The 264301-nt window shown below is 45.4% G+C and overlaps 1 protein-coding gene across 1 annotated transcript; it reads left to right on the top strand.

Annotated features, from left to right (window-relative positions):
- Window positions 1-100872: 100872 nt before the first annotated feature.
- ATP6V1D (ATPase H+ transporting V1 subunit D) lies at window positions 100873-240424 on the top strand. Its single transcript, XM_078659542.1, has 9 exons — window positions 100873-101054; window positions 141358-141475; window positions 167386-167465; window positions 208377-208444; window positions 220520-220564; window positions 222491-222594; window positions 232867-232933; window positions 235791-235869; window positions 239979-240424. Exons 1-9 carry the CDS (start codon window positions 101014-101016, stop codon window positions 240121-240123), a joined length of 747 nt encoding a protein of 248 aa, XP_078515668.1. The 5' UTR covers window positions 100873-101013; the 3' UTR covers window positions 240124-240424.
- The last annotated feature ends 23877 nt before the right edge of the window (window positions 240425-264301 follow it).

Raw genomic sequence — 264301 nt, 5'->3', positions numbered from 1 at the left:
TTAAGTAGGCTTTCCGCCTTTTGCTAGTCACTCTTAACCACATGAATGCTTATGGTATTCCCCTCCTGTGCTGAGAATTGTATATTCCCTTTATTCATGACGAGCTGGGCTCGTCATGAGCGTGCGAGGAGGCTACCTCATGACGAGCCCAGCTCGCCATGAGCGTCGAAGGGGTTAATTTGGCGAACTTGTTTGGCTCCGTCCTGACTCCTCTTGGAAAAGCCGAATACTCCAGAATGAAGCCGCCTGACGTGTTACTGGCTCTGTCTGACCGGTCTTGGCAGAGGGTTGGCTCATCTGGGTTTGGTTCCGCACTCCGTCCGGACCGTGGAAAAGAAGAAAAGAAAAGTGGAAATCACTGGGGCGTCCTTGACAGGAGTTATGGGGCCGGGAGTGAGGGAAACCAAGTGCTCGGTTATGTACAAAACCTGCAGTGCTCGTGAGGGGAAGGGGCACAGAGGCTTTACAATATTTACACTGGCTAATGGGAGTACGGCTGGCCGCTACGCCCCACCCAGCCCGCTACTTTGCCCCGTACCTTTGTCAGCCACGCTCCTCCCGTGGGAACGTGGCAGGGCGAGTCGCCGAGTCGGTGGCCTCCTGGCTTGATGGTATCAGCTGGGCTCCGCTCGTCACCTTCCTCTTCGTCTCCAACGCTCGTCTGGTCCGCTCTCCGTCTCCACTCCAACACTCCTTCCGCCTCCGGGGAAACGCCGTCCACAGTCCTAGAGGTTCTTCCGCCTTTTGGTCCCGCGTCGATCACAGGGAGCGGGGCCATGACGCCTTGCGGTTCAGGGTTAAAGCGACCCTGCTCCTTTTCTTCCGGACGGTACCACACTGTTTCGCCTTCCGTGGGAATCCACTCCCCTGGGTCAGAAGCATCAGTCTGTACAAGGGGAACAGAAAGGGGGGTCAACGGTACAGCGGACCACCAGTCCAAGGCAACATCCGTGTCCATATCCGAGGGACCCGCCTCCCCGTCACAGTGTTTAAAGTTTATTTATCTATTTTACCCCTGCTGCTTCCCCAAGTCGGATTGGCAGCAGCCGCTGGTGGCAAGAACACATGTTCAATTCATCACAGCTTAAAAAGCTTATCAGAGGGCACAAGACAACCATTATTACTAGATGGTGGACACCTAACCCCTCTACCCTCTCTCATCACAGCAAACAAGGTTTTCCTTTCCACATTTTTCACACTCATACTCTGATACAACTGTTAGAACTGTCAAGCAATCCTGACAGTTAAATTAAATTAATGCTCAGTAACAGAAGTGACCGTGAGCCTGTCAAAACTGTAATTGCTGTGCTTGGCAATGCCAATTGCACTCTCTCAGTAGAGTTATGCAGATGCTTTTTGATTAACCTCACTCAATCCCAAACTGGGGGCCCTCTGAACTTCAGATACAAGTGCCATTGTCCAGGACAACTTATTTGGAGATCTGTTTATAAAAGACTAGCTTACCCGTCGCGCGTTGCTGCGATCTCAGAAGAAAGGAAATGCAATGAAACTTGTTATGATAACATTCAATTTGCATTGTGTAATTTTTATTGAAACATATTCTATTTTAATATGGAAAACATTTCAAAGTGTCGTTTTAATTCTATTTATTTATTCGAGTGCTTGTGAATACACGATAATTTATTTTTTCCGTCTGGTGCGAATAAATCAGAAGGTTTTCCGACGCGTGAGCTGGCCACATACAGTTGTCCATGCGAGAAGCACGGATTCTCCAAATCTAGTCCACACACTTGCAGCGATTGTCCTTGTGCTTTGTTGATGGTTATTGCAAAAGCGTGTCGCACCGTAAACTGTAAACGTTTATCAGTATTCGAAAGATTATGAGGGCCTTGGGGGGGCCGATATTTAAAACATTTTTTATGCCAGAAACCTTCGCAGGAGTGTACTCAACAACTTCCCAAAGTTTCAGAGAGTAGTAGAGTGAGTAGAGTGTAGTAGAGTAGTAGAGAGTATTAGAGAGTATTTGAGAGTAGTAGAGAGTGAGTAGAGAGTACAGTAGTAGAGAGTAGTAGAGAGTGAGTAGTAGAGAGTAGTAGAGTGAGTAGTAGAGAGTAGTAGAGAGTGAGTAGAGAGCGAGTAGTAGAGAGTAGTAGAGAGTGATTAGAGAGTGAGTAGAAGAGAGTAGTAGAGAGTGAGTAGTAGAGAGTAGTAGAGAATGAGTAGTAGTGAGTAGTAGAGAATGAGTGGAGAGTAGTAGAGAGTGAGTAGTAGAAAGTGAGTAGTAGAGAGTAGTAGAGTGTAGTAGAGAGTAGTAGAGAGTGAGTAGTAGAGAGTGAGTAGTAGAGAGAGTAGTAGGGATTGAGCAGTAGAGAGTAGTAGAGTGAGTAGTAGAGAGTGAGTAATAGAGAGTACAGTAGTAGAGTAGTAGAGAGTAGTAGAGATTGAGTAGTAGAGAGTGAGTAGTAGAGTAGTAGAGTGAGTAGTAGTGATTAGAGAGTGAGTAGTAGGGAGTAGTAGAGAGTGAGTAGTAGAGAGTGATTAGAGAGTGAGTAGAGTAGTAGAGAGTGAGTAGTAGAGAGTGAGTAGTAGAAAGTGAGTAGTAGAGTGTAGTAGAGAGTGAGTAGTAGAGAGTAGTAGAGAGTGAGTAGTAGAGTGAGTAGAGAATAGTAGAGAGTAGTAGGGAGTGAGTAGTAGAGTGAGAAGAGTGTAGTAGAGTCTAGTAGAGATACACACAGGTGCTCACAAGCACAGGACAGGGCCATACTCACAAGAGAGACGTCACACGCACAGGAGGGGCGTCACATGCACAAAAATGGTCTCATCAGCACAGGAGGTGCTCATATGCGCATGAGGGGTCATATGCAGGAGGAGCTCATGCGCACAGTAAACCACTCACTGAGTTCACTGCATCCTGCAGCTGTGTCAGCCGGGCCGCCATGACCCAAGCTTCGCACTGTAATAATATTTGCAATCTCAACCTGACTAGTGGCGCTCGCACTGTATCAACCATTTGCACCCAATCCCGAGCATCTAAATTGCGGCTGGAAAACAGGCCACGGTCACAGGTGGCGTCAGGGGTGGCATCTTGGTGCACTTCAGCGTTTTCCAGATGACTAAGAGTCAGTTGGAGCGCCGTGTTCCAGGCCTGGACTTTCTTTTTTCAAATCGCTGTTTTGAAGATTTAACTAGGAATACAATTCTCACAATGCAATTGTTGTTATAGGGCAGCCCGGTTCATGGGTCAATCAAAGGCATGTACAATAAATTGCACTTCAGCATATACACTAAAGGGGAAAATAAAATCTAAAGAATGCATTTATTTCATTCTTTAAACACGAAGGGCCAGAAAATATAAAATATGCCACTGCACCCTCCCCCGGGCCACTGTTAGCCCGGGGGAGGGGCCAGGCCCCATAAAGATAAGAATGCTTTTGCGACGGGAGTAAGTCAGGTGAGCCAGTCCAAATGGGACGGCTCAAAGAGAGAAAAGAATACGTCAGATAGAGCTCTTTCCCAAAACTGGCCACCGTTTAACATAAACGGTGACGCCGGCCAATGGGAAAGAGAGGCGGGGCTTAAAGCCCGCTAGTGAATCTCCCTCTAAATCATTAGATCTCGCCAGTGAGACTGCGCATGTGCACAGATCACGCTAGGCTTGGATCTAAAAATGAACATCAGATCAGTTTCACATCCAGCTTTCAGTGACAAACCAAAGCTATGTGTGCTTGGGTGAATATGAAAGCACAAGTAAGACTGGAAAGAGAGAGACAACATCTGTCTCAATATAGAAACCTTTTAAAACTGTTTCCTCTCACTCTATTGCCGGGTGGTTAATATGGATCATGCAGTGATTGCTGTTAGGGATAGATTATAAGACATTTTGAATGCCACAGATTGGTTTTCAGATTAGGAAATTATTCTATTTTAAACCCATTTCAGATGCAGCAGCAAAGGTGATAAAAAGGCTTTGAATATGCATAATCCTTGCTTCTGGTCCTGACATAGAATGAACAATTTCTTAGCTATTTTCAAGGACATTTTCAAGTCTACTTAGAGCTCGGAGGTGAGGAATATCCCAACCAGGAATGTTTATGAGGACAATTCAGAGTACTCCCCATCGAGATAATGATTACAGATTAGAAGTAATACACTTTCTTAATGTTAAGTGTCAGTTCTTGAATATTTAAGTGTATTAAATCATTCTGTATTTTTGCAAAAAATTGTTCTTTATGAATCCTGAGACTATCCAGTTTGTTATGATGTACTCTTAAAGAACATGATAATGGGGTTTGCATTGATTCCCTAGGTGAAGACTAGAAGAATGATCAATAAAAGAACCAACTGCTCGGATGTTTGTGTGAAGAAAGAGGAATAGGAATGGATGTAATACTGTAATACTGTGAGATATGAAACAGGGTTATGTTAAAAGTGGACTCTATAGTTATGTTGTTGCCTTTTTCCTGTATTTACTGGTAGTGTATTTTAGAAAAAAATTAAAGGAATGAAGTTGGAAATGACTGCTATGGAAATATTTTGATGAAAGAAACAAATAATCCTGTATTCTTTATCCTTTATAGAATGGAAACCCTCTTTAACCCTCTAATTGCTGTTTTCTGTATTTTGAAAAAAAAGTTCTTTACAGATTTTAACATCTAAATACTGACAGTGCTGGTAAAATTCAGTGGCGACCCTATTCAGAACACAGCAAAATATTTTGTTAAATGACGTATGTCCTGTTTGAAACTTTTTGCCAGTCCTAACTTTTTAGTCAACAGCATGATGGATTTTTGGAGATGTAGGTGTGGTCATTTTTTAGGTCTCGCCTAGGCTGCGTGCATGCGCTGCTCTAGGAGGGCCTTTAGCCATCGGTCTTCACTTTTCAAGCACTGCACTCGTGCTTGTGGCGGCATCCACTTAGCAGGAGCGAGCAGCAGCGCGCCACAAGCACGAGTGCAGTGCTTGAAAAGTGAAGACTGCTCTCCCAAGCGTGCGCACACACACCTCTCGCGGGCACACCTCCTGCTCCCCCTCTCTCTCACAACCTCTGTCTCGTCCTAAATCATTCCCTCCTCCTGGCACCTGACTTATTTCTCCATTTCCCAACCATGCACCCCTCCGCCTCTCTCTCTCCCTCTGATATCCCGACTGCAGCAGCCTGCATGCGTCTCCCCTACCATTCAGGTATCCTCCTCTTTCACCCTTTGCTTTTTATTCCACTTTCTGCCTCTCTCGCTGAGCCTTTCTTCTGCACTCACCCATTCGCTCGCTGTGTGGCTGAAAGTGTAGAGCGCTACTTGGCTGGCTACGTCCAGCGCTTAGGAGCAGCAGGAGCAGGTTTTGAAGCGCTAACAACTGAAAATGATATAATACTGAAAACAATGTGCTAAAATGCCCGTGCTTTTGGGGTCAGACATTATTTCAGATAGGATATCATTTATCCTGCGCGTGGCAGTCGCTTCGCAGTTGCCTGCAAGGTTTGTAGTTATAGGGGTTCTGTAACACGATTTTCCGCAGACATATCATGTGTGTAAATTATTTCAGTTTGTTGAGCGCCTGTTGAAGACAGTCTCTCTGGCTTATCAGTGCTTTATGAATACACGCAAATGCACATGTGTACGTCCCATGTTCGACTCCGTCTTCCCTCCATCTGAGCCCAATGAAGCGAGCTACATGGCGGGACATCACGTGCACCTCCTACTATTACATCTAACTTTAGTTTTATATGGTACTTTAAACCCCAAACTTGCCCTATTTTTAGCGCTGTAACTGATGCTCCAGGGTTTACCGGAGTTTGTTCTCTTTCTACGCACTTCCACTTCCAGCCGCTATAACCGAGGCACAGGCAGCCGTTCAGGATTGGGCACCTTATACTTATCAAATCCAGTTTGTTTGTGAAACTGCGCATCATAAATTACCAATGTTACTTAGTAAGCAGCCGTCTATTACATCTCATAACCTGTGTTTTTAAATCCATGTTGTGCTTTGGGGGTAGTGGTATTCCTGCAAGCGTGGTTTGCTGGAATGTATAATCTTTTGCGCGCTCCTTTGGCACACACCTGCAGACACCCTTCTGTGGTTGAAGCGATTAAACGCCAATTAATGCAACCACAGCGCTTCTGAGAGGTGGGGCTCTTGCAGAGTGCTCACAAATTTTGACAAAGGAAGTTAATTTGGAAAACGCATTACAGTTCAGCCCACGGTCGTACAATTAATCGAGTGAGGAAAGACGAGAGTAAAACCCAGGTGTTCATTTTGAGCAGGCAAGAACTGTGGAGTCCAATCACAAAATTGATTTTATCATCCACGCAAAGGCACTGCAGCATTATACCTGCTCCAACCTCCATTGTTAACAAGCATTGGCATAGCCAATAGGTCTCGCCTTTGGGACCTTATAAGTGTTTAGCCATGCAACAGTTGATGTTGTTGCACCAAGGATATTGTGCTGGATAACTTTAAGGTCCCAAAGGCGAGATCTATTGGCTATGCCAATGCTTGTTATAATTAGCTCAAAATCCCAGCATGCAAACTGCTGTTGACTAGAAATGTGAGGACGGACTGAAGGTGCCCCCCATAACGTGGGCCCACTTTCCAGATATGGAAAGAACACAACCCTTTGTAAAATATTATTGACGAACTCTTTTTGGTTGATTAGTTAGTACCAACTGAATTCTTCCCTACTCTACAGAATTAGGTAGTTAGCTACCATTTTAATGGGTCAAGCCACCAAGGTTTTACAATTCATTACAGCACATGAAATTGATTGCAGAGTGATAACAATTTTAGAATATGTTTGCCTTCCTCGTGTGAACGGGACTTGCTGACTTCCGCAGCTCTATCTGAGTCCTCATAGGGGCTTAGTTACCATTCCCTTGCGCCGCTGGTGCGTCACTTTTTCACATATTAAAAGTGACGCAGTATCGGCACAAAGGGGTTTGTAAATAAGCCCAAAGTGTAGTCCTTGGATGAAAAAAAAAACTATTAAACAAAGCAGCATTTTATAAGGAACAGATTTCAAATGAATATGCTTACATTGCCTGGATGGCATGAATGCATAGAGCACTGCAAGGTACATGAGTGTGGCAAACTAGTCTTAGCTTACTGAACATCTACTAAAGTGCCAATAAAATGTAGACACTTAGACTGGAAGCCAACCCATGGCTTCAACAATGTTTAGGTTAGATTATTTTTATTTACATTTTTTAGATCGGTTTATTGGACTAATTCTCATCATACATAGTAGATCATTTGATAAGTATTAATATGGTTTAGCATTTCTGTAGTACAGAATCTGAAGTTAGTAAGGCATTGCGTCGTTTTTCAAGAGCTTTAATGCCATCTATGATAAATACAGTGTCACTTTCTTTAATCTGAGTCTGTGTCACGTAATGTGAACTCCTGTGATGTCCTTATCAGACCTGATAAATTCAATGTCATAATTATGATAGTTGGTTGTTTTGAAACCTAAAAATACGTACCACTTTTTGGTCTTTTGGCAATTATACAGATGTACATAAATATAAATATTTGAACCTAAACATTGACAATTAAGTTTGTGTATCTTAAAATGCCCAGTCATTTTCATGAGAACCATTAGTGGTTTACTGAAACTACGCATTGATTTTTTAAGAAATGTAGATTTGTTTCACAAGCGTCACCAATCTACTCAACACGTAAATAGATTTTTGGTACACAGGTATGTAGCGTGTGAGCAGGAAGCATTGATGGAACAGCAGGGGAGCACACGTGAGACATCATTTGATAACAGATTAGAGGAAAATATAAGGTGAATTTAATTTCTCTTTTGGACTTTCAAGCAGGAGAAAACTAAAAAACAAATGTTTGGCTGAAAAGAAATCAGGAGTCTCCGGCCTGAATCAGGTATGTTGGCAGACCAGTGTAAGGTAGGGAGAAGACACAACATCCTCAAGAAGATGGCCACCATTGACCCAGGGACTTCAGTTATCAGTTACTTATAAGTTGTCTGATCTGTGCTTTATCGATAAACCAGTTCTGTTAAAACATATGGTATGAGTATGTACTGAAGCAACAAGGCGGCTCTCTTTCTGCATGCAGAGGGCTGCTTTCCCATGAAGATGTGATGTTGTTCATCAGTGTCCACTGTGAAAGAGAGAGTCTTGGATGAGGAGTGCAGAACAGCAAGGCCAAGATGGAAGAATTCTGACTCTCAAGCAGGGCTGACACTTTTCTCATGAACCTAGATTCCCTTTGTCTTGTCACGGGTCACCATCCCGTTACCAGAGGCAGCAATGGTGTCACTGGAGCTTTGACTTTGAAGTATAAACTCAAGCTTTAGCCATTGAGAATGAAAAACACCTTGAGGGACTGACTTCTGAGGCAGTGGGTGGACCTGATATGAGCAGCGCCATGTTCAAATTACTTGACAGCAGCACTGGTAAGTATGGCAACATTAGGAACTGGCCAATGACTTATTTCATGCCACAAAAACATTGATTACAAACTGTCTTTATTCCATTTAACACATGAGGATTACGGTGAGGTCTCTGACTCGTTCACCAAACACTTTATAGTGTATATTAAGGATTAGAAATATAACGTATAATGTCAAGTATGTGGTAGAGTCACAAAGCATTGTGGTGTAATTGTCGTTGAGCAAAACGTTTTTACAGAAGCTTTACAAGCTGGAAGATATTTTGACCACGGCTCTGCCTTAATACACAGCATGATCCCAGCAAGAGGTGTAAGTAGCACGTTCTGCTTCATGAGAGACGAGAACAGCTGACGACCTCGCTCAAAGACAGTCCCATCACTGTCACAAAAGATCTGGGTTTAATCCATCATTCTTTTGCTCACCAGGCCACCGCAGTTTGGACCCATCCATATACAAATCAGTCTTGACCCTGCTCCTCATGGAAACAGTCTAGCCCAAACTGCCAAGCCTCAGGTCCTCCCTGAACCATAAACAAGCATCCTGGGACCGGTTGCGGGGCATCACCCTTCATCAGCCAGGCTAGCTTAAATCCAGTGGCACAGTGAGCAGTGGAACCATGTCTGGGTATATGCTGCCCACTTAAGGCGACAAAAGTGAAAAGAACAAATGATGGACAGAATGCTGAACAATGCAAACATTCACCCCCAGTCACAAAGATCTAGGTTTAATCATCCATCATTCTTTTGCTCACCACCCAACTGCAGTTTGGACCCATCCATATGCAAATCAGTCTTGACCCGGCTCCTCACAGGAACAGTCCAGCCCAAACTGCCAAGCCAGGTCCTCCCTGGACTGGAAACAAGTATCCTGGGAGCGGGTTCGTGGTTTTACCCCTCATCACCTAGGCTAGCTTGAATCTAGTGGCACAGTGAGCACGGGACCCACGTCTGGGCATACTCTTCCCACTTAGGGCGATAAAAGTGAAAACAACAAATGATGGATGGAATGGTGAAATGCAATGCAAAAATTAACCCCCAGTCACAAAGATCTGGCACTTGACAGCACTTGCCATTGGAATGGAAAAGCAAGACATTTTCAGAAGGTTTGGGCCTTTCTGTACTGACTGAACACTGCATCCTACACTCCTTGACACATGTATAATAAGCTTAAGCATCCATCTGGTCCAAAATGGAGTCTTCTCCATCAGAATTCATTGTCCTGACTAAAGATGATGATCTCACTGAACTGATGCTCAAAACTGGTGACAATTGGGAAGTCTTACCCATCCTGGGAATTTGACACAATTAGTATAATGTGTGAAAAAAGGTTCACCACCATGTTTGGTCTAGAGAGAATGCATAGAGTTTAAGCTGTCATCCACATCAGACGTGTATTGGAGGCAGGCTGTCAGGCACATAGAGCAGTAAGTGCAGAGAAATGTCCACTTTCTAGAAATGGCATTTCTAAAGTAGTAATATTAAATCCAACTTCATCAGTAAGCAGGATTTATCAATACCATTCCAAACATATGAAACATGAAAAAGCTACTCCAATTTGATCTGGAATTGGAGCTTAAAAGTGAATTAAGAAATGCCCAATGCTAACCTATTAGACGAGTAGGGCTAACAGTAGTGAAAAATACAATAGGCTGTTTGTCACTACCAGGACATGCTAAACATAAAAGTATGTGTCCTACATTTTACATATATAGCACCCTGCCCCTAGGCCACATAGGGCCTACCTTAGGGGTGACGTACATGTACTAAAAAGGGGAGTTTAAGGCATGGAAAGTAGTTTTTTGTTTCAGATCTTTTTTTATTTTTCAAGTGCAAACACAGAATATAGGTCTGATTGTACACAGCGTTAAGCCCACAACCCAACATAGGGCCAGCCGCGTAAGTTGATATTTCACTGGTGACATAGGGATCCACCACAAGGAGCAAATTGGAACACAGCATTTCGCCTACAAACCCTGAGGGGCCGGCCGCGTAACATGATGCATAGAGTTATACCATCTAGGTGTGGGATTGAGCAAGACCTCTGAGGAACTATAAATGTATCAGACAGGAAACGAGCCCAAAGACAGCAGGCAGACTTAGACAGGTACGGGAACCTTAAGAGTGGAAGGAATAAAAACAGACATAAGACAGAACAGCAAGGATAAGAGTAGTGTATGCGGGCGGGGGGAGCGTTTGTCGACAGGCAGGTGAGGTCTAGTTTCTAGGGTGTGGCATAATCAAGCAAGCAAGGAGGCTACGGGAGCAATCTACCAGGGTCAGGGGAAACAATAGCATCCTCAAAGAGGCGCAGCGCCGTACATTTGGTAGGCATGTGGCGCGCACGCTCGACTGCACAAAGATATTTAATCAAAGGTGCCAGACAGCCTTGAAACGGGTATCGCGTGCTTGTAGCCACGCTGTGAAGAGTTCCATATCATGAACAATTGGTTCTTTCGGGTGCTTCTGATTTCTTCACATATATTTCATTTCATTATACATTTTGTGTTCATACTTCATAACGATAGGTTGCTCAGAACACCATTACGAATTGGTTCACAAAGAGAGGAATCCAAACCATCTAAAGAGTTTGCTCATATACTTTATAAATTGTAATTCATTTATAAATCAGGCTGTCAATTTCATAAAGTGATACATGAAGTGAAAGTTTTGTGACAATTAGTGCTCAGTGAGTTTTGTGCCATACAATATATACAGTGCAGGTTCGGTGCTTCAAGGGGAGGTTTGCGGGACGGGAATCGTGACCAATATTTATACAATTCTTCAGAGTATCCTGTACACCACACTAGTCAATTTAAGTACAGAGTCTGTTTGAAAATATGGTCCACTAGTATGAATTGTCGACATTTCGACCCTACTTTCGCGCTCTTGTGGCGTCTGCTCGGGTCTTCCTCAGGACTGGTGAATGGAAATGCGAGGAGGGCGTGACAGCCTCCAAGTAATCCCAGCCGGGCTTTCCTTTGGAGTTGAATAGTTCGCAGATAGTCAAACCGGAATACCGCAATTCCTTGTAACCCCCTGGGTACCTTGGGTTGAGTGGTGTGCAGCCTTATGGCCTTGCTTTTCGTACAGATTTACAGAGACGTATAATGCGGAGATTTAACCAGGGTTTAATCAAACAAGTGAGTACATGAAACACCACAAAGCCGTTGATACAGAGCAGGCGGGGTAGAAGCCGATACTATGGGCGTCCAACCGTCCTCTGCACGACTGCCGGTCCCGACAGCCACCCAACAGAGGACACCGTGCTAAGTAGTGGCCGACAATGCCACTCGAAGAGGGTTTGTGATGGTAAGGACAGATTAATCCCTAGTTCGTCCTCTGCAGCGATGCCGGTCCCGACATCATCCAACAGAGGGCAATTGGAAAGGTTTCCGTGAAATAAAGGGGTTGGCCCACGCGTTCGATAACCCTCGAACGGGGATTGAGGTTCTTAATACTCTTGGGACGAGTTCAAAGTCACTCGATACCCTCGAGCGGGGGCTGCGGTGAGTTTGGCGGTTTCGCTCTTACTGTCCGCTCGAACCCTCGAGCGGGGACAGGGAGCCGCCGCGCTTCAATGCGCTGGTTCTGTTGCTCGATACCCTCGAGTGGGGACAGGGAGTTTGTGGCACTTCAATGCGCGAAGTCGTTGCTCGAACCCTCGAGCGGGGACATGGGCTGATGCGCTTCGATACGCGAAGTCAATGCTCGAACCCTCGAGCGGGGACAGGGGCTGAGGCGCTTCAATGCGCGAAGTCAATGCTCGAACCCTCGAGCGGGGACAGGGGCTGAGGCGCTTCAATGCGCGAAGTCAATGCTCGAACCCTCGAGCGGGGACAGGGGCTGAGGCGCAAGGAACAAGAGTCGAGTGGACGTCTCTCCAGAGGTACGGCTCACCTGGTAGTGGCACAGATTCCGACTGTGGTCCCGACAATATCCGACGGCTGTCTCTGCATCCCGGTCCGTTTTATGCCGGCACTTCCGCGTGCATGCGCCGCGCACAGCATGATGGGTAACGTAGTTCCCGCCAGGGTTTGTATGGGGGTTGTAGTCCGAAGATCGAAGAGGCCGCTTAGTCTGTCTGTTTGCCACCGCGTTGTGTCCTAACATTCCTTGTGTGCCGGGTTCTCAAGTAGATTAGTTACAAGTTCCCCGTGTTGATACAGAATTGGATGCTGAACAAGTTGTTCGTCTGGTCAGTTATCCGGTAGGATCTATGATTTATAGCGTTGCTCGAAAAATGGTCGAAGGATCCAGGAAGTTACTTCATCTGGCCGCGGGATGAGCTTGGGCAGCGTCTCTGCTCGAGTCGAATCGTGGTATTCCGTTTTGACTATCTGCTGCTGTTAGCTCCTCCTCAGTGAGAGGACCCTCCAGGGCCTTTGCATGATGGGGGTGTATCGGCGTCCAAGCACACCGATTTAGAACATCGTCACCAGATCCGGTGACGGTGCTTCCGCCGTGTAGAGTGCCGCATAATAAGCTCTGAATGCCTCGCATTTATCCCTCTCCGAGGTAACCCTCGTCCCATCCGGAAGCTGGATATTAGCTATATGGGCCTTGGCCGCCCGCGCCCTCAGACGTCTTGCCAGCAGCCTGCCCACCTTAACAGGGGTGTAACACAGTCCCCACAGCCCACGCGGTGCGGGGGGGCCCTAGCTCCAAGGGGCCCCCTCGGCACTGAACTCTGGCCGGGAGAGCTCCTGATTGAGCCCGGAGGGGGCCCCCCTAAGTACCGTGCAGGGAGGCCCCCTCACTTTTCGTTACGCCAGTGCCAACAGACCCAGGTCCGTTATCTGTGTGCGTAGTGCTGATGACATAGTCCCCATCCCACTAAATGAGGCCTCGCTGCGGTCCATTCCAGGGTCCCACACTAGGTTGAAGTCCCCCCCAGTATCAGGGAGGGATCGCCCTGGGGCACATGATCCCGCAAGAGTGCCCAGAGGTATCCGTCCTGCATCTGGTTAGGTGCATATACATTACACAGTGTAAAGAGACGCCTCCCAATCCCAACACTTACTCTAATAAAGTGTCCGTCCTTGCTCCTAAAGGGTTTAGCTTCCCCCCGCCTGATGCCACTCCTGCACAAAATCCCTACTCCCGCCGTTTTAGTGTCTGCTGCAGCCCAAAATTGGAGGGGGTATTTAGGGTGCGCCATGCGCTGCACATCCACTTGCAAAAGGTGAGTTTCTTGAAGAAATATGATGTCAGGTCTATGCTGAAGAAGGTAGCGCCACGTTTGCCTCCATTTATTGGGAGAGTTTAGGCCCTTGACATTAAGCGTTAAGACATTCAAGGGGCTAGGTAGAGTCGTAGTAATGATTAAGTCCAATTAAGTCCATTCCGCTGCCCCTCACTCAGCCTCTAGAAGAACACCCAAGGGCAGGAAGGCCTATCCATCCCCGCCAACACAATGCACCGCAGCCGCAGGAAACTCCACCCTTCACACTCAAGGAATAAGGAGGAGTAAGAAAAGGAAGCTAGGAAGATGCGGAAATACAGAGAGAAAAGAGAAAAAAACAAAAATGGCCAACAGGGCCATGTAATCCTGTTCCAGGATTGGGGCATCCTACACCCAGGGTTTAGATAGTCCCAGAGATGTCACTCCCACAGTAACAGCCAGTGGAGGGCAGTACCCTTTAACCAACACATCCAGGACAGGAGCTCCGCCCCCCCCAACAGTGCAACCAGATGGCGAACACAATAATTGGGTTATTTTTTCATCAGTCCCTCTCAACAGGGGGAAGAGACAGCCCCGATACCTAAAATGAACATAGTGTGGCTGCATAAGATTCAATCAAGGGGTCTTCGGTTGTTGTGTAGGCCCAGCTGTGTCTCCCTCTAGAGACCTGATATGTTCAATGATGTCCTGCTTGGCCTGCGACGCTGCTTGTTCATCAATAGGTGGGGATCGTCAGCGACGGCGCACAGTGGACCAAACCGGCTGAGAAGGAATCCTTGTCGTGGCTGGGGGTTGAGTGGGGCTGGTCGGCGGCGAGGACGGGAGGCAAAGCAGCTAAGCCGCCTCCCTGTAGGATCGTATCACCCTGCGCTTGGACTCCCACACAAAGATGAGAGCAAATGGGTGCCCCCATTGATAAAGAATGTCCATACTTCGTAACTTGTCGGTGACTGGTTTAAAGGCTCGCCTTCTTCGCAGAGTATTGGTCACCAAGTCCTGAAAGATCTGGATCCTGTGACCACCTAATGTGAGGTCCTGCTTGGCATGTGCCGCCTTGAGGATGGCTTCCTTCTCCACAAAAAAGTGGACTCTGGTGAGGATGTCCGGTAGAACTCCCGCTCTCCCAGCAGGCCCCGACACCCGATGGGCCCAGTCCAGGGTCGGCGGCGAAGCGTCATCATCCCCCAGACCTCGTGCAGGAGCTGAGCCACATATTTCAGGATGTCCTTCCCCTCCGCTCCGAGAGGTACCCCCTGGATGCGGAGGTTGTTCCAATGACTGATTTCCTAGGTCCTCTTGTTTGAGTTGCAGCTCAATATGCTGCTCTTCCAGGGTGGCCAAGCGCTGCCAGATCTGCTCCTGATCTTCCGTGCAGGCATCAACAGTCTTTTCCAAGCTATCTACTCGGTACCCCAGATCCGTCACTTCCTTTCTCAGCTCCTTGACGCAGGAGTGCACTTCTGTTCGCAGAGAGCCAATTTCCATTTTTAACTCCGAGATGAAAGATGTCATAAACGCTTGTGTGACCGGCGGCGAGTCCCCCCAGGCAAAGGGTCCGGCTCGGTCAGAGCAGGTGCACTCGTCTTGCCTCACATGGCTACCACTGAGTTGTCCTTAGGAATCGCCCCAGGGGCATCCTTGTTTCCTTTAGAGCGCGTCATCCTTTGGTGGGAAGATCCCCACAGCATGTCAACTGTCCGAGGCAGCTAGGGGCCAGAGCAGCGCTCACAAGTCCAGGCAGCAAATAAAAGGGCTTATGTCCTCCACCATAGAGTCCCCAGGGGGACCCACAGCCTCCGCCACAGCCACCCCTCAACCTCCCCCCTAGGCCCAGACAGCCTATCTTATCCGGACCCACTGCCCTGGGCGAGCGCGCTACCGCTTCAACACTACTGAGGGGGAGGCACAGCTCACGCAAAGTGGCCCAGTGGGCAAGTAGCAGATCCTCAATCCAAGAATACCCGCCTCCTGCCCACCAGGGATCTTAAGCAGCAGGGAGGGAGCCTTCACCAGATTCAGACACCCAGGGATCTCAGTTCACGTCTCAGAGAGGGGGGATCCCTCTTCCAACTGTTCTCCAGGTCATATAGGGCCAATCTGTCGCCAAAGTCAAGCCTCTGCACTCCTCCTCCACTCCCCGCCGGCCACTCCTCTCCACCAAGGGCAGACCCCCTCTTCCCTGCCCCAACCAGTCACGCCTGAACTGGAGACCTGGCCCTTCCACCCCCGTTGCAGCCCAACACAGGTTCTCCAGGCGCAAGGGCCCCTTCCACAGCCGCTGCGCCTCGGGCCTCCAGTACCCCGCCGATCAAACCTGTGCCAGATGTAAGCTGCAGCCGCTATGCGGGGCGGTCAGGGAACACCACTATTCCAGCCGCCCCCCCCGCTTTTGGGAGACATAAGCTGGCAATCGGGGGGCACTCGCCTCTCTCCGCTGATCCTTCAGTCCCCGCACCGGCCCCTACACACTTGGAGGGCCTTTTCCCAGTTCCGCAGCAACAGGGTGTGCAGCTATTCAAGGCCGAAGTGAGGTCGCATCTAGGGCCCCGCAGCACACCTCAATCTATGGGGCAGGGAGAGTACGGGTCCTGTTCCCGCCTCCAGCGCCCCCACCGACGCAGTGGCCAAGGAGGAGCAATACAGGACCCAAATGGCGGGTGGGCGGCGTAGCAACAAAGTCAGCCCTTCTTCGAGCGCAGCAGCAGTCTCCAATGGGCCCCAACTCCTCACCTACCACACATACCGGGGTTGTCCAGCTGCCTCTGCATAGTCAGTGCCACCAGCGTACCCACTGACAGTAGCCCCCGCTGTGCAGCCGCCGCGGCCCAGGGCACCAAAATGGCGGGCCGGGCCGCCGCAGCTCGGTGGGAGAATATGGCGGGTGCGCCCACAGGCAGCCAAGGCTCACCAGCTCACGCAGCAGCTGCAGACTGCCCGCAGGCCCTCCGCCTCGGTCGTCGCACTTCCCGGCTTCAGATGGGCTGGCCGCAGAAAGTCGCACACAGTCGCACTGCTCGCCACGGCGGCCGTGCACCCCAGCACCCAACCCGCTCGCGGTCTCAGCTCACCCCCAGCGGCACTGGTCTCTTAGTCGCGGAGGCCTCTGGGGACGGCAATCACAACATCGAAGGCGCGGCAGCCCCCTCACGCCGATCACGGGTCCGCCCAGCTCCTGTGCTGTTCTGGCACTACCTCCGGCGCTCCTCCGCTCCGTCCAGCTCACCAACCGAGGCCAGTGTACGCCGTCTCACATCAGGCGGCGCGGGTAGACCCTGGTCCCTCATGATGGCGATCCGGAGCCGCCAGGGTCGCACACTCGCTCGGAGATAGGGTTGCCACTCTACAGGTCCATGGGACAACGAGGCTCACTTTTGATTCCCAGAGCCTTCCACCATGCAGGAGACCCAGTCAATGTCCCTCTGCCTCTGTCACGCTGCTTGAAGAAGGCTGAAACCGTTGGCGGCGGTCCGGAGCTCCCGTGGCATTCGTCCTACTCCATTGCTGGTCAGGCCACGCCCCCGGAAAGTAGTTTTAAATGCCAAGTCGAAGAGACAGTAAACTGCACACACAGACACTGCAGTGGCAGGGCCGGACTGGGAACCAAAACCGCCCCTGGCAAAGTGCTCGGCCGGCCCCCCCTCCCCACTCGGGGGGTTGGAGGTGCCGCCGAGCGCTTTGGTAGGGCCGGTTTTCGGCCGAATTTGTTGCAGGGCCGATTTTGCAGCTATAACAAAATCGGCCCCCACGGGGCTCAAAACCGGCCCCCACCCTTGCAGCGCACCGGGGGATTGCCCGGTGCCCGCTATGGCCAGTCCGGGCCTGTGCAGTGGCAGCCCTGAGATAGGTCTGAAGGATATTTCTGTGGGTGGCACAATCAGTGCTGCAGCCCACTAGGAGCATTTAACTTACAGGCCCTGGGTATGTGGTATACCGCCTTACAAGGGACTTACAAGTAAATTAAATATGTCAATCAGGTCTACACCAATTACATACATGTTTAGAGAAGAAGCACATGCACTTTAGCACTGATTAGAAGTGGTAAAGTGCTCAGAGTTCTACTGGCAACAAAAAGATTCAGCAACACGTGGAGGCAAAAAGATTGGGCTAATACCACACTAAGGCTGACAAGTCTAACACCCATGTACTATTGCCATAAGCAAGATCTGTTAGGAATTTCTTTGGACGAATGGCCTTTTACTCCTGTTTGACAGTATCTTAAGGGGACAATCTCAAGCTTTGTGTTTTTAACTCACTGATTGGCATAGTGACTAGAGAGCAGGTAATCCTGTCTTCAAATTCAAGACATATAAATTAAGGAAACAACCAATACATACAGCTTTAGACAAATGGAAGGCCTAATCTAGCTATGTGTTGACGTCAAATCAAGAAATACAGTGAGCGAGGAACCCTGCTTCCCGCACCCAGGACATGATTTGCCAATTAAATGATAAACAGTTTTTCTCCAATAAGTGTTATCAATGGCAGCTTTTAGAATAACTTCACTACATTGTGACATTTGCTACCTGTATGGGTCTGCTCAGGTACAAATACCTCAGGTTTGGTGTATCTCCTGCTACCGAGATTTTTAAAGAGGAAATCCAGACGATAATTATATGCATTCCTTATTGTCTGACCTCCAGTGAAGATATTCTTGTGCTTAAGAAAATTAAACAGGAACATAATGACATCCTTCTGGAAGTTGGAAGGTCTTACGCAATATCAAAATCCTGTTAAACAAGGACAAGTTTGACTTCTGTAAATCATCCATTTAGTTTTATAGTCACATCTTCTTATTTTGCAAAGTGACAAGGTGTTCTACAACATTTTTATGTTTTTTAAATGCTGTAAGTAACCATGTTAATATTTGCATAGATAACTAAGACCCAGTTGCAGTAAAATGTACATTAAAGACCCCCAGTGAAATGTTCAGGTTTTTTGTTATTAATTCGAAATCTACTACAAAACCAATGATTCTAGCATTCTCATGAAAAGAGGGAAACACTTTTTGGTGGGAAAACAAGCTAGTATGCAGTGTAGAATATATAACTGAAGTGTCTTTGAAACACCAAGTAAACATTTCTGATAATGGGAAAGTGAGAAGATATGTTAACAGAATAATCAATAACGACTTGTGTGGTCGGTATGTATTTAGGAGCTCACAGACAACATGGGTGTCTTTGGAATCTAGGAGTTTTTAAACAAGTTTTAATTATGCATGACTGCATTGGAAATGATGCAGCAGCAGATTGGAAGCACATAAAGGGTGCAGGACGTTTTCTTATTATTAGAGGGTATTCTTCTTAAATTGAAACAAACAGCAATTTTTGACAACCAAAAACATCTCTAAGTGGTGCATCCTGCTGCCTTGGTTACGCTTATCCAACAAGACCCTGTTGCTAATTGCAATTGGAAATGGAGATGCTGCATTCTTTCTAATAAAGCAACAGGATGTGAGAGCTGGCCCTCTGATAGCAAAGAGCAGGAACCGTGTTATAAATGCATCCTGCAACCTCTCCATTTGGTGGGCGATGAAATACATAATCAGACAATAAACGAGAAATAGCAAGTCTGGGATGTGTATATATAAAAAGAATATTTAGATTTTTCTAAATGCTGTTTAGTTTTGTTATTGACTAGGATATGTGAGCAGGCCGGTGTCTTGGACATCATTAACATCAAAATCCCAAGAAGATACAAAACAAGGAACAGTTTTACTTGTGGCTATGAGAATACAAGATGTCTCTTTATTTATTCCGAGAGTAGAGCGGTCACTACAGCTCCATGTTCACGTACATGTGCACTGGGTGCTTAGAATATCTGTGTGATTTTGCAAAAGAATAATGCAAATCCGAAATACCAGAGTAGGATATCTTCACACCCACCCACTGACTGGCACGGTTGATGTCACTGAGGGGTTGTGTCTATGATGTGGGTCTTGTCCATGCTCGGGCATGTGCCCACCTCTTCGAAGAGTCCTAAGAGTACACATCTCTGGCATGTGCTGCCACCGGTTAGGCAAGTACCCCATGATTCAGGCTGTATCCGCAGCATCGCCGCTACTCCCGACTCCCCTCAGGCTCTGATCCTCCTGGACCTGTCTGCCGCTTTCGACACGGTCTTGATCGACCGTGTCCACAGCGCAGGCATCAAGGGCCCAGCTTTAGGGTGGATACAGTCCTTTCTCAAGGACAGATATCAATCAGTCCGCCTGGGAAACTTTGGCTCAAGCAAAGGGAAACTCCAATGCGGAGTCCCACAGGGATCCTCCTTATCCCCCCTTTTATTTAATCTGTACATGCAGCCCCTAATCCACGCTCTGAAAGAAAGGGAAGTTTTGACGTTCAATTATGCAGACGATCTGCAACTAATATTTAACATCAAGCTACTAGATCGTCCGAGATAAACCTACAATCCATAATGACATTTATCAATAAGTGGATGAACGACAATCAGCTCAATTAAAGCTAAATCCCGACAAAACGGAGTTAGTTTTGACAGGCGGCCTCTCAAACCCCTGGAACATAAATTTTTGGCCCACCTCTCCTGGCCCTCCCCATACCGGCGACCGTTGTAAAAAGCTTGGGGGTTCTGATTAGTAGTGACTTATCAATGAAAACTCAGATTAACTCCGTGGTCTCGGTCTGCTTCTTCTTTTTACGCAAAATTTAAAAAATCAGAAGATTTTTATCAACCGAAGCCCTTACCTTGGTTGTACTGGCGCTCATTATCTCACAATTGGATTACGCCAATTCCCTCTATGCTGGCATCCCTGCATATCAAGTGAGATGCCTGCAACTAATCCAGAATCACCCTGCCCGGTTTATTTTCCAACCTCTTGCACGTCAGCACATTAAACCTTTGTTGAAACAACTTCATTGGCTGCCGGTGGCTCAACGCAGCGCTTTTAAACTTGGCTGCATTACACACAAGGCGCTGCAAAAAAAAAGGCCCAAAGTTAATCGCTGAAAAAGTCCAGAAGTACATCCCTCCTCGCATCCTTCGATCTTCCAGTCACAACCTCTTAATTATTCCTAGGTTTAAGCGCATCAAGCACGGGGGACTTAGGTTCTCTACGTTAGCTCCTAAACTTTGGAACTCTATTCCCCCACTAACACGCACCACCGATGCTCATCTTCTGTTCAGAAAACAATTAAAAACCTGGTTATTCCTAAAAGCTTACGATGAATAGCCCACTGATTTAGCTTGGCTCTGCCGTGTTCCTGAAGCGCCAAGAAACCAATCCGGTGAACGTTGCGCTATATAAGCTTTTTAACATAACATAACATAACATAACATAACTCCCACAACAGAAGGTGCCACTCACATCTGTGGGGCACCATTCCCTCAGCTTGGTATGTGGCTGTGCATGGTGCCATTGCTAGTGAGTTTCCAAACGATGAGGGCTTTTGTAGGAATAAGTTTATCTCTGAATAATAACGATTTACACACCACAATGATTTGCAATTGGAGGGGCTCCTCAGAATTGTACTTATCAAACTAGCAGTGCTTTCAATGCCAATAAAGGCGTGTGACACAGGGGCCAATGGGTTCACTGTTATTCGAATGAGCTGAATGAAATTTGTCTCTTTTGTAGTAAATATTCCTGTGCAGTATGAGCTATGTCATGAGGCAGTTCTTGAACTTATCGTTCATACCGATGTCACTGTCAGCTGTTTGAAAAATGATGTCTCTCCTGTCAGACCCCATAAAATGCATCTGGGTCTTTGCAGAGTCTTTCCATGTCTAATCAAGCAATACGTCTAGAGTCCCAGGCTGCTGGACTCATCAAGGCAACAGAGGTGGTGGAGGGCCATGTGCTAGCGAGCCCAGAGCCACTTCAAAGGAAAACATCTGGACTGGAGCAGCACATCAGGCATGGGCCTGGGAAACTTGGCAGCTACGCGGGAGTGTGTCGTGTTGCCATGGACGTCGATTCCCCACAATGTCAGGAGGAGCAAAAGAGACATCACAAATTATTTGACCTCAGTTACATGGCAGGAAGTGGCATCATGTGACCTTTGACCCTGAATCTTCAGAAGTGATGCCTCGAGACCGTGAATTTGATGACATCACAATAAGTAGTGTTTACCTCAAAGGGAAAATGTGCTGTTACATCACAAGGAAATAACAAGAGACTTAAAAAAACAGAGTTGGCCCGGCCCACTGTCATTTAATTTGTGAGGACCATAAATTAAATATGAACTATGTTGTTGTCTTGATTTACTCTTTATCATTGTTAATGAGTTTTGATTTATGTTCACCTGTAAGGAACTATTACACTTGCGAAGGACAGATCAAATGGTTCTGTTCAAACACATAATATTTAAACGAACATGGCAACAAGTTTAAAAACGTGTATTTTTTTTATTTTTTTATTTTTATTTTGTATTCTAAAACGTGCACATCTCACTTCTGAATGTATCTATTTTAATCTGAAAGTGTCTGCAGAAGGTAAACAGTGTTTATCAGAATATTCTGTTCTTGGCAATGCTTTTGCAACCTCTGATTCCAGACAAGGGTTACAAGAGGAAATCGAGGGGCCGCAGCTGCGACCTCTAAAAGACGGCCATGAGTGTTGCTGGACGAAGGTATCACAACCATTTTATGTTTATGTTCTTTGTGTAGTTCATCTGATGGCATATAACACACAATGGGCTGCAATGTGACCCAATAGTGTAACTTGGCAGAAAGTAGCAAGATGACCCTTTTTGAAAATTAAGAGCCACCTCACAGTGTAATGACTCCATGAGAGTGCATGTGTTTTCCAGTTCTCTCCCACTTTTGCTTTTCTACCCCCAACATTTTGCTTTCTCTTGTCCAAGTGCTTCTCTCCCCCACCCATAATGTGTTGCTGTCTCTCACCAAATGTTCTTACCCTGTGCTCCAAATCACTCTCTTTTGCTTGTTGTTTGTCTCTTTGCCCTCTCGTGTTGCTTCTCCCCTGCCCACTGTGTTGCTTCACCCGACCTACTACCCCTCAATGCTTCCGCAAGCCATGTTTTAATATTTTTTTGAGTGCTTTCATGCTACATTTTAAAAAAGGTCATTCACATTACCTTGTTATTAATTTACAGATCCATCTCAGCCTTGCAAATAAAAAGAAAAAAACATATTGTTTTGTAGGTGTGTCTGTCAATGTGCAGGCACACACTTTCCTTTACCCCTGGGTGCGCAGAATTTCTGTTACTTGGAGTGGTGTAGTCTCGCTATGAACTTTGAAAACCCCAATGGGCCCGCCTCTTGTGTATAAATTTAATGGTGCCTTGCATTCAATCATTTCAGAGGCATGCAAGAGCTAGGGCCCACCTAAACACTTATCTCCAAACCGATGGTCTTGGTAGCAGCCTGAGCGGTAAAAGGGAGAAAACAATCACAGTTAAATCTCATCACAGTGTAATCAATGGGGTCACACAATAATCCACCCGACATCTAAATCTAAGTTTAGTAGGGTTTAAATATACATTTAGAAACAAATCGATATAGACCAGCTTCAACATTATCATGCAGAAATACTAAGTCCAAATCTCCTGAAGAACTTTAGCCTATATAATACAAAGTAGACGACTAACTCTATGCAAATAATCAGGAAAAAGAATTGAGTAGTAAACTGCATCAAATGGTCCTCCAAGGTAAGCATGAGCAAGCTATCTCTCCCTACACTATTTAAAAGGGCAACCCAAAACTAAGAAGCATTTAGTAAATGTCACATTTGAAAGCGGTCAGCTGTCGGAGTTTCAGTAGAAGCACAGACAAATAGATTTGCTTCTCGTGTAGTCCTAAGATGTCTCTCCTGTCCCTCACTGAGTTACAGCATAAAATATCCACTGTATTCAATGTAGACAATCCCAGGTGACTTTCGCTATTCATTTTCCAGGACTCTGACAAAACTGGATACTTGCACCACCTTTTCCACATTGATAAGTTGCAGCTTGATTTGTCCTTGGCCATTCTTCTCCTCTTCCATGCGGAACTCGCCTCCTTGCTTGTTACCGCGTTTCTCCTTGCCAAACTTTGTTTTCTTATATCTTGCTAATTAAAAAAGGGAGTGCATTGGGTGTTGCTGGGGGCGTTTCCGGCAACATGCATGGCTTTTTGACACTGCCTCAGATTTATGAAAATCGTAAATCTGAGGCAGCGCCCAAAAATTAATAAATCTCAACAAAAAATTCTCTACCTATCTTATTTCAATTATACAAATAGTCAATTAAACTGTAACACAAAAGACAGTGCATAAATATAAAGAATGTCCATATATAAGTGAACCACAACGAAAAATAGAAAAATATCAAAATGTTTTTATATGATAACTAAAGGATCATGTCATAATAAATCAAACTATCAATTGCCCATCCCACCACGCACTCAGTCAAATCTCAGGCAAACCATCTCAAGTATTCGCATCCTCACACATCAATCCGAGTAGATCATTCATACAAGACAAACATAAGTAAATACCGGGAAAAATATAATGAAATCAAACATAAAGTCAGGGTGTACAATAATAAAGAAGTGTCACGTATGTCAAATGACGAATACAATCCAAATTGTACGTCAATCACAAATAATTCATAGAATAACATCAACAGTTAATCCAACATGACTATTAGGAACATGGAATGGATTTGATGGTCTAATGACAAATGACACTCCAACAATTGGAGTCCAGCGCCGACGCTCGTTTCGGTGTTTGCCCGACGTTGGGCATCACCTTCTTCAGGGCATCAGAGTCAGGGGCATAGAAGAACAGTGGGATGAGCCTGACGCGGAAGAGTGATGTCCCTAGTATAGAATGAAAAGGTTGGATGGCAGTGAGCAGCAGAATAGACGTCAACACATGAGAACAAGCGGCCAAGATCGCCGATGAGTGGCAAGTCCGCCGTGTGAAATCGGCTCGAGACTAAAAAAAGGAACCAAGATCTCGGTCGGTCTTGAAGATGCAGACCGGAGGAGCGGCGCAGGATAGGCAAATGGATAAAAAACAAGCTTTCAAAGCAGGAAAAACAATGCAGTATTAGGCGGGATGCGATACTGATCTAGCACGGCATGAATCGCCGGGATAAGGCAGGAACTGAAAGATAGAATAACGGATAGGGTGTCAGTAATTCCTAATGCGCCCAAAACCTACGCTTCCCTGGGGGAAAAAGCCTCTTGTCATTGTTTTAGTGCATGAAGGTTTTCCTTCCTGCACAAAAATAATTATCCATGCAACGCAGGCACCCTTGCACCACGGTGTAAAGGTGTCTGCTTTGGCGCATGGCAGCCCATTGTGCACCGGTATAGGGGAAAAGGACAGGAATGCGCCATATCTGATATATACAGCACATTTTTGCCCTTTTCTTTTGTTGTAGGGCAGCGCCACAGGAAGGCCTGTGGCGCTGCCCTTCAGCAAAACTTCATAAATGAGGCCCTTAATATGTAATCTCCTCTAGATAAGTCAGCATGTACATTCTGCCCTTCTAATGAATATAACACTCCATCTACTTTGTGTGATGTTTTCTGTGCAGATGTACGTTTCTCTTTTTTAGCATTAGTTGAGTTCAAACTCAATCCTACGATTAGCGCTATCAAGCCTAACACTACAAATGTTAATATTATACCTATTATTTACCTACATCTACGACAGGTATTATTCACTTTCATACTGTTTAGATTCAGACCAAGTGGGTGGAGAAATAGCAGCAAAAGAATCTTTTCTGTCGGTCTCCACTTGTGCAAACAGAAAGACTGTCTTTATTTGTGTTCAGCTTTATTTTCAAAATATGTACAATTTTGTGAGGCTTCCCTAGCCCTACTCCGTTTTCTTCTAAACGTCGGCCCTAATTTTATTCTTTTTCTACTCGTACCTAAGTATTCTTTTTTTAAGCAATTCAACAAAGTTCACTCATTATCTCTAATAACGTGAGGGCCAAGTTCATTAACAAGCATCTCCACTATCATTACTCTCAATCGATCCACAAACACGGGATACTCTTCTGGATTTAGATAGGGAATTTCAGTCTCATTTAGTATTAAGTTCCTTAAAGCACTCACCTTGTCAGGTAGGAAAGTACAAACGTAAAGAGATAGTCAAATCAAGTTACAAAAGTCTCCGTTGAATTTTCACTATTATTCCAGAACATCCAGAAGTCCCTCTCGTTGTCATGAGTAGCAAGTTAAGTTCACTCAGGAAAAGAGTACCTCTGACATGGCACCCTCAATCTTTTAGACCTTTTGAGATTTGATCCTTCACCTTTGTTCCCACTCAGTTTCGATTCACCAGATACCTCGGTTATGAGTGCAAGAATTCTTTTAGAGGATAACTTCAACCTTCTCCTTTCTTTACTGTTTGGCCAGCTTTCTTCCACCACTACTTGTGATCCCACAGGACTAGTTTCTTCTTTGGGGTCAGAGTCTGATTTATTCACCAGCACAGCATCAGCTTCTTTGAATTCAGCTTCAGCTTCAGATTCGTCGAGACCCCCCTCAGATCGTTCAAGGGCTATCTTGGGTTCTGTCTTGTCCCCTACAGCTTAGCTGTCCTCTTCCGATGGCCTTTTGTCCATTGGCTAGTGTTTCTTCTGGAGAAGGTGCTGTTACTCATTCAAGGGGACACTGGAATCTATGAGTGTGAGATGTATGCACCCAATTAGGAAGATCAACACACTTCACAGCAGGCACAATGACGAAGATCACCTGGTATGGACCACGTCAATGGACTAAGGTCATGGCACTGCTCCTGATGTGATGGTGCTGTCACTGCTTCAACCTGGTGAGATACTGAATGAACTAAGTCAGCTAATCCTTTACAGTAATCGAGCACCAAATCATCTATGATGTTCACAAGCACATTTGCGGGCACACCAGGCAACGGCATAGCTCTTCTCATGATTATCTCATGGGGCAACAGACCTGTTTGTCGATCTGGGACACTGCAAAGACTCATCAGCACAAGAATCAAAGCATCCGGCCAGTTCAGAGATGTTAAAGCACACACCTTAGTAATCTGGAGTTTTAGAGTGCCGTTGACCTGTTCCACGATACCTGAAGCTTCTGGCCCATAACTGCAGTGTAATCTCTGTTCCACTTGTAACGCTGCACATCACATTCTCAGAACCTCATTATTAAAATGAGTTCCTCGCTCTGACTTTAAAAAGGTTGGAAATCCAAATCTCTGAATGAGTTCCCTCAATAAAAGCTCAGCTACAGTGAGGCTATCACATCTCCTAGTCGGATAGGCTACCACCTAACATGAAAAGATGCACAACTCTACTAAATGTGCACAACTCTACTAGAATGTACCTTAATCCATTGCATACTGACATTCCAATTAAATCCAGATGCATTCTGTTGAAAGGAGCTCCAGATCTCCCAATGTTACTGACTGTAACAGCAGTTTCCTTTCCCATATTCATTTGCTGGCAGATCCCACAACTGTAACACAATGCCACAGCCATCGCTTGAAACTTCGTGTTAAACTAAGTCTGCCTCAACAACCTCACTAAGGCATCTCTTCCTGCTTGCATCGACCCATGATAGTACCTTGTCATTGGTGGCAACAAACTGTTAGGCAGAACTGGTCTTCCATCTCCTGAAACCCAAATATCATCATATCTTTTCGCACATCCTGCTCTGATCTAACCTGCTGTTCCTCCTCAGTTACTTTCTCTTGTAACCTCTTTACTTCCTCCTATGTCTTAGCAATTGTCATCAAAAGGTTGAAATTGGTTTAATATACTCACTCATTTGTGCAGTCACCATTGTGGATCGGGGACCCTGATGAGGTCATGAATCCCCTTTGAGACCATAACTGTACGAAGTTGTGAACGACACTGAACCTGTACAGACTATCAGTGAATATTGTCACTTTCAGCTGGTCTGAAACATAGCACATTCTGGTAAGAGCTATCAGTTCTGTACACCTGCACGGAGAATACTCCTTGAATCCAGGCAGCTTCCACCCACCACTCCAGTATCAGTACAGAAAGCATAAGCAGCCCTCATTGTCCCTGAAACAAGAGCCATCCACAACCAGAAGCGTGGCTCAGTGGTTAGAGGCGGCATACCTGGAAGCTGAGATCGACCGTGGACCAGGGTTCGATTCCCCGCCTCGGCGGGTCTCGGGCTCAAAAATTCCACAGACTCGACAATTCTCACTCTGGTGCCAACTCAACTCACCGGGTCACACTCTGCGACTCTGGGCAATAGCTTGCTTAATCTCCACTACGGCCCCTCGCGGCGGGATGCCTGGCTTTCACCTTGTGGACACCCTGCCAGGGTTTCTCACAGGGGAATACCAGGACGGGTTCCCTAAGCAAGCGCCGGGACACTTACGGGCAGCTGCGCGCTTTACAAGTCGAGCACATTTACATTTACAAACAGGTTGTAATCAGATTCAGACAATGGCTCGTCAATAATGTCGGGATGGGGCTTGGTGCATAGTTCAGTGACAATGAGACAGTCATGCTCTACTTTTTGTTTTTTTTTTAGTTTTATATAGCCCTGGCTAGACCCGGAGGTATCAGAGCGCTTTACATAAGGATCCAAAAATTAAAAAATTACATCGGTTACAAGTTACATCGGTTACGGGAAAACATTTCAAGAGTGTGGGAAGACGGAATAAATGAGGCTTAGAAGCGTAAGGGGGTGATGTAAAGGTGTAGGAGAGAGAAAGGATGGATGAAAAGACGAAGGAGAGTTTGCCCAAAGTCCAGCTGGGTAGGTGACAGTCGAGGGGAAGGTCCACAGCCCATCTCCTCTATAGCTATCAGGTAACTCCACCGGGCATCAGTCAAGCGGCTAGGTCTCAACAGAAAAACATTAAGAGAACAAAGAGAATGGATAAATGTAGCGTAAAGGGGAAGTGGGTGTAGTAAAGGGGTAGGAGGGAGAGTACAACAGAGAGATTAAGTGAAGTCTACCCAATGTCCGCTGGGTAGGTGACGGCTGAAAGGTAGTCTTTTCAAGGTAAAACGTTCTCAGCAGCCAAAACAGTCTGCTCATACCTAGTGAGCCTACTATTGGTTAGGTGCTGAGTACGAGTTTGAGTCAACAATATTTCAACTGAATGGGGTACATAGACAGTCAAAGGTTGGCCCATTATTATGCTCTTCCATCTCTCTATACTACACCTGTCGCAACAACCGATTAGAGAGATTCGAGCAACGTTGATGCTGCTGGAACCAGAGTAGCTGAAAAATAGGTAGCTGGTCTATGAGCACTTTCATGATTCTGAGCCAATACTAAGAGAGCACAACCTTCTAATTCACAACAGAAGAGCGAAAACGCTTTGTTGTAATCTGCCATTCCTAATGCAGTAACGCAACAAAGGCTTTAGCTCAGTACCAGGAATGCATTTTACCAATCATTGTTCCAGGGCACTGGATCAGACATATCCTTGTATGTAAACCTCCATAGAGACTTGGCCACAAGGGAAAAGTTGGGTTCCCACTGTGGCCAGTAGCCCACCATTCCCAGAAATACCCGGACTTTCTTCTGTGTTTGAGGCGGATTCATCTGCATGATTGCAAAGACAAAGGTGTCTTTCTTATGACACCTTTCTCGCACCCTTCACAAAGTAATGTCCGAAGTTTAGGACTTCCACCATACAGTACTTTAACTTACTTGGGGACACTTTATGTTCATTCTCAGCCAAATGGCTCAGCATGGCATTTGTATCAGTTTTACATGCTTCTCGAGTACTCGATGCAACCAAAAGGTCATTGATATACTAGACTAGGACAGAATTTTAGGGCCTGACCAGAGACTCAAGATTTTTCTTCAAGATCTGGTTAAAGACGGAAGGGCTCTCCATATACCCTTGTGGGACACAGCGCCATGTTAAAATAGAATTCTCCAGCCGGAAAGCGAACAAGAATTGCCTTTCCTCATGGAGGGGAACAGAAAAGAAGACCTGACAAAGATCAACGACGGTGAACCATTCTGCTTCATATGGAATCTGAAACAAAATTACAGATAGATTTGGCACCACAGGACAACAAGGAGCCACTATGCTATTAATCTTTCAGAGATCCTGTACTATGTAGCACTTTCGCTCTGCTTCGGCAATCACATAATGGGTGAGCTACATGGACTCTTTCAAAATGCCTTGTTCAATCATAGTCTCAATCACAAGTGTAATTGCAGACACTGTTTTGGGTGTCAGATTATACTGGGGTATTTACAGGTATTCAGCATTTGGCTTAACTTGGATATGGGCTGGCTCAGCTCCTCGGATGAGTCCAATGTCTTTTCCAGGAAAATCCTAAACTGTATCGCTGAGATCCAATGGTAATTCTTTTACTGTCAACATAGGGAACAATGAAATGCACTAATTCTAGTTTGTCAGTTTGAAGGCAATGTCCTCATCGTTCATCTGAAGCTCAATTCCCTTTGGTGTGCAATAGATGGTGCAATTTAATTTGCACAGCAAGTCACATCCTAACAGGCACACAGGACTTGAATCACCCACCACACATTTATGATTATCTTCAAATTTCCCTATTTTCACAGGCACTTCTTCAGTAAGGGAGTTTGACAATCTTTTATTTGTAACTTTTACAACTTGGATTACTTTTCTCAAGGGGTAGGTTTGGAATCTGTTCTCACAGTACAGCAGGTAACGCCAGTGTCAGTCAAGAAAGTGACATTGTGGCATCTACATCAGCATCAACATATGGTCCACTATGGTCTGCATCTAAGACTGTGCCAATCGCACAGTCTTCCTCCCCCTCAGGCACTGCCATAAATACTGATCTGAGTCATCATACGCCCTTGGGAACCAGCCGAGTTTTGGGATATTGATCTGGGCACGTTCTAGGGTTGCATAACATTACCCTAGGGTTGATTAAACCCTTCATTCTGTTCTTGATTTGCAGGATTACATTGACATTCAATCCCCCAACTTGTTACAATATTGACACAGATTTGACTTCTTTAAAGTGTCGAACACAACAAGATGATGGATGGAGTGCTGAAACTTTTCAACTGCTCACCCCCAGTCTCAGATCTGGGTTTAATCCATCGTTTTGTTTGCTCACTATGCCACAGCAGTGTGGACCCAGCCATATGCAAATCAATGTTGACCCTGCTCCTCATGGGAATAGTCCAGCCCGAACTGCCAGCCCAGGTCCTCCCTGGACAGAAAACAAGCATTCTGGAACAGGTTCAGAGGTTTCACCCCTCATCAGCCAGGTTAGCTTGAATCCAGTAACACAGTGAGCAAGGGCCCAACATCTCAGCATACCTTTGGCCACTTAGGGCGAACTTAGCAAACACAACAAGATGATGGACGGAGTGCTGAAACTTTTCACTCCACACCCCCAGTCACAGATCTAGATTTAAGGCATCATTCTTTTGCTCACTATGCCACCCCAGTTTGGACCTAGCCATGTGCAAATCAGTCTTGGCCCTTCTCCTCATGGAAACAGCCCAGCCGAACTTCCAGGCCAGATCATCCCTGGACCCAAAACAAACATAATGGGACCGGTTTCGAGGTTTCACCCCTCATCATACAGGTTATCTTGAATCCAGTGGCATATCGAGCAAGGGACCCACACCTGGGTGGTGAGCGATTTAAAAATGTCATCACTCTGTCCATCATCTTGTTGTGTTTGCTATGTTCACCCTAAGTGGCGGTGGGTACACTGCTGCCCATCCTGGAAGGAGCCTTCCCCCAGTCAAGCCCAATGGCCCCTCCTGCTGCCCATCTAAATTCTCTCCCTCCACCATAGGCTCTTCAGGATTCTCACTGGCATTCCTAGATTCCAACCAGGCCCTCAGCATCTTTTGGTATTCCTTCTTTCTGGTGAGGCCTCTCGCAGAGATTTTAGATTTTTTGCAGTCAGCTTTGAGATGTGGCACAGTGTAAGTATCAACCCTCTCTTCTTCAAATTCATTTTCCACAGATCCAATGGATGCTGCTTTGCTCATGGCGAAAATGTATGTGGTTGCGTAATGGTCTGCACTCACTATTAGTGTACACCAATCACTGTATGTAAGTCACAAATGCAAATCCAAATCCTCACCGCTGACCACCAATGTTAGAAATGGGGGTCTCTAGTTGGCAGAGGTAGGTACCTTTGTTCAAATAGGGGCCCTTGCTTCTAGTCAGGGTAAGGGGGATACACTCCTAAAATAACCCCAGCTCACCCCCTTGGTAGCTTGGCATGAGCAGACAGGCTTATCTCAGAGGCAGTGTGTAGAGCATTTGTGAACAAGTACAGTAATACAGTGAAAACACTACAAATAGACACCACACCGGTTTAGAAAAATATGTAATCTTTATCTAAACCAAAACAAGACCAAACAACACAAATCCACAATACTGTATTAAAAATAAGACTTTCAAATGGTAGAAATAGTTCAGTTCAATGCAAGTTGTAAATGTGACACTTTTCCCACAAAGTACCTTGGATGCATCATGCAAAACAAACAAAAGGGCCGCAGGGAAGGTGATGCGTCGGTTCCTTGTTTCAGGGGAGGTGATGCGTCAGTTCCTTACTGCAGCGCAGGGGAGGTGAGGCATCTGATCCTTACCGGAGAAGAGGTGATGTGTCTGTTTCTTACTGCGTCCCCCAACGATGCGACAAATCTGGTGTCTCGATGTGATGCGACGATCCGGTACGATGCGTGAACTCTTGCAGCCGCACTGCAGGCCTTGCGTCGAAATCGGTGCGTCGGTCACAGACTTCGGAGATCGGAGCACTTGATGCGGAGTGCGGCGCTTTCTCAGGCCACGGCAGGCACTCCGATGGTTTCTTCAGCAATGCATTAGAAACAGGTGGAGATGCATCTCGCTTCTTCGATATTCCAGCTCCCTGCACAAAACAGTTCTTCAGAGGCCCAAAACAACTACAGGTGCCTCTTGCAGGTCAGAACTCCCAGCGGGGCAGTTCAGGGGAGCTGGTAGTGAAGTCTTTGTGTCCCTGAGACTTTAGAACAGGAGGCAAGCTCAGTTTCAAGCCATTGGAGATCTTTTCTTCAAGCAGGTGACAAAGCAAACAGCAACATCCTCTTCTCCTTGGCAAAGGTTCCTCTTGATTCCCAGAAGTGATCTAAAAGTCTGGGGTCTGGGACCCTCTTTTCGCACATTCCATACACCTGCAATCCATTCGAGCAGGGGCAGAAACAAGGGAGGTCTGTGCACCTATATATCAAATCTTCTGGACGGCTTAACCGTAAATTTTGAACTAACATTGGAATATTTTCAAATATTGTTAATGACAGATGGCAAAGAACAAACAATTGTCCTGGTAAACTTTTATAATAACATCTCTAAGCCAGAGACTTCGAGGATCCTGGAAAGCCTATCTCAAAACCTTATCACTATCGTTGAAGCAGATCAGACAGGTGACATATGTGTCATATTGGTTGGGGATTTTAACTCCCCCTTATGTCCACATAGCCACTTGAATATCTGCGGCCTGGGTGGTAACAGAGAGGACGGCAGTTCACACTTTCCCCACACTATGTTGGGTAATTATTTTAATAATTTAATGTTTTAATTAGATTTGGGGTTCATAAATGAATTGTGTCCCATACCAGTCCCTTTTAAGCCAACCTTTATTGGGAGGGGTTGTCAAACCATTATAGATTATGCCCTTATTTCCAAGCGGCATTCGGCTTGTATTCTTAATTACAGTCTAAGTGAGGTAGCCATGAGTGACCATCTTCCATGTTCTTTATCTTTACTCCTCCTAGAGGCTGGGGGTAAATCTAATACCCTGATTGAAAACCTGTATAGCTATAAATTGACCCTGGTACAGAAAAATACCTATTCCTTGAAATGGAATAAAATAGAACCAGCAGCCTTTTTCGCAAGCCTTATTAACAATATATACAGCGAGTTTGAGACCTGTCTTTCTGAGGACAACAAAGACTCTTAATTATGTGAGGCCTTCCTTAAAATAACAGAAGAAATTCAAAATTTCCTTAGAAGGCCACAAAGATCGGAAGAAAGCGTGGTAAAAAGATGGTTTAATAGCGAGTGCAGCAAATTGCACGCGCATCTAATGTCATCCCTAAAAACTCTTCCACGCAATCAAACAGGCATAAGATCCGCTAGATCAGCCTACTACCAGGCAATAAAAAATCGTAAGCAAGAGTTAAAGGAAGAAGCCTGGCAGGCGTTATATAAAGCTAGCCTGATAAAAGACAGTATAGGATTTTGGAAGGCTGTGAACACTATAGGATTAGCTATCACAGAAAATACATGGGTAACATATTTCACTGAGCTGTATAAATGAGATACACCAAATGTGATTGAGTGTAGCAAGGAGATACTTGGAGCCCAGGGTAAGGCTCAAAAAACTTTTCCACTAAAAGTAAAATTCTCTCTAACAGAGGTACAACAAGCCATCAATAACAGTGCCGCTGGGAAAGCCCCGGGACCCGATGGGGTACCAATAGACGTTTATAAATCAAATCTAGAATTATGGGCCCCACTCTTAACAAATGTCCTAAACAGCTCCAATACGAACTGGTTTTTTATTACATGGCAAGAGGCCATTGTTATTCCAATTTTAAAAAAGGTGACCGTAGTGATTCTAAATGTTATAGACCTATATCCTTGCTGGATTCACTAATGAAGGTCGCGGGGAGAGTTATACTCAACAGGCTGCAGACATGGGTGGAAGATCAAGGTGCCCTATCACAATTTCAATATGTGTTCAGGGCTGGACTTGGTACCCCAGAACAAGGCCTGAACTTAGCTTTAATTGTTTCTAAATATATCATGGCCAAAAAGGAAAACTTGTTCTTATGTTTTGTGGACCTAGGTTCGGACTTCGACTGCCTGAACCACAATAAATTGTGGTCGACATTAGTGCAACTGGGTGTAGAACCGGATCTGCTAGTCTTTATAAAAGAACTTTATAGGGGAGATGGGGCTAGAGTTAGGTACGGAATAAAGGGCGAATGCACCACCAAATTCGACATTCAAAAGGGTGTTAGGCAGGGATGCATACTGGCACCCTTTCTTTTCAATCTTTATATAAACAGTGTAGCATCCCATCTCACGGAAGAGCAGTTTGACTATCCTAGCATTAAGAAATCCCCAGTACCAATACTCCTATATGCAGACGATGCAGTTATTATGTCTAGAACCCTAATGGGACTACAAAGAGCAGCCCCCTAAATGTAACATTTTTCTCTCAGGCATGAAAATAGCAATGGCGGATACGTTCTCATATTTGGGAATTAGTTTTGATAAAAGGGGGACGTGGACCTCGGCAATAGAGACAAGGAACATGATATTTACCAGATCAGTGGGGCAGTGCGATCTTTTGCTAACAAACTAGGCGGACGCCCAATTCCAGTGCTCCTGGGCATATTTAGAGCGAAATGTGTGTCCACTGCGACCTATGGCGCAGGTCTCTGGGGCATAACCGATCCTAAATTAATCCAGCGTGGAGAAAATAAATGTCTTCGTTACCTATTAGCTGTCTCTCGTAATACCTCAACTCTTGTCTGTTATCAGGAACTTGGCATAGACTACGTTTCTGACCTAATTAAGGTTGACCCTATTTTGTTGTGGCACAAAGTATGGTCAACAGAAGAGACAGGTCTGAATAGGGATGTGATACTGGCTTGCCTAGATCTAGAGGGGGTCAACAGGATCCCTTGGCTTAGCTATGTGAAGGGATTCCTGACTGACATCGGGCACTCAGATTACTTTGATACCCCGGAGTGCCTAACCTCAGTCCCCAGAAAAAAACCAAAGCATAAATGCGTGCAATTTCTTGAGAGCAAGCGCTGGTCAGTTGAGAAAAACAAGATATCAGTGATGGATTATCATCTGATCCACCAAGGGCAGGGACTAGAGCAATACTTGATTAAGGTGCAAAGCTGTTATGCGCGCATGTTACTGACTAGATTCAGGGGAGGGACATTCTTTAGACTAATAACATTTCCGGTGCAAAATTGCTGGTCTAGAGACATGGATTTATGCCCCTGTGACAATGTATCAAAACAGTCTACTCTACATTGCACACTTTTTTGTAAATATTTACCCTGCCAAGAAATAGATTCTTGTCTCCACTTTTAAAACATTGGGGTTTAAGACATTGTAGGATCGCTTTGATGAAACTACAAATGCTAGAAGATGAACTAACTATGCACCTTGTCTCATCATTTTTAAAGTCTGTAATCAAATTCAGGAAAACTATGAATTAACTGTATATAATATGTAAATATTACCTTGACTCTTCCTTTCATGATGTTTTTTAATGCACTTTTATAGAATTACTGTGCTTTTATGATTGCTTTTTATCAGAATCGAATAAAGCTGTTTTTGACTTTGACTACACCAAAATCCTTTGTTCTCTGAAGGCAGAGAGTGTCTGTACCCAGCTAAAACCAGTTCTGTCCTCACTGGGGCAGCTTCCTGGCAGGAGGTGGAGACAGCATTGTTGAAGGCAGACCAGGCCCATTCAGGTGAAAAGGAAATCCCCCCCTACTCTAAATGCGGCCCAGGTCTATTCAGCCCAGCCCTGACTCATCAGACTTCTGCAGCTGCTCCCCCTCTCCAGCCCTGTCATCCAAAAGCCAGACATGCAATACACAAACCTAGCAGAGGCACCCTGGATGGTTAGGCAAAAAAATACCTACTTTCTAAAAGTGGGATTTTCAAACACAGAATTTAAAAATCACCCTCACTAAAAGATGCATTTTCAACATTCTGAGTTCAGACATACCAAACTTTATTTTTGTGCCTTGTTGCCACGCCAGTTATGTTTACAGGTAGCCTTGCATTAGTGAAAAACCAAATTGGTAGTATTTCACTACCAGGACATGTCACACACATCAGGGCATGTCCTACCTTTCACATACAATGCACCCTGGCCACACGGGTTCCTCGGGCTTACCTTAGGGGTGACTAATATGTAGAAAAGGGAAGGTTTAGGGACTGGCAAGTGTGTGCACTTGCCAAGTGAACATGGTAGTCCCAGACTGCACATCGACTCTGCAGTGACAGGCCAGAGTTACGTTTTACAGGCTGCTTCTGTGGGTGGCACAATCAGTGTTGCAGCCCACTAGCAGCATTTGATTCACTGATAGTTTCATCTGGTGGAAGGAGCTATAGATTTTTCCACTAAATCAATGATCCTCGGTCCCCCAGCACCCAGGTGCTCTGCGGAATTGGAGTTTTGAAGCTGTCTGCCCCTGGTGCAAAGCTGCGGAATTTCTGCATATTAAAGCGAGACGAAGCGTCTGCTATAGAATTGTTAATGCCTGGAATATGCCTAACTCTGAATACTATATTCAATTTAAGGCTCTATAACATAAAAAACCGCAACAGGCGTAACACTGGTATATCTTTAGCTCTTTGATTATTAATAAGATCTACCACAGACATATTGTCGACATGAAAAAGCACACATCTATCCTGAAATTCCTCCCCCCAAACCAGCAAAGCGACAATCAGAGGGAATAACTCCTGGAAGGTAATACTGCGACCTTGTTGAAGACAATGAGGGGGCCAATGTGGGGGCCACCCTTCTGCACACCAGTGACCCTCCCAGAACAAACCGAATCCATGGGCCCCAGATGCATCTGAAAAGAGTTGGATTAGCCAAATGGCATTGTCCTCCACAAAAAAGAGGGAAACTCCATTAGGGTGGACCATTCCCCATGACCCTTTGCGTGTGATTCTAGGCGTGTTCGATGGCCTGGATGGCTCTCGGGCCGACAAGCGTTTCCTCTGGACAGCGGTAGCAGTGGCGAAGCGAGATATAGCGGCGCTGTGGTCCCAGGCAAAGCCCTCCACAGTGCGGAAGTGGCGACGGGGGTGCACTGGTGTGGGACTCAGGAGGAGCTCTCTTTGAAGCCCGGAGATGCCCCGAACTTTTCCGAAAGGTGTGGGGCAAATGGTTCAACCTGCAATCTTGAGGAGTGGATATATGTCATCTGTATAGTGTGTTGCAGAAGTCTGTGACTTCTGCAACACACTAATAACATTGGTTGCCCCTGACCCCCCTCTGAAAACACATTATCCTGCATTATCAAATGTACATTACCATCCACAATTCCTTCACCCAAATCCTCCTCTTCGAGATCATCATAATCATCCCCATAATCCAATTGCTCCTCATGTATTTCCAGATCAAGGTTACTACTTCCAGGTAGTTCCCCATCCCCCACTCCCCCATCATACAACCTCCAATTGGTCACAAGCATCTGCTGCGAATGCCCGGCCGTACACCAAAAATCCGCACTTGATTCGCTTTGTGTGCCTGATTTTTTACCAAAAGCTGCAAAATGCTCTGTGCTGAAAAGAATAGGGACTCCAGCCGCTGTCTGTGATCCTGCTGATGCTGACTCATTCAAACCTCTCCTGAATTAACGTGCTGAGAACTCCAAACTGTTCCCCCCAGTTCCCCGTTCAGAGCTGCCACCCGGAGCCAACAGGGTGTTAGAATGCTCCACCCACACCCATTGCCCAGTCTGAGGCCCAAAAGATGAATCAAAATGATCTCCTCATGAGCATAACCATGCACTGATGACTCTGCGTGCTCAAAATGTCCTGTTGCAAGCTAAACCCGACTTGACAAATGAGATTTACCACCAGGGGGGCCTCTGGGCAAAGGGGACTGCACAACAACGTAATGGTCCCCCACCAACACTGTCCCAGGTACCTTGAAACTCCTACATGACTGCTTATTTTCCACGTGTTGGGGTACAGGAAACACTATCTGGTCCCCTAAAACATCTTCCCCACTGTCGCTTGAATAGTCCACTATGGGAGCAGAGCGCTTGCCTAAAATCACTTGAGGCGCTATATCAACTGGAGCGAAGCAGAATGTGACCGGGAGGCAGCCCCACCCCTCAGCGAGGCTCTTCTCTGAGCCCGGCCCACATGATGGGCAGAGGCTGCCCCCAACTGACCTGCCTCTCCAGCAGAAGCAGAGGAACACCGGAAGGCTTGAAGCCTGTCTCCGCCACGCCACCGGTAAGGACGGCCGCGGCTCTGCTTCAACGCCGCCTCTCATTCTCCATTAACCGGCGTCAGCTGGGTATCTGCCGCGTGACGGCAAACATGCCGCCACCGCCTCCACAACTCCTCTGGCCACCTTCCTTCTCGGGCACCCCACGCCCGCCACCACAGCGGCAGATACCCAGGACCTCAAAAGGTCCTCACGGCCCGCAGCGCGTCACGCACTGCCTCACCCTGCCTCACCGTCCGTCATATTATAATCTTACAATTACAACTACTCCCACAAAGGTGACCAAAAAACTCTCTGACTAGAAAGGAACCCGTCAACAAAAGCTAACCGCTACATAGCCCCCTTAGAATGCCCTCCTGTCAAAAGCACACCTATTTAATACCTACCTGTAAGTCCCGCCCCCCAAACCTACCTGCACCTATCGCACCACTTGGATTGTTCCACTGCGCGAAAATCCCCAGGGGGAAACATGTGCCTCAGATTGCAGTGAGCAGAGTCCAGGAAGTGGTAAGGAGACAGACTAGTGCTGTCTCTTCCTAAGACAAAAAGTTGTTTAAAAAACGATTTTCACTTTCTGTGTTTACTGTCTATGCCTGTGGTTGTTACAGTTAAAATTTTTAGTTTTAGCCTGCCTGTAATTTCATAATTTATCACCTGTGTTGTGTTTTAAATGTGTGGTTTTTCCTGCCCGTGATTGCCTTCATTTAGTGTGTTGAATTGTGGGATTTGCAGTCCAACCTCTGTAGTTTGTCCCTCTCATTCCTTGGTGACAAATCTGTTTTCCCTCCACAATTCTCCTTTGCTCTGTGCTTAGGCCTGTGTGCTCAAACAGTGCACCTCCAGCCACCATTTTGTGTTCACAAGCCAGTGCGGCCAGCCCCCCTGCCCCCCGCCCCCCAGCAACAGGGATTTTCTACATCAGAGGGTGCTTCTGTGAGCTGTTTAAACTGTATTTACTGGGGCCTGTGCACTTCGTTTTTTGGCCAGCAGGGGGAGTAAAGCTTTATTCAAACAGTATTGTTGGATTTCGAGTTAGTGAAGCCTTTACCTGCTGAAGTCCAAAGTTGTGGATTGAGCCTGTCTGTCTCCTAGGAGATTCTGAAAAGGAGCAAGCAGCTGCCCAGACCCCACCCCCAGGCCAGCAGACCATTGGCTATTCAGCTATCAGGGAAGTCTGAGCCCTCCTCTCACACCTGCCCAGGCCCCTTAAGGCCTTGCTGGGTGCACCCCAAACCATTCTCCTCCGTCTTGTGAGTTGCAGCCCACATGTGCCCCAGATTGCAGTGAGCAGAGTCCAGGAAGTTGTAAGGAGACAAACTAGTGCTGTCTCTACCCAAGACAAAAAGTTGTTTAAAAAATGATTTTCACTTACTGTGTTTACTGTCTATGCCTGTGGTTGTTACAGTTACAAATTGTAGTTTTAGCCTGCCTGTAATTCCATATTTTATCACCTGTGTTGTGTTTTAAATGTGTGGTTTTCCCTGCCCATGATTGCCTTCATTTAGTGGGTTGAATTGTGGGATTTGCAGTCCAACCTCTGTAGTTTGTCCCTCTCATTCCTTGGTGACAAATCTGTTTTCCCTCCAAATTTCTCATTTGCTCTGTGCTTAGGCCTGTGTTCTCAAACAGTGCACCCCCAGCCACCATTTTGTGTTCACAAGCCAGTGAGGCCAGCCCCCTGCCCTCCCCACCCCCAGCAACAGGGATTTTCTACATCAGAGGGTGCTTCTGTGAGCTGTTTAAACTGTATTTACTGGGGCCTGTGCACTTCGTTTTTTGGCCAGCAGGGGGAGTAAAACTTTATTCAAACAGTATTGTTAGATTTCGAGTTAGTGAAGCCTTTACCTGCTGAAGTCCAAAGTTGTGGATTGAGCCTGTCTGTCTCTTAAGAGATTCTGAACAGGAGCAAGCAGCTGCCCAGACCCCACCCCCAGGCCAGCAGACCATTGGCTATTCAGCTATCAGGCAAGTCTGAGCCCTCTTCTCACACCTGCCCAGGCCCCTTAAGACCTTGCTGGGTGCACCCCAAATCATTCTCCTCCACCTTGTGAGTTGCAGCCCACATGTGCCCCAGATTGCTGTGAGCAGAGTCCAGGAAAGGGTAAGGAGACAGACTAGTGCTGTCTCTTCCCAAGACAAAAAGTTGTTTAAAAAACATTTTCACTTTCTATGTTTACTGTCTATGCCTGTGGTTGTTACAGTTGACAATTGTAGTTTTAGCCTGCCTGTAATTGCATATTTTATCACCTGTGTTGTGATTTAAATGTGTGGTTTTCCCTGCCCATGATTGCCTTCATTTAGTGTGTTGAATTGTGGGATTTGCAGTCCAACCTCTGTAGTTTGTCCTGTAGTGTAGTTCCTATATTCCCATAGGCTCTGCGCATTGGAATAACATAAACAGCAGTTTAGACGTATGACTGAGGTCATCTAGATCTCTACTTACTATGTTAGACTTAATTAGGTTTGCCAGCTAGCTCAGAGGTCACTAGAAACTTTCTCGAATGTCCAGGAAGGAGTTAACTTTCCTGATTAGACAAGAAGGGATTCATTTCTGACAACCGCATAAACATGACAACTTTGCTCCCTCAGAATAAAGAGTATATCTCTAGAGTCGTGTGAAAACAATAGACAGCTATTTCACTCTGTCAATCGTGCATGCTTAATTTCACCAGGAGTGTAGAGAAATAGAGAGACGGGTGTTTTCAATAAAAGTTGTTATTTATTGAGCAGTCTTCTTTCCATGCTAGAGAAATGAATTGCCACAATTGCAATACTTATCATGAAGTAAAGTGCGTACAGTAAAAGTAGTATTATGAAATAATACCGTAAAAGCATTGATATGGTTTCTTAGCCATATGATACTTTAAAACGGATAAAATATATACATACATAAAAACATTGACTAACATACTCAACTGGTGCTTCTAAGATACGCCTACCCCGGTGTACCTGACCTAAGCCTAATACGTGGGAAGGAGTAAGTAAGTTGCAGTTTAAGTTAAGTTGTTTTTTTGCCATGAATCTGAATCAAGAATTCTCTTAAGGTTTTAATCAGCTCTGTACCTTGGTTCTAGAATGAAGGAGGTCTTGTATCCCTCTCTCAGAACTCGATCTCCCAGCAACCCGCAAGGGTGATTGGAAACACCGGAGCTGGATTTCTCGGCAGGAGAAAAGACAGCGTCTCTCTCAGTGCGTCAAATGGGAGGGTCGGCTTCCTTCAGCACTCGCATCAACTGGGCGTCAGGCAAGTAGATAGCCGCTCTGCTCCAAACCACCGTGTGTTTGCTTAAGGCAACGTTGGTATATTTATACCTGAAAGGTGCCGTGTTTGACGTAGGGTTGGACATAAGACGTCACTAAGAACTAACAGTTCTTTCTGGACTCCAGGAGTTCTTGTGCAAATCAAAACAAAAGCAGGGGGAATTCCCGGGCTGCTGGAGCTTGGTTTGTTTAAAGAACGCGTTGTACTTTCTAGGAGTCTATGGGAGTAGCCTTGCCGTATTTGGATTGCATTGGCTATGACTAAATATGGACAAGATTCTTATGCCTTTATAAGGATATTATTTGTTATAACCACATAAGGGCATGAATCGGGGATATCTAATTAGGGTCGTAGATAGATTCGCAACACCCACTCCACGTATTAATGTCCATCATTACTAAATACTAAGCAATACTAAACATATAACGATACATGTGTGTTTTCCAACCCACCCCAAAATACATAGATTTGCATTTGAAATGGTGTATGGTATATACACGAAAATGAGTATTTATACTGTACGTTTTTCAAGCAGTGTTATCATTCAGAAAATGCATATATACATTTTGGCTGAATGAATTGCGAAAATTACATTTATGAAATGGCTCTTAATACATAAAAGAAGGTCGAGACCATTTCATCACATATTTATACAATACTGTACATGTGCTAGAGGCTGAGGTAAAATATTGTCTCTAGTGTTTCTAAATATAGAAGCTCTGTTCTCTAAGAATAGTTCTACTTTAAGCAGAATACCATGTGCCAAAAAAAGGTAAATATTTTGGAAATGGAAAAATAATTTCGCTTTCAGGGGAAAAAATAGTTCCAAATGTTTTTAGTAGTTTTGTTTATGAAAAACTGAAGGCCGAATTCAGAGTTCAGAGAACGCTGTGTGCTCGTTGTTTTCAAAAGTTATTCTCGTTGTTAGGAGAGAACATAATATCAGACAGGCTTGCGAAAAATTGGTCTACAACAGTAGGTGAAAGTTCGACCAAGTTCGAAAAAGCTGAAATAGTGCATATGTGAGAATCATTGCTATCATCGATGTCTGGATCAGCAATGTTCACAGAAGGTTGTACCTGTGTTGTGCTGCTTTGATCTCGTACTTCACCGCCACCTAATCGTAATGGTGAAGTCTCAACGAATGCCGTCATCAGAATAGGTAACCGCTGGGGACATGAGCCGTTACCGAACCAAGCAAAGTATCGATATCCATAGGTACTGCTGATGGTAGTGTAAGACAGACGTCCAACACGCATTCTTCTCCGCATAGCAGACATCGAAGCACTGGTAAGATGCAATCTTGCCAGATTGGTCTGAATGAAAGAAACCATGTTGTATTCAGATCTCTTAGCCGGGCCAATCCGAGGACTCTAGTGATTCGGTCTCGGTAGCGTATTGCTAGGATTGTTTTTTCCATCGTAGCTGGAGTTTTGTCTGTGGCTTGGCTTGCCATATCGGAGCAGAAGGATCAAAAATAAAATTCCTGCTACGAGTCCCAAATGAAGAGGCAGGCCGCCGAATAAAGACTGCACAAAATTCGGGAAGATGCCCAGAACTGTTTCAAAGGGTGCTAACAGTCCCACAAAAATTGTCTTAAATACATGTGCGATGCCACTGGTATCAGACATGTTTAAAATTTGACCTAACATTTCTACGAAATGGACGGGGCAATTTGTTGATAATAGGGTATGTATCTCTGCTGCTGTCCTTGCAACTTGCAGATCATACGTCTCTTTGGACGAGGTTAAAGGCACAGTTGTCTGTAAAAGAATAGACTTCATTCTGCTTAAAGTATCAATTCGAATAGAAGATATATTCAAAGAAGGCCATATTGCTGCCTCCATGTCTGGATTGCTGTTTGGATACAATACTTGCATACATCAAATGACCCTGGAAGTAACAGTTACGAGATAGGCTTTTCCTGGCACCATGCCACAACAACTGTGGTCACTTATTAGAACGTAACTGCCGTTGGAAAGCTGTCTGAAAAAGGCTCTATCTGTGTTGCAGAAGTGCCATGCAGGTGACATGAAAGGTTATTTGATGAACCTTCGCAGGCTCCATGCAAGTTAATACCTTGACACAGAAGTGTACCGCTTAGTGATTTTTTACAGTTGTTACCACTAAGAAATACTTCTTTTTTCCCTTCACTATAACATTTGTGTGTATAAGGTACATTCCAGTTTGATTTGATGTATCCTTTACCCAACCTTTCATACAGGCCTGCTGGTATATACTTTTGGCAATATTTAAACTGGAAAGTTGTTATTGGGATTGTAATCGTTCCATGTATTATCCATTCAATGGCAGGTCTCTCTGACATTGTCAATGGTAATCTCTCAAGTTTTTCAATGCTCAGAATCGTATAGTCTGCTCCTTTTTGTGCCAAACTGATTTGTTTATCAGTAAGGTTAAAGATAGAAAATAATGACGTTAGTTGATTAGACGCCATGGCACGTAGCCTGAATGCAGGTTTTGCAACGTCCAGCCTAGCTGTACAATAGAACGCAATTGGGACTGACCATGCTGTAACATTAGTAAGTCTTGCTCTATTATATCAATAGCAGATGATACAATGCTGTCCAGTGAATATATTCTGGAGGACAGAGTCGTTAACCCATTGTCCACTACAGAAAGTGATTTTTCCCAATTTATACGATCAATTTCTCGTATTTTTTCAGCAGTTTCAATTTGCGTTACTTTCCAAGCTTCATTGTAAGCAGCGTATATACCGGCATATATGAAACGTTTTTGACGCTGTTTGCGAGGTCCCAGTATGAAATCTCGCAAGTCAGCACCTACTTTAACCCCTTCAGTGCTAATGACAAGGGTAACTCGTCATGGAGTTTCCATTGATTTCAATGGAAAGTCAATGGGAAGAGGGGGATGTACCTTAGCAGCCAAGTGGTTAAGTAAAGTTAAGTGTTGCTTAATTTCAGCTAGTGTGGATTTCTGTAGCCACTCAAGGCATAGTTTCCTTACACTGTATGTTGTAACTATCCCTGGATGTTGTCTCTGGGAGTATCTAGGGTCTGGCCTGGTCAGTTTGAACCCCTGTGTTTTGTTCAGGAATCTATCTTGACAGTTATTTGTGTCTGTGGGCCAGATCAACCATTTTTTCCAATCAGGATTTGTTCTGTTTTGGTGTAAAATATGGGATACGTCTATCTCCACATCTGTAGTGCTATTACTATCAGGTATGGGCTTCGGAATAGACGGTTTGTTTAAGTCTTTTATCTTGGCTAGACCAAGACAGGATGTTTGTTGAATGGTGTCATTCAGGAATATTATCTGTTCTGGGATCATGCAGGCTCTAAATAATGCTTCTAGACCTTGTACCTGCCAGTCTTTTGAACCCCAGATGGGTTTTGTTTCAATGTTGTTTTTCCAAAATTCACAACCAAATGTAGACATTTTATCACAAAATTTTTCAGAATAAATCAATTTAGTATTTGTCAACATTGTTTTCATTCCTGTCTTATTTAACATTTTAAAATAAAACGTTTCTGGATCACTGTTGTTAAACCCTGAGAAGTATGTGAATTTCTCATAAAATGTTTTCAAGCTGCCTTTTGGAGGTGTTGGACAATGTTCCCATTGATTATAAGTTAAAACATTTCTAGGTTGAGCAGATTTATGCAAATAGTGATGACCATAGTGGTTAAAACAGTGCATTTCTTCATAGTTCGATGAACCCTGTAAATAATCATGTTCTGTAAATTTTGCTGACATTACTAAATCTGACATCATATTATTAATATTTTCAAAGTCCCAATCATCAGAGAAAGTACTTGGTGTCACAAAGTCACTTAAGGAAACCTTGAATTGATGTGGATATTTCAAGAGCTCAATCGGGCCATAGATTTCGTAATCAGTTTTGTCCCATGCTACCCCACCGGGTATAGGATTGGCTGTGATGTTCACTGATGACAGTTCTCTTTTCTCGATGTGAGAGGATCTGTGAGGCTTTAGGACCAAGTTGATGTTCTGACTTGCTATATCCATTGTACTATATTTTCCATCAATTAATTTTCCCAAACATAGAACCATGATGAGCCAAAGTAGGCGGAAAAGTACACCTAACACAATCCATAATTCAATCCATGGTGAAATCAGATATGTGTCTTTGAGTTGCTGAAAGAGTTCAGTTATTTTTTCTTTGAAAGTTTTTGTTGCTGGTGTTTCTTCATATTCACTTGGATCATCGTAAAAGTAATCGAAATTGATGAAGTGGCCAGATGCAGTTCTGTCAATTGTTGGAATTGCTTCCGGATTCTCATTTGTCTTTGCATTTTTCTTTGTTTCATTAGCATAGTCTGAGGCTACATCGTTGTAGACAGGTGTTTCTTGACGAACTGTTGCAATTTGGGTTTCAAGAGGCACAAGTTCCATGGCTTTGTTGCATAGTCCTTTTTTATTCACTGCAGGTTTATCAAATGTGATTAGTCTCTCAGTTTGAACCTCTTGGATTGTAGCAAGATTTGGTCTTCTGCTATTTCTTGGGAGTCCACTGGGCCTACTAATTATTATTGGCCACATGATTGGGGTTTTACCAGGTCGATGGATACAACTCTGTTCTCCTTTTTACCAGCAAGGGGCGGTAGTACTACTGATCTTGTTCCGCTGACAGCTAAGACAGGTACTGCTTTTCTGTAAGAAGGCCCAAATTCCTTCTTCACCGCAATCTTTTCTCTGACCAGATCCCCAATGTTTGGAATCCAGACAGGTCTTGCTGGGACAGGTGGTTTTTCTTCAGTGGCTGTTGGCTTTAACTTTATATTACTTAGACTTCTTCTTGTTTCATTTAAGTCCTGTAAAACAGCCAAACGATCTTTGATATCAAAGGCTTTTTCTTCTGCCACTGAAGTCTGACAATCTAAGTCCTGGATTTTCATTCTAGTGCCGAACAATAGTTCGTAAGGAGTGATACCTTTTAGAGAATTTCTTGGCAGATTGTTAAGACTACGTTGGACACTTGTTAGATGTTTGACCCACCCATCACCCGAACCTAATACCCTCGCCGTTATAGATTGTTTTATGTCACGGTTTTTTCTTTCCACTACCGTATTTCCCTCAGGACGGAAGGGAGAAGGGTACCGCAATGCAATGCCCATGCTGGCCATGGCCTCCTTGTAAGCCCGAGAGCTAAACGCAGGACCCTGGTCAGAATGTAGCATGCCAATTGCGTATGTGCTGATAAAGACTCGCAAATCTTTTATAACAGTTCTGGCGTCAGCCGAGCGCTGGGGCCTACATCTTAAGTGACTCTAGTCTTAATAATTATGGGAACGCATTTCTCCGGCTGGATTTTTGCGTATAGATAGCCTTATGCTTTCTAATAGAGGTGTCCGGGCTGGTATCTGGTCCGGTTCACAACTGCGATCTCTATTGCAGTCCTGCCAATCCATTGCAAAGTTATAAATTTGCAAGCTCGTCCCCGGCCACCAGTATTCTGATTGTAATTCTATTAGAGATTTCACGATCTCTTGGTGCCTCAGACCCTGTCCCATGTGTGCTTCTTGAATCAAGTCAGCCCTCCGGTTTGTGTTTGGAATTACTCTACCCCCCACTCCAAGGATTTGAGCAAAAGGAAAGGAGTTTGCATCAATTATGTATGTATTACCGAGTGTATAGTTGAGAGGAAATGCTGCATAGTCGCCTTTTAATGAGGCTTTTACCGCCAGCATGGTTTCTCCATCTATGTGTTTTTTAGAACGCTTTTTTGTCAGCTACGGAAGCCGGTTGAACCGCTGCCGCTGTGGCTCTGTTAGCCAATGAATTCCCTACAACGTGAACGCCATCACGTTGATGACTCAGTGTATGTATCACGTGAGTCTTTTGTAGTTCTTTCTGTAAAAGAACTACTTGTTCCCAAAGTTTTTTATGCTTTATTGTGGCACCTGTGTCATCTTTGTAACCGTTTTTGATCCAAGTCTGCATGTCATTATTGTAAGACCGGACGCAGTAATGCGAATCGCACACTATTAGTGTCAGGAATTCGCGATCGGCATTTTCAAGCGCCATCTTTAAAGATCTTATTTCAGCTCGCTGAGCTGTACAGTTTCTGAGTGATTCAGTTTTTGTTATTAACGGTCTGAATTTACCTAAGCGCCAGCGACCTTTAACAATCGCGCACGCTGCATTGTAAGTTTGTTTTCCCACAACGTAGTGTTGTGCAAATCTGTCTGTGTAGATTACACAGGTATATTGTTCTAGAGGCAGAATTTTGATTGGCAGAGGATATTCATGTTCGTATTCTAGATGTTCTAGTTTTTTCATTTTCGGATCAAAAGCGTGTTTCACATCTTCTGCAGCAAGAGAATTTTCCCATTGTATCCATTTCGGATCTAATGCCACTGTATTTGGAATGCGTGGTCTTGTTACTGCCTCAAGGGCTGATTCTGCTGTTAAAACAGAAATGCTTCTGCCTTGGACTAGGGCTCTTTCTTTTGCTACAGCAGTTTAAACCGCAGTTAGAATTTTTTCAGTAGAACTGAATTTCATTTCAGCTTGTGTGTACAAGTGTGATTTGTAAGCTATTGGTACCGTTTCTCCCTCATTAGAGGTCAGGTATGTGAATCCGCATCTTCCTGGGATGACTTGGATTACAAGGTTGCGTATTTTTTCGCGTGTTTGCAATTTTGTTTTAGCTAGCATGTCTGTTTGTAATGATCTTAAAATTTCTGTGTGTTTCTAAGTCCAATTAATTGGTTTGAAATCAGGTTTTATTAATTCATAGAGAGGTTTAACCCTCTCTGCATAATTTAGAATGTATGTTCTTCTGAAATTCAGGAAACCTAGTATTGATTGTAAGTTCTTCAGCGTTTTTGGAGCTTGGAGTACAGCACACTTCTCTAAGAAGTTGTCTGCTAGGCTTTTGCCTTCACTTTATAATTCATATCCTAAAAACAGGACAGTTCGATGAGCAATTCGTGACTTTTTAAAGTTGAATTTGTACCCTTCAGCTGCGAACCCAAGTATTATGGTGTTCACTCTTTTTAAGTGAGTCTCCAGGTCATCATCTGTGAGATAGATGTCATCGACATGAGATAATGCCTCATCGTCATATATTTGTAGTAACTCTGTTACTCTTGATGAGAATAATCCTGGGCTATTCTTGAATCCCTGTGGGAGTCGACAGAATTGTTTTTGCGACCCCATTGTTGAGAAAGCAGTCAAATACCTGCTTTCGGGTGCTATGTTTTGACAAAAGAAGCCATTTGATATGTCTAATGTCGTTTTATATTTTTTGCGCAAGATGTTATTCATTAATGCTGCACTGTGTGAGTTTTGTACTGCAAATGTTTTGCAACATGAGTTTAGGTGTCTGTAGTCCAAAACTAGACGATATGAATTGTCTGGCTTGGAGACAGGAAACAAAGGATTGTTCATTTGTGTGGTGCATGTTTCAATCACCCCCTGATATTCAAATTGATCTAAGATCTCCCTGACTTGTTTTTTAGCTTCTTGCTTAACTGGGTACCGCCTTTGTGCAGTGGGTTGATTTTTTAACTGGATTTTATGGTGAGGAGAATCCTCATCCCATCCTACATGATTTTTATATAATGCAGGAGCTTGGGATACTGCCCATTTTCTTGCAAATGTGTATTTTTTATAAATTGGAAAATGATTTGAGAAGGCAGGCATAATCATTTCTTCGCCACGAGGGCACTCCCTGACAAACTCTGGTGGCCAGTCTTTTTCTGCTAGAAGGATATCATAGCCCTTCGATAAGTTATCCCAAAAGAGACCCCTTATTTTCCTAGTCTTGTCCCCCTCTATACGCAATGTTATTTCATATAATTTATGGGGTTTGCTAACTCTGGTGTCTGCAGTTTCCACTTGAATGTATTCATTCGTGTCCACTGTCTCCAGAAGATTCATCAGGATCTTGCGAGCTATGGTCACTTCTGCTGCGCTGTCTAGCACTGTCTGGGCCCATGCTCCGTTTTTCAGTTGTGTCCTCAGAATCTTCGGCATGTTTTATTTTAATACTAGCTACCTTCTTCTTTGGAAATTGAATTTTTTTGCTTTTTACTTTGATGAGCAGGTTCCTTGTCTTTGGACTTGATGTGCTCTTCTATGTGTTCTGACCGTCCTCTTCTTTCCGATTTCTGTGAGGAAGTCTGAAAAGATCGAGAGGGACGTGTATCAATATCTTGATATCTATCAGGTTTTCTTAATTTATCCCTATCTCTAAGGTTGTATCTTTTTTCAGAGGGCTACCTGTGGGGAACCTTGCCTCCTCGTTCTGGAGATCTTGCTTTCCGTTGAGGAGACCTTCCTCTGGACTGAAACCTTTTTTCTCTGGGAGTGGATTGTTTATTACCCTCCCAACTCTTTTTTGGCGTGTTGAGATTATTTTTAATACAAGTTTTTTCAGGATTTTTAATTAGTTGGGGTTTTAGTGGTTTCCCACCCAAACTATCTCTACCTAGTTCTTCATAGGATTTTTCTATGATTCTGGCAAGTTCAAAAGGTTGTTCTGCTATATCTGTTTCTTTCAATTTCTGGTGGATCACCACAGATGCTGCTTCTCCTTTTATGTTGGCTAGTAGTATAGCCGAGACTTGCTTAAAGTCTTTCAGTAATTTCATACCTAGAGTTAAAGCAGGTTCTGGACCGTATTCATTTTGAATCTGTCTTAGTACGTCTGGTATAACCGCCATGGACGGAACACCATGTGTTTTTGTGTAAATCGAAGCAAAGACTGTGCCCCAAGTGTCACAGTCCTCCACATGTGGTGCGATCCCCATCGGAAGGCAGATAATCAGAATTCTGTGTTTCTCATGAGGTGTAGTATCAGGAAATACCGCCTCTATTTGAGTGATTTTATGAGCTAACCAGAATGGAATCTGTTCCCGTTTTGCGGGAATTTTGCCAATGGCTGATTGTATATTCTGTGGTGTGATTTTATTTGTGTTGCCCTGGTGAGGGGTGGTCTGTGGAATTTTTATTGCTGGTTGGACTGTTGAAGTCCGCATGACCTATTGGACCAAATGTCTGTGTATTTTAATTAATAGTTTTAGCTGAGCTAAGAGTTCTCGGTCTGACATCTTTTCAATGTTGGGATGTGGTGTTTAGCTGGCTAGAACCGGCCACGTGGCTCCTGGTCTACCTAGTGGACCGAGCGTGGTGATGTGATTTTGATGTTGTAGGGCGCCATTAAACCAGAGCAGGTGCTCTTGGTATGTTAGTGGAATTTCAACGTCCTCGAAAGGAGCGTATTCATCCGGAGGTTCCTCTATTTTGTAATAGTGGAAATCTTGTGTCACAGCGTGTGCTGCTGGAAAATATATACATGAATAGAATACCTCTGTCTGCCGATATTCATGGGCCTCTACCACCAATATGACTGTACCACCTCTTGGTGATAGTCCATTTTCTATAAGTTTTAGAGTTATAGTTCTTCTTACATTTACCGGAATGATTATAGCATTCGGGTCTTCATCTTGGAGACTTGTGTCATCCGCTAAAAGTTGAGCTGCTATTCTAGCTCTCTCCCTTTCGTTGTCACTTTCTACCATTTTACTGACAGAAAGTTTTGTTGCAGAGCAAGTTTTAAGGGAAACAAAGATTAGGCCAAAACAATAAGGGAAGTGCAGAGGAGTTGATAGAATCACCCTCCAAAACGATATACATAAACAAAGAGATTCTATCAATGTGTGGACATGTATTTTATTTGTTGGTTTTACAGTGATGAAAATATAGTGAAAATACTCTCTCTTAGGGTGATAAAGATGAGAGCGCTATGTGCTTTTTAAAATACCCCTCACACACTAAAAAAATCCAGTAGTGTCATGCTTCATCATTGGGGTCTTCCCGTCCCTCTACGGGGCGAGGCGTGCTACGACCTGACCGACTACGCGGGAGCACTGAAGTGGTGACAGGACTATGTGATGGTGCAAGGTGTCAGTGAAAGTGTAGGGACCTAACAATGTGTGTGAGTACAAAAATTAAAAATCCTCTGGCTAGTAGAAAAAAACAATTTATTAGCTTCTCTAGCTGGGGACGTTAAGAAGGGGGTTTTGGGGTTGAGCCGATCGCTACAACCTGGTCTACATGTTTCGTAGGCAGTCCCCTACTGCCTACTCATCAGGATCTTCTACTGGTCCCTACGAAAATAAGCTCAGTTGCTAAGTGTTGTCAGCCTGTCTTCCTAAAAACTAACAGTAAAATTCCACTGTTAGTTTATGCTTTAGGGCATGAGCTGGCCCCAGGCAAGCAAAAATTATCAAAAATAGTGACCCAAATGTGGTCTTGTTGTGGCAAGCGCGTGGTGCCCCATGAGCTGACAATCGGTAGGAATTCACCGCGGCGCTATTGTCCGCATAGTCCCTAAGTCTTACTTCTACCAGCTCTGCTGAGCGGCAACACTGGTAGAAGTAAGACTTAGGGACTATGCGGACAATAGCGCCGCGGTGAATTCCTACCGATTGTCAGCTCATGGGGCACCACGCGCTTGCCACAACAAGACCACATTTGGGTCACGATTTTTGATAATTTTTGCTTGCCTGGGGCCAGCTCATGCCCTAAAGCATAAACTAACAGTGGAATTTTACTGTTAGTTTTTAGGAAGACAGGCTGACAACACTTAGCAACTGAGCTTATTTTCGTAGGGACCAGTAGAAGGTCCTGATGAGTAGGCAGTAGGGGACTGCCTACGAAACATGTAGACCAGGTTGTAGCGATCGGCTCAACCCCAAAACCCCCTTCTTAACGTCCCCAGCTAGAGAAGCTAATAAATTGTTTTTTTCTACTAGCCAGAGGATTTTTAATTTTTGTACTCACACACATTGTTAGGTCCCTACACTTTCACTGACACCTTGCACCATCACATAGTCCTGTCACCACTTCAGTGCTCCCGCGTAGTCGGTCAGGTCGTAGCACGCCCCGCCCCGTAGAGGGACGGGAAGACCCCAATGATGAAGCATGACACTACTGGATTTTTTTAGTGTGTGAGGGGTATTTTGAAAAGCACATAGCGCTCTCATCTTTATCACCCTAAGAGAGAGTATTTTCACTATATTTTCATCACTGTAAAACCAACAAATAAAATACATGTCCACACATTGATAGAATCTCTTTGTTTATGTAAACAAAGATTAGGTGCACAATATTTTGGAACACTGTATCCTTTAACGTTGACTAAACCAAAAACTAATACATAGGAATCTCTTCCTTCTAAGTTCCGGCAGATATTAACCTTTTACCCACTCCAGACGTCTTTTGGAGTATTTACGGAAAAAGAGGTCTGTGTGAAAAGCACGACTGAGTTACTCTAGAGTCTTGCGTTAGATTATCGCCTTACCAAACGTTGGTCGCCATGTAGTGTAGTTCCTATGTTCCCAATAGGCTCTGCGCATTGGAATAACATAAACAGCAGTTTAGACGTAGGACTGAGGTCATCTAGGTCTCTACTGACTATGTTAGACTTAATTAGGTTTGCCAGCTAGCTCAGAGGAAACTTTCTTGAATGTCCAGGAAGGAGTTAACTTTCCTGATTAGACAAGAAGGGATTAGTTTCTGACAACCGCATAAACATGACAACTTTGCTCCCTCAGAATAAAGAGTATATCTCTAGAGTCGTGTGAAAACAATAGACAGCTATTTCACTCAGTAGTTAATCAAAAGGAGGGATAAGGGATCTGAATCTCCGTTTCATTCCCCGTAGTAAATTATAGATTCATCACTAGAGAAACGGACACTAGTTACACCTTATGACCATTGGTACAAGGAATAAAGATCAGAGTAGCCTCAAAAAACTCTATGTTCTGGTTGGAAAGAGGTGCGGTATATCTGGTTCATCCGCCCCATATTAGAGTTGTGGCAGTTATCATTGGTTACTCCGAAGTGGTAAATTTGCCAGCCTCAACCCGAGGCGCCTCTGGTCTAGGGTGCAGCGTCCAGAGAGATTGAGTGAAAAAAGTGTAAAAGTAAATTGTGCAAAAAAAGGAAAAAATTGTTAAAAAATGGTAAACAACCCGGAGGTTTTTTAATGTAGGTTGTTTTAACCACAGACTATAACAAGCATTGGAAATGCAATAGGTCTCGCATTAGAAAAGTTGGAGTTATTGGTCTTGTAAATGACATATTTTATTTATTTGTTGGTTTTTAAAATTGCTAAATTGATGGCTTTGTCATTTACAATGCCAATAGTTATAACGTTCGCGAATGTGACACCTATAGCATTTGGAATGCAACATGTTTTGTATTTACGTGACTTAGATGGCAGCTCTGGTCATTAGGCCACATCTCTAGAGAGCAGGAGAGTGCAGCAGGGGAGAGAAGCACAGCAATGCAATAGGTCTCGCATTAGGAAAGTTTGAGCTATTGGTATTGTAAAGGACACTGTCACGGGGTTCAATCCTGCCCCGTAACGGACTCTACGTCTCGCTTGCAGGAAGGATACAGGCCCTTTAAGAATGACTGGGATTCCTGTGAGGAGGACTTCCCTCCTATGACGTGGACAACGTCGAACCAATCAGAGCGCGGAACGGGACGAGAAAAGGAAGAGCCGGAAGACGCCGAGGTGTGGATGGTGCGGAGCTCTTTGGTACCGAAGCCCCGTAGAGAAATCAACCACCGAGAGACCCGGACGGCGGAAGCAAGTCGAGTCAGTGGCGAGCCGAAGGAGGACGACGAAGCAGACAACAGCAATCGGCCTCCTGACCAAGGGGACGAAGACGACGCCAGGACACCGGAGAAGCCAGGAAGCCACCGTTCCCACGCACCGCCCAGCCACGCGCAGGAAGACGCGTGGCTACACCAGGTACGTGAGCGTTTGCGTACCCTGTTTCCTTTTAAGAGAGCCGGGAAGGGGCAGCAGCGGGAGTAGGGAGTTCGGAAGGGGCACGGGGACTCTTGAGCACTTCACGTTCACCTTTCTGTGGTCAGCTCCCCGGGTGTCGGTATTCCGTTCTATCTTCACGCGTGTTGCCCTCACTCCCCTCCCTGACGGTGTTTATATCGTTTACGCTGTGAACTAACAGCCACCTGTTTTCCTTTTGCTTTTTGGGGCTTGTGAGCGTGAGAAGGAAGAAGACGAAGGCGCCACTCTTTGGGGAGACGATCCGCCTGTTTTGAAGCCAACCCTACAAGCGACAAACTTGAATTGTGCCTTGTGCTGTTTAACAGACATTGTTTCAGTAATAAACACTATAGAACTTCACTTCAGTTTGGGCTCGGTTTCTTCTTGTACACCCCTAAGGTGACAGACACATTTTTTATTTATGTGCTTGTTTTGAAAATGGCGAAATTAATAGCTTTGTTATTTACAATGCCAATAGTTTTATCTTTCGCAAATGTGACACCTATTGTAACACAATATGTGTTGTGAGGGTGAGTGAGGGTGAGGGTGAGGGGTTGAGGGTGAGGGGTTGAGGGTGAGTGAGGGTGAGGGGTTGAGGGTGAGTGAGGGTGAGGGGTTGAGGGTGAGTGAGGGTGAGGGTGAGTGGTTGAGGGTGAGGGGTTGAGGGTGAGTGAGGGTGAGGGGTTGAGGGTGAGTGAGGGTGAGGGGTTGAGGGTGAGTGAGGGTGAGGGTGAGTGAGGGTGAGGGTGAGGGGTTGAGGGTGAGTGAGGGTGAGTGAGGGTGAGGGTGAGTGAGGGTGAGTGAGGGTGAGGGTGAGGGTGAGTGAGGGTGAGGGGTTGAGGGTGAGTGAGGGTGAGGGGTTGAGGGTGAGTGAGGGTGAGGGGTTGAGGGTGAGTGAGGGTGAGGGTGAGTGAGGGTGAGGGTGAGTGAGGGTGAGGGGTTGAGGGTGAGTGAGGGTGAGGGTGAGGGTGAGTGAGGGTGAGGGTAAGTGAGGGTGAGTGAGGGTGAGGGTGAGTGAGGGTGAGGGTGAGTGAGGGTGAGTGAGGGTGAGGGTGAGGGTGAGTGAGGGTGAGGGTGAGTGAGGGTGAGGGGTTGAGGGTGAGTGAGGGTGAGGGGTTGAGGGTGAGGGGGTGAGGGTGAGTGAGGGTGAGGGTGAGTGAGGGTGAGGGGTTGAGGGTGAGTGAGGGTGAGGGGTTGAGGGTGAGTGAGGGTGAGGGTGAGTGAGGGTGAGGGGTTGAGGGTGAGTGAGGGTGAGGGTGAGTGAGGGTGAGGGTGAGTGAGGGTGAGGGTGAGTGAGGGTGAGTGAGGGTGAGGGTGAGTGAGGGTGAGGGTGAGGGTGAGTGAGGGTGAGGGTGAGTGAGGGTGAGGGGTTGAGGGTGAGTGAGGGTGAGGGTGAGTGAGGGTGAGGGTGAGGGTGAGTGAGGGTGAGGGGTTGAGGGTGAGTGAGGGTGAGGGGTTGAGGGTGAGTGAGGGTGAGGGTGAGTGAGGGTGAGGGGTTGAGGGTGAGGGGTTGAGGGTGAGTGAGGGTGAGGGTGAGTGAGGGTGAGGGTGAGGGGTTGAGGGTGAGTGAGGGTGAGGGGTTGAGGGTGAGTGAGGGTGAGGGTGAGGGTGAGGGTACATGCTTTTCACTTTCTTCAAAGGTTGTCCGTGCATCAAGGGTAGTTGACTGAACTTTAAGTATAATAATTGTACGTACTCTTCGGTGGCATTGAGCTCACACCCTCGAATGGTCTTCGGTAGTATTGTTTCCTGTAGAATTCTATTTCCTGCTTATAAAGCGCATGTCTCGGTCAGTATCAGCAAAGTGGTATGTGCATGTGAAAGTCGGAGAGTTGGAGGCGGTTAAGGAAATGCAGAACATTCTGCAAAAGTAATGGGAAACCATTTTTATCTTGAAACTGTTTTTAACCGACAGTCTTTTATTCCTAATCATAGATGAGTGGGAGTAATACAGGGACTGGAGCAGCAGCGCCTCAGTTTGGATTGGTGTGGCAGGCAGGAGAAAGTCAGGAGAGGGAGGAGGGGGAACTGCTTGCGAAATGAAATTAAAAGCGGCCGGCCGGGAAATGCTCTCGGTAGCATTCGTTTGAAGTGTGAAGCAGGGGGCGGGAGCAGCCTTTGATGTGCGGATAATTAGGGGAGGAGCAGCCAGGAGATCCAAGCTGGGGAACAGATGGCTGGCGATTTGATGCTGTGCACGCGCATTTTAGGTCAATGCGCTTGCGCATTGACCTAAAAGCGCACGGGCACAGCACCAAATCGCCACAGTTAGTTGTTTAAAGCCCTATAGTCTCACTTCTCTCAATGCGCATGCGCATTGATAGGTCACGAGACCTAAAAATGAGTAGTACTCCTTTTAGACCAAGTTACTGGATCTAGCAGTATCATTAGAAGAATACGTCGACATGTTTCAGCTCCTTGGGCCTGGATGGGTCTGTGGAGCTTTCGTCAGGACTAACAAACATAAAAATTCGTACTCACACAATTTGTGTAGTATTTTTTCGGATATGGACACACTTATTTTGGTTGAGAATTTCTCCTTCACAATCTGTAATGAGATGGAATAATATACACAACAATTGTACACACATTTTTTCTTAATGCATTGCAGTTATGATCACGATTGGTTAAGTGACATTTTCCTACTACCAATACAACATGACCAAAGGAGGCAGGAACAATGGAGAGTTAACTAATGCTGATAATGAGTCTTGCTGAGGGGTAGCCATCGAAGAGCCCCTGTTTAGAAATACTTGTGGTGGGCGCTTGTATGTTTTCTACCGACTGTGTATTCACATGACTCTAGTTGTAGAGGCTCGCTGGTATTAGCCTCATGTTGGTTGCTTAAACGCTAAGGGAAAAAGCGCGAGTGTGTGCAGCAAAGAGTACGCTATAGTGTCGCTTTACCATGGGCGTTATTACGAAGTCATAAGGGTTGCCACTTTGCCACGCTGTTAATTTCTGAGACGCTAGGCAGTTTAAATTATGTAAACAGGGAATACGCTATACAACCAATTTAGCATGAGCGTTATTGCGGGGGCTTTTTAGGGGAGGCGGTGTGGTCGGACGCTGCGATATTAGCAATATACTAACGTGCTGTTTTAGAAAAAGGTTGTTTGGCCTACCTTATGTCCAAAAGTGCTCTGCTTCATCGGGGTATCGCTTTTAGGATTTCGAAGCCCAGAGCTGTTATAGAAAGGACTCCATTAGTCTATAACTACTTGTGCATCTTACCGGTGTGTCAGGATTCCGAGGGGGCCGCCGCCATTACCCGCGTGTAGGTAGGATTCCTGCCTTGTGCTGACTCTGCCCCGGGGTGTGGCTTAGACTGGAAACCAGGATTTTTAAAGGGCCCTGGCAAGCGGCAAAGGCGTCTCGTTTTTTCAAAGGCGTCTCGTTTATGAACTTTATTAATCAGTCTGTGGCATTTAAGCTGGGGAAAGTTTCTTCATGCCAATATTGGGAACGATTAATGTTTATGAGAAATAAATAAGAGACAAGGGAAAACTAAAAAGTTATAATTAGTTCAGACCCTGTAATCAATTGGCAAATCGATGCCAAGGGATGGCATCGTTCAATCCCTGATCGCATGTTTTGAGGCGGTCCACCCACCTTTGTTCTTTTTCGAACAGTAGGCGTTCACAGTTATTGCTTTTATCAGTGAGCATTTCGATTACAGTCCAATGAAGTTCTTCACAAGAATGGCCTGTCTCTACGAAGTGTGCACATAGTTTAGTGGTGTTCTTTTTTAGCTTGATGTTACTTTTGTGCTCACCAATTCTTAATTTGATTTTTCGACAAGTCATCCCGATGTATTTTTTATTACATGGGCAGCTAACCATGTAGATGACATGTGAAGAGTTGCAATTCGTATGCTGTCGTTGTGTCCATATCAGTGTCTCCGTTAGTTGTTGTGTTTTCGATACTGTGGTTGTCTTGCAGGCTACACAAGAGCCACAGGGGTAGTGTCCAGTTACAGGTGTCATCGTCACATCCCTCGTGGTTGATTGTTGCTGTATCTTCATTGGACGGGTATGGACTAAGACGTCCTTGATGTTCTTCGTTCTGCGATTTGCAAATCTTGGCTTTGGCCAATTGAAGACTCCAGTGTTTAGGATATGCCAGTTTTTATTTATCATTTTGTTGACCTCATATGTTGATGGGCAGAAGGTCGTCACACAGGTTGTCAGATCTTGTGTTGGTGCCTTTGGAAACCTTTGCAAAAGGCACTCCCTGGGTTGGTTGCTCGCTCTTTTTTTACAATACTTTATTGTTTTCACATTATAATTCCTTTTTAACAACTTCTGACTTAGATCTTGCGCCTGAATCAGGTAATCTTCATTCTTACTACAGTTGCGTTTCAGCCTCAGAAACTGGCTGAAGGGAAGATTGTCTCTGAGTGGCTTGGGGTGGTAGCTTTGATATGATAGCAAGCTGTTTTTGGCAGTAGGTTTTGTGTAGGTTTTGGTCTGTAGGATATTGTCCTCCACATAAATTGTGAGGTCCAAAAAATCCAAACTTTTGTTACTGGAAGTACAAGTAAATTTTAACCAAGGGTCAAGCTGGTTAAGCCAGTGCATGAACTGTTCCAAGTCATCTGTAGTGTTCCAAATCAGGATAATATCATCTATATACCTCTTCCAGTAAAGGATACTGGAAGAGAAGATGTTGGTTGCATTGTGGATGTATTGACTTTCAAAATGACTCACATACAGACCCGCCACCGACGGGACGAAGGCCCAGCTATTTCACTCAGTCAATCGTGCATGCTTAATTTCACCAGGAGTGCAGAGAAATAGAGAGACGGGCGTTTTCAATAAAAGTTGTTACTTATTGAGCAGTCTTCTTTCTCATGCAAGAGAAATGAATTGCCACAATTGCAATACTTATCATGAAGTAAAGTGCGTACAGTAAAAGTAGTATTATGAAATAATACTGCAAAAGCATTGATATGGTTTCTTAGCCATATGATACTTTAAAACGAATAAAATATATACATACATAAAAACATTGACTAACGTACTCAACTGGTGCTTCTAAGATACGCCTACCCCGGTGTACCAGACCTAAGCCTAATATGTGGGAAGGAGTAAGTAAGTTGCAGTTTAAGTTAAGTTGGTTTTTTGCAAAGAATCTGAATCAAGAATTCTCTTAAGGTTTTAATCAGCTCTGTACCTTGGTTCTAGAATGAAGGAGGTCTTGTATCTCTCTCTCAGAACTCGATCTCCCAGCAACCCACAAGGGTAACTGGAAACACCGGAGCTGGATTTCTCGGCAGGAGAAAAGACAGTGTCTCTCTCAGTGCGTCAAATGGGAGGGTCTGCTTCCTTCAGCACTCGCATCAGCTGGGCGTCGGGCAAGTAGATAGCCGCTCTGCTCCAAACCACCGTGTGTTTGCTTAAGGCAACGTTGGTATATTTATACCTGAAAGGTGCCGTGTTTGACGTAAGGTTGGACATAAGACATCACTAAGAACTAACAGTTCTTTCTGGACTCCAGGAGTTCTTGTGCAAATCAAAACAAAAGCAGGGGGAATTCCCGGGCTGCTGGAGGCTTGGTTTGTTTAAAGAAAGCGTTGTACTTTCTAGGAGTCCATGGGAGTAGCCTTGCCGTATTTGGACTGCATTGGCTATGACTAAATATGGACAAGATTATTATGCCTTTATAAGGATATTATTTGTTATAACCACATAAGGGCATGAATCAGGGATATCTCATTAGGGTCCTAGATAGATTCACAACAGTCCCTCTCATTCCTTGGTGACAAATCTGTTTTCCCTCCAAATTTCTCCATGGCTCTGTGCTTAGGCCTGTGTGCTCAAACAGTGCACCCCCAGCCACCATTTTGTGTTCACAAGCCAGTGAGGTCAGCCCCCTGCCCCCTCCGCCCCCCAGCAACAGGGATTTTCTACATCAGAGGGTGCTTCTGTGAGCTGTTTAAACTGTATTTACTGGGGCCTGTGCACTTCGTTTTTTGGCCAGCAGGGGGAGTAAAGCTTTATTCAAACAGTATTGTTAGATTTCGAATTAGTGAAGCCTTTACCTGCTGAAGTCCAAAGTTGTGGATTGAGCCTGTCTGTCTCCTAGAAGATTCTGAACAGGAGCAAGCAGCTGCCCAGACCCCACCCCCAGGCCAGCAGACCATTGGCTATTCAGCTATCAGGCAAGTCTGAGCCCTCCTCTCACACCTGCCCAGGCCCCTTAAGGCCTTGCTGGGTGCACCCCAAACCATTCTCCTCCATCTTGTGAGTTGCAGCCCACATGTGCCCCAGATTGCAGTGAGCAGAGTCCAGGAAGTGGTAAGGAGACAGACTAGTGCTGTCTCTTCCCAAGACAAAAAGTTGTTTAAAAAACGATTTTCACTTTCTGTGTTTACTGTCTATGCCTGTGGTTGTTACAGTTAAAAATTGTAGTTTTAGGCTGCCTGTTATTGCATATTTTATCACCTGTGTTGTGTTTTAAATGTGTGGTTTTCCCTGCCCATGATTGCCTTCATTTAGTGTGTTGAATTGTGGGATTTGCAGCCCAACCTCTGTAGTTTGTCCCTCTCATTCCTTGGTGACAAATTTGTTTTCCCTCCAAATTTCTCCTTTGCTCTATGCTTAGGCCTGTGTTCTCAAACAGTGCACCCCCAGCCACCATTTTGTGTTCACAAGCCAGTGAGGCCAGCCCCCCTGCCCTCCCCACCCCCAGCAACAGGGATTTTCTACATCAGAGGGTGCTTCTGTGAGCTGTTTAAACTGTATTTACTGGGGCCTGTGCACTTCGTTTTTTGGCCAGCAGGGGGAGTAAAGCTTTATTCAAACAGTATTGTTAGATTTTGAGTTAGTGAAGCCTTTACCTGCTGAAGTCCAAAGTTGTGGATTGAGCCTGTCTGTCTCCTAGGAGATTCTGAACAGGAGCAAGCAGCTTCCAACTCCCTGGCCAGCAAACCTTGTCTGAGGTTGCTGGGACCTTATATGGTGTGCTAGTGGTTGGTGATAGAGATCGCAGGTCACCCGACCAACAAATTTACCATGCACGTATAGGGCCCATAAACTTCAATTTATCATATACATTAATCAGGTGACCTTACACTCTACTACCAGTAACCCTGGTTCCTTCCTATTTATTTCTACTTGTACCCGGCTTACCAATCCACCGTTACGGGTACCTATGACCACAACGGATCAGGGAGCTAGCTGTGAAAGAAAGGCAGACAACCAAAATACCAACATATACTCTTATACTTTCATTAAATGACCACAGACTACTGGGAAGTTTCAAAGTTTTATCTAGAATTCAGATTCGGAAAGCATACAGTTTACAACTAAAAGGCAATCAATAATCAGAATAACAAACAGCACATAACCATAGAGAAAATAAATCAGGGCAACCATTTATGAGTCTATAGGAAGATAAGGACATGAGAGATGCTAAACAGGTTCAATAAAGTATAACTAAGGAACGAGCAAGTTTATGCACTTTCTGGAATTTTACTACGGGGAAATACTTTGACAGTTGGGTGAGAAGTTAGAAATCCTATACATCTATAGGAAGGGTAAAAAATTTGGAACACGCTATAGTTCTAGAAACCTTACTTCAAACAATTCGGAAAGGGAAGATTATAAACCACATCTATTATTTCATAAACGGTATGAAGAGTTGTACTTAAAGGAAGGGTAACATAGGAACATACTAGAAACAGCAATAACGTATGAGCTTTTATTCAGTAGCTTTGCGAAAGCATGGAAAATCAAATATGCGCAAAGGTGTGTCTTTATTAAAGCAAAAGACCTAAAATAGAAGATGCAGTATAGAGTTTCAGCATTATATATTTACCTAGAATGGTGTGAAAACCAACCCTGGCCACGGATCAGTCAAGGACAGAAAAAACCCCAAGGAAGGACAGTCATCAATGGGACAGCAGGTGCAGAATGGACACCCCAGGACAGGACAGGAAAACCAGATTAGGATCAGGACAGGACCACCAAGGAACGACCAGCACCCGCAGATTGGACGAAACGCCTGCGCTCCACCCTCTCTACAGCTAACAGTCAGAACCCCGATTGGGTTAGCGAACTCCCCAGTAAAGTGCTCCGCCAGCACTTAAGGTTTTCTTAACAAAACCTCTAGAGTCTATGGATATCTTGAACAGAGTGCTCCGCAGCCCTCTGTATCAGTCACCTATTGAGTGCGTTGGGTCAGTGACAGGTCAGCTATTCGGACAAGTCGGACAATTTCTCTAGCTAAACCTAGGCTAGTTATACTGTTTTTTGGGTCAGTGTACCACCCCCCAAATGTTGCAAGTGTCAGAATCCCCAATTTTGATTGGTCCCTAAGTAGGCTAGGTCATCACACCAATCAGAACAAACTTCTACAATACCACATTTGCATGTTTTTGGGACCGCCTAGCAAATTTGGGGTTCCCATGAGATACTCTACAGAATACAATGAAACCTATTACAAAGTATCTATTGCAGAACAGTTAGCTGCTTGGGCTGGGTGAAGGTGCATCTTCCCAGGCACATCTTGGCCGCCACCTCTGGTTGGCAGTCGTTCAATGTCACCGGCCGAAGACGGACATGCGCAGAAAAGCATTGCAATATGGCTGCACGGGTGTCCCTCAGACCCTCGATATCGCGGTACATGTAAAGTAAGCGAAAACAAATTAAAACATAGAAAATAAATGAATACACTGTATACCATGAATAGCTACTCTATACCCCTTTAATTGTAATACACTAATGCGTGAGTGTTTTAGTGCAGACAGACAACACATAAAACGTTTGCGCAAGCTTCACCATTTGAGAACACAGACAGCCATCTTAAAAGCAAGTGCGCAAGCGCAAAAGATTCCCACCAGAACTGCAAGTGCGTCACGTCACGTGAGTGTGACTAACGCATGCGCAGAAAGAAACCCCGCCAAGCAGCGGCCATTTTAGGAACAATCGTTATTGAGTTAGTAAACACATAGGCAAGTGTCTCTAGGACACCCCAAATGTCAGAATACAGGGAAATTAGTAAGACAAACAGGTTGAATTACATGGTTATAGGTTACTCGAGGTTCATGAGTACGAGCAAGCCGCGTAACGTGCAAATTCTTGCTCCATCAATCCCCTCTTTGATGATATTTACTATCATCATAACTAATGGAATCAGATGCCAACTTTCTTTCACACTTTGTACATTTCAATTTCTTCCAACATTCGGTTCAGTTTTTCCTTAACGTCTTTGGTTGGGTGAGAATTTTTCACCCTTTTGTAAATCTGATTATTCTGTTCTTCTAATTCAAGTTCATCCATACTCCTTTTCATACCCCTCTTATTCACAGTATATTTCTTTTGGTGTTTGCCACATTTGCAACAGACAAATATAAGGAATATAATAAACCCTATTATGGCAATTGGCATCAATACCTTAAACAACAAAGCTTTACCTAAACTAGAAAACCAATGACCTACAGAGGAGAGATCATCAGTGAGTCTCTTCCAGGCACTGTCAACCTCCAGTGGTTTGAGTTCCTTTTCCAAATTTGTGATGTTCCTCACATACTTTTTTATTTGTACACTTTTATCCAGTATGTAAGTGCAACAATGTTGCGCTTTCGCTAATAGAGTATCAAGGGCAAGTCGGTTCTGTAAAACCATAGATCTGATCGCAACCATTTCGGTATTGACCAACAGAAATCCATGAGCTGTGTCAGTAGACAACAGATCCACTATTGTTGACAATTTGCAAATTCTGTGTGTGTTCAGAACCACTCCAACTCCAGGTATCAGTGCACTAAAAATACTACCCATTATTTCGCCTACACTTTCTCTTTTACTACGCACTAAGCCATTAGTGTTTTCACTGCTTCCAGCAATTTCATTCACATGGTATATTTTCGGGAAGACAATGCCAAAGTAGCAGCTTCCATACCAGTGATCCGGCAATTTGAAATAAGCCTTGTTTCCACATATATAATAAATTCCGGGAAACACAGGTTCTGACCCACTTTTGAAACCCCAACCTCCAATTACCTTGTAATTGTGCTCACATTGACTGGAACCAATGAAAATGTTATTATATTAACTAGTCTTTTCACGGTGAAGACAGAGTTTCCCTTTTCTCTCGAAATCCAGCAACAAAGCAGGACCACTCCCACCATTTGAGGTGCTTTCCATGTTTTCAGCCCATTTAGGAGTTTTCTGCCTTTTGTCATTTGCCTTTCTTTGGAAACTTTCCCTTCTTTTCTCTGCCATGTTTAAAAACATTTTCTCTTGTTCATGTAATGAACAGGTCAAGTTATCTCTGTGTGCTTCACCTAAATCTATGGTACCTATAGTCAGGAAGTATTCTCCCATATAACGTGTAACGTCACTTTTAGTATGTACAGGATTCAGATTTCCACGTATAGGAAGTTCAGAAAATATTACGTCAGAGTTTGAGTAGTAGTACTGTAACGGTCCTCTTTTGTAAAATAAACTAGCTAAAATACTACAGGAAATTCCATAAGTCAAGGGCAAGTGATGATAAGTCACGCCTTCAGCTACAGAAGTAGGTAGCTTCATGCAGACATAACAGTCTTCTATTTCCATAGTTTCTACGTAATGTACTAAAAGGTTAGCGAATACATTTAGATGAGTCTGGTTCTTGATTCCGTGATAGTGTTGTAGTGTAGTTCCTATTATCCCAATAGGCTCTGCGCATTGGAATAATATCTTCAATAGTATAGACGTAGGACAGAGGTTAACTAGGTCTTCTACTGACGATATTAGACTTAAGTTTTGTGTGCCAGCTAGCTCAGAGTTCACTAGAAACTTTCTCGAATAGGCGAGGAGGAGTTTAACCTCCCTGGATAGACAAGAAGGGATTTAGTTTCTGACAACCATAGAACATGACAACTTTGCTCTCCCTGATCAAGAGTATATCTCCAGAGTCGTGTGAAAACAAAAGACAACTATTTTACTCAGTCAGTACGTGCATATTTAGTTCCACCAGATTGTAGAGAAATAAGAGATGGGCGTGTTTCAATAAAAAGGTGTTATTTATTGATCAGTCTCTTTTTCTCATACAAGAGAAATGAATCGCTACAGTAGCAATACTTAAGGTTAAGTAAAGTGCATACAGTAAAAGCAGGTTTATAAAATAATACTGTAAAAGCATTGATATGGTTTCTTAGCCATATGATACTTTAAAATGGATAAAAGATATACATACATATATACATTGACTAATCATACTCAACTGGTGCTTCTAACTACGCCTACCCCGGTGTACCTGACCTAAGCCTAATAAGTGGGAGGGAGTAAGTAAGTAGCAGTTTAAGTTAAGTTTGTTTGGCCAAGAATCTGACTCAAGAATTCCCTGTAAGGGGTTAGTCAGTTCAGTACCTGGGATTTAGAAGGCAGGAGGGCTGGTATCTCTCTCTCAGGACTCGGTCCCAGTTACCCGCGAAGGTAAGCCGGAAACGCCGGAGGCTGGATTTCTCGGCAGGAGAAAAGACAGCGTCTCTCTCAGCGCGTCAAAAAGGGAGGGGCAGCGTCCGTGGGCTTCCTGCATCAGCTGGGCTCTCCGGCAAGTAGCGCTGCTCCAAGCTCATCACCACCGTGTCTTTGCTTAGGGCAGCGTTGGTATATTTATACCTGAAAGGTGCCGTGTTTGACGTAAGGATGGACATAATGCGTCAGTAAGGATGTCATAAGAACTGGTCGTTCTTGCATTCTTTACAGGAGTTCTCGAACGAAATCAAAACAATAGCTACGGGGGATTTCCCAGGTCTGCTGGAGGTTTGGTTTGTTTTGAGAACTCGGTGTGCTTTCTAGGGGGCTGTAGGAATAGGGCTTGCTTAATGTGACAGCATGCGCTATGACTTAATCTGAAAACGGGATTCTGTGCCGTTGTATGGATATTAGTGAATTATAACCGGACAAGGGTCAGAAATAGGAGTATCGATATAGGTACCTAGATAAACACACTACACCCACTCCACGCTTTTATGTCCATATTTACTAACTAAGCAATAGTAAACATAACTAATAGTGCATGTGTATATCGAAACACCCCAAATTAAATTTTTTGCATTTAAAAATAGGCATATTCGAAATACACGAAAAAAGAGTATAGGTACTGTATGCATTCAAGCAGTGTAATCATTCAAAAAAAGGATGCACAATTTATCTCAGCATGAATGATTTGCGAAATTTACACATGAAATGGCTCTTAATACAGAAGAAAAAGTGCGAGACCATCTCATCACAGATAAATACAATTACTTGTACATAAGCTAGAGGTTGAGGTAACGTATTGTCCCTAGAGTTCCTAAAGATAGAAGCTCTGTTCTCTAAGAATAGTTCTACTGTAAGCAGAAGATAAGTGCCAAAGGGTAAATATTTTGGATTTGGGAGAAAAGTTTTCACTTTCCAGGGGAGAGGAGAGAAAAAATAGTTCACAGTAGCTTTGTTTTCCCAAAGCTGAAGGCCAAATTCAGAGTTCAGGGAACGCTGTGTGTTCGTTTGTTTAAAGTTATTCTCTCTGTTCGGGTGAAAACATCATTTCAGACAGACTCTCGAAAAAACAGTCTACCGCTTCTGGTGAAAGTTCGACCAAGTTGGAAAATGTCGCTATCATGCAGTCATGCGCATGTTCGCTTTCAGTGATGTTTAGATCAGTACTGCTTACAGAAGGTCATACCTGGTTGATGCTGCTCTCATCCTGTACTTCACTACCCTTCAATCGTAGTGGTGAAGTCTCCACGAATGCCGTCATCAGGATAGGTAGCCGCTGGGGACAGCACAATGCATGAGCCTTTACTGGACCCAACAAAGTATCTGCATCCAATGGTACTTCTGATTGTAGTGTAAGACAGGTGTCCAACACGCATTCTTCGCCGCATAGCATGCATCTTAATACAGGTAAGACACAATTCTGCCATATGGGTCTGAACGAAAGAAACCAGGTCATATTTAGATCTCTTAGCCGGGCTAATCCAAGGACTTTAGTTATGCGGTCCCGGTAACGTATAGCTAGGATCGTTTCTTCCATTTTTGCTGGAGTCTTGTCTGTGACATGGTTTGCCATAACGAAGCAGGAGTAGCAAAAATAAAATGCCTGCTACGAGTCCCAACAGGAGAGGAAGTCCGCCAAAGATGGAATGGACGAAATTTGGAAAAAATACCCAGAACTGCTTTGAATGGGGTTAACAGTCCCGAAAAAACGGTCTTAAATACACTCACGATACCATTTGTATCAGAAATGTTTAAGATTTCGTTTAGCATTTCTGCAAAGTGTAGGGGGCAATTTGTTGATAACAAGGCATGTATCTCACCCGTTGTCCTTGCAACTTGGAGATCATACGTTTCTTTTGATGACGTCAAATGGGTTGGCGTCTGTAGGAGCACAGTCTTCATTCTGCTTAAAGTATCAATTCGAATAGAAGAGATATTCAAACTGGGCCAAATTTTTCCCTCCCTGTCTGGAGTGTCATTCGGAAACAATACTCGCTCACAGCAAATGACCTTGGAAGTCACGCTTACAACATCTGTGATACACAATTATAATATAGCTCCCGTTAGAAAGCCGTCTAAAGAATGGTTCTATTCGTGCTGCAGGTGTGCCGAGCTGGTAGCATGAAAGGTTATTTGAAGTCCCCTCGCAGGCCCCATGTAAACTTATGCCCTGACACAGAAGTATACCACTTAGTGATTTTTCACAATTGTTACCACTAAGAAATACACTCTGTCCCTTATCACTGTAACATGTGTGTGTATAAGGTAAGTTCCATGTTGACTTAATGTATCCTTTACCCAACCTTTCATACTGGCCTGCCTGTATATATTTTTGACAGTATCGAAACTGGAAAGTTGTTATCGGAATAGTTATTATCCCATGTATTATCCATTCAATGACAGGTCGCTCTGACATAGTCAATGGTAATCTCTCAAGTTTTTCAATGCTCAGAATTGTATACTCTGCACCCTTTTGTGCCAAACTGATTTGTGTATCAGTAAGGTTAAAGATACTGAATAATGACGTTGTGTTGATTAAACGCCAAGGCACGTAGCCTGAACGCAGATTTTGTAACGTCCAGCCAAGCTGTACAATAGAACGCAATTGAGACTGACCGTGTTGTAACATCAGTAAGTCTTGTTCTATTATATCGATCGCAGATGATACAATACTGTCCAGTGAATATATTCTGGAAGACAGAGTCATTAACCCATTGTCCACAACAGAAAGTGATTTTTCCAAATTAACACGGTCAATTTCCCGTATTTTCTCTGCTGTTTCAATTTGAATTACTTTCCAAGCTTCATTGTAAGCTGCATATATAGAGGCCGCTATGAAACGTTTTTGACGCTGTTTGCGTGGTCCCATAATGAAATCACGCAAGTCAGCACCTTCTTTAAGTAAAGTCAAGTGTTGCTTAATTTCTGCCAGTGTGGATGTTTGTAGCCATTCGAGGCAGAGTTTCCCTACACTGTAAGTAGTTACAATCCCTGGATGTTGTCTCTGGGAGTATCTAGGGTCTGGCCTGGTCAATGTGAACCCCTGTTTTTTGTTCAGGAATCTATCTTGACAGTTATTTGTGTCTGTGGGCCAGATCAACCATTTCTTCCAATCAGGATGTGTTCTGTTTTGGTTTAAAATATGGGATACGTCTATCTCAACATCTGTAGTGCTATTACTGTCGGGTGTTGGTTTTGGAATAGACGGTTTGTTTAAGTCTTTAATTTTGGCTAGGCCAAGACAGGTTGTCTGTTGAATTGTATCATTCAAAAATATAATTTGTTCTGGGATCATGCAGGCTCTAAATAATGATTCTAAACCTTGCACTTGCCAATCTTTTGTACCCCAGATTGTCTTCGTTTCAATATTTTTGTTCCAGAAATCAAAACCGAATGTTTTCATTTTTTCAAAAAATGTCTCTGAATAGATCAATTTTGTGTTTGTAAGCATCGTTTTAATTCCTATCTTATTTAACAATTTGAAATAAAATGTTTCTGCATCACTTGTGTTAAACCCTGAGAAATAAGAAAAATTTTCATAAAATGTTTTTGAACTACCTTTTGGTGGAGTAGCACAATGTTCCCATTGGTTATAATTTAAAACATTTCTAGGTTGAGCAGATTTATGCAGATAATGGTTACCATAGTGGTTATAACAATACATCTGGTCATAATTAGATGAACCTTGTAAATAATCATGTCCTGTAAATTTAGCTGACATCACTAGATCTGACATCATATCATTAATACTTTCAAAGTCCCAATCATCAGCGAATGTGCTTGGTTTTACAAAGTCACTCAATGAAATCTTGAATTGATGAGGATACTTCAGAAGCTCAACCGGACCATAGATTTCGTAATCAGTTCTGTCCCATGCTACCCCACCGGGTATAGGATTGGCTGTGAAGTTTACTGAAGAAAGATCTCTTTTCTCGATGTGTGAAGACTCGTGTGGTTTCAGGACCAAGTTGATATTCTGACTTGCTGTGTCTATTGTAACATATTTTCCCTCAATGAAATGTCCCAAGCATAGTACCATGATGAGCCAAAGTATGAGGATGAATACTCCTAGCGTCACCCAAAGTTCAATCCATGGAGAAATCAGATAGGTTTTCTTTAGTTGATGGAAGAGTTCCTTTGTTTTGTTTTTAAAGGTTTTTGTTGTTGGTTCTTCCTCAGGTTCACTTGGATCCTCAGAAAAATCATCGAAGTTGATGAAGTAGCCAGATGCTGTTCTGTCAATTGTTTCAATTGCTTCTGGATTCTTTTTTGCCTTTTGAATTTTCTTTGTTTCATTAGCATAGTCTGTGGTTACATCATTGTAGAATGGTGTTTCTTGATGTAAGATTTTGATTTGGGTTTCAAGAGGTTTAAGTTCCATGGCTTTGTTGCACAGTCCTTGTTGATTCACTGTAGGTTTATCAATTGTGATTAGTCTCTCAGTTTGAACCTCTGTATTTGTAGCAAACTTTGGTGTTCTACTACTTCTTGGGAGTCCACTTGGCCTACTACTTGTTATCGGCCACATGATTGTGGTTTAACCAGGTCGATGGATACAACTCGGTTCTCCTTTTTACCAGCAAGGGGCGGTAATACTACTGATCTTGTCCCGTTGACAGACAAGACAGGCACTGCTTTTCTGTAAGAAGGCCCAAATTCCTTCTTTACCGCGATCTTCTCTCTGACCAGATCCCCGATTTTTGGAATCCAGACAGGCCTTGCTGGGACAGGTGGTTTCTCTTCAGTGGCTGTTGGCTGTTGCTTCAACTTTATGTTGCTCAGGTCTTTTCTCTTTTCGTTTAAGTCCTGTAAAATAGCCAAACGATCTTTGATATCAAAGCATTTTTCTTTAACCACTGAAGTTTGACTGTCGAGGTCCTGGATTAACATTCTAGTCTCAAACAATAGTTCGTAAGGACTGAGACCTCTCAGAGAATTTCTTGGTAGATTGTTAAGACTACGTTGGACACTTATTAAATGTTTGACCCACCCAGCTCCCGAACCTAATACCTTTGCCGTTATAGATTGCTTTATGTCACGGTTTTTTCTTTCCACAATTCCGTTTCCCCTCAGGATGAAAGGGACAAGAGTACCGCAATGCAATGCCCATGCTGTTCATGGCCTCTTTGTAAGCTCGAGAGCTAAACGCAGGACCCTGGTCAGAATGTAGCATGCCAATTGCGTATGTGCCGATAAAGACGCGCAAATCTTTTATAACAGTTCTGGCGTCAGCCGAGCGCTGGGGCCACATCCAAATGAATCTCGTGCATGAATCCACTGCGACCATAATATATTTATAGTTACCGTACCTTTGTAAGGGACCGCAGTGGTCCAGGTAAACACAGGCTAATGGTTTATCTGAGATTAGAAGGGGCGTCTGTGCTGGTCGTTTCACTGTTGATACTTTCATTTTTTGACTTATTTCACATTCTAGAACATAGTTCCTAGTTTGTCTTCTCATTTGTGGCCACCAGTATCTCTGTTTTAATAACAATACTGTGGCTGAAACGCCAGCATGTACAGAAGCAAGCCCTTCGTGTGCCGCTATAATGAGTCCTAACCTATATTCCATGTTTGGAATTGCCCTATCCCCCACTCCAGGGATTCGAGCAAATGGAACATTATTCGCATCAGTTATGTATGAGTACTTTACTGGAAAGCCTTTCGGGAGTGTTTTTATTGCATTTTTTTCTGTAGCGCTGACAGCCTGCAATATTTCGCTGTCTATTTTTGTTTTTGACCGGGTGATGGCAGCTACGGAAGCCGTTAGGACAGCTGACTTTGCTGCCTCATCAGCCAATGAATTCCCCTACAACGTGAACGCCATCACGTTGATGACTCAGTGTATGTATCACGTGAGTCTTTTGTAGTTCCTTTTGTAAAAGAACTACTTGTTCCCAAAGCGTTTCATACTTGATTGTGCCACCTTTTGCATCTTTAAAACCGTTCTGAACCCAGATCTGCAAGTATTCATTGTAAGACTGAACGCAATAATATGAATCGCACACTATGAGTGTGGGGAATTCGCGATCTGTATTTTCAAGCGCCATCTTAAATGCTAGTAGTTCAGCTCGCTGAGCTGTACAGTCTCCTAGTGACTGCGGGTTGTGCTGATCCGTCCGTATATATTATACAGCCGTAATGTTCTAGAGGCAGGATTTCGGTCGGCAGAGTACATTCAAATTCATATTGGAGAAATTCTTGTGTTTTTAAATTAGGATCAAATTCGTATACCACGTCTGTTGCAGCAAGAGAATTAACCCACTGTATCCATCTCGGATGTAATGCTTTAGCATTTGGAATGCTTGCCTTTGTTACCCCCTCTAGGGCTGGTATTGGTGTAACGATGATTATTCGTTTACCTTGTGCTAGGGATCTTTCTTTTGCTACAGCAGTCTGTACCGCTGTTAGAATTTTTTCCGTTGGGCTAAATTTTATTTCAGCTTTTGTGTACAAATGTGATTTGTAAGCTATTGGTACCGTTTCTCCCTCATTAGAGGTTAGGTATGTGAATCCGCATCTTCCTGGGATGACCCGAATCACAAGGTTGCGTGTGTTATCGCGTGTTTGCAGTTTTGTTTTAACTAACATGTCTGTTTGTAAAGATCTCAAAATTTCTGTGTGTTTTTGAGTCCAATTGATTCTTTTAAAATCTGGTCTTATTAAGTCATAGAGAGGTTTAACCCTCTCCGCGTAATTTATAATGTAAGTTCTTCTGAAATTCAGGAAACCTAGAATTGACTGTAAGTTTTTCAGCGTTCTTGGAGCTTGGATTACAGCACATTTCTCCAGGAAATTGTCGGCCAGGCTTTTGCCTTCACTTGATAATTCATATCCTAAGAACAGGACAGTTAGATGGGCAATTCTTGATTTTTTTAAATTGAATTTGTAACCCTCTGCTGCGAACCCAAGTATTATGGTGTTCACTCTTTTCAAGTGAGTATCCAAGTCATCATCTGTTAGATAGATGTCATCGACATAAGATAATGCCTCGTCATCATATATTTGTAGTAACTCTGTTACTCTCGCTGAGAATAATCCTGGGCTGTTCTTGAATCCCTGGGGCAAACGACAGAAATTTTCTGCGAGCCATTTATTGAGAAAGCGGTCAAATATCTGCTTTCAGGTGCTATATTTTGACAAAAGAATCCATTAGAGATGTCTAATGTTGTTTTGTATTTTTTGCGCACTATGCTATTCATTAGTGCTGCACTGTGTGAGTTTTGTACTGCAAAGGTTTTGCAGCATGAGTTAAGGTGTCTGTAGTCCAAAACTAGACGATATGAATCATCTGGTTTGGAGACAGGAAACAAAGGATTGTTCATTTGTGAGGTGCATGTTTCAATCACCCCCTGGTATTCAAGTTGATCTAAGATCTCCCTGACCTGTTTTTTAGCTTCTTGCTTAATTGGGTACTGCCTTTGTGCAGTTGGTTGAGATTTTAACTGGATTTTGTGAGGAGGTGAGTCCTCATCCCATCCTACGTGGTTTTTATATAATGCAGGAGCTTGGGCTACTGCCCACTTTCTTGCAAGTATTGGAATGTGATTTGAGAAGGCAGGCATAATCATTTCTTCACCATGAGGGCACTCCCTGACAAACTCTGGTGGCCAGTCTTTTTCAGCTAAAAGGATGTCATAGCCTTTGGAGAGGTTATCCCAAAATAGACCCCTTATTTTCCTAGTCTTATCTCCCTCTATACGTAAAGTTATTTCATATATTTTATGAGGTTTGCTAACTCTTGTATCTGCAGTTTCCACCTGAATGTACTCATTTGTGTCCACTGTCTCCAGATGATTCATAAGGATCTTGCGAGCTATGCTCACTTCTGCTGCGCTGTCTAGCATTGTCTGAGCCCACTCTCCGTTTTTCAGCTGTGTCCTCAGGATCCTCGGCATGTTTGATTACTTTAATACTGGCTACCTTCTTCTTTGGAAATTGTAACTTTTTACTTTGATGAGCAGGTTCCTTGTCTTTGGACTTGACGTGCTCTTCCCTGTGTTCTGACCGTCCTCTTCTTTCCGATTTCTGCGAGGAAGTCTGAAAAGATCGAGATGGACGTGTATCAATATCTTGATATCTATCAGGTTTCTTCAAATTATCCCTATTTCTAAGGTTGTATTTTTTCCCAGAGGGCTCCCTCTGGGGAGACTTGTGTCCTTGGTCTGGAGATCTTTCTCTCCGCCGAGGAGACCTTCCTCTGGACTGGAATTTCTTCTCTTTGGGAGTGGATTGTTTATTTCCATCCCAGCTCTTTTTTGGAGTGTTTAGATTATTTTTAATAAATACCTTTTCAGGATTTTCAGTTAGTTGGGGTTTCACTGGTTTTCCACACAAACTATCTCTTCCTAGTTCTTCATAGGATTTTTCTATGATTCTGGCAAGTTCAAAAGGTTGTTCTGCTATATCTGTTTCTTTCAATCTTTGGCGGATCGCCACAGTTGCTGCTTCCCCCTTTATGTTTGCTAGTAATATTGCCGAGACCTGCTTGAAGTCTTTCAGTAATTTCATACCCAGAGTTAAAGCAGGTTCTGGACCGTATTCATTTTGAATCTGTTTTAGCACCTCTGGTATTACCGCCATGGACGGAACACCATGTGTTTTTGTGTAAATGTAAGCAAAGACTGTACCCTAAGTGTCACAGTCCTCCACATGTGGAGCTATCCCCATTGGAAGACAGATAGTCAGAATTCTGTGTTTCTCAGTAGGGGTAGTATCCGGAAATACTGCCTCTATCTGAGTGATTTTTTGTGCTAACCAGAATGGAATTTGTTCCCTTTTAATGGGTACTTTACCTAGACAGGACTGTATGTTCTGTGGTGTGATTTTATTTGTGTTCCCCTGATGAGGGGTCAGCTGTGGAATTTTAATAGCTGTTTGGACTGTTGAAGTCCGCATTACATATTGGACTAATTGTCTGTGTATTTTAATCAGTTGTTTTAACTGTGCTAAAAGTTCTGGTATTGACATTTTTTCAATATCTGGATGTGGTGTGTAGCTGGCTAGAACCGGCCACGTTGCTCCTGGTCTACCTAGTGGACCGAGCCTGGTGATGTGATCATTATGTTTTAGGGCGCCTTTAAACCAGAGCAGGTGCTCTTGGTATTTGAGTGGGATTTCCACCTCCTCGAAAGGATTCCTCTATTTTGTAATAGTGGAACTCCTTTGTTACAGCGTTTGCTGCTGGAAAGTTTATCCATGAATAGAATACCTCTGTCTGCCGATATTCATGTGCCTCAATTACGAATATGACTGTACCACCTCTTGATGTAAGTCCATTTTCTATAAGTTTTAAAGCTATAGTTTTTCTTATGCTGACCGGGATGAGTATTGCGTCCGGGTCAGTTTGCAGGAGACTTGTGTCTTCCTCTATGAGACGAGCTGCTATTCTAGCTGTCTCTCTTTCTTCTTCAGTTTCTGACATTTTTCCTGACAGAAGTGTTTTTGTTGCAGATCAGGTTTCCACCGAAACAAAGATTAGATGCACAATGTTTTGGAACAGTGTATCCTTCAACGTTGAATAAGCCAAAAACTATACATAGGAGTCTCCTCCTACTAAGTTTGGCGGATTTAACCTTTGACCCACTCCAGACGTCTTTGGAGTTTTATGGGAGAAAGGGTCTGTGTGGAAAAGCACGACTGAGTTACTCTAAAGCCTTGCGTTAGTTTTATCGCCTTACCAAACCGTTGGGCGCCATGTAGTGTAGTTCCTATTATCCCAATAGGCTCTGCGCATTGGAATAATATCTTCAATAGTATAGACGTAGGACAGAGGTTAACTAGGTCTTCTACTGACGATATTAGACTTAAGTTTTGTGTGCCAGCTAGCTCAGAGTTCACTAGAAACTTTCTCGAATAGGCGAGGAGGAGTTTAACCTCCCTGGATAGACAAGAAGGGATTTAGTTTCTGACAACCATAGAACATGACAACTTTGCTCTCCCTGATCAAGAGTATATCTCCAGAGTTGTGTGAAAACAAAAGACAACTATTTTACTCAGTCAGTACGTGCATATTTAGTTCCACCAGATTGTAGAGAAATAAGAGATGGGCGTGTTTCAATAAAAAGGTGTTATTTATTGATCAGTCTCTTTTTCTCATACAAGAGAAATGAATCGCTACAGTAGCAATACTTAAGGTTAAGTAAAGTGCATACAGTAAAAGCAGGATTATAAAATAATACTGTAAAAGCATTGATATGGTTTCGTAGCCATATGATACTTTAAAATGGATAAAAGATATACATACATATATACATTGACTAATCGTACTCAACTGGTGCTTCTAACTACGCCTACCCCGGTGTACCTGATCTAAGCCTAATACGTGGGAGGGAGTAAGTAAGTAGCAGTTTAAGTTAAGTTTGTTTGGCCAAGAATCTGACTCAAGAATTCTCTGTAAGGGGTTAGTCAGTTCAGTACCTGGGATTTAGAAGGCAGGAGGGCTGGTATCTCTCTCTCAGGACTCGGTATCCCAGTTACCCGCGAAGGTAAGCCGGAAACACCGGAGGCTGGATTCCTCTGCAGGAGAAAAGACAGCGTCTCTCTCAGCGCGTCAAAAAGGGAGGGGCAGCGTCCGTGGGCTTCCTGCATCAGCTGGGCTCTCCGGCAAGTAGCGCTGCTCCAAGCTCATCACCACCGTGTCTTTGCTTAGGGCAGCGTTGGTATATTTATACCTGAAAGGTGCCGTGTTTGACGTAAGGATGGACATAATACGTCAGTAAGGATGTCATAAGAACTGGTCGTTCTTGCATTCTTTACAGGAGTTCTCGAACGAAATCAAAACAATAGCTACGGGGGATTTCCCAGGTCTGCTGGAGGTTTGTTTTGTTTTGAGAACTCGGTGTGCTTTCTAGGGGGCTGGAGGAATAGGGCTTGCTTAATGTGACAGCATGCGCTATGACTTAATCTGAAAACGGGATTCTGTGCCGTTGTATGGATATTAGTGAATAATAACCGGATACGGGTCAGAAATAGGAGTATCGATATAGGTACCTAGATAAACACACTACAGTGTAGTCCTTCCTCATCTGGTGCTTTCTAAGTCTGGTCTTGTTTGCCTGAGGCTAAGTGTTTTCTCACGTCTTTCTACACTTCGTGTTGTCAGTTCTTCAGTGTCTTTTGTCACAGTCTGTGTAGGGTCAATATTAGTGTTTTTGCTCACCATATACGGAATAAAAACTGTTAGTCCTATCCATAATATTAACACTATAGCTATACTACATATGCATACTTTGCAGCATGTCTTACAACAATTACGTCTAGGCCTTCCATTCACATTTGAATCAGACATTTTTGCTCAAAAGAAGTTCTCAACCCCTCTTTATAACTTTGCACAGGTAGCTTACACTGAGCAACTTCAGGTTGGTTCGTCTTCTTCGGCAGACTGATCAGCCATCTGTTCTTTGTCACTTTCGTCAGTTATATCAAGATCCTCAAATTCCTCCAATATCAAAAAAGTCCATTCAGGATCCTGATATTTTTCGCTTAGTCTTTTTATTCGGTCACTTCTTATTTTGGAGCTTTCTCCAGCCTGCTCTGCTATACGAGAACTTTTCCTCCTTTGCTCAAGCTTTTCTTCTACTGTTTTTAGTCTCAATCTCAGTCTCTTAATATATCTTGGTTCGATATGTTTCTTTTTCTTGAGTCTTTTAGCTGGCACTGTAGTTTGGCTTTCTTCTAATGCTCTCTTATTTTCATTTGTTTGTGGCACTTCTTCTTCTGCTTCTTCCCTTCCTGACTGACTAGTCCCAGGTCTTTCTTCAGTTTCTTCTGCCTGGTCACTAAACTGGCCTTGTTCATGTGTATACTGGATTTGCCTTTTGGGCGCTTCTATTTCTGTGTCCTGAACACGTTCTTCTAATTCTATCTGGTCCTGTTCAAGCACTTCGAACCTTTAATTTTCTTCCGCTCGAACTTTCGCCCTAATTTCTGTCTGTCCCTTTTCAATCTCAGGAGTTTGTGGAGGTGTGTCGATCACTTGTTCTGTCCCTATCTGATCTTCTTCTTCTTCAGATTTTACCTGGATTTCGATAATCTGATTGTCTTCTCCTATTCCTGTCTCGTCCTCACTATTCCACTCTCTGTCTGCGTAGGTTTGACTTCTTGTTCTGATTGGGTCATCGGTCAGGTCGATTATGGGTATCCACTCATCTTTTTTTTTTTTGGGTTAAAAACTTTTATTGAGCAATCAGATCAAAAGTACAGAGATGGGCCTACAACCACACGGGCTGGCCGCTAATTCGCAAAGCACGTACCATGCAGTAAACATTAATCTCCGTGGCCAGGCCCAAATCACAGATTAAATATTGCACAAAGCATATGACAGGACACAACAGTTTTTGTCTTAAACATTAAAATAACAAACCAAAACAAGGCGAATGTAGCAATCACGTCAGCCCAGATGACAGAGGGGAAGTACACTAATCAGGAAGATAAAGGTAAATCAATGAGACTCGGCAAGGCCGGGGGGGGGGCAGCAGGGAGGACAGGAAAATCTTAAAAAGAGAATGAAAGATTTCGGGAACGTCAGCCTAGGGAGACAGGGTAACATCGGATGTGTCAACCAAGGGAGGGGTACAAATGTCTCCACGATATGCATTCCACTGACCCCAAATTTTAGTCCACGCCCTGGGTCTGCCCCTAGCCACATAGACGGTCTTCTCTCGAAACATGGACCAGTCCATGTTATCCTCCCACACCGAAACGTCCGGAGGTCTGGATGCGCCCCAGAGTTGCGCAATGTCCCGCTTCGCGACCATGTACCCCAAGGTTGCCCATCTGGTCTGGGCCACAGAATAACCTGTGGGTTCCCACACGTTCAACAGGCATCGTCGGGCCTCAGGCCGCAGGGCAACACCAGTCACGACAGTCATCACATCAAGCACATCAATCCAGTAGGCTGCTACCAACGGGCATTCCCAAAGTATATGCATAAATGTAGCACTCATCCCACAGCCACGCTTACATAAGCCATCCGGGGAAAAACCCATTACAATCAGGCGCGGGCCAGTTACATACACGCGGTGGAGGATCTTAAGTTGCACCAAACGAAGACGGGCGGGAATGGCTACCTCCTTAGGAGAAGAGAGTGCTGACTGCCAATCCTCGTCATCTAATTCCAATCCGTCACCGACCCACAGCTCCCTAAGGCGGACCAACAGGTCGGCGCGACTATTAATCAATTTTTTATAAATAAGGGAGATAGTACTATCAGGCAGGTGTCCATCTAGTATACGATCTTCAAGGGGGGAAGACTCGGGCAGGGTCACACCAGGAGTTAGAACTGAGGCCAGGGCATGCCGGACCTGCAGATACCGAAAAAACTCTCTATCACTCAAGTCGTATTCTGCCTTAAGGGTCTGGAATGACTTCACGCTACCTTTCGCACAGACATCACCCACCTTACATATCCCAATCATATCCCAGCGGTCGAATCCCTTAGTAGACCAGAGACACCCCAAACGTTCAGAGGCATAAAGCGGCGTCGCCAGTGTCAGTCGATTCTCCCAGCCCAAACTCACATGCGCGGCGCGCCACACAGTGACTGCGATCCTGGACGGGCCCACAAGATGGCGCCCGGCCAATCTAGAATAAAGCGCTCTATTAAAGTACCCTCCCGGCAGCTGGAGTCTATCCATCTCAAAGGCCGGATCCCGACCCGGTGAATACATCGCGTGGTTGATGGCAGACAGCTGGGCAGCCCAGTAATATCTCTTGATGTTGGGGAGCGCCATGCCCCCGTCATACCAAGGGATGGTGAGTTTCGCGAGGGCAATACGTGGACGCCCGTCCCAGATCAGTTGTCTTTGAAGACTCTCGATCTCTCTGAAATAGGTAGCGGGAACGTCGTCATAAGAATTCTGAAGTGCGTAGAGGAACCGCGGCAAGGACATCATTTTAAAAAGGGATGCCCTGCCCAGAGGAGACAGGGGCAGCTTACGCCAACGGGCCACATCTAGTCGCAGTCTAAGAAGCGGGGGGAGGAGATTGTGCTCGAATCGGAGTGAGGAGTCCAGCGTAATAAAGATCCCCAAATACTGGAAGCCAGACTGGACCACCTGGATAGGAAATCTGTCCGGCAATGGGGGCAAAACACCCGAAAGAACATACACGCAGGACTTAGCCCAATTAATAACTAGGCCCGAGTTAGCTCCAAACGAGGTAAGAACATCAAATAAAACATTTAGAGATTTACGCGGGGAAGTAAGATACAAAAGAATGTCATCCGCGTAAAGTGAGACGCGGTCCTCAAAGTCCGGTGACCAACGGATCCCCTTGAGTGAAGGCTCCCATCGAAGCCACGCAGCTAACGGTTCTAGGGCGAGCGCAAAAAGCAACGGAGACAAGGGGCAACCCTGACGGGTCCCCCTACCAAGGCAGAAGGGGACAGAAACTCTACCGTTCACCACTACCTGCGCTAAGGGTTCAGCGTATAACAACTTCACCCAACCGATAAACTCAGGACCAAAACCAAATTTTTCAAGAGCAGCCCAAAGATAGGGCCACTCCACTGTGTCAAAAGCCATCGAGGCATCCAACGAGGCCAAAATGGCCGGTTCCGTCAGAAGCCCCGCCCTCGCAACAGCACCGTGGAGACGACGTAGGTTAAGAGCCGTGTTGCGATGTGGGATAAATCCGGATTGATCCGGATGAACCAAGTCACTAATGACCGTCAAGAGGCGGGTCGCCAGGAGCTTAGCCAGGACCTTGGGCTCAACGTTTAACAAGGAAATGGGCCTATAAGACGAACAAAGGTCCCGCGGTTTACCGTCCTTGGGAATTACGACTATCGTAGCCAGACGCTGATCATACGGGAGAACACCCCGTTCCCGGGACTCCAAAAACATGTCGCGAAGATAGGGCGCCACCTTATCGGGACGTAGCTTGTACAGTTCAATTGGCAACCCGTTCGGGCCCAAGGCTTTGCCCGAACGGAGTGAGCGAATGGCAGTAGCTATCTCGTCAGTAGTAAAAGGGGACTCCAACGATTTACAGTCTAAATCGGAGACACTGGGCAAAGCTATATCGCGCAACAGAAGGCGAGAGTCAGCAACATCCCGTCCAGACACAGGGGTATAAACCACACGAAAATACTCAGCAAAACATGCAACTATTCCAATCGGGTCCGTCACTCTCACACCATTCGATGATTGAATCACGGGCACCACACGATTCGCCCTCTCCTTCTTATCCAACCACGCCAATAATTTGCCCGCCTTGTCCCCCACATCATACAGACGGCCCTGTTGCTCCCGGAACATCTGTTTGGCCACATCCGTGACCAAAGACTTATAAGCAAATTGTTTCAGACCCAGGGCATGGAGTTTATCAGATGTGACTTCCGACTCTAAGGCAGCCTCCCTTTCAGCAATCTCCCTCTCGAGGTCCACCACCTCCCGATCCCTCACCCTCTTGGATTCAACAATAAGGGAAAGGGCCTGTCCACGAATCACTGTCTTAAAGGCCTCCCACAGGGATATCGCAGAGGAAACGGATCCCTCGTTGTCCAAAAAATAGGCGTCCAAAGACTTAGTCAAAAGGTTGCGGGTCTCGGGGGAGGTAAGGTACCATGGGTTGATAGGAGCAACCCGGCCCGCCGCCTCCACCCCCATCTCAAAACAAAGCCAGAGCGGAGAATGATCGGAAATGCCCCGGGGGAGGTGTCTAATCTCACGCACCGCCGGCGACTGGGCCGCAGGCATCAGGAAATAATCCAGTCTAGACAAACTCCCATGGGCCCCAGAGTGGAAAGTGTATTGAAGCTGAGTAGGATGCATAAGCCTCCAGCAATCCACCAAACCAAACGTGTCCAGAAACCCACCCAGCCACTGTTGGGCCGAAGGAGTGTCCCTAGGGGGGTGGCGATCGTGTAGACCGGAGAACACAGAATTAAAGTCACCTGCAATGAAGAGAGTACTATTAGGGAGGTCCAACAAAACACGTCCCAAATCGGAAAAGGTAGAAGTCTGCAGGCCGGGGGGGACATAAACAGCAAATAAGGAGAGGGTACGACCCTCATAACGACCCACGAGGACAGCATATCGCCCCCGATCATCAAGGATCACATCATCAATAGCTAGGGGGAGGGAAGCCCGAACAAGGATACCCACCCCCCTGGAACCCGTGGTAAACCCCGAATGTGCGGCAAGGCGATAGCCCCACCTATTCATCGCACGACAAGTATTGCCCACCAAATGAGTCTCCTGCAGAAAAACAATATCTGGAGACAAACGTCGTAAACATTTCAACACCACACTCCGCTTAATACGATCCCCCAGACCATTAACATTCCACGAAACAAACCTCAACCCGCTACCCCCATCCCACACAGCAACGCCGAAACCCCTCCTCCATGAGCATGACATAAAAACCATCAGTAGCAAGATAAAGTCGCCTTGAGAACATAACACACAAACATCGAACTTCCCAACCACCCACCCCCCAACAATCAAGAAAACACCCCCCACCCTGCACCCCTGCAAAATGCTAAAAAGCCACCCCAACATGCAGTGTGCCTGTCGCCCAAGAACCCCCATTCTACAAAAAGACCCCGGAGGAGGAAAGGCTCTGGCCCACCTGCCACCCCGATCAAGACAGATGACGAGGAAAACACACAAACAGTAGAGGTACTTAGGCATAGAATCCCGGAAGAGTTTACTCTATACGAGGGCCCAGGCGTAGACGAATTGTTCAGCTCTCCACACCACCCTCAGCACCACCCGGGTGGGCGTCGGACTCAGTCGCAGGAGGTCGGCCAGGCAGAGAGTCCAGCCAGTCGTTCACAGAATCTGGCCGATCGAAGAAAAAGGTTCGGTCATTGTACTCCACTCGCAGCCTGGTCGGAAACAGCATAGCGTAGCGTAACTCCATGTCACGAAGACGCTTCTTGACACCACGGAAGCCCATACGCTGTTTCTGGACCTGTTGAGAAAAGTCCGGATAAAAGTTCACTGTGGTGTTCTCAAAGGCCACCGGGCCCTTCACACGTGATGCTTGCAGGATAGCGTCCCGATCCCTATAATGGAAGAGTTTCGCAACAATAGGCCTCGGCGGGGCACCTGGCTTACCCCGGCCCCCCGGAACTCGATGGGCACGCTCTACTGCGAAAAATTTACTCAGTCCAGACGGAGAGAGATAGTTTTGGATCAAGTCCTCAACCAGGAGATCAACAGAGTGAGGTTCTGGATTCTCCGGAACGCCAACCACGCGCACATTACAGCGACGTGCCCTGTTCTCAAAGTCCTCCAGGCGCCGGGTCATGAAATCGTTCACCCTACGGAGATTACCAATCTCCGTCTGTATCTCCGAGACGTCCGTCGTGAGGCTGGATGACTTGAGATCCAATGATTTCACCTTCTCATTGGTTTTCGATAGGTCGGCTCGAATCAAGTTCACATCAATGGCCACGGTGTCGATTTTGTGGGCCAAGGCCTCGTATTGTTGGCCTATCGTCTCCCTCATGCCAGAAATGGCGCCCATGATGTCCTGCAAGGACGGCTCCGTTGACGCGTCCACGATGTGGTCAGCAGCACTTGGACCGGGCAGGGCGGCTCCGGGGGACCCCTTCGAGTGGGTGTAACGGTCCATAACGTTAGACTGGACCGGGCCCCCGCGCAAGGGTGTCTTGGTCTTCCGTGTCTCTCGGTCCCCTCTGCCCGCCATGTTGGAAACTGCGTCACAAAGAGATTCACCAGGCTCGATGGAATGGGCACAGGAAAGGAAGGCCTCGGGATCAAAGAGCCGCCAAAAGGGTACCACCAGGATAAAGCCAATCAGATAGGAGAATAAGCCAGCCAAAGGCCCGACAGCCGTCTCATGCCCCGGACCCAGCCCAGGCCAGACTCCCCTGCCAGATGTCTCAGTCTGAGGCAGAATCGAAACCGAAACTTAAGAGGGGGACCCACAAGTCCAATCCCCCTGCCGCTGTTGTTCAACTCCAAGACGGCCACAGAGCCTCACCCAGTCCCGGGCGTACCTCAAGGGCGGATCCCAAAAGTTCGAATCACCGTAACTCCGGCACCCCGGGTCAGAATCAAATTCCGAAAGTTCCAGGACGATCAGCCCAGCGTCCTCTACACAAATCCTCGTGAAAAGTCAGGATATGTTCAGGATATCATGCCGGGAGCGGCGGGGGTCCGGAGAGCGCTGTGCTCACGCGGCCATCTCGGATGCCCGCCAAGCTCCTCCCCCCCGGTATCCACTCATCTTGACTGGTGCTCGGTTGTTCTTCATCAGCTACTTCGGAACCTACGTCTGGAGACTCCTCAGCTGGGCAACCTTCAGCGTCAGTCTTCTTTTCGTCTCTTATTACCTTCTTGGTATGGCTGGCATGGATCCACTTCGGGACGCCGGCACACTTCACCGCTGTCGTGGTCACCAGTATCACTTGGCGTTGTTGTCCCCACTTCGGTGCAAGGCAATTTGAACGAGTATGTTTCTTGAGTACAACCCAGTCACCTGGAACCAATTTATGGACTGGAGTTGTTGGATTGGCGACGGCGTCCTCCCCAATCTGGCGAGAGATAGAACGCACTTGGTCACCTAGTTGCTTGCAGTATTCAAGTACCAAATCATCAGAAATGCTTAACAGTTTGTATCCTGGTACCCATGCTTGTCTCATCACTCTTCCCATCAGGATTTCATGGGGGCTCAGGCCTGTTTTTCGGTCTGGAATACTTCGGATTCCCATCAGAACAAGAGGTAAAGCCTCTATCCAGTTCATGCCTGTAGATTCACACATCTTCCCTAATCTTGACTTGATAGTGCCATTTATTTGTTCCACTACTCCAGAAGCCTCTGGACGATATGCACAGTGCAGCTTTTGTGTAATCTTGAATGCTTTACAGAGCTGATCGATTACCTAATACTGGAAATGCCCACCTCTATCTGATTCAATTGTGACTGGAACCCCGTACCTAGGTATTAGCTCTCGTAGTAACAATTTTGCTACCGTCATGGCGTCATTCTTTTTGGCTGGGTAAGCTTCCACCCATTTTGAAAACAGGCAGACAATGACAAGGACGTATCTCATTCCTTTACAAAGGGGCAATTGAATAAAGTCTATCTGTAGTCTTACAAAGGGACCTCCTGATTTCCCAATTTTTCCCAATTCAACTACTGTTCTTTTCCCAGCGTTGAACCGCTGACATGTCAAACACCTCTGGCAAAGTGACTCTGCTACTTTCCTGAACTTCGGGTGGTACCAAGTTTGTTGGAAAATCAGAACCATGGCATCCCTGCCAACGTGTGCATCTCCATGCATCAATCTGGCCATAGAAGCAAGCGTCTAGGCAACACAGGCATACTCTCAGGGCCCACAATGATACCATCCTCACTTCTCTGTCGACAACCAAGCTTTCTCCATTTTTCCTTTTCCTTTGGGGGTGCAGCATACTGCCAATCTCTCAACTCCTCCCATGTAGGCACCTCTTCAAACACCATAAGTTGGCAGCTGTTTCCATATCCCCCCAATTTAATATTTACAGACATTTGATGTCTGGCACAATGTTGGGCCACTTCATCAGCATATCTATTTCCCACTGTCACATGATCAGTGCCAGATTTGTGAGCAGCACATTTTACCACTGCCAATTCTTTTGGTAACTGGATTGCATCCAGTAATTCTTGTACGACTTTTCCATTTCTGATAGGAGTACCTGAAGAAGTCAGGAACTCTCTTTGTAGCCACAATTGGGCGAAGTCATGCACAACCCCATAACAGTATTGACTGTCAGTATATACTGTTATTCTTTTGTTTTTCCCAATTTTACAGGCCCTTGTTAGAGCAATCAATTCGGCTACTTGTGCAGACTTTACTCCAAATAAACAGGATGCTTCTATAGTGCGTTTTACCGTGACTACAGCATAAGCAGCACTTAGGCCTACAAGTTCGTGTCTCAGACATGAGCCATCCACAAACAGCTCGCTATCTTCTACTGGCAGGGGTACTTCCTTGATGTCTGGGCGTGGTTTAGTACTGAACTCTGTTAGGTCAATGCAATCATGCTCGACCTCTCCCTTTGCTTCTGCAATCAGTGACTCAGGAAACAAGGTTGCTGGATTCAATATGTTACACCGAGTAATGACTACATTTGCAGCACCTACAAGAATCCTCTCCTACTTAGTCAGCCGACTAGGTGTGAGATACTGGGTCTTCGTTCTGGTCAGTAGGATTACAACTGCATGTGGAACATACACAGTTACAGGATGTCCCATAACAATGGACTCGCTTTGCTCAAAACTTGTGCAAGTTGCAGCTACAGCTTTCAGACATCCAGGTAATCCAGCAGCCACTGGATCCAAAGTGGCAGAAAAATATGCCACTGGACGTCTAGTCAAACCATGGGCTTGGGTTATGACCGACAACGCACTATTGTCTCGTGTGTCACAAAACAATGAAAATTCCTTAGAATAGTCAGGCATGCCTAAAGCAGGGGCTGTACACAGACATTCTCGTAATTTAGTAAATGCTGTCATGCTCTCTCCATCCCATTCCACTGGGTCCTTTGCTCCTTTCTTTGTCATTTTTATTAAAGGCTTTGCTAGGACTGCAAATCCCACAATCCATTGCCTGCAGTAGCCTATGACTCCAAGGAACATTCTAACTTCTTCCTGAGAACGGGGTAACTGCATGTTTCGAATTATTCTGACTCTCTCTGAAGTAACCTTCCTGATGCCTTTTTAGGTCTCGTCCTTTTCCATTGCGAAGCAATGGGAAATGGGGGAGAATTCATGTGCTCCATCGGATAGTCAAACCACCACTTTTTTCCGTGGCGTTTTCTTCGAGTGCACGTACAGGCACGCGCATTTGGCCCATACACTTTCATGGCCATCTGTTCCTGTTCCTAATGGCCCTCCCCCAGCACAGAGCGCGCATCGCGGCACAGAGCGCGCATCGCGGCCGCACAGCACATCAAAGGGCTTCTCCCAGCGTGTGGTGTGCGACTTCTCCTCCCCTAATTATGTGGCCGGCCGTACTTTAACAATTCTTGCCCTGCCATCCGCAACAGAGTTGGAGAATGCGTTTCGTCCATCACACTCAAAGCCCGCTGTGATCGTGTGCCTTTTTCTCCGCTTTTATTGTGGTAAAATGTTGCCGTAATTGCTTTGAAAAAGCATCCTTGCAGCTTTTCAACTATTGTTTGTACCACCACACAAGTGCTCACGTTACCACGGCATTGCCACTTGTTGTATTAGTTGATGTAAACATACAATGTTCTCCACTGTACTTGGCAGCCGCTTTTATTTTGAGCCTGGCGGGATGCACACAGTTTGCAGCAGGTATGGCATTCTCTCTAGTCTTCCATGCGAGTTAATAGAAAATGTGACTTTTAATTTAACAGCCTGACGTCTGCGTGCAGCAAGCACTGAATGTGCACTCTGTGCATCCAGGGGCTTTCCAGACTAGTCCCCGCTGCTCTCCGAGAATGTAGCTTGGTTTCTTTCACTTCTCATCGCGTGGGAAGTCTCAGGCACAATAGCCCATAGTTGCTTCCGGCCTCTACCACCCTCGGACACAAATGCAGCAGCGTTACCTTTAAACAGATGCGCAGTCGGTGCTTTCACACCCCATTCAACACACATGCTGTGCGTATATGCTGCGTTTTTTTGTTGTCAAGCTTTGTAAAAAAAAAAAAAATCACCATAGTCTTCATAAACTAAAATGCTGCACGTTTTAACAAGCCATTTTAAGTGTGGTCCGTTCGCATCTGTCTCCTTGCAGCTTTTCAACTATTGTTTGTACCACCACACAAGTGCTCACGTTACCACGGCATTGCCACTTGTTGTATTAGTTGATGTAAACATACAATGTTCTCCACTGTACTTGGCAGCCGCTTTTATTTTGAGCCTGGCGGGATGCACACAGTTTGCAGCAGGTATGGCATTCTCTCTAGTCTTCCATGCGAGTTAATAGAAAATGTGACTTTTAATTTAACAGCCTGACGTCTGCGTGCAGCAAGCACTGAATGTGCACTCTGTGCATCCAGGGGCTTTCCAGACTAGTCCCCGCTGCTCTCCGAGAATGTAGCTTGGTTTCTTTCACTTCTCATCGCGTGGGAAGTCTCAGGCACAATAGCCCATAGTTGCTTCCGGCCTCTACCACCCTCGGACACAAATGCAGCAGCGTTACCTTTAAACAGATGCGCAGTCGGTGCTTTCACACCCCATTCAACACACATGCTGTGCGTATATGCTGCGTTTTTTTGTTGTCAAGCTTTGTAAAAAAAAAAAAAAATCACCATAGTCTTCATAAACTAAAATGCTGCACGTTTTAACAAGCCATTTTAAGTGTGGTCCGTTCGCATCTGTCTGCTTAGACCCATATTTTGTCTATAGAAGCTTCTACCTTTTGTGTTTTTAGACTGGCATGTCTCCTGTCTCCACTGAGGCATGTGTGTTATGTTTTCTCACCCTCAATAAGAATTGAACCCTTTGGGGACTAGAACTACAGAACCGTTTGTTTTCCGTGTTTTTAGACACTCTACCTTTTTTGTGTTCATACACTACACCTAGAAAGCCGTTTTGTGTTTTTAGACAACTGTCAATTTTGTGTTCAGTTTCTTCTCTCATGCCTGCCGATGCTCGTGGGCAGAATGTCCAATTTTCCAAGATTGCAATCTGTCCCCCTCAGAAACCCTTTGTTGTCAGGTCTCGTGCATAGGACCGCCTCTGCTAAAGAGACCTGCAAAGAGGCTAGCTAAGGTTTGGTCTGTCGCATAAACCTTCATGGTAATACGCAAGCTTTCCCAGGCGCGCGCTTGGCCTCACTCACACCCCATATGCCTGCTCCCCCTCCCCTGCCCCCCACGCCTCGCACCAGACTCCCCCGCCGCTCGCCATATGCTCCTTCCGTCCCACTGGCAGCCTGCGGCCACTGACAACAGTAAAGGCTTTGATCTATCTCACACCCCTCTCCCACTCCCTCCTCCCACTTGCTCCTACTGACCATCTAAAGGGGACGACACTGGAACAATGGCTGCCTGGCCAGGAATGGCCTTCTGTCGACCCCTTCTTACATCCTCCAGACATGGCTGAGGCAGCTTCTTCCTGCAGTTTGTTCTTAGGTCCATGCACACCACAACTTCGCCTTGCTTTGTTGTATTTTTGCATTGTTAATGTTCACATTTGTTCGCAATGCGCCATGTGCCTTTCGTTTCTGTCTCACTCTCCTACCCTTCACTGTCTTGGCCTCTCCACTCTTCCTCTATTTCTGTGTCACTCTCTCCTGTCCCTTCACTGTCTTGACCTCTCCACTCTTCCTCAGTTTCCGCCTCACTCTCTCCTGCCCCTTCACTGTCTTGGCCTCTCCACTCTACCTCAGTTTCCGCCTCACTCTCGCCTGCCCCTTCACTGTCTTGGCCTCTCCACTCTTCCTCTTTTTCTGTCTCACTCTCTCCTGCCCCTTCACTGTCTTGGCCTCTCCACTCTTCCTCTATTTGTCTCACTCTCTCCTGCCCCTTCACTGTCTTGGCCTCTCCACTCTTCCTCTATTTCTGTCTCACTCTCTCCTGCCCCCTCACTGTCTTGGCCTCTCCACTCTTCCTCTATTTCTGTCTCAAACTCTCCTGCACCTTCCCTGTCTTGGCCTCTCCACTCTTCCTCTATTTCTGTCTCACTCTCTCCTGCCCCTTCCCTGTCTTGGCCTCTCCACTCTTCCTCTATTTCTGTCTCACTCTCTCCTGCCCCTTCACTGTCTTGGCCTCTCCACTCTTCCTCTATTTCTGTCTCACTCTCTCCTGCCCCTTCACTGTCTTGGCCTCTCCACTCTTCCTCTATTTCTGTCTCACTCTCTCCTGCCCCTTCCCTGTCTTGGCCTCTCCACTCTTCCTCAGTTTCCGCCTCACTCTCTCCTGCCCCTTCACTGTCTTGGCCTCTCCACTCTTCCTCAGTTTCCGCCTCACTCTCTCCTGCCCCTTCACTGTCTTGGCCACTCCACTCTTCCTCAGTTTCCGCCTCACTCCCTCCTGCCCCTTCACTGTCTTGACCTTTCCACTCTTCCTCTATTTGTCTCACACACCCACACTCCCTCACACACCCTCACACACCCACACACCCCCTTACACCCTCACCCTCACACCCCCTCACCCTCACACCCCCTCACCCTCACACCCCCCTCAAACCCCCCTCAAACCCCCCTCACCCTCACACCCCCTCACCCCCTCACCCTTACACCCCCTCACCCGCACACACCCTCACACACCCTCACACCCTCACCCTCACACCCCCTCACCCTCCCAACCCTCTCACCCTCACACACCATCACACCCTCGCCCTCACCCTCACACCCCCTCACTCACCCTCACTCACCCTCATACACCCTCATCAGCATAGCATAACAAAACATAGCATGCCATAATAAAAAAGCATAGGATACACAACCTCTCACCCTCGCTCTGACACACTCACCCTCACTCACCCACCCACCCTCCCTCACTCACCCATCCACCCTCCCTCACTCACCCACCCTCACTCACCCACCCTCCCTCGCCCTCCCTCACCCACCCTCCCTCACCCACCCTCCCTCACCCACCCTCACCCACCCACCCTCACTCACCCTCACCAGCATAGCATAACAAAATAAAGCATAGGATAGGAAAACATAGCATAGCATAACAAAGCATAGCATAACAAAACACAACAAAACATACCATAGCATAACAAAACATAGCATAACAAAACAAAGCATAGCAAAACAAAGCATAGAATAGTATAACAAAGCATAGCATAGCAAAACACAACAAAGCATAGCATAACAAAACATAGCATAACAAAACATAGCATAACAAAACATAGCAAAACAAAACATAGCAAAACACAACAAACCATAGCATATATAACAAAGCATAGCATAGCATAACAAAACACAACAAAACATAGCATAGCAAAACAAAGCTTAGCATAGCATAACAAAACATAGCATAACAAAACATAGCATAACTAAACATAGCATAACAAAACATAGCATAACAAAACAAAGCATAGCATAATTAAACACAACAAAACATAGCATAACAAAATATAGCATAGCATAACATTGTTATTTGTAATATCAATACATGTAAGTCACGTAAATACAACACATATTGCATTACAAATGCTATAGGTGTCACATTTGCGAAAGTTATAACTATTGGCATGGTAAATGACAAAGCTATTAATTTCGCTATTTTCAAAAACAAAACCTAAATGAAAAATGTGTCATTTACAAGACCAATAGCTCAAACTTTCCTAATACGAGACCTATTGCATTGCAAATGCTTGTTCTATCTGGTGCCCCAGATACTTTACTGACTTGGTACAGAACTGAAGTTTGTCAGGTGATACTTTATGTCCTCCTTCACCTAGATGGTTCAGTAGGGCAATGGTGTCAACAACACAGTCTTTCTGACTCTTAGACGCCACCAAGAGGTCGTCTATATATTGCACCAAAACTGAGTTTCCAGGTAAAGTTAAAGATTCAAGGCACTTTTTCAGAATCTGATTAAAGATCGAGGGGCTTTCAGTGTACCCCTGGGGGACGCGATTCCAAACGAACACGTGACTGTCGAAAGCAAATGAGAAAAGAAATTTGCTGTCTGGAGGCAAAGGGATCGAAAAAAATGCATGACATAGGTCAATCACGGTGAACCACTCAGCATCCCAAGGGATCTGATACAGAATCACTGCTGGGTTCGGAACAATAGGACAGCAAGGAACAACTATTTTGTTTACCTTTCTCAGGTCCTGCACTACTCTGTACTTGCCACTAGGTTTCTTGATTCCAATTATGGGTGAGTTACACGGGCTACTCATCACTTCTTGTATGATGTTTGGTTCTAATAATCTTTTTATTTCAATGGCAACTCCTGCTCTAACTTCTGCACTCATTTTGTATGGCTTGGTATTGGGGTAATCTGCATTTTCTTTCATGGCTATTTTGATGGGGTCTACATTTGCCATTAGACCTACATCCTTTCCAGTAAAGTCCCATACTTCTGGTTTCACTGTCTTTTGGAGTTCTTCGGGTAAGTCTTGAATAGTCAATTGTTTAATTTCGGAGTCAGGTTTGATTAACATTAACTTATATATTCCATCCTTGTCTGGGGTTTGAATTTCGACACCCTTTGGTGTGCAAAAGATGGTACAGTTCATTTTACACAACAAATCACGTCCCAGTAAGTTTACTGGACTGGTGTCACAAACTACAAATCTATGCATTTCTTTGAAATTGCCTATTGTGATCTCCATGGGCTCAGTAACTGGGGTACTAATCAATTGATTAGATACACCCACTACTTGGATTGCTTCTCCCGAGAGGGGTAGGTTTGGAACGTCTGCTGTTCTCACAGTAGAACGGGTAGCACCAATGTCCAACAGAAAGATGACATCATTGCCTTCAACCTTTCCTTCAATGTATGGCCCTGACTGGTCTACCGGCAAGGAGGCGCCAAGTACGCACTCCTCGTCCTCCCCCCTCAGGCCCCGTCAGTACTGGTCGTCACAGAAAAAAGTGTCATTCAACAGAAATTGCGAAGTTGCTGCATTTCTATCCTCATTTCCTCCCCAGATCTCTATGTCTTCACCCTGCGATGTTTTCCCTTTATAATTCGGTTTAGGTGCACGGGCAACTGACTCGCCTTTACCTGTTGCTGGGTCTTTCTTGGTCTTTCATTCTGCGTCTGTGGATTTAAATCAGTGTTTTGGAGGTTACCATTCTGTAAATATGGACACTCGTCTCTCCAGTGCCCGATTTCTCCGCACTGGTGACAGGGAAATTTCTTTTTAGCTTCCTCCCGACTCATTTTCATCTTGGGCTTTCCCCCACCCCCAGGACCTTGATTTTGGGAATTCTTATTCATTTTACCCAATTGCTTTTCCTGCTGTTCCGCTAATTTTACTTGTGCCCACATAACTTTTTCCTTCAGAGCCTTTCGTTTGTCTGCCATCTCGTCCTCGCAATACTTTGCGTATCGCAAGACTTCATCTATTTTCTTAGACTGCCAACAGATTTTATTGTCTTTGATCCACTGACAAATTTCAGGTCTTAAACCGTTTACAAACCTGTAAATGAAGTGGGTCATATCCTTCATCTCGATATTATCTATACCACTGTACATTTTAAACACCTGTAACAGTCTTTCATAGAAGGAGTGCACAGTCTCATCCCTTTCCTGCGTGGTTCTATCTATCTTAGTCCAATCAGTTTCCTTTGCAGGCACCTTTTTCTTTAGGTGTGACATGACCTGGTCGTATTTTCGCATCACCTCATCAGAGGGAGCTCCTGTAGCAGGGTCCCTCGTGTATTCTTTATTAGGCCAATCAACTGCAATTTTACATTCGGTCCATAAATCCACAGGAACCACAATGTCGAAAAACCCATCCAGGTCTTTCCATAGGCATTTTTGCACCTTTACAAACCTTTCCACTTGCCTGTACCATTCCACAGGCTTTTCTCGTAATTTTGGAAAGTCATTTGTAAAGGACACAATATCCTGTCTGGACCATGGAACGTGCACGTACTTCCCACCTGGCACCTCTCGCATGGGGTATAACTGTTCGGGCTTGTCTGCTTCCCTTAAAGCAAATTCTGAAGTTGGCTGTTTGGACCTAACCTCTTCCTTTTTCTTTGCCCACCTGGCTTTCCACTTTTCTACATCTCCCCATTTTTGCAACACGGTCAACAATTCTTTGATCTGAACCTTCTTTCCTGACACATTCATATTCTCCAGATCCTTGTCTGAGAAATCTGCTCTGTAGGGTTTTTGTAATGGCTTTGATTTGGAAATATCTATTCCCATACTAGCCGCAGTGTCCGTTAATTTCTCATGGAGCACTTTGGTATTACGGGTAAGACTCTTGCAGATAAACAGCAGCTCTTCCTCGGAAAAGGTATTTAATCTGTCTAACCCCACATTTCCAGCTGTCAGTTCTTCCATTTCAATTCTTAATTTATAAATATCTAATGGTTTGGTCTGAGGAGTTTGTCTCTCTAATTCTCGACTCCATCTCTCGATCTCTTCAGGAGTCACTAATGTGACACTCTTAGTACCTGAAGTCGATTCCATTTGAATCTCTCTCGTATTGAAAGGATTATGTCTCTTCTGCAAACTCCTTCCCGGGTTCCTAATTGGTAAATCCATTAAAGAAGCTTCAGATTCACATTCACTCGTCTGATCATCTACAATTAAGGGCTCTCTTCGGGGCTGTACTACAGTCGGGGTAATAATTGGGGCTTGTGGAGTCACTTGTCTATCCCCATACAAAGGAACAACAGGTCCAATAGTTACTGGGATTGTCAAGGCTTCGGGGCTTGTATTCAACTGGGAGAGTTTCTGAATTATTTCTGTTCTCTGTTTAGCTAGAGCCTCTCGCTCTGCTTCCTCCAATAACCGTTCTAGGGATTTCTCATGCAATACCTATGGAGTCAAAGTTGGAGCACAACTCGGGCAGTGGGATGCGTCGTACTTGGTCCTTCACCATAATTAGGTTTTGGAAAACAGCTTCCTGTATTTAAGGCTCTCGGTCCTCCCTCATAAGGAGGTCTTGAACCGAAATCTCTGTCACCTGAATATCTTGTTTCTCCACTAAATGGTGGTCTTAGACAGGTGTCTCCGGCACCTATGAGTCCTAGGCCCTCGCTATAGGAAGGTATTTGACAGCTATTTCTTGGGTTTCCAGATCCACTCCCTTCCTGACACGGGGGACGTTGTGAGGTATCCCCTATACTAGGTGATCTGGGTCCTTCATTATAAGGAGGCGGACTTCTCATAAACATGTCATCTAATAACTCATCATCCGACTCCCCAAGGGGCACCCAATGTTTGCATTTTTCTGTCTTTTTCTCTCCTCCAGGACCACTTGGAAACAATCCTTCCACAATCATATTCTGCCTCCACTGTTTCATCTTTTTATCACGGGTCTCTTGTTTTAACTTCGGATAAAATTTTGTTAACCCTTTGTCCAATCGGGGCTTGTCTCTCTCAAAAGCCTCGATCTCCCATTCCTCTAATGCTTCGTACTGAGTTAATCTAGGTCTGGGATGTAAATCGTTCATTCGGGTTCTCAAATTAAATAGAATTCTACCATTAAATGTACCTTCTAACGGAAAAGCCAAAATTCCGTCATCTTTTGTGTATTCCGCCCAATTTTCCAACCATACACATGAGTGGTACCCTTTATCAAACATCATGAAAGATGCGGGGGTATTAGGTGGCGGTATGACAACACCTTCTCGGGTTTTGATAGGCTTGTCCTTTTTGAAATAATTCTTCACCTTATTTACAAGGGACAATTTTCTCTTGTTCCCGTACATGATGCTGGTGTTATGCCCTTTCCACTGATCGTTTTCAAACCCTAATTGTCGTGGATCAGGTCTAGTATTTGGTCTATACGTGTGCCACATAAGATTTTTGCAAGCGACTTTGTTTACAAATCACTCCCAATCCAGAGGCGCTTTTTATTTTCGTGCAACCAATAGAATGCACGAGTTCAAAAATTTCGACCAATGGGTGCGCGGCCTTTCGCGAGACAGGTTCTCACGCTTCGGCACTCACCCCTCCTTTACAATTTCAGCCCCGCTACACACCCGCTGTTTCGACCAATACCAGCGCGGCACAGAGTGACGTCAGAGCAGCTCCGCAACTGACTCCCTCCTTTACAAGGTAATGGAAACTTGATTTCTCTTTTAAAGTGCAAATGCTTTAGTTATTTAACAACGAAAACACATTCGCCACTGTACTCGAGTGTCTAGACAGGAAAGATTTGTTTCACTGCAAGTAAACTTCTACTGTCTACTTTTCAAATACTACGAGTAGATCTCTTCCGCCTACCCTTCACTCAAGCATTAGAGAACCTGCTACTTCTTCGACTCATCCACTTCTTTTCGGGATATATACCGAGTCTGAAGTTTCACTAGCGAACCCCTTTGCTGTCACCCAAGCTTCGACGAACCTGCTACTCCTTCCGGTGTGACCCTTACTAGGGTATATCACAATAGAAGTTTTGCCAGCGAACTCGTTGCTATCATTTATTCAGACATATATTCAGAAAAAACCCTAATTAGTGCTTCCAGTTTTGCCTAACCTGCACTAACCTTCCTAGAGCCAGTGACCTCACCACGGCGTGGATTCTCTTTACCACCCGCTATTCAATTCCCCGGGGATTCCAGACAAACACTAAACAATTACTAACAAGTGGGTTAATACATAAATCAATATAACAGTAAGAAAAACAATTTAAAACATTTCATAATTTTCAAAAGCAATAACACATTTGTAAATACGTTCGAACGTTTTTTAGCAGCAAATTTTTTTTTTTCACAATTAGCAGCAATAACTTTTTAGCAGCATCCGACCTACCTACCTATCTTAACTAGTCCCTAACCATAGCTCTGCTACCAGAAAATTACTGATAGAGATCGCAGGTCACCCGACCAACAAATTTACCATGCACGTATAGGGCCCATAAACTTCAATTTATCATATACATTAATCAGGTGACCTTACACTCTACTACCAGTAACCCTGGTTCCTTCCTATTTATTTCTACTTGTACCTGGCTTACCAATCCACCGTTACGGGTACCTATGACCACAACGGATCAGGGAGCTAGCTGTGAAAGAAAGGCAGACAACCAAAATACCAACATATACTCTTATACTTTCATTAAATGACCACAGACTACTGGGAAGTTTCAAAGTTTTATCTAGAATTCAGATTCGGAAAGCATACAGTTTACAACTAAAAGGCAATCAATAATCAGAATAACGAACAGCACATAACCATAGAGAAAATAAATCAGGGCAACCATTTATGAGTCTATAGGAAGATAAGGACATGAGAGATGCTAAACAGGTTCAATAAAGTATAACTAAGGAACGAGCAAGTTTATGCACTTTCTGGAATTTTACTACGGGGAAATACTTTGACAGTTGGGTGGGAAGTTAGAAATCCTATACATCTATAGGAAGGGTAAAAAATTTGGAACACGCTATAGTTCTAGAAACCTTACTTCAAACAATTCGGAAAGGGAAGATTATAAACCACATCTATTATAAACGGTATGAAGAGTTGTACTTAAAGGAAGGGTAACATAGGACCATACTAGAAACAGCAATAACGTATGAGCTTTTATTCAGTAGCTTTGCGAAAGCATGGAAAATCAAATATGCGCAAAGGTGTGTCCTTATTAAAGCAAAAGACAGAAAATAGAAGATGCAGTATAGAGTTTCAGCACTATATATTTACCTAGAATGGTGTGAAAACCAACCCTGGCCACGGATCAGTCAAGGACAGGAAAAACCCCAAGGAAGGACAGTCATCAATGGGACAGCAGGTGCAGAATAGACACCCCAGGACAGGACAGGAAAACCAGATTAGGATCAGGACAGGACCACCAAGGAACGACCAGCACCCGCAGATTGGACGAAACGCCTGCGCTCCACCCTCTCTACAGCTAACAGTCAGAACCCCGATTGGGTTAGCGAACTCCCCAGTAAAGGGCTCTGCCAGCACTTAAGGTTTTCTTAACAAAACCTCTAGAGTCTATGGATATCTCGAACAGAGTGCTCCGCAGCCCTCTGTATCAGTCACCTATTGAGTGCGTTGGGTCAGTGACAGGTCAGCTATTCGGACAAGTCGGACAATTTCTCTAGCTAAACCTAGGCTAGTTATACTGTTTTTGGGTCAGTGTACCACCCCCCAAATGTTGCAAGTGTCAGAATCCCCAATTTCGATTGGTCCCTAAGTAGGCTAGGTCAACACACCAATCAGAACAAACTTCTACAATACCACATTTGCATGTTTTTGGGACCGCCTAGCAAATTTGGGGTTCCCATGAGATACTCTACAGAATACAATGAAACCTATTACAAAGTATCTATTGCAGAACAGTTAGCTGCTTCGGCTGGGTGAAGCTGCATCTTCCCAGGCACATCTTGGCCGCCACCTCTGGTTGGCAGTTGTTCAATGTCACCGGCCGAAGACGGACATGCACAGAAAAGCATTGCAATATGGCTGCACGGGTGTCCCTCAGACCCTCGATATCGCGGTACATGTAAAGTAAGCGAAAACAAATTAAAACATAGAAAATAAATGAATACACTGTATACCATGAATAGCTACTCTATACCCCTTTAATTGTAATACACTAATGCGTGAGTGTTTTAGTGCAGACAGACAACACATAAAACGTTTGCGCAAGCTTCACCATGTGAGAACACAGACAGCCATCTTAAAAGCAAGTGCGCAAGCGCAAAAGATTCCCAGCAGAACGGCAAGTGCGTCACGTCACGTGAGTGTGACTAACGCATGCGCAGAAAGAAACCCCGCCAAGCAGCGGCCATTTTAGGAACAATCGTTATTGAGTTAGTAAACACATAGGCAAGCGTCTCTAGGACACCCCAAATGTCAGAATACAGGGAAATTAGTAAGACAAACAGGTTGAATTACATGGTTATAGGTTACTCGAGGTTCATGAGTACGAGCAAGCCGCGTAACGTGCGAATTCTTGCTCCATCTTTGGCACATATGTACACTGATTGGTGGCTGTATCTGGTGTTTCTATTGGGTTAGGGTTAATGTCCTCATTAGTTTGGTATTTGAGGGTTCGGATTGGTTTCTCGGTCTGTGATTCAATCATTGCAGGGTTGGGACTAGGGCTAGGGTTAGGATTTCTATTGGAAGTAGGGACTAGGGCTTCCTATGTTATTGGTTGTTGGGAGTAGGGTGGGACTAGGGCTAGGGTTAGATCTTTATTTGGAAGTAGCTATTTAGGGCTTCTGGTGTGATTGGTTGTTGGACCAGTTGTGGGACTAAGAGTAGGGTTAGGCTTTCTATTGGAAATGGGGACTAGGACTACCTGTACCATTGGCTGCTTGGACTTGGGTTGGGACTAGTGGTAGGGCTAAGGCCTTTATTGGACCTAGAGATCAGGGTTTTTTAACTGATTGGGTGCTTGGACTAGGGTTAAGATTGGCTGCAAGGTCCTGGTTTCCTATTGGTTCTAGATGTTAGGGCTAGTGTTGTGATTGGATAGTGTTAGGGCTAGGGTTACCATTGGCTGAAAGGGTTACCTGATTACTAGGGCTACAAAAAAGTCCAGGCTTAGGGCGTCTCAGCCCGGGCGTCAAGGCTAAGGGTGGAGAGGACAAGGGTAGTTGCCTATTTGGGCCTGTTAATGGTGGAGAGGACAAGGATAGTTGCCTGTTTGGGCCTGTTAAGGTTGGAGAGGACAAGGGTAGTTGCCTGTTTGGGCCTTTTAATGGTGGAGAGGACAAGGGTAGTTGCCTGTTTGGGCCTGTGAAGGGTGGAGAGGACAAGGGTAGTTGCCTGTTTGGGCCTGTTTGAGACTGGTCGGGACTAGGGCCAGAAATGCTGCCCTTTTTCTCATTTAACAATACCCAGCCCACACCATCCACAACCACAAACAGAGCAACACACTCACACCAAATATACACCACGCACAACACTATGCACAGATTAATGTACCCACATGCACCACCAACCCAACCAAACCAAATCTACACACCATACTATCCCAACTACCACACATATCCACCATCACCCACAAACAGTACACAACTCTATCCTATACCACTAACCAATACACTCATTACTAACACAACACCAATCAACACCATAAATAACTACATCCCACTCAGACACACTCTCCCTGCTGTAATTACACCTAACAGTCCACCTTTTATCACTAACAAATATATAATGATCCTTCCATCAGTTGACTTAAAAAAACAAAAAACTTCACTCTTTTATCCCTCCACTATACTTTTTCTATCAAAATTACCAGACTAACATGTACACTTCTCAAATTCCATATTCCATATTCAACTATACTAATATACTGCCCAAATAACTGAATAACATATCTACTACTCAAATTACTTCATATTTATACTATACTAATTTTCAACACTAATATTTTGTGGGTTCCAGAGTGGCGTGCTACTCGCCAAAAAAGTGCTTCAACACCCATCAGGGGTAACACATGTCTTATAGAATGCAAATCTTTCTTCCCCTTTTATCCATCCACTATCCTTCTCACTCCAAGTAACAGACTAATATCCACCACTGAAATTACCTCATATTTCACCATATTAATTCACCACTAATCCTTTATAGGCTCCCTGAATAGCATGCGTCAACAAGCGAGCGATAAATGCAATTACAAAACAATTACTATACAATACACCAGCTCGCGCCATGCTCCCTCAGGGTCCTCAATCACAATTACTCATCCTCAAGTGCATGCATGTTGAATGCATGTGCACACTTACAAAATGACGCAGGGAGCACATCATGGCTTTTTTTTTCATAAACGGATGCTGTCGAGCATGGCAGAAAAACATGTTTTCATTGGTGATACCTGTTGTCTTTGCCAGTGCTTTTTTGTTTCTACATTGTGAATAGAGCCCATACCAGAAGGACGATCAATGTAAAACACAGGTGGAAAAAAGAAGACCAAGGAATAAGATCCAAGTAGTCATTTTCGCGGCCATCTTGCAGTGACCGAAAATCTTTTACAGTTTTTAACCAAATTCAGCAGCGAAAAAAATAGGAATTTTGAAAAGACATTGAATATTAAAAGTAATTGAAATAATATCCCAATTAAAATGATTAATGGAAAGTTAACTGTAGGAAATATATTTGTATTACAGTTTATTTCAAAACAAGGTAGTTATAACTATTGTATTTAATATACTTTACTGTGCAAATCATTAAAATTTAGTAACCCTGCTTGTTCTAGAATTTTCACACAGTTATCACATTATATAGGATATTTTCGTCATTTGAAGATGGCTACCATTGTAGTGTTTCTTTTTAACCTTGCTAGCCCTTCCTCGCGCTCTACTGCTCCAGACGGTCATGTGACAGAGCTCAGCTGAGCCTGGCTTCAGTTGCAGAAGCTGACAGTTCCTCCGCAGTGTATGCTCGATTCGGGATCCTCATTTCTTCAGACACGGACACACCTCGCAGTTTGCCCCTCTACAAGGCTAGAAGATGTCGGGCAAAGACAGGATCGAAGTCTTCCCCTCCCGGATGTGAGTACAGCCATCGGCACTCTTTCCGCCTTCTGCTGGGAACGTTTATCCCTCAATAATCTATATTTTATTATTTATGTGATCTGGGGCTCCCATTTTCGTACCTTTTTGCCTTAACAGCGCCATTGCGTTTTCAGGTTTTTTATTATTATTTCTTTATTTCCCGATGTGTTCGATGCAAGTATAGTCTCAACTGTACCTCAACGGTAGTCGTTTCTATGGAGGGTGAGATTGACTGATGTGGTTTAGGGTGATGGTCTTAACCAATGGCGATGGCACGATTTTGGAGGCTAAGGGCGGTTTTCAGGCATATGATCCCACCTACGTCAGTGAGAGTAATTTTGTTTGTTCAGAGACTAAAAATGAGTTTAAGAGGGGCAACGTAAATTAAGAGGTGTGCTGCAAGGCTCCTGTGCAAAATAAACGAATAACCGATTACATTTAGCATTCAATAAGGGATAACTAACGCAGAGTGGATTGACCAAAGCCATCTCTTAGGCTGTTTTTTTAATGGCAGGTTGAAATACCTCGGAAATATTGGGGTAGGACTTTTGGTAGTGTTGCTCCCCCGACGAGAATTTGAAAAGTGTGTGTGTGTGTGTGTGCGTGGGGTGCGGGGCAGTGAAGTTAATCAAAACAGATATTTTTGAATCGGAAGGTGATATCATTATTCTCCACGGCTCAGTTGCAATTTTGTGAAAATCACTTTTAAAATACCATCATGTATCATAACTGAAACAATTCTGGTGGCATGCTGTAAAGTTTCCACATACTTCCATAAAAAAACGTCCTTCAGACTGCTTTGGTAAGTCTGCTCCAAGGTCGAATGAAGGAAGTAGTGTCCACAACTCAAGAACAGGGCTAGATACGCTACAACTGTCATCCCCGATGCACTTCTGGAGCCTGAGCCTATGTTGCCACAAATGTATATATTGTGCTATGTTGACAGAGATGTACATTGCCATTAGTATGGCGTCACAGTGCAGTGAGTTTTCGGGTATATTCATTCCCTGGACTTCAGAATTCAGATCCATACACAAGATGTTTTAAACTACGGCCTTTATAGTTGGGCAGTTACTACTGAGTTCTACAAAATTCATTGAATCTTGGAACTAATGCTAGGGTCCGATGGTTTCAGTTGATTATTATTATTTTTTTAACCGGTAGGATGCTGGAGGACTTTACATATCACCAGAGTTGCTTCTGTTTTGACTTCCGAGGGGACTTTCAGTAGCTTGGTTTACATTTGTTAACTTTATTTTTTGAAAGCTAACATTACCCATTACTTTGAGTTGATTACTCATCCGATTAATGTGCTCTACTGATAAAGCAAGCATTTAGAGGTGGTTACTCTTTTTCTTACCGTACTGCCAAATTGTACATTTAGCTACATTAAGCCAGCGGATGAGTAACTTTTCTGAAAACCTTCATGTTCCACCCCAAGTAATTTCCATCACTTTGGCTTTTTTTCAGTGCCATGATGCACTGATGGGTGAGTGTTCATTTCACTATTGCAACAATTTAACAAAAACCCCACGTTTCTGTGCGGTGTTGGTTTATGCCTACAGTTGCTTAATTAAAAAGCCTTTGGCTCTTGAAGTGGTAGACAAAAACAGTAATTGACAGAACCCAGTAATTCGTTTGACTACCATTTGAAGGTGTGACTCTCAAAACTTTTCTATGAGTGGTAGTAGTCCTCCTGGATTAGGTGAATTTACTGATGAATTTCTCCGAGTAAAAGAGTTTACTTAAGGAATAAAACTTTGTGAATCGGCTGCTCAGCCATTAGTGTCGGTGACACATTTTCATGACGAATTTCCGAAATGTAATACAGTTAAATCACTTTTCTTTTTGAGGTGGAGTTGAACCCTTGTAAACTAGGACTAATGCATCAACTGAGGTCTGTCTTTTATGTGAAGGTCACAGGTTCAAATCTTTGCTAGTTGATTCACTCTCACTCCTGAGGTCGATAGAAACCTTATTTTGAAGCTTGGTTGATAGAGAACCACGCAGGCAATCATTTATTAACAATAATCTATGTGCACAGTTCAACAGCATTAAAGTAGTAAAACATGCACCGTGGTGTTCTCGGCCGGGCTTGGCTCCGCCAGGGGGACGCTCTGACTTCAACCCCCAGCTGCCTCAGCGCTACAGGACGCCGCACACGCAGAAGGGCAGCGCCGGGAGGCGCATAAAGGAGAGCACGCCTCCTTGTCCCGCGGGACGCGCGCGGGAGCGCCCGGCGAAGGACGGGCCCTCTGTGGCCCTCAGAGGCCTGAGGAGACTGGACTGGGCCAGGGGCCCTGTATCGCCTCATCTGGAAGGTTATCGTGCTGTGTGCACGTAAGACTTTATTTTTAAAACTGTTTTAATACCCGCTTGGGAGTGTGTAGACTAGAGAGTATTTGTGTGTTAGTTGATAGCTCCATTGCTTATGATGTCTAAAACCAAAACTGATAAGGTGATGGTAGGCCCTGCGTCTATGGATAATTTCTTGGTTAGGAAAGTAAACCAGATTAATAATGATAGACGTGCATCGTTGGGGAAGGCTTCTATGACAGGGGACTTACTAGAAATATCCCCTGATATTACTCCGCTCACAGATTCTGATGCTAATACCAATGATGTTATTTTTAATGACTCGTCAGTGCCCATTACAGTGAGTGCTGAGGTCTATTCTGACCCATTGGTGCAGCTAATTGATGATACTGGTGTACTGCATAAGACCCAAACTGAAGCCAGGCCTCTGAGAACCTGTAGAACTGTATCTAAAAAAAAAAACCAATGGTAAACATAATAACTCTAAGACTAAAAAAACGGATGGTAAAACGACTAGTGGCCCTGTTGCAATAACCCCTTTTGTCTTCACAGGCACTAATGGTAATGGGGGTAACTTAAACTCTGATTCACTTGCCTCATTCATAAAAAACCTTGAAGTTTCTATAACAACAAAAATAGAAGAGCTTATTAAACCTCTAATTAATAAGATTGATAACTTAGCAAAGGAAGTCACAAGGCTGGGTGGTCTATTATCATCACAGAAGACTGTAACATCTGGTGGCTCAGTTCAGTGTGGGGGGAAAGGGAAAGAATCTGTTGAAGTTAATGTCACGCAGAATAAGGGCAGGGGGAATACTGTTGTAGCGGCACCAGCAGGGCCTGATAGACACAATATACTGGATGTCCCAGTGATATCGGCCCGCAGTCACAACCATCTATAACATCCCAAAACAGCAGAACCCCCAGACCCCCAAGGCATAATCGTTATCTAAATTTACCACCTGATTGTGCTCCATTTGTGGCAGTACTGACTAATGTTCCTCCTTGTGGAACGCATCCTGCATCTCCCTATGACGAATCACACAGTTCCCTGAAAAACAAGACTGTGGCGTGGCTCAATAAAAATCGTGGTTTTCCCATCACATATTCTGACCAGATAATGGCAGTTAGACGCGTAAATTGGGTGGGACCTTCTAAAAAAATCTGGCTCTGGAGACTGTATAGTCATTAATTTCAAACACCCTCAGCATGTGGCAACTGTCCTCTTGAGAGCTTCTTCACTGGTCTATAATGTAAATAGTATTTGTGTACGCCCCTTGGGTTATTTCTATGCGCATCGCTGTAAATCCACACCACAACAGAGCTTAACCAGGCAGGCGTTTGAACCATATACTCCTGTTCAAGATACCCAATTCTTTTATAACATCACAAATTCTTGTAGGTCAGGTGGACCCAATAATGTTTATAATAGGGGTACTAGTGCTAGCCATTATCGTAATGGTACGGATCTAATTACACAGAACAGGTATGAAGCATTATCTGGGCTTGAGATGTGTGACTGACGGATGGCACCTGCGGCTCAGGACACTGTGGCTACAGGTGAACTTACAAATATAAATTCAGATAACCCGGTGGCTACTAACCTAGGATGTCATGTTGTTTCCTGGAATATCGCCGGTCTTGCGGCGAAAATGTGTGATGTAAATTGGGTGACTTATATCAAACAGTTTTCAATCATCTGTCTACAAGAAACTTGGGAGGTGAGCTGTAACCTCTTTCTGGAAGGTTACAAGGCTTTTTATGTACCAGCTTTGCCATCTCTAAGGGGTAGGCCGAAAGGGGGCCTTGTAATTTTTATCTCTATATTAATACCTTGCGGAGTACGTAGAGTTGAAGCCAAGCACACAGCTGTAATGGGCTTGGCCTTATCTGGAGGAAATGTCCGTGTGGGTTTGGTGAACTTCTATAATGCTATCTATGATAGTGAGGCCAGGAATGACATTTTTAGTCTAAACTCCTTTGTCTCTAATAACATGAAAGACCTAGGTCATAACTTGATGATTATGGGGGACTTCAATTTGCATCCTTGTATAGATCCATTATATAAGCGCCCACCAGAAATGTCTTGTGAACGTGCTTGTCATCTCCATATGGAACACACTAAGGAGGGGGAACTGTGCAACGATCTAATGGACGACCTTGACCTTTCAATGGCCATGTCTTTTAAAGACCCTTTATATTGTTTTGATACCCCAACCTTTAAGGGACATGGTAGGGGTTCCTTTATAGACCATATACTGGTCTCTCGGACGATGCAAATTTTTATAGACTCTTTTTGCATTGTTTCGAGTGAATTCAGTGATCATAATCCTCTAACAATCTGCCTAAAATGTCCCTGGGTAAAGAAGGGAAATAAGACCATTAGTCAAGGCAGTCTGGGAACAACTGATGGGAGGAGGAGGTTAAAATGGTCCATGGTTTCTGCAGATATCCTCTACAAAACAATTGTTGAAAGGTGTACAGAGGACATCAAAGTTTGCACGATTGAGGGGGGCGACCCCAGGCTAGTGTTAGAGTCCTATCAAAATGTGTCGGAGAAGGTGTCGGCGCTTCTTACTGTCCCTAATAAAAATCAGGCTAAATTAGGCCCGAAATGGTTCAGTCATGATTGTACCAAAGCTGCTCGCAATTTGAGGGTTGCATTGTCAGCTTCACCAAGGAACCAGGAGGAGGTAAAAGCTTGCAGAAAAGAATATAAGGCTATTACTGTCGCCCGTAAGGAGTTCCTTAGGAAGGAGGCTTGGCAGGAACTACTTGATCCCTCCACCCTGAAGTGCAGCACCAAGTTCTGGGCACTGGTTAAAAAACCCTTTTTGACCGCTGATCCATGTAATGAACTTGCTTGCTGCATAACAAAAGAAGAATGGGAAAGCCACTTTAAAAGCCTGTACTACTCAGAGGGTGTTGGAACCAGGGCTGTTATTCCCCATGATGGAAGCAGTAATATAACATTTGAGAAAAGCGAGGTTTTGGTTGCCATTATGGGCCTTACAGCAAATAAAGCGCCTGGTCCTGATGGAATTCCGCCGGACCTTTACAAATATGATCCAGCTTTCTGGGCTCCAATTCTGGCTGCTGTATTCAATGCTGCGGCGAGAGTGGGTTGTCCGGGAACGTGGGGATTATCAACCATAGTCCTGGTTTTTAAAAAAGGTGACAGGGGAAGTCCTCTTTGTTATCGACCAATATCCCTGATTGATTCAATGGTTAAAATTATGGGGAGAGTCTTGCTTCAACGTCTAGTAGGCTGGTCGACTGAAAATAATATTATGTCGGCTTCCCAATATGGTTTTTGTGAAGGTCGCTCTACCATAACTCAGTGCCTTAATTTGTTTCTTATTCTGAATAAATACACTGTTGTACAAAAAGGAGCAATTCACCTAGCCTTCATGGATCTGTCATCAGCCTTCGACTGTGTTAACAGGGGGAGGCTGTGGCAGACCATGAGGGACAAAGGTGTTGATAGGGGGATTGTGGATTTCCTTGCGGACCTACATAATGATACAAGAGCCAATGTGAGGTTCTCAGCGAATGGGGATACCACAGGTAATTTCTGTATTAATAAAAGAGTACGACAGGGGTGCATCCTGGCCCCATTTCTTTTTAACTTTTATATAAATGACTTAGAGGTTGAATTGCAAGAGATAAAATCAGATTGTCCCATAGCTGGTGCGAGGGGTATTCCCTTACTTTTATACGCTGATGACGCGGTTTTAATATCACGAACAGAGAAGGGTCTCCAAGCACTTCTGAATGCTTTTAATAATTTTATGTCTGATAGGGACCTTATGGTCAACAATTCGAAATCCTATATTATGCATGTTGGCCGTCAACCGAAAAAGAAGTTCGTTTTTAATTTAAATGATGTTGTGATCCCTGTCACTAATACGTTTTCATATTTGGGTATTTTATTTGATACTAAGCTAAGTTGGGCTCCGCATTTGGCCAGGAAGAAGGGTGAATTGACCAGAGTGAATGCCTCGATTTTTAATTTTGCCAGTAAATTGGGGAAAAAGCCGATGGTGGCCATGATGCAACATTCTCTATTTATTCAGTTGAATTTATTAAATGATTTTGACCCCTGTCCGGCTGGACATGTCATTCTGATACAGGTTCCATTGTGTCTGTATTTATCTTACTAACCCATTAAATATTGCATGGGACCACTGTTGTTCTTCTAAATGTGTGTACCCTGGCTCAAATATTTGAAGTCCCAATTTCTGAAGCTTGGTCGCCTAAACGTGTTTGAAAACCCGAGGGATATAGTTAAGGGTGATGTTGCAGCAATTAAGAGGGCCTTTTTTATGAACCGTAGTGCCCTAAGAGATGAAGTTGAGCTTCTGAAACCAAATGTTAGAAAGTACATTATGTTAAGAACTTGCGATACTATGGAAATGTACCTAACATGCTCCTTTACCTCTCATGATAAATTTTTGCTGACACGCTTTAGGCTCAACATCTTTCATCATATTTTAATTAGACCAAAGTTGGACATTTTTAAAAAACCTGCAGCACCCTGTGGCTGCGACGGGAAGTCTCCACAGGATATGCTGCATTTTATATTTTTATGTAAATTTTATGAGTACCCCCGTAGGCGGTATCTTGTCACTCTTTTAAGGAAATTAAATTTTAAACAAATCAGACCCGCCCTTGTATATTTACAGCTATTGCATTCTGATTGTGTCCTCCAGGTGTTAGAATATTTAAAACTATCTGTGAGAATAAGAAAATGCCTAGATGAATAACTGTGGTTTCAGCTCGAAGCATTTTTTGCACTTTTTCTGTATATGGGCTCGACTTGCACTTTTTCTGTACTGATCTTGTCTACTCACTCTGTTAAGAAATTTATATGTCTTATGTATTTATTTTATATTGACTTGTAATTTTTGTGATGTTTTTAATTGCAATGTATAATGTATTGTACTTTTATGGATTGCAATATATCCGAAATAAAGTGATTTTGGATTGGATTAGTAAAACATGTTTACAGTGCTATCATATTATTTATTTGGTCCGAGTAGAACATTTGACTTTAATTTCTGATTAAGAAATGTTGAATAGTAAACATGAACATAAATCACATGGAGCAGTGCATGTTGAAAAGTAAAGCTTACCAAATAAGACAGCATTGTTTTGCTGAGTTTGTCCAGTAACCTTTCAGTGCATCAGAGCAAGATGGAAGTTGGGATCTGTAGATATGGCCAGCCGTGCACAGATCAGTAGCAAGCCCTTTATAGTATTTTGCTACTTCTATAGGCTACATCATCACAAACAAAATAACAATTGGAAAAGGTGTAGCAATGGCCTCTCATCTTGAAATTTATGCCACGAGCCCGAAAAGGAGCCAATAACAGATTTATCCTCCTTTTTGCGTTGTTACCCACTACATATTTTGTGAGGATTGTCAACATTGTAACCTTATATTAGCATTTGTATGATGTTGTGTCCTTATCACTTTGTTGGCCAGCTGACCTCTTCTAAGATTGCCTAGTGAGATTATCCAAGGTTGCCAGGGCGTTAGGGGGGGATGAGATCTATTTTGTTTCTAGTTTTTAAATAGTCCAAATGTATAAAGTACGCGCTTGCTCGATATTGTCACTCGCTACCTTATTGTGTGCAAGTGAGCTACAGAGAGGGCAAGCAAACGGTAATGGCCTAAGTGCGTTGTTCAAAACTTACAACTAATGGGTATCCATCACCTACATACAGAGCTTTCCTTCTCTCAATTGAGTACCCTGTCCAATGTCACTGAATAGGAAGAGCTTCTTTTTCTTATGTTAGACCCTCACCCGCTCTAGACATGGCATGCTACATCATCGGGTCTCACCCTGGTCCCTAAAAAACAGGATGGGCTCAACTATATTCCAGGGAGCACTTTGAATATATCTAGAACTGTATAAAAATACATCACACCAACCTTGATTTCCCTTTATTGGCTGTCGTATGGGTATGGTTAAAGCTAAATGTGTGATAAGTATTTTATTGTCCTATGAACCAGGTAAATCCTCAACATGTTTCAGCCCCTACACTCAGGCCTCTTGGGTCCAGGGCTTTCATTAGGAGGTCAGTCAAACACTGGCCTGGGTACACAATCCCTCCATTTGAGGAAGCATGCAGTGCTATCTAGCATGCAAGGCAAGAATTTGCTCGCATTTCATTGCCTGTAAAACTTGATTCCTATAATAGAAGGAACTGTCATTTGTCAACATCTGGAAGCAAAGAATCATCTGTTTCCAAGTTCATTCAGTATTGATGAAATATAAGTGATCATCACCCTAAGCTTCTCACACTGTGCAAATGTTGTGGTGAGACTAAAAACATTCAATTATGCAACAGTGCTGGATCCATGCAGACAACTTGTTGTGAATGCATCCTTGAGTTTTATACCTTAAAAAGGAAGCCAGCATACCATGCACAACAGGTAGACATGGCATCTTTCTTTGAAAAACATCTATGCATTCTCACTTAAAAATGGGGGACTTACCCTACTTAGGAATCCTACAACACCACACCGGAGGGTGATGCACCTCTAGTCACATACTATAGGTGTTTGTTCTCAGCAATAAGAAACTGTGTCGAAGAGGCCTGCATTTATGAAGGGTACAAGAAATGTGATATAGCAGTTGGAGCTCAATACCCTTTAAAGGTTTTTGATTATGGTAGGGAGAGTGTATCCCCTGGCCCGGTGAATTAAGATCTCCCCATCCTTCGGAGGAGTAGGGTTCTGGTGCGGTCCCTGCTCCAGGTTTGTTGACCAAGTGTGTTGTTGCCATAGTGCTTGAATGGGGTGTGACGTGTCAGAGGATATTTAGTGTAATCTGCGATGGTCCACAAATGTTTTCTTCAACTTGTTGCTTCTCTGTTGATGTAACGACTGTGCACGTGTTAGAACAGGGTGCTTTTTGCTGAGAAAAAGTCTGTAGTGTAGGGTGCCAGAAAACTTTACCTCACACAATAATTACACAGAGACAGTCAATCATACATGTGTAAATCGGTGTATAGGAAATGTTACATAAGACAGGACTGCAAAGAGTAAGAGTAACATGTTATCCATATTGGTTGGCAATATAGTTTGAGTGCTTGGTCTGGAAAAGCACAAACTTACAATTTAAAACGTAACACCATGGTTGGAGGTTCTCTTTAAAATTAAGAATTGATTTCTACCTATATTAATCCTCTTTGCAACATTAGGATAATGAAAGACAGGAAAAAAATCATAACGCTCTAATCTAAACAATGCAGTTTACATGTAGCTCTTTGATGACAGTTAATAGCTCACTGTTCTATGTTAGGATTTTAACTTATAACCTGCAAGTAACAAAAGGATCTCTCTGACAAAAGCATCAATCCACTGACCTATGTACAGTATATCTTCCACTCCAAGAGGCTAGGTTCACATGAGTGGTGACCCTTTTGGCGAAAATGTGACTATAAAGGATAGTACCCCCTTTCTGACCAGCCTACACCTAGGGTTATCAACGGAATTTTGGAAATTAGAATCCCAGGTAGGACTCACAGGGGTGCATATAGTGGTTGATGTACCTGCATCACCATCTAGAGTCTACTAGACACTTAGGCTAATACTATTGGGAACCATTACCCCCGATTAATGCCCCAGGCCTAATAGGCTAATTATTGAGATCAGAAACATGTTGGCAAATAAGAGACAGCCCTGAGTCATTGCACTCTCTGGTACCCGTTGAGAGAAGTGTTTTAATATACCTAGAGTCATTAATAAAGGTGATCACCGAGGAACCCCAAGGTATTTTTAGATTATCTGGATCCTGTTCCTGTCCAGTAGTTTTATGAAAGAGCTCCCTCCTACTGCCAAGTCTTCGCAGAGGTTGAGTCTGCCCTGGTAGTACCATCTTACCAGGGCGGGGAGAGGGTGTCAATAATGAAGCATGACACTATTATGTGTGTGAAGCATCCTCTCCCTTTAAGGATGACCTTCCTGTTCTAATCGGTCCCACGCGGAATACAGTAGGAGTTGACTGGTCCAATCCGGGGTTTCTTTACTATTTTCTTTTTTTTCTGCCGGCACCCTACCTTTTTGTGTTCTGTGTTATCCACTCTGTGTACCTGACTCCGTTAAAACGCAGGATGTTTGTGAAATGTAATTCTAAAGCAAGAGTAAATTGGAAGCTTGCATTAAATCTAAATGTTATGAGTAGATTGGAAAATGGTCCTTTTTTCCAATCAAAAACTATGTATAATTGCTGCACTATCCTGGCCGCTATTGTTAATCCAATTACGTTCTGTTAAACCACAGAGAGAAGTTATATAAAGAAAACTGTGATAGAGGTGAGGTCGTTATACACTATAATGTCCTAAGCACAGCTACAACTGGCCATAACAGGCTGACTACTTCCCCAGCACTGATGCAGGCCCCCAAACATTTCTCTGTGGCCTCTCTACACATCCCCGCAAACCCCAATACAAATATGCAGATTTGACAAGTATACGCTACAAGGTATTCTTCTACGCTTCATGCAGTGTGCACGCAAAACCACATTACTTGCCTTAACTCACAACACCAATGCAGGCCACATAATACAAGCCACAAACTACCAAACAAGCACGATGGGGGGACTAGTCTCAGTCACCACCCGAGTGCCTTAGGACTTTGGTAGGGGTATGAGGTGTGATACAAATGCCACAGTGCAACAGGCACAGACACATTGAGCAGTGCTGGGCCCTCTCGGTGCCACTATTCTCACACAATGAATGCTGTGATTTCACCTGACCAAATGCAAGCCCCAGCTTCAGGCCAGAGCTATGCAGTGGCCTAACGTTTTTGCAAAAGGTATGGTGACTGTCAGTCAGTGTCCCACAGACCTGAAGTGAGGACTCCGTTTGTGGGAAAGGAGTGGGGACTATACCTGACTTTTATAAGGAAAACGGGATTTTGTGATTCCCCATTAACTTGTGTTGATCTTTGTTGACCTCCAATGCCGGAAATAGTGAACGTATGTTTTTTTAAAACTCATTTCAGTAGTCGATGCTTGGCAATCAAGCTCTGAATATTCACTAAGTGTTACCACCCACATGTCCGTGCCTGGAGTTGGCAGCCGTGAATTGCATTTACAAAGGTCGGATACTTTCTCCGATCCCTGCCACCAGAGCTCAGACCATGCATTAACTTTGCTTTCCCTCCCTGCTCTTCAGTGGATGCTGCCTGCCGCGCACTAAAACCCTCTCCCGGGCTGGGAGCAATGTTTGCAGGAGGCCTGCCGTCGCGGGGATAAACAGGCAGTGTGTTCACCACACACACAAGCCGAGGTGAAGCCTGGGCGAACAGGTATCTCCTGGCTGAGCAGAGCACGAGCCAGCCGGCACCGGACCGGAATCTGGCAGATGGAGGAGTGGACAGGGCAGCCCCGCCCAGCACTGCCCTACCCGGCACTGCCCTGTCAGTAACATCGCGGCTATGGTGTTTTTAGAACTACAGAGAGGATCCGTGGTTATAGAGGTGGCGTGCGAGTTGAAAAGTGCATAGGTAGAAATTACACACTGACATATCCCCAGTGAATTCTACAAACTGCATAGCTTCAGCTGCTGCTCTTGAAACAAGTTCTGCCCAAGCATTTTGAATCCGAATTTGAATGAAAGGCAGAGGTGCTAAAAGCGGCTTACCCTAGGGGAGAGGCACCCTGTTAGTGTTTACATACCGGCTCCACGAGCACTGGAAGCTGCTCTCTGAGGGCATTGTGTGCAGACCCCGAATAAAAGCTTCACATGCCATGTTATTTGCAATTTTAAGAACATATCCAGTTTGTCGAATGTGGCAGGTCGAGGCAGACTACAAATGAGAGATGAACGGCTTGGGAGTTATGATGTTCGGTAGGAGCAGGCGTCTTTGCTGTTTTACGCTGCTTAGAGCTGCATGCCATCTGGGCAGTGCCTAGCTACCAAGTTTTCAGTCCGCTTATGTGTGCTATTTCCATCTATTCCGCGTGTTTATGTAACAATCATATGCCCAGGGCACAAGTTCTCTAAAAAGAAGTGGAGGGACTGACCAACTTAGGCAGTATGCAAGTGACATCATGACGCATGCCATCACAGCACGTGACATTCCACGTGGCATCACAGTAAGTGACCTCACTAGAAGTGACATCACAAGAGGTGACATCAGATGCTAAGATCTCACATGTTTATCAGGTGTAGCATGAGTAAATTTAAGTGCATTATGATATTTAACATATGAGGTTTGGAGTCTGGGTTGTTCCAAAAAAGTGGTGCAATCCTGACGCAAAATCTGGGCCTCAATTAATAATTTTTTTAAAACCCTGCCACAAAGAAATTGCCAACAAGGAAAAGCAAGCAAGTAGATCTGTTCTGCTTAATTGGTTGCAAGGTCTGCATTTTAAAATATTTGATTGGGTTAAGGCATCTGCTGCAGGGGGGGTGCGTTTGGGGATTGTTCAATCTCTATTTTGTTGCTACCTTCTTGGGGTTTGTTATTGATGATATCACAACACGCATGATGTGCATTTTATACAATGTTGCGAGCATAAATGTACCACATAATTAGGAACTAGTGCTGTGATATGTGTATGATATAACATTTGCCAACTGAAAATGCAATAAAATATGTTTAAAAAAAAAAAGATGTCTCCTACAAAGCAAAGCACATCATTTAACGTGCAGATAACAGATTTTTATTTTATGCAGATATGTAAGTGGATTACTGCTTTGAACACAGAGATTTACTTGCAATTCATACATTTTAACCCTTCTAGTGTATCACAGTAAGCTATGACTGGCATTTGATTCCAACACCTTTTAACCCTGACTGTCTCATGTAGCACAGTTTGTACATTGATTTGACTGGATAATGTGTATGTTATGTAAAGCTCTCAACACTCTACATACAGATGAGTAGCGCTATAAAAGCAATAAAATAATGATATTTAAATTATTATTTGTGTAAATGACAAACCCATCTGACATTTTTACAGTGCATGCACTTATATACAGGAACTAAACAAAGTAAAAAGCATGCATCTCTTAAGTACCTGTGAAGAGATAACAAGCAGTGTGCTTTTGTTTCCTCTCCGTTTCATTTGCATGTAGCATGAGGTTCCAGGCTGCCTCCAGTTTGATACTCGATCAAAAGGAGGCCTGATGGCGACTTAACTTATTCCTTTATCTTAAGCACAGCTGGAGGTAAACCCAATCCCCCACCCTCCATTCCCCCCACCATGCTGCCTGCACGTTGCATCTGGGAATGGAAAGCAGACCATGTGCAGCAGCTGCTGAATGTGCCCCGGTTTCTGAAAATTACACTGGGACAAGTTCAACATATTTCTGTTGGGCCCAACATCTTGGCAGGGTGGACGGCGTCCACCCTGTGAAAATAGTGAGTGGACGCCGTGTACCCATGACTCGTGCCCTGCATATGCCTCAGGATTTACACTTTGAGTGATACTTTAGCACAGTACTTATGTGCATGCAACAGGACACATTTCAGAAACAATTCTGGGTGACAACTTCATCTATTACTATTGCTATTACTTGACTTTCTAGATGACAGCAAAGTTGAATTCTGGGAATTGTAGTTTTGTTCCTAAAGTATGCAGAAAACTAAAAAAGCTAAACGAGTTAAAAGTGGAACACATGACTGACAGCAACCTGGCAAAATGTTTCCTTAATTCAAGTCCAGACAGCGTATGAGGAACTGCAACGTCTTGTTTGCTGCTGTAGAATGCCGGATGAGTACTGCTTAGAGTGTTGGCATTTATGAAGGTGTTATTGTTATTCGCCGTAAAATAAATTGTAGAAAAATATTTCCACCTGGAAAATAGTTTGCTCAGAGACATATACATATAAAAAATACTTCTAGCAGGGCGACATTACCACTGTCTAAAATAACTACTAAACTGGATGTTGTAGCATTAAAATAATTCGAAAAATCTGCTGTATACAAACTTTAGGCGAATAAAAAAAAAAACCACTAAAAACAGGCAGCAACGTGTATTTTTATTGAAAAGGACAAGGAAAAAACAGTGAGAACACAACTTCCTCATGACTTAAATGTAGTAGCGGAGGCAGGGAGACTGGTCCAGACCGTAGCCACCAAACAGAGAGCATACCCCTAGCATCCCATCACTCCTCCACCCTAAGACAGCAGACCCCGTGATGACTGATGCACTTCTGTTCTGAAAACTCCTAGGAAACGTGAAGCCCAGAGTGGTGCCACTAAACTGGCGTGACATTGCATATCAGTGCGGTGATGCTGCATTCTGCACTGACATGCGTTAGTCTACCATATGATGTGTGACACTTAGTAGGCCTGGCAGTGGTTCCCTTCCTCTGTATTGTAGTGACCTATGTTCTCATTATGAGTACCCAGTTGATTAGCAACTGATCTGCCATTTCAACGATGGACTCTCTAGAGTGATCTATCTTTATTGTTAAGCGAACAGTTTTTTCTCTTTTTTTTCTGAGCCAACCAGGAGCAAGAAAAAAAAAACAGAAGGGTGTGGGTGGCATCTAAGGTCGGACGTCTGTGTCGAGTATGCCCATATTTAAGGAGGACTCTGCAAAGTCTACAAACAACAAAAGAAAAGAAGCCATCGAAGATGGAAAGAAATCAAACCAGAACACCCTAGAACCCCCCCTCCCTCCCAAACCAACCCCCCTCCCTGCTCCCCTGCCCGCGGACTTGAAACTATCCACTCCCCAACTAGGCAGAGTACCTGTCGCCCCCCCGAACATTGATGGGGTGTGTGGAGAGCCATGGGAGCCCTCGCTTAAAATTAACAGGAGTGTAGAGCCTAGTGCGCCCAAAAGCAAAGTAAATCAACAGTAGCATTCGCACAGTACAGGAAAGAATAAAACCATCTGGACGATCCATTGTGTCCGGACCAGAAAAAGGATATGCGGAGACCAGGGGTGGGCACCAACCAATAAAACCCAGGTCGGTCAGGAAGAGGAGGTCCCAGCAATACCGGAATGGGCAGCGGATAGCGACCTGTAATAACATCGGAAAGAGAACGGGCATCTGCACAAATCACTCCCACAGCCTACAAAGGAAGGGATCCAAGTCAACTTAATTAAAAAATATCAGTAATGGCATTCACATATCACAACAATGCAAAAAGGACTAGGCGAACCCCAGCGTTGAAGTCACATAGGAAGTTGCGTGGAGAGCAGTCATAGGTACAAACCAGACAGTGCATGATCGGACCAGGGTAAATGAGCTCTGCGCTATGCAGCCTGTCGCAGAGCAGGAAAAGAAAATCTCCCCCTCTGACTAACCAGTGGAGTGGGGCCATATAATCCATATCTTCATTGTCCTCCCTGGGCAGTGTCAGTGAACAAAACCTGGCTCTCTAGCGGCATGTCCGGGATGGAGCGGTCGGCCGCTCGCCGGCGGCGATTCAGAGTGGCATCCGACTGACGACACCCCTCAAGCCAGTCCCAAACCTCTGCAGGGGATTCAAAGAACCAAGTCTTGCCCTCATATTCAATACGCAGCTTAGCGGGAAATAGCATGGCATATTTTATGGATTGAGCACGAAGTGCCTTTTTGACTTCTAGAAAACTGCGCCGACGAGCTTGAACTTTCATCGTAAAGTCAGGGAAGATCATGATCTGGGCATTATCCAGGCGTAAAGGCGGTCCCGTTCGTGCCATCTGGAGGATGACATCACGGTCACGAAAATTAAACACCCGAGCAACGATGGGGCGGGGGGGAGCACCCGGCTTTGGCCTACCCCCAGGGACCCTATGCGCCCGCTCAATGGAAAAATAATTAGAGAGCTGCTTCAGTTGGAGATGTTTAAGAATCAGGTCCTCTACAAATAGATAAGTAGCCGGCTCCTCCAGTTGCTCCGGAACCCCTAAGATGTGGAGGTTATTGCGTCTCGCGCGCCCTTCATAGTCGTCGAGGAGCTCCCCCATTTGCCGCTTTTGGAGTTGGGACACCTGTTGCTGGAGGGTGGAGGTGTCGTCTATAAGCGCCGCGGTCTTAACTTCCATGTCCTTTACCGTGGTGTCCATCTTGCGGAGGTCCGCCCGCAGTAGTGTCACCTCTATGTTGACCGAATCTATGCGGGTCTCCAGCGATGAACGGACACCAGCGATCGCCTCCATTACGTCCTCCAGAGTGGGGGACCTCGTTGCTGGGGGGGGGGGGGGGAGTCGCGTTTTTGGCAAGGTCTCAAGGTTGGCTTCTTTAGGCTCCCCTTTAGAACTCCAAGAGAGCGTATTAAGCTGTCTCTGAGTAGAGGGCTTACTTCCTTTATTCGAGGCCATCTCGGAGTCCGGTGCGTATAAATTATCGCAGTAGCGCAGAAGTGAGGTGCATACAAGCAAGAGGGGACCCTCGACACCCCGGACAGGTAAGCAGTCACCACACCCGGCAGGACAGTATCCACAGAGAGCCGCTTGACCAGACGTGGGTTGGGGGAGGTGAGAAAAAGCGACCACAGGGCACAGGGGGGGAAGGCGGGCGCTCTACTTACAACTTCGCAGGCCGCAGGTCACGTATCTTGGTCCTCCGCAGAGGGGAGCTCAGCCCGCTCGACCAGGAGGAGGGAGGAGGGGGACACCCTAGGACCAGGCATATATGCAGGTTTCAGAGGCCGTTGGAAAGGCCGCGGCGTCGCCGCGCAGCATCGCAGAGTAACAAGGCAGGCTTCCAGGGGGCACCAACGCCAGGGCCAAAGGATCGCCCAATCGTCACTTAGTTGCAGCCTCCAGGCGGTACCCCCAGATGTTTGGAGGGTAGGACCTCCCCAAGTATAAATCTCTCCAGCCTCAATACGCCTCAGAGGTAGAGGTAGGCACAGGCTCCCGATGTCAGTCAGTGGGTCTGGAGGAGCGAGCACCGCCCTCCAGGCATTCAAAACGAGCACCAGCTCGCTCCGGTTCCTCATCGGCAGCGGGGCCCCCCAAAGCTCACAAGAATCCTCAGCAGCACTAGGAGCAGGTCACAGGGGCGAGGAGCAGTCCCCCCCCCCCCCCCCAAGCAGCACAACCAGCCGCTAGGAGCACAAGCAGGTCCGGGTACAACTGGGCAGTGCAGAGGCTGCTCCCGGCTACAGGCCCAAAGCCGGGGACTCGCGTAGGCAATGGCTCCGGGCGTCAGAGAGGGCTCAGTTTCGGCTGCTGCGGTCGGCGCCCACGGGACCCAGCAGAGCCGGACCAGCAGGGAGATGTGGGCATCCGCCCCCCCAGCTCCGTCGGGGCCGGATATCGATGTTTACCGCAACCAGGCGTGTACAGCGGCCCCGGAGTCAGGCCATATCTTGTATTGGGGCTCCGGTCGCCATGTTGAGGCCGGGAGTGAGCAGGGCCTCCGGAATCGGCTGTGGCACACGGGGGATCTAGCTGCCGGCAGGGAGCAGACGGGGCCGCCCAGGCGGTCAGCACAGCAATATCCCCTAGCACAGGGGCAAAAACGGGGCACTGGCACAGGATAGCAGTTCGAAAAAGCAGCGAGGGCCGAGGAGCCGCCTTAGAGTGCGGCCATTCCTCTCGGCTGCAGACCACGCCCCCTCCAAGCAAACTGTTTTAAATCTGCATCAGTCTCTGCGTGGTAATGAATGGACATTCATTGCCACGCAGAGACTGACGCGGACGTCTTCGCTTCTCCCTTCGCTTTTCCCAAGTGATCGCTATGGCGGCACCCACACAGATTCTTCCACCGGCTGGTGTAGAAGATCGCTAAATGAGCACACAAGAAATTACTACTCCAAGAATGGAGTAGTAATTTCTTGTGTGCTCATTTAGCGATCTTCAAGGGTCCCAATATGCGGGTTTCCGGACACATATTGGGACCCTTGACCAAGCATTTAGGTTTATGCTTCTGTATTGGAAAGAGGTATTCCTTGGGGGTGGTATGCTCTTTGCGGCATTCGTGGACCTAAGGTCCGCGTTTGATCTTGTTCCAAGGATCAAGCTCTCCTGATTAACATGCACGAACACACGCATGCCAAGGTTCGATGGGGCAAACCAGGGGAGGTGACTGAAAGGTTTGAGGTCTCCAATGGGATTAGACAAGGGTGTGTGCTAGCCCCCACCCGGTTTTCTTTGTTCATTAATGGGGTTACGAATTACTTTTCTAATTATCCGACAGACGCACCCTCCCTTGCCGGTATGAAAGTCCCCCTCCTCATGTTCGCGGACGATACGCTCTTAATATCTAAGACGAGACAGGGTTTGCAGCTAGCCCTGTCTCGCTTTGAGCTTTTCTGCTGCGAACATGAGCTGGAAGTTAACGTAGGGAAGACAAAATTCATGGTCCTCGGGGACCAAGATCTGTAAACGCAAGGGTTAATGTGGGTGGAGTTATCCTCGACCAGACAGCTGTTTTCACTTATTTGGGAGTTACCTTCAGTGAAAACTTAAGTTGGAAACCCCAGTTAGACCTCCTTACCCTTAAGCATGCCCAACTTGGTGGAGCTCTGTTGAAGGAACATAGAAATTCTTTACCCAAACCACTGGCTCCCTTGATCAAAATCTATGGATCTAAAATTCTTCCAGCCATCATGTACGGTGCGGAACTGTGGGGCTTCAGCGACCTGTCCCAACTTAAGGTTGCACAGAATAAATTCCTTAGGTCAACAATAGGGTTACCTCAATCAACACCTTGTATTCCCCTATTATATGACCTAGGTTGTCAGCCCGTTGAGGACATGGTACGGTTTAGACCACTGGCGTTCTGGCGACGCCTGTGGACGACACCGGAACTGTCCATGTATGCCAAGGCCCTACTGGAAGTCAAAGGGTTAAGGGGCTCGCACAGAATTCCCTGGTTATCAGAAATAAAAGCCACTCTGATTGATATGGGGTTGGGGACCTTATGGGCCAACCCTGCCATAGCTGTTTTCCCCTCGAAGAAGCTTTTTAAGGAAGCTTATTGGAGCTGGATCAAGGCAAAGAGATTAGCATCTGATCTGGGTAGTTCTATGACAGCATTATTCCTTGTTATTAAGGATGATTCCATTTATGAAGAATATTGGGACATTATAACAAAGCCATTAGATCACAAACTGTATCATCAGTTTAGAGTAGGCTCTCTTCCACTCCGAGGGCTAACGAAAAACTGGCATCTATCTGGTACTGATAAATGTCGCTTTTGTGTGGATGAGGTAGAAACTGTTGATCATTTCCTTTTTTGCTGTCCAATGTATTTACAACCTAGACGTATATGGCTAAGCCCTGTATGTCGTTTACTGGGAACCAGATCCGCAGAGGCCGCTAGAAGAATTTTGAAATCTGACACTTCAAAACCTATTGTTATAGGTGTAGCTAAATTTGTCAGTTGGGCCTGGATTATTCGGATCCGTAAAATGAGTCCTTAATAAAATAGTGTATATTATGCTGTTGGTGGCTTCAGCAATACTGTACATTTATGGATACTGGATTGTGCTTAGATGGTTTTATGATTGTAACAGTCGCGAGTCTTTGTTATATATATTTAATCATTTTTTATTTTGGTCTTAGCATGTTAGATATTTATGGATTGTATTGCTATTTTATGACATTTTTATCTATGAATTGTGTAGTGCATTGTATAGTATGTCTTTTATTATGTAAATCGAAATAAAGACCCTTTTTGACTTGACTTGAGCACACAAGAAATTACTACTCCAAGAATGGTTTCGGAGTTTGTCGGCTGAAATGATCCCACCCATAAGGACCCACTGAAGAAAGCAAACACGCTTCTTTCGTTCAAGCAGGCTGTCCTACCCCCTCCTTGAGTCCTGATGAAGACCCGACATAGATGCATATGAGTCTGCACTAAGATATAGGGTCGAAACGTCGACGTTCTTTACGTCTATCCGTCCACACAAAGTCGCAACAAAAACAAGGGAATACTTCATCCGGTTGTGACAATTGTATTCAAAAGTGGACATCCATGACCTAATGTTTTGTCTATATGTCCTTTGTTTTATCTTTGCACAGCACCAAGTCACCAGTCACAACCAATCACTAAATGTCTATACAGTCTGTCTCCTTGTTTTGGACAGCTGAGTATGATTTGTGGATTGATTCTTTACAAGGTTTATACTAAAGATTGACCTTCAGAAACATATACAGTAGTGTGTGTCTTCTTATATCCTCCAAAGTGATATGTCAATTGATATGTATTAATTACAGGTTTTCAAATTATTTGTTATTCCCGACAGAACCATTGTTATTGTTTAGCTTTCACACTCCGGTTCTGAGGGCTACTGGGTTACCCCGTTACTACTAATGGAAATGCTGATTTGTAGAGCGCACTATCACCCAGAAGGGAATCCTGGCACTGAATAGGAGTGAGAATAACCAAGCCTAGGAACTAGAGGGACTTCTCGAAAAGCCAGATCTTCAACTTCTTGCTTCAGTGTGTAGTGGCAGGTCATTCCACACATTAGGAGAGATCTAGGAGAAGGCTTGCCTGCCGGATCTGGTTTACTGTATGCGTGGGTTGTGTGCAAGTAGGAGTCTGAATGAACAGAGGTTTCTGGAAGGTTTGTGAAAACAGATGCGATTGTTGAAGTTTGCTGGGCCAGTGTTCTGCAGGGCCTTGAAAGTGTGGGTGAAGAGTTTGAACTTTGCTCATTTGTGTATGGGCACCCAGTGGACCTCCTTATGGTGTGATGTGATGTGAATGTAGTGTGGGAGTTTGAGAGTGATCCTGGCTGCCATGTTCTGAATGGTCAGCAGGCTTCTGATGAGTTTTTTTTGTTGAACCCAGCATAGACGGTGTTCCGGTTATACAGCCATATTTATGATGAGTGCGTGCATGATGTTTTTCCGGGTGCTGATTGGGAGACATTTAAAAAAATCTTTCCGCCTATAGAAGAATGAGGTGGTGATGGCATTGACTTGGACGGTCATATCGAGTTTGCTGTTGATGGCAATCGCAAGATTCTTGGCATAGGTGGTGGGTGCCAGTCCTAGCTATGTTGGCCACCAGGTGGAGACCCACAGTGAAGTGCTCTTCCAGAAGATCACCATTTTGGTCTTGTCAGTGTTCAGCTTCAGTCAGTTGGGCTTCATCCATTTCAGTCATGCAGGCCTCATTCTTGATCCATTTACTTGGGGTATTGTCCGTGAGCGAGAGACTGATTTACATGTCGTTGGCGTTGGAAAGGAAATTGATGTCGTAAGAGCGAATGTTCCTAACTAGTGGGATCATGTATCTGTTGAAGAGGATCAGGGTCAGGCTAAGGGAGGATAATTGCAGAACTCCGCCAATGAGATCACTGGCGTCCAATATGTATGGTGCCAGGCTGATTGACTAGGTTCTTCCAGTCAGGAAGGAGTAGATCTATTGGTGTGTGGGTCCTTGGATTCTGATGTCGTTTATGCATTGGATGGTGATGTGGTGATAGACAATGTCAAAAGCTGTAGAGAGGCCTAGGAAGATGAGGGCTGTGTGGTCTCCTCCAACCAGAGTCACGCAGATGTCATCCGTGGCCGCGATGAGGGCAGATTCCATGCTGTAATTCGGTCTGAAACCAGACCGAGCTGTGTTGAGGTGTAGAAGTTGAAGTTGAAGTTGGGGCAATTTGTAGAGCGCACGTATACCAAAAAAGGCTTCATGGCGCTAGTAATGTGCAGTACTGTAAAACCAATCTAGTCTACGAACGCTCTGGTGAATAGCCAGGTCTTCAAACCTTTGCGGAATTCCAAATATGAGGGAGAAGAGCGAAGATTGTCAGGAAGGTCATTCCAGAACCTGGGTGCCAAAAAAGAAAAACACGATCCCCCATGCTTCTTCCTAACAAAGCGAGGGATAACTAGGAGGTTTTTCGATGACGACCATAGGTTCCTGGAAGGAATGTAGGTAGAAAGCCTAGATGCCATATAGTGGGGAGCTAAGCCCGCCAAAGATTTAAAAATAAGGCATCCTAGTTTGAATTGGCATCTATAGGGAACCGGCAACCAATGCAATTGTCTTAGGAGAGGAAGGGCATGATAGAAACGGGAATGACTATAAATCAGCCTAGCAGCCTGATTTTGAATAAGCTGAAGTCGGCGTAATTCATAGGCAGGAATACCAATATACAGAGAATTAGCATAATCCACATTAGAGATTACAAGGGCTAGAAGGATAACCTTCAGGGCGTCGATAGTAAAAAAACGAGAGACCTTCCGAATTACACGAAGAGACAGGAAGCAAGAGGAGACAATCTTACTGATCTGGGTATGCATCGACAGATCATTGCTGATTTTAATGCCCAAGCTCTTCACGGATTTAGATGCCAAAGGAGGGGGACCAAGAGGGGGGGGGCAAAAGTTGGAGCACCAAGGATTGGGCGAACCTCCGAACAAGACAAGTTCCGTCTTGTCGGGATTTAACTTTAAATGATTCGTGCACATCCAATCTTGGATGAAAATCATAGTGTTTTGAAAATGGGTAACTGAATCAGGGGAAGCAGAAAGAGTAAAGATAAGTTGGAGGTCATCAGCGTAATTAAACACTGTGACCTCCAACCGGCGCAAAGCATAAATTAAAGGCAAAATATAAAGATTGAATAAAAGGGGAGAAAGAGCAGAGCCCTGTGGAACCCCACAGGTCACTGCTCGAGGGGAGGAGCAAAAAGGGGAGAGTCGCACAGCCTGTTGGCGATTCTCTAAGAACGAGGAGATCCAGCTTAAGGCAACCCCCGAGATGCCGGCGCATCCGACACGGCCGACCAAAAGAGAATGGTCGACCGTGTCGAACACCGCCGACAGATCGAGAAGTATCAGAGCCTGTGAAGAGCCCCGATCAGCGCCCACTCTTAGCTCATCTAAGACCGACAAGATGACAGATTCGGTAGAGTGGGTAGGCCGAAAACCCGCCTGATAGGGATCAAGGTAGTTAGACGCTTCGATATAAGAACTCAAGCAGTGTGTTACGTGTCTCTCCAACACCTTGCCCAAAAAAGGGAGCAAGGAGATGGGAGGAAAGTTGGTAGAGACAGTGGGATCCGCGCCAACCTTCTTCAGAACAGGTACGATCTTGGCGGATTTAAAAAGATTAGGAACAGAACCAATAGATAACGATCTATTAAGCAAGGCCAAAGGGGGATCCGGGCAAAATGAAAAAATCTGCCGGAGGATATGTGATGGGCAGCTATCAGTAGGGGAGCCTGATTTTGTGGACCCCACTAACTTAAGAAAGTTCTCAGTGGATATAGGTGGAAAGTGAGTAAAAGAATGAGTGCATGGGGGCGGGAGGGGGGATCAAAGGAAGGAGAAGGAAGGGCGATATGTTTTATAGCAGAAATTTTTGGGAAGAAGTCGTCGTGCAAGGAATTACATAAATCATGAGATGATAGAGGTTTAGCAGTAACTCTATCCAGCTTGCACAGATTATTAAGAGTGGAAACAATTTCCTTAGGCTTGTTAGAAGAAGAAGATATTAACCCGGAAAAATATTGTATTTTAGCAGTGAGAATGTCTTTTTTATAATCTCTGAGGATGGCAGAATAGGTTAACTTATCAGAAGGAGCATAGCCCCGATGCCACTTACGCTCAGCCTGTCTAAGCTGGAGTTTCTTTGCTATGAACGAAGGGGAGAACCACTTTTGGGAATCGTGTGAGCGCGAGAGGCTATTAATCGCCAAGGGACCAGCTCCTCACACGATGAAGTGAGCCAGGTGTTGATGGCAGTGGCCTGATCATGGAGGGAAAGATCTAAATAGGTGCCATCTAGAGCGCTAGAAGCAACAAGAGAAGCACATAAAGCACTGATATTGACTCGTCCCCAATTCCTGACTTTAATGTTTACAGGAGGAGGGGTACTCGCCACAGGGCTTAAGGATAAGGAAAAGGAAATCAGATAGTGGTCAGACCACAAACAGGGGAGAACCGAAAGTAAAGAAATCTCCAAATTAGCAGACCAAAGGTGTTGGTGGTATTTAAGGTATTTGAGGCATCTGTTGATGAATTTCTTCAAGACCTTGACTGGGAATTGTAGCAGGGAGATTGTTTTGTAGTTGGCAAGTATTTAAGGGGCGGCAAAGGGTTTATTCATCAATGGAAGGACAGTTGCTTGTTTCCATTGGGCTGGAAAGGCTGCAGAAGAGGTGGAGACATTCAAAATGGGTGTCAGCGCGGCTCTGATAGGTCTTCTGGAGTAGGTATAGTGGGGTCAGGTGACCAATGGGGCCTCTGAGTGAATGGACTTCATGGTGATGAAGGTTTCTTTGGGGTCTCCTGACAGTCCATATGATTAGCATTGGTTCTTTTGTTTATGACCAGGAGGCGTTTAGCGAGGTCTGTCTGGTCCGGTTGTGGGTCGAAGTTACTGTAAATGATGGTGGTTTTGTTTCTGAAAAATTGAGTGTGATTGTTTCAGAGTTACTGCGAGTGGATGATGGAGTTGGAGGCAGCCGCTGCTGAGGTTAAATCTTCATAATAATGAAGATTCCTTTATTTCTGTTGGTGCTGAGGTCGATGCGGACCGCCGTAGCTGCGATTTTAGTGGTCCGGATCATTTGGTGATAACATCTCACAGTGGACTGTGCTCCTGTCTGCATTGTCCTGGCTCATTCTCTATTTTTCTCCAGTTACTTGCAGAAACACGAGGGTTGGTGCCCAAAAAACAGTGCTGGTAGGCCCCCAACTTGCTCAGATTAAGTTTCAACAACAGAAGGCAACTGGGTAGTGCAGTACGCACACATGCTCATCAGACGGAATTAGACAAAAAAAACTCTACATTCAATTGAATGCAATAAGCCATGTGTGCTCAGAGATGAAGAAAAGCCACCAAATCTTCTTCTTTAAGAACACTTCCAAGGCATAAAAAAGAGAATCCCAAGCACTCCCCTATAATCACTTCAAAAGTTCCTCCGTGTAAAATCCTCCAATGTCCTTTTATTAGGTCTCGGCTAGCGTAGGCTGCGCACATGCGCAGTCTCGCTGGCGAGATTTAATGACTCTGAGTAGCGAGGGTAAACCCCAACCCTCTTCTCGATTGGCTGGCCTCCTAAATGGCGGCCAGCCATTGGAGAAGAGGTCTCAGTTACGTCATTCTCTCTCTCTCTCTAAGCCCCGTCTTTTTCGGATTGGTGGGTTGTGTTTTTTAGGTTTGTTCTACCCTTTTCTCCATTGGCTGGAATGGTAAACAACAAGTCAAAAACATGCCCGTTGTTTACATTCTAGCCAATGGAGAAGAGGGGAGAAAGAAAAACACGCCCCCCAGTCTGCAAAGGACGGGGCTTAGTGACAAATGGCGAGCGCTTGTCACTACCAGAGTCCAGGTGCTGATGCGTGCACTGCGCGTCGAACAGAGGGGGGAGTGGCGCCCTTGTCTACAGAAGGAAGCTGGGACCTGCTGAAAACATGCTCTCTCAGCTCTGTGACTGCCCGAAGAGTTAAGGCCAGGCCGCTTGTGTTTGGGGAAGACTGCTTTCAGCATCTGGCTGTCCGGCCTAGCACCACCTCAGCGAAGCTATACACACAGGCAAAAGAAATTTTTTAATAACCGGAGTCATAGCTGCTTTAGAAACACTATGTACGTATGCTCTCAAGCTGTCCGTGTTGTTCGGTGGGTCGTGGTAAAGGCTTCATGCAGAACTGTTTCATTAATAATGGTTCGCCTGTAAAGCGCTGTGAAGCCCCGGGGCCAAGTTCCTGCTGTTTAAAATGGCAAAGGGTATTTGTTTGTGCGCATAGCAGAAAGTGAATCCAGCCAAGGCCGACTAAGTTACTCTTTGCGGGTCGGTCATTCACAATCAGCCCTTGCACCATTGTGTTTTTTCCTCCTAATTTACTTTTCCAATCCACCCCCTTGAATGTCTGGAGGCCCAGAGGCTACGTGTTTTTATCTGTGCTCATTTGCTACAACCTGGCGAGAGCGGAGAATCTGAGAAATGCGTGGCCGGGAGGGCACTACTGTGGAGCAGGAATGATCGCTATGCTGCCGGGCTCTTCCCAGGGCAGGTCTCGCCTTCTGCAGGAGGATTGTACGTTCGTGTTGATTGCAGGTGGCCTACAGGCAGCCGTTTGCTTCAGTGCGCACCGCTCGCCAAGCCAGTCAGCGTTTCATAGTTCGAGGCACTCTTGCAAGTTGCAACCTGCTGCTCCAGAAGGCGCACTGATGTTCCGTTGCTGATGCAAACTGATTATAAAGGCTGAGAGGAAATGTGTGGCAGGGCCAGATTTGTTTTAAGAATTAAACATTTTGCTTGTTTAGTCATCTTCAGTTTCATTGTAACCACAGTTCGTTAAAATGGCGAGCGCTTGTCATGCCTTTGCCCTGACCAGTGATGCGTATCAAGCTCAGGGCAGAGCAGGCAGCGAGGGTGGGGTGGTGCTGGTAAAGGGCTTGTACTACGAAGGACAGGGGTGGATCGTGTTCGAGGGCAGCCCTGTGCCTTTAAGCGGAGCCACACCCGTCTGCTATTGATGCTGCTGGCGGGCTGGGTTCCTGCTTCCTCTGCCATCCCAGCCGCTCCTGCATCCTCCCTCAGCCTGCCGCCCGCATTGCCCTCCCTCGCAGCCCCTCTGTCCGCCTAAGATCACACCATGACCGGGGTGGTGGCCGCGCTGGCCAAGGAGCGGGCTCTGGCCAATGGCCTGGGCACCAACGAGCAGGCCATCAAGTACTTGCGGCAGGACTTTGAGGTGCTGCGCCCTGAGTGCCTGCAGGAGGGGCTGCTCTTCAAGGACATCTCCTTTCCGGCAATCGCCTCCTCGCTTGGCTTCAAGGAGCTGGGCGTCAAGTGGAAGCAGCCCACGGTAAGCCGGGCTCTGACGGTGCTTCAGGGAGGGAGGGGAGGCGGCTACCTGTGGGCAGCTGAGGACGGTGATGCGAGAGTGTGCACGAGGAAGGCGACGGGGTGGGGGCTTGGAAAGTGAGGGGCAGAAACTCGGCGAGTGTCCCGAAATGACCGAGGGGCTCAAAATGTTAGATGGGGAGTTCAGTCGTGAGTGCGAGGGGCGGTGAGGGGGGAGTGTGAAGGGGGTGTGGGCAGTGTGAGACTAGGTCAAAAAATAGACCCGGCCACTAACATCAAAGTGGCCCCCATTAGTGAACCGGATGACTAAAGAGTCCCAGATAGGCAAACCAGGCCACTTGTGAACGTGTAAAGACACGATGCGTAGATATTGTGCAATCTGCAAGATGGTGGAGATATCATGCGTTTGTGTTTGCTGCAGGCAATGCTTGTGATCGAGAAATTAACAGTCAGTAGATGTATGAATCAGTGGGTGGGTGGAGTTGAGTGTAGACTGCCTAGTCCTGTTATTTTATTTCATGTAGTATGCTGCGCCCTCCATTGTCGCACAGTGACGCTCCACACAAGCCCTGCCACAGAATCTAACCAGAACTTCGTTTCTGGAAAAAAAAGTTAAACGTGGCTAGATCACTGTTTGAGAGAGCCCTTCCACCAGAAAATTAGAGTGCAACAGTCTCCGTCAAAGAAAGGTGGTGGCTTGGTGTTGTGTGTGTGTGTGTGTTTGTTTGGCTCTGTGTGTGGCTGTGTGTGTGTGTGTGTGTGTGTGTGTGTGTGTGCGTGTGTGTGGCTGTGTGTGTGCGGCTCTGTGTGTGTGTGGGGGGCTCTTTGTGTGGCTCTGTGTGTGTGTGGCTCTCTGTGTGTGTGTGTGTGTGTGGCTCTGTGTGTGTGTGGTGGGCTCTTTGTGTGGCCTGTGTGTGTGTGTGTGTGTGTGTGTGCCTCTGTGTGTGGCTCACTGTGTGTGTGTGGCTCACTGTGTGTGTGTGTTTGTGCCTCTGTGTGTGTGGCTCTGTGTGTGTGGCTGTGTGTGTGTGTGTGTGTGTGTGGCTCTCTGTGTGTGGGTGTGGTACAAATGCAATAGGTCTCGTATTTGCGAGAGAATAAGCTATTGGGATTGTAAATGACAATGCCATTTATTTATCTGTTATCAAAACCAACACATAAATAAAAAGGTTGTCATTTACAATGCCAATAGCTCTAACTTTTCCGAAGGCAAGACGTTGCATTGTAAATGCTTGTTTGTGTATGATGTTCTGAAGCCTTAATATTTTTTAACCAACACGTGTTTTGTCTTATGCGATATGTACACCCACAGACTTCATCTGCACCAGTATCATATCAGCAGTATATAAATTTGACTTCAATGTCTCTAGGATACGAAAGTCGATTCGACTTTGAGAGATTTTACATGAAGGAACTTGTGCATTGATTATTTAGGAATGCTTGGGATTCTCTTTTTTTCCCCGCTCAAACTAAGCACTGCTCGTGCCCCCACCCCCCAGAGTGGAGAAAGGATAACAAGAAAAAATACAGCCAGCAGAGAATTGACTGTAGGACCACCCCTGCAGGCAAATTGAAATAGTAACATAATTCACCTAGAACAATTGTTCTCAAAATATCATATTCTTAATGGGGGCGCCTTGAGGGAAATTTTGCTGCTACTCAAGTAAACATTTCTTTCTCATCTGGGGAAGCTCTAGAGTTTGGGTTGGAAACTATTTATTTCTGAGCCCTTCAATGATTAACTTAATTCCAGACTGCGGCACTCAGGACAGCAACCCCTCTTATCTGGATCTTACAAGATTGTGATGATGGTTGCTCCTGCGCCTTGCCCTGCATGCTCCCTTCTAGAGGACCTAAATGGTCCTCTAGTGGGTATTAGCTTGCATACTAAAGATCTTCTTGATTACAAAATGTTCTGCAAACTGCCACAGATCATCCTTATTTCTTAGGTTATTTGCCCTCCAGGTTTTCTAGGTGTTCAAATTTTCCTTCTCTCTGAAATATATCAACAGCCGTACATCTCTGCAATTCTGTTTGCCTGGCTTTGATCTGATTCAGAGACATGGCTTTATACAGCTGTTTGTCGGATTTATTTTTATTTTGGTGTAGGATTTAAGGTATATGACTTTAAGTTTCTCTTGCTTTCCCTTTTGGGTGTAGGATAATATAATTGGTCCACGTGTTACTGTTGTGATGTAACTCTCTGCAGCAACCCTTAAAAGGGGAGGCAGGGTTGTACGTGTGGCTTTCTCCGAGGTGAGGGAAGAAATGTGTGTCTCCGAATTGCTGTGATCTAGAGGCAAATCGGCAAAAATTAACAAATTCTCACCAAAAAGAGTTGCTTAACTCTGCATGTAGTTTCGTCCGTTCATTCACTCCTCTAGCTGCTCTGGGAGCACCCCCCAGTGTCTACCTCGGTGCATCAGTGAGTGGATCCAATGTGCTGCCTTGCTCTAGGCAGGATGTCTCCGTTCTCCTTCCTCCAATACATCCACATTAAGCATCATAGCAGACCCCCGCAAACTAAAGTGACATGTATTTCTTGTCAACCAATGCACCATTTACATGTAGGCCGAAATGGGAGTAGTGTGGAGCACTGCGGAAGCTTTTGCTGCCAAAATATGTTGCAAAGACAAGGACTGGGTTTTGTCAGGGAAGAGACTGCAAGAGGGGCCCTATAACGAAGAAAGAGGTTGTAGTGATGATGTCCACTCAGAAGATGATGTAGAGATGTTTATTTGTAATCAAGTAGTTAAGATGTTAATAACGCCCCACCAGGAACATCTAGCATGATGCTCAGCCCAATGCTAACTGTCATCTACAGCCCACAGAGCCCCAACATTCTATAATACATCATAGCTGTAACATTCCACAAGCTGGGGTAGAGAAGGAGATAATATGCAAAGCATAAACAGGATGCAAGAATACTACATATCCCCTTTTGTCCGAAATGAAAACAAACAAAGAAAGAACACAGATCAGCAAGAACTTCGGTAGTAAAGTATTTTAAAGAAAGGTAAAACAAACAGAAGAATAGAACCCATCCTCCTTTAGAATAGAAACATGAATAATTTAGGAAAACAAAAAGAAGTAATCAAACTTACAAGAACCTATCCACTCTCCCTTCTATAACAGAAGAAAGATAAAAATAAACAGCAGACAGGAAAACGAAGATAGAAAATACTAACGGCTAACCGACATACACACCTACTGGCCAGACAGGAATGTAAGACGGATAGACAAAAGTATAGGAACCAAGATAGCGTTAAAAGTTCAACCCTCAATTATATATGGTAAAGTACCACAACACGAGAGTGAGAACAATATAAAAACAAGAGAAAACGGATAAAATTGCAGCATCAAAAGAAGACAAAATTACCTATCCTCTCACCAAAAAGTTAAATATAAGCATGTAGGAAAAAAAAACTGTTACAATGAAGAAAAACTTTCCCACATGAGGGATTAAGCGTCTCAACCAGAAGAACCATAAATGTAAGGCATAGAATACCCAAATTCAACCCCAACAGAGGGATAGAAAAGGCTCCTGATATAGAGAAGTAGTATGTAGAGTGCGTATACGGGAATAAAACCCAATAAAGTCCCTTAACACTGAGAAAATGGGACTAAGACCAAAATTAGAAACATAGGTGGAACTAACACTCCCTTGTAAGGTGGGACTGACACCCCCTAATCTTAGGTGGGACTAAAACCCCCTTGTCAGGTGGGACTGACACCCCCTAAAAACTGGATAATTAGGACTAAATCCAATATAGTGCATAGGTGGGACTCAAACCCCCTAAAATGTGAAATCCAGAAAAATCACAAACTTTAAAAATAGGATATGGGACATAAACCCACTCCTAAGGACTATGGGACTACAACCCATTCCTACAGACAAAAACACATAGCGTCAGTACAAAAGATGGAAAGTTACATCAAAATTAAATCTCAAACTGTAAAGTACTCTTTTGCAAAAGTAATTAATACAGTGCTTAAACATAAATGAAAAAATTGAACATTTTCTACTTAAAACACCACTACAAGGCAGGTAACTTATTCCTTTGCTTTGTGAACCGATCGTGTTCCAACATCAGCCTTGATAAATTTAAACTTGTTACTTTTTACTAAAACTGAAAACTTAAACATCAGAATGTAAAACTCTTTGAGGAATAAAGTTCCAGCGAAAGACTTTGAAATTAGACTTTGTATGTTAATAGCTTCGATGACTTTTCCAACTATGTCTCTCCAATTCTAGAAAGAAATGTCTTGAAGCAGAGAAAATACCTTATAATTCCAAAGTGTGTTACGGCAATATTTGTACTATTCAAACATTTGCGAAGCATCTTGTCTAAAATACTGCTTAGATGTATAGAGTTGTCAGCCACATTTTGTGCTAGTAAGGTATGTAGATGATCTTCGTAGCGATGTAGGTCGATCTCTGGCATATGATGATGGCATACACACTGAGTTACGTGACATTTTCCTTAAGTTCGAACATTCTCATAGAAAAACATCCACAGAGAAAAATGGCGGTACGTAATGGACGTAATGCCGGTTGGTTCAAGGTAACAGCGTGCGTTAAAACGCTTGACGGCAGCGCTGCAGTCGCTGCGTCACACAGTAAGAAGTCTCCAGAGTGTGCACGAGACATCAGAACTCCTTTCAGGTAAACACGAGCACAATTCTTTTAGAATTTTAGACTGACAGTTGGAAAGTGCGACACACTTGAAGGAATATTATTAAGAAAAACATTAAATATATGTAAACACAAAAATAATATGATTGTTTGGCTCGATAGTCTGTTTGGCTCGACAGTCAGTGCACGATGCTTGTCGTCTTGTACTAACTTGTGTGAAACTCGTACTGTCCTCAAACTTTAATGTTAATGAGTTTTATTCTGAAGGTCGTTGTTGCGTGCCTCTAAATTTATCTTGTGATCTGGTTTTACTCTTCCCGGTACCACAACTGATAAGATGAGGGAAACTGACAAAGATCACATGGTTTCTTTTGCAAGTCTGTACGAATCTAGATAGTTAACATCTAAACACTTTGGGAAATGCGAGTAAAATAAATAAATTGTCTTATTATATTTGAAGAGCGTCTTTTTGTAGTTCTTAACTCGCATGAAGAATTAATTTGTTTAGTTACTGAATAGTTGGTATCAGCTGACGTAGAATAATGTCTTTACGTAGGTTTCATTTGATTTAAAGCAGAGATAAAAAAGGAATAAAAATGTGCTTACGTTTGTTGAAAGTCCAGGTAAGCCGCGCACAACACGCTTGAGTAGGGCTGTCCGATCTGAAGGACACTGGTGGGGCTTTAAAGCGTGCTGATGTTTCCTCAGTGGCTCCTTGTTATTTCGCTCTTTATGTTCCTTAGTTTCTTTCTTTGATTCATGTAGGTCACGCTTGTTGTGACTTCTTGTTGAAAACGGTGCCATCTCTAGTTGCTGTAAACTGCGCTAGTTGCTTTTTAGAAGTTATGTAGAGGTTTCTTTTTGTTTGTACATCCAAGTAGAGGTAGCAGAAGTAGGTTCTTTTAACAGGATCGTCGCCATGAATAATGTAGTGATGATGTCCACTCAGAAGATGATGTAGAGATGTTTATTTGTAATCAAGTAGTTAAGATGTTAATAACGCCCCACCAGGAACATCTAGCATGATGCTCAGCCCAATGCTAACTGTCATCTACAGCCCACAGAGCCCCAACATTCTATAATACATCATAGCTGTAACATTCCACAAGCTGGGGTAGAGAAGGAGATAATATGCAAAGCATAAACAGGATGCAAGAATACTACAGAGGTCCCCAAGTGTAGTGTCACAAGCAGTACAGCAGTGTTGTGGAAGGTGACTAGATCAAGCCAGGAACCCCTCCCACGGATCTCATTACAGCAATGCAAGCTTTCATAATGCGCATCGCAGCAGCGGCATGTACTGCTAGCCAGCTTCATAACTACAACTACACCCTCAAAACCATAGAGCAAGTAGTCTCTCATGGAAAGAAATTAGACCTCCTCAGCCCATTGTAAAACAACTCCGTGGGCTCTCCATAAAGGAAAGAGTTAACTATAGAGGGACCTGCAGATCCAAGATGGCTGTTTACCTGAGAGAGCTGTGGCGCCGTAGCCAGGGGCGACTGACGTTGGAATCAGGGGATCACTGTTCGATCCCGGCAACGGCGGCAGATTAGCCCAGCACCATGTGACTCTGGGCAATAGTTTACTTAATCTTCCCGACGGCCCCCAGCGCCTAGAGACCCTTACGGGTGATTTGTTCGCGCTTTACAAATGTGAATTATTATTATTACTATCCCATCCAAGGGCAAAGTATACATCGCAGGAGGTGAAAAAATCGTGAAGGAAAAATTGTCTCTTCTATTAGAAATAATGAAAACAAACCAAGCAAGACTTGAACCTTGTATTCTCTTTCCTGGCCCCAGATGATGAATTTGTATTCTGGGAAACATTAGACTCAATCAAACTTTCTTTCCTTTAGGAAAGACTTGAAACCCACTTGTTCAGACTACATCTTCCATACTAACTATTTCTGTTGTAATGTACCTTGATGATGGCTGCTATATTTAAATACGACTTCACCTCTGATTGATTTAACTGATTGATCATGTTATCTGCAAAATGATCCATTGCCCATATGGTTAGCTCTCTGCACTAGCAATACCAATACATAGATAGATATAATTAAAGGGTGGGGGCTGGGCCCACTGACCAGTGCTAGACCGAAGATTCAGCTGTGAACTGGGACAAATGACTGAGCATGGTGACTGTTGGATTGACGCGGCAAGGAGCTTGTCCCAGAGAAAGAATACGCTGATTGAGAACTTGTGCTGTAACAGTGAAGGGCTATATCAAGAAAGCCGGGGCCACCCTACTCGCACTGAACTTGTGTAAACAATATAGCAAAGAAAACAACGGTTCTTGTGGACAATGTATGGATAATTAATAAACACAAAGCATAATAACACTCAATCACTGGAATTAGGATGTTGTAGTAAAAGCATAACCCAGAAACCAGATAAAGTTTTCACAGAATAATCTTGTATTAATAAAAGTGCGATATCAACAGTGCTCCTTGTCCCAAGTGACAAAATGGAAACCGCAAACAAATGTGACCTATCCTGATATATAGCAAGGTTTCTTAATACATGAAAACGACCTTGTAATAATGACTATACAGTGGCCTTTATATTATTTTGTAATCATTACGAGCTAATCACTGGATAGGGTCTATGTATAATACGATTTGATTAGAATAAAAGAAACTGGATAGTCACTTGAGCGAGAAGATTTATAATGGAAATCATGGAGGAGTACATCTAATTCAGATATGTAAATAATGGGTAAAGCATAATAATGAAAAGATACAGATGGTCAAACTTATTCTTGAAAAGATGATAAGCAATTTCAGTCCATATAGAGCAAAGAAAATATTCAGTACTTTGTAAACATACAATTGTGATGTACTGACAGTCGTGTCAACAGTTGTTTCCTCCACATTCTCTTATGTGTTTAGTGAATGAAGGGTACATCAATGTCCTAGATTCAGCTGGCGAAGGTTATAACAAAATGTTGCCATTCCTCCAAGGCGTTCAGTCCCTGGTCAATTGAGTTGCAGCGATCCATCCACCCGCACTCCAGCTCTTGTAAAATGTGCGTAATGTCACCACCTCTCTGTGGGACCAAATGCCATGTTGATTACTTGCCATTTTATGTCGTCTGCAGAATGGCTCTTTCCCAAAAAGTGCCAAACTAAGGGAGCATACGGTACAGCACATCTTATTCTGCTTCGATGTTGGCAGATCCTGGCTTTTATAGGTTGTGATGTCTGGCCAATATCCACATGGACACCAGTTGCAATAAACACCATTTCGGTAATTACAATTGGAAATAAAATTCAGTTAACATTGCTTTGTTCGAACTCTTTGGTGTCCCTCTTTCTCATCTCTTCTGAAAAAAATAAGCCCCCGGCTGGGTCCCATGTAAGTATCACACCCTCCTTTTAATCCTCACTTTAATGATGTGACCTCCAACATACTTGGCTTAAGATTCATCAGGAATGCATTTATATGCATCGCTTCTATATATGCTTACTCGTATTCTTCTTTCTTTCTCTGCAGAATATCATCTTGTATCTTTCCTTGTTCAGGTGTCCGATATCGTAAAGTTCTGATGAGACCCCTCATTTCAGTTTATGGTGTTGAAACGTCGTCGACTACATTTGAAATCAATCTTCACTGGCCCTTTTTAAAAAAAAAAAAATATATATATATATAGATGCCGCTTTATAGACATTGTTCCAAGTTCCAAGGCCGTTTTCATTTATTAAGAAACCTTGTTATATATCATAATTGGTCACATCTTGTTTGTGGTTTCTGTTTTGTCACTTAGGACACGGAGCACTGTTGATATCTCACTTTTATAATACAAGATTATTCTTTGAAAACAGTATCTGGCTTCTGGACTATGTCTTTCCTACAACATCCTAATTCCAGTGTTTAAATACTATCATGCTTTGTGTTGATTAATTAACCATTCATTGTCTGCAAGAACCATTGTTTTCTTTGACATGTGACTGTAAAGAAGTCATGTGACAGGATAGTGGGCAAGGGTGTCGGGAGACAACCCAGGGCAGTTGGCTCAATGCATCTTCTTCAAAGAACACTTGAATTCTGCAGACAGAGCCTGAAACACCATCAGGAACACTGCACAATGATGTAGATTTGTAGTAACCAAAACTCCTTCTCCGCCATCCGCAGTGAATGATACCCCTTGCTCATCAGGGACAGTTCCCCTTCCTTGTATGCTGAATTGGGGGCACTGTATCAGGCTTTGACATCTAACCTCGCAGTGATTTTCAACCCCACAGGAGGAGGGACTAGGCCAGGTAGAAAATCCTCCTGGTATAACCAAGCGTACAGGAAGGCGAAAACTGAACTTATTCAGGCTCTGAAGCATAACCAAAACAGAGACAAAAAGGGCATCATATCGCCATCTTATTTACCACGCAAAAAAAGAATGGGAGGAGGACCACTGGGCGAAACTGGTTGCATCGCTGGCAGTCAAAGATGCCCGTAACTTTTGGCACATTGTAAACACTGGATCGGCCGATCCTGTGGCGGCTGTGTCACCCAATATTGCCGCAGAGGTTTGGGAAGAGCATTTTGGAAACACTTTACCAGGGAGATAACGACTGTGATAACCCTAAGTGGCAGGTACTTGTCTCCCCTCACCAGAGTAGTACTAAAGGTGGTGAATTTTCCGTCGGGGAGGTGGAGATGGCGGTTCTAAGTTTACCGTCAGGGAAAGCCCCGGGGCTGGATAGAGTTCCAGGTGACCTTCTAAAACACGAACCCGGGGTATGGGCACCTTACCTAGCATCTGTTTTTAATGCAATATGGGAAGGCATGTCGGTGCCCGATACTTGGCTGGGGGCAGAGATTGTCCCTATTTTCAAAAAGGGGTCGACTCTGCTCCCAGCCAACTATAGGCCGATAAGTCTTATTGACGTGCCTCAAAAACCTTTTGCTAGGCTAATTTTAAATCGCATATTAGATTGGACTGAGGAACAATCTATTCTGAGCCCCTATCAAGCCGGGTTCAGAAAGTGTGTACCCACAACAGACGAAATCTTCCGTTTGAATATGCTCTACTGGAAGGTTGTGAAGGCCGGTGGAGGTTCACTCTATACAGTCTTTGTAGATCTTCGCGCAGCTTTCGACCTAGTCCCACGCCGGAAGCTGTGGACTGTATTGGGTGAACTAGGGATCCCGCCCTCACTTTTGAACATCTTGATCCGCCTCAATGCAGGAAACTATGCCCAGGTTAGATGTGGTAGTGCTGGGTCTCTAACATCTCGATTCCCCGTTGGCAGGGGGGTAAGACAGGGTTGTGTCTTGGCACCAACCCTGTTCTGCCTCTATGTCAACGGGCTAATCGCACACCTGGAGTCCGTAGCGGATACCGATGCCCCAAGGCTTGCAGGGTCCAGGATTCCCACAATTATGTTTGCGGATGATACCCTGTTATTATCAAAAACGCCAATGGGTATCCAGTGAGTCCTGGACGGGTTTGTTTCTTTTTGTCAGGACCGGGGCCTTGAAATCAACACCGCAAAAAACAAATTTATGATTTTTAACCCGCCCAAACCCTGTCATAGAGGGAGTACGGCTTGAAAGGGTTTATACCTTTGACTACCTCGGCCTGACCCTCAATGAATCATTTAACTGGGTTCATCACCAAGTAAGATCACAACTTAAGTTGACCTAGATAGCCGGGGGCATTTTGAAACTGTTGAATAAATCATCAAGTAAGCCGCTTGGCCCCCTCTCTTGAAATATACAAACTGAGAGCACGGGGGGCTGTGTCCTATGGGGCGGAGTTGTGGGGATTTAAGGTTGCCCCGGGAATTGCAATTGCTGAAAATAGATTCCTTAGGCAGCTGGTAGCTCTACCTCCAAGCACGCCATTGGTCCCATTGAGACTTGACCTGGGCCTACGGCCAATAGAAGAAGAGCTGGCCTTAAGATCACTAACTTATTGAAGGCGGCTCTGGGTCTCTCCGGAGTTGAGTGTATACAGGGGAGAGTTAACCGAGATTTTGCGATTAACAAATGTTGCTAAATTACCCTGGTTTAAGCATGTTAGAGGGGAACTTGGGAATCTAGGCCTTGAGGCAATGTGGTCCGACTCGGAGCAAGCATGTGCAGGGATCTCGAGATTGAAGCTGGTCCAGCTGTACCGGGAAACTAAAAGGACGCGTCTACTGTCCAACATCCAAACGGGAACATTAACAGCTACGTTCCTAGCAATAAAGGACAGCTATTTCTATGAGCAAGTTTTGGATGACATGGGCCCAGCCTCTGCGAGGAAGCTTTTACTACAATGGCGGCACGGCTCTCTCCCGATTAGAGCGCTGACTTCAAAGTGGAGCACTTCATCCCCTGGAAATTGCCCAGGTTGCAGCGTCAACCTAGAAAGTGAGGTCCATGTTGTCTTTTTCTGCCCTGCCTACGTTGGTCCAAGGAGGAGGTGGATTGCCCCGTTATGCAAAAACCTGGGTTTAACCCACTGTGCCCAAGCATACAGGATTCTTAAGTCCGATCTCTCGTCGGTTGTGGTCTTTGCTGTAACTAAGTACTTAGCAGCAATGTGGAACATGATGAGGTCACTGTTAAATACCCTCTGAGATTTGAATTGGACTACTTGACTGGACCATAGGGGGTTGCCCCCTTTTATCTCTGTTGGGGTATGAAGGACTACGTATATTGCACTTCTCTACTGTCTAATGTATATGGATTTGTCGAAATGTTTTAACCTTTTAATCGTTTTAAATATTTTAGATGTAACAAATGTCTGTAATTTCTCTTTTATGACAAACAAACTGTCGAAATAAAGCAAAGATACCCCTTTACAGTAACTATCCGCTGCTGAGGCCACAGCTTTGGATATTCGTTTTTTTTTTATTGAGGGTGACTGGTATAATTTGATATTTAACTGATTATTGCTATTGTAACACTCTTTAATTATGTTTAGTGATATTTAAAGTGTAAGCCATGTATATATTTATATTTCTATGGATTTGTAGGATTGTTGCCACTGTAGTCTGATTTTATCATCGGTCAGTCACTTAAGTCTACCTCTTATATTTAGCATAGCTGTCAACATGTTAATGTTGCATATAAGGACAAAAGATGCATGGTTCACATATGAACTTGACTTCAGTAGAGCCAGGAGGTCGACTTCCAAATTAAAGTAAGACTTTTATTATTGACTGACTACAAGAACTGCTAACGTACTGCTCTGTAGTCTGTTGCAATGAACTACATAGTATTTGTTCATTAACATTCTAATACAGCACAACCGAGGAGCATTTTATAGGAAGCTGCATATATGTGACATACGAGCACTCCACACATCATTGCACAGCAGTAGCTAAAATGGCTAAGGAGAACGAACATGACTTCCTTTTCTGTGACTCATATACCACAAGCTAATGACGTGTTTTTCTTATCCATCTCCAAGGAAACAATTAATTGGAATTTCCAAGGGCTACTTTTTTTGTTGTTGCTGTGAGCTTCACCCTTTAACTTTCTGTGACTGTTCTGATAACCTAGTTGTGGATGAGGTGCCGGATTAAATGTGAATAAATCAGGTTTTTGAAATTCTGGGAAGACCAAACTACCCTCAATCGAGTATCATTGTGATGGGTAATACTAGCTTTTAGCAGAAGGACCCTTTAGTAGTGCTAAGGCTGGCTCATCAATGGTTTAGGATGCTGGTAATTACTGCTGTCCAGTCAAAATCTGAAGCAGGGACATGACGCACATGGTGATGTTTGTCTGGTTTATATGTCCACAGTGGGTGAGGTTGTGGTGGACAGCTGTTAAAAGCCTTATCACTCCCATGCTGGATTCTTTACTAAAGGTCCCCAAACATTAGTATTACTAGATTGTGACAAAGGTGGTGTGTTGGTGCTCCGTAGTACAGTTATGTGCAATAACTCTGACTTTGCTTCGCCCAATGTAATATCTTTGGACTTGGGACCCACTCCTGCAGCTTTCCAAAGTGATTTGGTTGCATATTTGCCTACTGTGACGACCCTCAACAATTTTCTCTGTTTCCCTCTAAGCAACAAGGATCGAACTTGGAGACCTCTCCTCTGTTCTTGTGATCAATGGCTCATGATTGGCCCTCCGTCTGCTAGAACATTATTGAGCAGCACCTAACTAGACTGGTGGTAGTTGTGGTTGCCTCCAGCCATAATGGTAAAACTATGTGATTACTGTACGTTTGTAGCGGTTTTTAAAAGTAAGTTAATTGAGTATCCGTCTTTTACGAAGATGATCTTACCCAGACCTCCATGGTGGTGTCTGAATTGTTGTCATTGACCGTACTTCCCCAGGCTGAAAAGTAAGGTAGCTTCTTATTATTATTGTTGTTTTTCTCACTACTGGAAATACTCAATTAGCAAACTGTTTTGAGAGAATATGTGAATGTCAAACCTTTCCAGTGTACTCGCCGACTCTTGTTTCATCTTTAAAGGGCTCTCTGATCTCAGAAATTATAATAAGTACAAAGCACTGATAGAAACTGTATTATTTGTTTCTAACTGGCTGGATCACGTGAGGGATAGTGAAATGAATCAGTGTGCCTCATCAGCAGTGTGATTTTAAACCTTTATCCTGACCAGAGGAGTACAGTTGTCACCTCATCTCAGGTAAAAATGTTGGCTAAGTTACAAACATACTTTTCTTATTCTCTTCTCCAACAGGGCACAGACCATCATGAAGGCTCGCTTAAAAGGTGCTCAGACTGGCCGCAACCTCCTGAAGAAAAAATCTGATGCTCTCACACTTCGCTTCAGGCAAATCCTAAAGAAAATCATTGAGGTGAAACCATTTGATTTTTTTTCTTTCTTTTTCTATGTAAATGCTTGATTGTTGTGTCAGACAATCAATTTTTGACTCTCTCAGACTCTTCTTTTGCAAAGGCGCGCTGGCAAATAATTTAAGTAAAAATAAAGGGCCCGGGGGACGTGGCTAGCAAGAGGGCCAATTGGTCGCACTAAACCAGTGCTCCCGACCTGCCATCAGGATCCTTCATAATCCTCCCTACTCAGGTGGGCATCTGAGCCCCAGACAGCCTGCAATTTGTTGGTGCCTTCAGTAGGGAAGTTTTCTGCCCCATATTGTGCCAGAGCTACTGAAGGACTGCCACACGCCAGAAGAAATGCGGCTGCCTAGAGACACTTGACAGAAGTCACAGCGAGTGGCACTTCTGCCTGACTGTAAGAGACATATATACCTAGAACGAGGGCAACCTGACCCTGAGATGGAGAGTATCGCTCCTGAAGAATCGGAGCAACTGCATTCTTCCCCATGCCCCCTACCCAAAGTGAGAAAAATTTGCACGATGGAAGCTGTGTACGGCAGTGCTACCTCTAGCACCTAGCGCAACATTATCTTGGCATTGAGAGAAGTGAGGAGCTCGGTATGCAGGGGCCCGAAGGTACTGGCATGAGAGATGCGGGGATCATCTGGATGTGGAGAGGACTGCCCCACTGGCACTTGGACTACTGGATGATCGCCTCAGGGCGGACAGGGGCCGGCCCTTTATCCTGGGCCCTGACTGACATCTGGCTCCTTTTCCTCTCCCTCCCACCCTTCCACTGGCCCTGTGAGATAATCAGTGGGGTCCTGGTGCCTTAGGGCCACTGCCATCCTTTAGTATTGAGGACAGCAGAAGAGGCGTGTGTGCTGTGTCCCTCGCACCTTGCGGCCTGCACATTCTTCTGCCCCCATCTGGGGACAGAGTTCACCCCCCCTCCCCCCCCCCCATCAGCATTGAAGTGGACTTGTTGCCGGCGTCTGACCTCGTGGCTACTGCTGCCTCAGGGCAGAAAAATTACTCCTGGGGGTCGTAATGATCAGAGACAGAAAAATGCGCACTGCGCAATAAACCACAATGGACCAGTTTGCAGCCCAAAGCTCAACGGGATGCCTGCATATGGCAGACCCTGACAGACTGCAGATACCACATGGTCCCACAGGAGCATAAATGCTGGCGGCAATTGAGGCATCCAGTACGGCGGTGCAAACCAAAAATGAGGAGCTAGCCCTCAACCTGAATCTACTGCATATTTAAAAACTATGAAATCTCAGTGCAAGGTACTCGAGAGACAATGGAGGCGTTCCTATTCTCCCTCTCGTAAGATGGCATACAGGGTGGCTCTTAGAGATTATCATAAACAATGTAAAATTGCTAGAGCTACATACATTGCCAACACTATAACACACGCCCGCGTACACTTTTTTCTGTCGTAAAAAAATTGACAGGTGCAGATTCTACTCCGGCCCCTCCTGTTCTGGATGAGGCAAAATGTAATTCTATCGCTGAGTTTTTTTATTATCAAGGTGGAACGTATTTACGATTCACTGGGTCTTTGACCTTCGAGCGAAGATTTATCGTCTATTCCTGTGCCGGTTCAAGACAGTCAATTCCTCACGACAATTAAACTTTCCGAGTGGTCGCTCTTTGATGATGTTTCTTTTGCTCGTTGCCTTAAGAGCATCAAATCCGGTTCTCCTTGTGATCCTCTACCGGCTAAAATTTTGAAACTACTTGATCTGAACCCTCGTCGTGTGGTGATGAGGCTCCTTAATTCCTTGCTGACTGAATCCTGTGTTCCACAGAAGTGGAAACATGCGATGGTAGTCTCTGTGCTAAAAAAGGCTGGAGCGGACCCCTCCAATTTATCCAATTTCAGGCCCATTTCGTTGTTGCCTATTTTTTCTAAAATCCTAGAAAGGCACATTAACTCACAACTGACTCTCTTGGTAGAGAGTTCGGGCTTTTTACATCCATCACAATCTGGATTTAGAGCTCACCACTCCACAGAAACTACTCTTTTGGGAGTTACTGAGAATTTACGGCACGGTATCGATCGCGGGGAAACATCTGCACTTATCCTTTTGGATCGAAGTGCGGCGTTCGATACCGTGTCCCATTCCATTCTTCTCCCATCGCTCCAATCTCGGGGAGTTGGGGGTTCAGCTCTGGCTTGGATCGCTTCTTTTTTAAGTGAGCGTACCTTTCAGGTTTTCTCAGCCAAAGCATCCTCGAAAATTTGTGCATCGCCGTACGGCGTTCCCCAGGGGTCTATTCTTAGCCCATTACTATTTAATATCTATGTTAGACCCCTGGCCACCATTGTGGAGGAAGCCGGTTTGAATTTATACTCTTACGCCGACGACACACAAATTATTTTCTCCCTCTCTAACAGGGAAGACAATAATATCTCGGCTCTTAAGCAGGGTCTGTCTCGGGTGGCAGGGTGGATGCAGGAGAATTTCCTCAAGTTAAATGGAGATAAGACCGAGATTGTGATCCTGGGCAAGGGTAAAGATCTATGGGGTCCGCAACATTGGCCCGAGAGTATGGGTCCTAACCCTCAACCCGTGGCCCAGGTTCGCAATCTCGATTTCCTCATTGACGAAAGCTCACAATGCGGCAACAGGCCGTCAAGGTGGCTTCTATTTGTTTTGCCACCTTAAGATGGCTCCAAAAAATGTTGTGGATGCTTCCTGCCTCTACACAAAGGACGGTAGTCCAGGCCTTGGTTATATCTCGCCTGGACTACGGGAACGTCCTTTATCTAGGTGCCGATTTAACAACTCTGAATAAACTTCAGGTTGTTCAAAACGCGTCCGCACAGCTGTTACGCAATGTTCCTCGGAGAACATCTGCTTCTCAAGCCCTTCGTGATCTACACTGGCTGAGAATAACAAATAGAATTAAATTCAAGGCCTTATGTTACATCTTCAAGATAAAACAGGGCTCTGCCCCGAGGTACCTATGGAATCTCATTCATGCTTATGAACCAAGTCGCAGTCTGAGATCCTCAGGGAAAGGAGATTTTATCGTTCCTAGATTCAGGTTAGTGAAGATGGGCGGTCGCTCTTTTTCACATTTGGGTACTAAATCCTGGAATGTCTTACCTGTGATGTTGAAGCTGGAAACAGTTCTTCTCCGTTTCCGTAAGGGCTTAAAAACTTGGCTTTTTCAACAGTAATTTTGCACAGTCTTCTTGAGTTGCTCACTTATAGATGCCTGGTAGTTCTTTCTTCTTCAGTCTATACCTTGGCGGCGGGAACCCCACTGCGGGTAGCCGCGTGCCTTATAAGTTTAAATAAATAAATAAAATAAATAAATTGATGTCCGCAAAGGGTTGGAAAGAGCAGTTGCAACGGAAAGGCAGGTTGGTGAACTCCAGACTGAGATTTCTAAATCTCTAGTCAACGGTGACTGTGTTGGAGGCCCGGACGTGGAAACTTGGAACTCTAAGCAGAAGATGCGGAAAGGAGGTCTCATTGATACAATTTGCACTTTGTGTGGTTCCGAGGAAAAGCTGAGGGCCCAGTGTCAGAATTGTTTCTAGACGAATGGATCAGAGCGCAGCTCCCAGACATTGGGTTGTACCAATTCTTTGTGGTGGAACGTTCGCGCAGATCGCTGGCACCCCCGCCACAACCGAGAGTTGCTCTAAGAACCATCATTGCAAAGCTACTTAACTACACAGACCGCAATGCCATCCTCCAAGGGGTGCGCAGTCCGGGCGATCCCACATTTGATGACCATGTGATCAGGATATTCTCAGATTACACAAGGTCAGTGCAACAACAACGGCATACCTTTGGTGGGGGTCAAACAGAAGCTGAGGGTGATGGGACCCCAATATATGCTAGTAGCGTATACTGGGGTCAAGTTCAAGTTTGAAAGATGGTGGCTCGCACTTCTTAACATCACAGGGTGACACCAGGGAGTGGCTGAAGGTTCACGGTGAAGGCAGGAAGGAGGAGGGGTTGTTGGAGGCAGACCCAGAAGAGAACTAGGAGTGGAATCGGGAACCAGGAAGAGAAGCAGACAATGGCGTTGCTCCAGATCCGGGGTCGAAGTAGTGGTACGACGAGATGGTACCCTGGAGACAGTAACATGAACAGGCCAGGGCCCTAGTAGAGTCAGTCATGACAGCTGAATCTGCTGGTAGTGGCTCGGACTTGCTGGAGGGGTCGCTGATGCCTGGTACTGAACAGCTTTGGCATTGACACTGTATTTGTGAAAACTTACTCGCCTCCTGGGTCCTGATGGAGAGTCAGACAGAGCTGTATCCTTTTTAGATGGAATGCACCTAACAGATGTGACACTGTGTGCAGCTAAATTGTATTCTACGAACTGGGGTTGCATGTCTAGTCCTTACTAGTGTATCTGTTTTTCAACTTACCAGGAAACTGAGTTGCCAAATACATTTCAATGGGGGCGTGGCTACGACAGCCGGCATGGCGGACGCGGCTTAGTGGAGCTCCGTTCCGCCGCCATTCTCCTGACCAGATTTTCCTGCCTTCCCCCCTTGCCTAACCCTCCCCAGATATAGGAAGGGTGCCGGAAGATATCCGACGGCTGTGCAGGAGGTTCTGGCCGCGTCGGTGGTGATGTTGCTCCGCAGCGGGCCCCGGAGGAGGTGAGGCCTACGCCGCCTGCAGAAGCCGGGACCTCGATTTTGGAGGTGCCCCGGGGACGAGACGAGTATCGGCGGCCGGCCGGGCTGTGCGAGGGTGCGGCCCGCCTCGGCCCCCGGGACCTGGGGAGGAGCATTGGAGCCTGTGAGGAGCCTGCGCTGCGAATCCACATTTGGGAATCGGCGATCTTGGTGTCGCGAAGCTGGTTCTGGGGGCTCGGCGGTCAGGTCGGGCCGTGGTGGGATGGGCCGCTGTGACGCACGAGGCTTGCCCCTCTCATAACCTGGGCTGGCACTTACTGGGCCTCGGTGGTCGGGTCGGGCCACAGCGTGCCCGTCTGGGGGGCCCCCCAGTCTGAGCTGCGGAGCACGCGCAACGCCTCTTGTCCCTGTACAGCGCTTGCTGGGGAAGTGGGGGGACTCTGGACTCGGGGACCGCCCCAGCATTCCCCTGCAAGGCCTGGAGTGACGCCACGGACCGCACCTGGGGGTGTGGTGGGACTGCACTAGCCCAGGAGACATGGCTGCTGGTGGATTGCGTGGACTTTTGCCTCAGGGTACTAGTAGTCCGGGTTTCCACGGGTGCTTATTGACCCCTTAGGGGTCTAGTTGGGGTTGTGGGGTTGAACTATGGGGATCCATTGGAGTGGGCGGCCACTGACCTCCCGTTGGGGGCGGTGGCTCGCCGGCGCCGCGACAGGTACTTCAATGTTATGGAGGTATAGGGGGGGGTGGTGGAGGTTTGAGGAGTTGAGTTCGGCCCAGGTTTGGGGTGGGGCTTTCGGGGACAGCGGGGGTTTGGGGTGTTCAGGGATAGTTTATTGTTACACGATGGTCCAGCTGGTTCGATTGCTAAGGTGTAGGCAGACTCACTCCCATAGGCCCAGGAGATTATTCACGTGCTCAAATGATGGCGGATAGAGGCCCAGCTCCGATGCTCCCCAGGGTGGCGCTGCGGATAGTGAGCTGGAATGTTAGGGGCATGCTCGATAAAATTAAGAGGGGTGGTGTGCTGAAGCAGGGGAAGAGGGAGAAGGCAGATGTTCTCTTATTACAAGAAACTCATCTCCTGGGTACCAAGACCCTTAGTTTGCAGCGATTTGGGTATCAACAGGTGTACCATGCAGGGTTCGTCAGAGGGTCACGGGGTGTTGCGGTTCTGATTCATCGGAGGGTGTCATATATACACTCTACACAATGGGTCGATTCCCAGGGTAGATATATATTTATTCAGGGAACGATTGATGGCGAGCCTGTTGTTTTTGGCAGTGTGTATGCTCCCCCCCGCTGCAGTGGTCCCTGGTGGAGAAAATGTTCGCTGTTTGGTCTGAGATCCCTGATGCCCTGGCGGCGGTTGGAGGGGACTGGAATGATGTGATGGATGGTTCGGTGGACCGCTTTAGGCCAAGTGGTGGGCTGCCGCCGGCAGCGCCTTCGAAGTTGTATGATATGGTGCGGAGCTTGGGTTGGACGGATGCCTGGCGCTATCAACACCCACACAATAGGGAATACACATATGTCTCAGCAGTGCATGGCTCCTTCTCCCGCCTGGACTACCTGTTTGTTTCCTGCCCTGCGATAGGAAGAGTAGAAAGGACGACCATATTGCAGCGTGGGCTCTCTGATCACTCTCCCATTGTCATGGATCTCCGCCTAGACAGGAGACGGCAGCCGTTTAAATGGCGCCTCTCCACCTGGCACATTCAGCTGGATAAGTATCAATCCCATATGCGGGAAGCGATAGCCCACTACTGGTCTGATAATGAAGGATCGGGAGTGGATGATACGACCCTCTGGGAAGCATTGAAATCCACACTCAGGGTAGTAGACATAGCCTGGTGTGCTGGAGCACGTAAGTTGCGCGGAGCAGAGCAGGAGAGGGCTGCGGACCGTGTGCGTACCCTAGAGAGCTCCTGTGCAGAAACCGGAGAGGAGGGGGATGTTCGGCGGCTACTGCAGGCGCAGCGGGATGCTTCTTCCCTGCAACTGGAGGAATCACGCCAGGTGTGGCTTGCGACACAGAGCAGAATCTACCAGTGGGGGGACAAGTCGAGCACGATGCTTTACAGATTGTGCCAGGGCACACTCCAGGCGCCGATATTGCCAGCACTACGGGATGGAGCCGGTGGCTCCCTCTCGGACCCTAGGGCGATCGCTGACAGCTTCGCAGGCTACTTTGCGGGTCAGTACTCCCCCAGGGAATCCCTTCCGGCAGCGGAGGTTGACAGGTTTCTGGCGGATCTCCCACCGCGCGGGGTCTCCGATGAGGAACGCGATAGCCTTGAGCTCCCTCTATCTGCGGAGGAACTGGGAACAGCCTTGGGTGAGTTGAATGCAGGGAAGGCTCCCGGGCCTAACTGGTTCCCGTGTGAGTTCTTTCGGAAATATCATACTCAGCTAGGGGCACCCTATGGGAGGGCATTGGAGGCTGCGAGGTAGGCGGGCCGCTTGCCGGGAGACTGGAGACACGCTGAGATAGTGGTCTTCTGCAAACCGGGGAGACCTCCGGACCGCCATGAGTCCTATCGCCCTATCTCATTACTGAAGCAAAGATACTCGCCAAGGCCCTTGCCAACCGTCTTCTCCCGCTCATCACCACCCTGGTCCTCCCTGGCCAGGCTGGGTTTATGCTCCACAGAGCAACTAGGCATAATATTAGGCGAGCCCAAGCGGCGCTGGAAATGATGAAAGCTACCGGAACCCGAGCGGCGTTGCTGCTAGCGGACATAGATCGAGCATTCGATTCCCTGAGCTGGGTCTACCTGCAGGCGCTCCTGTCGCGGCTAAATCTTGGACCCCCACTTCCTTTCCTACGTTCGGCTGCTGTATACTGATTTAACTGCGTCGGTCCGAGTGGCGGGTGCTGTCTCGGAGACCTTTCCTATTGGACGGGGTACCCGTCAGGGCTGCCCACTCTCGCCATACTTATTTGCTCTCGCCATGGAACCATTAGCGGCGTGGGTCCGCATAGATGCTCAGATGAGGGAGTTTGAGTGGGACTCAGGGCCGTCGGATAGGATCGCTCTTTATGCAGACAACGTGCTGTTCTTTCTTACTGACCTTAATAGGTCGGGCCCAAGAGTTCTTGAAATCATGAGGATATTCGGTGAGGTCTCGGGGCTCAATCTTAATGTACAGAAATCTACTCTATGGACTCTGGGAGAGGGTGCGGAGCTTGGCGACTGGGCGTCGGCCCTCCGGGTGGTAGCGGGGGGCCTTAAATATCTCGGGGTATTCCTGTCGGATATACCGGGAGTCTCGTGGGAACGCAATATCGTTCCGGTGTGGGACAAAGTTCGATCGGATATGAAGACATGGTCCCGCATGCCCCTCAATATATATGGCCGCTCCGCCATATTTAAGATGGTAGCCCTCCCGCGTCTACTATACCAACTACAAAACCATCCGTACCCTGTTTCGCCGCAGTGGTTCCGCCAGGTCAACTCGCCACTGGGTCGCTTTCTTTGGGCCGGGGGCGCTGTCCGGGTGGCGCTTCGCACCTGCTTCTTGTCCACATATTGTGGAGGCCTGGCAACGTCAGATATACTATCCTACTACCAAGCGTCGCACCTATTGGTGTTAAACGAATGGTGGTATGGCGACCGCAGTGACCCGGCCTATGCCTTGGAGCGGTATCTGATGGATCCCGATACCCTACATGAGCTCCTTTACTTGGCAGCAAAAAGAAAGAAACTTCCGATGGTTACACAGGTGGTGTTTCTGGTGTGGCGGAGGGCGCTGGGACGTATGGGATGGTGGAACACACTGACGCGGGAGACTCCTCTGTGGCACAACGGCCGTTTGCCGGCTCTGGCGGCATTGCGGGGATTCCGCGGCTGGGACGCAATAGGGATTTCGACACTGGGACATGTAATGAGGGGAACGGCCCTTAAATCGTTCCAGGCTCTGAGGGACGAATATGATATGCCGAACTCCCAATTCTTTCAATATCTACAGTTTAGACACGCTATTTTCCCCTGCCTTGGAAGGCCTGGAATCCCTGCCAGAATTCAGCCCTCTGGAAGCCAAACTGTTCATGGGGGAACTGGAAGATAAAAAAAAATATCCCGCATCTATCAATCCCTGGTTACGCACTGCTCCCCCTCCCTGGACAAATTGCGGTCTATATGGGAAAGAGATGTAGGAGAATTAGATGAGGAGGGCTGGAGGGAGGCCCTAGCAGCCCCAAGGGAGACGGCTATTGCAGTGAGATTACGCTTCATCCACTTTAAATACCTGCACAGGGCCTATTATACGAGAGAGCGATTGCATAGGGCTGGTCTGATTGCCTCCCCTGACTGCCTGAGGTGTGGCCGTGAGGTGGGCACGTTTATACATACGGTGTGGTCCTGCGGGGCACTGGAGGGGTACTGGAAGCGGGTCTGGGATTGTGTGGATGAGGTGCTGGGTTGGACACTACCCCGTACGTCGCAGCTGGGTCTCTTACATGTTCTAGAGCAGGTTGGAGGCAACATATATAAAAGGCACTTGTTACTCCTAGGCCCAGTGGTGGCTAAATGAGACGTGGCCCGTGCCTGGAAAAACTCTCGAGCTCCCCCGATAGAGGTCTGGAAGCAGGGATTAGACTACTGTATGAGTTTAGAACGCCCGGTGTTCGACGCACGAGGCTGCCCTGCAAAACATTTCAAAATCTGGAAGAGGTGGGCGGACTATAGGGGGCTGTGGCTGGAGCCGCCGGCATGACAGGATGCTGTCGGTGAGCAGCTGCTAGATGGACCTGGGCGGGGGTAGGAGTGTACTGCTGATTTCATATAGACTGCATTACCGAATATGGACCGACATCGTGTTTGGGGTTAGGGTGGGACCCGGGTGGAGGGTAGTTTCTGTGGGGTGGTGGGGTTGGGGGGGTTCATCAAACAAAACGGATTAATGTTGACTGCTGCATTGATTGCTAATGTTTTTGCAATCTTTCCTGACATGATAATAAAGCTTGTTCTAAAAAAAAAAAAAAAAAAATTTCAATGGGACTCTGCCCTTGGGAGGGACAACTATGTGGTCCATGACTCCCACCTACACAAACATTGTTGGCATCCAGACCCCCTGAACTCTATCCTTAGTGTGAGTGGTACTCTTCTCCCCCTTGTGGATGTGAGCAGAGGAGCTGTGTGGCTGCATGTCTGTATGAACGTAATCGTGCTGGTTGTATGGACACCATAGAGGCTGCACCGAAGCAGGAGTCAGCACCTGTGAGCCCAGTCTTCGGTGGCGCCCTTGGGAGAAAACACAATTCTTAGAGAGGGATTGTTTTAATTAGTTTGTACACAAGTTCTCACTGAACCCCAATCAGGTAGTTTGGACACATAATTAATAGCGAGACATGAGTTAAGTTATAGCGCGTTTCCCCATGGAGGCAGGGAGGGATGGGAGTTGTATATATTTTGCAAAGTAATATTTAATGCAGTGACAGTGGGTCCCTTCTTGAGGGAGGAGAGAGGGGCTGAAAGCGGGCTGGGTTGTAGAGGGGTAGCGGGGTTTACGAGTCGAGCTTTCCCAATGGGTGACCCCACTCGTCTTCTCACGAGGAGCGTGCAGGGCCTGGGCTCTTTCGTAAAACGAAATAGAACACACACCTATTTGTGACTTAAAGGGATCCGTATGTCCATGTTGCAAGAGACACACCTGTCTGAGGGAGAAGTTCAGAAATTACAAAAAAAGTGAAGGGGCCAATTGTATTTGTCAACTTATTCCTCCTATGCTAGGGGAGTCTCCATCTGGGTGGCACACAGGTGCCCGTTCCAATAACTCAACCATACGTCAGACATTGAGGGGAGATACATTTTGTTACACGGCCGATTAGATGGTGTCGAACTGCGCATTCTTTTTAAAAAAAAACAAACTTTTTATTGATTTTAAAACAAGAAAACAAAAGAACAATACAAAACAAGGCAGTACGTTAAAACGTGTCATCACGTGGTCCGTGGGGGGGGGTACATAGAGAAATCAAGCAGTAGTGCAATCAATAATTGGGGGGGGAGAGGGGGAGGGAAAGGAGACCAAAATACATACAAAACAACTATGTTCCTGCGGAGGAAACGTCAGGTTGGGAGGAAGACAAATCAGCATCAAATTCCGACATTGGGGGAGTACATATATCTCCACGGTATGCGTTCCATTGGGTCCACACTTTCCCCCACTTGCCTGGTTTGCCACGGGAAACATACACAGTTTTTTCTCGAAACATGCACCAATCCATGTTTTGTGTCCATCCCAGAAGTGTCGGAGGCTTCTGAGCGCCCCACAATTGGGCAATATCACGCTTGGCTACCATGTTTCCCAAGGTCGCCCAGCGGAGCTGCGCTCGATTGTAGTCATTCGGCTCCCAGACATTCAACAAGCATCTTCGCGCTTCAGGCATTAATCGCACTCCCGTGACCTCACTCATTACTTCATGCACGCGGTTCCAATAACGTATCACAGCAGGGCATTCCCAGATAATATGAAGGAACGTAGCCACCATACCGCATCCACGCCTGCACAATCCATCCATCGAAAATCCCATACGAACCAGACGTGGGCCAGTCACATACACCCTATGCAGAATTTTCAGTTGGATGAACCGAAGACGTGCCGGGATAGCTACTTCCTTCGGGGAAGAAATAGCGGACTGCCAGTCCTCATCATCGAGTTCCAGACCATCTCCGGTCCACAACCCTCGAAGACTATCTAGTAGATCAGTCCTGGTATTGATCAACTTTTTATAAATTAGCGAGATCGTGCTATCAGGAACGTGACCATCCAGAATCCGATCCTCGAGTGGGGATGCCTCCGGCACGTCCGAGCCTAGTGGAAAAACAGACAAGACCGCGTGCCGGACTTGCGCATATCTGAAGAATTCCTTATCATTCAGCCCATACTCCACTTTCAATTCCTCAAACGTCTTGACCCTGCCCTTGATCCATACGTCATCTACCCTACTGATCCCGATCATGTCCCACCGATCAAATCCCTTCGATTGCCAAAGGGAGCCCAGTTTATCCGAAGCATATAGTGGGGTAGCCCGGGTCGGCCTATCGGCCCATCCCGTGGCCGCCGTAGCTCTACGCCACACCTGCACTGCTGTTTTGGTGGGGCCCGTAAGAGTGTCACCAGCTGATTTCGCATATAGAGCCCTATTGTAGTCCCCACCGGGTAGCAACCATCTGTCCATCGCAAAAGCCGGGTTTAGTGGGGGAGTGTAGGTGCCATGATTGATGGCCCCCAATTGAGAGGCCCAATAATAGCGACGAATGTCCGGGAGAGCGATGCCGCCATCGTACCAAGGGAGTGTAAGCTTCGAGAGGGCGATGCTAGGACGGCCCCCCCATAACAATTGCCGCTGTAGACTCTCAATCTCACGAAAATATTCCGCTGGCACTACATCAAGCGTGTTTTGAAGCGCATAAAGGAATCGGGGGAGCGACATCATCTTAAACAACGCAGCTCGTCCCAAGGGAGAAAGGGGGAGCTTGCTCCAAGTCCCGACAGCCGCCCGAAGGCGTCTGAGAGGGGGCAGCAGATTGCGCTCATACCGAAGTGTGGGGTCCAAGGTGACAAAGATTCCCAGATATTTGAAACCATCTAGTACCACCGGAATAGGACAATCACGGGGCAGGAGGGGAGTATCACCGGAGAGAACATAAACGCAAGATTTAGACCAATTCATAACTAAGCCGGAATTTTTACGGAAAGAAGTCAAAACGTCAAAAAGGACGATTAACGACTGTCGGGGCGATGTGAGGTACAAAAGGATGTCATCTGCATACAGAGATACACGGTCCTCAAAGTCCGGAGACCATCGAATACCCTTCATGGATGGTTCCCATCGCAGCCAAGCCGCCAGTGGCTCTAAAGCAAGGGCAAACAAGAGTGGGGACAGAGGACAACCCTGGCGCGTACCTCTACCGAGAACAAAGGAGGCCGAGACACGTCCATTCACCACTACCTGGGCTAAGGGATCAGCATAAAGCAATCGAACCCAACGGATAAAGGTGGGCCCAAACCCGAATTTGGAGAGGACCGCCCAAAGATAGGGCCATTCAATCGTGTCAAACGCCATGGTGGCGTCCAAAGACGCCAAGATGGCCGACTCTCTCAATGTCCCGGCTCGCGCGAGGACTCCATGCAAGCGCCGAAGATTAAGTGCCGTATTGCGATGTGGTATAAATCCGGACTGGTCCGGATGAACCAGATCGCCTATAACAGCCACCAGACGATTAGCAAGAACTTTGGCCAGGATCTTCGGTTCAGCATTTATTAGGGAAATAGGCCTGTACGATTCGCAGCGGTCACGTGGCTTACCCTCTTTATGTATAACCACTATGGAAGCCAATCTCTGGTCAGGAGGAAGAAACCCTTCCGCCAGTGATTCCAGAAACATAGATCGCATATGCGGTGCCAGTACATCCGGACGAAGCTTGTAGAGTTCTATAGGGCCCGAGGCCTTCCCGGAGCGAAACGAACGGATAGCGGTCGCAACTTCATCCGCCATAGGCGGAGCCTCCAGCAGGTCCCGCTCAGACTCAGACAAACATGGTAGCGAGATATCGCGTAAAAGCATGTGGGAGTCCTGCTCCGGTCTATCGGACACAGGGGAGTACACTACCCGAAAATAATCGGCGAACCTCTCAACAATCCCAACAGGGTCCGTGATACTTTCACCATTCGCGTCAACTATAACAGGAACCACTCGACTCGCGCATTCTCTCCTATCCAACCAAGCAAGCAACTTCCCAGCCTTATCTCCCACATCATACAGACGTCCCTGCTGTTCACGACTCATCTCCTTCGCTGCATCAGTCACCAGAGCTCTGTACTCATGTTGTTTCAGGGCCAACAGATGAAGCCTCTCAGGGGAGACTCCAGCATCAAACTCTCCCTCAAGAACGGTAATTTCAGTCTCAAGACGAACAACTTCCTCTCGTCTACATCTCTTAACAGTGCCAATCGACGAGAGGGCCTGCCCCCGAATTACAGTTTTGTACGCCTCCCACAAGGAGACAGAAGAGGATACTGACCCCACATTTTCGGCAAAGTAGTGATCAATTGTCTTAAGTAGTTCCGCTCTAATCTTAGGATCACGGAGGTACCATGGGTTGATCGGGGCCACTCGACCCTCCGATCCCCCATGTGCGTTCACAACCAACCACAGTGAGGAATGATCCGAAATACCCCTGGCAAGATGTTTCACCTCCCCTATACGGGAAGTCTGGGAGGAGGGCATCAAAACATAATCCAATCTCGAAAGGCTGCCGTGGGCCCCAGAGTGGAAGGTATACTGTTGTTGCCCAGGATGATGTAATCGCCAACAATCGGTCAGCCCCAGCGCCTCCATGAAGTCCCCAAGCCAGGATTGGAACTTAGCGAGAACTCTGGGAGGGTAACGATCACACATCCCAGATACTACTGAATTAAAGTCTCCCCCGACCACAAGCAAACCCTTGGCGACTCCCAGAATCACTCTTCCCAAATCCGCATAGGTCGTAGTTTGAAGACCTGGGGGTATGTAAACAGAAAATAGTGTAACCACCCTACCCTCCCAACGCCCCACAATGGCGGCGTACCGCCCTCTATCATCAAGTATAATGTCGTCAACAGCGAGGGGGAGGGAGGTCCGGATTACAATGCTCACCCCTCTGGAGCCAGAAGTGAAACCTGAGTGTGCAATGAGACGATAGCCACGCCTATTCATGGCGTGGCACGTATTACCCAGCAAGTGCGTCTCCTGAAGCAAAACCACATCAGGGGACAAGCGTCTCAGTAACTGCAAGACCACTCCCCGTTTAATTCTGTCTCCCAGATCATTGACGTTCCAACACAGTATCCGTAGTCCCCTACCCCCCATCCCAGAGTCCACCCCAAGTCTCCCCCCACGCCAACCGCGACACCACAACACAGAAGATCATCAGCATTATGCCTTGAAAAAAACAAAGAAACACATCCCTGAACTTCCCAACCCCCCAAAACAACATCATACCCCCCACCCCTGCGTTAGACTCAAAAGCCACCCCAACTCGCAGCGTGCCTGTCGCCCTAACATACAACTAATCTACGAAAAGAACCCCAGAGGAGGAAGTCTCACCCACCCCTCACCCACACCCCAATAAGACAATGGAGTAGCAATCATTATCAGTATAGCATCGAACCATTGCCGAAAGTCAAAATGTTGGTCCGGGAGCCGATGTCGCTCCCTATTCCTGCTCCGTCGGGCCGCCCTCCGCTCCACCGGAAGGTTCCGATTGTTCAAACCGCCCTCGTCCCGTAGGCAGCGAGTCCAACCAGTCATTAGCCGCTTCAGGATGGTCAAAGAAAAATGTTCTATCATTGTGGACGATACGCAATCGAGCCGGGAAAAGCATGGCATATTTCATGTCCCTGTCTCTCAGTCTCTTCTTCACTCCTTGAAATCCTAGCCGCTGCTTCTGGACTTGTTGGGTGAAATCCGGATAAAAGCTGACCGCAGCGTTCTCATATTCCGTGGGGCCTGATGTGCGGGAAGCCTGCAGTATCACATCCCTGTCACGAAAGTTGAAAATCCGCGCAATGATGGGGCGCGTAGAGGCACCCAGCTTGGGCGGGCCACCCGGGACACGGTGGGCCCGTTCTACTGCAAAGAACTTGCTCAGGCCCTTGGGCGCTAAATGATTTAGGACAAGGTCCCCCACCAGTAGGTCCACAGCTGACGATTCCGTCTTCTCCGGGACACCGACCAGTCGGACGTTGTTCCGTCGTGCTCGGCCCTCAAAATCGTCCAAGCGACGGGAGAGATAGTCACGGGCGGATCTCAGATTACCGACCTCCGTCTGTAGGTCAGAGACGTCGGCGATGAGACTAGTAGTCTTCAGGTCTAGAGACTTGACCTTTTCGTTGGTTTTTGCAAGATCCGCCCTGATTAGATTGACATCTATGGCAACAGTGTCCAGCTTGTGGGTTAGGGCCTCATACTGTTGTCCCATCGCGGCCTTCATCCCAGCAATGGCGCACATGACGTCTTTCAACGACGGGTCATCACCCAGCAGGGATTCGTCCTCAGTGCCGGCCGGGGGTTTAGCCATTCCGCTCGGAGAGCTCTTAGTGAGGGTATATCGGTCCATGACGTTGGATTGGACAGAACCTCCTCGAGCTGCCGGTCTGGTCTTGCGCCTCTCTGCTTCAGGCTTGGTGGCCATCTTAGGTTGTGTGCCCCGGAGGGTAGTCTGAGACCTAGTGAAAATGGCTACACTCGATGTGCCCGCAGAAGCTCAAGGAATAAAGCGAGGACCAGTCACTAGGCAAAGAGCAAGAAAGTCCGGATCTCCAAGCGATGTTGCGAATAAACGAGTGAAGCAAGCAACCAGGGCGACCAAGGCAAGGTCAATGACGTAGGATCATCAAAATCGAAACCGAAAGTAGAAGACCGGGCAAGGGAGGTTAACGCAGGCCGTTGTTATTCAATTACTACCCGGCTGGCAGAGTAGGCAAGCCCGGGGCAGTGCCATGGAGCAGGCCGCAAATATTCAAAAAGCCATATCTTAGGTTCCCGGAGACCAAAGCGAAATCCGCCAACGGATAAGTGATCAGCAGGTTCACGACCACAGAAGCCCGTCGTCCAAATCAGGATTAGATGCAGGATAGTCGATGGAGGTGGCGAAGGTCCGGGAGCTCTGAGCTCACGCGACCATCTTGGGTGTGCGCTAAGCTCCTCCTCCAAACTGCGCATTCTTAATGTCTACACTCCTAACACTGACAACAAAGATTTTTTTACATCCTTAGAGAACAAATTGATACATTATGTGTTCATGTCCATTATTTGGGGAGAAGATTTTAATTGTGTAACCAATGGTGCATTGGACAGACACCCGACTAAGTTAGGCACCAAGCCCAACATGACTGCCAGGCTTACTGAGACTATGCATGGGGTACGGTGTAAGGCTATATGGCGGGAACTTCACACAATGATAGCGGAGTTCTCCTATTATTCCCCCATCTACCATGCCCACAGTAGACTAGATCGGTTTGCGACAACAACTGATGGAGCACTGGACATTAGGGAGGTGAGTTACAAAGTACGGTTTCTTTCGGACCATGCCCCTCTCCTTTTGGAATGTGACTTAGTCAGGCATAGATCACGTGTCCACCTGTGAAGACTCAGAGTTCACAGTAGATGTACAAATGGCAGGCACTGCAGGGTTATTATGACAACAACTGGAACTCCATGGAGATGAGGGGTGTCGAATGGGTTGCCTTTAAAGTGGTGGTCTGTGGGGAATGCCTTGGGAAGATGTATAACACCTGAAGAAAACTTGAAAGGGAGCTGTTTGAGGTTGAAGCCTGATTGACCCAGATCATGCAACAAGTGCTGGAAGGGGAGGAAGGACTTGTAGACTTCAAAGAGGCACACAGATGAGCTGCTGAGGCATGGGACAGGTTGGACTGTCACTTGTGACAGGATTACCGTCCGAGGCTACACAGAGAAGTGGATCGATGGGGTCGTATGTTGACCTGGCTTCTGAAGTGGGAACAAGCCCCCCCAGATCCTCTCTTCGAGGGCGTATGAGCAGGTGGTTATGGACCAGGCTGCAATTAACCTAACCCCGAGGTACCATTTAGCAGAGGAGGTCTTCACTGCGGCCTTGGATGACTGGGTGCGACAAACTGCAATGTTTTTTGACGAAATTACGATCCCCTGTCTGATGGCAAAGAATAGATGAACTCTGCTGACTTTTTTTCCCTAAACTACTGGGCACCCCCCAAAGAGGCCAAATCGGTCGGTATTCTGCCTGATTATATGCAGGAGGCAGTCCTAATCGTGCTACCAAAACCTGGTAGAGCCCATGCTATCCAGAATCGTATTGCCCATTGTCTATGCTCAGTGTTGTCAAGCTTCTGGCGAAGGTCCTGGCAGAGCGACTGTGTCAGGTAGTCGCCCAACTGGTCCACACCGATCAGTGTGGGTTTATGCTTGGCAGGGGCACTCACATGAATCTCTAGAGACTCTCATATGTCCTACACTCCTCCACATCTGTGAGGGAAGAGCCTGCGCTGCTAGCTTTAGACATTGAAAAAGCGTTTACCACTCTTTACTGGACATACTTATGGGAAGTACTTAGGAGTATGGGATTTGGCCCAAAATTCCTAGGCTGGAGACACTTGCTATATACGGCACCCGGGGTACAAGTGTGCACTGGCCAGGTGGTGTCTGAGGCCTTCAACATTGGAATGGGTATGATGCAGGGGTGCCACCTGTCCCTGCTCCTCTTTACCCTCGCCCTGAAGCCCCTGGTGCTTTATCTGAGGGATAATCTTGGGGGCCGGGGAATATGAGTGGGAGACATGGCCCACATAGTGTCCTTTATGTGACTGATTCTCTCCGATCTGTCCCGCAGCTACTACAACTCATGACATATTTTGGGAACGTATCAAGCCTCCGAGTTAACCACCACACGACTGTGCTGTTCCCCATGGCATCACTGGCCTTACGCCCAGCAAAAGATTTCCCAGTGGTGGATCTCCCCTGGGAAACAAACCACTTGCGATACCTTTGTATTCAAGGGACGCATGATGAGCACCTGCAATACGACCTGAATATGGGCTTGATGGTGCAAGATCTTACTCGTACCTTGGCATTCTGGAAGACCCTGCCGTTGTCTGTTATGGGGCGGGTAGCTCTTAGCAAATTGGTGCTCCTACCGAGATGCCTATATGTCATGCAGAACTCTTTTAGTGCTTTACCAGCTGCACTCTTTCGGCAACTTGATGGCCTACTGATCTGACCGATTTGAGTTGACAAACGTAGCAGGGTCAAACTGAAGACCCTGAAACTAGACCTAGAGAACAGATCTCCAGTTGTACTAGCTAGCAGGGCTGCTTCAGTATGCAGCATTATGGTGTGATGAAGCATCTAACTGGGAAAAGAAGTTGCTAGCGGGTCTGGTGTCCTCGACTAACCTCCCAAAGCTCTTAATGGGGGGCACAGAACCCCAATGGGGACCCCGCCCATAGTATTCCAGGTTACACAGGCCTAGGAACTGGTGGTAATGCACTAATAGAAGGGCGCGGCGTATACAAGACTGCTCCCACTTGGGTGGCCCAGCTCTTCTTGCATCTGAAGGACTCCATGGATGTAACGCCATGGATAGGGGATGCTGTCAAAATGTGTGCAATTTTATATTTAAGTAACTAATTTATAATGCTCGCCAAAATGGGTAAGCTGCTCAGGGTTGGCCCTGTACAGTGGTTGCAGTACACCGGTATATAACACACAGCCCCCCATATATGAACTAGCTTTCCAGACGAGCCGGTGGAATCCCTAGTACTAAGTGTTCTATAGACCGGGGATCCCTTAGGGACGTTATTTACCAAATGTATGCAGCCCTGAAGGAGAACAGGTGGATTAGTATAACTAAGTCCCATCTTTAGTGGAACAGAGACCTCAATACCCAACTCACAGATGGGGAGTGGAAACTGGCCTGGGGACAGGTGTGGGAGACCGCCAGCAATGCCCAATTCAAACTGACACAATTCTACTACTGCCACAGGGTGTTTCTGACCCCACAGAGGCTTAGCAGGATCTTCCCAGTGTGTACATCTAACTGTTTGCAGTGTGGCGAGTTACCTGCCGGGTTTGTCCAGGTCACGTGGAGTTGTAGGGTACTTCATCTGTACTGGGTGAAAGTTACCTGCTCGGTTGCCCGGATAACAAGGATCCAAATGGCCCAGTCAATTCGACACAGACTCCTGGGCCTTATACCACTCCCTAAAAAAGGTACTCAACAGGCGCCGTATTTCAATTTATTGGACATGGGCAGCACACCAGACACATGACAAATGGCGGATGGATGTACTAGAATGGGCAATGGCTGAGGGGGTATGCCTCTGGAGCATCCTCACAGATTAAAATGCAGAGATGGAATGAGCTGGTGGACTGGGTAGGGAAGACCCTTAGGAGTAGATGGAGACCTCACCTGTGGAATCACCTAAGCGTGCACCGTACTACCTCCCCCCGCATAGATGATATGTGGCTGTCTGAAACACCAGGCGACGTACATCCCATGGTGGTAAATAAGAGGATGGCAGAAAGCAGGGTGTGATGAGTCTGTTAACGAGTGTACTGAGATTGAGCTGGTGGATTCCTGTACTTTTCCCCAGCTTATGAGTCCCGGGGTTCTGCCCCCTCTTTTTTCTTGTCCGCCCCCCGTGTTGTAAAAGAGTCTCCTGCATAGATCCACTGGAGTAGTACTGCGCCTCTCCCTGCTCCCCAACTGCACCAAGAATAAATGCTTATCAGTTAGGGCCGGTTAAAAAAAATCACTGTGGATGAAGTAAAAGAGCTGCTGTAATGATGCTGCAAAATGTTCTCTTTTTTCATGCTTGAAAATAAAAACATTAAAAATAAAAATAATTGTTTAAAAAAGGGCCTTGCTTGCTTTCTCGTGCATTGACAAATTATCATTCACCAATCCCAACGAACAGCTTGGGCCTCGTGGATCCAAATAATCTTATAGGAACAGTATAGAACAAGCGGTAAATTAAGTAAATGGGAAAATATATAATTCTTTTCAATACGGTGAGTCCTCTGCCTACGCTCTTATTCGAGGTCATAGTAGATTGCCTCTGGGAAGAGCTTTATTACTCCCTGCTGAATGTGTGCTGATATCAATGATATGATTCAAACTATCCAGCGAGCAAACCACCGTCCTTCTCTCACCATATATATCTTTAATAGAGTATCCTCCTGTTTAACTCGCCTTATAGGCATTGAAGTGGGTATGAAAATCTTTGCCTTCAGTAAACTTTTTGTCACTGTCCCTCACAGAAGGTTCCTAAACAAATTAGTCAGCCGTTGGAAGATTGCAGTTTTGGTAAACTGGGTCTCATTCAGGGAAAAATAAGGTAACCGATGTGTGCCCTGGTGCTCGTCAGACATTTTAGGTGGCAATAGAGTTAGAAGACATGGTGTGTATGTTTGAGAATGACACAAAGATTTATCATAGGGCTCATATGTGAAGGCAAGTGAAAGAAAATTAAGGCTACTGGACAGCACAGGTATCCAGGAACAGCTTTCCAGCACCAGTGTCTCAAATGATCTAAACAGCATGATTATGCCTTATGGCAAGAAATGGGGGGATTTTAGGGTGCATTGAGGTTGGATCAGCAAAAAAAAAGCATCCTGTTATCACTGTATATATCAAGAGTGAGGCCATACTGTCCAGATTTATAGATGTGCAAAAAGTATAACACAATAAGAGATTGTTTACATGGGCACTGGAATGATCATGCATGCTCTGCACCAGAATTCTAAGACTAGAAATGCAAGTCCTTGTTGGAAGCCTCCTCACCTTAGATTATTGGACGGTGTGATTGAGACAGACCTATAAATGCCTAAAATTATAAGTGTAGTTCAAAAGCTACACATCTTTCTGCATAGGAGTACTGTTAAACTCTAGATCACAACATATAGCCAACTGGGAGTTTTGGGTAACTGGCAGTTGCAGTCTCATAATTAACTGTAGGGCATATCTTTATCCAGAATGGATAGTAAATGCACAGCAGTAGTACTTTCAAACCCAACACAATTGGTGTATGAAGTAGAGCCCCAATACTGGCAAAGTTTATCAAGGATGTTACAAAAGCAGGGACCTTTTTGGAGATGAGGAATTCTGCCAAGCATATGGGTCTGGCAGTCATTCTATCACTGAAGTCAGTGTTGAACATTAATACTCGGTGTCATCTGACTGCTTAAATACCCAGTTGCTGAGGTCAAAGGAAACGTGTCTTGTCTCGGTCACTAACAAGTGTAGAAAGTCCAAGCATTGGCTTTGATTATATACGTTTTAGATGAAGTTCACTTTTAAGTTTTGGTCAAATGTTGTGTTAGGGTGGCAGGATCATTAATTAGCTGTTTTATGGTTGCAGTTACTACAGTGTGACCCCTCTGTAAGCATGCTTGCCAGGCTGATGTGAAGGCCTGGAACCCAGTGCATTGAATGTTGGTACCAAATAAGAATATTTCAACACTTAAATCAACATGTGCCTAATGTAAAGTTATAGTTAAGCCCTCCTCTGAACATTCCTATATTGATGATCTTAATCCCAGAAGGAATGACCAGACCTGCCTTTGAAAGAAATACGAATTTGTTCCTCTCCACCCACGTTTTGCTCGGTTGATTTCTTTCTGCCTCTGCTGTTCAGTTTCTGCATTACTGGTGATCACCTTTTGAGATCCTTCCACTGTTGAACGCTTTTAAGAGACGATGTACTGAAGAGTTTTGACAGTTGTCTCTGAAATGTTATTTTACCTCCACGGGCTTTCCTGAACATTGTTTGGGTACTAGTCAGCAGCTTAGTTAAATCTAAATCTGTGACTACTTTTAGTATATGGCCAACGAATTTTGTAAGTGACTGGCGATATTTTCACCAAGGGATTGAGCTTCAGCACTGCTCCAGGTGTCTGTATTTTTGAGAATGAAGAGTGCTAAACAGGCAGTAAAGCACCCTAAACAAGGGGAGACCTTTGTTTTACTCCACGCATCTTTGTGCAGGTGTTTTATGTAGTGCCTATACGTCTCCTTGCCTCTCTTCACATCTCATTGTGTTTGCTAATCAACTGAGGCAAGTTTCTACTACCCACAGGAGTGTAAGTAAGAGGAGATAAAGCAATATTAAACCTTCTTTGTAATGTCTTTATTCTTTTTTTTTAATTTAAAACAATACAGGCCATATGATGACAAATATCCGTTCAGGAGCATAAAATACATGAGCATCATCCCAATGGGAGCCACCCAAATGTTGCCAGTCAATGACCTCATGAAACCAGATACAGGAAAAAAAACGAAACCGAGTAACATCAACGTCATTGTGCAAATAAACATTATTTACATTTGTCTATAAATAGCAGTTACAGGAAATGTTGGTTGTAAATAACATTTGCACCAAACTTTGAAAATGTGGATCTGCCCCTTCAAGCACAAGAAAAGGCTTTAAGAGCTGGGCATAGCAAGTCTGGCTCCCCAGTCTACTCTTGAAATGAAAGTCTCCAGAGAGGGGCCTCTGTAAGCCTAGAGACCATTTTATTGTAAAAATACACAATGCAAGTCACACTGTCAGCATGAGGTGAGCAAAATGTTACGCTACACACACCCATCAAATCCCAATGCAGAATAAAACACAACACTTAACAGAATCCCCTAAATGAATAATAATTAGTCTCCTTTTGACCTAATGTCATTGGATGTGACAGTTCAAATCTAGTTACCCACAAAACCATGCCAGACTTTTGAGATTAATAGGCTCTCCGAGTCTTGGCAGGTAAAACTGAAAAACCTTGAACAATTTCATTTGAGAGAAAAGCTGAGTTCCCTAAGAGCATCATAGATCTGCAAAGCATTTAACTTGTGCACATTTTGATGGTTGTGGAGAGAGAGGAAATGAAAACCCACAGTCGTGTTTACAATTCAAAATGGAGTGAGGCCTAGTGTGGCTACCTTAAGGGAACTGACATCTATAGTGTTCAAAATCATTTAGAATCGTATGCAAAATGTTATTAAGTTAGAAACATCGCCTAAACCCCGAGGCTGCACCAGAACTCCGTACCGGGGCTCAAATGTAAGCCAGTTTTGCCTGCTTAATCACTAAAACCCGGGTCTAGGTGACCCAGGAGGGATGTATGACAGTACAATGCGATTATTTTGATCGCAGTACTTTACATCGCCGATTTTACAACGCAAGTCGTTACAACGACTTGCGTTGGAGGGTGTGGATTGAGGATTATTATAATTTTATATTCCAACACCAGTCCACGTAACAGTAGGGAAGGTGTTGGAATATAAAATTACAATATTCCTTAACCAACAGCGCCATCCATCGCAAGTCGTAGTAACGACTTGCGTTGTAATGGCAGCGTGGTAAAGGTTGTGCGGTGTAAACATCGCGTTGTAAACGACGTTTACCCCCAGGAGGCCTTTCAGTACACACTCCTGCCTAGAGCCTAAGTGCAGCTGAGAATCTGAAGTTCCTGTCTCTGATATTGGCATTCTTATTTTTATCTATTGATTGATGTCCTGCAGAGCTTAGGATGGCTGCTATTCAACTAAGGATTCGACGAAGAAGGAATAAATGAAACTATTATGACTGAAGCCGAAAAGGGGAACAGGAAATACGTGTGAATGGAATGAGAAATTGTGCTGTGCCAAAATACAGAAGTTGGAGAAAAGCAGTTGGGCAGGAAACATCCCTTGAACAGACCTGCAGACAGTTTAGTTGAGCAGGCAGATTTTCTCTTGTTTTTAGGGTTGTTCAGAGGAGGGCTGTTTGTAGCAATAGAGGATTTTCATGATCTGCGTGTAGGAGGGTAGTATGCAAGCTTAGGTTCGTACTTGGAGTGTGGAGAGGTAGATACAATGGGAAGACACTGGGAAAAGAGCAGGAGTCAGTACCTTAGTGGTAGGTAGATGTAATAGACGTGAGTCCAGCATGCTACCACAGTCCAGTATGGAGGGTGGAAGTCTTGGGTGGTGCCATTTCTCAGCCTTTAAGCACACGAAAGTAGAACGTCTGAAGTTGTGAATTCTTTTTTTTAAATGTATTTATTTATTTTCCTTTTGTATTTTGAGGTTGTGTGAAGGGGGAAAAAACAGAAGCAAGCACATTGGGGAATTAAGGGTATGGATCATTAAGGGCCAGATGTATCAAAGGGTTTTACCCATTCTGTGTCTATGGGAAAATGTGTTCATACATATGGCCCTAAATGCTAAACAATCACAACTTCCCTTTCCAAGAGTGTGAGAGAAACCTAAGGCCGAGTCAGTCCATTGGGCTTATGATCGATGCATTAATTTACCAAATGACGCAAGTCACATCCGTTTGGATGCGATACTGGGAAAATGTTTTTGTTTCCCATGTTTTGGCTATTAATTCAAACTCTGATATGAGTGTGTGTTCAGTTTTCAATTGAAAACTAACATTTGAAAACCACAATGAGCATTTGGTTACTTTTCTGGGACCCGGTACTTTGCCAATCTACATTTCAAAACTCAAAAAGTAACATCCACGTCAGGCAAAACCTAACTTACAATGTGTCACAGATCAGGTCGTAGATTAGCAAAAGTTAGTTCACGGAATGCCTTTGATTGGATGTCTGGCCACTTCTGGTCTCTTCTCCAGTAGAGGCCAGGTCCTATTCCAAAGTATATTTTTAGCAGACAAAGTATGCCTGTAAAAAGGAAAGGATTGCATGCCTGAGTGTTCAGGATAGCGCTTGACGGTTCCGGTTCTTAAATACTAGTAATTGGATGGCTACCTGCCATGGATGAGATGAGATATCTACTCTGTGGAGATCAAATAGCTACATGGTTTTGTGCAGAAAAGTCCATCAAAGAATCATTTACTGAGATCTGCTCAGCTTTACAACATCAAAGATGCAGTGGTAAAACATGTTTAGGTCTCGCCTTCAAACCGCTTTTAGCTGCCTGTTGTCCAATACCTATTGTGTACAACAGTAAAGCTTAGAGAGGGCTTATCAAGTGTTGGCTAACTTGCATATCCGATTTGCTTGTTTATTATTTGATGGCTATAATTCCACTTCTTGTGTTTGTCCCTCTAAGGAAGCATAGCTTATTTGCTGTCCTTTTGATTGGATGACATGTGTTTCCATAGCTCATATCAGGGAACTACTTTTATTTTTTTGAGTGGATGTGTTTTCCTGCTCTTTGCTGCATCTTCTGCTTCCTCTCACATCATCAACTCCCACACTCTCCATATTGTTCTCCACCCCTTCCAAGGTTGAGGAGATTAATCAGATTGGTTTACTTGTATCTCCCTCATTCACTTGTTGTGTAAAAAGCTTAGGCTTTTGCACATAAAGGTGCACTAATGACACTCTGGGAGGGGCGGGCTCTTGCACTCACTCAGCAGTATTTGAAGAGAGGGTGTGCTTTGGTGACTGGAAGGGAGGTATGTCTTCTCCCTGTGATCCATACATCTGCTCCCCAAGTTTCTGCAGAGCACCAAATGGCCAGCTCATTTATTTTTCTCCAGTTTTAGGCCTTAACAGGCATTTTGCTAATTTCTCACTTTTATCTTCGCTCTTTCTGCTCGTTTCTGATCTTTATTCTGCCTCTTTCTGCTTGTTGCTGACCTTTATTCTGCCTCTCTCTGCTCGTTTCTCACCTTTATCTTGCCTCTAAATGCTCATTGCTGACCTTTATTCTGCCTCTTTCTACTTGTTGCTTTCTCCCGGACCCCTGTGGACCCCAGCCATCTCCCCGCCTACTGTTTAAATTGCTGTTATTTAATAATAGTCTTTCCTTTCAGACCAAAATGCTGATGGGGGATGTGATGAGAGAAGCAGCCTTCTCGCTGGCGGAGGCCAAGTTTACTGCAGGGGACTTCACGTAAGTATTAATGTTAGAGATGGAGTGTTGGTGGTCTTGGGTGAACTTCTATAGACCCTTGGTAGCACAGAGGGCTATGTAAATGACATTAAATAAAAACTGACCGTAGTGCCATAGTCAGAGGGTGTCTCTCACCTTACCTAAAGTTTGTGCAGGCTGTAAACTCGCAGGCAACTAACAGAAGATTGTTCAACCTGTGTGCGGCATGGTAGTCAATGGTGTACAGTTCTTTGCTAGGTTGGTTATGGGAGTGTACAAGTACATCGTAATCACTAAGGGGTAACTGTTCCTATGGGAGAGGGGGCAGCCTATTCTGGTTGCGTAGCTAAAGATTACCACTCTACAATTCTAAGATTCTAGAGTGGGGTCTCGTTTGCCACTTTTTCTAAAAAGAGAAATTCCCCCACCTTCATCTAGATCCAACCTTGATTGCAAAACAACACCACACACTAACATCTTTAGCTACGCAACCAGAATAAGCTGCCCCCACTCCCATAGGCACAGTTACCCCTTAGTGATTACTACGTGATTTCTTAGGAGCATCGGTACTGGACTTTCCATTTCTAATTTGCTCCCGGTCCACCCTCTCTACTTTGTGTTGTAGTGTACAAGTACAAACTAGGTAAATACAGTAGTTCACGTGTTAAACAATATCAATACACAACTGCTAGCAAGAGTATCACTTTTGAAAGAGCATCAGGCATCGAACCCCATAATACGCAATTTAAATTTTTTGTCGATTTGGGTATGCCCAACTGCATGATGCGTGTCCTCAATCCATCACAGGCGCCTGTGGCTATTAATGAGTTTGTCTTAGGAGCCTCAAATGTAGCTTTTAACAAAAACCATGACACATGACTCCCACTGTGGAGCCAGCACCGTGGAGCCAGCCGACCTTTATCTCCTCTGTGGAAACCATGCCCAATCCCAAGCAACATGACTTACCAAGGTCATCAGCACCATATCCAATCCTCATAACCTTTCGTCAGCCTTCTGTAGTTCAGGTGGGTTTTATGAGGCTGGTGGCTACTGGAAATACTCCACCTACCCATGAGCAGCTCCATCCACTTTCACTATACTCACGGTTATAGTTGGGTCTTTAGCAGATAGATATATAATTAGTTCATTATAGAGAGCACACCCCAAGTCTCCCAGGAGCCAACAAATTGTCCCCCACCACAGGAGTCGTAGGATACAAGATATTTCCACCCCTATGCCTGCATCTTGGTAAGGAAGTCTACCCTAAAACCATGGCATTGACAAGTTCCACGCTTGGTTCTTCCTCTCCAGAGTGCGCTGAACACAGGACGTCTTCCCACTTACCTTGCCATACCTTTGGACACATTCTCCACCATCTACCTGCATCATACCACTGTGTAACACATTGGTAAATTGACTAAAATTTGTAATAGATCAGAGTAGAGCCTTTTTTCTTTTATTGTTTAGCCTCCAATGTCTTGCTTAGTTACATATTAAAACTCCAGTTTGGAATCTTCAAATATGCTTGGGGCTCTCAGTCTCCTGGGATTTTGCTACTCTCGAAAGTCTGTCGACAGATAAGCTGTCAGCAACCCCAATAATTCCTAAACTCACATTCCCTCCACTGAGCTGTTTTCAAATTTCTTTCTATTGCCAAAATCCACCAGATCCTCCTTGTCACTACCACCTGTCCAGGCACTCCTGTAGTACCCCGCTTCGACAGGATGCGTTGTTTCGCTGCCAAGAGTAGGTCAAAGATAATTTTGCCCGTCATCTCATATAAGGAGTAACCATCCTGCACTGAACCTCCTCTGGGCATTGTCAGGTGAGACCCTGTTATGTCTTCAGTTGTTTGAAGAACCAAGTCCCAGAAAAGCTGTAGTACATGGGGAAGCGAGCCTTCTCTCCCACATCCTCACCAGGAGTGGGTGCCCCTTGGTTGTTTCATAGTCCCTAATTAAGTAGGTGTGTAATACCAGTGGTATAGTGTTTTCAAAGGTGTTTTCTCTACCTCTAATATAGCTGGCTACTGTGCCCACTCTGATGATTACATCTTGTTACCGGTCATCATCCAGCTTGATTATTTTTTTTGTGTGTTTTTTTTTGTTTTTATTGAGTAAGAAAAAGGAAAACAGCTTGATAGCAGGAATTTACTCCCAGCAAGACTTCTTGGAATGGAACCTTCTTATCCAGGTCAAGCCTGTTGGGCTGGTATAACTTGGCAGCTATCTGCCACCAGCTATTGTAATTAATAAGAAACTTTCACATAGAGTGGGATCTCTGGTGGCTGCTCTCTTAATGTGTGGTTCCAGGACCCAGTGCCCCACTCTATAGTAGCTAAAGCTTTCATTCTTTTGTATGCCATATTCATCTTTAAGTTCCTCAGAGGATTTTATTTGTCTCTCCTTTAAACATGTCTTTTAATGTACTACTACCTCACGCCCACTTTCCAAGGAAGTTCCCCCTTTCCTGACCCTGGTAAAAGTCTTCATTGTCTCATAGTGGCATAACTGGTAAGAGGAATATGGGTATGTATCTCAGCATTCCTATTCTGTCCTATACCTCTAGGGTAGATGCAATGATTGACGAGCAATACAAATGAGTCTTTCTGTCCTGATACAGGATACAGTGGGGATACCACATATTACACAACACCGTACTTTGGTTCAAGCGGCAGCCGGCAAAGAGGAAGAGGAGGAGTCACGTATTGCTGTAGCTGCTCTCGCTGCTGTTGTTGCTGCTCGCGGTCTGCGGCTTGGCCGTTGAGTCGCCTGGTGTTCCGGAGTGCCCGTGCCTCCTGTGAGCCACTGCCAGAGCGGAGGACCTGGGAGCCACCTAAGTAAACTAAGAACAGCCGCCTTCTGCCATTCTCTGTAGCTCCGTGCCTCCCACTTCCCGCCACTTCTACATGGTACTGGTACAGCTCGTTCGGCTCTCTGTGCTGCAACTCCAGTCCGGCTTTGTCAGGCGAGTAATCAGGGCCGCAGTCTGCACGGAAACACGGAACAAGCCACCAGCTGGTAGCAGTCAGTGAAAGTGAAAGTGCGGGAACGCCGGGAGTCCTGGGAGTGCTGAGGTGACCCCTGGTGGAATCACGAGGTGAGAACTGTGGGGGAGTCACGCCTGATGGTGTTATTGAGCAACGAGGTCTGTGGGACTTGTGTGGCCAGTTATCTGACATTTGATATCTGGGGGGTTGAAGGGGCCAAGGGAAGTCGAGGATCTGCTCCACCCTCATTTGCAGGCTGCCTCCCTGCATCGGCAGGAGATCGCTCCTGCTGGCCCATCGGACTGCAGAGCTTTGACTACTTCAACTACCCCAAGCCCACTCTCATCCCTGCTTACTATTGCTTACTATTGGAGGTCCCTGGTTTATGGTCCCGGTCTGCACATTGTATTTCCGGGGTTGGGCGCTGAGTGTTTGCTGGATTGTTCTTGGGAAGGGCTGGATTGTTCTTCGGCTGCACGAACTGTTGCTGTATTTATCGGCAGTTCTGGACTTTGCTTGCTGCCTCTTGTGTCTCCTGTGCCGGACACCGCGCCACACCTCGCTTCGCGGGTGCCTCTCGTGCCGCCACCTGAAGGGGACTCTGCATTGAGGTCGCTATTGCTGTTATAGGCGCGCCCAGCCCCGTCTTTTACCCCCGCAAGAGCCAGGCGGGACTGCGAGGACCAGGATTCCGTGCGGCACTGATCGCCTGCACCTGGTCATCTTCCCGCCTCCGTGGAAGAAACAACCTAGGCGGAAGCAGTGGATTGCCTACACAATGGTAACAGGACAAAGACTAAGGTGAACAGTTTCAAATTAATCACTTGAATTTATTTGTATAATACATAAAACAATTGAAAATACGTATATCATAAAGCAATAATTAAAAATTTACATTCCAGGGAGGTAAACATAAAAAAATGACATTAATAATTCCTTTAAAATGAGGAATAAGTTGTGTGTCGACGCGTTTCGGCGACCAGCGCCTTTCTCAAGACAAAGTACAACTTTCTGAAAATAAAAACATAGTTTAGTATATAGTCTAACATGTTCTTCTATTACCAATAATCACAATACATATAAATCAATAAATGACAAATTTAATCTAATATAAATTCAAATTAAATTATATCCTATACAACCAATGTATTCTTCAATAACAAAGGGGAAACTGTACAAAACAGCTAAGTCCTGCAATTAGGGCAATCTCATGGTATAATAATAAAAACAGATATCAAAAAGCCTCTACTGTAGCTCACGAGATTCTTTTGAATTGATTTGAACCATAATATGTGGTGCTATGGAACATAATTGATACAGGATATAAAGCATTGATAATTATTTTCCGGTACCTAGAAACAGGGCATAACAATAAATTGTTTCGAAAACATGACTTTGTGCTAGTATGATAATAAAGAACTTGATGGTATAAACTAGATAACAAAGATAATTATTTTCTAATAACTAAACATTTCCAATATATTGAATAGATACCAGAGTTCTTACATTAAATATTTGGAATTGGATGAATTGGATGAAGCCACAGATCAGTCATAAGAAGACAGATAAAGGGCCTCCTCCTGAATTAGTCCCGAGAGGAGGGTGAGCCTTGCTAGATTGTTCTTCGGCTGCCCGGACTGTTGCTGTATTTATAGGCAGTTCTGGACTTTGTCTGCTGTCTCTTGCTGCCTCTTGTGCCTCCTGTGCCGGACACCGCGCCACACCGCGCGGCCCCATCTTTGCGGGTGCCGCTCGTGCCGCCACCTGAAGGGGACTCTGCATTGAGGTCGCTATTGTTGTTATAGGCGCTCCCAGCTCCGTCTTTTATCCCCGCAAGAGCCAGGCGGGACTGCGAGGACCAGGATTCCGTGCGGCGCTGATCGCTTGCACCTGGTCTTCTTCCCGCCTCCTCCTGAATTAGTCCTGAGAGGAGGGTGAGCCTTGCTGGATTGTTTTTGGGCTGCCCGGACTGTTGCTGTATTTATCGGCAGTTCTGGACTTTGCCTGCTGCCTCTTGCTGCCTCTTGTGCCTTTTGTGCCGGACAACGCGCCACAGGAAGCCCGGACAAAGGGCGGACCCTCTGAGACCCTCAGAGACCGAAGTAGACCGGGCTGGGCCCATTTATATTTATTTTTTACAAATTTATAATTCGCCCCTACATATTTGTTTGGTACCCTGCTCTCTATTTGCATAATATTGCTGTGTCAATGTTCACAATTGCATAGACTTTATTATCAGCTTTCTATTTTCCTCTATATGTGTCATATGTTTGACTAGTATCTTTTGCTTTTTGTTAATACCATTTCCCCGCGCAAATACTGTTCCTCTCCTCAAATTTACCTATATTGACTTCCATATCACGTTATGACTGCTAGAAAACTACGGTCAGGGAGAGTGTTGGTAGGAAGGACCTGTACTAAAACTAAATCCAACCCTCTCCGCAACAAGAATATTCATGCTGCACAGTTGAAGGGAAAATGCCAACTATTTAATTTGTGGGATAGGGCTAAGGAAAAAAAAAACGCAGTAGAGGTGTGCTTGGAACTTCCTTTGGGGAAAGGCAATACTGATGTATGCAAATCGCTATTAATGGTCGATGAAAATTTAAGAGAGGGATTTGCAGGGGGAACTGGGGTTGTTGAGAATCAACTAAGATCCCAAGTAAATCTGTATCGCATACTACTGATGTTATTGTAGAGAAGTGTCCTAAAATAGTGAGTGCTGAATTGCACAAATCTATTCAGACCTCTCGGGATACATGTTTATATGATGTTAACGGTTCTACTCAGATGAAGGTAGTAAGGAGTGGGGATAATATACTGACAGATTCTGATATGGAATTATGTAGGAGATATTTGACGGAGGAATCTGGGCAGATCTGTGAGCCTCCCAAGACTCCGCGAGCTGCTGCCCCTTCTGGGCTTCATTTGTTTAGCAGCACACCCTCTATTCAATCTCAATGCATGACTTCTCATTCTAACATCTCTATGAGCCCTGAGATTAACCTTTCCGGTATTACTCCCATTCCCGCAACCAAACTAGATAAACCCGTCTCTGACACTCTATTCTTCTTAGAACGGCTACTCTCTTCGATTTTATCTCTATTAGAAAAATTTGTAGGGGGATCGGACTGTGTCTTAGAAACGGTCAACGAGATATTGAAGGTTTTACTGAATAAAGTCTCTGTCAAGCAAACTGGAGGGACTGTTGATTTAGGGCAGTTTAGGGCCGGAATGAATGTAGATTTGGCAGAGGGAAAAATATCCCCTGTTACTCCTACAACTTCAGATCAAATAAATCCTGTTGGAAAAACTCTCCCCATTGTTGGAAAGGTGAAATCTTTGTTATTGAGCCCCCCCTCAGGAAACTGTGTAGCAATTCCTGACCTGGAAATAAAAGTAGTGGAGGTGCCTATGCTCAAGATAAATGAAATTTCTTCCTCTGTTCTGGCACCCTCGGTCCCAGATAAGGAAATTGTAACTCAGCCCCATTCAAGGGTAGATAAAGAATTCTTTCCTATTTTTACCCTGGAGGCATTGGTTAAGGAACAAAATAGTAAATTGGGTGACCCAAAAAAGATTAAAGGTAAAAAGAGGAAACCCATTCACAGAATTGGAAGAAAGAGGCAGAGAAGGATTCATTTTGAGAAGCAGTTAGAGGTGATATTTCCTCGTCCAATTCGGAAGGGAACCATGATGAAGTTCTTTCACTTGAGGAAAAAATTCCCTCGGAGTTGGATAGGGAGATACCGGTAGGGCATGGCGATTTTTCATCTAGATGTGTGGTTTCCAATCTGGGAGTTCCCAACGCTGATGAGGGGAAGCCTTGTACGTCAGCCCCTATTCTAGAATTAATTAAACCGGTCTCTGGTACTCCTACCGATTTTACTCCTTGTATAAAAAAATGTTTTGGTAGGGCGGGAAGGGAAGAGGTTTCTAAAAGTACCCAAGCTGCCATTGAAAAGAAAAGTGTTGGGGACCACGTGGGGGCGTGGCTAGCAGCCAAGCATTGCGGCAGCGTGATGTGAGAGCTCCCTGAGGCGACACGCCCTTTTCTGAAATCCGATACACTGATCCGCTACATTGCCCACCCGAAGGAGCTGCTACCGGGTCCGGAGCCGGTGCGGCGCCGTCCGACCCAGTCCAGGTGCAAATCGGGGGCCGGGAACTGCATCGGCGCACCCTGCTGCCATTGGGCCTTTGACGGAAGTGCAGCACCGACCACGAGTGGCTGCTGGATCCCGGCGGAAGTGAGGGCTGGTCGGCCTACCCACGGGGGCACCTCCCGCCCCCCTGACCGGATGGGCGCGACGGGAGCACCACACGGCACACAGTGAGCTTCTAGGGCACTACTGGAGCATAGACAGGCCGAAGCCTACAGATCAGGAATAGGGGCTGCAGCGAAGACACTATCGCGCAGGAGACCGGACTGCCGGCGGCGCCCCACATGAACATGAACTGACCCGGAGGGGGCGAGAACGGGACAGGGGCAGCACTTGCGTGCCGGGAACCGCCGGACCCCCCTTTCGCTTTCAGCAGCGACACGAAACACTACGCGGAGCGCCGGCGGCCGTTGGTCCGTACTGGTGCCCCCGGGGTCCCGCAGACACCATAGAAGACACAGGAGTTTTATCGGAAGGGCCGGCAACGGCCGAGAGGCTCGCAGGAGCAGCAGCGGTCCCAGCCTGGAGGGTGAGCAGCGAGAAGTACCCAAGACAGAATAAACCCCTGTGAGTCCCTACCCGGACGAGCCCGCCTAACAACGTGAGTGACCAAACTGCTGAGCCGGCACTGGCAAGCGCGGCGCACCTTCAGGATCTGCTGGGCCTGTGGGGGGCTGAAACAAACTCAACGGCTCGGTGCGCACCGAGGTTGTCACCGCTGAAGCGCGTTCCTAGCTCTGCTGCGACACTGCGCGATAACCGTATGCAAGGAGCAGCATTGTGGGTCGCAAGCACCTCACACAGACAATCGGATTGCGAACCGGTGCAGGCCCTGAAGCAACGTGCAGTAACCGTCATACACGACTGGTGAAGGGGCTGGGTCCAACACGCAACTCCGCCATGAGTAGCCTTCCACAGTGCGCAGCGGCCACGTTCTGATGACCTCACCAGCTGAAGGGAAATACAGATTTCCGTAGTGCAATAAACACCTGAACACACAGGGCAACTGGGACCGCGATACGCTGCCCCTCCCTGGCCTACGACGAGCATGGCCAGCGGCTAGCCACATAGTGCCCACAGTCCTACCTGAAACTAGGAACTATAACCAAGTCCCTCGAGCCATGGCGGGCAAAGGAACCAGGAGTGGGTCGACACAGGCCAGACTAGATAAATTCGCCTATAGCCAACATGGACAATCGCAGGTCACTGGGCGCAATTCACCGGGCGCTAACCAGGAAACAGAGGGGACCAAGAAGGTGACACTGGAAGACATTATGAAAACCCTCTCTGAAGTGCGAACGACAGTGGGCTCCATTTCTTCTGAGGTGACTCTACTGCGAGCAGTATTCCAAAAAATGACTGAAAGGGTGTCTCAGGTGGAGGTGGTTACGAAGTCTCTCGTGGAGGACACCTCGGAACTGCAAATGGCTATGGAGCGTATGGAGAAGGTCACCAGGCAGCTGCAAGACAAGCTGGACGACCAAGAAGGGCGTTCTCGAAGAAATAATATACGCATCCTTGGCCTTCCGGAGACAGAAGGGAAAAGGGCGATGGACCTCTACGTCGAAGATCTCATTAAAAATAAATTGCAACCTAAAGGACTATCGCACTTCTTTTCAGTAGAAAGGGCACATAGGGTGCCTGGCGGCACACCCAAACCAGGAGCAGCGCCGCGACCTGTGTTGGCTAGACTGTTCAATTTAAGAGACAGGGATGCAATCCTACAAGCGGCAAGAGTCTCACCACCCATTAAACTCCAGAACTCAACCTTGGCTTTCTTTCCGGACTATACGGCGGAAGTGGCCAGACGCCGGAAGTCGTTCAACGAGGTGGTGAAGGCGCTGCGAGACAAGGAACTGCCATACTCAATGTTGTTCCCTGCCAAATTGCGGATTGTAGCCGATGGTAAGACGTGGTTCTTTGACAAGCCGGAAGTGGCTTGGGACTGGCATGACTGCTGGAGGCAGGTGGGACAACCTCACCGTCCACACAGGGATCGATCGAACCGTAACAGCGGCAGCCACACGGGAAGGCGGACCGACCACTTGGCACAACGAGACGGCACAACAGAAGCAGAATCCGACGTGGAACATAATCCAATTGACTCTGGACAACCGGCCCCAGTCTGAAGACAGAATGAGGGCGGGAAGGACCGTATGCGTTGCAGTGGACCTTGGGCCTGGTGAAGCGGAGTAGGGTGGGCAGAGCCGGTGCCTGTAGGGGACTCACCAACCCCACGAGCAAGTAAGATAGTTGGGAATGGGTTAAAGCACTCTGCGAAGTTGGGGATGCGGGCGGGGGTATGTCCGTGGAGCAGGGAGGGGGGAAGGGAGGGGAGTTTTACAGTTAATGTTAATGTTAATAGTCATCACACATGCCACAAGGTACACGAATACACCTGATACAAAGCTATTCCTTTGCACTGTCCTGAACCGCCACACCCACGTTGAATCCAGTAACATGTCATCCAGAATACTAACCGAGCGATCCAATGGCCCAGCGGTTACACACTGCACCCACTGAGGGCGCCCCTACGACGATAGACGTGCCCCCACTGCGCCTGCTCACTTGGAACGTCCGGGGCTGGGGGATAAAATAAAGAGGGGATTAATCCTGCAAGCCATTTGGCGCCAGAGCCCTGACCTAGTAATGCTCCAAGAAACACACCTCTCCGGAACAACCTGTAAAGCGCTTGATAGATGCGGATATGTAATGGTAGTGCATGCAGAATTCACGACCGGCTCCAGGGGGGTAGGGATACTTATGAAAAAGACGTCACCCTTTATGGTAGAACACCGCAAGACGGATGACCAAGGTCGATTCGCAGCATTAATCGGCCAATGGGAGGGGAGGCCCCTCAATGTGGTGTCCGTATACGTCCCCCCGGCGCTCCATTCTATTACATTGCCTGCCCTAGGTAAATTCCTCCTGGACCTCCCAGAAGGAGACACAATCATAGGAGGGGACCTCAATGCAATCATCGATCCCACGTTAGATACCAACCCCGTCAGGGACCGCCAACGCTCCCTGGCTTTCTGGACGCAATGGGCATAACAGACGTGTGGCGGCAGTTACACCCCGCAGCGACACAGTACACGTTTTACTCCGCTGCGCACAATAGCATGTCACGTATAGACTATTTTCTGTTCCTAGGGGTTGGACTGGGGACAGTAGACAAAATAGAGATCCTGCCCAGGGGCATATCTGACCATTCACCCATATCTCTCTCACTCACCACCAAGGAGAAAAAATGCGCCAGGCTCTACCCACTATACCCAAACTATTTAAAAATCCCTCAGATTAGGAAGAAACTTAAGTCAGCAACCACACACTACTTTGACGAAAACACTGGTACGGTTTCCTCTCCCGCAGTCCTGTGGGAGGCGTACAAAACGGTCCTACGGGTGAAGCAATTGCAGCAGTTACAGGACACAAACGAGAATCCCGACGGGAACTCACAGAGCTCGAGCTGATACTTCACAACGCGAACACCACTCACATGGCAAATCCCACACAGGAAACAGCGCACTTACTACAGCTGCGACAGCAGCAATACCAGGCCCACCTTAAAACGACAGTCCAAGGCTATATCGCAAGCACAGCACATAGAATTTATGATGTAGGCGACAAAGCCGGAAAAATGCTGGCATGGTTAGATAAGAGAGGAGGGAGCAATAGAGGGATACAAAGGCTCCACACGCAGGGCGGACAGCTGCAGACACATCCAGAAGAAATAGTGCGCACCCTGGCGCGACATTTGCAAGCGATTTATACTCCAGAACACGACATTACCGCCTCGGCGGCGTCACTCTCACTCGAACACATTGATATCCCCAAGCTCACACAGGAAGCAGCGCAGGAACTGGAGGTTGACCCGACAGAAGATGAAATTCAGTTGGCGATACAGGCACTGCGGTCAGGTAAAGCGCTGGGCCCTAACGGATTACCCGTGGAATGGTATAAATCGATGGCATCCGTTCTCAGTAAACCACTACTAGACATGTATATGGAGAGCCGAAATAAGGCGGAGTTACCACTGGACCAACGTACAGCCACAATTGTGGCCATACCAAAGCCGGGTAAGCCTCCGACCGAATGCGCCTCATACCGCCCAATTTCCCTCCTAAACGTGGAAGCCAAGGTTCTGGCAAAGTTACTGGCTAGCCGTCTGACGCAACACCTGCAGACACTGATCCACCCTGACCAGTCGGGTTTTATGCCTCACAGAAGTACGGCACTGAATCTCAGGCGGGTCCATGGGGTCCTGGCACGTGCACACCTTCTCTCCGAAAGGGCAGTGATTCTCTCCCTTGATGCCAAAATGGCTTTCGATCTAGTAGAATGGGAGTACCTTTTTGCGGTCCTAACGCGTATGGGGTTTGGACCGAAATATATCGCATGGATACGACTACTATACACAAAACCAGTGGCGCAAGTGGTAGCGAACGGCCACGTCTCTCACACATTCCCGCTGGGACGGGGGACTAGGCAGGGGTGCCCACTGTCGTTCTTGCTTTTTGCACTAGTGCTGGAGCCCCTGGCAATCCTGATTAGAACAACGCCATTGCTTAAGGGCATCGCGTGGGAGGATGGGTGGAAAGACAGACTCTCCTTATACGCGGATGATATGCTCATCTACATGGTTGACCCTGACAACGGGATCCCAGCCCTGCTGAATCTCTGTAACACACACGGGAGATCATCAGGTTATACCCTGAACTGGTCCAAATCGGTGATATACATACTAAAGGGTCCGGAACCGAGGTTGCAGGTGGATTGCACCCTGGCACTGACGTCACACTCCTTCAAATATCTGGGCATCAACGTTACAACGTTACAAATAATGCCACAGACTTCTTTGACACAAACTTGAAACCGCCTATGCAACGCCTACGTGCGGACGTGAAACACTGGGCAACCCTGTCGCTGACCCTCCTCGGGAGAGCAGCTTTATATAAAATGATGGCGCTCCCCCGGTTCCTCTACGTGCTAGAAAACACCCTGTATCTTATCGCACCACGATACTTCAAACAAGTAGCAGCACTTGTCTCGAACCTACTGTGGAATAATGGCCCGGCACGTATAGCTTATAACAAGTTGGTGAAAAGTTGCTCTACCTAACGTTCAACTGTACTACTGGGCAGCCCAGCTTAAAATCATTAACCAGTGGATCCACGCCCCGAGAAACGACCCGGCATACAAGGCGGACTGGTCACAGCTGGGGACAGACGGCATGCTTGCGGTACTATACGACAAGCCGCACGTCAAGAGACTGGTGGGACCGACTCAGCACACGGCGGCCCTGTGGCATGTCGCACTAACACGGTTAGGCTGGAGGGAGAAGATCACCAAAATGACACCGCTGTGGGACACGAGGTCTCTAGGGAACCTCAGATCCTGTAAAGGATTTACACAATGGGACTACATAGGAATCTCCACAGTTGGGGACCTGTGGGACAAGGGAACGGTGGTTTCCTTTCTACAGCTCCAGCAGCAGTATGGCCTGAGCCCCACCGAAACGTTTCGATATGTACAAATTCGGCACGCGCTACTACAGGCGATCCCAGCAGGCACTGATATACCAGAATCCTCTCCGCTAGAGGATTGGCTACTGACTGACTTTATGCAACAGAGCGCAACTTCCCTCACATATAAAAAACTGGTCAACAACCTGGAAGATCCCACATTGAAACTACGAGAGAAATGGGTTGGAGAATTGGGCGAAGTTGATGAATCAGAGTGGAATGAAGACTTGGCCTCCCCGAGAGAAGTTGGCATCTCAGCTAAATTTAGGTTAGTACAACTGAAAATTTTACACCGCATTTACTACACTAGGACGCTACTTCACAAAATACATAGAGCACCCCACCCCTTTTGCCTTAGAGGTTGCGGGGAGGAGGGGACACTGTTTCATACATTGTGGGACTGCCCAAAGATACAGGAATTCTGGAAGCAGGTTATGCGCACTGTCTCGCAATCGCTTAAGATCTCAGTAATACCTGAACCTCGCAAATGCTTATTAAACATCTGGGACCCCAATGATCTGGATAGATACGGGCTGATATGGGCCACACTAGCCATTACTGTAGCGAAACGGGATATTGCACAGAAGTGGGGTGCACCAGAACTTCCAACAGCAAGCAGGTGGGCTAAAAATATGGACGTGCTGATGGTAACGGAAAGGGCGGTATACGTACTCAGAGCATGCCCCCGCAAATGGAACAAGGTGTGGGCAGCATGGAATGTGTATAGGGGAGAACTCTGTGAACCCTTGCCAGAAGGAGAAGACCTGGACTCAGAAGGGGAGGATGAATAGACCAATGGGTGATGGACTGCTCGATTTCCGAGACCAAGCAAGATACCATTCTGTACCTGATTTACTGGCGGGAAGGATAAGGGACTTATGGAATGGCTGCCAACTTGGTGAACAAAAGTGCTGCATATCAAATTGTGATGACTCATGTTAGTATTCAATATTAATGTTATGGGAATTAGAATAATGTAACGCAGGTAATAGAAGACATGTACAATGTGCTACGAACATTGACTTATGGATACATAGTTACAACCCTGCACATTACTGTTATGTAGTGCTCGCTCTATAAACCGAATGTGATATAGATATAATGCATTTTAGTTGAACAGATACATGATTGTTGGACTACGGTTCACATGTTATTCTATATGTGCTTCATATGCCTTCATGTCAATAAAAATTTTTTTAAAAAGAAAAGTGTTGACACAGTTATTTTGGATTTCCTCCCGTTGTTTGACACTAATTTGATTTTGAATAGGGGCATTCTCCTTAAAAGTTTTGAAGAGTTGGAATGCCTGAAACTGATTACGACAAATGACATTGACCTGGTAACAATTCGGAAATTGGAAACTGGAACATTGACTAGGGTGAAATTTTATTCTAAGCTCATTGCTAATCTTGTTGTGAAGCAGTCTGAGTTCTTTCAAAGGCGAGGGATTGATGTTATTCCCTTTTTGGGGGGCTCACGGAATGGTACATTAGTAGGGGGAAGTTTTTTGTCTCCCCTTAATCGACCGGGTGGTCTGGCTGGTTTTGACGACCTAAAAATTTGTGTCTCTAAAAACACACGTTTTGTGTCCAGTGTAAGCCCCCCTCCTGTTATTTCCCTCAAAAATAATGTTGAGGAGAGTGCTCAATGGAATTGGTTACCTGGTGTCCTTTCTAATAGGACAACAGATAACATGATTTCCCTTTCTCATCTTTAGCTGTGACTTAAAGATATTATCGTGGAATGCCGCAGGTGTAAAAAATAGCCCAGATAAATTTCAGTTCCTTCACTCTTTTGATGCTAGCGTGATTTGTCTCCAAGAGACTTGGTGTGTGGATAGAACTCCTGTTGGAGGGGCCTATATTTCTTTGGAAGGTGGAGCCATTCCTTCCAGGAGAGGTCATGCCAAAGGGGGCATTGCTTGTCTCTTATCTGATCGGATTAAGTGGAACTTCACCCACTATTTGGATCCAAGTAATCTTTTTCAGGTGGTAACATTGTTTGGTCATGCTGAGGTTGAGGCGGCCAAATCTATTACGCTGATAAATGTGTATATCCCCCCAGATGCTTGTTATAATGTAATTGTGAAACAGGTCTTTTCTTACATAAAGAGCATCAAGGCCAAAGTACCTGCAACCCACATAATTTTAGTGGGTGACTTTAATTGCAAGGTCTCTAATTCGAGTCTAGCTCTGTTCAGAAACACATATAAAGAGGAATCATTACAGATTCCACAGGCTCTTTTCCCTGGTAACATCAAAACAGATAAGAGAGGGAAGTTGTTTCTGGAAGAATTGGCTGAACTTGAGGGGATTATCGTAAACGGTAGACTTCCCTCCGACATTTCAGCAAGTTTCACTCACAAAGCTAATCAGGGTGAGTCCATTTCGGACTACGTGGCTGTGGATAATGATTCTTTTTATCTTTTAAAAGATCTGATAGTCACCAAAACCCCAAACAGTGATCACAATGTGATAACCCTAACTGTTAATATAAATCCACCTAAAACGGATCCATGGTCGCTTGATGGTGACCTGGTTAGTTTCGGCGGTAAAACAGGGAGATGTTTCTGGAATACAAGGGCCCTAAGGGGCTTGTCCATTGTACTGGATAAAACTGTAAAAGAACTCCCAAGTTGGAAAGGGTCGGAAATATCGTATGTTGCAGGGTTTATGAGGGAGGTAGCCCTAGTCGCAAGAAAATCTAATTCGCATAGAAATACGAGTCCTGTTCCGAGCTCCCTACGCTTGCTTAATAAAGAAATAAACACACTGGTTAGGGAACAATACTTGAATAGGTCTACAGAAAGGTCTCGTAAAATAACCTTACTAAGGAGGAGGAGAAGTAGAGTAAAGTTAAAGATTAAAAAAGAGAGGGAAGACTCCTTATGGATAAAGTTAAGGGAGGCTGTAAATAGAGGGAATGTAAGACTCTTTTGGTCCCTTATTGGTGAGGGTTGTGGAACAAGAATCAGGTCCCTTCCTCCTCCTATTTCCGAGAAAGTTTGGGTGGGTTATGTTGCGTAATTATATGCTGGTAATGGGCCTGTTGAGGACGACAGAAGGTTGGGCGATGTCGGACCGTTGTTTGAGCAGCCCTCTGAAAAGATCATCGAATCAGCTATAAAGGATTTGCGCTCTTCTGGCGCCATGGGCCCTGATGAGCTCCCAGTTTCGGTGTTAAAACAGGATGCCGAATCATGGAGCAAGATCCTATTTCCAGTATATAGATTCTGCTTCCTACATAGAACTGTTCTCCCCTCTTGGAGGGGGAGTATATTGGTACCCCTGTTCAAGAAGGGGGATAGGAATGTTCCCCAAAATTATCGACAAATAGCTTTGCTTGACGCTGTAGGGAAAGTATTTGCGAAATGTCTTTTAACACTAATCTCTGACTGGGTAGATGGGGGTCAGTTGCTGCCATTGGAGCAGACGGGTTTCCGTAAGGGTCACAGCACAATGGCTAATTTATCCGCCTTGCAGATAATTTCGGATAAATACATAGGGGCCCGAGGTGGAAGAGTTTATGCTGCGTTCATAGATTTCTCCACAGCATTCGACAAAGTCGATCGCCCTCTGCTGTGGAGGAAGCTATCTTCCCTCGGAATGCCCTCACAGCTCTTGGATTTAGTTGGGGATCTCCATTCTGATACCTGGTGCAGGGTTTTATTGGGTGGCGAAAGAGGGTTATACCAGGCGATACCCACTGTAAATGGATTGAAAGAAGGATGTCTATTAGCGCCATTATTATTCTCCCTATACATTTCTGACTTACCTTCGTTTTTGTCTTCAAGTGATGGTAACGCCCAAGTATTAGGGGGCTCTCCGATTGTCTGTATGCTATATGCGGACGATATCCTGATATTGGATTTAACACCGAAAGGCCTGAACAATCGCCTACAAGCACTTCACGCATATGCAGAACACCATCACCTGAAAATAAACGTAGCAAAAAGTAAAATCATGTGTATGGCTGGTAGGAGAAAGACGAAATATGAGAACTTTAGGTGGATGGTGGGAGGACATAGGCTGGAGGTGGTGAATTCCTATGTGTTCCTAGGGAAGATAATATCTGCCAATTTGAGCAATAAGGATCATGTTCCTAACAATTCTCGAAAGTCTCTGGCTCAGGGTAAAAGTCTGAGTGCTTTTTATTGCGCAACGGGGAAAAGACATTTCCTTTATTTGCTAGAGATTTTTCGCGCAAAGATTTCAGCATCCCTGCTCTATGGCGTTGAACAAATTGATTTGGGGCAATGGAGTTTTCTGAACACTGTAGAGGGAAAAATTCTCTGACAACTAGCCTCAGTTAATACCGCCTGCACAGCAGCTGCCCTTAGATTAGAGTTTGGAATCCGCAGTAGTTGGGTGCAGGCTTTAGCAGGGATCGTTCGTTGGGTGTCGTGCCTGGCCCGGGGGGACTCAGGGACTATGCGGAGTCTTATGAAAAAAGAATTGTTGGGATCCTTAAAAGAACACTCTACAATTGTGAGGAATTTTAGAAAGGCGGTTGAATACTTGCAATTAGACGAACTAACTTTATTCACATTGTCCCCAGGCCAGTTGAAGGCTGTTTTAAAACTGGCCACTTGGAAATTGAGTTTCAGCCTAGACAGGGAGGCAATTCTTGCAAAAAAAAAGGCCCTTCTCCATTCCTTGATTCCTGCCTATATAAGAAAATGCAACCATACGTTTCTTGGAATATACCTCACGGTATACGGCGTTTTTGGTTCCTCTTGAGGCAGGACCTTCTCCCTCTAAATAATTTAACATCTAGATGGTATGGGTCCCCTGCAATTTGTCACCTTTGTAATATGTCCACCCAGGATATTGTACATGTCCTCTTTATATGCCCAGCCTTGCGGATATCACGTAGAAAGTGGTTTAGACATATATGTTTAAAATTGGGTCTTTTGACGGCGAGCTCCTTTCTGAATGCTTTGTACAATCCGCCCAATGAAATGTTCTGTTTTAATATATTTAACTTTTTCAAATGTTTTCTAGATATTTATTAGAGGGCTTGGGAGTCAAATGCTTGTCAGTATTTGTTTTATGCAAAGTTTGTGTATGTACAAATATATGTTGTATTTCTTTTATGTGGATCTCTTATGAGTTCCAAAACATAAACAAAGAATTGAATTGAGTCTTTCTGTCAGCTTTAGGCGTCCATGTGACTTCGTAAAGGTAACCCCCACTCAGAGTATGGTCAGTCATGCTCCAACGTTTAGCAATATCCTTCTTAGTCCAGGTACACAAGAGTGGATGTGAGCCACATAATATTAGTTTAGGAGATTAGGTACACCTATTCCCCCCTCCCCCCAAAATCATACATTGCTTCTGACTGAGCCTCTCTTTTGTCATTCTGCCAGATGAAGTTCATAGATCTGAGCTGGAGCTCATTAGTGGAGTCCATCTTTACACACATTGGTGTAGTTTCGAAGATATAAAGCACCTTGGGAAAAAGACATTTTAAGGGCTGTGATACACCATAACCAGGAGAGTTTTTTCCCCTCAACTGTTGGTGTTCAGTATTTCAAAAATTATGCAGTTTCGGTCTAGAGTTTTCCCCAGTTCACCCCCTAGAATCGGATAGTGTAGCTGGACAACCATAATGGCACCACCTCTTGAAGTGCCAGCATAGCTGCTGGGAGAGAGAAGAATTTATGGCCCTTTGATTTAGTCCAGTTTATCTTGAACCCTGATACTCTCTGAATTCCATAAGGGGCAAGAGTGATTGGCAGGGATCTACCAGTGATACTAGTATTTCACCCATAAACATTAAGTTTAAGCTCACCCCCACCCCCAGTCTCTTACTGAACCCAGGCAGTCATAAGGATATTCTACAGCTTCAAATTGACAAAAGGGGGTGGTGGAGGGTCCGAGGGGAGATGGTTTATAGACCGAGAGAGTACCTAGTCCCCCAACTTAGCAGCAAAAAACACGAGAGGTACTTACAGTCTGGGTATCAAGAGTCTACTGGAACCTAATTGTGTCCCGTATTCATATTCAGACCACACAGTTGATCTAAACAAATGACAGTGTCCGGGCAGAGAAGTGAGGCAGAGAAGAAACAGAGTCTGAAAGGCTAGGAAAAGTACCCATCAGCCCACTCAAAAGTGGAGTCTTGTCATCTGGGTTAGTGTTGGAGAAAGGTGTCCTGTAGGCTCCTCCTCAGGGAGAGTCTGAGGTTGCCTAATAGCGGACCCTCGAATCAAGCATCCAAACAGTAGATGACAGTGTGTGAGCAGAATGGGCAGAAGTTGCAGTGCTCAAAAGAAAAGCAGAAAAGGAAAATAATCCTCGTGATTTAAAAATACCTACTTTGATGACATAAGAAACTTTATTGGGTCTGACCATCAAAGTGGTATTATTAAAAGCAGTATGCTGATAGCATGGAAGGAATTACTATCCACCATGTATGTTGGTTGGTCGACATGTTTCAGCCTGGAAACGGCTTTCTTCAGGACCTATGGTTTGCTACTGCAACACTTACTTGTTGTAATTCAGAACGTGGTCTACAACCACTCTCCAATTAATTAAGAGGAAGATGGTGTATCTTCTCCTGTGTGTACAAATGTGGGAAACAAAATTGACAGTATTAGAAATATGCATGTCTGTAGCATAAAACTCACAACTCTGTACAAGTGGAATATATAAAGAAAGTAATTCTAACTCACCCTAATTGCAGGGAGAAAAAACCTCACCTCACCTGGCGACTGCTCAGGGTGAAAGGAGGCCACGCACTGTAAATAAGCGCATGGAACTGAAGTTAATTTCAGCGCAACTAACATAGTTGCAAAAAAACATTTCAAAAGGTGATACTACTGGACAAATGGCAGAACTAGATTAAGAATAAACGCATCTGTGGATAAGCGTCTAGCTAGCAACCTCCATTTAATAGGCCAATTCACTTGATGGTTAAAGTAACCAGATAGCCAAAATGTGAGGGAACCAGGACGCCCTTCCCTTAGTGCTAGGATAATTCATTGGTGTTTAGAAAAAGGATTTTAGAAAAAGGATTCGGCACCTCCAGTACTGTTAGAGGGGCAGAGAACAGCCGCCAGTACTGTGGAGAGGACAAAAAACAAACGCATAATGGAGCGCCATGACTCACCTCTCCGTCGTTACCTCGGATAGAAACCTGAGCCGAGGGGGAGGTGAGACATTGCGTTTAGAGCGGTGTTTTTAACTTCAGAGAGCGGACCTGAAAGGGAACTCTTAATGTAAGCGTTCCTATAGGCTCGCTATGTGTATACGATGTTAGCCAATGAAAACAGTTCCAGCCTCAGAGCGGGCCTGTTGAAACTAGAGCAGTGTCGACCAATAGGAGAGCCATCCCGGTAAAACTAAGTCCGTTCGTAAGGCGGACCTTGTAGGAAGCTCTAAACAGAAGTATTCTGATAGGTTCCCTGTTTAGGCCAATGGCTGTACACTGCAACAGAAGCCTCGAAAGGAGGAAAAAGTGATTGGTTAGGTGTAAACCAATTATGACGGAGTCAAAAGCGTAATTCAGTCCGTAGAGGTAGCGGACTATGTAGAAAACGTGTAATGTTTTGATTTAATCAATTAGTGAGTTGTCAGATGTGGGCCACGCACAGTTCGTTTGTTAGATGTGGGCCACGCACAGACTCTAAGATGTAGTGAAAATGGAGCCAGAGCGGTGCACCCATAACGTCTGTTAGACGTGGACCAATATAATTAAATCTTTCAATGCGGCGAGGCCACAGGACGTTCTAATCAAGAGGCAGTGTGCTGCTTAGTTGCCTCGAACTGCAGTATGCCAGGGCAAAGACACTTGGTCATTAGTTCGACATAGATAATGCGGGCTTACCTGACGAAATTTTTTGTATGTTTACAAAAGAGAAGTGCAAAACAGACCCAATGTAAGCAAGTGGACAAACAGAGTACCGTATCCACAAATTTTCATAAGACATACATATATGTGCATGATGCAATGTATGTACAAATCAAACTAGAGTTTGGGGGTAATGTAGGAGCAGATTAATGCTTACTACTAGTGACTAGTCGAGTCCTGTACTGACAAACCGAAACTTAAGTGTGCCCGCGAAAAAGCAATGCTGAGTAGTCATCACGGTATACAAATCCGGGTGGTGTGTCTGCTGCATAAACATGTGCAGGCGGTATGACCCTCTAGCCAACGGAACAGACATGTGTCAAGTACATACAGACAAATGATATTGGATAATGTCAGATAGTGTCAGCTAAATGGTTCAGTGTGTCAGCTAAATCGTATTGGATGTTGCTCTTAGTTAAGGCTCACAACTGCATCCACGGGATGTCATCGTTCAAACCTTCCGTGTCACTGCGTAATTTGTAAACCCATCTTTGTTCTTTCCTAAGGAGAAACAAAGGGATGTCTGTGACATCAACACTGACATACTAGCTAGCTTTGATGTCGAATCATTGTATACCTGTATATCTCAAGTTGAGACACTAGAGACGGTACAAACACTTCTAGAGGCCTCCTCTTTGGAAATGGTGACCCCCATCCATTTCATAATGGAACTGGCTAGAATTGCCATGACGGAATTTTTTTTCGCCTTTGAGGAATCCCTGTACTTGCAGATATCGGGGACATCAATGGGCAGCAAATTTGCACCCAGTCTGGCGAATTTATATGTCCATCATTTTGAGACCCACCATGTACTGAATAACACCAACCCACATCATCAGCAACTGATGATGTGGAAGCGGTACATTGACGACATTCTAGTTGTCTGGCGAGGGGACATACAATCCCTCTTGCTTTTTCAAGAATGGCTGAACGGTCAAAACCCTTATCTCAGGTTCACATTGGAGTACAGTAGGACTGAACTCCCGTTTTTGGACTTGATGATCTTCCCACAGGAAGGGCATCTGGCCAGTTCTTTATACCGAAAACCGATGGCACGGAACTCATTGCTGAGATTTGACAGTCATCATCCCCGTTCCCTCAGAGAGAACCTCCCGTTCGGGCAGTTCCTGAGGGTTCGGAGGAATTGTTCCAATCTGACTGATTTTCAGTCGAAGGCCAAATATCTCTCCACGAAGTTGAGAATGCGGCGTTATCCTCACACTCTAGTTCGCAAGTCCTTAAAACGTGCTGCGAACAACCATCGAGAGGCCCTCTTAGAACCTCCAGTTGAGAAACCACCTCTTGGTAGGTTGGTGTGTGTAACCACATACAATACCTCTTCATCGAAAATCCAGAAAATCATTAGACAAAAATGGCGGATTTTGAATAGCTCTGGAGAACACATTCCTCTACCACTGTTCTCATTTAAAAGAGGCACCAATTTGAGAGACGCACTGGTCCACACGAGACCTCGACAAAGAGCCGAAGAACCTTCCTCCAGTTTGTGGAACCTCCCTCCAGTGCAGGGACACCATCCGTGCGGCAACTGTTCAGTATGTGCACAAACCAGCAAGACTCTTGTAGTAGACATTGGCACTACTCGACCTTGGCAACTCAAACGCCATACGAATTGCAACAGTGACAAAGTCATCTATCAAATTACCTGCCCTTGTGGTCTAAGGTATATAGGGATGACTACGAGAAAAATTAAATTGCGAATACAAGAGCATAAGAGCACAATCAGACGGAACAAGCAAGCTACCCGTCTCACCTCGCATTTTCTAGAGAAGAAACACAATCCTGATGATTTGAAATGGTTAATCTTAGAGCAACCACACATACCCAGTCATGTCACGGACATCCCTTTGTTTCTCCTTAGGAAAGAACAAAGATGGGTTTACAAATTACGCAGTGACACGGAAGGTTTGAACGATGACATCCCGTGGATGCAGTTGTGAGCCTTAACTAAGAGCAACATCCAATACGATTTAGCTGACACACTGAACCATTTAGCTGACACTATCTGACATTATCCAATATCATTTGTCTGTATGTACTTGACACATGTCTGTTCCGTTGGCTAGAGGGTCATACCGCCTGCACATGTTTATGCAGCAGACACACCACCCGGATTTGTATACCGTGATGACTACTCAGCATTGCTTTTTCGCGGGCACACTTAAGTTTCGGTTTGTCAGTACAGGACTCGACTAGTCACTAGTAGTAAGCATTAATCTGCTCCTACATTACCCCCAAACTCTAGTTTGATTTGTACATACATTGCATCATGCACATATATGTATGTCTTATGAAAATTTGTGGATACGGTACTGTTTGTCCACTTGCTTACATTGGGTCTGTTTTGCACTTCTCTTTTGTAAACATACAAAAAATTTCGTCAGGTAAGCCCGCATTATCTATGTCGAACTAATGACCAAGTGTCTTTGCCCTGGCATACTGCAGTTCGAGGCAACTAAGCAGCACACTGCCTCTTGATTAGAACGTCCTGTGGCCTCGCCGCATTGAAAGATTTAATTATATTGGTCCACGTCTAACAGACGTTATGGGTGCACCGCTCTGGCTCCATTTTCACTACATCTTAGAGTCTGTGCGTGGCCCACATCTAACAAACGAACTGTGCGTGGCCCACATCTGACAACTGACTAATTGATTAAATCAAAACATTACACGTTTTCTACATAGTCCGCTACCTCTACGGACTGAATTACGCTTTTGACTCCGTCATAATTGGTTTACACCTAACCAATCACTTTTTCCTCCTTTCGAGGCTTCTGTTGCAGTGTACAGCCATTGGCCTAAACAGGGAACCTATCAGAATACTCCTGTTTAGAGCTTCCTACAAGGTCCGCCTTACGAACGGACTTAGTTTTACCGGGATGGCTCTCCTATTGGTCGACACTGCTCTAGTTTCAACAGGCCCGCTCTGAGGCTGGAACTGTTTTCATTGGCTAACATCGTATACACATATTGGAACGCTTACATTAAGAGTTCCCTTTCAGGTCCGCTCTCTGAAGTTAAAACACCGCTCTAAACGCAATGTCTCACCTCCCCCTCGGCTCAGGTTTCTATCCGAGGTAACGACGGAGAGGTGAGTCATGGCGCTCCATTATGCGTTTGTTTTTTGTCCTCTCCACAGTACTGGCGGCTGTTCTCTGCCCCTCTAACAGTACTGGAGGTGCCGAATGCTTTTTCTAAAATCCTTTTTCTAAACAACAATGAATTATCCTAGCACTAAGGGAAGGGCGTCCTGGTTCCCTCACATTTTGGCTATCTGGTTACTTTAACCATCAAGTGAATTGGCCTATTAAATGGAGGTTGCTAGCTAGACGCTTATCCACAGATGCGTTTATTCTTAATCTAGTTCTGCCATTTGTCCAGTAGTATCACCTTTTGAAATGTTTTTTTGCAACTATGTTAGTTGCGCTGAAATTAACTTCAGTTCCATGCGCTTATTTACAGTGCGTGGCCTCCTTTCACCCTGAGCAGTCGCCAGGTGAGGTGAGGTTTTTTCTCCCTGCAATTAGGGTGAGTTAGAATTACTTTCTTTATATATTCCACTTGTACAGAGTTGTGAGTTTTATGCTACAGACATGCATATTTCTAATACTGTCACTTTTGTTTCCCACATTTGTACACACAGGAGAAGATACACCATCTTCCTCTTAATTAATTGGAGAGTGGTTGTAGACCACGTTCTGAATTACAACAAGTAAGTGTTGCAGTAGCAAACCATAGGTCCTGAAGAAAGCCGTTTCCAGGCTGAAACATGTCGACCAACCAACATACATGGTGGATAGTAATTCCTTCCATGCTATCAGCATACTGCTTTTAATAATACCACTTTGATGGTCAGACCCAATAAAGTTTCTTATGTCATCAAAGTAGGTATTTTTAAATCACGAGGATTATTTTCCTTTTCTGCTTTTCTTTTGAGCACTGCAACTTCTGCCCCTTCTGCTCACACACTGTCATCTACTGTTTGGATGCTTGATTCGAGGGTCCGCTATTAGGCAACCTCAGACTCTCCCTGAGGAGGAGCCTACAGGACACCTTTCTCCAACACTAACCCAGATGACGAGACTCCACTTTTGAGTGGGCTGATGGGTACTTTTCCTAGCCTTTCAGACTCTGTTTCTTCTCTGCCTCACTTCTCTGCCCTGACACTGTCATTTGTTTAGATCAACTGTGTGGTCTGAATATGAATACGGGACACAATTAGGTTCCAGTAGACTCTTGATACCCAGACTGTAAGTACCTCTCGTGTTTTATTCTACAGCTTCATCTTCTTGTAGGCCGCCCGTTCCCTGGATCTTTACAGTGCTGGTGCTTTAGAGATGGGCTATTGCAGCCCTACGACCTTCCAGTATTTCATCTTTCCTTACAGATTGCCATGAATGTCTTTGCAGGACATTCCTCCACACCAGGCTCATAGGCTGAGGTAGACCTGATCATCTCCAGCATCTTCTAAGGCTGGCTCAGGCCAAGTATCTGGCAGGTCTCCTTTAAGGCTCTCCTTTAAGGTCTCAGACATTCAGGTCTGCCCCTCCCACTCGAAGATGATGTGAAAGGGGTGACCCACCTGTTGCAGATGCCATCGCTTCAAAGAAAGGGTGTACCTGGATAGAATAATCTTTTTCTGAAGGGTGAAAAAAAAGAGATCCTGAAAGATTTGCACTTTGGTGCCGTCATAAGATATCTGGCCTTCATTCCGGACTGCTTTAATAACTTTGTCTTCGAAGTGGTGTAGGCAGACTAAGATATCCAAGGGGCTTTTAGTTCCATTCCTCCAGTTGTCGGTTAGTGGGCCCTGACAATTTAGAGAGGTCCGTTTTCTGGCATTTCAAAGATGGCTTCCAATAGGACATATTTGCCCTCAGAGCCCTTGAGTATGCCTCAGATGTGGTGTTTACAGACTTGACTTGTTCTCAAGACCTTCTTACTTTTCCTGAGGGATGATCACCTCATCATTCATTTGCATCAGTCAGGCTCTGATGTTCTTTAGATCTATAGTGCCCTCATTCCCTGTACTCTCATGCGAGTCCATTCCTCAGCCACCTTCTTCCTTACTACTTTTAGGACCTGTCTCAGATCTGCGCAGGCGCCAACAATCTCAGTTTTTATGTCTTGGTAAAAATAGCATCATAAATGACTTTGTGACTATTGCATTGTGGTCAGAGCCAGAACAGTGGCTGTTGAAATCTGTGTCATGTTGTTTGGTTTGGTGATGGGAAGCATCTAATTTTTTTGTTGAGATTCTGCTGGAGTAAGTCTTTCTTTGTCCATTTATGGTTATTTGTGGCTGCTGCCTTGGTAGGTCAGGGGCACAGGCTCCACATAATCCGCCAAAGGGCTGTTGAGAAATGTACAAAGCCAAATAGCCACGGGACGGCTGCCCAGGGAGAATCAGGACAATGGCAGTGGTGAAGAATGAAGAGTCCCACAGTGGAATAAAGGATACCCTAGAAGTGTTTATGATGAGTATCAGAATCAGTGCATGGTTGTCCTCATTCTCAGCATGACAGGTGTATGGCCCAATATAATTCTTCCCCATAGGTTGCTGCCATATTAGCCCCATGCTCAGTCCTAAGTATTGTAAATACCAGTCAGAGTTCCAGGGCATGTCCTGTAGGTCTGTTCTGTTTGTCCTTTGTTGTCCAGGTGGGTGCCTTATGCCGCGCCCACCTGCGGGAGCCAATGGGGCCCAGGACCCACCAACTTGCTGATTCTCCACTGAAGGCCAGACCTAAAACCAGTCCTTGTCAGCATTCCTAGGTCAAGACATTGGAGGACCTATCAAATGCTCTTCTACCCTAACCTTTGTAAGCCTCTGCTTTACAGGGGGACCAGCAATCCAAGCGCATCTTCACGGGATCTTTACACTCTCATGGGCCCCACGTGACTTAACAGAGGCACCTGGTGCATCAGCCTCTCCTACATCGAATGGGTCTCTAGTCTAGTAATGGGTCAAGATCTGTCGAAGCTGTAGTTATGTGTGCCTACCTGGGCCGGACTGACTACCGGGCAGTTTGGAATGCTGCCGAGCTGCTGGCTGATTTTACTGCAGTTGGGGCTCATTTCGTTCATGGAGACCTGCGTGTGCCTCGAAATAATTAAATCAAAACGAATTTCGTTTAGTACACACTGGTCCCCATCAACGAAATCAGTCCCCAGCTCAGCAGCATTCCAAACCGCCCGGTAGCAAATCCGGCCCTGGCGCCTACAAGCCGTCACCGCATTGGTCCTGCTTTCTACAGCCTCCGGTAGCTCTGCCAGATGCTGGAGCCCTGGCAAACAGGAGGAGGCATCGCCATCGTCCACAAGAACACCATCCGCATCACAACCAGCTCAGAAGCAGGGGCGTAACACAGGCCCCCGCAGCCCCCGCGTTGCGGGGGGGCCACATGCTCCAGGGGGCCCCATCGCTCCAGAGCCCCAGCCCCTTCACTCAGCAGAGGAAATTAATGGTGCGAAAGACACAGGAGGCCCCGAAGCCCCGGGCCGTGTTGTAGGGGGGCCGTGCTCCAGGGGCCCCCTCACTAATAAAATGGTGGGGCACTGCACGCCCGGCCTCCTAATTAATTAAACTGTCCGCCGTTTAAATGGCAAACTCTTTATTAATTATGGCGTGCGCAGATGGCTCCGCGCCTGCGCAAGCCGCGGTTGCGCGTCTTCAGGGTGGGGGAGGCGCTGTCTCTGCAGCAGCAGTTACGAGGACGGCAGCACTGCCCACCGCAGTAGCAGGTGAGAAAAGCGGCCAACGCCGGTGCATGCACGAGTCTGAAAGGGACCGCCGGCGCAGCAGCTGTGGTGAGTTGTGTGCAGCCAGAGTTCCTGCTGCTGCTGCGCCCGCTAGAGCTGCACAGCCCCATGGACAGAACGAAGTGAGCCACAAGACTACGCTTTGGTGCTAGTCTTTGATATTAAATGCAAGAGAGGCAGCGAGTTCCAGGTCACAGGGGCCTCGGGCCTTGCTGCGTTAGTCCTGGATGTTAAAGTAAGGCGTGCCGTTCCTATAGACATGCAGGGTCAGACCTCGGTGCTTCGAGCGGTGCCACAAAGGCCTACAGGCAGGCCGGGCCAGTCGAGGACATTGAAGGTACGGGGAGGGCTGCACTGAGCTCCGGGTCACAAGTGGCAGGCTGGGACTATCCTGGATATTAACGCATTAAGAGCGCGAGCACCTGGTGACTAGAGCCAGGCTGGCTCGGTAGGACCACAGAGTCCAGGTCACGGTACAGTTTCGTCCCGGTTATTACTAGTACGGGTAGCGCCAAACTCAGGGTTACCGGGGACAGGCCATTCCAGGCACAGATATCAAAGGCCGAGGATCTTAGAGCTCTGTCATTAGATGCAGACTGGCCTGGTCTGGGGTGGAAGAGCCTGGGGATTACAGGCCTCTGGCTTACTGCAGACCTGGCTGTGGTGCCTGTGTGAGCTCTGTAAGTGCACTTAGTAAGCATTAGAGGCAGCACGGCCCATCCAGGTCTGGTCATTAAAGACACATTTTCAGCATACACCTGCACAGAAAGTCCCTCCCCCACCTGCTACAACTGCAAAAGGCAGTTTGCCCCAGGGCCATCATTAGGCAGGATGAAGAAAGCTTTCCTTCGCATTTCACGGGGTCCGGGGAAGGGGAGGGGAGCAGCGAACCCCGCATATGGAAAGTGGGTACACAGACACTCGGTCCCAGCCAACCCACTCTAACAGCATTAACCATGGAGCACCTACATAGCACACACCGCAACCTACTCAGTGTAGTGCTGCGCACTAGCCCACCTTCAAAAGATCTGGGTTGGCGCTAGTGGGTTACAAAGTGTCAAACATGCATGTACCCAACGTATGAGTCAATTTATGGTTGGCTTGTGATATAGCACACTATGATGCTTTTCTCAGCTTCAGTACACATCTCAGTCAGAAGAGAGAGGAGGGCAGAAGGAGCAAAAGAGAAAGGATAAACTTTAAGATTGAGAGCGTGGGGTAAGGACGTGATGGTTTTTGGAAGAGTAAGATAAGGACAGCCTGTGTTAAGAGGGGCAGGGAGAGAGGAGGATATTAAAAAAGCGCAGAGCCGTTTTATTCCATCTGTCTTCCAAAAATGACGCACGTTGGCATTCTTGGGAATTGTATAGGCATGAACATCTGTCCGCCATTTCGAGTCATGCATTTGCAAGCACACATAACAAAAGTATACCAAAAAGGCGTGAGAAGTGGGAAAAGAGGAGCGCGGGTGGCGGTCAAGTTGAAGGCATAGGAGAAGGAAACAGAATCGTTTCAAAGCATAAGTAGGCAATGTGTGTGAAAGAAGATAAGGGGTAGATGGTTACAGTAGACAATACATGTTGGTTATGCTTTTGCTGTGTTGTGTTGGGGCTTAATAGACACTTTAGCCCAGGACGAGACATTCAGACGCGTGGAGAGGTTCGTAGAGAAATCTTAGGATGGCAGAGAATAGTAGCAGTGAAAATGAATACCTATAGGATGGGTTTTTGGTCATATGACGTCATAATGCAGTTTGACTGTGTGGGTGAGCGGCAGGAGGATCAGGGAGTCTGTGAGCTGGCGATTCAGAGCATATTCTCACGGAGCAATGCGAGTCTGTTTGAAGCAGGTACACAGCCCCAAACCTGAAGAACGCCTCTTCTAGCCAGTTCCGAGGGAGTCTGAATCACTGGTCTAGCGATATGCACGTCTCCACAGTAGGCGCAATAACCCACCGAGCTATTTCCGTATATTGGTTGAAAAAAGCGCTTTAGTACCAGTGATGTACTTCCACCTGACAGATATAGCATGGCAAACATACATGCTAAAATAATAATATGCTGTTAGGTTCTGGCAGAACAGCCCAGCTATCTGGCAATCTAGTGTTCCAAATTCTTAAAAAAAAAATCTGGGGGCTGATAACACAAGACTTTGTGCTGACGCAAAGTGTGGTAAAGTTGTGGAAGGGTATTTACTTTCCAGAGCCAATGATGCTTCCCTTCAGAGTGGGAATTGCTCTTTGTGCTGCTTTGTACAATTTCGCGTGATGGTGACGTTACTTGGAGCTATCAGTGCAGCCATCCATAGTTTTTGATGCAAAGGCCGTCTACCATGATAGTCAGACTGGGTTTTGCATAAAAAATGATCATTTCCTTGCACAAAGTTAGAAAAATGCTTTCATTTCTCTAACCATTTCACACATGGCGCTGCTGCATAGTACAGCGCACATCCGATGTGGGGAATGTTATAGAAATTGCCTAGGCATGGGCTTTTGTAGTGGAAGGGTATAGCTATAGTCAGGGCCACTGGATTTATGCGGCATTGGGGGGCCAAATTATGGGACAGGGTTAAGTAAATTATGCCGCAAGAAAAGGCAAATTATGTGGCATTATGTGGTACATTTTGTGATAGTATTACTTCTTTATTTTGTCAATTTTTAACTTGTTATCACTGTCTGGGCTTTAGTTGCACCACTTTAGTACCAGTTTAACACCCAAATATAGGCAATATTCAACGGAAAGGTGACCATTCCACCTTTGCAAAGGGACTTCGACGGTGCTGCAACACGTGTTGCTGCGTTTTTACTAACTTTTGAACAATTAGAGTTAGAAACTATTTTTGTTGCTAAAATCTGCTGATTATACAGCAGATGATGATTAGGTAGCAAATGCGGCAAATCTATAATTATGCAAAAAACGCACCAGCTGCACAATCGCATAATTCCACAAACTTTCACCCACAAACACACCCACAACACACATTTAAAAGCATTTTTTATTTACCTCCATTGCCATGGTCATATTCGAGCTAATTCTACTTCATTTATATTATTCACGATTAGTGCAATATAAAATTGACACAAAACAAAGAAAGCGGAGTGCCAACCAGCCAATCTCTATAAGGATTAGTTGCCCCTCTGTTCCTGGCACTATGTAGCCAACTTTGGGGTCAGGGGTCGCAAAGGCAGTGCCAGGGGTCGCAAGGGGCTAGCCAGGTGTCGAAGAAGCTACCCCAGGCAAGCTGTAAGATATGTCCATGCTTTTCAGTCCCAAGAGGAGTCAAAGCAACACCCACAACTCCCTGCTCCTTCTAAGAACAATACATTGAGGTCGACAGTTCACCTTACTTGAGAGGCCAGTCCGGAGCACTCAGCCAGTCCCTCTTCTCTGGTCATTCAGCGGAGGTCAGCTGTTTTAGGGGCTACAATGAAGACAGGACCTTACCTACAGTCGTAGATCACACAGTAGGTACTTCCGCAGAGGGATGCGCCTTGTGTTTTTTAGTGGCTACACTAGTGACGTACTGAGGTGCATGGAGTCATTCTCCAGTAGACGGGACAGTCTCCTCTGGAGCTCTCAGCCCTGCCCGGGGCCAGGGCCGGTAGGACATTGTGTCCTCATTTGCAGGTTCCGCCATTGTTTTGTGAAGCTGCTTCTGGATGAGGATGTTTCCTGTGGTGTCAAGTGTGGGGTCCTTCTGTGAACTGTTCCTGGCCACCCTCTATGGGCCTCACGAGGATTGTCTGGTGACGTCTTGTCCTTCATTGGTGATCTGGCATAAATTGACGAGGTGATCATTTCTCTTCTCACGGCATTGGTACAGCTGGATTCTTTTTAGCAGTAATTCGACTGATGATTGAGGCACAGTGCTCCCCTTTATTACTAGGCTGTAAAATATATTACATGAAGAATGGTTTAGGTTGAGGAACTTGTGTCCGAAAGGAAGATCTGGAATGTCATCTTTTACTGCTACTTAGAAGGCTGTAGTTATTGCCTCCGATGATTCAGTTAGCAGAACTTAGTCAGTCTTTAATTAATCTGCACAGTGGGTCATCTTCAGTAGACGATGAAGGCTGTGGTGGTCCTATGTTGTGTGCGCTGTGAGGACTTGTGTAAAACACGTTGGTGCTGTAAGATGACCCTTGAAACACTGGTGAGAAATGTACGCTGATTATCCTCTCCCTTTAAGTAAACTTCAAGACTTTGAAACTGCCAGATCTTGGATTTTTGTATTGACAACACATTGATGGAGTAAGAAGGGTGAATTTGTAGCATGGTTCCATGAATTAAAGATTTTTTGACTACTCCCATTCTCCAGAGAGGTGAAATGGTAATCATCTTTGTTGAGAGTGTGAAAGATGTGGTGGCCATCTTACTTGAGAAGGAAAAGGCTCTGCCTTTGGCCACCAAGGGAGACCTAATCAGATCTAGGACTGTGGTAAAATGCGAAGGTTCTCAGTGTTGCAGTGAACATGAGGTCCCAATATATTCTCAGTATTCTGAGAGAGGGGCCTGCAGAAACTAACATAGCTCCTGTGACTGACTCCTGGCAAAGAGAACTCAGTTTCACATTTCGATTAAGTCCATAAAGTTTTTATTGGAAAAAGTAATTATCTCTGTATGTCAGAGATTACTGACAGAGGATGCAACATACATCAACAAGTCGCACATGGCAATCTGAAACCTTGGCAGCTATGCCCCCAGCAGCCCCTGTTTTCCAGTCTCTAGGGGCCCCATCAGCGCTGTAGCGTGCACAGGCAGCACTACACTCTCGCCAGCATTGGTTGCAGCAGTGAGTTGTCTCATAACAGTCCTACCTCATAAATTAAATAGTGTGTGCCGCGTGCGATGAGTGCAGGTGACCTGAGCTTCCAGGCCTAGCAGCAAGGGGGTTGAAGGCAGCTCCCTCAAGGCCAGAGACCATTTGCATATTTACATACCTTTGTAAACTGGTTACCTGAGGCTTAGTTTTGTTCTGGTTCCAGTACCCCTTGGTCCCCCACTCTGCGTATTCCTTACATTTGAAATTTACATTTACAACTATAGTGTGACAGTATTTCATCAAAAGGAATATAAAGTAGGGTTGCCAAAAGAAAAATGCCAGTCTATTTCTCTTGACTTTTTCACTATACTGAGTTCTATCTTGTGTACTTCTCATGTATAGTGTCAGTAGAGTTTTTATGGAATTGCAGGTTTGGGTTTGTCTTTCAAAGTTTCAAGTTATTGTCCATTAATGTCAATTCTATTTCAGACCCTTCATAGTTGTTCTTTGTTCTTCAGTCATAGTGTTCCTGAGACAATAGGATCGCTCCCTGGCATTGTTCTGATTGCTGCCTCAGTTAAATAATCTGCTTTTGACAGTATTGTTAGAAATGGCATAGCTTGTATGTTAAGAGTGTTTCCCACTTTCTTATTAGAAAGTAGAGAGACAATATAGAAGTATTTCATTGTTGAAGGTTTCAAATCAAAATATACTAGATTTCTGCGTGGTAGGGCAAAGTGGTAGGTGGTGGGCCAGGCCGCCTGGGGGGGGCCCTCCATGTGGTTTGCAGGGGGGCCCCCTCAAGTTTTGTTACGCCACTGCTCAGAAGACTACCTCGCCATTGCCGAACACCTTCACTTCCAGATCCACACCGACCCCAAGACCACACTCAGAGGCACCCTCCTCTACAGGCCACCAGGACCCCGTACAAAATTCAGCGAAGACATCACTGACTTCATCACCCCACACGCCCTCCCCTCGGAAGAATACATTTTACTGGGAGACCTCAATTTCCATCTGGAAAAGAGCAACGACAGTAACACTACCACCCTTGTGGACAATCTCGCCAATCTCGGACTCAAACAACTTGTCAACACCCCCACACATTACACAGGACACACACTCGACCCTATCTTCACTTCCAGCAAGCATATCTCCTTCACTCACACCACACCCCTCCACTGGACGGATCACAGCTGCGTCCACTTTACCTACAACAAGACCACGACCCACAACCACCCTCAACCAACTTTGCGAAGAAATTGGAACAAAATCACCATCGACCACATCTCCTCATCGCTTCTTCAAAAAACCCCTGCCTACTCAACGAACCCTAACCATCAACCTCACACAATGGCTAACCCAAACCGCCGACAAACTAGCACCCCTGAAAAAACATCAAATCAAGCAAGGAAGCAAGAACGCACCCTGGTTTAACGATGACCTTAAGAAATCCAAGAAGCTCTGTCGCTCCCTTGAGAAAACTTGGAAAAAAGACCCAAACACTACCACCCTAGCCGCCTTCAAAAACGCCACCCGCAAACACCACCAACTAATCCGGACAGCCAAGAAATCAGCAATCAAAGACCGACTAGACAACAACACTCGCAACAGCAAGGAACTTTTCAACATCATTAAAGAATTCACCAACCCTACCGCCAGCTCCAACGACATCACCCCCTCTCAAGTCCTCTGCGACTCCCTCGCCTCATTCTTCCATGACAAAATCCCCGACAGCTTTGACAACCAACCCGTAAACCAGTCCACCCCTCTCACCTCCGAACCTGTGCCTCTTCCGAATAAGCTTTTTGACTGGAACCCAATCACCACAGAAGACACCATTCACCTGATGAACTCCATCCATTCAGGATCCCCTACAGACCCATGCCCCCATCACATCTTCAACAAAGCAAACTCCATTATCGCACCCCATCTCCGAGACGTCATCAACTGCTCCCTCAACTCCGCCACATTCCCAGAAAGCTGGAAACACACCGAACTCAGCGCCCTTCTGAAAAAACCCACAGCTGACCCCACCGAACTCAAAAACTACCGCCCCATCTCGCTCCTCCCATTCCCTGCCAAAGTCATTGAGAAAGCCATCAACAATCAACTCGCCGCCTTCCTCGAAACCAACAAATCACTCGACTCCTCACAGTCTGGCTTCCGAGCCAAACACAGCACCGAGACCGCCCTCATCGCAGCAACAGACGACATCCGAACTCTACTGGACAACGGAGACACAGTCGCCCTCATCCTCCTTGACCTCTCTGCAGCCTTCGACACAGTCTGCCATAGCACCCTGATACAACGCCTCAGAAACATCGGAATTCAAAGAAAAGCATTGGACTGGATCATCTCGTTCCTCGCTGGAAGAACTCAGAGAGTCCGCCTCCCCCCTTTTAAGTCAGAGGCCTCCGAAGTCATCTGCGGCGTCCCGCAAGGATCATCACTCAGCCCCACCCTCTTCAACGTTTACATGAGCCCCCTCGCAACCATCGCATGTCAACACAACCTCAACATCATCTCCTACGCTGATGACACTCAGCTGATCCTCTCACTCACCAAAGACCCTAACACCGCCAAAACCAACCTACATGAAGGGATGAAAGAAGTAGCCGAATGGATGAAGCACAGCCGTCTGAAACTGAACTCGGACAAAACGGAAGTCCTCATCTTAGGTACATCCCTTCCGCCTGGGACGACTCTTGGTGGCCAATGGCCCTAGGAAAAGCCCCCATACCGACTGACCACGCACGGAACCTGGGCATCATCCTGGACTCCTCACTCTCGATGACCAGACAAGTCAATGCCGTCTCATCATCATGCTTCAACATCCTACGCATGCTCAAAAAAACATTTCGCTGGATCCCCACCGAAACAATAAAAACGGTCACCCACGCACTGATTACTAGCCGTCTAGACTACGGAAACACCCTTTACGCCGGTACCACCGCAAAACTGCAGAAAAAACTCCAACGCATCCAAAATGCTTCAGCCAGACTCATACTAGACATCCCTCGCAAAGACCACATCTCCGGTCACCTGAAAGACCTGCACTGGCTCCCCGTCAACAAAAGGATAACGTTCCGTCTCCTCACCCACGCACACAAAGCCCTCTACGAACTTGGACCGGATTTCCTCAACACGTGCCTTTCCTTTTACACCCCCACCTGCCAGCTGCAGTCGTCCAACCAAGCCCTCGCCACCGTCCCGCGCATCCACAAAGCCACCATGGGGGGGAAGATCCTTCTCCTACTTAGCGGCCAAAACCTGGAATTCCCTTCCCATCCACCTCCGCCTCACTCAAAACCACCTAGCCTTCAGAAAACAGCTTAAAACCTGGATATTCGATAAGTAAACCTCCCCCCCCCTTCCTCAAGCGCCTTGAGACCCTCTGGGTATGTAGTGCGCTATATAAATTTTGACTTGACTTGATTTGGCTGGTCTCTGGCCACCAACTTGAGAACCTATCGTTGATCTTTCCATAAACCCTGGACCTGATTTGCCATCATTTTGTGTTGCTTGAGGCCATCAGTGCATCCCTCAAGTGTTCACTCCATGTCCTGCCAGCATTTTATCCTGTATGGGCGCGGTGGGCCCCAGTTGGGCGAGCTTCCTTCTCGTGAAGAGGAAAGCGCCAGGATCCCACATCTGGTGGTCATCTTGGTGCAAGTTCCGACCCTCACCATTCTCTTTTTAACAGTTTTTAGTAGCTGGATCGTTGAACTCTACTGGTGTGAAAGGCATCATTACTTTGCGGCAGTTAGCAGGTCTCCCAATTATTTTTACTGCCTGGCATTTCTCGTTGGGGCTTTAAGTGAAGAGGGTCTTTTCCTGCCTTGGAGTTCTGTATTTGGCTTCTAACGGAGGAGCTCCACAAAAGAGTAACCCTATTTCCTAGCACACCGACATTTCCCTAGGGACAAAATGAGGGTCATCTTTCATCCAGGGAAGCACTTTCATTCCAGTTTGATTGCTTTATTTCCAGGGTGTCTGCTTCTTAAATGTAAAAGTGAGCAGCACTGTGAAGTCTGTTAATGAGACTCGTGATGGTCTCAAGAGCCTGCTGTCAATGGGTAAAAAAGTGTACTGCTTGTTGTTTTTTTGTGAAATGTTTTGTGAGCCAGCCTCATCTTAAAACAATTTTCTAACTACGAGCAGCACAAAATTGTTCAACGACGGAGAAAAAAATAAACTTTTTAAATGTGATACTCAGGGTAACTAGCTGTTTTACAATGTTTCCCTTTTGAATAACAAGATACATTCTGGTCGTGTGTGTGAAAGGGATGTACTGGGTTTCCAGTATTGTATTGTATTGAAATTGCGTTTATGTAGCGCGTACTACTCCTGATGAGGTGTCGAAGCACTTCCCGTCATGTAGCCCATTACCCGGGAGCCGACCAAAGTTAGTGGTCAATCCACTGGTTATTGAGACCAGTCTGGTGCTTTCACAGGAACAATGCAATGACCCCAGGGTCCCTGTGGTACATTAATGGCGTAGGTGTGATCATTAGAGGGGGTTATGTGAGAAGCGAATGGCTTATGGTAGACTAGATATTGTTTTGTTTCAGTGACGTGATTTATAAATAAGATAGGCATGTGGTTTAGAGTAGTCTATATATACAAGAGGCATGTAGAGAGGACCCAGAAGGGGTTTCAAAATAAATAAGGCAGGGAAACATTGAAAGTTTAGGTGAAGATCAGTTTTTCATGCTGGGTTCAGGTGGAGATTTCCGGCGATAGCATTGAGAACGGTCTGGAGCACATCATATAAATAGTTGTAACCCTAGACAACACACCTGTGTACCTACTACAACAGTACATTAAATACCATCAAATATTGTTAGTTTGTGCGTGCAAATAGTTTTACAACATGCCAAAACTACACATGTAAACACCAGGCAACGTGATGGAAAACAATGCAGGTGATAAACATGTCGCAACAGTCTTCATTAGTCTGTTGTTTATATGACCTGATCATCACCTGCTTCGGATGGGTGTGGGAAAAGGCTGATCTCTACCCCACGGCACCGGGCCCCATAGCCCTGGTGCCGGACCCCACAGCCCTGGCACTGGGCCCCACAGCCCTGGCACCGGGCCCCACATACCAGGCACTTGGCCCTACAGCCCTGGCACTGGGCCCCACATACCAGGCACTGGGCCCCACATATCAGGCCCCACATACCAGGCACTGGGCCCCACCGACCAGGCTCCGGGCCCCACAGCCCTGGCACCGGGCCCCACCGACCAGGCACCGGGCCCCACCGACCAGGCACCGGGCCCCACCGACCAGGCACCGGGCCCCACCGACCAGGCACCGGGCCCCACCGACCAGGCACCGGGCCCCACAGACCAGGCACCGGGATCCACAGACCAGGCTTCACGACGCAAAATGAAGGTCGAAGTTATGCTACACTTGCAACTGTGCTTAATCACATAGTGTAGCAGCTAAATAAACAACATCCTCAGATGCTTTGATAAAGCAATTTTACATGCTAAAAACCATTTATCCAATTTGCACAAGTGAACTTTTTCAACGAAAACATTAAGCAATGAGAGAGGTGATAATTTTGGGGTCCCCCCTAACCTGGGGGAGGGCCAAGCAGATGCCTGGAACACAAAGAGCATAAACAAAAAGCACATCTTGTTGAACTTCGGTGGTGGTCCCATCCTCTTAGGACCACCCCAAGCACAGTTATTAGCAAAAAAACAATCCCAACCAAAGGCCCTGCAAAGCATTATGGGACGAGATTAGCAGTGGGCAGTGAATGTTATAGTATCCAATATCAAAATAATTCTACAAAGAGCTGCAGTTCAACTGGTGGTTACTAGGGGCCCGATGTAGGTGGCCATTTACCGACCGGGAAATGGGTATTTGTTATGTAGGGGCCCTATTTTACCGATTCGGTAAAATTACCGATTCGGTATTTTTACCGATTCGGTAATTTCCTGATGTAGGTGGGACTCTTCTGAGTCCCAAAGGCCGTACAGATTCGGTATTTTACCACCCAATCCAATTGGGTGGTAAAATACCGAATCCAGGTGTGCGTGCACATGTGTGCATGCACACCTATGCCATGTGACAGACAGACATGCCCTTAGGGCATGTCTGTGTGCCACATGGCACACATGCCTGTATTTGGGGTGCTAGAGGGTGTCAAAGTGACACCCCCTGCACCCTTGCTGAAACGGTAATTACCGAATCGAATCAAGGCCCATAGGAATCAATGGGCAATACCGAATCGGTATTTACCGATTCGGTAAATACCGATTTTTACAGATTCGGTAATTCAATTACCGAATCTTCCTAAATCTCCCTCCTTCATAATTACCGATTCATAAATACCGAATCGGTAAAATTCGGTATTTATGAATCGGTAATTACGATTTTCCTACATGTCCCTCAGGAGTCAAATGCTTGGGGTGGTTCTAAGAGGATGGGACCACCACCGAATCGCTCAATAAGATGTGCTTTTTGTTTTCAAGGCATCTGCTTGGTACTCTCCCTAGGGTTAGGGAGGATTCCAAAATCCCCACCTCTCTCACTGCTTGCTAATTTTTCAGTTTCACTTTTGTGAAAGTACTATATGCTCTTTAGCATATAAAGATAGCGATACTTATTTTGTGATAACTGGCATTGTCTACGATGCCATTTGCAATTATTTCACAGTGCAGACTAGTACACAGTGCCATCAGCTACGGTGTGCTACATGTAGTGCTGCTACGCAAACTACGCCCAGGGTTAGTCGAAGTATGTGAAAGTGGCATTGTATTTTAGTTTGTGAGTTGTGTGAGCATGTATATGTGTCTGTCTGTATGGGGGGTGAGTACTTGCGCATTTTCGCCTGGAGCAGCAAAAACACTAAAGCAGCCCTGGCCCCGGGTACACCTGCCTTATGCCCGGTCTAAAGCTGCATCGGATTAAATGTCACTGCTGCCGAGTATCCTTCAATGGAGCAGGAGCGCCATCATGTGGTAGAAACTCCAGTGTCCTGCTTTTTTTCAGCAGGTTTTTTTCAGTTTTGAAATATGATCCAACATAAGAAAAATCTTGAGGGCGAATAAAAAATGATTTTTTTAACTCTACATTTCAGCAAAATAGCTGACTGAGCCCCCGCCGCCTTTTCAATTCCTCGGTTCCCGACTTGTCTAATACGCCCCTTTCATGTTAGGATTCCAGCGCGTCTCTTGATTGGCTGTTAGTGTTACTGCTCTGATGCCGCGTGACAGCAGCATCTAACCACAGAGCACTCAGCAGGGGCCGCACTTAACAAACATGGGTGATTTCTCTTTTTCTCTTCATAAGTGTTAATCTTTTTGATGCACACCCCGACGTGGGCAACGCACAAACAGCCTGATTATCGCATCAGATTCCACACCAGGAACTTTGCCTAAATTACCACAACTGCAAATGTCGCCTCACCGAACACCTAGGCGGAACCATGTTTGAAATACCTGCCGACATTCATAATTCATAACCAATTGTTTTTAGGTTTGTGGATTAATTTTTAAAAAGTGGCTGGTTGACGCTTAGTTACAAAATAATAAGCCTAGCTAGGAGGCCTGGCAGTCTAGTACGAGGCTTCATCTTGTTTCTGTTGTAAGCATATACCACAAAATAAACCCGCCTAAAACACAAACAGAAAAACGCTGATAAATCATCCTTGGGCAGCGCGTGCCCCCAAAAATCTAGAATTGATCCTCCTGCTATCAGGACCAGCCCCTTCTGTGTCATTTCTAAAGAACTGAAAGTCCTTCTTTTCCAACATCTTTTCCAATCGTTAGTGTATTTTATTCCATGCGTTATCCGCTGCCACTAGGCGCTCAGCTGCCTTTGGGGTCTGGTTCCCGCCATATCATTCTACAAATAAATAAATGGGTAGATGGATCAATGGATGTGGGGGCGCGGGGGAGGGGTAGGGGTAGGTAAGTGAAGGAGCTAAACCAGAGGCTTCAGGCGATTCCCCCAGAGGCAAAACAAATGAAGAGATCCGGACGAGATGGACATATTCATGGGGTTGTCCTTTAGCCATGTGTACAAAATAGGAAGCAAAAATAGAAAGAAGAAATGAGGCTGTGGAATGTAAGTCTAATTCGGAGGCAGCGAAAATAGTGGAGCGGTGCACTCCCAGGATATAAGATACAATAATGAAGCTTGATTAGCTCACTGTACACACTTCATGCCCTGATGAAGTTATTTTTCAACAACGAAACGTGTTGGCTGATGTACATGTTTATGCAATTGGATTGACTTAAATACAGGCTTTTTCTACGAAGGAACTAATCAAGCTTCATTATTATACCTTATAATATCCTGGGAGTGCACCGCTCCACTATTTTCTCAGTTTTGTTTCCCAGCCAAGGGTTGCACCTTCAACGGCGGGTGCAGGAGCTGTTTGTGCACACTGTATAACGATTGACATTCAGAGTAACCATTGTGGAACAGATAGAGGTTGGTGCGGCATTTGGAGTCCGCCGTTGGCTTTCTGCGTGTGTCTAATTCGGAGGCAGTTTACACAGAGAAGCGTGCATAACGTTGGAAATAACGTCTGCAGATACTCACCTGAGGTATAGGTCTATATTGCTCTATCAACTAAAACAAAAACTAAAAAGTGCACAGAAGGAGGGCGAGGTAAGTCATTAGGTGTCTTGTTTAAAATTGTTTTCGAATTAATTATGTTTGTTGAGTTACTTGTCATTCACTTACTCCTTTTGAGTCATAGACTGCATAAAAAAATCCTTCTCTGAAAAGACTTTCCCACCAGGTCTGGTTGTAACCAAGCCATTGTTTGACACTTGATGGCTTCATATATATGAACTGTTGTTGGATTTTAACCGTGCCCTTCTCTCCACCTAGCACCACAGTCATCCAGAACGTCAACAAAGCCCAAGTGAAGGTTCGAGCTAAGAAGGACAACGTGGCAGGTACAGTTTTATTCTATTTTGTTTTTCTTTTTTAATCTTTGTTGACTTTTTTTCACTATATGCAGCCAAAGTGTACAATTTGTGTTGTTTTAACAATACTTATGTATCATGGTAGATGAGACTGGCTCTGTGGCCTCTCCCCCCCCCCCCCATTCTATACAGTGTTGCACATTGTTCTCTTTTCACATCTTAGCAAGGAAGTGTGTCTGTGGTAGCCTCTGCACTGGATTGCTTATCACTTTCTTACTTGCAAATCAGCAAGAGGCTATGCACAACCCTCCTTTCTGTTCAATGATTAGAGACCTGGAACATGGAGTCCCTCAGGGCTTCTCCCTTAGTCCAGCGCTATTTAATATATTTTTGTAACTCAACTTGCAAAACTGTCCCACTCTTGGAGTTTCCATCCTTTCATGCACTGATTATTCCCAAATCTTCATTTGTCTGGATGGTGATTCTCCTGGGACAACCCCTCCCTTTCATCACTGTGTGGAAGGAATCATGTCCTGGATGAGGGATCGTTCTCTCAAGATGAATCCAGACAAAACAGAGGAGCCAATAATTGACCCTTAACCTCGTTCATTAATTTGTGGCCTCCCAATGTAGGTGACCCTTCACCTACATCAAGCTCAGGCAAAACCCAAGTTTTTGTTTTCATTCCTCTTCATCTATTCACCCCCCCATTAATAAAGTCGCTTCTTCATGCCTTATGTGATGGCCCTACACAAATCCCTCCATTTCCATCTTTTATCTCTTGACAAGCTTCGACTTTTGCGTACATTTTAGTACTTCGGCATTCTCTTATGTTGGTCCTCACTATCTCCAAATCTGTATTCAACACCATATTTCAGGGCTTTTGTTGATCTTCTCATCTCCTCGCTGCAACTTCCTTAGTTGAAGAAAAAGAGGTGCGAAGGTCGCTCTTTCACCTGTCTAGCAGTCCAACATTGAAATGAGCTGCCTTTCACACTTTGTCATGTGAGTGTTCGCTGGACCTTTCGTAAGGTACATTTCACAGTCAGTCGATCGTTTATAATAGCAACACAATTCACAAATTGCAGATATCACTGGATACAGTTTTGCTATTGAACGTTTCCTCTTTAAATGAGAATTCAAGCTGCACTTTCCCCTTTGATCAATAAACTATTTTCTCATTTCTGTAACTCAACTCATTACTCTAACCACAGAGTAGTAATAACTATTTTAAAGGTGCCTCTGACCACCCTCTTTACTTTCTGAGCATTTTAAATAAAAGATGTTGCTGTTCCCCATTTTCATGATACCCTGTTTGCCAGCCTTGCACTCAAGGCGATTCAACCTTTCCATGGTTCCAAGCATGTGGCCTGTATATCACCTCATATTTCAGTGGCGAGCGTTTATCACTGAACCATTCTCGCATGCACAATCCGGGATAGGTTACAGCTATCCGCACACTACTCCCTCCTCAGCAACAGTCTTGACTATACAAATGAAACATAACTGTGAGAAGCCACAAATCAACCACTAATGGTAATGTCCTCTCCCCAGTGACAGTGTGTAACAGACTGTCTCTAGAAGAGTTTCCAAAGAATCATGCGTTATAGGACATTCTCTGTTTGGGCTATTAGCACCACTTCATCGGCGAAGAGTAAGCAAGGTATTGGTCTGTCATTGCCAGCAAGATAATCTACATTAGATGGAATTATATGTTTCTTATATTTATTTCATTTATAAAAATGTCAAGCTAGAAGGGTGCCAAAAGGCAGCTCTTTCTAACATCCTTATTTACCCCCAATTTGTCTGTGTACTCTGTTTCGCCCAAGAAGTGCTTAGCCGGATAAAATTGGTGGGTGGCGCTTAAAAAGACTTTGTCTTCCCTGTCGGGAGCGAAAAGATTTTCATAGCAACGTTTGATCACTATTGCCAAAGCCACATCAGGGCAGAGTAAGTTGCTTTCAAGAGGGAGAGGTGAAAGTGTTGCTGAATGGTGGCTTTTTGGTGTCCGAGCCCCACTATACAGTCGTAGGTTTTGTTATTTCATACTTGGTGGTAAACCAGCATACCTGCCAATACTTCTCATTGGGTGGTTACTTTTGTTAACTTTTTTGTACAATAATTGCATGCACTATTTGTAAACCAATCAACACTTGAGAATATTATTAAACATGCATGCAGAGACATGGCTAAAAATCTTTTAGGACCAGGCCTCGAAAAATCATTAAAATGTTACTAGACCTGCAGGTCTAGTGACTTGAGTAATCTTCTTGGCTTAACTGTAATGCGCTTGATCCATAAACTGGTCCAAATTGTGTGCTCCTAGGCAAATATTTATTTCAACGAGTCACCTTTTTCCTCATTATTAAATATGAGAGCACCTTCAAATATGTGAGTTCAGCATGTCTGCTGTACAAAAACTTTTTATTTTTGCCATACTGGACTAAACATTTCCACCATGTATCCTAAAAATCTAGCCCACAGAAAAGGTACGCATGAACCCTCACTTGCCTCTTGGTTCATCGATAGCATTTTCATCAGGGCAGGAACTGGATTGTTTCTAAGTTCATGTTTAAAAATTCTCACTTTTAATAGATATATTACTAAAGTATGATTTGGTAGTGCCTTTCATTTACAGGCAGCACATTTCCACTCAAATGGGCACAAATCTTCCCACCGACCTACGGTTTTACTGATAAAACTATACAGCATACAAGCGATTATGAGGAAATTGGGTTTCAGCAAACATTTATCATTGGCACATCACCAAGTAAACGGTACTAATTTGTTTTGATTCTAATAAAATATTTGTTTCCGTCGCACATCAGAATTAAACTACTACAACAGAAATATATTTTTTAATATGTGTACAGTTCATTTACAAGGTGCTTAAATGGTTTAAAAAAATAAATAAACTGACATCTTATAGCCTTTCATTGCTCACAGCATGTTTTTCAGACAGTTCACTTTTCTTTCTTTGACTGCAAAATTAGTGGATTTAGCAAACAAGATCTCCAGAATAAAATAAGGAGCAATTTGTAAGAATACATTGGCTTACATCTGACCTCTGTCTTTGAATGCACAGCAAATATAACCAGATTTAACCCCTCCCATGCTGGTGACGGAACCGCTCCATCACCAGCCACGGACGCGCTGTGCTGATGATGGAGCGGTTCCGTCACGGCCCGCTCGGCGCGCCTGCGCGGGACATTCTGATGAGCGGGCGGGGCCGTGACGGAAGCGCTCTGTCATCAGCAATTCAGAGACTCTGTCCATCACCACCCCTTGTTGTAAATAATTTTGTCCACCCTAAGCGTGGAAGGGTATACTCAGATGTGAGTCCCTTGCTCATTGCACCATCAGGATTCAAGCAAGCCGGGCCGAAGACGCCTGAAATGGCAGAAACCGGTCCCCGGAAGCTTGTTTCCTTCCCAGTGTAAGAATTGGCTTTTGTAGTCTGGTCTGCCCTGTTCCCATGATGCACTGGGCCAGGGACAGACTAATTTGCATACAGCCAGGTTCTGAAACTGGGATGGTGCAATGAGCTAAAAAACGGTGTTGGATCTAGCCCTGATCTCTTGACTGGGTGAGAGTACTCTGCTTAATTCAGAGACTCTGTCCATCACCACCCCTTGTTGTAAATAATTCTGTCATCAGCACAGCGCACCCAAGGCTCGTGACGGAGCGGTTCCGTCACGAGCATGGGAGGGCCGCACGGCCCCCCCACCCCCCTAGCGCTGCCGCGAAATTGCCGCCGGAGCGAAGGGGTTAAAGGTATCTTTATTATGCTTTCACTTTCTTAATTCTAAGAATACCTGGGACCCTGTTACGTATAGGGCGCACTTTCGTTGTTTGCGCTAAGGTGCACCTTCAAACAGATGTGCCGGGTGTAAAGTGAGAAAGTGCACCCTATTAGGTTGAATGCGCTGCCCTCAGGGCAGCCGCAAACTCGTGCTGCTTTGAGGGCATCACATTCAAATGAAATACGGAGTGGCTGCTTCAACGCCGCTCCATGATTCACTGTGCAGGCGGCACCCGTCTTCACTTTAAAGAGGTGCGAGAGATCCCCTTACAGGTATGTGCAGTGTGTGACTGCACCTGCCTGCAAGAGTATTTATGGGGGGTCCATAGTACACCCGTGACCTACTCCAGAGAGCATGACTGTGTGCTACCTTTTTGTGGTGCACTGTCAGTGCGCCTCCTAACAACTTCTTTACCTCTGTGCGAACGTCTTTATTACAGCACGGGCACAGAGTTAAAGAGATTCCCTCATATGAATGGGGTCGCGCCCCCATGCAAATGAGGGAGCGCCTTCCTGAGCTAGTGCTGGCACAATATATGAGCGAGCACTATCTGCATTACAGAAGTGGCCACACAAGCGTCTGCGGCTTTTTCTGTAATACGAAAGTGGGTTCAAATGCCTGTTGAGCCCTGGGGCACATATATATTTTTTTTCCATATTTTTATATAGCGCAAACTCGACCCGAAGGTATTGGAGCGCTTTACATGAGCACCGTATTTACATTACACATTCAGGCATGGGGAGATTAAGTGATTTGCCCAGAATCACAGGATGTGGACGCGACCTTGAGGCTCGAACCCTGGTTTCCGGCACCTGCGTCGGGCGTATATGGGCCCTGTTCTTAGTCAGCTAGAATCTTGCGGCAGACCGGGCCAATAATCCCCAAAAAATAACTCGCCCTGATAAATTCTGACTCGCCATAGCGAGTGGGCTGGTAGATTTCTCGTGGATTAAGGACCATGTCATGGCTTGATACTTTCCCATTGTGTTGGCTATTCAGTACGACTCTGTCTTCATGAGAACAAATGAGACTGGCTGGAATAAAGTGACTTCCTTCTTTTTATTAGAATGCTCCAACTTTTTATCACATTTGATTGGTTGTTAAATCTATCTGGAACAGAAAAACTCTTGTGCCATACTCCAATGCCCATACTGCTTTCAGGGTTCTCTTTATCCCCTGGAGTTTCACTGATAAAGTTCACCCCAGTTTCGGTCTGTAATTGCAGTCTGTACCCTTTATCAGTTGGGTGCAATACATGTGTATGAGCTGTTTATACCCTTCGCTACTTGCGTAAGAGGAGCATTTCTTTCATATTTTTCCAATGCTTTCACAACATCAAACAAACTACCTCTTCTTCAGTTTTCTACACTGTTTCATCCCAGCCCCGACTGCCTATTTGGAACTGTGGGATCCTTCACAAGAAGTGTCTAGAAAGTAGCAATATATATTTCTGGACTAAGACCTTCCTTAAGTATTGAATGCAAGTCCTCCAAAGAGGGGGTCATTTTGAGTATAAGATCAGGATACTTGCATTGCATTTTATCAGGATTGCATATAACGATTACTGTCCTATTACCTCCATGGATCCTGTGTCTGTAGTGTGAGTCCTGTGGGGTAGGGCATTGACTTTTAATTGCAGAAAGGAGGAAGTTTAAAGGACCAAAAAGAGTGGAACCTTGTTACTTTCTACATGGTCTCTACCAAGTCTATTCCACCACCTAAATGTACATCTTGTTGGGGAGCTTCCAAGAAGCCTCCCATCATTTTCCCTTAAACTGATTTTGATCATGTTGAATTGCTGTATGTATACTTTGAGTAGAGTGGCATGATTACTAATTGGTGGTTCTGTGCAGCTGTACGCAACCCGTATTAATTGAGGATGGCAGAAAGTATCGTCAAACTGAGCATTAAAGTTTCCAACCATTATTTGAATTATTTCTCTCTCCACAATAATTTGGAACAACGCTCCTGTTTGCAGATCACCAGTCTGATTAAGAGTCAATAAATCAAGATTTTTTTTACCTTGAATCTCCCATGCACTTTCATTATTAGGTGTCTATTATGTATTGTGCTGGGTTCCTCATCTCTTGTTTGAGCATAAACAAATTCCTTGTTTGCACATGAAGACCATGGATATTAAAGCCTGGTATTGTCTAACCTAGTGCAAACACTTGAGTTTTTCGGCAAGTCCAAGGTGTCTGCACAAGCGTTTGCAGATTTCTTTGTGTTATAAATGTTTTTAAAAACATGTAGGTGTGGTTTGAATCAGTTATCATTTATATTCATTCTTTTTAAGCAAGAGGTTTAGGGAAGCAAGCCGAAAGCATTGCTGGAGTATCTTGATGGATTATGATAGGTTAAGGTCAAGGTTTGTGGTTGGTACTACATTTGCTGACAGGTTGACTATTTAATAACCTCCGTTAATGTGATGATTTAAGGCTTTGTGGTACTGAGGTTGGTTTATATATCAAATACCTGGGGGGATCGAATTTGATAAGAATATGGTCAATTCATTTTAAGGTTGATGGTAATTAAGGCATCAGGGCTGAATTACGGCAGCAAAAGTGCGTAGAGCGGAGTCGTGTGCTTCTATCCTGTTTATAGAATCTCGAGCTTATCTATTAGTGAGCAGGTAGTGTTTGTTTAGGCAGGCAAACCAGATATCGAATTCTTCTAACATGGTGAGGCATGGATGATAAAGGAAACGCTAGAGAATGTCTTACTATATGCTAGATCTAACAGCAGCCTTCGATACCCTCTCCCCCTCAGTGCTTACATCTCGCCTGAGGGAGGTGGGGGTGAGAAGTGCAGCCCTGGATCTGCTGACTTCCTTCCTTACTGGTAGGGAACAAAGAGTCAAGCTGGGAGAGTTCCTATCTCCATCCCGACCAGTGCTATGTGGGGTCCCTCAAGGGTCGGCGCTTAGTCCGACCCTTTTCAACATCTATGTGACCCCACTGGCCAGGTTGATAAGATCTTTCGGGATGGAGGTAGTCTCTTACGCAGACGACACCCAAATACTCGTCTCTCTCCCCCATTCTGATGTGCTTGCCGCCTCCAAGTTTAGATCTTGTATGGAGGCGGTTGGTCACTGGATGATTCAGAACTCTCTTAAACTGAATGGGGAGAAGACTGAGGTGTTGGTGTTTGGGGGGAAAGAAAACATCTGGTCAGCCAATTGGTGGCCTGACTCATTAGGAACATGTCCCTCCCCTACAACATCGGCTAAGAACCTTGGGGTGATGCTAGATTTAGCCCTTGATATGGGCAGTCAGGTGAACAGAACTGTTTCTACCTGTTGGGGTTTGATCCATACCCTGCGAAGGATCAGGAAGTATCTTTCCTTGCAGGCAAGAAAACAAATAGCTGTTGCACTTATTGGCTCACGTTTGGACTACTGTAATGCGCTGTATGCTGGGCTAAGTCGGAGTCACCTACAGCGCTTACAGGTGGTCCAAAACGCTATAGCCAGATTTGTCCTGGATATCCCCAAACGCTCCTCAGCCACTGCGGCCAGGAAATTACTGCACTGGCTACCGGTAGAACTCCGAATCCGGTTTAAAGTCCTTTGTATGACCTACAGAGCCATCGCTAAAAATAGCGACACGGGTATCGGGTCCATCATCTCCCACTATACCCCTGGTAGGAGCCTGCGTTCCTCTGGGAAACTGCTTCTTAAAATCCCCCGTGTCCGAAGAGCTAAATGGGGTGGCAGGGCTTTCTCCACGCTAGCCCCCAAATGGTGGAACGATCTCTCTCTTGATTTGAGATCTCTTCCATCTTTACAGAAATTCCGCACGGCCCTAAAAACTCGCCTCTTTCAACAAGCCTATATGTAAGGACGTCTGTTTCAAATTCTGATTGTATTATTAGGCGCCTTGATACCTGCGGGTCATTGTCTTGCGCACTATAAATTTTCTTCACTTACTTAAAGATTGCTTAGGTCACAGACAAAAACCGCTGCTTTCAGACCAAACCCAGAAAGATTTACACTTTTGGCAGCTGGGAGGTATATATTGGCCAGGTAGGATGGCAGCTATTAAAATGACTCTCCTTCACAGATTGCTGTTCGTTATGCAAACACTCATTACAACCTAAAAAAAAAGCGATTTCTCAACTACAACAATTAATAGAAAGTTGTATCTGGGAGGGTAAGAAACCACGCATGGCAGAGAAGTAAACTTGCGTACGGCTGGCAGGACCCAAGCTATTCAGTTGTTACCTAGTGGCCCAAGCCTGGTACATTGTAGAATGGAATAGGAAAGAACCCAAAAAGTATTGGTACTTCACAGACAAGCACGAACCGGGATGCATAGGTGGAGCGTGGGCTGGACGCTCAGGAAATACGTCCCATGTTTCCTGTACTTGTCTCCTGCCAGTAGAGATACATTAACTACGAGTGACAAATTAGCAGCTGTGAAAGTACTTATATTGATTGTCTCGCCGCTGACACCTATTATTGACAACCTGGATATCACTGAAGGGAAGGTTGCCTTCGGCAAGTCGATGTTCAGAGCTAATATGGACAAAGAAACCACAAACAAACAAGATGCTAGAAACATACATTAAACAATGACATACACAAGTAGAATGTTCAATCATTTAATTTGTAATTTTTTTAATTATAAATATTTTATGTAAACATTTTTCTATATATAGTTAAAATACAGTTCTTGGTATAAATTGATTATCATGAATAAAGTTTATAAAGCAATACTAGCCAAGTAATGCAAACATTGCCGTTGTGCTTTTTCTCTATATTACAATGTTTTAAACTGAGTTGATCAAAGCGTAGTTCACAATAGAATTGAGTTGAAAGTGACTGATACACAGAAGCATTGACATGAACAGGTAGTCAATTATACAAATACCAGAGGCGCAACTAGAGTCCAATTTCGGTGGGGGGGCGGAGAAAAAATTTGGGGGGGGGGGCTGAACCTATAATCAGTAGGTAGAGTGGAGCTGCAGGGGCTCTTAGAAGGGGTCAAACAACTGCAAGGCCTCATTAACATTCAAATGGTCTTTTAAAGACCTGTGAAACGTTCGGGTGCGGCTCTGTGTGTGCCCGGGATCTGTCTCATCCCGGGCTGCCACACACGACGGGGGGTGAGGGGGGGGGGGGTCTGAAGCCCGGTGAGTCCAATGGGTGTTGCGCACCTGACAAACACTACGCGCGTTTCGGCTTTGCCTTCCTCAGGGATCGGTCTCAGTTAAAATCTGGTTGGTAAACTACCTATGGAAGTACTGGATATTTATTTGGCTGAAGGTCTGGACTTCCATTAGTTATAAAATAGTGTCCTTATTCACGCTGACGCTGCAATTGTTCCACTTAAGTTTTGCTGTTCATGGGATGAATAGTGGAGTCATGTTTGGAACTGGTTTTGAAAACCCACGAGCTGGCGGCGAGCTCCTAATATAGCTGGCCCACTGTTACGGCAAGCGGCTCATTTAATGGGTTTTTGCTTCAGGTATAGGTCATGTTCATCATGCGGTTGAAACAATGTTTAAATGAAAGGATGAAGATGAGCTCTCAAATTCCGGCTCCATACATGGATACCTTGCGCAGGAATGGTTCCTGAAAAGCCGCGATCAACCTGGATTTCACACCAGCCATATCAAGGGAGGCAACACTGAGTGCCAAAAGCAAACTGTAATAGAAGAGGGGATTTTTAATGATCATGAGGGGCTCCAATCCTTTCGACAAATTAAAAATGGCTGGGGGATTCCAGAAAAGGAAAGGATGAGATAACTTCAGATAGGGGACTGGGTTACCCAAGGCGCCATCAAGCCACATGCAACTAGAAGTGGGTAAACATGAAGAAATCGAACCGACTACTTTCTGATGTCAAAAAATGTATTGCATATAATGCACAACCAGAGAAGTCACCTGCACATAAGTGGGAAAACTGAGGTGTACGCTTTATGTTCAGCAATGGACCATTGTATTCTACACAATACAGGTATCGGCTATAAGTGATTCAGGTAGGGAGGCGATGATAAAAATATATCATAGTGATACTACACCCTACAATGACTCCACACTTGAAGCCCATTAAAATTGGTGGATTACTGGAGAATTTGTGGTTTAGGTAACTGTGGCTGTGGCAATGCTTTAAGTTAAAAAGGCACCGGCAAGTAGTGTTAGTGGATATGAATACAGTGTTTGAAACTTCTATCTTACAATTCCCAGGATACACGATTTTAGGTTTCCCGAACAAGCAAACGATTTCCTGCGATTCTCTAGAAGGAAGGCTATGTGCGCAGCCAGACAAACCATTACTGCGCTGTGGAGGACCACTGAAGCCGGACACTCCAACTCTGGGAGCTGTTGGGTAGTGAGAAGATCACATTAATGTTAGACCTAAAGGGAGAGCAGTTCGAGCAGGTGTGGGTCCGTGCACTATATTTGTGCCATTGAATTCAGAGAATTAAAGTGCCCCAGGTATCTTCAAGTGCTCCAACTTACATGTAGTAGGAGCTAGGGGAAGCTTGGAAGTCACAGGCCATGTTGAGTACAATATACAGCAGTACACTGCCATAGTGTACACCGGCAGGGTGCACAACCAGAGCTGGCCCACGCTGAGAACATGAACCGAGAAAAGGAGGCAACAGTTCACCAAGGGGGAGGGAGCTGGGAATTCAACCCAAGGGTTGTCCCAGAATTTTCCTTTTTCTCAAAAACATTTTTTGAATAGCGGCTGTAAGTAGGGGTATGTTTGCTGATAAATAATACAATGAATGTTTGAGCATGGTTGCATTACAGGTTTAGTTTAAGTTGGTGACTGGCTGTTTGTGTGAGTTGTGCGTGTTATTCTTTTCGGGCATTTCAAAGCTTGCTTGTGGTGTGTTCAGCTTGTTAGGGGTACTTTCAACATATAGAGATCCAGTCGGCTAGTGTGAGGTGTTAATCTGCTGTTACTCTTACTGGTTACTGTTATAGAGAGGGGGTTGTCATGCAGATGCACATTTGATAGTGTTGATTGGTCTTTGGGTCAGTATATTTCCTACTCTGAGACATTTATGGCGGTGGTGATTGCCGTGTGGTAGGGGACACACAGGGGCGCGTCTGTCATTGCACCCTGATTTGGTGGTCATTATTCACGCTAAGATGAGAGAAGAAATTCAAAGAGAGAAAATGAGAGGAAATAAAACTCATTTGAAAGAAGTGCGGTAAACTAAGGCCCTGGTTGGAGTTTGACAGACAGCTGCTCCACCACAAACGTGATGCATGTGGATGTGACTAGAATGCGCTGCTAATAAGGCGGTCGCCTTATACTTTTCGTTGGTGACGGAGTACCCAACTGCCAAATTCTAAATCCGGGCCTAATTCTCCGGTTTGAAGCTATATACCCAACGCCCCCCACTTTCTGCTGTGTAAAACAATAACATTGAATATTACTGAAAACTCACCTGGCAAGCTGTTTTGAGAAGCAGGCCATCATTTTTAGGAATAAAACTAACACACACTACACACCACACACTCACACATGCACACTGACCCTCTCTAGTTTCCTGATTAGATGCGACTTATGACCTCTCTAGTCATCTGTAATAAAGAAATGATACAGCTGCTCAACTGTAATAATTTACTACAGTAGAGTTCTCACACCACAATGCCTGCTGCCAGGTACATTACCCAAGGGGTGAGGCAGGACACGGAGCATAATTAAAGTTGCGTTTTACGAAACCTAGCTTTTCCTTCTTCTCTGTTTTTCTGGCAGAACAGTGATCTGCAGAAAATAGATGTTTGTGGCATTTTTATTGTTCGCATGCTTCAGGTATTTATAGTAAAGATAGTATCTCTGCATGTTTCTACACATTCGGATGTACAGCTTTTGTTAAAAATGTGACTTGAATTGCATTGATTCTAATATTTCTTTGCAACCAATCTTACAGCTTTTTTGGTGAGTTTTATTTTGTATGACAAATTCTACCTTTATCCTTCGTGTTTGCAACCACACTATCGCTTTCATATAAAAGTGCATCACACCGAGGATTTAAGTGGTTTGTGGCAAGGGTGATTGTATGACCAAGTATTATAAGAAATAAGATACCCTCTGCTGCACATTGTAAGGGTATTGCAAGTCACCTGGGAGTTAAGTGACTTTAAGAAGCAACTCCGCCTTCGGCCTCGTTTCTCTCTATATGGTCACCAAACTGCTCGGTGACTAATCCTTATGTTTTACAGCAGGGGGCACTTTATCTCGTGTTTGAACTCTCCTTTCACAGCTCCATTTCGGCGGGAAGGTTCCTTCGTATGTTGCGTTTCTGTCTCTGACAGCTGTTGTGTACTTTTCCGCAGGTGTGACGCTGCCAGTGTTCGAGCATTACCAAGAAGGAGGGGACAGTAAGTAGAACCCATTGACCTCCATGCATGCTTCCTGCCTTTCCCTCCATGCATACTTCCTGCCTCCCCCTCCATGCATACTTCCTGCCTTTCCCTCCATGCATACTTCCTGCCTCTCCCTCCATGCATATTTCCTGCCTCTCTCTCCATGCATATTTCCTGCCTCTCCCTCCATGCATGCTTCCTGCCTCCCCCTCCATGCATGCTTCCTGCCTCCCCCTCCATGCATGCTTCCTGCCTCCCCCTCCATGCATGCTTCCTGCCTCCCCCTCCATGCATGCTTCCTGCCCCTCCATGCATGCTTCCTGCCTCTCCCTCCCTCCATGCATGCTTCCTGCCTCTCCCTCCCTCCATGCATGCTTCCTGCCTCTCCCTCCATGCATGCTTCCTGCCCCTCCATGCATGTTTCCTGCCTCTCCTTCCCTCCATGCATGCTTCCTGCCGCCCCCTCTATGCATGCTTCCTGCCTCTCGCCCTCCATGCATGCTTCCTGCCTCTCCCTCCCACCCTCCATGCATGCTTCCTGCCTCTCCCTTCATGCATGCTTCCTGCCTCTCTCTCCCTCCATGCATGCTTCCTGCCTCTCCCTCCCACCCTCCATGCATGCTTCCTGCCTCTCCCTTCATGCATGCTTCCTGCCTCTCTCTCCCTCCATGCATGCTTCCTGCCTCTCCCTCCCACCCTCCATGCATGCTTCCTGCCTCTCTCTCTCTCTCCCCCTCCCTCCATGCATGATTCCTGCCTCCTCCTCCATGCATGCTTCCTGCCTCTCTCTCCCTCCATGCATGATTCCTGCCTCTCCCTCCCTCCATGCATGCTTCCTGCCTCTCCCTCCCTCCATGCATGCTTCCTGCCTCTCCCTCCATGCATGCTTCCTGCCCCTCCATGCATGTTTCCTGCCTCTCCTTCCCTCCATGCATGCTTCCTGCCGCCCCCTCTATGCATGCTTCCTGCCTCTCGCCCTCCATGCATGCTTCCTGCCTCTCCCTCCCACCCTCCATGCATGCTTCCTGCCTCTCCCTTCATGCATGCTTCCTGCCTCTCTCTCCCTCCATGCATGCTTCCTGCCTCTCCCTCCCACCCTCCATGCATGCTTCCTGCCTCTCCCTTCATGCATGCTTCCTGTCTCTCTCTCCCTCCATGCATGCTTCCTGCCTCTCCCTCCCACCCTCCATGCATGCTTCCTGCCTCTCTCTCTCTCTCCCCCTCCCTCCATGCATGATTCCTGCCTCCTCCTCCATGCATGCTTCCTGCCTCTCTCTCCCTCCATGCATGCTTCCTGCCTCTCCCTCCCTCCATGCATGCTTCCTGCCTCCCCCTCCATGCATGCTTCCTGCCTCCCCCTCCATGCATGCTTCCTGCCTCCCCCTCCATGCATGCTTCCTGCCTCCCCCTCCCTCCATGCATGCTTCCTGCCTCTCCCTCCCTCCATGCATGATTCCTGCCTCCTCCTCCATGCATGCTTCCTGCCCCTCTCTCCCTCCATGCATGCTTCCTGCCCCTCCATGCATGTTTCCTGCCTCTCCTTCCCTCCATGCATGCTTCCTGTCTCTCTCTCCCTCCATGCATGCTTCCTGCCTCTCCCTCCCACCCTCCATGCATGCTTCCTGCCTCTCTCTCTCTCTCTCCCCCTCCCTCCATGCATGCTTCCTGCCTCTCTCTCCCTCCATGCATGCTTCCTGCCTCTCTCTCCCTCCATGCATGCTTCCTGCCTCTCTCTCCCTCCATGCATGATTCCTGCCTCTCCCTCCCTCCATGCATGATTCCTGCCTCTCTCTCCCTCCATGCATGATTCCTGCCTCTCTCTCCCTCCATGCATGATTCCTGCCTCTCCCTCCCTCCCTCCATGCATGCTTCCTGCCTCCCTGGCCGCAGGGAGCCCCGCCGAACCCGCTGACACTGCCTCTGTCTGGCTGGTTCTTGCAGGTTACGAGCTGACCGGGCTGGCCCGAGGCGGGGAGCAGCTCGCCAAGCTGAAGAGGAACTATGCCAAGGCCGTGGAGCTGCTGGTGGAGCTCGCCTCTCTGCAGGTAGGTGGCGCCAGAGGGCTGGTTTCACGGTTTACAGCACGTCTTGGAAACAAGACACCATCTATGTTTCATGGTGGGTGCTTTGAACCGGTAGGTGCCTGCTTTATTATTTTCACACCCTTATCCAGTGCATTTTTCAGAATTGTGTTTTTTCCAATGATGATTAGTGGCAGGAAAGGAGCTGTGTTTACACGCTGCTTGGATCCCCGCTGAAGGTCGATTAGGGGTGGTGGGCTGCATTCTCTCGACTGCCTACAGGTGGCACTGGCGTCTAATCCACGCAGTGACGTTCCAGTATCTATTGAGGAGCCGTTAATGTTAACCTTCAGTTAGAACGTAACGCTTCTTTCTCTAAGCTTCAGTGATGCTACTACTACCATTTACCCCAGTACACATTTTGTCATTTTAACTTACATGTTAATATGCGTTCTTTCCTGTAATCTTTCCTCTAATCACTAGTATATGCAGATAATGCAGTAGACCTTTGTACTCTCTACCATTCCCATGTGACTCTTAGAGTATATCCATTTGCATCTCTTCCTTGAGTGACTTTACTATTTGTACATTTGCAATTTTTCTTTCTGTTTGTATCTCTTCCTTGTGTGACTTTACATCTTGTACATGTGCAATTTTTTCTGTTTGTATCTTTTATGTAACACATGTAATCCTAAATCCTTATGTTTTGCAACTGGTTCTTATGTAAAGTGCTCTGACACCTTCGGGTAAAGTTCGCGCTATATAAAATCGCATTAAATAAAATAAATAAATAAATATAATACTTCCTTTGCTGGGGCAGGCAGAGAAAGGGGAGGGGAAATCGTGTTGGAGCAGAGATCGTGTTGGAGCAGACCAGGGGCACTAAGACATGACGTGGCTTACACCACCCTACCTCACTAAACCGTTTCGACCCACCTATATTAGCCAGCATCTTTGAATCCGTTTCATTTGTTACAAAGCCTTGGGAAGTAACCTCGAGGTGGCTGGCACGTTTGGTACTATAAGGCTCACCATGAATATGCAGGTGACTGAGCACAGCCATATATAGGGGACACCCCTGCATGCTGATGTCAGTTCCTTGCTTTTTCAACACGATTTCCTAACTTCTCTGCTGAATGTTTTTGTTTTCCAACAACTTCCAGGCTTCATACAGTGTGTTAGGGCACATGTTCCACTGAAGACGGCCGGATTCAAGCCGTGCCGCAACTACAGGAAGCAGATGTCTGCCGTGAATTGGAACAAGGTGTTTCTTTGGTGCCTGGCCTCTGTGGCCTTCGCGTAGTTCCTGCTCCCATGTCCACTCCAAGTCACAGGCCAGGATTCTGTGCTGATCTCGAGGCCCTTCCTGCAACTGCCTTCCTTCCGGATCAGTCTTCCAGCAAGTCCAAAAACAAGCATAAAACTGCAGATCCGGACTCGACCCCAGTCTACAATGCCGACTCCATGGAGAAGGCACAGGGCGTCTAGATGCAAGTCTTACGACATTGAGGTCACCAGTCACTGAGCCATCCCTCCTCTGATCTCAACACGATCAAGCTTCAGCAATTGTCAACCCTGCAGTAGATTGAGGCCTTCAAAGAGGCCGTGCTTCAGAAATTCTTTGCGATTTGACGCCCACTGGTGCGCCTTAGGGAACGCCTAAGGAACCACAGGTGCCTCAAGACGGTTTTCCATCAGTGGGGTCCTCACCCGAAGCGTTCTGCTATATTGGCACCTGCTACCGGGCCCATACCGACTTTGGTACAGACTTCCACACTGGCCCCACAATCCTCAGGTTCTTGCCGGGTGCAGACGTTGGCAGAAGATGACCCTGTGCCAATGCCCATGCCAGATCCTTAACCGTCAAGCCCATGCCCGGCCTATGTTGCACTACGAAATTAGAAAACTGCAACCTTTCATCAAATAGCCCAACTCGAATCCTGTGCTTCGATCACATTGTAGCTATTAGGAGGGCTCAATTATCCTTTTGGTTCTGACTGATGATATGACGAGCGGTGCGACTCCGTGATGGTGAGGGGGTAAGGCTCCCTCCTCATTACACTGAAGATGCCTTTTACTCTGGGCCACTGGAATTATGCGGTTTAGCAGCTGCAGTGTTTTCTGCAGAAATGTGGATTTGTTGCATGTGCCACATAATCTGCTGAATAAACTATAGATTTTAACAAAAACATGCTTCTAGCTCAATCAAAAATTACTAAAACCCTGCTGTGTGTTGCACTGCATTGGGAAGCCATTTCCAAAGGTTGACTAGTCACTGACCTTTCCACTGCTTATTGCTGTGTATGGGTGTTGAACTGATACTTATGAGGTGGAACCTATGCCTAGTCAGTGTTAATAAGTGTAAAAATGGTAAAATAATGAAGTAATACTATCACAAAATGGGCTGCATTACAGCACATAATTTAGTCCTCTCCTGAGCATAACTCCAGCGGCCCTGCTTAAAGTCAGTGGACTTGACACCATTCCCGAGTCCGAGCTTGACTCCCCACATGTGCCACAAGGATAGGAGAGTGCCTCATGCAGTGGTGGTTCAGCGGAGAGCCAAGGTGCGTGAGCTACAACTTCCCTCTATTGAAGCTAAAACAAAATCCTGCAGTCTGACCCAGCAGCCTCTAAGCCCTTGTTTCTTTCAGTGATGCTCTTGCACATACTCTGATGGTGGCTACTTGGTTAAAACCATGAACTTGCTCACCTGTGAACAGGCATGTGGCCATGTCCTAGACCAATGCTTGACGACCCAGACCTTCTCACCAATCATTCCACCCCAGAGAGCCTCATTGTGCAGGCCTCGACCAGTAAAGTGAAGTGAATCCATGTTCATTCCCTGCCACTCTGTCAGGAAGGAAATCTAAGAGGTTTGGATACCACAGATTGCTTTAGATGGGCGTTTGGTTCCAGTGTGGTTCTTCATTTGCATGTCTGGGTGAGGCTCACTGGTTTCTCCAGCAATGTGCAGGCTTATCTGATGGCCATGCTCTTTGATGGATTGCTGCAGTGAAAAGGCAGACTCTGCTATGCTTTAAAGATAGTAGAGCTACTGTGAGTTCCTTGTGGCTGTTGGCTCTTGCATAACAATTTCCAAATCACTTCAGTCGGTTAGTGTGAGGGGTGGGGCAGTTTCTTTTATTCAGATAATGAAGTTTCTAGACAGTCTTTCATTTTGTGCGGCACATTACTGCTCGAGGACGGCTCAATAACAGCCAGATGCAAGATTTTACACTCGCCTATGATTTGGGTGCTTCAGATTGGATACTGCCACAGCGCCTCCCCCCTGAGAAGCATTGATCACACAAACACTAAAACACTCTGTTCTCCTTCATTCCCCCCTCATCATCCTAGGAAAGGGTAGGAGTAGCTCTAGTACACACATGTAAAATGTAACACACCGGTTTCCAGGTGTCCTTCTATTAGATTCTACAAGAAAATTAAAGCATATTTGTTTTAATTCTATTTACCCCAGGGGTGATGGTGGTGTGTGTGCTTGCTGCTGTTCTCATGTCCTACAGTGATATGGAACACATGGAGCATATTTGTAGATTTCATGGAAACAAGAGGCAATGTTACTTGTGGTCTTGGCTCCTTTTGATTAAAAACTCTGGGTTCGAGGCATGTGGGCTGCTAAATTCATATCTGTAGCATAGATTGCCGCCTAGTGTTGGGTCCGGATGATTGCACATTGTTGTCCTGGAAGAGTCTTCGAAGTATCACGAGATAGGTGGCTCCTCCCCTGGACTACAGTGCGCATGGGCATCGACTCCATCCCCAGATTGTTTTTTTCCGCCATTGGGTTCAGATGTGATTTCGACGTCTCCTGTTCGGAATCGTGATAAAACTTTTTCAAGGCCAAAAGGCCTTCTTTGCACCGTCGGTATTGTTCGCGTTCGGTCCCGAATCTCTTCCAGCTCGTGCAGTCGGATATCCGGGGGGTCGTGTGACTCTTCGATGATCGGGGCCAAGTCGACGCAGCAAGACTTCGACGGCATGGAACGGAGTCCGTTCAAGAAATGTCCCGTGTGTGGATCCAAGTACCCACACATTGACGTCCATCCTGTGTGCAACAAGTGCCTGTCGCCGGACCACGACGAGGCCAACTGTATGGCCTGTTCCAGATTCCGATCGAAGAAGACGATCAAGCTTCGGCGCGTGGCGCGCCTTGAGGCCCAGCGATCGGCTCCGGCACCGGTGGACATCTTTGACGACCCAGACGCTGACGAGCAAGCGCGTCACCTGCAGATTTCCCCTACTCCGGTGGAGGTCGAGTCCGACGACGGAGCGGATGTCCACAGTCAAACCATTGACGAACTTGCCGAGAAGGTAGGGGACGACGACGAAGCATATGGGGCCATGGAAGATAGCTCGGAGGAAGAGCTATGCCCCGTTCGTACTCTTACAAAGGCTCAGGTCACGGGATCGCCACACGGCCTTACCCACAACCTCCCACCTCGATCCACAGCCCCGCCTTCCGGCCCGGCTACGGACACCTCCGCGGAGCCGCCATTACTGAAATCGAAACCGAAACTAAAACCCTCGGTATCGACGAAAACAAAGATGGCCGACACGCCATCGAAACCGAAGACGTCTGCTCTACAACCGACGCCGTCGTCTTCGGGGGCCTCCAAACCAATGAAAGCTGTCGACCTGGGAAAGGTGCCGAAGGTGGTCAAGGAGCCAGGCTCGAAGAAGGCCGTCGGGCCGGTGTCAACCAAGGCAGACAAGCCGACCTCCAAGAAGGCTGTCGAGCCTACATCGGGACAGGCTGTCGCGCCGAAGACCAAGGGGCCCGTAGAGGCAAAGTCGGTCAAGGGCGCAGAGCCAAGGCCGGGGGTTGTTCCTCCTAAAGGCAAACCTGTCGATCCGACGGCATCGGCATCGACGTCTGCGGCCGTGGACAGTGATCGTAGCGCACCAGTCAAGAGTGCTCCTGCGCCTCGGACAGACAAACCCAAATCATTCACACTCGGGTCTTCCCCTGGGGGCGGACCGAGGACATCAGTCGGGTCGACGAAACCGTCCGCTTACTTTACGAAGCAGGTCTCGGACTCCCTCAAGCGAGTTAAGGACAAGGCTTTGGCATCGGACTCGAAGGCTCCTTCCGCACCAAAGACGCCGGACACACCGAAACACACCTCGGCGCCGATCCACTACACGTTACCGCCTAAAGTGGCGCCAAAGGCTTTTGCACCGCGGTCGGTGCACAAGGACACTGTGTCGAAGTCGACTCACCCGGCTGGAACTTTGGGTCATCGACAGCCGTTGGATGAAGATCGGTCGGAGCATTTAATCGATGCCGACACCGGGAAACTCACGCTCTACAAAAGGAAAATAACCTCACAGCCTTTGGCGTCGTTTACAATTCCTCTAAAACAAAAGAAGCCTGCACCAGAAACACCAGTTCTGGTTGAGCAACTTATTCCTCAGCCTAGGAGGGGTGCAACACCTTCACCCACATACTCTGATGGGGATGAAGGAGAGCAGGATGAGGAGTACAATTTTCCTGCTCATACAGAGCCTGATGAGCAACAGGACTCATGGATGGACACAGGTGATCAAGGGGACCAGCAGACGGTCCAGGATCCTCAGGTCTATAACGTCAAGCCGTCTCCCACTGAAGATTCTGCGGCATTTAATGCCTTAATTGAAAGGGCAGCTACAAACCATAAGGTGGAAATGCATGCTGACCCCGTGGAGGTGGACTTCCTTTTTGACACTTTCTCTACTGCTGAAAAAACTGTCAAGACTCTCCCAATGTTAACAGGGGTCCTTAAGCATGCAGCAGACATTTTCAAGGAACCCACGAGAGCTAGGGTTGTCAACCCACGCATTGAGAAGAAATACAGACCGGCACCTGGCGACCCCAACTACATAAGGGGCCAGTTGCCTTTGGACTCTTTGGTGGTCTCTAATGCCCGCAAGAGGGCGAACTCCCAAACCACGGGTGAAGCTCCTCCCCCAGACAAAGAGTCAAAAGTGCTGGAGGCATCTGGGAAGAGGGTGGCGGCTCAGGCGGCCAACATATGGCGCATCTCAAACACGCAAGCTCTGTTGGCCAGATACGATAGGGCACACTATGACACCCTAGAGCAGCTGTTACAACACCTCCCAGACCAGTTTAAAGAGGGAGCTGAAATGCTTATCCAGGAGGGGAAGCTCATCTCCAACGCTGCTATAAAGTGTGCGCTGGATGTTGCGGACACGGCAGCGAGAGCGATCAACACTAGTGTGATGTTGAGGCGTCAGGCATGGCTCCGCATCTCAGGATTCAAGCCAGAGATACAGACTACTATCCTCAACCAGCCCGTTAATCCAGACAGGTTGTTTGGTCCAGAGGTGGACACCACCCTGGAGAAGATCAAAAAAGATACCGAAACTGCCAAGTCCATGGGGGCTCTCCAGTCACAACAATTTAAAGGGAACACTTTTCGTCGCTCAGGCAATCGAGGTGTTAACAGAGGGCACATGTCACAGCAGACGGCATTCAATAAAAGTGGTGCGCAATCCTCCTACAGCAAGCAGGGCAGAGGTGGATACAGAGGAAACAGTGCCAAAGGTAGAGGCAGAGGCAACAACAGCTCCCGTTCCTCTGCCGCCAACAAACAGTGACTCCTTGTCACTGCCCCCCGACCATCCAACACCTGTCGGGGGGAGACTCCAACAGTTCCTGCCAGTCTGGAACTCCATCACCACAGACAGGTGGGTCAGGAAGCTTATCCAGTTCGGCTATTGTTTGGAGCAAACATACCCCCAAAACACCGTCCTATGTCAGCAGAGCATTTGCACTTATTGCAGCAGGAGGTTCTAGTGATGCTGCAAAAAGGCGCAATAGAGCGCGTGCCAGTGGAGGAAGAAGGCACAGGGGTTTATTCCCTGTACTTCTTAATCCCAAAAAAGGACGGCTCACTCAGACCGATTCTAGACCTACGCCCCTTGAACCAGTACATTCTTTCAGAACACTTCCACATGTTGACACTGCAGCAGGTTCTTCCCTTGTTACAACAGGGAGACTTCCTCGCAACCTTGGACCTCAAGGATGCTTACTTTCACATACCACTCCACCCATCCCACAGAAAATACCTCCGGTTCACCATCCAAAACCGGCATTACCAGTTCAAGGTTCTCCCCTTCGGAGTGACCACTACTCCCAGAGTGTTCACAAAATGTCTGGCGACAGTGGCGGCGCACCTCCGGAGACAGAGTATACATGTCTATCCCTACCTGGACGACTGGCTCGTTCAGGCAAAGTCAGCCCAGCAGTGCGCCGCAGATATGTCCCACACCATTCACCTCCTTCACAGTCTAGGATTTTCACTAAACTACCCGAAGTCGCACCTTCAGCCAGCCCATGTGCGGCAGTATTTGGGCGCGACGATAAATACTCTGGCTGCCACAGCTCAGCCAAACCCAGCGAGGATCGACAACATCCAGTCGCTACTCCAGAGGTTCAGACCGCAACACTCGCTCCCAGCGAGAGTGTTCATGCAGTTGATAGGCATGATGGCCTCCTGCATCTTCATAGTCCCGCACGCCAGGTTGCATATGCGTCCGCTCCAAGAATGCTTAGCGCATCAGTGGACTCAGGCTCAAGGACAGTTGAACGACCTAGTGTTGGTGACCGGTCGGGCATACAGCTCTCTGCATTGGTGGAATCCACACAACCTTTGCAAGGGCCGACCGTTCCAAGAGCCTGTGCCACAGATCATCCTGACGACGGACGCATCTCTCCAGGGATGGTGAGCTCATGTGCTCCACTACACGGTGCAGGGACTATGGACAACGCAGCAACGGAAGATGCACATCAACTACCTAGAACTGATGGCAATCTTCATGGCACTCAAGTCCTTCAAAGTACATCTGTGCAACAAAGTCGTGTTGATCCGGACGGACAACATGACGGCCATGTACTACATACAAAAGCAGGGAGGTACACACTCTCCACAGTTGTCTCATCTGGCTCAGAGCATGTGGAAGTGGGCCATTCAGAGGAACATCTTCCTCATGGCGGATCACCTCCCGGGCAAGGACAATCTGATGGCGGATCTGCTCAGCAGGTACAGCCACCAGATGCACGAGTGGGAGTTACATCCATCAGTACTCCGCCCGTACTTCCAGCGGTGGGGTCATCCAGAGATAGACCTGTTTGCCACAAGGGAAAACGCAAAATGCCAAAGCTTTGCCGCCAGGTTCCCTCACACACAGTCGCAAGGCAATGCGATATGGATGAACTGGTCAGGCAAATTTGCGTACGCTTTTCCCCCAGCGCCTCTCATACCGCTGGTGGCAAGAAAGTTAAATCAGCATTCGATGACACTCATCCTGGTTGCTCCAACGTGGGCACGCCAACCATGGTACACCACGTTTCTAGAACTCTCCGTGGTACCGCATCAAAGGCTGCACCTTACACCCAGGCTCTTGACGCAGAACCATGGCGACATTCAGCATCCAGATCCGCAGCAGCTACATCTGGCGATCTGGCTCCTGAGGTCTTAGAGTTTGGCTACCTTAATTTGCCCCCGGAATGCATGGACATCATCCGGGAGGCAAGAAAGCCCACTACCAGAGCTTGCTATGTGGCAAAATGGAAGCGGTTTGTCATCTACTGTACAGAGCACGCTATCGACCCGCTCGATGCGTCCATTCCTAATATCATTTGCTATTTGTTGCATCTTTACAAATGCAATCTAGCATACGCTTCCATTCGGATACACTTATCCGCCATAGCGGCTTATCTCCAAAACAGGCAGCATCTCTCCTTTTTCAGGGTGCCTGCCATTAAAGCCTTCCTAGAAGGGCTGAAGCGGGTCATCCCTCCCAGGACCCCGCCAACTCCTGTGTGGAACCTCAATGTGGTGCTCACCAGATTGATGGGTCCCCCATTTGAACCTCTGCATTCATGTGAGATTCAGTTCCTCACATGGAAAGTGGCTTTTCTCATTGCCATAACGTCTCTAAGGCGTGTTAGTGAGCTACAGGCGCTCACAATTCAAGAGCCATTTATACAAATTCATTCAAACAGGGTGGTGCTGCGCACTAACCCCAAATTTCTCCCAAAAGTGGTGTCGCAGTTTCATGTCAATCAAACCATCGAACTGCCCGCATTCTTTCCAAACCCGGAAACGGTGGCAGAAAGGATGCTCCAAACGCTTGATGTCAAACGAGCGCTTATGTACTATATTGACAGGACACAACCTTTTAGGAAGACACAGCAACTCTTTGTTGCCTTCGCAGCCCCGCATAAAGGCAACCCCATTTCCAAAGCAGGAATAGCCAGGTGGATCGTTAAGTGTATTCAGATTTGCTATCAGAAGGCTAAGCGCACTTTAACGGTCCCCCCCAAGGCACACTCCACACGCAAATTGGGGGCCTCCATGGCATTCCTAGGTAACATTCCTTTGGAAGACATTTGTAGGGCAGCCACATGGTCTACACCACATACGTTTACCAAACATTACTGTGTAGATGTGCATTCCAAACAGCAGGCAGCTGTAGGACAGGCTGTTCTTAAAACACTTTTTCAGACTTCTGCAGCTGGCACGGGCGGCCGCCGTTAATGGAGGGACTGCTATGTATTCTATGCTACAGATATGAATTTAGCAGCCCACATGCCTCGAACTGAATATGCTACTTACCAGTATGCATCTGTTCTTGGCATGTAGGGCTGCTAACATTCATATCGCCCGCCCTCCTCCCCGGCGCCCGTAGCGGCTGCAGACTTTTCTTGCATTTACTCTCTAGCATGGCCATCGCTTACACGGTTACACTCCATCTCTGCCACAATGGCTAAAAACAATCTGGGGATGGAGTCGATGCCCATGCGCACTGTAGTCCAGGGGAGGAGCCACCTATCTCGTGATACTTCGAAGACTCTTCCAGGACAACAATGTGCAATCATCCGGACCCAACACTAGGCGGCGATCTATGCTACAGATATGAATGTTAGCAGCCCTACATGCCAAGAACAGATGCATACTGGTAAGTAGCATATTCATTACACATGCTAACATGTTCATCCCGAAGCAAGCAAGCATGGCGGATATTTAAAATATCAGTCTGTGTATAGTAATGTTTGCTTGGCCACTCATAAGCTTCCCCAGCGGTACTTCCTGACACATTTGCTGCCATACAGTTGGGAATCTTGGTTTCATGCCATACCAAAAGAATAAGATGAAACTACACACTGATCAGGATTAATTGCACTCTTAGCTAATCATTGGGGTCCATTCATGGTTCCTAAAGATAGTCTATTTTTATGGATTCCAATCCTGTCTTTTTCTTCTGCAGACATCCTTTGTCACTTTGGATGAAGCCATCAAGATAACAAACAGGCGTGTGAATGCTATTGAACATGGTAAGTGGAAAGAGTGGTTGCCCTACTTATGGTGGAGGAGCTGATGAATTGTTAGGTCTTTCACACATCTTGATTCCACCTAATCGGTCAGAGTGATGCCAATGCTGTTGTCTCTGCTGACACATTTCTCTGGCGGAAAATTAACCAGATCTTCCTGTGGGTAAAACAAAGAACCACCCAAAATATTTACTAATGTCTTTTATTCAGTAAGGAAACTTTGCTGTTTAAATTTTCCTTTGTATATGCCGAATTGTTTTGTTTATTGATTCACATCATAAAGCTAACTCCATAAAAGTATACAAAACACATATTTAAAAAGCATTCTAAAAATGACAGTTCATTTAAGAAACCCACACATTTTGTAACACTAACTAATGCCATTAAAATATTTGGCTAGCGACGAACTGACTCCCAAAACCTGATCTACCGTTGGCATGTTGTGATGGTGGTTAGTAGTGGGGGGTACTGCCTATTGCCACGCGTACTATGTAGCAATAATCTCAAATACTGCCACAATTTCCAGTCCCCTGCTTTTTACATTAGCCCTGCTGGGGTCTTCTTTAGTAGCCCTTTTTCAGCTCATTGCTTGCTTCCTCTTTTCTGCTGCGAGAACAACTCCAGTCCTATCTACTCCTGAAACTCTAGGTGTATTTATATAGTACCTCGCTACGGCTGAGACCTCTTGAAGCCGATTAGCGCACAGCGACATGTTAAGCTTCTTATGTAGAACATTCATTAGGGTGCCTAATTTCTTCTTTCTGATCATCTATGCCATCATCACAAAATTACATTTTACAGCGGCCGTTGAGCACTTTCTTTTTTACTTCTGTTTATTTACCAGCTGCATAAATAAGTTAATGTTATGAAGCCTATGGCTGTCAGTTACTATTGGGTCATGTTCCACCCGTACTCTTATAACATGCAGGGTACATTTGATTAAAGCTGAAAATAGAGACTAATAACTTCTCTATCTTCTTGTGAATAATTGAGATCTGGCTCCTGCAGAATATGCTTTTAGAGTTGGCCTATTCCCCGCTAGTATCAGTCTTGCTGTGTTTTAACCCCTTCCCTGCGGGGCTAGTTCCCCTGCTGTGCTGGGGGGAGGTGGGGCACGCGCATCGCCGCGGTGCTCATGACGAGCTCGGCTCGCCATGCAGGGCTAGTAGCCCATTGGCAAATTCAGGGTTACCCACTGACAACTCAGCTGTGCTAACTTCTGAATGGGACTACTAAAGTTAGTACTTCAAGGTATCAAAAGATTTGTTACATTAAACCCAACGTGATGACTAAGTCTAATTTAACATTTGAGTAAAAGACAACTTGAAACAATTCCACTCTGTTGCTTAAGGTTTCCAGTGATCATTCGCAAATGCAGGCCAAAAGACAGAACGTCAAAACGCCTTCCCAAGGCAGGCAGATCGGGAAGAAATGTTTACATTTCTCTTTGTTTTTCCTCTTTTCACGTGTGCTGTATTCTGCAGCACACAGAAAACGAGGAACACATCTCATTTGCTTTTGTGCAGCAAGGGTCACCTTCCTGCACAAAAATAATCCATCATGCCAACATCACAGTCACCCTTGCACCATGGTTCAAGGGTTCCTGCGTTGACGCTTGGCTGCAGCTTGTGTCACAGTGGTGCCAGAAAGGACAGGAAGGCGCCGTATCTTGTAGATACAGTGCCTTTCTGCCCTTTTCTTTTGACGTAGGGCAGTGCAGCTAGAAGGCTTGCGACGCTGCCCTACGCCAACATATTGTAAATATACCCCTGAGTTTATATGTCCTTATGTGAACAGTTATTTGTGCTTAATTCAACCCTTGACCTTTTCCTGTGAAAGTGTTTCTCTCAAAGTCCCTCAGAAATATTTCAGTTTAACGTAAATGAAAACTATGGGGTTTATTACGATGTTGGGTGGAAAACCTCCCCTCCCCCCCCCCCCCCCCCCCCCCCACCCCCACCCCCATTACCCATTAGCTTTTGTTACGGACGGTTGTCGAGTGTAACATGAGCTCCCATAAGAAACAATGGGTATCTGACAAAACCGTGTCAGTTGCATCGTAAGCCAGTGGTCAGAACCGCCAACCGCAAGTCGGTAGGTCCCGATTCTGAGTTGGCGTCGGGTGGAGACTTTCTACCCGACATCGTAAAGAGCCCCTATCTAATTTTAAAAATGTGTATATGATTTAGAGAACATCAAAAACAGAAATCAGGAATGCACTTTCCACTGGTGACTGCTAATCTTCTATCCACACCTTGATACACCATCAACAAGTTGACCAGCTTCTAATGGGTACTAGTTTGTATCAACCCAATAGGTCTACGATATATTAACCCTTCCTCTTGTCTCTCTTCTGTTGCTCCATGGCTATGTTTTCCTAGTGTCAGTCCTGATGTCATCCATCGTCTCACTCAAGGTCGTCTAACATTAAGGGGGGTATTACTGTGTCTGGAAGAGCATCTGTCATTCTGTTAAACACTCTGGATTGCACTGATGAAGGTCTACAATTCAGCTCTTAGCTGCACTGTTGTGAAGTAGGTAGAACGCCTGACAGAAAGCCTAGATGTTTAGCATTGAGTGTTTCCATTATTGTATACACTCCTTGTACTCTGGGGAGTAGGCTGTTAGTGTTGGATAGGAAGTTGACGGTAAAGCTTCGAAAAGCTGTTAGACGGGCAATAATATGAATAATTTGTGTTTACATATTTAGCAAATCTGTACAGTGCAGACCTAGCAGCAAGGAAAGTGGAGCACTTTGTATACAACAGGAACAGCACATCATGAAATAAACCTTGAAGAACACGAGAAAAGGGGAGTCCTCTTGTTTTCTAACTTAACCTCTTGCCCTTGTTTTCTGTAGTGATCATTCCCAGGATTGAGCGGACCCTGTCTTACATCATCACTGAACTGGATGAAAGAGAGAGAGAGGAGTTCTACAGGTGAGTTTTGGCCTCCTCAAGTACATATGTATTATTCTGCAAAGACTGTGGTGCTTGAATATGTTGGTTAATTACAGCCCCCAATACCAGAGCAGCAGTAATATTGATTATTGTTGTGACAACACATAGATTGTTAAACTTGTAAAGCAGCATGGTTCAATAAATAGGTATCCTGTCAAGAATACAGTACTGAGCAGAGAAAAGATTGTGTTCATAGTTGAGAATAAACACAGTAGTTCTATAAAGTATATCGGGGACTCCCCAGATTGTTAGCAGTGCATTGCAGTGGTTGGTAAATACTCACTTTGTCCCCAAAATGGTGTTGAAAATGTAGGTAAAATGACGAGGTAAAATGCTTGTTTTTATTCTGCATGATTTTCTCTATAAATGAAATATAACAATGAGTATAGCCTTTGGGGAGAGGCTGGAGGCTTCTTGAATGTACACATACAAGTGGATTTAAGGACACAGTCTTTATTGCCAAATGTTTAATGTTCCTCTGCCTTTTTTATGTGGGATGAAAATACTAGGAAGCAGATAAAAACAAGGTAACTGAAGGGCATAGGAAAAGTGGAGAAAGTCCCTCTGCCCTGGACAGTAATTCTGTTGACCGAGATAGGAAAGGACTATGTGGAGATAAGCCTTGTTCTGTTGATCTCCTAGTTAGTACTGGCACCTCCTGGAGAGCACTCCATCATGAGATCCACTGGTCTTTGTAGTCTAGAGAGAAACACAGGAACTAAAAGCTCATTGCGGCAATGCCCCCATTCAAGTCCTTTTTATAATGCTAATCCATCCTGTGTTGAGCTCAAACCTGTGACCTCTTCTTTTTAATACAGTCCGATCCAAAAGATTGCATTGAGAAATTGCTTTAACTTTCTGGATGATTTGACAGCTCCTGATCTCAGCAGATGGAAAACGCTTGAAGAACTTATGAATGTGTCAGTCTGTAATGTAACTGGTGCTCATGTAAAGCGCTCCAATACATTTGGGTCGAGTTTGCGCTATATAAATCTGCAACAAAAAATGTTATTCCTGCCTTTCTAATGGTGATCGAACACTTGATGGGACAGAATAACTTGACAATAACTGCAACTGAGGTAATGGTCTTAGCAGCCACCTCAATCACATGAGCTATGAAAGTGCGTCCCTTTGTTATTACTGTCCACGTCATTCCATCTAAATTTGTGCCCTTGCATTACTGCAGTGGTAAAGACCCCTTTTCTTGATGAGAACCGTTCCTCTTCTGGCACTGGGTTCAAGCTGTCTCTGGATTGGTATTGGCTGAGGCTAATTATCCCTTGTTTTACAATTCAGAGACCATTGTTTTCAAAGCTTTCTCCGTGGCATTTAGAACAATTCACACACACAAAGGTTTCAACTCTAATGACTAATGTCACAGCCCTCTGTTCAACACATCTTCCTTTTCCCAGATCCCGGTTGATGGCCATGCTTTATTTTATGTTCTGATTGAAGCCGAAAAGCAAAAGTCACTTTTTTAGGACGTCTCTATAAAATGCTGCTTACTGTTGTACCCATGTGGGAGCACTGTGTTTAGACTAATTGCTTTGAGGTTCATTTATTTTTGTTGCATGTCCAGAGATTGTTTAGATTTTTAAAATGCCATAGCAAAATGGTCATGTGGGGAAGTAATACTGCAGCATGGCGCAGGGTGATGCGTAACTTAAAAATGGCAAAATATTACACCTGCATTAGCATTATGAAGTTGAATGCCTGGTCTGATCGTTCCATTTCCTCCACATAGGAAGAATTAGTCCATGGTTATGAAAATTAGGATCTCATCAGAAGGTACCGAGGGGGAAATATATATGCCTGAAGAGTGGAACCGAGGGTATTTTGTTAGTACCTGATCATTTTGCATTGGAACACTTAGGGAGGAGTCGCACAACATCCTGTGATCTGAAGCTTCTTTGAAGAAAAACAACTTGTAATGTCTGAACCCAACTCTAGGCAGGAGTATACAAAGTATGTGAATCTACAGCAATACAAGCTACTAACAGATGCTCACAGGCTAAGTCATGTTTTTCTTAAAGCTACAACTACACCTGCTAAATCTGGAGCAATGCTTCAGTTATTGTACTGCTTTCAGGATCATCTTTTCAACACACTGTTAGGTAATACATTTAAACAGTTATATTTACTTCCAATCTTGAATAGTTACTGTCGGCCTTTTGGTGGCCTATATGGTTTTAAAGATGGAGGAGACAGTAGGATTGCTCGTACTATGTGCACTTGGACAGCAGAGAGCGGTTTGGTTCCAAAGGTCTCTCCTTGTCAGAGCCCTGGCTCAGGTACCTTTCATGCTGCACAGGGCTGTCTACATCACAATGAGAACTAGTGGACAATGCCATGTAACACTTTGGCTCCAGCACCCCAATCTGACACCCAGCAGCACCTGTATTTGGTCATTATAACAGTGTGCAGTAGATGAAAAGCATTGTCAGCTTTGTTTTAGGGACCCTTTCATGCGATATAACTGAGTAAATCATTTGAAATCAAGAATAGATATAGTTGTCATCTATCCAGGCCTCCGTTAGTCTTGATATACTGTTCAGTGGTTAAGATGCCTCGATAAATTTCACTCTTGCAAATGAGTCATTCAAAGTGCTGAAAATGATCTTTGAAGATCGGATGTGGCCCTTTTTTTCACAAGATGGCCAAATCTTGTGAAATCAGGCTCAGGATAGGATTGTAGTGTAGTTCCTATATTCCCAATAGGCTCTGCGCATTGGAATAATATATTCAGCAGTGTAGACGTAGGACTGAGGTTATCTAGGTCTCTACTGACTATATTAGACTTAAGGTTTGCTAGCTAGCTCAGAGGTCACTAGAAACTTTCTCGAATAAACGAGGAGGAGTTTAACCTCCCTGGATAGACAAGAAGGGATTAGCTTCTGCCAACCATAAAACATGACAACTTTGCTCTCCCTGAATAAGAGTGTATCTCTAGAGTCGTGTGAAAATAATAGACAGCTATTTCACTCAATCAAATGTGCGTACTTAGTTTCACCAGAATGCAGAGAAAAGAGAGACGGGCGTTTTCAGTAAAAGGTGTTATTTATTGAGCAGTCTTCTTACTCATACAAGAGAAATGAATTGCCACGATTGTAATACTCATGGTAAAGTAAAGTGCGTACAGTAAAAGGAGGATTATAAAATAATACTGTAAAAGCTTTGATATGGTTTCTTAGCCATATGATACTTTAAAATAGATAAAATATATACATATATACATTGACTAATCGTACTCAACTGGTGCTTCTAAATACGCCTACCCCGGTGTACCTGACCTAAGCCTAATACGTGGGAAGGAGTAAGTAAGTAGTAGTTTAAGTTAAGTTTGTTTTGCCCAGAATCTGACTCAAGAATTCTCTGTAAGGGTTTAGTCAGTTCCGTACCTGGGTAATAGAAAGCAGGAGGTCTTGTATCTCTTTCTCAGGACTCGATATCCCAGTAGCCCGCGAAGGTATCTGGAAACACCGGAGCTGGATTTCTCGGCAGGAGAAAAGACAGCGTCTCTATCAGTGCATCAAGGAGGAGGGGCAGCTTCCGTGGGCTCTCGCATCAGCTGGGCTCTCGGGCAAGTAGATAGCTGCTCTGCTCCAGAATCACCACTGTGTGTTTGCTTAAGGCAACGTTGGTATATTTATACCTGAAAGGTGCCTGGGTTTGACGTAAGGTTGGACATAAGACGTCAATAAAGATGTCACTAAGAACTGGCCGTTCTTACAGTGCTTTACAGGAGTTCTAGGACGAAATCAAAACAAAAGCAAGGGGGATTTCCCAGGTTGCTGGAGGCTTGGTTTTGTTTAGAGAACTCGGTGTGCTTACTAGGGGGCCGGAGAAGTAGCCTTGCTTAATGTGACAGCATGTGCTACGACTGAATTATGGATATGATTATTATGCCGTTGTATGGATATTATTGATTATAACCGGACAAGGGCATAAATTAGGAATATCGATTCAGGTTCCTAGATAAAACACTACAGGATGTTTTCTGAAAACCCCAGAATCAATCTGTAGTAAGCATTCAGGAATGTACATGCTTCCAACTGCTTATTGTTATCTATATGGTTTTTGTCTTCTAGATTGAAAAAGATTCAAGAGAAGAAAAAAATAATCAAAGACCGGGCAGAAAAAGAACGAGCGGAGCGCTTAGCAGCAAACCCTACACTCTCCGAGCCAGCGAACATGCTTTCTGAGGAACATGACGAGGACCTCTTGTTCGAATAACCTTTACTGCACATTCCAGTTAGCAATGAGAAACAAAGGGCAGCATGTTGTGAGGTCATACATGTATATGGGTTATATTTATAATGTTGTACTGTTTTATGTTCACAAACTTGTTGGGAAATAGTAATGGAGGCGTGTGCAGCTTGCGTATGCAGACTGGAACTGGACGTATCAGAGTGTGAACTGTCAAGGACACCATGAAACTGTCATCTGTGTTGTGTCTTTATTTAAGAAGTATTCTGCCAATCAAATGCAACATTGTACCTGGGCTGTACAGTGAAATAAAACACATTGGTCCCCAGGTCTTTTCAATTCTTAAGTATTCCATGATGAAACGTTCTGCCCCTTTGATCCCTGAGCCCACCTTGCCAAAAGTTTGGCTCTTTATCAACGGTACCATCACCAGGAAGTGACCCGAAAATAGCAGCAGCGTGTGCTTCCAGGCATCGGTTTCACATTAAATGTTCATGTAAAGTATGTTCAGATGTCCTTGTCTATGTAGGTCTTTGTATTTTTTTATATACCAGAAATCCAGAGTGAAAAGTGCTTGATGTGTAAGGAAATAGACAACAAACCTCTGACCACATGAATAGAAACTGGTATGATGAGCAGTATGTCTGCGTTGGACCAAATGGCTTATCAGCTGATATCATTGTTGATGGTGGAGGATAGATCGATGTACAGGTGTTTTGTAAGTCCATTGAATTTTCATTATGAATGGTCTTCGTTAAATGTGTTTTTTTTTTTTTTGGGCATGTGGATGAAATACCCAACCCCTTTTGCCAAAGATCCTGTAAAATTGAGGTTTGTATTCGGTTTCAGTATCCCTGTGATGGGACTGCTACCTCTGTAAAAGGTCTGTCTGTCAGTTCCCTGTAACAGTGATTAGCCTTTATCATGTGTCAGACATTTATAAATGTAGCTATACTTAATGTGGAGTGTGTATGAGTGAACTGTCAAGTGTTGGAGTCCATTGGTCTCCCCCGTGTTTGGTTCTGCACAATAGAGGCCACGATCTTGTGAAACAGTGTTCTCCTTTGTGACAAGCCATCCGGCACCGATAGGCCTCCTGTCCTTGCCTCCCCTTACCCTAGAACAAGATGTGATTGGCAGCTTGATAACAAGCCCATTCACCTTTAAAGTGGCTGTGCTTTCCTATCAGGGAGAAATCCAACCCTCCCATTTTTTAAGCCTGCAGCCAACATTCACAATTGATGCGTCTGTGTGGTGAGGGGTCGGGGACTCTCAGGAGGTGGAGATAAAGCCAGCCAGAGAGCCTGCAAAATTGGACTTCAGGAACAGGCAGCATGCTCCAGCATGATGGAGGAGCATCCACGCATAAAAATGGTGCAGTTTCCCTGATTAGCTGAGGCTGCGCCACCAGGGGTGAACAAGTATTGCCCTCCTCAATCAACGACTTGTTAAATCATTCAACTTGTCCCTGAGGAGTTCATGTGCACCAACATCAGGAGAGAAGATTGCTAAGATGCCATTCACCCTCTTGATTGGGCCGGAGTCCAGGAAAGTGCGTGTAAATTACCCTAACTTGCTCTTTGAGCAAGAGGTGAGAAATATCTACCCCCAAAGAGAGCTGGATTGTGTTTTTCTGGAAGAGTGACCTGATTTTTTTAGGGGGATTTTTTTTTAGATTTTTGTTTGGGAGAAATCAAAGGGCCAGCTGACAAGAAGGTTCTGTGGGGGACATTTTGATAGGACAAGTAACATCTTCGTCAAGGAGTGAACCTGCTCCATCAGCACACCCATGCCATGAAGATGCGTATACGTGCCTTTCCTCATCCTCTAACCGCCAGGGAACTTGATGTTCAACCCCACGGCCTAGGGTCCAGTCTCCTCAGCTGAGGCGGTTACCTGGATTCTAGAAGTGTTGAACGCTGCTTCTAGGTTTTTTAGTAGTGAAAATATTGCTGGGTACCTTTGCAGCCAAAGCTCCCTTGGTCTGACCAGGAGCAAATTGGCTACTGGTCCCTCCAGTGTCGTTTATGAATGATCCCAACTCACGGACGCCTTGGCTCTATGTAAATCTCCACTAACACAGGTGGTTACTGGATGTAGGCCCATGCCATCTGAAAGGACATCTTTGGGAATTGGCTCCTAGCCAGTCGATTTTCCCTACATAAGCATTATAGGTGAGGTATTTACCATATGTGGTGAATACAGTTACCACCACCCCCCCTCCTCAAAGTGAGGTGTTTACCACGTGTTATAAATACCCCCTATTCCTTCTTTAGAACTTTCAATTGAGGTACATCTGATATTGGTATTTAACACACCGAATTCCACATGTTTTGCCTTTTTTGCTGGCCTTTTTCTCCAGATACATTTTGGCAGGTTTGACCTGCTGGAATTTATCAAGAGAAAACTTCAAGGGTTTGATAAGTATCACACAAATTGTAATTCTCATCCCTGTGCAAACATGTTTCATAGGGATCAAGATTTATCTCTGAATTTGTAATTAAGACCATAGGGTCCAGCGCACACTGGACTCTAGTAAATTGGAGTATTTTTTTTTCATCATCAGACTTTGACCCAGTGGAAGAGAGAAAAAGGAGGACTAAGATAAGGCATTACCAAGGAAACATTTACTAAATAGGAATTGGATCGGTAAATAGGAAGTGTAGGGTGGTGGAATGAGGAGGATTGAGGTGAACTCAAGACTAGGTATCTTTGGTATTCAGCAATCTCAGCATTCTGAAATGCCTGTGGTATGCCCCAAAGAATACATGTTCCTAGCTTGGGCTGCTGTGGCTCACATGCTCTACATACGCATACTATCTAAACTTGGGTGCGGACATTTGTAAGTAGTTTTTAGATATCTTGTCACTCCTGCCTTCGGTAGAGCGCACCAGGACAAAGACTTCACCTTCGATTGTTTTTTTTACCCCCAAACAATCGGGATCATACATCTCCGTCTGCTACGGTTAGAGGTCCATCAAATGCTCCTCAAAGGAGCTATAGAACCGGTCCCTATTTCTCTAAGAGGAAAGGGGTTTTACTTCCGGTTCTTCCTGATCCGGAAGATGTTAGAGAAGTGGCGCCCTATACTAGATCTGAGGGAGCTCAACACCTATCTCATCAATCCTTTCGAATGGTTTCTCTACAGGACATCCTTCGACTTCTCAACTCGGGGGATTTCATGGCCACTCTGGATCTATGAGAGGCTTATTTTTACATACCCATTCACCCAGCTCACAGGAGGTTTCTTTGCTTCACTGTAGTCAAGAGCCATTTTCAATTCAGGGTTCTTCCCTTTAGACTGCGATCTGCTCCACGGATCTTCACAATAGCAGCTTTTCTGCGGGGAAAAAAAGCTTCAGGTCTTCCCTTACCTGGACGACTGGTTGCTAAAAGCTCTTACCAAACAGGCAGCACAGGAAGCAGTCATAACGTGTACATGCCTGTTTGCCAATCTCAGCCTAACAATCAACAATCAGAAGTCTTCTCTCCGTCCGTCAAGGAGAGCCAGATTTCTGGGAGCCATTCAAAACACACAGTAAACAAGGCTTTCCCGACCGTGGAGAGGCAAGAGAAGCTAAGGACCACAGCTTCCTGCTTGTTAAAAAGGTCACTTTCAGTTCACCTCTACAAGTCCCTGCTGGGTTGCATCTCCTCATGCATACCATTGATTCCTCACTGCAGATTAAGAATGCATCCACTCCAAGAGGAGCTAGGCTTGCCATGGCGACAAGTCGATGGATCCTTTGACGACAAGATCTCAGTTACCCAGGCCACGAGAGAGGCCGCGTCATGGTGGATGATCAAAGAAAATATTTCTCAAGGTCTATCTTTCAGGCTAGCCCCAGCTCCACACATAACTACGGACGCCTCTCTCGAAGGCTGGGGAGCGGTGTTACAAGATCTTCATGTAAGCGGCCGGTGGCAGCCTCTGCATTGTCTGTTGCATATCAATCTGCTGGAGCTCAGAGCGATTCGCCTAGCTTTGCAAGCCTTTCTTCCACGAAGACAACAGTCAACAGTTCTTATACGTACGGACAACACGACGGCCATGCATTATTTAAACAAAGAATGAGGCACCAGATCTCAACTGTTGTCGCAAGAAGCCCAATCAATCTGGGAGTGGGCAATTCAACAAGAGATATCTCTCAGGGTGGAACATCTTCCAGGGGTCCTCCACAAAGCAGCGGACACTCTCAGCAGTCTGAAGTCTGTCAGCCATGAGTGGGAACTGGACAACTTTACTCTTCAGAAGGTTTTTCACAGATGGGGAACACCTTCCATAGATCTCTGCGACTCCGGAGAACAAGAAATGCCGGTTCTAAGCAAGCAGAATTCACCATCCGGGATCGTTGGGGAATGCGCTTTCGATGGCCTCGTCAGGCGCATTTGTTTACGCTCCCCCCCCCCCCCCCCCCATTCCTCTGATCCTCAGGCTTCTCAGGAAGCTCAAGGCAGAACCATGCAGGATGATTCTGATAGCCCCTGCGTGGCCCAGACAGTTTTTTTTGTTTTTTTTGGGAAAACCTTTATTGTGCAGAAATTGCTCACAAATACGGGCCTACAACCACAATTATAGAAGCACATTGGTCAGGACAGAAGCTCCAGCAGGGTACCACAGTAATCCAAACGGGAATCAAAGACGAAAAGCCACAGAGCAACCACCACGAGCAGGATGAAAGAAGGTTGATTTTATAATAGAAGAAGGGGTATAGCAGAATAATGGCAATCATTAAGGTCCAGAGGGCCGTGAGCAAGCAGTAATACAGAACACAGGAAAATTCAAAAAGAACAGTTACATTTTAGCAAAGGCAGAACGTGAGTCCCACATTAATAAGCAATTGCAACCGCCGCCCAGCGCCCACCCACCACTACGAGAACACACAATGATACACAGAACGGAAAATAGGCTTGCAAAACAAGAGCCCTCCGCTACAACAACCCAGGGGAGAGAAGAAAAGAAAAAGGGGAGGGGGGAAAAGGGAAGGACATCGGGAAAAAAAGGGGGGAAGAAAGAACGCGGCATCACAGCATGCGCCCCATAGATAACAAAGCACTCAAAAATAGACCGGCACAGGGAACCCATGGTAACAGGAGTAATAGATGCATAGTAAACCGTGACGGCGGGAAGACCAGAAGGCCCATGCTAGCAAAAACACCCCAGGGGGCCCACATGCAGACACCGCGTCCCGAAAAAAGTGGATACATAAGAGCCATAGAACCAAAAAAGGAAAAAAAGAAGGGGGGAAAAACAAAATGACAGACCCACACCCCACCCTGCACCCCTGCAGAAGGCTATGGCCTACCCCCCCAGCAGCGTGCCTGTCGCCCTAACCAGAAACCCGAAATATAGAAGAGTTAAAAGTAAAGAAAGAACAACAAAGACAAAAAGAAGAAGGGGAAATAGGGAAACGACGACGGGAGAGGAGCCACATAATCAAAACCATCAGCTCCCACCCCCCCGTCCGAACATACTCAGTGCCCACGGGAAGATAGTAATTACAAAGATAAGTCCAGGAACATGAAGGAGAATCGAACATAGTCATACAGTCACAAACGGATCATCCGACCATACCGCAAAATAATAGTCCACCGAGGCAAGTTCATCTCAACCCTGTCCTCGTCTATCCAAAGCCGTAGGCATACAACGCACCAGGAACCAGATCATGAGGAACCAGAGGCGAATAGCAGGGAGTCCAATCGTCGATCCAGACAAGTCATATCGATTTCGACCCAGATGAACAGGAAGAGACGGCCACCACCGCAAGTATTGCAGGCACAGTTCCGCCGACAATAGGAGGAAAGCCGTCTTGGCGGAGCAACCACAGGATCTTCGTTCGGCCATTCGAGGCAAAAAAGGAATGGGAGATCCAACGAGACCGGTCCGGACGGGACCCGGCCGGCGGACCCCCAGCATAGGGGAAATCACAGGATGATTGAGAGCAGCGGGTATCCGTACCCGCAGCAATCTCCAACCCCCGTACGGCCACAAGCGGGGTCACACAGGATACAGCCAACCACAAGCAGAGGCACCCCCAGGGCAGGAAGACGGGCCCCCAGGATAAGTAGGGTCGCCGGCTCCACCACGCCACCGGCTCCGTTCTCCGAGTCCGGGCGGAGGGACTCAAGATGGCCGGACAGGAGAACAAAGGGGAGACGAGCCACATACACGGTCAACCCCCGTCCATGGAAGGCAGCGCCTCAACACCAGGCCGCAGGATCGCCGGTCAGGCCCGGAGAGCCGTCACCGGTCTAATTGCACATCGGCCTCTTTGACCAAGCCCACACCACCACCAAGGGTCGGCTACAGCGCTCCGCCCCGCCCGGGCGCCGCCGAGGAGTTTCAGGCCCGCCCGCTCCGGAGGCCCCGAAGCGAACAAGGGCGCAGCTCAGGATCCGCGGCACCTAGGAACAGGCGGATCAGACGGTAAGTGCCAGCGAAATGTCGTAGTTCCATAGTCTACCAAAGAATACTTCCCGGGGCAGGATAAGACACAGGATAGACGTTCCAGGCAGGAAAGCGAACGGAGCCGAGCTAAAACACGGCCATCGCGGGCGCGAGCTTGGCTCCTCCCCCGGCCCAGACAGTTTTGGTTCACAGAACTTCACCTTCTCTTGCTGGACCTTCCTCTGCCTTTGCAGCCGATCCCTTCGCTGCTGACGATGTCCCAGGGCCAAGTCTGGCATCTGGATCATCAGTCTCTTCAGCTCTTGGCATGGCTCCTGAGCAGCAAGAATTTCTTGGTGAATCTCTTGGCAGAATGTAATGATGTACTTTCTCAGGCAAGAGCCCTAAGTACGAATAAGACTTACAGATTGAAATGGAAGCGTTTCTGGATCTGGTGTCAACACAATGGCCTCCATCCTTTTGAATCGGAGCCGATTGAAGTTCTTCCAAACATTCTTTCATTAACAAAAGCGGGGCTAGCTCACTCTTCTATCAAAGTGCATCTGGTGGCAATTTCTCGCTTCAGATGCACCTCTTCAGGCTATTCCCTATGGTCAGCAAGGATAGTTAAACAGTGTCTCAAGAGACCCTTTCTCCCTCCCTTCCCCACCTCCTCCCTCCCCCCCCTCCGTCTCCCCCCCCTGCTCCTCCCTCCCCCCCCCGCTCCTCCCTCCCCCCCCCGCTCCTCCCCCCCCCGCTCCTCCCTCCCCCCCTGCATATTCACAAAGCAGAGTTGAAATTCCTTTCCTGGAAGGTTGCGCTTCTAGCTTTGACTTCTGCGAGGGGTGTGGGAGAAATGCAGGCTCTCACTATTCAGGAATCCTTTCTACAGTTCAAAAAAGGAACAGCAGAGAAAGCACTTCACAATCTGGACATTCAGAGGTACTTAAAGTTCTATCTTCAACAAACTAAAGACTTCAGGAATCCTTCTCAAATGTTTGTGGCTTTTAGTGACCCTGGTAAGGGGTTTCCCCTTTCCAAGGAGGGTTGGATCACCAATGCTATCCAATATTGTCACAAGGCAGCAGGCAAGCCCCTGCAGGGTCAAGTCCGGGCTCATTCCACAAGGGTGATGTCTTCTTCTACAGCCCTCTTTGCTGGCGTTCCTATCCGGGAGATATGCTGTGCAAGGACCTGGTGCAGTAAACATACGTTTACAAAGCATTACTGCCTGGATTCTGCAACGCAGATTGATACAGATTTCGGCCAAGCAGTCCTGAGGAACCTTTTTCAGTAGCGGTGAGCTTTCCCTTTCGTCCCTCCTTCCATATTTCTGTTTTATCAGCTCTAACACATTTTGAACCTTATGTATTCATGTTTCTAAGTATATTGTTGAACACTGAAAATGTCTTCATGATTGTTTACTATGGCTTTGTTCCTACTTCGCTATTGGTAATGGTTCCAAAAAATGTGCTAGCTACTCTGATACAAGCATGGGAATCTATGAAAGTACTAATACTAGAGTAAGAAAACAAGTTACTTACCAGTAACTTTGGTTCTCCAGTATTGGAAACTTTCATAGATTCCCATGCGACCCAGTCGCCTCCCCTGGGAAAGCTCAGCCTCTTCCATCTTCAGTGGTTGGGTTACCCAATGGCTACGAAAATTTGAGGTTCTGAGCTTCTCTTAGGAGGGTTCTAGGGGTGAGCTAATCTGATTTGTTTGTAGAAAACAAGGGTTCCCTGTAAAAAAGATAATGAAACCCCTAGGTCAGGGAAAAGGCAGTGTGTAGGTATCAACCCAGGCGGTAACAAACAAAACTTGCCCACATAATAGTGATAGGACGCAACAACCTACTTCCGTAGAAAAGACAGTTTATTATAATTAAACAAAGTACATAAAAATCCACAAAAGCAATTGTCTAAAAAGATTTTTTTTTAAATATGAGGAAATACAAAACACATAACAAAATAAAGAAATACAATAAGGAAATACAATAAAAACAATTAGAACACAATAATCACAATTTCATAAGAACATAGTATCAATTCTTGAATTAATTATAAAATATGTTGTCGACGCGCGTTTCGGCGACCAGCGCCTTCTTCAAGACAAACACATTTTCAGGTTCTTGTGAGCTAATACATGGACATAATTTGCGTTATTAGGCACGACTTCTCACACAATGGAAAAACCTAGAACGTATTTAAACTGATGCGTGTAAATAGTTCAACATCATTAGATTTCCATTAAAGTCTGGATAATCTTTATAGATTTCAAGTCTCTCGAGAGGGGTTGTTTACGTATTGAAATATGTTGGCGAAGAATGACTATTTGATAAAAATGCACTCTCTTGTGTATCCTTTTTTCAATTGGTCAGCATAGATATAAAACAAATGTGCCTCGCCTCCACTGTTCCGAGCCGTCATGGATAGATTGGCTTTAGTTAGCTTTTTCCGTTACTTCAAGCGTATGTGTTTGTTTGAGAAGATATTTTCTTGCCAATTCATATGTTGCTGGCAAGCGAGGATGCGCAAGCGCAATGAGTTAAAATGTGCGTGCACAGCATCAAATCGCCAGCCATCTGTTGCCCAGCTTGGTGCCGCCAGCAGCTATTCCCGCTCCGCCCCCTGCTGCATCAAAGGCTTTCACGGCCGGCCGTGCTTTTAGTTTCACGGCCGCCAGGCCGTGTCTCCTTTTCTTTTAACTTGTTTTTTTTAAAGGCCTACACCCAGTGACTGCAGTGACTGCAACACTTTTAATGTTGGGCCAGGCTACATATTTTTCCAAATTTACTGACAACGTGGCCTCTGTTTACAGTAGATGCTTGGCCACAGTTACTTCCAACACTTTGCACTGGCACTTCTTGGGTTGCCTTGTCCTACAGCTAAATTCGAACTGTTCTGAACTAGAGTCTCATAATTTTCACAATTTTGCAGTAAAACGATCAAAGAGGTTCTAACTTAATTTCGACATCATTATTGAAGTGCAGTTTATCTTGTCTTCCTCAGTACTTCGTACATCTCTCTAGAGATGTGGCTTAACGACCAGAGCTGCCATCTAAGTCACGGAAATACAAAACATGTTGCATTACAAATGCTATAGGTGTCACATTCGCGAAAGTTATAACTATTGGCATTGTAAATGACAAAGCTATCAATTTAGCTATTTTAAAAACCAACACATAAATAAAATATTGGTCATTTACAAGACCAATAGCTCCAACTTTTTTAATGCGAGACCTGTTGCATTTCCAATGCTTGTGTTAATAGCCTTCCAAATGCTACCAGTTCACCAGGTCTAAAGATTTAATGTATCTTAAAACCAAATTACTAATCTGTGTTGTATTGCCTTGTACAATAAATGTCCTCCTAGAGTCCATAAACACTGGACACCAGAACCTGACCTGGAAAACATCCAGTTGTCACGAAGCAGCCATGGATATCGGCCAACCAAACAGCAACAATTTATCAACATTTTGTAATATGAATTCAATAAAGTGATTTTGCCAATTTGTTCCACGTGGCACAGCTTCTAGAATTAGAATGGAGGAATGCTCCCACCTAAAAACCAAATGAACAATGTGTGGAACCAGTTATCTTGAAAAAGTTTGCAAAACCTGCTTGGAAGCCCATCTTCTACACAACTTTTGTCAGCAGGAGCAACATAATAGTGCTAAAAATGTCTTCTGCTTGAAAAGAACTGCAAAAGATCTGCTGCTCTTCAGGCTCTGCTGGAGAACTCTGTATCCTTCTAGTTCTGCAAGGTAAACATTCCAGAAATAGTTAAATGTCTCTGCTCCTCATCCGTGCTTTTTTTTACAGGTTTTATTGTTCTTTGACCCCGAACAAATACCATAATGGATTTATTCATTCAGATCAAAAGCTTATACAACTAAATACCTTTTGGAAAGATTTCTGTAAGAGTGTCTTCTTGTTTTCTAACACTTTCACTACCCTAATACCTTTTAGAACAGCAGTTAAAGATTGAAACCTGATAATATTTTCCTGCCTGGGATCTTAGCTAGTTTAGCTTATCCTTTCATCAGTAGTTGCTACTTCTCCAATAACTTTAGTCCCTTTTTTGTTTGCCTCCTGTCGCGGTAGTATTACTCCAAAATAACCTGTTCATGTCTTGCAGATCCTGCCGATACTTGCATAAAAAAAAAAATCACTATCAGTCCCGAGTTACACCAGATACCTCCTTTGCAGCACTGTGACTGTCTCCCGCACAGGAGTAGCTAGCTTAGCAAAATGTAATCTTGCCAGATACTCCATCACATGGTTTGCAAAGAAACTCTGACAAAACCATCCAGGATCACTGGGTACCCAAAAAATCAGATTGGGTCATTAGCAGGTCCTTTGATCAACTAAGGTCATCAGTAATAAAGCCACAATACCTTATAAAGAGTACAGTTTCATGGCCTTGAAAAGTAACACAAGAAACCTTCCTAGATTGCCTTGTTTAGTTAAACTATACTTTAGTAGCTTTTTTTCTGTTCCTTGACAAAGAAAATATTTCAAAGTTAATTAACAGTAAATAAAAAAATATTTTTGGACAGTCTGGCTTTAAAATACAGGTCAAGTTAGAAGACCTTTAGTTAAATGCAAATATATCCATGCTATCTGAAGAACAACAAAATATGAGAGTTCATGCAGGACTTCCGCTATGAGGAGTCAGGTCATGTGTAACAAGGAGGAATTAAGTCGCTTCAACTATGCCCTACTTCTTCATCAGTTCAAGAAAGATTTAAATAGTTAGCATCTCATTTCTTTTTCTGTAGTTACACATTTCATCAAGATTATATTTCAACAGAGTTAATTTTTGCTGCAGTCCATTTCTTATAAACTTGAGAAAATGTTTTCCCCTAAACTCAATAGAATGATTATTTCCTTTTTTGAGTTGGCAAAACTACTCTGCAGGTTACTAGGAGAACTTTTTGACCTGTTGTGGAATACAGAAGAATGGGTCTGTTGGGTTAACAACTAATTATATGGTAACTTTATCCTAGGTTCACCAAAGAACAGCCATACATACCTGAGCTGAACTACCAATTTAGTTCTGTATTTTTGAAAGCTTTAGTTTAAAAATCTTTGAGGTAAAATGCAAATTCCTTTATGCAAAGGATACAGCTAATATGTAAATTAGCTACATGATGCTTTAGGCTGTCTCTCCTTTACAGTTCTCAAGCAGTAGGATACAGAATTTAGGGGCTTATTCAAAAATATATCTGTAGCTTAGAAGGTTTCATTTAAACCTAAAACTAAACCATCTGGGTTAAATGACCAGCACTTTGTCCACCACTCTGCAAAGATTTTGTCAAACAAATAATGATCTGGTGAACGTCAAAATCTTCACTATTAACTTTTTTTTTAATTGATTATATTTCAGCAAACAGTTAGACATTATACCGAAAATACAACAGACCTATCTTATACAAGACACATAACACAAAATAGACACTAAATGAAAGGGAGAAGAACATGTACAAATACAATAAATAAATTCACTTGGCCACTTATAACTTATATACATTAATAAATCAATGAATTATAGCCATTTCTGAATTGGTGCCCTAACTTTTAACCAGAATCTCTTCTTTACAATACTCTTAGATCTATAAATAGCAGTTTGAAGTTGATATATAGATAACATTTTGGCTTACCATTGGCTAAAGACAGGAGATTCGGGATCAAGCCAATGTGAGGTGATACAGAAACGAAAAGCTGCCATACAAATAAATAAGAAAACTTCTTCAGCTAATGTCCTAGTTCCTATTTGATTGGTTTCCAGACCAAGAATAACCATTTCCATATTTAAATTTACAGAAATCCCCAAACTTTTATTAATAAAGAATTCAATATCCACAATAAATTGAGAAAGTTTAGGATATTTAAAGAACATATGACTAGAATCGGCAGCTATTTCGTCACATCTGTTACATTTGTCATAATGACTCCCTTTCCATTTTGCCAGCCTCGCAGGTGAATAATACAAATCATAGATTTATTTTATTTATTTATTTATTTTATTGCAGAGTTTTATATAGCGCGAACTAGACCCGAACCGAATCAGGTATCAGATGGCCATGAAGTGCTGGCTCTGCAATGAGCCATTAAACAGCACTCTGGTTGATAATTTAATTGATCTTGCTATATCAACTTTAGCAATTCCAAATTTCCTTTGCCATTTAATTTCAGTTAACTTAAGATCATCATCCATTTGATTCATTACTAACTGATAAATTGAACCGATTCTCCCCCCTCTCCTGAGTGCTTCCAGAACATCATTTTTATTCATACAGATATTATCAAGTAGCCCTTTTATTTCTAAAAAGTTGCGAAGCTAAAGATATAGAAATCATGTCTTGACAAATTATATTTTTCTAGTAGACTGGAAAAAGAGCATAGTTGAGTATCGTTATAAAGATCTCCCAAAGTACGAACACCTGCAGCATACCACCTTTTCATGACTTGATCATTAAAAATCTCAGGGAATACCATGCTCTTCAAGATTGGAGTATAATAATTAATATCTTTAAGATTAATAATTTTCTTTTTAAACTGCCTCCAAATTATGGCAGCCGCTGCTATAATTTTAAACTTAGTTTTTTTGTAGTAACTAATTTCTAAGATTTTAACCAAGGATTGAGGAACTTCCTCACCCTGTAATATTTCATAAATTGACGGGTATATCGCTTGATCAATAGTAATCCCAGGAAATATTAGTATGCCCATATATTTTAATAGAATAAGCCAGTAATATAATCGAAAATTAGGAACCCCCCAGCCACCTTTCATCCTTGGGAGAGAGCACCGATTTATAGCACGCCTAGTCCGGTGGTAGCTCCATAAAAACCTGGATGCCATTCTGTCCATTTGAGAAAAATAAGATGTCGAAAAAAAACAATGGGATTGTGCAAAATAAGTATAAAAATTTTGGGAAAATTAACATCTTCAAAATATTCACCCGACCATAAAGAGAAAAATGTAGGTTATTAAGCCTTTCCAACGTACCATTTGAAGATTTAATTACAGGTTCAATATTTAAACGAACAATATCCTCGACTTTAGGGGATATTGTGATTCCCAAATATTGAGCCTCAGATACAAACACCATATCTTTAGGGCGACCATTTGCAGAATGAATTATCTGTGTTTTTGCTATGTTTAACTTGTAGCCTGATAGCTCCCCGAACTCTACTGCCAGAGATATTATCTTTGGTAAGGCACTTTTAATGTCTGATGTAGTAATAGCGACATCATCCGCATAAGCGAATATTTTAAAATTGTTTCCTCTGATCGTTACTGGGATAATTCCTTCCTCAGTTGCCAATTTAGGGAGATAGGGCTCCAGATACATGGCAAATAACAAGGGGGAGCAGGGGCAACCCTGCCTAGTCCCCCTTGTTATCCCAAAAGATTCAGAAACGGTATCAGTAATCCAGATGGCAGCTTTAGGTTGGTAATAGAGTGCCCTGATAGCATTCAAGATTTCATCAGGGAGTCCCATCCAGGTCATAACAGCCCATAGGAACCTCCATGTGACCCTGTTGAACGCTTTTTCGGCGTCCAACAGGGCCACTGCTACGGGGGATTCAGATACTTGCACCCAATCTAGCAAAGTTATTATCTTTTTAATATGATCCGTGGTATCTCTTTTCGCAACGAAGCCATGCTGCCTTCTGGATACAAGAAGTGGCATCAGATTATTTAGTCTATTAGCTAAAATGTTAGATTTTTTTTTTGCTATCAACGGGTATTAAAGATATGGGCTTATAAGACCCCATTTCTTCACTAGGCTTCCCTTTCTTTTTAAGGATGACAATAGTGGCTAACGACCATGACTCTGGAGGAGTATCAGAAAAGGCCAGCTGAAACAGTTTTATGAGTTCCGGTTTTAGCACCCCCCTAAATATTCGGTAAAATTCTAGTGGTATGTTATCCGGCCCTGCTGCTTCACCAAGTGCCAATCCCATTATTGCTGCTTCAATTTCTTCCCATGATACTGTGACACTGAGAGGTTCCCTCTGATCTTCAGTTAGCCGGGTTACCCCTACGCCCTCCAGATATTGAGATATTCTAGCTTCTATATCATGTTTATTTTTAGGTTGACAGTATAAAGATTGATAAAACTCTCTAAAGGCAGACAATATATCCTTCTTAGATACTTTGACATTCCCACTAAGATCACGAATTTTAAGAATTTCATTTGCTGTTGTTCTTTGACGCAATCTTTGAGCCAAAATTTTACCTGTTTGCTCGCTTAGTTCATAGCTTTCAGTTCTGTATTATCTGTATTGCGAAATCACTCGCTCCACAATATGGGAGTACACCATGCTGCGTTTAATAAAGAGAGCAGTTTGGGATTCTTGAATATGGGTGTTAGATTTAATGCTTTCTGCTAGTTTTCTTTCTGCCCGCGAAACCATATCACAATCTTTCATAAATTTATCCCGTCTACTTTTGCCTTGAAAGTGCGAATACTTTAAGGCTTCTCCCCTTACTATTGATTTAAATGCGTCCCACGCCACTGAAATGGGTGCACTGTTATTATTAATGTCAAAAAATTCCTGTATAATTTTAGTCATATATTGAATATATTCTTCATCAAATAATAGACTCCTCTGAAATGACCAAGTTGTTTTAGGCCTTTCCCCAACCGATGGTAGACTAACGTACATTACTAAAGGATTGTGATCAGATAATAGTCTTGGGAGAATTTCCATCTTTACTTTATCAAAAAAAAATTGGGATACATAAAAGTAGTCAAGACGAACATGCTTCCGATGTGGGGCAGAAAAAAAAATATAGCCAGGGTCTTTATTATACATAGAAAACCAAACATCCATAAGACAATTGTCCGTTAGTAAGTTCTTCAGAGCCTTAAAAGTTCGTAGTTTAAGGACCATATATTTATCATGTCTGATGTCAAAATGAGCTTCTAGATGAATGTTTAAATCCCCACAAAAAATAATAGGAGAAGTGCAGACAGATAACTCCTGATTTAAAGAATTAAATAGCTCAGCATCGTCCAGATTAGGGCCGTAGACGGTGTATATTACAAACTTCTGTTGATATAATACCAATTCTGCAGAGGCCCACCTTCCCCATTTGTCTGCAGTTGTTTTAATACAAGACCCTAGATTATGTCACATGAAAATCGCCACTCCCCGCTTAATTCCCGTCTGTTTAGAGCAGACCAATAAATCTAATCCTAAACTATTAAGGAGCCTCCTTTCATCCCATGCGACATGAGTCTCTTGCAGACAAAGAATATCTATTCGGAGTAATCGTATCATTTTGGCTAGGGCCCCCCTTTTTTTATGATCATTAAGACCGTTGATATTCAGAGAACATACTTTTATTTTTATCTCCATTCAAAAAAAGACAGAAAAGTACCCAAAAAGAAAAAAAACCTTCAACAACATTAGGTTCCAAACAGATTTCCTTATTTTCCAAGCTACGCTATCATAGTACTTCTGTGTCTATAGCTGACTGTTGCTGATATTACAACCCACCCCCACCCACCAGTGACCATCACCACCCAACCGACCCTTCCCCCCCCCCCCACACCCCCCAAACCCACCTTATGAGGCACAGGGACAGCCAGTCCCTGGGAGCTCAAGATGCCACCCCTCCCCCCTCCTCTAAGTTCTGAAGGAGAAATTCAAAATAACTTTCAATCAAATCTGCTGTCCAAGAGGGAGCATGAATAGCCAAAAAAAGTTTTTTTACAGTCTCGGCAAAGTAACAATGATTATTCATAATGAGGTCAGATAGTCCTTAGCAACAATTTCCGAAAATAACAATTTTGTCTGGCCTCTTACAATGACTTTTAGTTTGGCAGGACTTTGCAGAAATACTGTGGCTCCCTTCTGTTGAAAGCAAGCTATCAATTGTCTCAGATGCCATCGCTTTGACACAGTTGCCTGGCAATAATCAGGTCTAACAAAAAAACTGAAATCTTTGCCTGAGCGTTTATCTGGTCTAGCTAGATTGAATACTGCTTCCCTTGCCAGAAAATTATTACATTTAACCAAGATGGCTCTAGGATAGACATCATTTTTCTGCTTATTTCTAAGAACAAACGGGAAACGATGAGCTCGTTCAATCACCACCGACCAATCCCACATTCCCAGTTCCGGGAACGCATCAGAAAAAAGTTCGCAAACAAATTTGCGGACATCAGGACCACCCAGATTTTCAGGCTCCCCTAAAACTCGCAGGTTGTTTCGGCGAGCTTGATTCTCCAATTCAGTTAACTTTGCGCTGATGTCATCTCGTTGATCTTTCACCAGAGAAAGTTCTTTTTTCTGAGTCACCACCTCATCTTCTAGTATTGAGATCCTGGTCTCAGCTTCTAAGACTCTAGCAGCCATATCAGTACATATTTTTGTGATGCGTCGAGTGGCATTCTGTACCTTCCGACAGGTAGCCTGGGTGCGTGCAATCTCGGTTTTTGTATCAGATATATGGGTTAGCAGTGTTTGATATATCGTTACTAATGTGACCTCCACATTAGGAACTGCTTCGATACCATAAATTGTTCATCTAACGGATTTGGGTTCTCTGATTCATTGCTTATGTCTCTTGCAGATTGCATGTTCCGAAATGACTTTTTCTTAACTGTTATGTCTGAGAGAGGTGATGTTTCACCCTCCCCCACTTCTTCCTCTATACTGGTATCCGCCGGGTAATCAGCCCAGTCTCTATCCAGGCTTTCCTCCGAAGTCAGATCAGACAGTGAATAAAATTGATCGTTAGTATCTTGCGTCATGTCTTGACAGCGAGCTGCTAGGAGTACTGGACTTGAATTGTCTTCCAAAGCAAAATCTAAATTTTCACTATCAGTTCCGGTTTCAGATTGGGCTACTGAACTGACAAGAACTACATCTCCCATAATCCCACTTTCAGCAGTCTCATGTTCAGGTGATGGATTAGAGTTAGAATTCGGAACTGGGTCTGATTCCGGATTGATAACGATTGGTTCAGGCACCCCTGTTACTGTTTGCACATTAGCGTAAGTCTGTATACCTGAGTCTGCATTATTGCCTCTTTCACTTAACATAATTTGAGGCTCCTGAAAGGTAGCTGCCGCTGCTCCCCCAAATTGTGTGCGGATATTCTTAGCAGATTGCTTTTGGAAGAGTTCAGGTACTGTCTGTACAACACGCTCAGCCCCTTTCTTAGAGATTTGGGACCTCGAGTTAACAGCCGACTCACCGGATTTCACGTTGCCTGGAGAACCGCTTATTAAATCTTCTTGCTCGTCGTCAGCCACAGCGGTTACTTTGTTTCTTCCGCTCCGTGTAGAAGGCACTTTTGCATTTTTAGGAGGCATAGCGACGTTATTCCCACTGGATATCGGAAACACTCGGAGTATCTCCCCAAGGCCGAAACGGGATACGCCAAGCCCGAATAGAGCACTGCAGTGCACGGGCGGAAAGCAAAGCAACAAACACCATCAGAGGCGGAGCCATGGATCCGATATTTCGTCTTCGTATCGGCCACACGAAGAGCACTGCCGTCCAGGACAGTCAGACCGCACAGAACCAAAACGGAGGAAAAATGCCTGGAGCAGCTCCTTCGAACCGGTCAGGATTCACTAGCTCACTCCTTCATGGTAATGTGAAAGTCAGTTTTCGGCGTCTTTCTTCCCCTTCAGAACGGCAGCGGAGGAGCCGGCAAGCTTACACCGCTAGAGTCGCGGTCGCCATCTTGCCTCCTAAAATCTTCACTATTAACAGTACCTAGGTGAAAGATTTGAGGTTTTCAGTGTCTGATGAAGATTGGTTCAAGATTAATTCTGATATGCATCATATGTCTATGAACTCAACCTCCACAGGATACAATATTATTTTCAAAATAGACCCTCTTGCTGCAGTTTAAAGTGTTTGCAAAAGATTGCACTGATCAATGCACCAGGTGCAAGGTAGAGTTAGGAAACTCAAATCACGTAATCTGGGAGTTCCTAAGATTGAGAGTACTTCGGCATTGCTCAAATGGGTGCCTGTAAATAATATGCAGAATTCAGAACTGTGTGTCATCCAGCGGGCCAAATGAAAGGAAAAGGAAACAGTCTCAAAGATAATTGGGGAAACAGTATCCAAGAATAAAGACATGAATATAAAATAAGACATTACAAAACAAATTGTAAATGACCTCTAAGAGAATGCGAAATACAATTCCTCCAGTTATCTCAGTGATGAAGCCTCTTTTTCTGCCCTGATGCCACCTGAATTCTCTTATCAAAACAGAAAGAACCCCGATTCTCCTGAATCCTTGTTGTCCTTGTAAGTGAAGCAATTCCTCAACTAGCATGACCTTTTTGAACGCCCATTCATTGTCTATTTGGGGCTTGAGTCTCCCAGCATTTTGAACAGATGAGAAGTCTCAAGGAATTACAAAAATAACAAATTCTACTGTATTTTGTTTTGTTCCACAACGCAAATAAACATAAAAAAGTCCCCCCCAATTACATTTTCTATCTCCCCACAAATAATCATGGTCTATATTGCGAGGAACCCAGACTCATTTCTCCCTTTAATTGCAGATGGAGTGGTTACATCCAAGGGTCAAGTTACTGCGATCTTGCCAATAAAAACATGGCTGTATCTTCACTGCATCTAATGTGAAGGGTGCCATTTTAATATCTCCCCCTCTACTCTGCTAGCTTTGGCTTATCGGAATGGGGCAACTCTGGTCAGGTCACCTCGTTTTGCCTCCTTTTCAATTTCCATTTGGGTGTCTCAACCAGTTGCTCCCTTTACTTTCTACATTTTTCTCAGACGGTCAAGGGTGGGGCAAGTTGGCGCATTACTTTCTGTTCAGCCCCTGGTGTCCAGTGCAATTAGAACCTCAAAGAAGTCTCCCTAGCTCCCTCCTCCTCTGCTTTCCAGGTCCAGAACTGCACTTTTGATCCCCGTACCTAGCTGTCTGGTCTATCACTGAGAGTGCTGGAGCTGCTTCAGCTCGATGGGCTGAGCTACACTATTTTACTATGTTGTCCCTGGACATCTCTGATTCACTGCTCTTCATTGTGGTGTGCAGCTTTGTGAAAAAGTGTTCCCAAGTGTTTATTAGTGAAGGTATGGAGTAACAGCTTCCATTTTGTACTAGGCCACGGTCTGTGATGCTCACGTTAAATGCAAATGAACTGTCTCCAAAACTGATCTTCGAGTATCAAATTCATGCCCAAGATTTTGCACTTCCTAGTAAAGTGAGGATGACAACTTTGGACTTTTACAGTTGTTAAAACATTAAAAAAATCTTTCTAGGATGCAGACCCATTTAATATTCGCCCAGTATTTAAAATATATAGATTGCTAAGAGCTGTAAGATAGAAAATAATATTCACCAATTATAAATCAGTCATCTATTGCAGATAATTACCTCCTTTCACAAAGCCAAGGAATTATGCGAGTACCACAGATGGTACTAGCAACACATTGCTGGTGTATGTAAATAGTTGCCTCATCTCTACACTAGAATAATACAAATAAGGTCAACAAATATGTACCATCATCAAATACTCGAACATGCACTTAGAAATAGATGTAAAAGCTTAATCAGTAAAACTGTTCAACAGTGATTTTTATTTAAAATCTAGAAATATAATATAACATTATTTTTACATTACTTAGTGTGCAGTTTATGACATCTCATAAGACAGAGTGCAGGTACATTGATGATAAAAAAGAATGATTAGGGCAAAACACATTTCTAAAAAGTTACCTTAAACAATTAAGGCTTCATTTCCCGGTTCAATTTGCACTTTTAAAGGACACTACAACGCTTTTGTGCCTAATAAGGGGCAGATACCAAATTAAATCCGCCTGTTCATTTAAGCACTGCATGTTCTCTATTAGGTTGCACAATACACATGTTGTAGCATGAAACATTTCTAACATTTTTCTTGTTACAAGTATTACTTTTCCATTCATAATGAGGGCTCTACTTTCTGGAAAGGACATTTATTAACACAAATATAATTTTTAATACAAAAGTTTCATACGATTCATTGTTTCTTCAGGAATCTGGTGGTTATAGAAATATTTAAAACTGGGTGATTCATATTATTTGGATACAAGGGAACTCTTGGGACCTGTGAAGGAGTGTTAACCGTGATCAAGAGTTGTTTCAATGTAAAGTCACATTAGTTAATGCATACACCTATTCAGCAGCTGCTTAGACAATAAGATGCATTACAGTTTATTTTCAGATTACATTTCACAGAATGAACATGCTTTAAAGAAAGTACCTTGCAGCCATTTTCTTATTATGCTTGACAAATGTAGTGTTCGACTTTTTTTAACCCAAAAAACATTCAGTACAACACATTTGGAAACTGTGCTATCTTGCAAATGTCTCATTTTACTATTTGCAGCCTTGGAAATCCACCCTAGCCTTAATATGTAACAAAATCATACATGCTCATGGTAGAATTTAATGAAATTGTCAGTTTGTCTCAAAATGTGGCACCAGAGATATTTCGAAATTGGAAGATCAAAGACAACAGGTATTAGCTGTTGGGCTTTTGTAGGTAAAGCAAACTAAGAATAGCTATTGAAATAGCTGTAGCTACAATATTTAGAGAAATAATCCAACTTTTCTTCTCAACATTTTGAAAAGGGGCTTAACACACCGAATACCCCCCAAAGTACTTTGCTTTTCAATAATTATGTTATGGGAATATTTGGAATGACTGCAATGCACAGAGAAAAATGCTATAGAAACCAACTAGTACCATTTGTGTACACTTTAAAAAACGTAACTCTTATAGCAGTAATGTTACTTTAAACAAGAGATGAGGAGTTGGTGTAGAGCCCCCTTTTTTAAGAAAAAGGAATACGGGGCAGGTTTATAAACATGAAAACCCCCTTATCACTGCTAAAATCTACAATTAAAGTAAGTTGCAAGTTAGATTTGGTTTGCATGTTATCCTGATTTGGTCACTCGATTATTGGTAAGAGTTTGAACAAAGATTGGTCAAGCATTGAGACCTATCCATGGATGTCAAATCAGAACTTTCCTAACTCCCTTCATTCTTGTTCTCTGCCAGCACCCACTGAATGGATGTTAGTTTCTAGTATGCTGGTATACATCTGTACATCTTATCACTGTATAGCGAACACAGAATAAATTAGTGACACCACTAATTCATACAGCACATTAGAGGAACTCCAAAAGGCTAGCATAATGTAAAACTATTTAACGTTTTAGAAGCTTTCATTTAACCGCTGCTTTGTTATGACTAACCAGGTACTTACATTTTACTTTGCATCTCTGAGTAATACTGATGTTTTGAAAGGGCGTAATAACCAACAACAACTTCACTTGATTTATGAATGCAAATACTTTTATTGTAATCAAATCGATGTTTAAGTCTTGGCCTCCCCTTATATGCTATACAGAGCACTTTCCATTACCTATTGGCAAACTTTACTTCAAATGCTTGGTTACTGCATATATAGACCCAAGAAAAGATATCACGTTGGTCAGGATGTGTTACTTTCGTAACTGCTACTGGTGTAAATACATCCCATGCTGATTTTAGATAATTTTGAGCACTATCAGTTTGTGGGTCTCTTTCCAGCAATTACACTACACTTTACCTTCATGGGGAACATCCAAGGTTAGTGGTAGCTGTGGAGTCCTTAAATAATGTAATGCTTTTCGAAGCGTATTTTGCCTTATTGATTAATCAAACTAAAGCTAGTTTAACAGATGATTTAAAAGAGGTGGTTCGGCGCTCTTCTCTATTTATCCTCAATACTTGTTATGATCTACAGTTGCTGCCATCACCATTAATTATGGCGAACAAGGTTATTTGGCACTGAGCCTCTTTTGAATGGTACTTCATCTGCATCCTTTCTAGCCGATTAACCTCTGTTTAATTTGGATATCAATTCAGGGAATAATAGATATTAGAGAATGTGACTGATATTGTTAAAGAACATCCCAGTATTATGTGCGAATCAACAGTAGTATATTACTTCTATTACATAACTTTAAATAGGCTGACTGATGCATCCATTAAATATTCTGATACTGTGGCAGTTCTCTGCAAACATAAGTACAGTCGCTAAGCTGTAAATCACTCTAAAATATTTCCAAATATACAGGAGAGATCAGAGCAGAAAACTGGCCAGTGAAAGTCTACCTGGTCAAGTTTATGCACGTAAACTTTACATTGTGTTTAGACAAATGAATGTTTACATTATCATTTTAGAATAGAGTGGCATGCAGCTCCTTCCTGTCTCCAGTCATCTGTTTTACATGTGCGCTATCAAGGTGTAGCTTTTAATTTAATATGTCCCTGGGAGTTCTTTTTCAGATTACTGGCTAGCACTTTCTAGCACCTTAGATATCGCATTTGTTTGTTTGTTTGACAAGTAATTTATTTTTTAAGAAAATGCACCACTATGTATTAAAGGCATAGGCAGCTGTATGTACTGACACCCAGACCTGAGGTGTAGGATAGAGATCTACAAGATATATATATATATATATATATATATATATATGTTTACAGAAAGACAGCCCATTTGGAGTACAAAACGGCAGGAAAGTCTCTAACAATGTTGTTTGTGTTACTCCAAAATACCTCACAAAGCTCCTAGGTAACCATTACGGATTCCAAAACTACATCTAATACATTAACCAGTTCATCATTGGAGAATATTTTTTTTTTCACTGAAGGAGAAGTTGTTGGGGCACCCAAACATATCACATGTTTGCCAAAACCACTAGGAACCAATGCCTACCTTAACAATGGTGAGTATTTTGCTTAGGAGGGGCTCAATGTTCCTACCCTTAGTGGCCCTTTGCCCTTTGATGCTGGTACGGGGAAATGGTAATGAGCAAGACAACCTAAGATGCCAGCGGTGGTGCCGTTCGCCATTCACAAAAGGACACATTAGATCAACAAGCTCTGGTGAGCCACCTAGCCACTCGAGGAGGGTGTTGAAAAGGTGGTGCTTAACAAGGAGGGAAAATGTTCTGTTTTAGTAAACAATTGTGCCAAGATTACTTGAGACCAAAAATAGGTATGCACAAAGTGAACTGGAGCAATAACTCGAGAATGATAGTGCTAAAGTAACAAAAGCCATTCACATCCAGTACACACATAGAAAATGTATCAGCCGTGTAGACCGGGCCAGCATACTGGGATCATTGATTTGAATAACTAATGAATGCTCAGTAGTCTCATGACTGAAATCAAGGTGCAAATAGCCCATGTTTCACTCTCCAAATATGGCATGGCACAATATGAGCCACTGGACGTTTACGTGAACAATCAAGTCCCAATCTTGCCACAAAAAACAGGCAAATTAAACTATTGTTTGAAACTACTTCAGATGCTGGCCACTTAACTGGGTGTAGATACTCTAAATATTTTGCCAAAGTGCTATTTATCAGTGAAAAAAGTCTGGTTTTCTTTAACAAAATTACTCTCAAAGATTTATATAGTGCTTCATGCACTTCATTTTTATTATAGACAACAAAGTTAGACTAAATGTAACAGAGAGATTGGCTTTGCTCAAGTTCAACTATGTGACAACTGATGTATCCGGACTGCAAGCCAGTTTTCTTTTGTTTACTCCAAGACCAACATAGAATCATCCAACAAGACCACCAATCCATGGTTCTTGCCAAGATTTGCTCTCTCTAGCAACTCTACTATTTACTTTTTATCGATTAGGCATATTTCCGAGAGAGACTGTTATGGAGGTGTTCATTACAAGTAAGTGTGATTCACAGCATCACTGGATGGACTATGGCAAGTACCTTGCACTATGTTTCTGGATGGCAC

This window comes from Lissotriton helveticus, chromosome 9 (genome assembly GCF_964261635.1).
Source record: "Lissotriton helveticus chromosome 9, aLisHel1.1, whole genome shotgun sequence".
Lineage (NCBI taxonomy): Eukaryota > Metazoa > Chordata > Amphibia > Caudata > Salamandridae > Lissotriton > Lissotriton helveticus.
Note: the sequence above shows the minus strand (reverse complement) of the source record. Positions and strands in the feature narration are given on the sequence as shown.

Coding starts and splice junctions, on each gene's coding strand:
- ATP6V1D (XM_078659542.1), top strand. CDS start 101,014: ATGTCGGGCAAAGACAGGATCGAAGTCTTCCCCTCCCGGAT. Junction 101,055..141,357: donor GAAGTCTTCCCCTCCCGGAT/GTGAGTACAGCC, acceptor CTTCTCCAACAG/GGCACAGACCATCATGAAGG. Junction 208,445..220,519: donor TAAGAAGGACAACGTGGCAG/GTACAGTTTTAT, acceptor ACTTTTCCGCAG/GTGTGACGCTGCCAGTGTTC.